The sequence below is a fragment of the Nilaparvata lugens genome, chromosome 5, assembly GCF_014356525.2.
Source record: "Nilaparvata lugens isolate BPH chromosome 5, ASM1435652v1, whole genome shotgun sequence".
Classification (NCBI taxonomy): domain Eukaryota; kingdom Metazoa; phylum Arthropoda; class Insecta; order Hemiptera; family Delphacidae; genus Nilaparvata; species Nilaparvata lugens.
The window spans coordinates 38,235,333-38,523,690 of record NC_052508.1 but is presented as its reverse complement, the minus strand read 5'-3'; the positions used below and the strand labels follow the sequence as shown (position 1 = coordinate 38,523,690).

Sequence of the window (288,358 nt, the reverse complement as noted above, 5' to 3'; positions counted from 1 at the left end):
CCCTAGCCAGTTTGCAAACATTTTCTTCAAGTGTTCCATTGAGAGGGAAGTATTTATTTTTGTAAGAAGAGGCAACATCAAAGTCGCAGTGATATCAATACATTGAATACTAGAAAGGTCTTTTATAATGAGCCGGTGGAGGTGTTTTATAAACCAATTTACCTCACACCGGATATCAATCTGTAACCGGTGGAGGTGTTCTATAAACCTCTTCACCTTAGTCCGGATATCAAATTATGTCGCCGAGAATTTCTTTATACCATGACTCTTAGTTAATCTTCATGGCACAACGTGGACTATTAATTACAAAGAACTAAACTAAAGTTTAGGTCTTCAAGAACTAAGAACTAACTAAAGTTCTTACTTCTTATCCTTACTTCTTTCTTATCTTACTTCTTAGACATGAGGTTCGAAAGACACTCTTGCAGTCTATCCCACCGTTGTGCACCAATGTAAACGGCGGAGAGTTTCTCCTCTCCTGTAAAATTTATTGACATTATACTACTATCAAACATCTATTTGGATCTGTGATTAGTTGGGAGCTTACAGTGGACTCGTTCATCCAAATGCACAGATTCTCAGCAATATTTAATCGTCACCTATTTTAGCAACTAATAACTACGAGCAAGAAACTTCAATGAAAAATACTTTCAGATACTTTAAAAATACTTTCAGGTCCTGAAAGTATACCTGATACACGAAAAAAACTGCAATAACATTCACTCAATTTCACACTATTACAATTAATTGGCTTCTTATTATATACAATTCATTTATTAGATTGGCTTCTTAACACTAATTCTATTTCCTATTCAAAGAGCAAAGCGAAGTTCTAGTTTATAGTAGTTTTAAATTGTGAATGTTATTCTCGTGGATGTCGATTCTAGAGAGCTATAGTGTATTATCTTGAGTCTTCGACCATGTATAGATGGCCCAATACATCCTATACATTGTCGAAATTTAAATCACCACACTTATGATTGCCGTCTGTCATGGATCAGTAGCCTCTCCACCATAATTTTGTGTATTGCTAAGTATATTAAAGTATTATCGAGTATTATCAAGTGTAGGCTATTAAAGTTTTATAAAGTGTTCTAAATGATAAGATACTGAAGTAAATCCATTCATCAAATCGATTTTTAAGGCTAAATAATTTTTTTTAAGGAAAATATCAACTTATTTCGAGTTGATACAGTAATGCATAGGAAGTTGAGTTCAATTTTTCTACTTGATATCATCTGGTGAAATTTAAACAATATAACATTTCTATTTGGAGATTGATTAATTAGTTTATTGATCACATTAGCAATTATTAGTTTCATATTTCATTTCAAATTAAGGGTCATGTTGAGGGTCTCAACCAACTTATTTTTTAATTCCTCACACTAACCTTTCAAATCAATGTGAAGCGACTGTATTAAAATTCACACCATTTTTCTACAATGGATGATTATTATTTTCAAGGGTGCCCAGGGGATGCATATTAAATGGGGGGGGGAGAGTTTCTTAATTCAGTGGGGGGGAGGGTGTGTTCACCTGTGTTATCATAACAATAATTTTAATCTTTTAATTTGTTCCTTCCAATTGGGGATGTCAATCCCGGGATCCCGGGATCCCGAATCCCGGGATCCCGGTCCATTTTTGATACCTAACAATCCCGGGATTTTTCAGCGTCAATCCCGGGATTTTCGGGATTGTAAACCTGAAATTGTGAATCATATTTTTCCAAAAAACAATTCAATATTGAATTCATTTATGGTGATGAATATGAGTTTTTATAACTAATTTATTGTTCTAAGTGTTTGACTAATCCATTCTACAGGCACAGCCTACAGTTTCATATACATAATATTGATTGTATAGGCCTACTGTACTCTTTATTGGCTTAATAAAATTCGCATTATCAGTTCGCATAATTGGCAGAATGGTTGTTATGTCTCTAAACTTGTTTACACAGCACCACAATTACCAGTCTAGACGGTGCAATATTTGCAGTAGTGTTGATGGCATTTCCTTGAAATGCATTCCGAACTTTAAAAGACTTCAGAAATCAGAAATAAAAAAGTACTAAACGATTCACTCTCTGTCTAATTATTCCTCTCCTCTTCTCTTTCTCTATTATAAGTAGAATATCTAGTTCAAGTAAATATTTTAGTTTGCTCTTCGAAATTTCATTTAGTAGTGTAGTGGCAGCTTTCGCGTTGTTTGGTCGGTATGGCGTTATGGTCTTACAAAAAGTATTCTATTTTATTATTAATATTATTAATTCAGGTGATATTAATTCACTTTACAGTATTTGACGTAATTAAAGTGTGAGCGCTATCCCGTCCTGATGTAGGATAGAAATGCTCTTGTTCTAAATAAAAAAGACTCTGATGAGTTATCTTGCTTTCCTCAGTTTTCACTATCATCTAGGATACAGCAAATTTAAGGTAGGACATGGAATATAACAGTTGCTCCTAATCTTGAAAACATTTATAGAAATAGAATGTTCAATTTTAATATTATTCCCAAGTATTTTTTTTTTTCATTTTAATGATAGCCTCTCCCTCTTTAATCGGCCCTTTTTCATCTACACACACTGTTACTGACATGTAATTGAGGAGGAACAATTGGTAAAAAATGAATTAAACTGATTTTCGCCAATCCCGGGATCAGTCCCGGGATCCCGGGATTGATATTGGATAATCCCGAAATACCGGGATTGGAAATCAGTCCCGGGATTGACATCCCTACTTCCAATAGATTCAATGCTTCACATTGAGTTGTGATCGATAGATAGATACTATATCAATAGATACTATAGATATTATAGACTAACATGATAGAACATAATTTCGACTTAGATTACATCATCATCAGTATTTTCAATATCCTTTTAAATGATATTCTATTGATTTGGAATGTTAAAATCAAGAGGAAGAAGACTTTCAATGATATAAAATGAAACACATGTTGCAATCTATTATTATGACAATAATCCAAGGTTATGCTCCACGAAGTTCCATGATGATTTTGCAATTAAATATTCGCAATTGCATTTCTTTTGTTATTCCAAACTCTCCAATAACTCTTCAGTTAATTATTAATTAAAATATAATTGTATGAGAAATTTTGAATATTAACATTAATAATTAGAGCTTACACATAATATTAAAATTCATATTCATAATCATATTATGATGACTGCTGCAATAGATTAAAATATCAATATTTCGATATCTTTGTTTTTCCAAGTTTTCTTCAATTTTTAAATGAGAAAGTTAGACTTTTAAAGATACAGAGAAGTTTTAAGACTTTCAAGATACAGAGTATTGAATACAGACTTTTGAATACCGATTTCCATTCAAGATGATTCACTGAAGTTTATACTTTTGACTAAGCTTGTACTTGAAATCGTTTTAGATAGGGCCTATGAGATACTTAGGTTTCACTCCAATTGAAATTTCGTGGGGTACTAATCCCCCTCCCCCGTCTATGCGTTCTTGAAATTCTCGGGTTCTCTCTAAATCAATAAAATTCTTGTGTGGAGGTCCCAAAAAAGCTAGTGATGTAGTATGACTGATGATAATTTGTATAGATGGGGGGAGTGTGTGTAGAAGCTAATATTTTTTCTGAATCAATGTGGTGGTGGGTAAGGGGTCAACCGAGTAAAGCAAGTTTGATAATGATCTTGATGTGTTGTGAAAATCATTACTTCAATACTTCAGTATCTTATCATTTAGAACACTTTATAAAACTTTAATAGCCTACACTTGATAATACTCGATAATACTTTAATATACTTAGCAATACACAAAATTATGGTGGAGAGGCTACTGATCCATGACAGACGGCAATCATAAGTGTGGTGATTTAAATTTCGACAATGTATAGGATGTATTGGGCCATCTATACATGGTCGAAGACTCAAGATAATACACTATAGCTCTCTAGAATCGACATCCACGAGAATAACATTCACAATTTGAAACTACCATAAACTAGAACTTCGCTTTGCTCTTTGAATAGGAAATAGAATTAGTGTTGAGAAACCAATCTAATAAATGAATTCTATATAATAAGAAGCCAATTAATTGTAAAAGTGTGAAATAGAGTTATTGCAGTTTTTTTTCGTGTATCAGGTCTAAACCTGAAAGTATTTTTAAAGTATTTTTCATTGAAGTTCCTGGCTCGTAGTTATTAGTTGCTGAAATAGGTGACGATAAAATATTTCTGAGAATATGTGCATTTGGATGAACGAGTCCACTGTAAGCTCCCAACTAATCACAGATTCAAATAGATGTTTGATAGTAGTATAATGTCAATAAATTTTACAGGAGAGGAGAAACTCTCCGCCGTTTACATTGGTGCACAACGGTGGGATAGACTGCAAGAGTGTCTTTCGAACCTCATGTCTAAGAAGTAAGATAAGAAAAAAGTAAGGATAAGAAGTAAGAACTTTAAATAGTTCTTAGTTCTTGAAGACCTAAACTTTATTTTAGTTCTTTGTAATTAATATTCCACGTTTTGCCATGAAGATTAACTAAGTCATGGTATGAAGAAATTCTCGGCGACATAATTTGATATCCAGTGTGAGGTGAAGAGGTTTATAGAACACCTCCACCGGTTACAGATTGATATCCGGTGTGAGGTAAATTGATTTATAAATACCTCCACCGGTTCATTACAAAAGACCATTCTAGTATTCAATGTATTGATATCACTGCGACTTTGATGTTGCCTCTTCTTACAAATAAATACTACCCTCTCAATGGAACAGTTGAAGAAAATGTTTGCAAATTGGCTAGGGAAACAATAGTCCCATCTGTCTACTCTCAGAATTCGAAGAAACTATACTATAGTGTGAGGGTCAGCTATTGTTGTAGATATTCTTATTGTTATGAATATTGTCACCTGGTCATAAGGGACATATATATGAATCATATATTCATCTCATATTGATCAGGATTTTAGAGTTTTAATTTAGAAAAGTTTAATGAACAGTGTTTTTGTCTTTGAACGATTTTTGTCATCGACAGAAAGATTGTTTATTTCATTTGTTGTCAAAATTAATGTAGCTTCTCTTTTTGTTTTCAATAACAAACGTGCCGCTTGTGCGACTGATAAAAATATGTATTCGAAATGGCTTCCATGTTTGGCATTGACTGAGTTATATTTAATACCCAAAATTTTTCTTTTGTGTCGGTGGTGTGAGCTCGTTCGATAGGACTGTGAGTAAAGTCCGGCTGTTCTGGTGAAAGGGATTTTGCTCTTGTTTCATAATACAGTTTTCCTGTCACAGTTCGGGCAGTTTAAAGAGAATTGTATTATTAAGTAGAAGGGATCTGAGCCCGTTTCATTAGATCAGTTATTTTGATTTTTTTAATTAATAATTAACGTCGCGTTTCAACCAGTGGATGCCAAAGTGGGAAGCCATTTTCATAAAGGTAGGTGACTACTGAGTCATTGTTCTTAAATTTCTCATAACCACAACAATTGAAACTTCACTAGCAGCAAAGCGAGTAGCCCTTGAAATATTCATCTGTTTATTATTATTCCGTGATTTCTAATATTAATTCTAATTTTGTACAAATAATTTATTGTTTTGTTTTAAATATCAAAAACCTGTACGATCTTTTCTTGTTTTTCATTTTCCCACCCTTACATATTTGGTGGAGGCTTCTCCCGCCGTCCATATCGTGCTTACAATATTCGACACTTTCCTTCGAAACCTCCAGATTGTAGACCTGACAGACAATAAGCCCTTGTGAGAAAAGCACATGTTCCTTCCGAAAAGAGTTTCAGCTAGAAAAGGTTTTGTTATGGAATACGTTTGAACCTCCGATAACATCATCCTTTGTTTTTGGCGACCCATTTCCCTCTTAGCAGGTCACTTTCGACTCATTTATGTAATTCTAACAAGAATGCAGCTTTCAAAGCCAAACAGCAATACACACATGGATACAAGGAACTTTTTTTCCTTTTCAAAGAAGTTGAGTGAATATTTCAAGATGATAATACAATATTGTCCATATATGATTTGCTAATAATAAGGATGGAGAAGAGAAAAAAATTACAATCATATTACTTTCTCTTTTAATAATATCCATTTGCAAAGTTGAAATAGATCTTTCCTGTTGAATCTATGATAAAAAATGTTAATTATCTCGATTTCCAAGTTTCAAAAATGGCCATGAATAACTTTTTGTGGAATCTATCGATTGGAACTCAACAGTTATGTAATCAGGGTGATTCCCCCTGCCTAGAACTGGGGTTCTCACCTCTCAAATATTCAAATTCAGTATTCTTTTCGTGAAAACGTGAATTTTCTCGATTTACGAGTTTAAACTAGCCATAATAAGTATCATCCTCCTCTTACTCCTCCTCCTCCTCCTCCTCCATCTCCTCCTACCCCTCCTCCTCATTCTTCTTCTTCTCCAGAGTATGATAGCTGATGGCAAATGCATTTGAATGCATCAATCAATTGACCACATCATGTAAGATTTACCGATCAACTAAGTTCATTTTCAATAAAGACATGCAATCTATGAGCTCATTCCAGGAAATACAAGTATTAGTTGTTTCCTCCTAAAGAATGTTTCTTTTTGTCAAATGTGGTGCATATATGTGAGTGGGTGAGTGTGCGTGCTCATTGAATCATAGGTATATGCTTAGTTTTGCCATGTGTAGACAAGGAATGTCAAAGTCAAGGACCAACTAGCGTCGATGAAACGGCGGCGCAGTCTTCAAAGGCAAAATGCAAAAACAACCCCTAAAAAGAAACTGGAAAATAGATTCTTTTCATACGTGAACACATAGTTAAGACTAATCTAACATGATTAATGTGCCTGCCTGATTTTCCCTCTGCAAGTCTACAGAAGAGTTAGAACAATATCTGTCACATAAGTGTAAAGTGAAATTTCGTCCCCGAAGATTGTATGTTCCAAGTTTTTAAAACTGAATTAATCATGGAAAGAGTAATTAAAAATGCTCTACAACATCTTTTTGTATAAAAAGTCTTAAAGCTATTCTATGTCTGAGCTGGCAATACTGGTACAGAGAATTTATAATACAATACAAGAAGAATCACACAAAGAATGTTTCGTTTACCATAAGTCAATAAATCAATTCTCAAGCAATCGTTCCAATATGTAGCTCCAAAATACTTCAATCAACTACCATACGAAATGAAATCATCTGAAAATATTAAATCTTTTTACTTTCCTCGCCCTATTACCCTTTCCTATAGTAGGGAAAGTATTGCTTTCCAAAAAAAAATTAAGGTACCCCAATATACAAATTTCTATACGTTTCAAGGTCCCCTGAGTCCAAAAAAGTGTTTTGGGTATTGGTCTGTATGTGTGTGTGTGTGTGTGTGTGTGTGTGGACTTAAGGTCCTTATACTATAATGATCCAACACGAACAATTTCGATCGAATGCAATTTTTACAGATATGGGACTTATGGAAGTTGATAGAGCTTATCAATGAATATATTAAGTATCAATTTGATCAAAATCGTTGTAGCCGTTTTTTGAGAAAATCGCGAAAAACCCTGTTTTTGACAACATTTTCGCCATTTTAGCCGCCGGCTAAAATCTGGCGGCTAAAATGGCGAAAATGTTGTCAAAAACAGGGTTTTTCGCGATTTTCTCAAAAAACGGCTACAACGATTTTGATCAAATTGATACTTAATATATTCATTGATAAGCTCTATCAACTTCCATAAGTCCCATATCTGTAAAAATTTCAGGAGCTCCGCCCCATCTACTCAAAGTTCGATTTTAGATTCCCAATTATCAGGCTTCAGATACAATTTAAACAAAAAATTTCTAGCGGAAAAGATTGAGCATGAAGAACTGTACAATTAATGTTCAGTAACATTTTCACCTAAAATTGAAAATAAGCTCGGAATTCGAGAAAATGTTATTATTCAATTGCAAACTGTTGATTCTATTAAAACATTCACTATGAAGAGATAGCAGACTTCGTGTGTCTCCATCGTTATTGTCCTGTCACCAGCTGGCTCAGATCTTGGAATAGTAGACTTGAGATGCGCGTGTACACTAGCGTCAGGTGATCAATTTTCATAACGGCAAGGAAAGTTGTGTGAGTGCACCACACAAGATTTTTTAAAACATTAAAGAGCTTGGCTGGTGTCTTTCCAAGAATTAGCTTTTCTTGATGCAACACTGACATAAGTATGAATATGTTTATAAAGAAGCAGATAGATAATAATATACAGATTCAGCATTATATACATATACATTTTTCTCTTTTCGATAATTAGAATCGTGAATAACACATGTGAGAGATGAATGTTGAGTAGTAATGGTTTTTAATACATTCATATAAAAAATAATAATGATAGCCTACATTTTCTTAATATTTCAGATAAATTGTATTGGTTGTATATTTTTGTTCACATTGGTTTGCAGACATCACAGAGTGCAAGAGATTTTTAATTAATGCTGGACTCAAAAATCAATGGATTTTATTTTGTATAATTTCAAATCAAGTTATAACCATTTATGTAATTTTTTTAGTAATGATGATTTTTTCTGTAAGTTGACCACGAATTCTGACTGGTTAGAGTGATCCACTTAGTTCCTATTTTTAAACTGTAATTTGCTATGTTTTTGTGAAAAGGAATCAATAAATTTCATTTCATTTTGAACCTAATTAATTTTTACAAGAGCCTATCAGAGAAGCCTTCTTTTATGAAAGGCCTTCTCTGATTGGTTCTTGTAAAGTTAATCACGGTTAAAATTCAATCGGCTTCTGTGCAACAAGGCCTCCCTTTTCAAATTCATTTGATTTTGAAGCTTCTCTTCAATTAGATTGATAATTAAGTTATAACTGTGTTATAACTCTCAATATAATGTCATAACTCTCATAACACTGTTAAAACATAATAATCACTTGATATATATTGAGCAATACCTTTGGCTTTATTAGGGAAATTGATTTGGAGCTTCTATTTGCATAAACCAATATACTTCATAGGTAGCGAATAGCAAGATGGGCCCTGTTGTCATTATATTTTCAAATGGCTGCAAGGGACCATTCCGTTATGCACTACCATTCAGGGTAAAAGAGGATCTTCGAGCAATAAACGTTCCCTTTTAGGTTATCTTACTGTTGGTTATGGATACTTGGCATTCTGTGCGACGTCATAGTTCCTAAGAATGTTCTGGTGACGTCATAGTGACTAAGAATATCACTGCATGTGTATGCGCGTGCGTACATTGCCCTGTGACGTAATGTACTAAGACTATTTCGTACTAAGAATATTTCGGTACACCGGGAGCAGAGGCCTGCTGTTGCTGCTGAACTACGAATGCGCGCTAATATAGTGATTGAACACCGCACCAGTGGACAGAATCGAGTTGGAAAATTAAAAACATTCCACTTGTGACTTGGCAACAGGGCAGATTGGCAACAGTGCACGTCTTGGCAAGCATCCAAGCATGCGATGATTGTACGCGAAAGACCACTAACGCGCCTGAGTATGTGTTAGTGCTAAGGTGGTGGGAGTGTGTCAACTGCCTGCGCTTGTATCATAATATTATGTGATCAAAATCTGAACACAAGCGCGCTCTATCGAGAATCTTGAGAACTAGCCGTCATAATTCTGTTTATGCTTCTTCCGTGGTAATACCTACACATTTATAATCAATTCAACCATATTTCAGCGAATACTTAGCCGTAATGAAAAATAGCCATTTGATAACAATAATAATGCTTTTATTAAATCAAGAGCTTTTACAAACACAATTTTGTAAAAATTTTGAGTCAATACAATATAAAATACCTTTAAATAATAACTTATCCACAAAGTAAACTGAATTCCATTCATTCACAACAATGCATGAAAAATGAATGTCTGTTTCATTGTTAAATCATGTATAAGTTCCAAAAGCCGGTTAAATTTTAATCGTGATTAATTCCAGGAGAGCCAATCAGACAAACCGTCTTATAAAAAATGCCTTCTCTGATTGGTTCTTGTGAAATTTATTAATCACGGTTAAAATTTAGCCGGCTTCTGTGCAACTGACATTAATTATTAGAGATTACTATAAAATATTTCAATCAAATATGAGAAAATAACATTGATTTAGTAAAAAATCATCTGTCTGTAATAGGTAATCATTTTAGTAAAAATAGAATTGCTATTACCCGATTTCTTTTTTTACCTATTCTTCCAGTTTTTTTTTAATAATGCAATGTTCCCAAATACCGGTAACATTGCCTATTAAAATTAGGTACGCCAAAGATAAGGCTAAAATCAGCGTTTTGAAGTGCATTATTGTATTTCGAAAATTACACAAAGTACATCTAATTGAAATTTTGTGAAGTTTATAAGAAGATAAGCAATAATGCAATTATTACTGATAAAAATGTACTAGAATAATAATGTATTAACAAAGTGAAACCGGTGATTAGGTTAGTGATTAGTTTCCATAATTGGCCTACATTTTTAATTCACAATAAATTATTTTAAGCTGCCGTAAGCTTACTACTAACAAAGAATTTACTTCATTATTGTAGCTACAATACATACGGCCTATCTAAATAAAAACTGTTGATTGAAATAGTCTTCTACATGTAAAAATAAATAGTCTTCTACAAATAAATGTAAAAATGATTCAAACTTTTCTATTAGCTAGCTCTACGTAACCTATTAAATATATATTGTTTTAAATTATATTCATATAAATATTTTAATTTTTAAATCAGTTACCTTTGATTTGTAACTTGAAGTGAGTTCTAATAATCATTAGAGATGTGTCGTTTGGTCATAACCCGTTCGAATTGAACGGGTCATTAAGGCACAGAATAAGTAATTAAGGTGAACGAGTGATCCGGATCACATTTATTCAAAAAACCCGTTCATCAACTGGGGTGAACCCCTGTTTTACTGACTGTCTTTACATTATATCAACTGTGTTTTTTTTTTTTTTTTTTGCTTGTTTATAGGAAAGCTATAGAAAATTAACCGTTCAATTGAACGCCCAATTTATACCCACCCGTTTTGTACAGGGTAGTAGATCGCACTGTATTTGTATTTTACAATAATGAGTTAATAGATACATAATATACTTAAGATGTTAGGTGTAATTATTGACTCAATAACCTAGTTCAACAGGTTATGGGCCCAGAGCACAATAGTGTTTTATTTAGTGCGAGAATCTAAAAACAAAGTAACTTGTTTTGAGGTTAATTTATTGTTAATACGCAGTATTGCGGTAGGGAAAGTACAGTTTGTACTTGAGACGTGGACATTCACGATTGTTTTTAATAATTTCGGTTGAAATTAATTGTTCTAATCATGGAAGGAATCACTTCTAATTGTACCTATACGGTTGGAAGGAGCCAGTAACTGGTCGACTTGGAAATTTCAAATGACCTTCCTGACCTTGAACATTTCGAAATTGTGGACGAAACAGTGGAAAAGACTAAGGAAAATTTGACTAATTGGTTGAGTAAAGATGCAAAAGCGCAAAGCCAAATCGTGTCTTGTGTTTCGGAAAAACTTATCGTTCATATAATTAACTGTGAAACTGCTGCAGAAATGTGGACTAAGTTGCATCCTAACGTCTTTGAGCAGAAGTCTGCTGTAAGTGTGCATTTACTTCAACAACGTTTTCTCAACTATAAGTATAATTATAGACAACTCTAATTCCGGAATTCTTCTTGTTAATTAATACCATACTATTCACCCATTCAGTTGGTTCAATTACTTTAGCAATAATACCTTTACTTTCCATGTTGTTGAGTTCAATTTTAAGTGGTTCAAGTAATGCAAAAGGAACTCTCCTTGGAGGTTCAATCTTAGATTCGTAGTTGTCAATTAAGCTTAATTAAACTTCACCTGGGATTGTTCCTAAATTTCCATCAAACATTACTTTAAAATCTTTACACATAAATGTGTCTTCAACAGTAAGTGAATCTAAGGTACGAGTTATCAGACCTAAGGAGCAACATGTACTAAGGCCCAACAACGGTTGGCAGGTTACATCAACAATTACAAAAGAAATTTTTTTCTTTGACAAGACAGGTTAGGTTACATCTACCAATTACTGGAGCTTTCTGACCTGTAAATGAAGTAATTATAACACCAGTATTTTCAATAATTGAATTAGTAATGCCTAAATCCTTAAATTGAGAATAGGATAGCAAGTTTGTTTGAGCACCAAATCTAATTTTAATTTGAATTTGATTTTTTGACCATTAATTTCAATTGTTTCGAACCAGTCTTGTACACTTTTACTGTTTTCCAATACAGTTTCAATTGAAAAATTATCCATCTGTATATTTTATACAGTATAATTTGAGTCTTCATTATTTACACTTACCTCATTTATTTTCTTTTTATTAGCATTACCTTGGGATGTGGAGTTAAAGATGTGAGTTAATTTTTTCAACTTGCACATAGAGGAGAAGTGATTTTTCTTGTTACAAGAAAAACAAAACTTACCATAAGCAGGACATTGATTAATGGCATGATTATTGCCACAATTCGAACATTTGTTAATGAATTTTTCATGTAGATTACCAGTATGATTTTTCGTCTTGGCGCTGAAATTGTTTCGAGAATTTGGTGATTCATTCCTCGAACGAAAGTTCATTGTGGCTTGCGCGATTTCAGAGTTGTCCAATTCCTTTAGGTACTTGAATTTGCGATAATTCAGCCGCTTTGCAAATTGAAAGAGTTTTGTCAAGAGTCAAGTCTGTTGAATCGTTAATATTTTGTTTCCGAGTAAGAAATTTATGTCTCTCAACCGTAAGATTCTTTTTCGGTAGGAAATAGTTTTGAAATTTAGATACAACAAGTTTGTAATCCTGAGAGTCTTTCTCATTCAAATTGAAGGAATTGAATATTTCAAAGCATTTTAGTCCCAAATTATGCAGCAATATAGCTATTTTACGTTCATCGGTTTCCTTGCTTAAATTTGAAGCTACAAGAAAAATTTTGAACTGCTGAATCCGACGTGTCCAATTTTGTGATAGATAACCATCTAGGCACAATGAGCCTATGCCAGGTTCAACAGACACAGACGTAGAAGTAGTATTTGTTGACATGATTTACAAAACTTAGTTACACTACAAACTGAAAATTATGTACTGTAGTAAAACCTGACACCATGTTTATCTAATGTATAGGTCATAAGTAATTAAATTGACGAGATTTATAATTATAACTTCAATTTATTAGAACAATATTTACAAGCTCCAAACTGTGGAGACATTCAAAGACCGACGAGTACACAATGAGCATACGAGCATAGAGGTTATTTAACAATGATGTAGTAGCACACTAGAGTGCTCTCATCAACAGGTGTGCATCCAGATAAAATTTGTCATGAGAGGAATCAACTATTTGGCGGTACGAAGTTCACCGGGCCAGCTAGTTTTTAGATAAGATAGATAAATGTAGTATATTTTGATCAGGCTAATCATAATTATTATGAATTAAATATCATATGTCCCTTGTCTTATAATTTTATAATTATTATTATAACCTCTCTAATTGAATCGAAATTTCAAAATCAGAAATGATTATACAATCACCAGTAAGCTACCAACCAAATTTGATGTATATATAATTTTAAGATGACTAGAATTTAATTTACAATGTAATTTTCCATTATAAAAATATTAGCATAATTTAATTTCAACTAAAATTTTTCATTCTCCTTCCCTTTCACAACCCCATTACTTACTTTACTTTACTTTATATGGCTCTACAGTCCTGGGTGGACTTTGGCCTCCTCTACATAATGCCTCCAAACTTCTCTCTCCTGGGCTCTTTGTTGCCAGTCTGCCACTCCTAGCACCCGAAGATCGCCCAGGACGTCATTCAGCCATCTCCTCCTTGATCTTCCTCTTCTCCTTGTCCCCATCATCATCTCATCCATCATCTTCAATGGGACTCTCTCTTCACCCATCCTTGCCACATGACCCAGCCATTCTATACGTTTTGCCTTTATGGACCGTACAATGTTTTCTTGCCCAATGGCTTCATCAATCTCACTATTATACCTGGCTCTCCAATTTCCATCATCCCATTTTGGTCCCCAAATCCTTCTGAACATTTTTCTTTCAAATGAGCTCAGTGCTCTCTCATCCTTGCTCAAAATTGTTGTAATATTACATTTTTTCTCGATTGGAATCGAATCTTCAATTCGAGATCTATAAAACTTTATAGTAAATATCAGAGTAATCAATTACGGACAACTTTTTGACTGAGAATTTATTATCGTAAATGATTGTGTTGCATGTTCCATGGTGTCACCGAGGCTGAGTTGACAGAATTAACAGATAATTTAGAGATGATATATAAAATTTAAAATAACAGTTTCAAAATAAAGTTTTATTGAGAACAAATATAAAATGTGAATTCTAAACTTGTAATTTATAATTTTTTTGGTGACGTGTCCATGACATCGACACTGTTTGAAGTTGGTTTGCTCTGTACCTTTGTGCCTGCCAGGCTTCCTTCTCTCTAAAAATATGGCTGGCTGCGTGTGTTGTAATTTTGTGCTCTCTGAATATTTTTCTGTTTAAGTGAATTATTAATTTTTTAAATTGAGTTTTAAACAGTTTATAGTGTTCTATTTTGTCTATAATTTGTTTATTGTGTATACAAGCCTATAGCCATTGTTTTCAACTATATAAACTGGATAAGTATTTAGCTCGTAACGACTTTAGATGCTTAAGCATGTGAGATATTGTTCTTTGTGTATTTGTGTAGTGTATTGCCAAAATTCTTTTGAAGATTATAAGTTGGTTTGCTCTGAAAACTGGATTTCTCATTCATAGGCGATAGATCCATTCATAGTTTGTCAAGAATCTATTACGTTGGAGCCGATAACTATCCTTAGGTTAATAGGTGAAAATTTGCTATCCAACCGATTTAGGAGAAATTGGTAGCACGGCAAATGTTACCCCTGTGGTGGGACCGAATTACAAAATAAATATGTCCCAAATGGTACACCATGAAATCCCTGGTTATAAAAATTATTAGTAGGATAGATATCTTGATAGGTTATGAATGGTATACTGCTGAATGGGAGGTCGGTTCAAGAGAGATCAAGTTTTAATGAATAGATATCAGTGCATATTACAAAATGGCAAACATTAAAAATGATCTGAATCTTATAGCATTCTTAACACAAAAGTTTGATGAGCAAAATGCTAGGTTTGATGATATGAAGCAAGAATTTGCTAGCATAAGACTAGAGCAGGTTAGTATAAACCTTCTTTTGAAAGATGCACATGAAACATTGAGTGATAATCATGAAGATGAAAACAAATTGAAGCATGATAATAGTAGTGTTAAGATACAAGATCAACTCATTCAAGTTTCTGACAATGTAGGCCTAGTTACTGTTGTTGAAAAAGTCAACCCTAATGAGATAGTAGAATTGAGTAAAGAAGTAGGTAGGGAGTTGTCTTCACTGAAAGTCAACTATCATGAAAGTAATATTGCTACATTGAAGGTTAGGAAAACTATAAACAAAGTGAATGATTACATGAGACAGGTTTCTGTGGAGGCTAGGAACAATGTAAACAAAATGAATGTTGCTTTGAGTCAAGTTGATGAGTTCAACTTTCAACTGAGAATTGAAAAGGTGTATGCAATGCATTCTCAAGTGAACATGACTAACTTTTGTAAGCAAAATGGCTTTGTTGAAACAAATGAACCCATGAATAAAATTATGTTCTTGAAGAAAACAAAACACAAAGTCACCATTGATGTGTTAGTATTCAAAGGTTGTTTCAAGTTGCTTATTTACAAGATGATGACTGTGAATCACATGATGAAAGGGTATTCCCCAGCACACAATGATTAGGAATCCTGTGTTATGCCGGGATTCAGAATAGCATAATCGCTACACAGTGTATGGTAAGAGTCCATAATTGTGTCTTTTTTCTTTCCTGTAGCCTATTTTTCTTGGCCCTTAATCTTTTCAAATTTCGATTCTTTCCTGTCTTTGTGTAATGTTCAGTAAAATTCTTCTATGATGCATATCTTAACCAATCTTGTCCATAGTCATTTAAATTTGTATTTTTTTTTCTGAAATAATTTTGGAAGTTAAAATAGTAGCTTATTTTCCTAATCTTTAAATTGTTGATGAAACTTAACTTTTCTAGAATCTATCCATTGTAGTGTAAAGAATTGTGTGCTTGTGATATATTTTTTCATCATGTATCACTTATGTGAAGTGTATCAATTTTGTGTATATTGTTTTAGGGAATTTATTTACCCAGTTTTCCTTTTTCTCTTGTTTGTATTTTTTAGGGAACTTATTTACCCATTATCCATCTTGATCGTCTTTGTATTGTAATCTTGAAATGTTTGGACTTATTATACAGTCTTCAAATTATGAAATTATTTAAAAAATAAATGGTTCAATTTAGAACATGCTGAAATCTATTCTTATGTATAAATTCTTTTGTTATAATAAATAAACTTTAAAATTTGAAAGTATTAATGAATTGTGTAGCCATATATATGAGATGTATTAATGAAAGTTAACTTGAATAATAATGTTTCCATTAAATAAAAACGTCTTGTCATATTATTAATTGAAATGAGTTAAAGGTTAAAATTTCTCTAAAGTTTTTGTAATTGATGTCTTTTTCTAAATTTTTAAAAACTGTTTATTCTATAAATTTTGATATGATTGATTATTGTTTGAAATGGATGCTGGAGTGTATGTAGAATTTTAGTGGGGTTTGTTGATTAGAATTTTGCTGGTATGTGATTGTTTTTTGAGATGGAAACCCATTATTGCCTAAAGAAGGAATAACAGAGGTTATGACTTAGAGAGGCAGTAATGAGATGATATTTTTTTGTGTTGATTAATAATGTTGATTGCCATAGATGCAGATGATTACTTATGAATATTGATTGCCTTTGAAGCAAAATATTATTGATGTTTTGAATGATTTCTTGTTTAATGATTGATAGTAAAGTTTTGTCATGAAATGTAGTTTGTGTTTAGAACATTGAAAAGTCGAAATAAACTATAGTATCCAACAAACGATGATTAATAATATTGAATGATTTGCTTTTTATAAAATATTTGAACAATGAATTAATGGAAATGAAATTTTTTTTTCTAGTGAAATTTTGTAATTGATGTCTCCAAATTTCACAATTTATGTATTGCTGACTGTATAATAAGATGTTAACAAATTTCAATTTTATATTGATTATATACTTAAAAATAATTTTCATGTGTATTAGATTGTATTGATAGCCTAATCAAAATTTTCCTTTTAGTTTATGAGCATTTTAAGATAACAGGTACAGCACGGACATTAACATTGAAATAATTATCACGTGAATCTCGAAATCGACAACAAGTGAACGCCATGAAGAGTGTTAAGAACATTTGGGTGATTTTCGAACTAGTGTGACTCATCAATTGAATATCTACACCAATATCTACGCTGATGCCTACAACAATGTCAACGCCAATATCTACACTAATATCTACACCAATAACTATGCCAATATCTGCTCTGATGTAAATATCTACACCAATAACTACACCAATATCTACGCTGATGCCTACACCAATATCAATGCCAATAACTACGCCAATATCTACACTAATATCTACACCAATAACTACGTCAATATCTGCTCTGATGTCAATATCTACACCAATAACTATACCAATATCTACGCTGATGCCTACACCAATATCAATGCCAATATCTACACTAATATCTACATCAATAACTACGCCAATATCTGCTCTGATGTCAATATCTACGCCAATAACTACGCCGATGCCTGTGCTGATGCCAATGCCAATATCTACGCCGATGCCAACGCCTGCACCAATGCTGATGCCAATGCCAATATCAACGCCGATGCCAATGCCGACACCAAAGCATACGCCAATGACAATGCCAACGCTTATTGCTGACCTTGTATCTCAAACTTCAACACTACTACATTACCTGGAGGTAATTGCCACCCATGTTCACATTCGCAACTTTGAATTCAGAATAACAGTCACAGTATCATGAAAGAATTGATTCAAAAATCCTCTCCTAAATTATTCCTGTATGCAGAACTCTAAACCTTGAACACTGAAAATATCAAAAAACCAAACCTTACCTAAATTAATCCTCACCTAAGTTAATCCTGTATGCAGCGTCTATCTCTTTTCCGAAAAACAAATTACATTGTCATTTCAAGCCTGAAATGTACATTGTATAATTACAAATATGATACAAAATTTACGTGACTCTGTATCGAGTTTGGTATGCAGCCGTCTACTACAAGCATGAGGCAATGCTAACTGAGATGTCACCTGTATCGAGTTTGGTATGCAGCCATCTACTACAAGCATGAGGCAATGCTAACTGAGATGTCACCTGTATCGAGTTTGATATGAATCAGTCGACTACAAGTATCAGCCCAACACTATGTGCATCCAGATCAGCCCAACACTATGAGTATTCAGATCAGCCCAACACTGATGTCATCACACTGGAGTCACACTTAACTGAAAATCATACTGAGTGCCTTAACGGACTGTTTTCCAAAATTTGCATCAATAAAATCAACCGCGTCAATAGTGAAAGAAATGAACATTTTTTGATTTATTGAAATTTTATGTGAAAATTAAATGTAACAATTCATCAATTCATTTTTAAAAAAATAATAATAATAATAATTTTTTTATTCAACATACTAAATTTCTTTTATGCAATAAAAAATTGAATTTTTCTATCTATTAAATTTATGTGCAATTTCAAAAAACTATCCTTTATATATTGAACTTTCTGTTGAGATATTTTCCTTTAAATTATAAAGCTAAATCAAAAGTAATTTTGATACTTTGAAATATTGTTTGGAAACATATAACAAATGCTATTGATGAATTTTTATAATAATTTTCAATTATAGTTGACATGTAATGTTTTTATAGAAAAAATTGTTACTGTTCTCAAATTTAATTTCAACAATTTTCAAACAGTAAAATTTTTTATGTCAAGAGGGGGGTATTTGTAATATTACATTTTTTCTTGATTGGAATCGAATCTTCAATTCGAGATCTATAAAACTTTATAGTAAATATCAGAGTAATCGATTACGGACAACTTTTTGACTGAGAATTTATTATCGTAAATGATTGTGTTGCATGTTCCATGGTGTCACCGAGGCTGAGTTGACAGAATTAACAGATAATTTAGAGATGATATATAAAATTTAAAATAACAGTTTCAAAATAAAGTTTTATTGAGAACAAATATAAAATGTGAATTCTAAACTTGTAATTTATAATTTTTTTGGTGACGTGTCCATGACATCGACACTGTTTGAAGTTGGTTTGCTCTGTACCTTTGTGCCTGCCAGGCTTCCTTCTCTCTAAAAATATGGCTGGCTGCGTGTGTTGTAATTTTGTGCTCTCTGAATATTTTTCTGTTTAAGTGAATTATTAATTTTTTAAATTGAGTTTTAAACAGTTTATAGTGTTCTATTTTGTCTATAATTTGTTTATTGTGTATACAAGCCTATAGCCATTGTTTTCAACTATATAAACTGGATAAGTATTTAGCTCGTAACGACTTTAGATGCTTAAGCATGTAAGATATTGTTCTTTGTGTATTTGTGTAGTGTATTGCCAAAATTCTTTTGAAGATTATAAGTTGGTTTGCTCTGAAAACTGGATTTCTCATTCATAGGCGATAGATCCATTCATAGTTTATCAAGAATCTATTACGTTGGAGCCGATAACTATACTTGGGTTTATAGGTGAAAATTTGCTATCCAACCGATTTAGGAGAAATTGGTAGCACGGCATTGTCCATGTCTCTGATCCGTATGTCACAACCGGCTTTACATTACACGTCTGTACATTTTTTCTTTTGTTTTACGTGAAATGAGTCTGCTCTTGAAAATTTTTTGGTTTGCATAATATGCACGGTTGCCCATCATGATCCTGTCATATATTTCATTACTCGTTCTATTATCACCAGTTAGCATTACCCCAAGGTATTTGAACTTACTAACGTCTTCTATTTCACAACCATCTGATATTTTCAAGTTATTTACCTGTCTCCTCTGCTCATTTGCTGACATTCTCATGTACTTTGTTTTTTCAATGTTTATTTCCAGACCCACACTTCCAGCCTCATCCCTCACTGTACAGAAAAGTTCTTTTAGATTCTCTTTATTTCTTGTAACTAACACAACATCGTCCGCATAGGTCAGAACCTGACACATTCTATTTACTATTGTGCCTCTCAGTCCCAGCTTCCGAATTACTGTTTCCAACACCAGATTCAAGAGTGTAGCTGAAAGTGCGGCTCCTTGTCTAACACCGGTTGTATCATTAAACGTCCGACTCATCTTGGTATCGATTTTAACTTGAGCCGTTGTGCCATCCATTGTCAAGTTTATGAGATTGATCAACTTTCTAGGGATTCCGAACTCAAAAAGGATTCTCATCATGCTGCCTCTCTTAACACTATCAAAAGCTTGGCGAAAGTCCACAAACAGCATATGTAGATCTGTGTTAAACTCAAAACACTTCTCCATAATCTGCTTCATTGTAAATATCTGATCTGTTGTACCTCTCCCTTGCCTGAAGCCGCACTGATGATCACCAATTATTTCTTCAGCATACACCCCTAGTCGCCTCAACCCCATTACATAACCTAAAATTGAATTTCCTGTTCCTTCAACAATAACAAACACATCAGTTCAGCTGAAGATGTGGTAGGTGTTACCATGAAAACCTGGTTGTGTAAGATGAATTAATTTTCGAATAAATTAAAGTGGTATTGACAACATCAACGTCTTATTCTTTCAATTACTAAAAATGACCAAAAATAACTTTCAGTTGAGTTATTTTTGGTAAATTAACTTTCTCAAAAATTGATATTCTCAGAAACTTTTTGTCTCATTCAATCAACATTACCATGGAGAATGTATCCTTAAAACTTCATGGATTTATCTCTTACCGAATTTAAAATGATCTGTCCCAAAAATTTAAACTTTATGCGCTCATATCTCAAAAAGAATGATCGAGAAAAAATTCTGAGAAAACTTTTCATTTTGATAGCTTGATAGTATACAAATAGAAAAACTTTAAAAAAATATCACCAGTAGAAAGTTTTTTTTAGCCTTTACACTGCCTTAAATAAATAAAATAAAGAAAGAAAGTCTGGAATAGATTGAGGAATATGTTCACACGTCAAGCATTGTTTTCAATTCTTTCCCCTAGGCAGATGCAGTTAATTATGATATGTTGACGTTTTTATAGCGAATCTTCAAGCAACGATTTGAATTATAGAGAATATGATCAAGTTTTAAAAACCATACAGTAGTTTACATGAAGTTCTGTAGAAGTAGGCTATATATTTAATTACTGACATTTTTATTAAGGAATAAAGGACGACATACATTATGACAGCTAAGTTTCTCATATTTATTTCCAATAAAAGTATAAAAATGTTGAATTACAATTACAAGATTCTTCCTTCTGAAGAATGAGTAAATCTTTGGCCTTAGAATTAAAAATGCTGTTATTAGTGATAATGCCCACTATGCTTCACAACAAAGATATAATAGTTTGATTACCGGTACCTAGTTGCTTGGACGAATTTTTTGACACAGTGCTACAACCACTCGGTTGGGCTGAATGTAGGTGAGCTTCCCTTCACTTCCTTCTTCTATTCGAATCATATGGTTTTCTAGAACTATATCCATTAGAGCATCCATGTGTTTGGCCTGCAGGTTCTTTGGCATACGACCCAAGAACGGGTTCACTGCATTCAGAGACTCTGAAATTGTAACAGTAAAATAATATTAATACAATTTCTAGAAAGGAAACAAATAATATAAAATCTTAGGTCCGGTAGCAAAAAACCTGTAAAATTTTAATCATGATTAAATGCCACGAGAACCAATTAGGGAAGTCTTTTTTGAAAATAAGGATTCTCTGAATGATTCTCTTGGAAATTAATGACGGTTAAAATTCAACAGGCTCTAGTGCAACTGAGCCTTAATGTCTTTTGACAGCAAAGAGACTGTAGCCTAGTTGTAAATTGACAACATAAACCAAAATAAACAAAAATGAATAAGTTATCTCAAAAGGTGTAGTAGTAAATTTACAACAAAAGAGTCATCAGTATCTAGTTGAAAATAAGACGATGGCTTACTTTTATAACTTACTCATAGCTTAATATGAAGGGAGGAAAATCCCTTCAATTTTGTAATAATAAGGAATGAAATAAGAGAAGCATTCAGATGAATCAGACGTGAAAGGCAATAGAAATGGGAAAGGAAAGCCGTGATATCGTATATAATAGGAAGATAATCAAATGTAAATTGTTTTATCCACTAAAAACTGTAGAACAGTAGATAAATACTATGAATCAAATGAGCATGATTCGGATCCAAGGATGCATACGGTATGCAATATTAGCAATAAATGCGTTCAACGAGTCGTCCAAAACTTGTTAATTCAACAAGGAAATCGCAATTTAATAATGAATCAAAGTAATGTACCATTATAGTTTAACCTTACAACACTAAGAAAAAATTGCTGATAGAAAAACTCTGTACAAAACGGAATTTTTCCTTCTTTCATAACTTCAGGAAACATAGTTTGGAAACCTAATCTCTAGGACTCAGAAGTCCTCAAAACTTGTAGAAATCGGGTACTTTCATTTTATTGTCAGCAGTATACGGTGGTAGAGCAAGAAAAGTAACAAAATTACAAGAATGCTTATTGATTATTATGTAGAATGACAAAATTATTTGGAACTAACCTTTGAGGAAGTCAAAAGTAGGAGCATCAACTGCAGACTCTTTTGCAAAGCAGTCCGTTACTTTGAAACCAGTGCTCTCTAGAAGTGCTCTATACTCATCACACGGATTCTCTACTTCTTGGTAGGGTGTAATGAATCTGTCCACATCCTAGAAGAAAAAAGCACATGAAATTACCTAGAGTACATCAAAGAACTGTTTCAAAAATATAAATTTCACACAAAAGAAATCAGCGAAATGTGTAAATAATAAGCATAATGCATACGTTATTAATTCTCGTATGAGTTTTACATAAGTGTAATTATTAAATTTCTGATAGAGGTTGGCGGTACTGTAGTACTTACAAGCATCAACTTGATAATAGAATAATTAATTCTTTTTTTAATACTTAATATTTTTTGCAATTACATTCTACTTTATATTAGAAGTTTCTAAAAAAATAGCAATATGAAAATAGTTGAATGGCTTACTTTCATGTATGGTTGCCATTGTTCAAGTTTGCTCATAGCTCTATAAACAGTGAAGAGCGGACTATGGACTACAATCACAATTAAAGCTGCTCCGTTTGGTTTCAGAAGGCTCCAAACATTTTCAGTACTCCTCCTAGAAAATCATTTCTCTTTAGAATGGACATTTCTAAAATTCTCATGATATTTGCACTAAGTAAAAATTTATATTCAAACATACTCCATGCATTTTTAATACTCCTGCTACATGAAACAATACTTTTCAAACATAATATTTCAATGTTCAAGTAAATTACTTCTTGAATTATAAAGTTTTATAATACAGTACTTGAATTGTACTGTATGAGGGTACCATAGTGGCTTGACTTATAGGCTATTAGACTATTAGGCTATTATTGATATACACGATATTGGTATTGTATTATCAAGGCCCTCATTCAGAAGAATTCTGAAAATGATCAATCTGTTCATCAATAAGTCACTAAAAAGATACATTAATCGATGAAGGAATGTTACTCTACTTCACTTGATAGCTAGCCAAAGAAAATAATTAAGTTCCTCTTTGGAATGAGTTTTATAATTTGACCTGAAATTTCTTATAGAAGTTCTTAGCTAAACAAAATTGACTCATTCATTCGTCCTTTTTTGGGAAAATAACATTGAAAGTGCATAAAAAGCAATTTGTTTTGATTTAGTCAGCTGAAGAATTTATTGCATGCAATTACAACAGTTTTTCCATTCATTCAATCATAATATTAGCTGAAGCTATTTGGGAGCTATCACACAGTACGTCCTTCATGCGCTGACACATGATTTCAGCTGGTTAATATAGGCTACAACATAATTTACAACTTCTACATCAACAAACTGATACGGGTCGAGATATCAATGTGCGGTTTTCGCCATTTATTTTCTCTTGAAACTCTGTATTGAAATCATGTATCACATGACAACCTTCTCATTTCAAAAAAATCTGGTGTGGCGCACTCACAAAAGTTTCCTTGCCGTTATGAAAATTGATCACCTGACCCTAGTGTTCACGCGTATCTCTAGTATACTATTGTGATGATAAAACAGCTTTAATATTTATAATCTGTTATCTCTGTTACTAAGACACATATTTAATGTCGAATAAAGCTCGTGTTGAGTCCAATTCTATTACAATTTATTCGACATTAAATATAAAATAAATGGATCCGAAAAGAAAAACGAGTAAACGTCAAGATTTAGTCAGTGAAGGAGAAAACGATTCGCAAAACCAAATGCTTGGAAAAATACTGAGACCAACAGTTTTATCGATTGACCAAGATTCAGATGAAGCACCGAAAACGTGGAGACATTGGAAGGTAACATTTTTAAACTTCTTAAAAAACAGTTCAATCCCGAAAAAGGATGAATTGAATGTTTTGATCAATTATGTGTCACCGAATATTTTTGAAAGTATTTGCAATTGTATATCATTTTAAGAAGCTATAACAACTCTTGAAGAAAGCTTTATAAAACCTCAAAATGTAGTACATGCACGTTACTGCTTATCTAAAGCAAAACAAACCCATGGAGAATCAATTGATCAATTCTATAATAAACTAAAACGGCTAAGTTTACCATGTAACTTTCAAGCAGTCACGGCTGACGATAACAAAAGTGAATATATCCGAGACGCGTTCATCTCCGGATTAGAATCATCGAAAATCAGACAACATCTTTTCGAAATGAAATCGCTAACTTTGCAAGACGCTATCTCACAAGCACGAATGTTAGAGAATGCTGAAAACATTGCTAAAGAATACGAAACCAGTTCAGAATATGTTAACACAGTCCTAGCAAACGAGAATAAAAATTCATGAGGACCTGTGTCATCCAGGAGTTACTCGACTCCATCATTGGACCAAAACAAAGAACTTACCATATTCAATAGATGATGTAAAAGAAGTATGTTCCAAATGTATTACATGTTCTGAAATGAAACCACGCTATGCCAAAGGAACTGGCCGCCTTATCAAAGCAACTCGACCATTTGAACGTCTTAATATGGATTTCAAAGGCCCACTACAATCAAGTTCAAGGAACAAGTATATTTTAGTTCTTATAGACGAATATTCCAGATTCCCATTTGCCTTCCCCTGTCCTGACATGACTACTAATACAGTAATAAAACACCTTGCATCACTATTCTCTCTTTTTGGTGTACCGTCTTACATACATTCCGATAGAGGAACATCGTTTATGTCATCAGCTTTGAAAAATTTCCTACTATCAAAAGGAATTGCCAGCAGCAGAACATCGCCCTATAATCCAGCCGGTAATGGGCAAGTCGAACGGTACAATGGAGTTATATGGAAAAGTGTGATGCTAGCCCTAAAATCGAGAGGTTTGAACAACAGTCACTGGGAACAAGTTCTCCCCGATGCCCTTAACTCTATTCGTTCCCTATTATGCACAAGCACCAACTGCACACCACATGAGCGGATGTTTTTACATGCAAGAAACTCAAGTAATGGAAAACCATTACCAACCTGGCTATTGACACCTGGACCAGTATGGTTGAAGAAGATGACAAAAAACTCAAAACAAGAATCGCAAGTTGAAAAAGTTGAATTAATCGAGAGTAACCCTGAATATGCGTTTGTTCGCCACAACGACGGCAGAGAATCGACAGTCTCACTTCGCCAGCTAGCCCCATACCCCACGAGTGCCGATTGATATTAAGGGGGGAAGATTGTGATGATAAAACAGCTGTAATATTTATAATCTGTTATCTCTGTTACTAAGACACATATTTAATGTCGAATAAAGCTCGTGTTGAGTCCAATTCTATTACAACTATTTTAAGATCTGAGCCAGCTGGTGACAGGACAATAGCGCTACAGACACACGAAGTCTGCTATCTCTTCATAGTGAATGATTTAATAGAATCAACAGTTGCCAACAGTTTGCAATTGAATAATAACATTTTCTCGAATTTCAAGCATATTTTCAATTTTAGCTGGAAATGTTACTGAACATTAACTGTAGCGATTTTCATGCTCAATCTTTTCCACTTGATTTTTTTTGTTTAAATTGTATCTGAAGACTGATATTGGGAATATAAAATCAAACTTTGCATAGATGGGGCGGAGCTCCTGAAATTTTTACAGATATGGGACTAGTGGCAGTTGATAGAGTTTATCAATGACTATTCTTGGTATGAATTTGATCAAAATCGTTGGAGCTTTTCAAGAAGATCGCGAAAAACCCTGTTTTTGACATTTTCGCTATTTTAGCCGCCATCTTGAATTGCATTTGATCGAAATTGTTCGTGTCGGATCCTTATAGTGTAAGGACCTTAAGTTCCATATTTCAAGTCATTCCGTTAATTGGGAGATGAGATATCGTGTACACAGACGTACACATACACTCATACACACACACACACACACACACACACACACACACACACACATACAGACCAATACCCAAAAACCACTTTTTTGGACTCAGGGGACCTTGAAACGTATAGAAATTTTGAAATTGGTTAACCTTAATTTTTTCGGAAAGCAATACTTTCCTTACCTATGGTAATAGGGCAAGGGAAGTAAAAATTAATTTGGATTTATATAAGGGTAAAGATATTAAAACGACAGAGTAATTTTTCATTTCAAATAGGATCCCCAATGAAACCTACTGTCAAATTATTCTTGTTAGAGAAATATTTAGCAGTTTTCATCAACTCTGTATGTAATAATTAAAAGTTGCTAGTTTCAAAAATTACAATACACCAGTTGTTGAGCGAGTTCTCCAACCCAGGGGATCACTAGTTCTATCTTTTTTTAAAAATTCCAAGTACCATACACAATTAGTGTTTAAAAAGTGACTAGAGTAATATTTTTTCACGTACCTTTGATCCTGTATCCAATGAAGACAATAAAACGAGAATATCTTCGAGAATGATTCTAATTCGAAGACTTGTCTGATATTTTCTGACCCAAAGTCTAGTGTGCAGAAATGTAGGTTCTTATTGCCGTATTTTTTTTGAGCATGTTCCACCATATTCGACGAAATATCAACTCCTATCTGCAAGTAAAACGAATTTTGAAATTGCTATGATTTCAGTGAATAATTAAATTGAATTCATGTTTGAAATGAAATAGATATGTAGATTAAAATGAACCTCTTATCAACATTATGAATAAAAACTGATGAGAAAATAGCATAGTGTAGTCCTACTAAAATTATTCATATGCATGATAGATTTTTTTCTGAAACAATATAACTGTTTAGAATGGGAAGTAGAAATAGAATTTCTAAAGTTAAGCAACTCAAATTAAAAGGTGTGTGTGCTACATTCTACAAGGAGGCACTCATGTACCTACTTCTTTTAGCAGACTAGGTATATCTAAGGTTCTTTGTATAGTTAAGGTAAACATAATCATTCAAGATGTTTAGGTCCTATATAAGGGTTTAGATGTTAGGACGATATCAGTTACTGTTTTGGCCGGGTGAGAGTGTAAGAACGGCACAGTAAAGTATGTGGGACTACCAGCGTCTCAGCTTCATGACAAAGAACTACTTTGAGTATCGACTTGAGCAAACAATGAAATTTTGATACTATCTTTTCTCTATGGTAATATTATGGAGGAAACATTCAGAAAAGTGTATATTCTTCACTTATCGTACTTGTATCTATAGAAATATTCTTAATATCGATAGAAATTAGAGTAAGTGGGTATTCAGAATAATTTGAAAATCTAATTCTTGGTTGATAAGCATATTATTTTTATGAAGAGTTACATTCATCTCTGTGTTTTATCAAATGAACGATTTATTTATGAACGACTCTTAAGAACAACGGACTTAACTAGAAACGAATTATTTTCCAATTAGGCAATAAATAAGATTCTAGTGGTTGTTGACTGAGAAATACAACTATAGTTTCTATAAAGTAGGTTGATACTTGGCCCTCCATGGCCCTCTTGGATTGAAGGCCAAGTCTCTACTTATTTTATACAGACTATAACTGCTTACTATCTTTAAATATATTAGTAACCAACTAATGATGAATAGAATTTTGTCACATGGTCATATGGGACATATATATGTATCATATATTTATCTCATATTGATCAGGATTTTAGAGTTTTAAATTGGAAAAGTTCAATGAACAGTGTTTTTGCTTTCATGTTTGGCATTGACTGAGTTTATATTTAATACCCAAAATTTTACTTTTGGTAGTTGGTGTGTGAGCTCGTTCGTTAGGACTGTGAGTAAAGTCCGGCTGTTCTGGTGAAGAGGATAGATTTTGCTCTTGTTTTATAATACAGTTTTCCTGCCGCAGTTCAGGCAGTTTAAAGAGAATTGTATTATTGAATAGGACGGGATCTGAACCCATTTCATTGGATCAGTTATTTTGATTTTCAATTAATAATTAACGCCGCGAAATACCAGTGGATGCCAAAGTGGGAAGCTATTTCAAAAAGGTAGGTGACTACTGAATCATAGTTCTTAAATTTTTCATAACCACAAACATTGAATCCTCATTAGCAGCAAGCGAGTGTTTCCCCATTAATTCATATAAAATATTGTTTTATAATCAAATTAATCTTTTTTTGTTCAAATGTAAATATGTTAAAGACTCATTAAAGTTCTAGTTATTCTGTTCATTTCTTGTATTCATAGTTCTTTTCCCCTTACATATTGGGTGGAGGCGTCCCTGCTTACATATTTGGTGGAGGCTCAAGGGTTTTTAATCCAGCTTTTAAATTTGGACTTTTCCGGTTACCTCATTGAAGATTCAATTTTTGTGGTTTCATTTTTCATTATTAAATATATGTTTTTTTTTCAGTGAAATTATGGGTGAAATAGTTGAGTTTAAACCTTACGGGACTGTAAAAACAGTTTGTAGGATGAACTTCAAGGATTTAATGAATTGGAATATTGTGGAACAATAATGGATTACTAATAATTGATTTTAACGGATGGAGAATAATAATTATAATTGAACAGATTTTGAGATTCACGATATTGGAAGATTTACGATTATTGATTTTGAGATTTTGAATTGCAAAAGCTATGGCAATTGAAGATTTTGTACGATTGCAAGATTTATTATCAATTCTTATTAGAAAGAATTAGATATTTATGATGAGATGAGAAATTAATGATTATTAAGATATGATTGAATAGGATAAATTTATTATTATTGAAGAGATTTTGAGATATGGAGAATTTATGATTATTAAAACCAGATTAATTGGAAATTTATTATTTATTATTGAATAGAATTGGATTGGAACAGATTAACAATGGAAAAACTTAGACCGTTACTATTAGCAAAATTTTTTGATGGAAAAGATGAAGAATTTGACATTGATGATTTTTTCAACTACTTTGAAAAGGTTGCCTTAGCGAACGGTTGGGATGAAAAAGATAATTTATTATACTTCCGGTTTTGTTTGAAAGGAAGTGCTGAGAAATATTTTGACGTTATTGAGAACGATTTGACTCGACAGGACAATTTTGTATTTATGTCAGTGAAAGGAAAATTGGTTAATTTCTATCGATCTCCTCTCAAATTGTGGAAACTAGAAAAGGAATTAGATACTTGTAGAATGGAATTTGAAGAAGATGGTAGAGATTTTGTAGCACGAGTCTTATCCCTATGTAGAAATGTGATTCGAATATACATGAATCTCGGATTATCAGGATAATTTTAAGAGGTTTGTCTTCAAATATATTTGAAAGAATTATAATGTTATCAAATACTAACATTGTAGAATTGTTTAAAAATGTTGAGAAATATGAATTATCATGTCAGTATTTGAATGAGTGGAAATTTGGACAGGTGCAAGTAATTGATGATAATATGGAACCAGAATTTGAAGAACTATTGGAAATCGGAAATGAGTTTGAAAATGAGAATTGTTTAGAAAATGCTATTATCTCTGATGATTTTGATTCTTGTAATTATTATGTTTCAAATGAAGTGGATGTATATTGTCATGTTAGTAACTTCGAGATTGAAAATGGGTTGGATAAAGTTATTATTTGTAATGATCGTGATTTGAATGAGGAAGATATAATTTACAAAGAGGATAAAGACTTGGAAATGATTAAGGAAGAGTTATTAGATTTATCAGAAAGTGATTTGGATTTCTCTTTTACGATTGATAACAGGCCGATTAAAAATTGTGTGAACTCTGGTATGCGTAATGATTGTGAATCTAGAGGAGTCAAGATGCATCAGAATGTTAGTCTCGTGAATACTAGAACTAATAGAAAAAGAAGACGTAAGAAATGTAATTTTTGTGGTAAACATAATCATTATACGCGGAATTATTGTTTTTACAACGTTATTTATGCTTATCGGGTTTATAAAAGGATGCATAGAATTTGTGAAAAAGAAGGCTATGATATTAGAGTGTGTTCTTTTGATGGCAGAAAGTTTTCGCAAAATGCTAGACGTAAGAAAGCATATTTTACTGATAGGACACAGGAATTTAGTACTAGGCATATTGATGAAAATGTTTTAGACGGCGGTCAATCAAATAATGATATGTCAAGGAATGAATTAGGAAGTTGTATAGTCACTGAATCAGGTTCTACTTTGGAAGGTGTTAGGCACAATGGAATATATGTTAGAAGAAAATATTCTAATACGGATGATAAGAAGTAATCAATCTTTCATAAACACGAAATTGATCTTGGAGAGATTAAAATGAATTATAGCCAGAAATGTGAATCAGCAAATAATGGTGGTAAACGAAAGATTACGGACTCATGTTCAGAGTTGAAAAGTGATGTAGATAATACAAATTTGGTTAACAGAAGGTATGAATCAATTATCGATAAACAAGAACCAGGCCATGAAAATAGTATATTGAACCGATTACAGAAAAAATGTGAATCAGCGATTTGTGTAAACAGTGAAGGTGAAAATACAGAGTCAGATTTGAATTATTGTAATTCTCTAAGGCTACTTTCACACGATAGGAGACGTGCAACTTGAACACTGAACAGTGTTCACGTTTTTTTGTAGAAGTACATTGAGTTAAATCGTGTCTTTCACATGGTGACTCCTATCCAGGAACCTCGTTTTGTCACGTCTTTTCCCCTCGAGGCAAGCAGAGGCAAGATCTAACAACTACGCCGACGTTTGCTCAAAAAGTATGACTTATCACTTTATCTCAAAGTCTAACTTCCTTAAAAATATAGATAGAAGATTTCTGATTTCGGATTTGGATTCAGCGACCCCAAATTCTTTAAAGCGTAAGTCCCGTTTTCGAAAATATCCAAAAACAAGGAAGTTATGGCTGTTTTTAATAAAGCTTTCTATTATCATATAATTATACGGTAAAAACGAACAGGTACTGTACTATACAGTACGTAAGTACTGTAGCTATTATAATACAACTTACACTGTATTTGTGTAGGGAATTTGGTAGGATATTTATCTTCTTTTCTGAAAATACCCCAAAATAAGGGAGTAAGATAACTTTGAAAAACCAAAGTTTTCCTGCCGATTGAAGAAACATTAAAAATTAGTCTAAGACATATTATGTCTTAGACTAAAAACGTGTAACAAATATCAGATCACTATTCAAGCTATCAAGCTTTTCATAAATTTATTTGTCTCCTCATGGCAGAAGGTTTGCGCCCAACGTTTTCACTTAAACATTTCTGTGATAATTATTAAATTGTGATAGAGCACATTATCGTATTGATCTTCTAAATCCAGTTACATGTACATCGATTTTCGTAAAATTGATTTTCTACTGTTCCTATGAATTCTAAGAATTCTTTATACAGGTTCAGCACAACTTCTTAAATAACATTATGTTTGCTTCAACAGAATTCATAAGGACGACAAAACATCGAACAACAAAAAAACGCTTTCTGAGTAACTGGTTTTAACAAAGCATGGCTTCACGAAATACAGTACGATAATTTAGAATAGTTGGTACAATGGTTATGCTTTTCGCATTATGGCAGCACTGTGCTTGCTCACTCACTTCTCCAGTTGACACTTGCTGACTTGTGAGTTGTTTACTTGACTTGACTTTGACACCTGTCATTACGCGATGTCTGAGTTTGATGTGGAGCTGTTGATTACTGCAGTTTGCTACCGACCTGCTCTTTGGGATAAAAGTCTTGACATCTACAAGGACCGGAATGAAGTCGCCAAAAGTTGGATGGAAGTTAAAAAGAAATAGTCAATAATTGCTGGTAATTTAAAGTGATATTCAACGATTTGAACCTGATAAATTGGATTGTTGAATGACAACTGAAATTTAGTGAATTTTACTGTACAACATTCCTTTTCCTCCTATTTTATTGGGTGATGAGTGGAGATGATTTATGATTTCATATTTGGATTCATCTTTTCATAGTTCAATATTTTTTTGGAAAACTAGAACTTTTAAAAATTGAAAATGTTTATGTTTAAACTTCTCAGGTGTTCAAAAACTTCTTGAAACCTTTGCCTGTCCCTTTGTGAGGCAGGACAGGAGTATTATTAGTTTACTATATAATCATATGATAATGGAAAGCTATATTAAAAACAGCTATAACTCCCTTGTTTTCAGGTATTTTTGAAAATGGGACTTACACTTTAAAGAATTTGGGGTCGCTGAATCCAAATCCGAAATCAGAAATCTTCTATCTATATTTTTAAGGAAGTTGGACTTTGAGAAAAAGTGATGAGTCATACTTTGAGCAAACGTCGGTGTAGTTGTTAGATCTGTCGGCTTATTTGTAAGATCCCCATGTGAAAGTACAGGAGAGCTGCAAAATATTAAATATGATCTTCAGTAATATGATCTTCCAGGAGCGAGGTCTCTGCCGTGTGAAACTGGCCTAAAAGATATGAAGAATAATAAAATTGAAACTGATGGAATTGTTGTTAATGAGAGTTCGGCAGAGAAATATGATGACATAATTTTGAATAGTTTGGAAAGCGTGTCCCAGTTAAGCGTTAATAGCGATGAGATATTTATTAAAACAATTCCGTTGAAGGTTGAAAACCGAACAACAGTGCAGACTCAGCGAATTTATTCCATGAGACAGTATTGCTTGTAGAATGAGGCATTTAGCTAATTTATAATTGTCATTCAATTATCAACACTGATCAGTGTAATATTCAATATCTAATAATGGAAGAAAATTTTGGCTTTTCTTGGTATTTGTTAATAATAGTTCTAGTGATAATATTTTCATATATTAGTTCTTGATTTATTTTAATATGGGATTGCGTTTGAGCAATGGATAATTTTGATATTTTTACTAATAATGAACTTTTCAGATTTAGGATTTGAGTTTTGATATAGGATTTTTAGATATGATACATTATATTTCGTTATTGAGTTTGATTCTACTATAAATAATTATTAAGTGTACATACTTGAGATTTGGAGTACGAGTTTTATTGATTACTTTTCCAACATGTTTTTTATTAGTAATGTTATTAATATATTATGGTTGAAAAGGCTGCAATTAGGTTTTGGAGATGGAAAATTAATGATATAAATCTTTATATTTTTACTACGTTTGGTTTTAGGATATTTTGTTATTGCAATTTGAAGCCTGAGAGGTTGTTAACCAGTTTTGATATAATAGTTGAAGATTTTTTTTAACATCATACATGTTCCTATTGAAGGTCAGGCGTATTGAATTATTGCGAGTTGAGGTCAATGTCAGCAATTCGATTATTTGTCACATTTACTACTGTAATTTGACTTGTTAACTAACGTTTTGTTTTGATTTCAGACATGACTCCAGAGTTTATGAATTATAATATTAATTAATGTGGTCTTTTATTATAGGTTTATTTTATTCAAAGTAAATAACATGAAACTAATCACGTCCAGTCAATCAATTATTTATTTTGTTATGATTTCAATAAGAAATTAATTACCTTTTATTCAATTATTGTTTTGAATATTATTGTTAATGTTAATAATGGTCGAATTTCATAGTATGTACAGAAACTTGTCAAATAGTTTTCTACTTAATTCATGTATTATTGAACTTGATCTTTATTGATTTTTTTTCAAGTCATTTTATCGATTTCGAAATTTGTTAAATATTATGGTCGTTATTTGGCTTATTTTATCATTTTTGAGCTGAAATACTTATTTCTCATACATTTTTTATTGAATTTTTTGTTTGTTTAATGATACTGTGGTCGTGTTTTTTCACATTCTTATTTAAATTGAATTTGATTTTTCACCTTTGAAGTTTCTTGGATTTGAGATTTGTTGTTTAAAGTTAGCTGTAGAGTTTTATGATTGCATAATGGAAAGTTTAGTAGTTTGATTTTGAAAGTTGTTTTTTTATACAGTAGAATTTATTATAATTGTAAAGGGGTTATCCTTTCCTAAAAATTTTCCTTGAATTAGATTTTAAATTTCTTATACTCATTCATATTCCTATAAGTAGTAGTTCTCATATTACATCTTCTCGACTTCGGACTTTGCGGGAGTATGTGGACTTCACCTCGAGGACTTCGGGACATCGCGGGATTTCATGGACTCAATGACTCAAGCACTCAAGGACTTCACGGGCTTCTTCGAGATGACTTCAGCTTCAGCGCAAGGCGACTTGTGAATTGTCACTACACTCTACGAGGTCGATTTTCCTGAAGATCTGGAGGATATTATGCAAGCAGAGACGTTTGGCTGTTAACACAAGCAGGGCCTGAATTTTCATCATGTAGTATGCTGTACACTACTCAACAACGGAGAGGACATCAGGCGCTAATCAGAGCTTCCGTATAACGAAGAACAAACTTCATCTTCTGTGGAAATCATAACAGATGAATTTCGATGCTGGGAGATTTCATTATTTTGGCGGTTTCGATTGGATGGCAGTTGGATGAATTAATATCCAGTGACTACTCAACTACCGTAGCCTATTACTGGTTGGACACACACATGCTGCTACTTGCGAGCTGAGCTGCGAGAGATTTCTTCGACAGGCTCGATTTCAACCAGAAATATGGATGCCTTGCGATCGTCATCTTATCTTTAGTAAATGGTTCAATATTGTACCTGTGTCTGGAGATCTGAAGGAGTTGAAGCAACTATAATGATCATCGACGAACAGCGGACATTCAAAAATCGGACGAATACAGGAGGACATCTAACATCAGACAAATACGGGAGGACTTCACATACAAGGACGACTGCTAGTTCATCGCTCAGGACATCTGAATATCATCTACATTTTTGAGAACTACTTTAGCCTATCTTCATTCCAGAACCCCTATAATTTGAATTGTATTTGTTGGAAATTTATTCATTTAGAGAACTATTGTTTGTACAGCATAGTTTCAATTTGAATTTGATTTGAATGTTTGTAAATCAGTTTGAGTAGACTACTTTCCAATGTGGATGTTGGATTTCATCTTTGTAATTTAGTTTGAGTAACCTACCTTTCAATGTAAATGTTTGATTTCAATGTATAGTAGCATTATCAAGTCAATCAGGCACACGTTTGTTTCCGGAGTATACTATTTTGTTTAATTATTATTCATTATTTTTTTGTTCCCCTCTTGACTAAAGACTCAGGGACGAGTCTTTCAGCGGGATGGGTGATGTGTCACCTGGTCATATGGGACATATATATGTATCATATATTTATCTCATATTGATCAGGATTTTAGAGTTTTAAATTGGAAAAGTTTAATGAACAGTGTTTTGTCTTTGAACAATCTTTGTCATTTTTTTTGTTTTTGATTGTTTATTTCATTTGTTGTCAAAATTAATGTAGCTTCTCTTTTGTTTTTAATAACAAACGTGCCGCTTGTGCGACAGATAAGAATATGTACTTGAAATGGCTTTCATGTTTGGCATTGACTGAGTTTATATTTAATACCCAAAATTTTACTTTTGGTAGTCGGTGTGTGAGCTCGTTCGTTAGGACTGTGAGTAAAGTCCGGCTGTTCTGGTGAAGGGGATAGATTTTGCTCTTGTTTTATAATACAGTTTTCCTGTCGCAGTTCGGGCAGTTTAAAGAGAATTGTATTATTGAATAGGACGGGATCTGAACCCATTTCATTGGATCAGTTATTTTGATTTTTAATTAATAATTAACGCCGCGAAATACCAGTGGATGCCAAAGTGGGAAGCTATTTCAAAAAGGTAGGTGACTACTGAATCATAGTTCTTAAATTTTTCATAACCACAAACATTGAATCCTCATTAGCAGCAAGCGAGTGTTTCCCCATTAATTCATATAAAATATGGTTTTATAATCAAATTAATCTTTTTTTGTTCAAATGTGAATATGTTAAAGACTCATTAAAGTTCTAGTTATTCTGTTCATTTCTTGTATTCATAGTTCTTTTCCTCTTACATATTGGGTGGAGGCGTCCCTGCTTACATATTTGGTGGCTCAAAATTATCCTGATAATCCGTTTGATTACACCAAATATGTAAGCAAGATGTGGAACGGCAGGAAAGCCTCCACCATATATGTAAGCACGATGTGCCTACACCAAATATGTAAGGGGAAAAAACTATGATAACAAAGAAAACAGAATAACTAGAACTTTAATTAATGAACCTTTAACATATATACATTCGTACAAAACAAGATTAATTTGATTATAAAACAATATTTGATATGAATTAATGGGGAAAACACTCGCTTGCTGCTAATGAGGATTCAATGTTTGTGGCTATGAAAATTTAAGAACAAATGGTTCAGTAGTTACCTACCTTTTTGAAATAGCTTCCCACTTTGGCATCCACTGGTATTTCGCGACTCTAGTATTTAAAAAAAAGAACAAATATTAACTGAACCAATGAATAGGCTCAGAACCCGTCTCCCTTAACAATACAATTATTTTCATACTGCCCGATCTGTGACAGAATAATTGAACTATTAAACGAACCGAAATCTAGCCTTTTATACAGGAAAACTGTATTATAAAACAAGAGCAAAATCTATCCCCTTCAACAGATCAGCCGGACTTAACTCTCAGTCCTATCGAACGAGCTCACACACCGACTACCAAAAGTAAAATTTTGGGTATTAAATATAAACTCAGTCAATGCCAAACATGAAAGCCATTTCAAGTACATATTTTTATCTGTCGCACAAGCGGCACGTTTGTTATTAAAAACAAAAGAGAAGCTACATTAATTTTGACAACAAATGAAATAAACAATCTTTCTGTCGATGACAAAGATTGTCAAAGACAAAAACACTGTTCATTAAACTTTTCCAATTTAAAACTCTAAAATCGTAATCAATATGAAACTCTAAAATCGTGATCAATATGAGATAAATATATGATACATATATATATGTCCCATATGACCAGGTGACAATTTTAATTATTAAAATAAAGTAATGATTAATGTTACAATTGTGGCATCATGAGGGACAATGGCCTGGAGGAGGAGAGCAGTGACATTGCCCGGTCCACAGCCCACATCCATGATGGTCTCGCCGTCTTGCCATTGCAGTTTGCTCTTCAATTGGTCCACAACAGCCGCCGAATCATTGAACTGACTGCTATTTCGATTCTCGTACAATTCTGCCAAATTCATTCTTCCACGATCACAGCAACATTTCCAATTATATTACAAATCCTGCAACGCATTGAAAAAATACAATTATTATTTGAGATGTCAAGGGAAAAATAAGAACTAAAATGTGTAACTAAAACCAACTAAAATATTAACATTAAAAGAGTAAATTAGTGAAGAGTTGTTAAGAGAGAGATAGAGAGAGCATCAAGAAATCAATTCAATCAATCAATCAATCAATCAATCATTTATTGTCAAGGAACATAAAAATGTTACAAACAACGTCATTTTCTACAATAGATTATACAAAGACCGACAATACAATTAGTAAACAGTAAAATAATACAATATAATAATAGCAGACACTTAGACGCCTAACACAATTTACAATATATCACAGTTAGCTTTGGTCAGACAAAAAACTCTCTCACAGAATACAGGCACCTTTCTATTAGCAAATCCTTCAAGTGAGTCTTGAATTGTGGAACGTTCATCGTTCGAACGTCAACATCAAGTTCATTGAATAGCTTTACCGACATGTATTTCCAATTTTTCTGAGAGCTTGTATATTGATTACTCTCAATTCTAACATTAAGACTGCTTCTTGTGGGGTAACTATGGATATCACCATTTAATCTAAAATTACTCAGGTGCTTTTTAACATATAAACAACATGAAAACACATAAAGTGACGGCAGAGTCAATAACCTTAATCTACGGAATAGCGCTCTACATGAAGCTCGGGGTGGTTCCTTACAGATAATTCTTACAGCCCTCTTCTGCAGTCTGAAAAGTGTGATAATTGTGGAACAGTTTCCCCACAATTGTATGCCATAAGCTATATGACTAAAGATATGAGCATAATACACACTCATTAGAACATAATGTCTAACAATATGTCTCAGCCTGCGCAATACAAATAAACCTTTACTCAGCTTCCCAGCTATGTATGTTATATGGCACTTCCAATTTAAATTAGTGTCTAGCATAAAACCCAAGAACTTTAGATAGCCTATGTCGGTGGACCTGGTGTTGAAGCTGAACTGAATGTCGTTTGTTTTTTGTAGGTTCAAGCTTAAACTGTTTGATGCACACCAATCTCTTATAGCCAATGTGCTTGTTTCAACCACTGTATCTACACTTTGTTTATCAGAACCATTCACTATTAGACCTAGATCGTCAGCAAAAAGGTAGGGTTGGTTGTCAATGTGACAATTGCTTATCAAACTTGGTAAGTCATTTATGTAGATGATAAATAAAAGTGGCCCAAGTATGGATCCTTGTGGCACACCAAACTTAACGACTTCACCACTTGAAAATTTACCATCTCTACAAACAAACTGCAGTCTATTGGTTAGGTATGAATGAATGAGGTTTACTGCTGCGTTTTCAAGGCCATAGTATGAGAGTTTGTTCGCTAAGATACTATATTCTACTGACTCAAATGCTTTGGATTGATCATAGGCTCTAAGGTTGACACGTCTATTTTGCTCTAACTTTTCAATAGCATCCTGAACAAGCTTCAAAACAGTGTCACAAGTACTCAGGTTCTTACGAAAACCATATTGGCTTTCTGTCAGTATACTGTTTTTTTCGAAATAACCTACCAATTGTTTGTGGAGCAGCATCTCAAATAATTTAGAAATTATTTCTATTATACAAATAGGTCGGTAATTCTCTATGTCAGACTTATCACCCTTCTTGAATACAGGGATCATCTTCACCCTTTTCAGTTTGTCAGGGAAAATCCCCCTGTCCAGACACTGGTTGAAAATGTGGGCTAGAACTTCTGAGATTTCGGAAGCAGCCGTTTTCAGTATTGAAGAGTTAAGGCCATTCACATCCAGACAGTTGCTGTTATTCATTCTGTGAATTGTGTCAAAAACTTCTTCCACGGTGAAATGCTCAAAGATGAACTTTGATTCTGGCTTTGGCACTTCTGATAAGTAGTAATTGGAGTCGAAAGTACTCTTAGGAATGTTTTTGTTCTGGGCTTCTATTCTATCTAAGAAGAATCTGTTTATTTCATCACCGGACAACTTACAGGAACTATTTAATGAAGAACTATTCCTACCAAGATGCCTATTAACTACTTCCCATGCAGCTTTAATTTTATTTTTACTTTCTTGTATACATTTACTATTGTAATTGAGTTTAGCTAGCTTCATTTCTGATCTGTATTGTCTTCTAAGTCTGTTGTATTCTACCTTGATATTATCGGTTCTAAGTGTCCTAAATTTATGAAATAGCTGCTCAGATTTATATTTCAAATTTCTTAATTCAGGTGTGCACCATTTATTTTTGGCTGCCCTTGAACCTGTCCTCTTCTGTAGCAATGGATAAGCTGTGTCCACAGCCCTCAAGAAAAGACTGTAGAACTTGTCAACTTTCTTTTCAATGTCTACCAATTCATAAACGGCTATCCAATTTATACGTCGAATTGATGCTACAAATATGCACGTTCCATAATCGCTAACCATTCTTGATAGGTGTATTCCCTGTTTCTTTTTGGCACCGGATTTATTATTAATTCTCACTTTAAGGGTTAGAGCCAAGTGATCGGAGAGAGCAGTATAAACAATTTTACTTTCCCACCTAGTGTGATGAATATCAGTGACAATGTTATCTATACATGAACCACCTGTATGTAAGTTTGGTCGTGTCGTCTCTTTCGTTGTTATTCTTAAGTTAAAACTGGCCAATAAATTTAAAAGATCATCTCTGTACTTGTTTGCTACGTTGAAATCAACATTGAAATCTGCGCCCAAAATTATATGACAGTTGAAAGTACATAGGTAATTTAATATTTCATGCAATATGTCCAGAAATTCGGAGAAGTTACTTGACAAAGCGCTGCTCGGTCTATAAATGGAAACAACTATTACACTCAATGCAGGTATTTTAATTGCACAAGACTCACAGATCATTTCAACGGACAAATCTTTCACCCTCTGCATCTCCCTAGGTTCAAACTTATCATTTACAAATATAGCAGCACCACCATGAATCCTATTTGATCTGCAAAAATAAGAACCTAAATGAAAATTTTCTATTTTTACGAAATTTAATTCATCCTTTTTTAACCAATGCTCGCTTATCATCACAAAATGGGTGTCATTGTCATTTAGAAGAGTCTCAATGTAGTCAATTTTGTTACTTAACCCCTGAACATTCCACGACAAGAAGTTGAACACAGTGGACTGACCAACCTCCATATTAAAATTAGTCGAGCTAATATTTAAATTATTTCTACTACAATTATTTTTGTCATAGTCTAAGTTACATAGATCATTATGTACAAGTCTATAAGCAGAGTTACTCTCTTTGTCAGTAATTCTCAGTTTAAATTAACATTTCTCATTGAATTGGTGGAAATATCACGCTCCACAGATGAAAATTCAGTTCCTGAATTATTATGGACAGGTAAGACAGAAGATACCAACTGATCGTGAGGTGACTGTGATGAGATGTTGTGATCACCGTCGTCCATCCGGTGGGGAGTCTCATCTCCAAGATGAAGGGCGCCAGCCGTCTCCCCAAGATCAATGCCGGGAGGCTCTTCAGCCAAAGGGGTCGAGGCTGTTGTTATGGAGTGCTGGTAATCAGGGTCGGGGACTATCGCATTTCCATCGTCACAGTTTTCCATTACCTCTTTTACTTGGCGTTTTGATTGACTTTTACCGATTACAAGTTCACTGAATAATTTCCCTAATAAGCGCTTTCCTTTTTTCCCATAGTGTAAACCTCCTTTACTAAAGTGATACCTGTGCAATTTATCATTGAAATCACCGTATACAACATTCAATTTGCCAATGTACGAGGAGAGTCTGTTTGAGATTGAGGCATTGATGAATTCTATGTCATCGTTCAGGTGAGGTTCATCATATCTGCAGGGAATCGAACTGATTATGATGTTTGTGCTCAATCCCGCTCCGAGAATCACATCCAATCCCTGATGCACGGAGAGATAGCATGGTCTATAGCGACCAAAATCATTTGATCCAGCCATCACAAACACATAATCTGACTTTGTCAAATGTCTCACAAACTGCAGTCCATTCTTGACAACTTGTTTCAACTTAGCTCCCGGTAGTGTATAGACAAAAATATCATAATCCTTGTATAATCCGCTCAAAAAGTTGTACATATCCCTTCCCTGGCTATCAGCGAGAATCACAATGCAGTTTTTTACCGACTGTCTAGACAGTGACTTGGTACCGTCTGGAGAGGCACTCCTATGTACTTGCGCTTTCACTGCAAAAGTATGACCCACAACTGACTGCTGCGATTCACAATCATTATTAACATCGAGAAGCGAGAAATGATTCCTCACTTCTACACCACAGTAGCCAGAAACTCGATTCAACTTACAAGTTTTCTTGGGGGTAATAAACTGCTCTGATGGAAACGTTTCTCTTTTTTTAAATAATGCCAACTCATGTTCTAATGTTTTAATTTGATCAGCTGCATGCTTTGCATCACTTTGTAAAAGATCGACAATAGCATCCTTTGTAGAGATTTCAACTCTTAGTTTATCAACAGTGGTTTGCACTGAGATTAGCTTTGACTTGAGCTCTCTAATCTCAGAATCCGCCCTCTCTTCATTGCAAATCGAATCATCCAACACGTACTTCCTGTTCTTCCGCTCCTGTGAAAGTGATTTTCCCAATGAAACATTTTCTGCTGCTAAGTCTGCTAGGTTTGTCTTTAGATCTTCATTGACTTTAATTGCTGCATCGTATTTATTAAGCAATGAAATAACAGGCGGGATTATATCTACTACTGCCTCCCTAGAAAATTTTTCCGAAATGACCTCAAAAATCGCATGAAAATTTACAGCGGTATCTATCACTGAGCTGTCAATCAAGCCCTCTTTTAGATTATTGAGATTGCTCTCCATTTGAGTTTTATAGCTATTGCGTATATACCTTGTCATCATTGCAATCTGGGATGCACAAGTTGATTCTATAATATTCCTGTTATTTATATAACACGGTAGAAGGAAGGAAGAAAAAGGCAATAAGAAGTGCTTAGAGAGCTATCAAAGCAGGATGAGAAAGGAAGCTCCTGATAAAGAAAGGACTTGGAAGATGGGAGTGAAAAGAGAAAGGATGAAAAGTATGAACTTCAGAAGGAAAAATCACTACCGGTACTCAAAAAGATTTAAAAGTTGCCGCTATTGGAAGACGTCTGAATGTTTGCTAATCTGATCAGGTTGAGATCCCAACGAAAAAGTATTCAAAGAAAATATTTTGTTGGCAGGCCCGATAGAATTCAAATTGACGCGCTCATCTGCAATTTCTCAAGTCACAACAAATCGTTGCTAGAACGATTACAGTAGAATAGAATAGGCTATATCTATCGCAGTAGCGATAATTGAAACAGAAAAGCAATCAGACAAGAGAATCCACTCTCTCACTTTTCAGGTAGTTGCGCTCTTTCTCAGTTCCTGATAAGACAATACTACCGTAGATTGGCATTTCAAAACGAAAAATATTTTAGGTTAGACGTACCGAGATGAGAATTTAACTGGAATCCTCAGTGTATACTCACATATCCCGCTGCATTTAACACAAATTTACATGGACGCACACTAATTGGTTCGTATCTCACTGATAAAATTATTATATTAGTTACAATTACTTGAAGAAAACAATAAAAATAAAGAGCCTACTTCGGTGAGACTTACTATTTCTGCGCCTGCGCCTGCGAATTATTGCGTGTCTGTCTGAAAGGATAAAGTATTTTTTTAAATTTTGAACAATACTTTGATATTCTGCTGATTTAAAGTCTATATCAATAAAATCAGATAGTTGGAACATTATTTACTAGTAGTTCTGCGAACAGTAGACCACGCTCATGAATACAACTTTCAAATTAATAAGAAGGGCGATTATGAAACTACAGTATATTGTGAAGATTTAGCAATGTAATCTATCATTTTCTTCCATTGAAAATGCTAGTGACAATGTTTCCAGGGACATCGGACTTATAAATTCATTTCGAGGAAGTACCTTCACATCGTCCCCATATTTACAATATCAACCTATATTACAACTTTCTTAATAATTAATTATAAGATAATGGTCAACTGACGGAAAAATGGAATATGCAGTAGGCAATTTAGACGATGAATCGTCTCACAGACGATAGTAAGACAGAAAATGATTCTGTATAAGATGGGTTTGTTGGTGTCAATGACAGGAGGTTGCTAATGATGGTTTTAACTATGGCTTGTTATGCTATGAAGAATGTTAAATGCTCACAACTCGGTTTCCAATCTCATACTAAAAGGAAAAACAAAAGCAAATAATAGTTTTCCAGAAACTATTCGTCTATGAAACAGGGAAATTTCGTTTTGAAAAGAGAAAAAATTGTGCAGTCAAGTGAGACGTTTTCTACAATTAATAGATACAGCACATTTTATAGCGGCACACGTTCTATTATAAAAAATGAGAGCCAATTGTTTTTACTTATATTTATTTTGGGCAAGATTCACTTTTAATATATTGTAAATATAATGATATTTCATTTTGAAAAGAATAAAAATTGCTGTATCTTGCAAAATAACGGCGCTAGACACGAAAAAGTAACTTTCTGGAAGGAGGTTGGTGTGCGGTTTTTTAAATTACAAAAAAAAACCAGAGGTCGTATCAGAAATCGTTACACATACGTTTCTGCGCCTTGTTTTAAAGAACTTGTATACCAAATCGGACAATAACTGCGACTGTATCAGCGGTACAAACAAACAAACAGACAAAAGCCGATTGAGTCAAAACTAAGACCTCAGCTCCGCTTCGGACAACAAAGCATACGAGAGGCGCCGATAAACCATAATTTATGGCTAAATAATGTGGAATAGGAACAGTCCGTCATAGACTTCCTACCAATAACAGATATCACATAAGTTTATTGACAAAAGAAGAATCTTAAATTCTGATAGGCTGGACGACTGTAAACCCTTGTTTGTAGAATTGGGAAACGTACAATAATAAACCTATAGGTACATATTCACTGTTGATTCCCCTACATACCAAAGATAATCAGTTAGAACACCTGCTCAGTAAAAATACATACTTTCACTATAAAAGGGGAAATAGGGATATTAACACAAAATCAGAAAGTAGGTAGGTTATTCTTTCATTTAAGAGTAGGGGATTCGATAAAGTATCAAAAATATGGACGAATTTAGCCCGTAACACTTTGTTCCATAACAATAAAATTCTATTTGTTTATTTAAATGTTATATTTTTATAGATGAAAGCACACTTTTTATAGTTTCTTTTCACCGGTAACGAATTTTTATTTTTGAGAAACGTTATAGTGATTAATATCACTGAATACACTTCCTTTGGAGTATTTTCCAAAGAATGGGTGTGGTAGGTAATATGTAAGAATAGGCTTCAAGTGTGGATGATGAATAGGGTCATGTAGGGTACATTGATCGTGGCCGGTGAAAGCTATGATTATATGGTAGTTTAATGGACGATTGGGTTCACTCAAAACTGGCAGCATTGGTTGAATGGAGAGTATTAAGGTTATTTATTAGGAATCTGCTCTGTTCGATGACTCATCAAACATAGGCCTAACATTATAATTCAAGCAGACATATACAGAGAGTAACAAAACACATAAATTCAATTGTAACACCATGAATTTTAATTGAGTTGCTCTGTTGATTCTGCTTATTGAGTTGGTAGTTCCTTTGAAGAGAGAAAATTGAATGACTGAGCAGATTCCAATCCATTTAATCTTAATCTTGGAACACCTTATATGATTGGAATTAAAATTTATTCATATAACATAATATTTATTAATAATATTACAACTCTCAAATACTTTTAAAAACAAAAACTCAAATTTATAAATTTAGATCATACATAGTCCAAATTCTGAAAAGAAGTTTATGATACAAGATACCTAACTCTAACATGAAAACCCCATAGGACAAATTATTTAAATCTTCAGAATTACATGAGTGTACGTTGTTGCAAACTACATATTATCATATCCAGGTATGGTATATATTCAGGGGGTCGTAACAAAAATGCCGAAATGCTAAGAAATTTGAAAGCCCCCGGTTAGATAATAAAATTCTACTTAGGTATTAGGAGAATACGTGGGCAAATCAATTATTGTCAGTTTTCCATGAACAGGTCAGCCCTATTGCTTGAAAAAAATTAGTGTAATCAATCTTAATAAGTTTGAAAGTTTCCAGTCAGTAATGTTCAGAGTTATTTGAACAAGCTACATTTATCGATTAACCCAGAAACGTTTGTTAGGGCTGAGAACCCTTCCACAAAGTTCAGATCCGAGTTTACGCTCTCTTGATTGAAAGTTTCAACTCCTCCCGGAAGTTCTTGGAAAAGCTTTCATCGATTTCACGTTTTGCCGAAGGTAGGCCTACGCAGATGAAGCAAACTCAGTTTTCTTCACTCATCCGACTGGATAAATGCTTCACAGAATGAAACAGAACTTAGGAACAATCTAATATTTCATCACGAATGAAATTTTTTATGAATGATGATAATAATTCTAGTTATTATTAATGAACAATTTACAAATTATTATCAAAAATTGAATAAACAGAAAACAGATAAGCCTTTTCAAGTTTTTTTTAAAACAAGAACACTTCTTAAAACATTATTTGATTTATATGGGATTAATAATAGATAGATCATAGATCACTTGATATAATTTTATAATTGTCCCCCAATCTTAAGACTGTTGTTTCTCCATTGTTTGGCAAACTGTCTATATACATCGAGGGTAAAAGAAATGTTCTATTCGGATGAAAAGTACAGTATGATGACAACTTTTCATAGCACCAAACGAGAATTTGTATTTAGCACCTATACTATATAGTTGTATTACCTCCTCATGCACTTGAAACTATTTCATCGCTGTTCAAGATGCTTCAGTTGTACTTGTTTATGTAATAAAAACACAAGTAAATCGTTCACTCACCAAAGACAGAGAGAGGAAGCGGACTAATAGTTACTAGTAGAGCGGGAACAACACAACTGTTTGAGTCGGATCGAGTGCATTCTTTTTATAGTCATTCATGTAAGTTGAGTGAAGTCAGAGTCAGAGGACGAGAGGAGTCGCTCACTAATCGACTACACTACAACGCTCCATGCTCCTCGTACCGATCAATCGACGTGCGGCCTATTATTATTATTTGATAGCCGCTACCTCTTCACCCACCTGTGGTTGCCTCTCACATGGCAAGGAACACGATCGACACAAGCAGCATGCGCTGGACGATTCCCCCCAAATACAATCGTGGTCTACACACTTGCACCTTGTAGCCGCTTGTTCAACCTCACAATAATGTCTCAAACAATGGTAAACAATGTCACAAACTTCGGTAAAAAATAAACATTCTCTCAGAGAACAAACAATTGGAGATTATTATAAAACAGTTGAATAGGCCTATTAATAATTCAAGTTGTTTTTCATTCTAAGTAGCTTCTTTGTTATTTGTAACTAGTTAACAACAAAAACTACAGTATGATCTTCTAAAACTAAATATTTGTTTTTTTTTTTACTTAGGTAAAAAATTTTATTTATCAGCACTAGTTTAGCATAAAAAGTGAAGCATATAAAAGCTGGCATTATGACAATAACTTACAAAGAAAACAATTTTTAAGTGTAAAATTTCAAGTAGCCATGTAATGTACTTCTAATGATTATGTAAATGCTCCTGTGGATTATTTTAAAGGCGATTTTAGAATGAGAAAATCATTTATATATTGGAGCGAAAAACAGGTTTTTAGTTCTGTTTGCAGTTTCAAACACTCAGCTATTATTGATTTGATTGTTTGCCTATGAAAATTTGTTTAGTACCTAGATTAGATTGGAAAACACTTTCATTGTGTTTTATGAGAGTCGCAAATTTTTCTCATTTTGTTACCGCCTTTAAAGCGTTCGTTAGCTGAGAATCCATCATACAAAGAGTTATTATATAATTCTATATCATTTATCATTTGATTATTGTGACGGGAAATATGTTGTCAGGGTTTTCTTTCAGGAGTTGCTGATCACTACAAATTATTCTATTCCATCTCTAAAAAACAGAACTCATTGCTTAATTCCTATAATTTTCAACAATTCATAGACAAATAAAGTACTAAATCTATCTCCTTATTTTCTAGAGTATAAATTACGAGGCTGAAAAGAGCTATTAATTTATCAGGGAAGGTTCCGTACTGAAGGATAAAATTACTTGATAGTTGAAATCATAAAACCAAAAATACTACCAAAAATCATATAACGTTACAATCCCTATAGTGAGGTCCACGTTATAATGACAGTATTTGATCAACTTTGGTTTTGCTATCCTAGTCTATCATTTGACAAAGCCGGTGGTACTAACCTTTTCTAGGTCCACAGCGATGCCAATTATTTTTTTGACAGTGTAGAAATATAATTAATTAATGTAGAGAATCGGCATCGCTATTCTTTTATCTTTATCCACTGCCATTATAACGTGTACCTCACTATAGTTTCCTTGATAAAGAAAAAGGAATACCATTATTTCTAACTGAGTAAAGCAATTACAAAACAGTTATGATTCACTTTTGCATCTAAACATATATTTATTTCACTACATTTGCCTTCAAATACCTTTATTCGAGTTATTGGACATTTATATAGGCTTAAATATTTATTCAATTCGATTTGAGATTTTCTACTTCATCCATAATATTACAAATATACAGAGTGATTACGAGCTCCCTACCAATACTCTAGGCCCTAGGGCTTTGTTCCTGGATAAGAAATATATCTAAATAGCATATTTAAATTGTCAGGAAGTCTTCAGTAACTCACACAGAGGCCATTTTGCTTTTTTCACTAATTATTTTTCTCTAAATAATGGTTAAACATATGTAATTGAAACTTTGCACAATAATTTATAACTACAGCGTGCTAGGCTGTTACCGTACCGTACTCAAATAGCTGGAAAAAACTTTATAGGCACTCGTATCTCAAATAGTAAAAATGATAGCTTACGGTACGGAAGTTTTTCCTTTGATAACTTTATAGTATCTAAATCAAAATAGTTTCATATTGAAAAATAATACCAGTAAAAAGTTTCCAAAAGCGAGGTGAACAACTTTTAATTGAATAACAAATTAATACGGCACTGTAGGCTACATAATTTTAAAGATTTTTGTTTGGATTTGGATTTTGAAATTAATTAATCTGATAAATTAAAAATTGTAGAAGATACATTTTTTTGGACTCAAAATAGTGTGTGAATTGAGTTATCATTTTTAAATAACCTCTAGACTGTTTAATCCACATTAAGGTTTAAAGCAGTTTTGAGCGAATGCCTGTTGTTTTACCTGGATTGTATTTGTATATGAATAAATAAATATATAATAAATAATTAATAAGATATGTTTGTTACTTAGGACCAATGACCTAGAGTATTGGTAGAGAGTTCGTAAACACCCTGTTTTATACTGAATACCTGTTCAATAAGTCAACAATCAAATTAACCGCTCCATCATCATAATTGGCACATCTCTTGACACAATTTTATTGGCAAATTGACAATTTTTGAGAAAATAACAAAAAATTGGCAGGTAATTACTTTTTGAGTTTTAGTGGTAGTTTTTTCAAAAGTTGATGATTCAATTTATCGTTCAAGTTCATTCGAACGAATTATTGTATTCAAGGATTTTCCACATCCAACCATCGAAACTGTAAGACTCATAACTCGTAACACGTACGAGTGCATAATGCTGCATAATAATCCACTATTTTCCTCCTCAAGTCCGACAATCACTTTCTTCAAGTAACCCCAATTCATTTTCACAATTAATAATAATCTAACGAAAATAAAAATTGAATGATGTCAACCACCCCGATAACGTAGCCTATTTATAGAATCATTTCCATTCTTAACGTACATTGGACGGGTTTATCCTCTTAAATATCAGGAGTCTATTACTTAAACATGTAGAATTCTTTGATATAGGAAAACTTTTACACTAGAAATAGATCGTGCGGCGTGCTATGTTTTAATAAACCAATAATAGGCCTATGTCTAGAGCTAGCGTGTTGATGAGTAGCTTTTTCCTAGATTACGCGACTTCCAAATTTTCATTCAAGAGACTCTAGCTCTAGCCTGTAATATAAAGTAAACATACCTATGGAAAAGAAATCAAGAAATTAATCCGAGTGAGATATTATAAAATATTTCCTACATTTTAAAACTTGAGATAGCCTACTGTATCAATCACGCATGTTTTGTACAGTTGGTGGAAATAATGGGAACAGCTTATATATTTTAAATAAAAAATACTATGGAATTGTCAAAAAACCACAGATTTATTGATACTTAGAAATCTTTCTAAATTATACTTTTCTAAGTATCAATAAATCTGGGGTTTTTTTACAATTTCATAGACTTTTTCATTTAATATGAATAATTACCACAATATTAACTTCTCAACTACACAAAAAGAATATATAATATTTCTTTTAAAAGGGGAATTTGACTATAGGTCTGATTCGGGATCCCATTCGAATTCAAAAAACTACTTTTCAGTAGCTTCAAAATTTTTGTCCGCCATCTTGGAACCGCCATTTTGAAACCAACTTTTTTTTTAATGGGAAGGAAGTCTTATGATAGATGATTTCGACAAAGAATTTCAAGAAAAAGTGAATGGCGAAAACCGCACAATGATATCTCAATACGTTTCAAAGTTATTTAAATTTTCTATTATATGAAAATATTTTCATATATGAAGATGAAATGAATGGGGAATATGAATAGGTATATCAAAGTCTGATAGATCAAACTTTTATGTTCAAAGTGTTAAATATATGAGTATAAAATATAAATAAAATATAAATCTTAGTACCCTTTTAAATTATTTTATCACAGCATGTTTCGGACATCAATGCCATATTCAAGTCATAAGCTTCTTGTAGTTATAAGCTTTTTTATACTTAGAGTATAAGATACTATAAAGCTGCGCTTACACCAAAGTTATCAACAAAATGTTTATTTTTCCGTCCTTATAGATTCTAGTGGATTGAACGGAACTTGACAAACACATATTTTCATCATGTGTATGATAAGTTATGTTCAATCAAATAGAATCTATAAGGACGGAGAAATAAAAATGTTGTTAATAATTTTGGACATTTTGGTGCAAACGCAGCTTATGTGTTCACTTGAAAATTGAAATTTTATAGTCTATATTTTTTAGGCCTTCTATGTACTCGTTTATTTCTTTTGTGTCTAATTTATTAGTATTTTTAAATGTGGAAAACTTTATAACTTTCAAATTATCGATATGCGGTCTCCGCCATTCACTTTTTCTTGAAATTCTGTATCGAAATCATGTATCATATGACCACATTCCCATTGAAAAAAATGAAGTTGGATTCAAAATGGCGGTTCCAAGTTGGCGGACCAAAATTTTGAAGCCATAAAAAAGTAGTACCGGTATAGTATAAGTATATAAAAAATAGTCATATAGTCAAATTTCCATTTTAAAAGAAATATCAAGCTTTTTCCATAATTTTCACCAAATCGGTATATTAAAATACAGAAAAATGGAAGTTATATACCGGAAGCTTACTGAGAATTCAACAGCTTCTATAATTCAAGTTGACATAGTTGAATTTGAGACTATCTGTAGGTAAATAAAATTCAATGCTTACATAAGCACTGCAACTGCACTATTGGACTGCTATTTCCCAAATGATATCTATCAATATCATGCAGATTTGTGAAGGTTACATAGTTGCACATATAGGCTACGATAATCATATAGCTCCCGTGAAAGTGTCGCATCCAAGTGTCGCGACCGTCACGATTGAAAAGATGCAAAAAACTAGAAAAAGTGAGTTGAGCTAAGATACGAAACATGCAACGGTCATCACATTAACGACCTTGAAATTACGCAAGTGAAAGCAACAACTGTGGTAATTTTATTCTAGTGGAGCGGGTCGTAAACAAAACTAGTTCCTAGTAAGTAGTCAATCAAATTCTCATTTTCCTTTGTTCTTCTTTGCATAAGATTCAAGCCCGGTTCATTTTCCTCAAGGCGATTTTTCTCATGGATTTTCAGTGTTGCCACAAGATAATACTAATAAGGAAACTCTAGATACTGTAGTATTTCATAGGGATTACAGTACCAAAAACAATTTTTCCATAGCAGAACATTTTTTAATTATTAAAATTTTCCCGAAATGAATTATAGATTTGAAACAGAACGACCAAGTTAGTACTTTCGTTTAATCAATCGTTTAAGAAATTTATTATAATAAATATTCGTAAGGCTTTGTTTAAAATTATGAGAACAAACTTGAGAGAGGTTGGAATAAAAAACAAAGAGTCGATTCAATTTAGAGGAGCAGATAGAAATACAAAGCCGAAGGTATGAAGGCTCAAAATGGATACATTTATGAGAAGGAATAATGTACATTAAGGTAGATGGAAACCCAATCAGAGATGGCATCTTGCAAAAAGAAAATTAATAAAAAATGAACAAATTACAGTATATGCATTGTAGCATAAAATACAGAGTTATCATAAAAGAATGGTGCGGTTTCGAACATTGTTTAAAGAAAAACCAAATTACTTACAGTTAATGTTTTTTATCCACCCAATTTGTCGTCTGAAACAGTTTTTTTACATGATTAATAACTTTCAATAAGTGCGCCCTTAGTCGCTCGACAAATGTCCAAACGATAATAAATTTCTCTCTTAACATTTGATAAAATTTCGATTATGGTTGTCTTTGGTTCTTTAATCCTGTTTTAAAGTGGTTGAGTTAACGATTTCTTGTGAATAAACAATGTTTTTTATGTAAATTTACAATAAAAAATCTACCTGAACCACTTAAAAACAGGATTAATGAAGCAATGACAACCATAACCAATGAAATGTTAGCGAATGTTTTGGAGAGAAATTGATTATCGTTTGGATATTTTGTCGAACGACTAAAGGCGCACATATTTAAATTTATCAATTATGTAAAAAACTGCCTGAGACGACAAATTAAATGAATAAAGAACATCAACTGTAAGTGATTTGGTTTTTCTTTAAACCATGTTCGAAACCGCACCATTCTTTTATGATAACTCTGTATAATAATGATATTTTCAACCATGATAATTCAGGAAGGAAATTATTTTCCAATACTGCAGTATCTGATTGAAAATAATATTATTATATAAGACATAGATCAAAGGTTCAGAGCGGAAATAGTTCAATAATGCGGAGAATTTAGTACATATTACTTTATGCATGGTCTGCGCTCAATTGAATGACTGACACTTCATTGGCATTATTACGACGTATTCAAATGCTAAATAGTTTTAACAACTCTAAGCATTTTGTTTGTTTGAGAAACTTTGTTTCAGCACATTGAATTAATGAGCAATCAATGTGAGTCAAACTATCTCACATTCACGCTCTCATTCTCACTCTGATTTTTTCTTTCTCCTGAGCGCCCCTGATATGCGCCCCTAATAGGCCTACGTATACAGTACATCTCAGGAATAACAAAAAATGTGGATTAATAAATTATCATAGATATTTACTGTATAATTAATATATAAAAATGCTACAGAAATTTAGACTGGAAATAAATGTTATTTAAATAAAATGTGTTATTACACCGATTTTGAATAACTAAATGGACAAAAAGGAGGGACATTTTTTATATCGATTATTGTATAATGTGTAGCTTAACTGATTAAAAACTATTTATTCTTTTCGCATGAAGTAATGAAGTAACTTGTAATTCCTATATTGCAAGGTTTATTATTCTCATGAATGTGGAATTTAAATAATTAAATGTTATCATTTTATTTCCCTTAATTTTTGAAAATTATTCTCCATTTAAAAATTAGTGAATAATTTAGAGTCGATGAAGATTTAAATCATTATATTTAGATGAAGTCCAATCCATACCTTGTTCCAAGTGGTAGAAAATCATATTTTCAACAATACATCTGAAACATTGTTTGTTTTGGAACCAATCCAAACCAATTACAAAAAAAATATATTCAAATATTTGAAATTAAAGATAATGATAAATTTAATTGAGGTAATACGGTTGATAGTAAAGATTAGGCTACGGTCGATTTTTCTATCATTAAAACTGGGAGAAAGTTTCAATTGCAATATTACAGTTTCATAAACGTTCAAATAACATATAGTTGAATGACACAAATAGTGATAATGGCGATAACCATGAAAAACGCGAAGGGACTGTTGCAAAATACTAATCATAATAAATATACTGACTGCCTAATAAGAGATGCAATTTCACAATGCAGCTAGCAATTATTAGTACTCTACTGTACAACAGTCAGTGACATCCGACGATTTAATACATTATTAATTTTCAACCTTGAAGATCAAATTAAAATATAATATGTAGACAGCAGCCAAGAAGCTCTCACAATAAGCTCTATTGCTACTTGTATTTTCTACAGGAACTTATGTCATAAATTTGATCAATAAATTACTGTCAAACTGTTTATTTAATAATGATAACTGATTGAAATGCATATACAGTATAAATAATTATTATCGCAGTATAATAGCACTATATTTGATAGTTAATAAATGAATTGGGCCTAATTCATAAAATTATTACCTAGGCCTATTATTACATAAAATATATATGAATGACGAGATAGTAGGCTACCTAATTGATTTACAAGAGAATTCAGAAATATAATTGGAACTTGCTTGATTAAAAATTTTCAATAAATAGAATTCCTATTTGGAAAATTCCAAATTCGCTTTTTCGATTCTTGTTAGTTTTGAATTAGTGAGCTTTCACTTTAAATTGTACTTCTTGAATACATTCCAAAACTTCCTTTTTCCAATTGAAAATTCAATCAATTATCTATAAGTGGTTCACAATATTCACAAGTTTTGAACCTGCATGTTGAGCTGCAAAACTAGACTAGACTATAGGCTTATTCAATTAGAATGAAGGTGTATTGTTATACAGTACGACAGTATAATAAATTGTACCAACTCTTGTTTCAATGAGCGCGAACTCAGTAATTTAGTTCATGAAGTAATTTATTACCACATAAAGATATCTATTCATAATAGACGTTGCTTCTAAGAACAGCAACACAATGCAAGCAGTGACGTTGTCCTAGACATTTAGAAATGGGCATACAATAGAAAAACGCAAGTTTTGCCAAAAATATACATATGGTTGGATTTAACCTGTACGTCAAAACATCGCTTTGAGAAGCGAGAAAAAGGTGAGAATAAATTTCAACAGAATAAGACAAACTTTATGAGTCATCTATTCCAATCAAATTTATTCGAGTACGTATCAGATTGGGCAGCTTAGCAGTGTTCTCGTATGAGAATGAAAAGTTGCACTGTTTGGGTCAGTTAAGAATATTAATGACGGGCCAAAAAAAGGAAGTGGCCAAAAAATTGGCTGGGCCGAATTGTGGCGCGGTTTGTTCACAAATGTAGGAAACAGGTTGGCGACCTTGAGCGAGTGAAGCATCCAAGCCGGACGGACAACGGACAACTTCTTCAATCGCATTCACCATACTTACAACAATAAAACTTTATTCTGTATCAATAAATGTATTTTAAAATATTTTGCCGAGCTACCCCTTCAAAAAAATATTGATTGTGAAAAGACATACTATAGTATAGTAGCTGTACATACTATAGTAGCTGTACTTGTCATTTCTCATATTTTAGATGTTGAAGATTTTTTTAAATTTACGGATCAAAATATTTATGAAAATTAAGTGTCAAATTTAGGAAATGGGGTGAGGGCTATAACAGAAGTTAGTGAGCTATACGTTTATAGATATTATGGTATGAGTTGAAAAGATACATTTTTTACAGTAGTATAGTAGTATATAAATAGTATATATAGAAAATAGTATATATATAGTTTTGTCTTTTTTTTCTTTCCTATGTATTACATAATATATTAGTGTTTTTATTTATAAGTTTCATATTTGCAAAGTTTCCATAATTCTCTTTTCATTGTTTCTTTTTTCTTTTCTTCTTGAATTCTTCAGTATTAGTTACATACTTAGTTCTTCTTCTTTTATCTGCTATACTATAAGTTTCATATTTGCAAGGTTTTCTATTATTTTTTTTGTATTTTGTTTTTTCTAAAACTCAATAGTATATTAGTTAAGTTATTCTATTTTCATTTTAATGTATTATATTTTCAAATTGTATGCTCAATGTGTGTTATGAGGGCAATAATGGATTCAGTTCCTGGTGCCCTCAAATATGTAAATTTTCAAATAAATAAATAAATATGTAATAGACTTGGAATTGGTATTGGGTATTTCATTTTGGTGAGGAGAGAAGTACTGAATACTTTTAAAAAATTTTCTAGATAAAAATAAACAAAGAAGCTAATAAAGAAATTGCTACAAAGAATGAAATAGGTACTTAGTTGAATAATCATAAATAGGTATGACAGTAGCAATATTACCCTTATTATATCTCTTATTTTACAATATGGAATTCTTGGAAAATAAGTTTTTCCATTTCAGTAGAAATTAACATAAAAAACATCGAATTAAAACTCGAAAAAACATGAATTTATTGTATTATTTGATATTTGATTCCAGATTCTTTCATGCAAAAAAGATAAGTAGCCAAGCTCTTTGTACAAAGCAAATTAAAAAGTTATGACCACAACCTAGGTTAATATTTTTTTACATGACTGGCAGGTCGAGAAGTATTATCCAATTATTTTGATTAGATTCAACAATCATAACCACAGTCAATATCTAATCTTTTCAACTTGACATAGGCTGTTTTCACTTTCATCGACTGACCCAATGAAGAATATGATAAGGAATACCTGTCATTGAATTTCTATCTCACGTAGTGATCTCCCTGCTCACAACCAGACGGCTTTTTTTGCACCTGTTGATTCTCTTCTCCTGTTCTGATAGTGGTGATTCACTGATTGCTTTTGTATTACACCCGAATGTTGTGGGTTTGGTCTATGATTTAACATTACATCGTCTTGAACCTGGTTTCTGCTTCTTCCATTTTCCTTTATCCTTTCAAATCCTTTCAGGAGCTTCCCGTTTTACCCTGCTTTGGTGGCTCTCTAAGCTTTCAATTTCCTTTCTCTTCCAATCCCATTTGACATACTCGATGAGATGTTGACACGAACTGGACGCAACTCCGTGAGGTCACAGATGGAGCGCAATTTGGTAGACCTTAAGGAGGGCCTGATTGACAGTGGTGTAATAGATATTGCGCTTAATATGCATGCTGTGTTGGACTCCATTTCCAACAAATTTTCGAAAGAGGTTGTGATAGATATAATTCCACAAGTTATTTCACTGTTGAATAAATACGATGCTGCAATAAAAGTGAATGAGGATTTAAAGGTTCATCTGACGAACGCCGCAGCCGAAAATAATTCTCTAAGAAATTCACTTGCACAAGAAAAGAGAATCAGAGCTAATGTTCTAAATGATTCTCTGTGCAACGAAGAGCGAGCTGATGTTGAGATAGATCAGTTGAAATTGAAACTGAAAGCCTTGAAGACTACTTCTGACGAACTAAAGGTTGAGCTCAGTTCAAGAGACGAAATTATTAATCTTTTACAGAGTGATGCACAGTATACGGCAGATAAAATTTCTAAGTTAGAAACAGAATTAACTTTTTTGAAAAATACCAGAGCACTTCCAATGAAGTTCACCACTCCTAAATCAGCCTGTCGATTTCAACGACTTTCCAATGACAGCTCGATAGAGACTTCAAATCGTTTCTCAGTCTTGGATGCGGAGGAGATCGGGTCACCCATATCACAATTGGCTAGAGGAAAAACGACAACATTTGATGTAAGAGCCCAGGTGCATGTAAGTGCAACCGATGCATCTGCAGTCAGGAAGAAACCAAGGAGGCCTATCAAAGAATCATCATCATTATCATCTTCAAATTCAGTGAAGAGGCGTATTGTGATACTGGCTGCAAGTCAAGGTAGAGATATGCACAATTACCTAGGCCACTTGTCCGACTACTACGATATTTTTGTGTATACTTTGCCGGGAGCTAAATTTAAACAGGTTATTGCAAATGGGATACAATTTATAAAGGATTTGACAAAGTTCGATTACGTGATTGTAATGGCGGGGTCCAATGACTTTGGCAACCATGAGCCATGTGATCTCAATATCCAACAAGGAATGGATAAGCTATTGACATCGGGAATAAATACCAACTTCATTGTTTGTGCAATACCTTTTAGGTATGATATGCCTCACCACAATGATGAAATACATTTTGCTAACGAATCAATCTTCGCTAGAATACGGTCTTATTGTGGAGTATCAAGAGTGATATATGGAGAAGTCAATAATAACCTGCAGAGACACCATTTCACAAGGCATGGCCTGCATTACTCAAAGGGTGGAAAACGTTTTGTAGGAAAGTCTTTGTGCGATTTTGTGACAATTGATAGCGGCATTCTCTCTAAGAAAGTCAAATCAACGCGCTACGACTCACAAAAGAAGCAAACTGCCAAAAAACCAGTTCATTTAATGAAGATATTGATATTATAGGTATAAGTGAACATTGGTTGCTTACTGATGAAATCGTATATAGTAAAATGGATGTTTGTATTGCAACAAGTAGTTACTGTAGATTATTACACAAAAATGGCGGAGTTGCAATATTTGTCAGTAAGAATCTTTACTCTCAAAGTCAAGAATTGAGTCTGAATTCTCTATGTATTGAACGTGAGTTTGAGGCCACCTGTACTATTATTGGAGCCAGGAAACTCATTATCGTATCATTGTACAGATCTCCTTGTGGAGACCCAAAAGTATTTTTAGCCAAATTGGAGGAATTGCTTCTATTTTTGTCTAGACGATGCTTTAATGACCATACTATTGTTCTTGGTGGGGATCTTAATTCTGCCTTTGATGTCAATCAGGAAACCTGTCATTCCAATAATTTGAAAAATCTATTGAGACAATTTAATCATCATATTTTCAATACTCTGCCCACTAGAGACCAAGCCTGTCTCGATAATATTATTTCAAACGTTCAACCTGATATGACAAATTCAAGTGTTATAGGATTTTCCTACTCTGATCATGATTGTGTCACGATATGTGTGCCCTGTGGTTCTGTTGAGTCTAGTTCTAGCGATTTTGTCACTATTACTTCAAGACCTGTTACTAAAGATAAATTACTACAATTTAATCGGTCTCTGAATTTGGTGAATTGGAGTGCTGTCATGGAAAAGTCAGATGCAAGTGATATATTCGAATCCTTCCTCAATACAGTTTTATATTATTTCAATCTAACTATCCCTAGAAAGACCTGTAGAAAAAAAGTTTCCCTAGTTAATAATAGAAAGAATTTCAAATGTAAGGCTGACTGGTACACACCTGAACTTGGTAAGATTAAGATTCTGCTCACTCTCTTACATGAAAACTTCAAAAAACAAAAAACCGAACATTCGAAAACACTTTATCTTAGATGCAGAGCACTGTACAGAAATTCATTGGATGAAGCCAAGAGGGATTCTGTTGCATCAATCATTGAATCTTCTAATAACAAATGTAAGAAAGCATGGCAAATTATCAAAACTTTATCCTTCAACAAGAATGTTGTAAACTTATCCACTCCTGAACCAAACAAACTTAATAATTATTTCATTCAGTCAGTGGATGATGTGCACGAGAAGATAGACAAGCCATCAATTACAGCCAGTGCCTTGCTCAATGATAATGTAAATAAAGTGCAAAATAGCTTATTCTTTTTTCATGAGGTGAGTCAAGAGATGATTTTTAAAGTGGTTCATAATCTTAAAGTTTCGAAGAGTGAAGATTTCTATGGTCTATCAAGCTGTCTTCTCAAAACTATTGCTCACTCTGTAGTGCCAGTACTGACCATTTGTATAAACAGGTGTATTACACAGGGTGTTTTCCCCGATGTATTAAAAGTCTCCAAAGTTGTTCCCGTTCATAAGAAGGGCTCAAAGGAGGAACCTTCCAGTTATAGACCCATCCAAATAGTACCTGTCTTCTCCAAGGTTCTAGAGATTGTCATGTATATACAGGTGTATGAATACTTAGTAAATCTTGGGGTACTGTCTGAGCATCAATTTGGTTTTGTGAAGGGAAGATCCACTTCTGACGCCTTTGATGCACTAATAAAATTTGTAATTGAGTCTTTTGAAAACAGGTGCTTTGCTCAGGCTGCCTTCTGTGACCTGAGCAAGGCATTTGACTGCGTGAATCATGATATTTTGCTTGAAAAATTAGCTTATTATGGAGTCAGTGGAAGGAGCCTTAGTCTTTTTAGATCGTACCTTGGCGATCGCCAGCAAGTTGTTTGTGTAGGAAATGAGAGATCCGATCTTGCTAAAGTAAAGTACGGTGTCCCCCAAGGATCAATATTGGGACCACTCCTCTTTGTATTGATGATAAATGATCTTCCTCTCACAATCAACAGCAAGACTGTGTTGTATGCTGATGACACCACTTTTCTTAATTCTCATTCAGATGTACACACTTTACATAACATGACGGCCGATACCTTGGCGGAGGCTTCCAAGTGGTTCACAGCGAATGGCTTTAAACTAAACGAGGATAAAACTCAGCTTATGACATTTGGTCTCAGGGACTATACACACAACAATAACAATAGTTTAAAGTTTTTGGGCTTAATGTTTGATTACAGGTTGACCTGGGAACCCCACATAAATTTCGTTTCTGCTAGGTTATCTAGGGTTATCTATCTGTTGAGGCAGTTGAAGAATCTTGTACCGGAAAAATACCTCAGAAACTCATATTTTGCTTTTTTCCAAAGCATAATTTCATACGGAATTTTAGTATATGGAAACAGCTGTCACATCAATAAGGTCTTGCTTTTGCAGAAAAAGGCTATTAGAATATTGACCGGTGCAGGGTATCTAGATCACTGTCGACCTCTTTTCAAAAAAACAAAAATATTGACTGTCATAAACCTCTATATATTTCAAGTAATCATGCACACTAGAAAGAATCTCCATAGCTTGAATAAAAGATCCAATATTCATGCTTATAACACCAGGAAAAAAGACCTCATTGATATTCCATATCAACGTCTTGTCATAAGCATGAAACACTATGACAGCATAGGCTTGAGAATGTATAATAAGTTGCCATTGGATATGAAATGTTGTGAAAATATTGTTATTTTTAAAAAATTACTTTTTGAGTGGCTGGTTTTAAGACCTTTCTATTGTTTGACAGAGTTCTTCGATTCTACTTGATGTAATTTATTATACTTTGTGACTTTAAACTATTGCTTTGACTCTATTATTTTGTAATATTGTATTACTATGACTTTGTCAATTACCTATATTGGTCTACGACAATAAAATCTATTTATTTATTTATTTATTATTTATTTATTTATATCTCTTATTTTACAATATGGAATTCTTGGAAAATAAGTTTTTCCATTTCAGTAGAAATTAACATAAAAAACATCGAATTAAAACTCGAAAAAACATGAATTTATTGTATTATTTGATATTTGATTCCAGATTCTTTCATGCAAAAAAGATAAGTAGCCAAGCTCTTTGTACAAAGCAAATTAAAAAGTTATGACCACAACCTAGGTTAATATTTTTTTACATGACTGGCAGGTCGAGAAGTATTATCCAATTATTTTGATTAGATTAAAACTTCATATGAATATTAGAATCAAATATTTACTTTGTTTAAAACTGATAAATGCCAATGACTTTCAGATTTTTCACTAAATATTATCTCCAAGTCAAATAATTGTTCAGTCACACAATAGGTAAAGTACATCGAACTCCCAAAATTTAGAAATGCTTCCCATTTTTTAACTCACTTCTAATATTTTAACTGGAGACAAATTATTATTCCTTATAGATAACTTAAGAACTTATGGTATTACAGAACATACCAGAAGTGATTCACTGAACTAATAAACCTGTGAATGCTACTCGATTAAAATCGTTCTCTGATGAAATGATTACATAACATTTGGCATGGAGTGTGAACGGATCTACAACTGCTAAGACCTGGAATACTACTATCTCGTAGAAAACAAGTGAATAATTGATTATTTACATATTCAACCAGTTCACATTGATCAAGGAAATTGGAATACTCAGAGTACATTAGAGAACATTATAAAATTTATTAAAGGAATCAATAATTATAATTAATCGTTAATATTAAACATAGAAAATGATAATGATAAATTTACGTTATCTCTCAAGAAAAGGGAGTTAAAAACATAAGAAAAAATATTACATGGAGACAGTTACAGATAGATTAGTTACTTCACCTCTTTATGAGTTATAAGACAGTGACAATTAATCGCGGATGTAGTTCCCTATTAAACTAGAACTTAGTCACTAGTTCATTTATTTATTTAATTGACAATCACAATGTAAAGTTGGACATAATTTTGCAACTGTTATTTATATATAGCGTCATGTGCTCAGAGAATGATCCACAATAATGTTCAAAATCGATTTGAATAGATTAATTTTAAGTAGCTTACTTGACTAAAAGTGTTCATTCCGAATTTTTAATTTCGGAAGTGGTGATTGAAGAATCAGAAAGATTACACCATAAGATTTTGATGCATACGTATACAGTTCTAATAATAATCATCTCAACTCGGGCATTTGAAAGCCATCAAATTTTGATATTGTTTCTTGTAATGTGGATTATGATAGCAGCGATCAAAGAATAAATTATCAATAGATTGTTGAAGAAACAAATCTATAGTTGAATAACGTAAATGCTACTGACGAACAATGTTTGGCTGTTTTATGGGTAATCTTTGAAACGCTAGCCCCCCGTTGTACGTAATGAAATTTAATTATGATAAAATGGCGGTTAAATTCCTTGAGAACTAACGAAAGAAGCAGATTAAGGGCCATATTTTAACACTACGTTTAACGCTAAACCACTTGTAGATATGTTTGCATTCATCATAATGTGTTACATACGCGGTTTATTTAAACGAAAAGCTTAATTGTCCGTTGTATCTGCATACGGGCTTCAGCAGTTCAATTTGATAGACGTACCTACAGCCAGGTCCAGGGGTTTTATTCATTCATTTATAGAAGCTGAAAATACATTTGTTTTTATGCTGAATGAAATTTTTGACAAAAGCATTGATTATTACTAATATTGATCAATGGATAATATGAGAAGTGACCGGGAATTTTCATTACCTATGGAACTTTGAAATAGTAATGCTATGTAAATATAATACTATTCATTAGGTACAAGTTATTCTAAAATACAAAGCACACGCGTTTCTTTGTGAAGGTTTTCCTGGAACTTTGGTCACCCCTGACCTCGGTTTACAGGTAATTCTATTTTCGAGATGAAAGAATAAGTTAGACTAACGGATTCTCAAAGTTTAAGGACAGGTTACTTGGTCATAAACGTATGATGGTATCTAAGCATTACATGCTATTTGGAATACAGTTCTAAAAATAAATATGAGACAGGAAGTTTTCTCAGAAAATGATTTCAAACAATTGAGTCAGATAAGTTTGATAAAGTCAAAAAGTCGAAGAAATATTATGCAACTCAAGAACTTACAGTACTATTATTGAACAAGTGTTAGCGAAGTTCTCACCTTTGACATACTAGAGCCCAAAGTCGTTTCTGTCTGTTTGTATATTTGACAAGAACCTTAGAGAGGTTTGATCAATCAGCATCAAATTTTGAACACGAATTCTTCGAACCTTTTTACAGGTCAAGTTCGTTGGACAACAAAATTGACTCACTCCTTCATCTTTTTTCAGGATTTAAAAATAACATTGAAAGTGCATAAAAAAAAATTGTTGTGATCAAGGGCCGGTTTCCGAGCTTGGAATCTATAAGTTGTGGACTTATAGACAGAGTCCAGGACTAAAATAAGCTCTCGGGTCTAAATCGACTTTCTGAGTCACGGGTTAAGACGGGTCACTGTCTGCCTGTCTGTAACATACATGTAAAAATTAATTTAATTAATACTGCTTGTGATAGCAGTTGCTATGACACATTTTTTTGTTCAAAGTGTTAAAATGTGAGTAGAAACTACTATTAGGTCCGCCACAAAGTAGACCCACACTGATCCACGCCACTCCAACCCACGCCATGGGATGTTTTGTAAACTATTGCTGGTTGGAGTAGCGTGGATTAGCGTGGGTCTACTTTGCGGCGGGCCTAATCCACCACTCTAACCCACGCCGTGAGATGTTTTGTAAACTATTGCTGGTTGGAGTAGCGTGGATTAGCGTGGGTCTACTTTGCGGCGGGCCTAATCCACCACTCTAACCCACGCCGTGGGAAGTTTTGTAAACTATTGCTGGTTGGAGTAGCGTGAATTAGCGTGGGTCTACTTTGCGGCGGGCCTAATCCACCACTCTAACCCACGCCGTGGGATGTTTTGTAAACTATTGCTGGTTGGAGTAGCGTGGATTAGCGTGGGTCTACTTTGCGGCGGGCCTAATCCACCACTCTAACCCACGCCGTGGGATGTTTTGTAAACTATTGCTGGTTGGAGTAGCATGGATTACCGTGGGTCTACTTTGCGGCGGGCCTAATCCACCACTCTAACCCATGCCATGGGATGTTTTGTAAACTATTGCTGGTTGGAGTAGTGTGGATTAGCATGGGTCTACTTTGCGGCGGGTCTAATCCACCACTCTAACCCATGCCGTGGGATGTTTTGTAAACTATTGCTGGTTGGAGTAGCGTGGATTAGCATGGGTCTACTTTGCGGCGGGCCTAATCCACCACTCTAACCCATGCCGTGGGATGTTTTGTAAACTATTGCTGGTTGGAGTAGCGTGGATTAGCGTGGGTCTACTTTGCGGCGGGCCTAATCCACCACTCTAACCCACGCCATGGGATGTTTTGTAAACTATTGCTGGTTGGAGTAGCGTGGATTAGCGTGGATCTACTTTGCGGTGGACCTAATCCACCACTCTAACCCATGCCGTGGGATGTTTTGTAAACTATTGCTGGTTGGAGTAGCATGGATTAGTGTGGGTCTACTTTGTGGCGGGCCTAATCCACCACTCTAACCCACGCCATGGGATGTTTTGTAAACTATTGCTGGTTGGAGTAGCATGGATTAGCATGGATCTACTTTGCGGCGGGCCTAATCCACCACTCTAACCCACGCCGTGGGATGTTTTGTAAACTATTGCTGGTTGGAGTAGCATGGATTAGCGTGGATCTACTTCGCGGCGGGCCTAATCCACCACTCTAACCCACGCCGTGGGATGTTTTGTAAACTATTGCTGGTTGGAGTAGCATGGATTAGCATGGATCTACTTTGCGGCGGGCCTAATCCACCACTCTAACCCACGCCGTGGGATGTTTTGTAAACTATTGCTGGTTGGAGTAGCATGGATTAGCGTGGATCTACTTCGCGGCGGGCCTAATCCACCACTCTAACCCACGCCGTGGGATGTTTTGTAAACTATTGCTGGTTGGAGTAGCGTGGATTAGCGTGGATCTACTTTGCGGCGGGCCTAATCCACCACTCTAACCCACGCCGTGGGATGTTTTGTAAACTATTGCTGTTCAGTTCAGTTCAGTTCAGTTCAGTTCTTCGCCACAGTCAATTGACCGGGGAATTGTCAAGTTTTATTATTAATCTCAATATCAAAATTTGATATAAATAAAAAAAATATTTATTTATTTTTAATATAAATAATCTAATTGTCAAATCTTAATAGTTTATTTTCGCAAGTGCTGGAAAGTATGTTCCTCTGTGTATTCAGAAACTGCATAATATGGCCTTACAATCAAGTATTTTTTTAATTCTGAGACAAATAATTTTTGCTCTCAATAGTTTTGAGATGTAGCGGGAGAAGGTTGAATAATCGTGATCCTGTGCAAATTGGAGATCTTCGAAATTTATCTAGTCGGTGCCGAGTGATATTCATATTGGTCTTATTTCTTGTGTTGCAGCTATGTTGATTGCCTCTTAAAGGTGGATTTGAGTTTTTTGCTAGTATTATAGTTTCCAAGATGTATATAGATATTACTGTAAAAATTTTGTTTTCCAGAAACAGAGGCCTGCAGTGCTCAATTACATTCGTTTGAAAAATTGTTCTTATTGCCTTTTTTTGTATTCTAAGTATTTGGTCAAGACAGTTTTGGGGTGCAGCTCCCCAGGCAACAATCCCATATCGCAGGTGCGAAGTAAACAGCGAATAGTAAGCAGTTAGAGCCGTTTTTTCATCCGTAGTATTCTTATTCGTCGTATCACATAAAGTGCTGAGGATAATTTCTTAGATAAGTAGTCACAATGCTGTTTCCAGCTCAAGTTCTTATCGACCATCACACCAAGAAACTTAGTAGAGCCCACCGCCAGCATGCTGTCCTCTCTCAACTCCTCATCCTCTCTATTGCAGTTGTTTGGTTGGAGTAGCGTGGATTAGCGTGGATCTACTTTGCGGCGGGCCTAATCCACCACTCTAACCCACGCCGTGGGATGTTTTGTAAACTATTGCTGGTTGGAGTAGCGTGGATTAGCGTGGATCTACTTTGCGGTGGGCCTAATTCACCACTCTAACCCACGCCGTGGGATGATTTGTAAACTATTGCTGGTTGGAGTAGCATGGATTAGCGTGGGTCTATTTTGCGGCGGGCCTAATCCACCACTCTAACCCACGCCGTGGGATGTTTTGTAAACTATTGCTGGTTGGAGTAGCGTGGATTAGTGAGGATCTACTTTGCGGCGGGCCTAATCCACCACACTAACCCACACCGTGGGATGTTTTGTAAACTATTGCTGGTTGGAGTAGCGTGGATTAGCATGGATCTACTTTGCGGCGGGCCTAATCCACCACTCCAACCCACGCCGTGGGATGTTTTGTAAACTATTGCTGGTTGGAGTAGTGTGGATTAGCGTGGGTCTACTTTGCGGCGGGCCTAATCCACCACTCTAACCCACGCCGTGGAATGTTTTGTAAACTATTGCTGGTTGGAGTAGCGAGGATTAGCGTGAGTCTACTTTGCGGCGGGCCTTAGTGTTCACTAACACTTGATTATTCAATCTATATGTACCATACTCATTCATTTCATTTTTGTATAATTTATTAGTACCTTCAAATATTGAGATCATTGAAACAGTTTGAGATATCAATGTGCGGGTTTTGACATTATTACTTTCCTTGCCCTTTTACCATAGGTAAGGAAAGTATTGCTTTCCGAAAAAAATTAAGGTACCCCAATTTCTAAATTTCTATACGTTTCAAGGTCCCCTAAGTCCAAAGAAGTGGTTTTTGGGTATTGGTCTGTATGTATGTATGTGTGTGTGTGTGTGTGTGTGTGTGTGTGTGTGTGTGTGTGTGTGTGTGTGTGTGTGTGTGTGTGTGTGTGTGTGTGTATTTGTGAATGTGTATGTCTGTGTACACGATATCTCATCTCCCAAATAACGGAATGACTTGAAACATGGAACTTAAGGTCCTTACACTATAAGGATCCGACACAAACAATTTCGATCAAATGCAATTCAAGATGGCGGCTAAAATAGCAAAAATGTTGTCAAAAACAGGGTTTTTCGCGATCTTCTCAAAAACGGCTCCAACGATTTTGATCAAATTCATACCAAGAATAGTCATTGATAAGCTCTATCAACTGCCACAAGTCCAATATCTGTAAAAATTTCAGGAGTTGCACCCCATATATGCAAAGTTTGATTTTTGATTCCCAATTATCAGGCTTCAGATACAATTTAAACAAAAAATGTATTGAGAATAATCACGAAATTCGAGAAAATGTGATTATCCAATTGCAAACTGTTGGCAACTGTTGATTATTTTGAACGATTCACTATGAAGACATAGCAGACCTCGTATGTCTCCATCGTTATTGCCCTGTCACCATCTGGCTCAGATCTTTGTTTATAAGTAGACTTGAGATGCGCGGGAACACTAGCGTCAGGTGATCAATTTTCATAACGGCAAGGAAAATTGTGTGAGTGCGCCACACCAGATTTTTTTCTTTGAAATTCAGTATCGAAATCATGTGTTACATGACCACCTTCCCATTTGAAGAAATGAAGTTGGATTCAAAATGAAGCTGGATTCATAATAAAGTTGAATCCATATGACGGATCCAAGATGGCGGACAAAAGTTTTGAAGCAACAGAACGTTTTTTTTCAATTGAAATAGGATTCTCATGGAACCTATTACTTGTAAAAGATATCTTCAGCTGTTTCCATAATAATTCCTACCAACTCTGTATAATTACAAGTTGCGGATCTCAGAGATCAACAGTTCATGAGCGAGTTCTTCAACCCAGGGGTCTCTAGTTTATTTATTTATTACATTTAGTGAAATCCCTTGCAGAAAGGATCAACAGTCTCAAGCCCTAAACTGTTCCTATTCCAATTTAAACAACACACTTCAAAACTGTAGGATTTTATATTGCAGTTGAACGAGCATTAGCGAAGTTCTCACTTTTGACTTACTGAAGGCCAAAGTCGTTTTCTGACTGTTTGTATGTTCGACAAGAACTTTAGAGAAAATGGATCAATCACCTTCAAATTTTGAACATGAATTCTTCAAACCTTTTTACAGATCAAACTAGTTGGACAACAAAATTTACTCACTCCATCCTTTTTCAGAGAGATGATCCCATTGGTGCTCCTTCAATTTGCCTGTAATATTGATTTTTGTTGATGGGGTTTCGAAAAGAAACAGACCACCTCCTTAAAACTAAAAAACTTGAAAAGAAATTTGATAAATTACAAATTAAGAACAAAAAGACTAGGATAGCAACAACCAAAAACAGCAGTGAAAAGAATATTCATAATCTCTCAGACTACAAACTTTCTGAAGTTGAGGAAAATGTATTACAAAAAGGTTTCAATTTTGCTATTGCCCCAAAAAATCTACCCCATGAACAAATAATATCCAGTATAGAGCCCAGCCTTGAAAAATTAGACCAACTTGAAGCAGAGGAAATAAGACAAGAAGTTTTCCATATTTTGAAAAAATCCAAACCTCCTCAACCAAACTTGGATAGAGCAGAGCTCTCTGCTTTGAAAGACTTGTCCAGTAATCCCTCAATAGTCATTCTACCAGCCGACAAAGGTAACGCCACAGTAGTTATGAACAGGAGCGAATATGATGAAAAACTAGACAATATCCTCAAACATGCAGCCTACAAGCCTGTTCAAAGAGATCCCACCACCTACCTAGAAAAAATCACAAAATCAAAAATCAAAGCCTCAGACATAGATGTAGACAGCCAATTGAAATTAATTCCAAGAGAAAAATCCAGCAGATCCCCAAAAATCTATGGTCTTCCCAAAGTCCATAAGGAAAACACACCCTTGAGACCGATCGTCAGTGCAATTAACTCTCCCACTCAAAAATTAGAAAGATACTTAGCCGGCCTTATCCAGCCCATAATAGAAAAATCCCAATCCTATGTGAAGAATTCATACGATTTTATCAGCCAGGTGGAAAATATAACGCTCAACTCGGGGGATATACTAGCCAGCTTGGACGTTATCTCTCTATACCCCAACATCCCAGTCGACGAAGCCCTCTCCATCATGAAACAGAACAAACACTTCTCTAGATCAACAGTAGAGTTGACTAGCCACTGCTTGAAAAACACATATTTCATACACAAAAATCAATATTACAGGCAAATTGAAGGAGAACCAATGGGATCATCTCTCTCTCCAGCCATAGCAAACCTTTTCATGACACATTTTGAAGAAGAAGCCTTGAACAAAGCTTTTTTCAAACCGAGCATCTGGAAAAGATATGTTGATGATATTTTCATAATTTGGCCTCATGGTGAAGAAAAACTATTGGAATTTCTACAGCAGCTAAATGAAATACACCCTAAAATCCAATTCACACTAGAAATAGAAAAAGAGTCATCTTTACCCTTTTTAGACGTTCTATTGATGAGACAAACCGATGGAAGTTTGAACTATTCAGTATACAGAAAGCCCACCCACACTAACAGGTACTTACATTTCCAATCACATCACCACCCGGCTCAATCCTCCTCAGTTATAAACAGCTTAATCTTCAGATCTCTTCATCTCACCAATGAAAAAAGGAGAGAAGAAGAAATAAAGACAGTGACTAACATTCTCAAATCCAATGGCTACCCAACTACAATCATTCAAAAATCAATAGTAAATAATCTGTCTCCACTTAAAAAAGGGAATCAACAAGAAAAAGAAGAATATTTTGAAAAAACAGTACTCCTCCCATACATCAAGGGCACCACAGACAGAATTGGAAGAGTATTAAAAACCCACAAAATCAAACCATTATTCAAACCCCATCTACTCATTTCCCAAATCTTAAAAAAACCCATCAACAGACTGGAGCTAGAAAACCAAGGAGTCTACAGTATCCCCTGCCTGAACTGTGACAAGCAATATGTATGCCAAACAAATAGGAGAATCTCTGCTAGAATAGATGAACATAAATTAAGCATAAAAAATCAACAATCAACCTCAGCCCTATATAACCATGTGAAAAATACTGGTCATTCAATAAATTTAGTGAATTCCAAACAAATAGCCAGCATTCGAAATTTTCAAGTCAGGATTGTGAGAGAGGCGTTGGAAATCGAAAAGCAAGGCTCTCTAAATAAAAGAGACGACAGCCTCAACGTGTCTCCCTTATGGAAGTTAATTTTGAATACCAAACGCCCAGTACCTGGTACAATGAAACCCGCTACAGCACCATTGTCACCAAAACAAGACAACATTCCTGGAATTTCACTCACCCAACAGCGCCAGCACAAGCAAGTGGAAGGAGGGGGTAGAAGGTATGCTCTTCGACCCCGAAAGAATACCTAGGACTCAGTGTGGATTTCGACGCCACCCTCAGAAGATGTCGTCTGCGATGGCGACAAAACGTCAGACTCAAGTAAGTCAAAACAAACGGATGTACCCGGTTAATTCTTTTACATATAATATATCCATCCGCGAAACACTCAAATGTAATATATATATATATATATATATATATATATATATATATATATATATATATATAGCGAGTTTTTGCAACTTCAGTTATGTCGCTTCTCGCACCCCAATCGGTATCTTTCCTTGTTTATCCAGTCTCCTTCAAAGAGACATCTACTCTCCATTTGAATGTGGTCATTGGATACCCATTCATTTCGCGGTCTTCCACGCCTATTTCTGTTCGCTGGTACCCAAATCCATATTTTCAAAGAAGTCTTCCTTCTTTTATTCTGCGCAGGTGTCCATACCATTTCAATTGCTTCTCTCCAATGACATCCATTATTGTGTTTTTTGCACTCATTCTCTCTCTTATAATTTCATTCCTGATTATATCCAAAAACGTTAAACCAAAACTCCTCCTCCAGTACATCATTTCGGCTGAAAGAAGTTTTTGAAAAGTTAATTTGTTCACACACCACACTTCTGACCCGTAAGTCATGACCTGGTATTTATAAATTTTTTTACATTGAAAGTGCATAAAAAATTGTTTTGATTCATTATTTAGTCAGCTGGAATTAATTGCATGCTATTTCTTCAATTTTTAATCCATTCATTTAAAAAAGCTGATGCTATTTGGGAGATATCAAACCGACTGTCAGACAGACTTTGTGTGCCGACACATGATTTCAGCTGAATATTTCTGAGTCCTGCTGACAAGAGTCGGGAGCAGAATGGATGAGTGTTTGCCAGAGGAACAGGCTGGTTTCAGGGAGGGTAGGAGTTGTGAGGAACAAGTATTGGGGCTCACAACTCACATCGAGCATGGGTTTGAGAGAAACCTCAAATCAGGAGCCGTATTTCTGGACCTTAGTGCAGCATATGACACAGTGTGGAGATCTGGTCTTCTTCTGAAGTTAGCAAGGATCCTGGAATGCAAGGCAACCGTCAATCTCTTTGAAGCTATATTGAGAGACTGTACATGCAGAGTGTCTCTTAATGGTAAACTTAGCACTATAAGAAGATTACAAAATGGTTTACCTCAAGGATCGGTTCTTTCACCAATATTGTTCAATGTTTACACTGCAGACCTGCCTGTTACTCAATCACGCGAGTTTATTTATGCTGATGACATTGGGCTTGTTTCTCAAGGACGAAATTTTGAACAGCTCCAAATTGTGTTGAATAAGGATTTAGAAATAATGGCAGAATACTTCCAGCAGTGGTTCTTGAAGCCAAACCCGTCCAAAACTGTCTCAACAATATTCCATCTCAGTAACCAGCATGCAAAAAAGACAATTGATCTCAGGCTATGTGGCAATGTATCAGTCAGACCTGATAGATCCCTCACATATCGACAACATCTGCAGGGGTTGAGAGATAAACTGAAGACAAGGCTAAATATCATCAGCAAACTTGCGGGAACAACCTGGGGTTGTAACATGAATGCCCTTCGAACATCAAGTCTTGCACTTCTGTACAGTACAGGGGAGTACTGCTCTTCTGTCTGAGCACACAGCAGACATGTTGAGAAAATTGATACAGTTTTCAATGATACTATGAGGAAGATTAGTGGGACATTGAGACCAACAGAGACTGAATGCTTAGTAACATCATGCCTCCAGATCTCAGAAGGTTGGAGAAGAAGAACAAGTTCATTTCCCAGTTGCAAGACATTCATGAGGATCTCCCAGTTTCTAGAGATTTGGCTAACCCTCCACCAAGGCGCCTCAAGTCAAAAAGATACTTGAGACTGGATGAGCAGGGGAAAATAAGAAATGCGAGGGAGTTATGGAGACTGAGATGGTTGCAGGGAGAGGTCGGGAACAAAGGCCTTGTGGATGACCCTAATGACATTGTATTCATTCATTCATTCATTTATTCATTGTTCCTGGCACCCAGCTGAGACGTAGAGAGTAGTGTGGCCTTAACCGGTTCAGGACGCAGGTGGGAAGGTCTGCTGAGCTGATGACAACAAGGGGATACACCTCTGATCCTCTGTGCCAATGTGAACAAATTCAATCAATGAATCACCTAATATCTGAGTGTCCACAACAGTCCTATCATGGAGGGCTGACACAAGTTCATGATGCTGGAGAAGAGGCATGTCAGTGGCTCCAGAACTTACTAGATTCCATTAGTATTTAACATATTAAGTGTAAAATTATGTTTTTTCTAACTTTGGCCTATGAATGCATATGCATATATATATATATATATAGCTGAATAATACACAACATCAATTTATAAGTTTTATATTAACTCGCTTCCGTTAACGTCTGTGTGCCTGTCTGTAACATACACATAATTATAATACCGGTAATACTCCTTGTGTCGCTTCATAGCAGTTGCTATGACAAATTTTTTTGTTCAAAGTGTTAAATTTGTGAGTAGAAGCTACTACTAGTGTTCACTAACACTTGATTATTCGCTGTATAGGTACTCATTCATTTCATTTTTTTTTTATAATTTATTAGTATTTTCAAATGTTGATATCATTGAAATGGTTTGAGATAACGATGTGCAAGTTTCGCCATCAATTTTCCTTTGCAATTCTGTATCTAAATCATGTATCACATGACCACCTTCTCATTTGAAAAAATGAAGTTGGATTCAAAATGAAACTGAATTCGAAATGAAGTTGAATCCATATTACGGATCCAAGATGGCGGACAAAAGTTTTGAAGCGACAGAAAGTATATTTTTTTCAATTGGAATAGGATCCCCAATTGGAACTTACTACTGTAATATCATACTACTTGTAACAGTTCACGAGCGAGTTCTTCAACCCTGGGGGTCTCTAGTATAATAATATTATATTATAATAATTGATAGACATATTTTGTTAAGAGAGCTGAAGTATGTTTTTAATTTAAATCTAGGCCCCTATGAAAGGAATGAAAGGGTTAATTATTTATATAAAATAGTTAATTATGATTTCTTCACGTGTTATGTGTTTTTTATCAACATCTAGCCTGCCAATTCTATAGCTTCCATTTTTTACACTTCTTTCAAATTTGTTGCTTTCATATTGTAAGACTTGGTAATTTTTAAATATGAGAATTTTTTACAGAAACCTTTTAGGCTCACCTCTTTTTTATTGTTTGAGCTTAGTTAATTTCTAAGTTTTAATGAACAAACGTTAAAGAGCTCCTACTCTCGACTCATCGCCAAAATCGTTATCCGTCAGTTTGTTTGTATGTTCTACTTTCGAATAACTTTCGAACGCTTTGATCAATCAGCTTCAATTCTTGAACACGTATTCTTCGAACCTTTTTACAGACAAAAGAATGAGGCTCTCAATGTAAATATGCTTCATGTAGATGGAAAAATCACGAGATAAAAAATCATACAAATGTCATAAGGAATGTTGTGAATTGATTCCAACCGGATATTTTAATAGAATAGCTAATAGGATATCAGGGGCATATTTGAGAATATTTTTCATAAAATAATAATTACTAGTGATCCAATGGGTTGGAGATCTCGCTCAAGAACTGTTGTATTGTAATATTTGAAGGCCTCAACTTTTAATTATAGAGAGTTGATGAAAATTATGGAAATAATTGAATATTTCTCTTACAAGAATAATTTGACAGTAGGTTTCATTGGGGATCCTATTTGAAATGTATGAGAAATTACTCTTCAAATATGCCTCTGATATCCTATTTTCTCTGTCGCTCAAACATCTTTGACCCTCATATGAATCTAAATTCATTTTTTTATGAGAAGGTGGTCATTTAATACTGGATTTCGATACAGAGTTCCAAAAGAAAATGAATACTCTTCAATGTTCCTTTCCATTACGAACAGCTTGTTAATGATCACCTTCAAATACTTCAATTCCGACGAAAATAAATGGCGAAAACCGCACATTGATATATCAACCCGTATAATTTTGTTGATTTAAAAGTTGTAAATTATGTTGTAATATCGGGGACCGAGCTTCGCTCTGGAGTACAAAAGCATAAAAAATTTATTACAAAAGAAGAAATTATAAAAACATTCATAGTTCATACAGGAATGTTCTATCTAATCACAGTAAATTGAGATTAATTCTCAGAGGAATACAAGAATTTCCCTCACAAAGGCCCGGTTGCACAAAAGCCGTTTAAGTTTTAATCCTGATTAATTTCACGTTAACCAAATCAGAGAAGACCATTTCAAAAAGATGGATCTACTGGAATTAATCAGTCTTTTTTGCAACCGGCACTAAGTACCTGATTAAAAGATTACAAAAGTTCAACAGCTGAGTCATAATTTTGACACAGTCCCACACACATGAACTCGCTCACTCACTTCCATCATCAACAGACGACGAAATAATTATTATCAGCTGTTTCTCCATGGATGAATAATAATTATCCTTTTAATGTCCTTCAGCGAGTTTTCCCAGGGATGAGACCTAGTGCAATCAAATTTTTATATTATAAACCTACTATGTTCTGAATTTCGTGAGAATCGTTAGAGCCGTTTTCGAGATCCGGTGAAATACAAACATCTAAACATATTAACAGAAATTGCTCGTTCAATAGTATAGGATAATATCCTAAGGATATTGACCAGCTAAAATCATGTGTCAGCGCGTGTGATAGCTCCCAAATAGCCTCAGCTGATGTCATGAATGAATGAATGGAAAAACTGTAGTAATTGCAGGCAATGAATTCTTCAGCTGACTATACTCCATACAAAATTATCATTTTTGACTAGGAGGAATATGCGACACAGAGAATTGGAGGATATAAAAATAATTATTTATAAGGATTAATGAATTTAGGATTAGAATGTAATTCGAATAACGTATTTCGAAACAAAGATGTAGATGATGTTTGAGAATATGTAATTATTAATAGTCGATAATTATTATTTATCGATGTATTGATAATATTATATTGACATTTTGGGTCTATCAATAGAATGATCGATGACACAATGCACATTGCACAAGGACCAACGGTTTTTTGCGAAGGACAACGGTAATTTTTGTGATTTTATGCAGGAAATATAGGTAAGTCGAGTGATTTTGTTTTTATTGATGTACCGTAAATTGAAAGAATAAATTTATTATAGGTCTAAATACTCATATATTTAAATGATAATCTCTTCGAAAGACTATTAAAGGCCACGCATAACATAACCTCATAATAACACAACACTGAATACCATATTACGAGGGTAGGCTGATAACTAATGCACACATGCTTTGTAGAGCACAAACTAAATAAACTTCAGAAGCGCGCCTGGTGGCATGTAGAAGTACTATTTCTCCTCTACACGGCTGCACAGTTTGAAGGCATTGTGCTCATCCAGTTTGGTTTGGTTAGTGAAAGTATGGCATCGTGTTTTGGTGTTATGTCAACGTGAATTAAACAACGCGCTGTTATCGAATTTTTAACTGCTGAGAAAGTGAATCCTAGTGAGATTCATCGTCGTTTAAAGGCTGTTTATTGTGACGATACTGTTGATAGGTCTACCGTGAATCGATGGGTTATAAAATTCCGAGATTGCCAACCTGGAAAAGCCTCAATTGTTGATGAAACACGCAGCGGATGTCCAAGCTCTGCCACAGACGATAATCATCATAAACTTGTCGAAGACTCGATTCAAAATGACCGGCGAATCACTCAACAGCATATCGCAAACCAAGTTGGAATATCCAAGTAGCATGTCGGTCTCATTATTGAACAATTGGGATACCATAAAATCTGTGCACGATGGGTACCACGCCATCTGACAGACGAGAATAAACAGCATCGATTGGAATGCTGGGAACAATTTGAAGTGCTACCATTAGGAAGGAGACGACTTCATAGATCATTATTGAGAAGAATCAAGAATTAAATAACCTTTAAACGACGATGAATCTCACCGGGATTCACTTTCTCAGCAGTCACAAATTCGATAACAGCACATTGTTTAATTTGCGTTTACATATCACCAGAACACGATGCCATTCTTTCACTAACCAAACCAAACTGGATGAACACAACACTTTCAAACTATGCAGCCGTGTAGAGGATAAATAGAACTTCCACATGCCACCAGGCTTGCTTCTGGGGGTTATTTGGTTTGTGCTCTACAAGCATGTGTGCATTACTTATCAGCCTACCCTCGTATTTAAGGCATAACTTAATAATAATAAGAGAAAAGCCTCTTGAATTTATCATTGCTGGAAATAAGATGATTATTATTCTAGGCAGACACATTCCAGGGTTATATACTGGTACATATAAATTTAGACGTGTAACAAAACTTTTTATTTAGCCTAGCCTAAGTAATTGAAGTCATCACAAACTAATCTACACTCATGTTATTATAATGAACTTAATATCAATAATATATGACTGTGGATTGATAGATTAAAATTTATTCAGTTGTTTTCTGGACCGGCAGGCTTTATTTAAACTTTTTCCAGCAAGCAATTGATTCATTTATTTATATTAACAGCTTTATATCTTATTCCAATTTAGAAAAACTATTGGTGTAGTCCTCTCATTTTAGCAATATATATTTTATATAATAAGAAAGAGTGAGACTGTGTGTTTGTAACATAAGTGTTTTTCCAATTTTCTAGTCAAAAAATATTATTTGAAATATGTTTAGTTATAAGTAAACTTTTGTTTCATCTCTGATAGGAGCTGTGTCGATGAAATTTTCCAACACAAAAGAAAAAGACATAGAAGCAGTATGGTAATCAAATACTGGCCGAAGTCTCCAAAAACTCGGTTTACCAGCAAAGAGAAATCTAAGTAAGTCTCAATTTTGATTAATTTAAAACAGAATATAAAGTCAAACAATTTTTTTTATGGGTGATGTCCACATGAGCTCTAGGCTTGTGCTAATCATTATAAGTTAGTAATCATACCGGGTGAGTCATATGTAAGGGAACCTTTCAATAAATTAGACTGTTGTTGATATAATACTGTAGCTTTCAGGATATGTCACTGGTCGAATACTCCAACTCTTGACGTACGGTACAACTGAATTTCAACCCCTTCATAAGGGGTTGACTAGGTTCAGAATGTATAATATGGTGACTCAAGAGTTTTAACTGAAAAATTTTAATGTAAACGCCTATTGTATGGTACATTATTTTAAAGGGCTTTTTAAAACAAGAAACAAGAAACATAACATCAATTAAAATGTACTATGAAACTTGAATCCAAAACGGTGGCTGATTGAAGTTACAGTTTGTAAAGAAATGAGGGGTTATAACTCAAATATTTTTTATGTAAACACCCATTGTGTGATACATCATTATAAAGGCCTTTTTAAAACTAGAAAGATGACATCAATAAAAATCTATGATACTTCATCTGCATCCAAAATGGCGGCTGATTGAATTTTATCAATAATTATTTATTTAAAAACCAAAACTTCAATCAGCCGCCATTTTGGATAATAATAATAATAATAATATCGAGTGACCTGGCTGGCTCAGGTCTGGTGTCAGAGTTTTCAGGTCGCAACTGATCAATTTCAGGGCCTCTGACATGACCTAACGACTGCTTTTTAGGCAGCCGGGACCGACGACTTAACGTGTCCATCCAAAACACAGGAGTGGCCCGAGATAAATATCTTGGCCCAGGCCGGGATTTGAACCCGGGCCTCTGAATCATAAAGCCAGCATCTGATCCACTCGACTACGGCCACTCCTATGGATTTTGGATAAAAGTATCATAGAAGATTTTTATTGATTTCATCTTTCTCGTTTTGATAAGGCTTTTAAGATAATACACAATGGGTATTTACATTTAAAATCTTTGATTTACAACCCCCAAGTCACCCCCTTATGATGAGTTGAAATTCAGTTGTATGTCAAAGGGTGGAGTATTCGACCAATAACTTATCCTGAAAGTAACAGTATTATATCTACAACAGTCTCCAACTTATTGAAGGGTTGAAGACTGTGATGTTTTGAAAATAAATTCAATTTTAATAAAAATTATTGTTGTTTCACCATTTTATTAAAGCAAAAATCTCCCTATTGGCCATCCAGACATTTATGGTTTTTCCCATTGGTGATGCAAAGCTAATACAAGCAAATGGCTGATACAAAGTCCAACAGCTGAAAAAAGAAGCTTACATGAAACATTTTTGAAATTTGTCAGCTGTTGAATGATTACAAATGAAAATGAGCTTTCTTTTTGTAATTATAATGTCCAGCTGTTAGATTGCATATATCACTACTTACTAGGAAAAATCCATTTGTCTGAATAGGACTTTATAGTTGAATTTAATTTTTATTCAGTTTTGTGTAAAATTATTGTAAAGAATACTTCACATTTTATTGTGGTTATTCAAAAGTTTTATAAGATTTCTAGTTTTTTAATGTAAAAATGAAGAATTGAAAAGGTTATTTATTCAGAATATTCTCCATCTTTTTCGATATTTGTTTATTCAAAAGTTTTTTAAGATTTCTAGTTTTTTAATGTAAAAATGAAGAATTGAAAAGGTTATTTATTCAGAATATTCTCCATCTTTTTCGATATTTGTTTATTCAAAAGTTTTTTAAGATTTCTAGTTTTTTAATGTAAAAATGAAGAATTGAAAAGGTTATTTATTCAGAAGATTCTCCATCTTTTCACGATAAAATATTGTAAAAATGTATTTTAAAAACGTTATTTTCATGTAAATTTTTGGAAATTTTCATGCGAAAGAAATGACCAAATGTGGGACAAGAAATGTAGAAAAACCGTTTTATTCATGTTCTTTTCTGAGAGTTCAGTATACATGATCAGTATAACGTGAAAATGTAGAAACAAAAAAAAACGTTATTTTCAAGTTTCAGTTTCACGTACTTTTCACGTGAAAAGTTGGAACATTTACACTTTTTTCACGTGAAAAAATGTGATTTTCTCGACTTTTCCACCAGAATATGACGTTATAATGTGAGGACATAATTTTCACGAGAAAAAAACGCTCTTGTATTATCTTGGACTTTCCTTTCAGGAGAGGGAGAGTCATGCATATTTAAATACATTTTTAGGTTATTAAATAAATTTGCTAGCAGAATAATTCAGGAAATAAAATCCTTATTTTCTAATTTGTAAAGATTGTATACTTTGAACTGTTATTTGTTCTAGAAATGTTCAAACACCGGATCCTGGAGGAAAATGTGAATGCTTCAAAAATTGAGATTGTATTGAGGTGCAGTAACATAAACCAGTATGTAGCTCAAAAAATTGCTACTTTAAACAGGAAGAGATTTAAGTATTCTGGAGCACCACAATAAGGACCTTTCTTAATAGATAAATGACATGCATATGAGTTATTTTAATAAACAAACTTCTCACATTATTTATGTCTCAACTATTTACATCCCTTAATTTTTCATCAATATGTCAATAGACATCTATTCACTGAATCCAATTCACTTATATTAATCATAGATAATTAAACAGGTATACTCTCTTGTCTGATGCCAGTTGCAGCTGGGTTAAAATATTATAATCCATGCAAATGTTATCTTCATCCTAAGCTGCTCTCCCAGATTTAAAAGAGGATTTTTTCTATGAAGGAGACAGGCTGCTTATAGATGGCTATTGATCTGTATTGATATCAATACAGCTGGTTATGTATTGATATCCATGGCTACCTATTGATGTGTATTGATATCATTAGGTATTTGTGCCAATACATATCCATGGAAATGTATTGATGTGTATTGATATCAATACAGCTGGTTACGTATTGATATCCATGGATATGTATTGATTTGTATTGATATCAATAGGTATTTGGGCCAATACACATCAATACATATCCATGGAAATGTATTGATGTGTATTGATGTCAATACAGCTGGTTATGTATTGATATCCATGGATATGTATTGATTTGTATTGATATCAATAGGTATTTGGGCCAATACACATCAATACATATCCATGGAAATGTATTGATGTGTATTGATATCAATACAGCTGGTTATGTATTGATATCCATGGATATGTATTGATGTGTATTGATATCAATTGGTATTTGGGCCAATACACATCAATACATATCCATGGATACCTATTGATGTGTATTGGCCCAAATACCTATTGATATCAATACATTTTTTTTCATTGATCTCTATTGATCACTTCCACTAGGGCTGGCTAATTCCAAAAACAGCATCTTCAATGGATCTGCCCTTTCTAAATCCAAACTGTGACCTGCAAAAAAGAGAGGATTTTTCAAAGAAATTATTGAACTGAGTATGAGAAGCCCGTTCAAAAATTTTTGAGAAAGATGAGAGCAGAGCTACTGGTCTAAAATTAGCAACATCATTCTTATCCCCCTTCTTGTACAAAGGTTTTAAAACAGCGTATTTCAACAAGTCAGGAAAATGTCCAGTATCAAAAGAGATTAATCAAGTATGTTAGAGGCTAGGGTATGAGATTACATGACTTTTTAATGATAAATATAGGAATGCCATCCCACCCCGCTGAACTCTTATTTTTTAAGCCTGTCATTATCCTGAGAACCTGCCCTTCCGATAATGGTTGAAATCTGAACTGTCTAATACCCCTATTATTCTCTATTCTATGTTGTCTGAAGGCTTGTAGGTACTCTTTAATGTCCTCTGAGTTGCAACTATGTGCTTTGGATTTCCTGTTGAAGTGCTCATTGAAACATTCTGCAACCTGTACAGGCTCGTCAACCAAAACTCCATCCGCAAACAATTTTGGGCATTCGTTTTTGAAAGAAGAATTTTCCATAGTATTCCTTATTACCTGCCAAGTAGCCTTTGTAACATTATCCGAATGCTTAATCACACTATCTAGATACTTTTTTTGGCCAAAGTAATTGCTTTTTTCAGTAACTTACTATACTTTTTAACATATGAATGAAAGCTAGGATCCCGCCTTGTATCATTCTTCAAAGTCATTAACAACTCTCTTTTTGTTTTAAGTGAGATCCTCAAACCTGGAGTTAACCATTTTTTCATTGAACTATTCTTTTTGGCTCGATGTCAAATGAGGCAAACGACAGAAGAGTCCTGCGACAGTCGAGACCAGCGACGAAAGAGACCTGCGACATTCGAGGCCAGCGACGGTAGAGGACTCCTGAAAAAGAGGCCTCAACTGTCACCTGCGTTAGTTGACAGTTGAGGCCTCTCTAATTTTTGTACAGTCCCAACAGTCGAGACCTGCGACCGTAGTGGACTCCTGAAAAAGAGGCCCCAACTGTCGCCTGCGCTAGGCTCTCCAGAATGACAGATAGCACCAAAAGAATTGTCATTTAATTAGTAAGAATTCACCAGTAATTGAATAATATATTATATCCCATTATTCCTTCCATATTATGAATAAGTATTGCTACTTTACAACTGTAAATAGTTGCTTCTTCATAAAAAACGGAATTTTCAAACTCGTAAATACCTTTCTGATTCTTGGATGTCAAATTCTCAGTACATTATAGATGTAGGATATTATTCTACAAATTAATATCCTGCTACAAATCAATAACTTTTATTCATTTCACAAATTCACATTTCACATTTTTCTTGATCTATACATTGAGCTTTTCTCGTAAAAACTAAATTGTTTATTTATTTCATTAACGATGTTACTTATGGAATTAATCACATGATGATACGTCAAAATAGAATTACCATCGCTACAATCTCATATCCTACACTCAGCCATTCTGACAAATTGGCTTACCCTCAAGCCATAAAATAAATGAATATGAAAAGGATTACAAACATAAACAAAAGATGGAAAATAAAACAAACATAATCAAAACACACAAAATGAAACGAACGTGAACAAAACATAACACTGCATTACATGCAAACACTGCTTGATAAGACTGACTTTCTTTGGCTGTTGGGGTACTTTGAATTGCTTTTTCATTAATATTTTCTTCTCTTTGTTGAGTATGCATCAACTCATACATATTCTTCATTCTATAATTATTCTTATCAATTTCACTTTTTCCAATACTAGCCAATATTTCTTTTTCATTTCTTTCTAAATTCATACCTTGACTTTCTTCCATTTCCACATCTTTCTCATCTCTCCTCATTTTTTGTACATTCTCATCCCGTTCATCTCCAGTTTTTCATTAATTTCATAACTTGATTCAATTCCATTTTCCTCTCCACTATTTCATCATCACCCTTTTCCTTCCTCTTTTCACCATTTCCAATGTGCAGATGATTGTAAACTGACATAACCATGAATACTTTCAAGTTTTTGATCATCAATTTTCAATAATTCTTCACTGCAAGGATTTGACAATTCATCATTACAAGGAATCAGATCAAATGCTTCTGAATTTTTAGATTGATTTCGATATTCAAATCTAGGTTTTGAAAAATGTTCCAACTTACCATGATTAGAAATCAACTCTGCGTCAAGACTAACTTCTTGATTGTGATTATAGTTACCACAAACTTTGTTTCGAATTCTATGATACCAAAAGAGATTCTATGAAGAATTCTACGAATTCTATGAAGATGGAGATGATGCATAAAAAACAATGCATGATAAACAATCAACAATGAAGATTTTTTTTTGTTATTTCTATTAAAACTAGTCACTAGGACTAACCATTAATTTTTTTCTGTTATTTCTTATCCTAAATTAATTTTTATTGCCAAAGTCTTCCAGTGAAGCCTACAGTTCCAATCTATAATTTCACTACTTTAAATTATTTCACTACACTTTTATTCAATATACTTTAATCACTCCACTAGCACTACACCAACTCAAAGGGCTTTGTTCTCTTCAACCTCCTAGTGAGTTCAGTGTTGTCTAGTAGTTGGATGACTTCGGTGTTGTCGTGTTGATGAAGACGTGACTCATGATGGGCTGCCAATCGTCTTATCTCACAGGTCACTTAGGGGATGTGCAGATCTCGGTGCAAATCGCTGTTCCTTATGTACCAGGGCGCATTCACCATGTTCCGCAGTACTTTGTTTTGGAATGTTTGAATCTGACTGATGTTAGATGTTCTAGAGCAGCCCCAAAGCTGAATTCCATACGTACAGACAGGTTTAAGAATTTGTTTATAAATCAATAACTTGTTGTCCAATGAGAGTTGTGATTGACGGCCCAACAGCCAATAGATTTTACTGTATTTGAGTCCTAGCTCGCTCCTTTTCATCTTGATATGCTCTTTCCATTTCAACTTGGCGTCAAGAGTCATTCCAAGGTGTTTTGCTGTGTTGCTGTGTGGTACTACATTCCCATTCAGATTTATTCGAATCGGGTCATTGATAATTTCGTTTGTGAAGTTGATATGAATATACTTCATCTCATTTAATCGAATTCTCCTTTTTTTGGTCCAGTCACTGAATCTGTTGCTAGCATTCTGTAGTTTTGTGGCTGCTTCTTGTACTGTTTCCCCTTCTGCCAGTATTGCAGTATCATCAGCAAAAGTAGCTATTGTCACTGCATCCAATTCAGGAAGATCGCTTGTGTACAGCACATAAAGAACTGGTCCAAGAACACTACCCTGTGGAACTCCAGCCCTTATTTCCTTCAATTCGGAGACGTCATCACCTTGTTTTACTCTGAATAATCTGTTGTTGATGTATGATTTTAAAAGTTGAGTGGGGAGAATTTTATGAAGTTTAATGATAAGTCCTTCATGCCACACTTTGTCAAATGCATGTGCCACATCAAGGAAGATTGCTGAACATATCGATTTTTTCTCTAATGAATTCTCTATTACATTGGTGATTCTATGTACTTGGTCCAGGGTTGAGTGCTTCTGCCTGAAACCAAATTGATAGGCTAGTATCAGATTCCTGCTACTTATGATGGGAGTCAATCTCTTCATTAGCAATTTCTCAAAAAGCTTTGAAATTACAGGTAGAAAAGATATTGGGCGGTATGATTTTGCTTCTTGAGGACATTTCCCAGGATTTTGCAACATAATGACTTCTGCCACCTTCCAAATTGTAGGAAAATGCTGTAATCGGAGTGATGCATTGAATAAGTATGTTGGCATGACAATACCTTTCCTTGGAAGTTTCTTCAAGATTTCACCTGTAATCAGATCAAACCCAGGTGCTTTTTTGGTATTCATATTATATTTTATTTCTTCTTGAACCTCATTTATAGAAACTGGATCAATCTCTGTATCTAAATCATCCATTATATCTTCTTCAGAATCAATTTCAGATTGAATGTTGTTTGGCTGGAAGATTTCTTCTAGATGATTAGCAAATAAATCTGCCTTTTCTCTGTTATTTCTTGCCCAAGTACCATCTGGTTTTCTAATTGGAGGGGATTGTAATATTGGCCGCTTAATTCTTTTTGTTGCTTTCCATAATGAATAATCTGTACTGGCATCAGCTGTCAAATTTTGAAGGTAGTTATTAATGGATTCCTCAGTTAGTTTCCTTATCTCTCTTCTCAATTGTTGTGTTTTGTTATTCAATATATTTTTGTCAGCAGGATCACGAGTTTGTTGCCATCTTCTTCTTGCACTTCGTTTTTCTAAAACAAGTTGTCGAATCTCCAGAGGGTAATTGCATCCTTTTGTTTTCCTGGTATATTGTCTGGTGTTTTCCAGGCTGATTTCTGGATTTGCCACATGAAATTTTCTGCGGCTTCATCTAACTGCTCAGTTGTTCTAAGTGGAATATTCAAGTTGATTTCATTCTCCAAATCCACTTAAAAAGCTTCCCAGTCTGTTGTTCTGTTGACTAACATTGGTCTGTCTTCTTTCTTTATTATTCGTTCACTAAGTGTGAGAATTACAGCTGAATGATCAGAATCCAGATCAAAGCTCTCTTCAATGTCGATGAAATTACTGGATATTCTCTTTGTTATGAAGAAATCTAGAAGATCTGGAGTTTTATTCAAATCTGTTGGCCGATACGTAGGTGTCCCTGTTGAATGGAATTCGCAGCCCAGCTCCTGGATAGCCTCTCTGAGTTCTTTTCCTTTGGTAGTCGTGAGTCTTGAACCCCAATCCTTATACTTGGCATTAAAATCTCCACCCACTATGAATCTATCTCCAAGCTGATGAAGAATATTTGTATAATCATTTTTCTTTAAATTGTAATGTGGTGGAAAATATGCAGCTCCAACAAGTATTTTCTGGTTGATGGACTCTATTCCAACTACAGTTAGCTGTATTTCATTACTTTGAATACTGAAGTCTTCATAGTGTTTAATACTCTCCTTCACTATTACAGCACTTCTACCTCTTGCTTGATTTTGAGGATGAATAGTTTCGTAAACATTATATCCATTGATTTTGAAGTGAGTCTGCTCAGTTGAATGGGTTTCAGAGATGAGGCAAACATCTATATTTCGTGTCTTTAGAAATATTTATATTTCTTGTTTTCTATTATTATTGATATTATTTATTCCATTGGCATTCCAGGTAGCAATCCTTATATCTTGTTGGCTCGCAATATTCATTTTCTAGTTTTCTTCTCGATACTCTTACTCTTCCCTTCCAAGCTGTCAAGTCGTCCAGAAAGAATATCATTATGTTTCATATCATTATGCTTCTATATTGTGCTTCACTACTTATGCTTTTTTCTATTATGCTCTCTCATCTGAGCTTAGACCTTCTAAATGTAAGTTATCAAAGACTATTAATAGTTAGTGAAAAGTACGACTTTTTCTCCCTGAGGGAAAAAGTTTGAAGCCCGAGGCGAAGCCGAGGGCAACAATTTTCCTGAGGGAGAAAAAGTATTTTTCGCTCGTGATGTACACAATATTTTTCCTCCATCTACATTTTTTTATAGAAACTGCAAATTAAATCATTCTAATAACTTACGTATTGGTGACAATGTTTCCTAACAACATAACCTAAAAACTAAAACCTAAAAACCGGTCGTCTGATAGGCACTGCTGATTGCGCTATCTATCGGCCAAAGTTGTAACAATCATATCAGCTGAGCTACCAAAAATGGCTGACTGCAGATCACGCGGTTCAGATTTGAATTGCAGAATGCAGATCAAGAATATTTGTTGGCTGGTATTTTGAATAGAATAAAATATTTTAAAAATTGTATAAATTTTTATCGTCTACCAATATTAAGAATATAATATCATACAAACATATATTTCATGAGTTGATCAAATTTCTGGTTGTGGTATTGAATTCAGTTGACTCAATGACAGACACCTCTATTACGCTTTCTCATCTGAGCTTAGACCTTCTAACCTATTACCATGTAAGTTTTTTAAATAGAGATGCTTCCCATGTTATTTAAATGGAGTCACTTTTACTCCCTAGGGAGTTTTTCTGTTTTTTACTACCTAGAGCAAAAAAGTGACACTTTAGTATTATGTTTCAGGGAGTAAAGTAAGTACTTTAGCCAGTAGCTGGAGGAAAAGACTATTTAATAGTTATTAGACTATTCCAAATGTAAGTTATTAAAATGAAGATGCTTCCCATGTTATTCAAATGGAGTTACTCCACGCTCTAGGGAGTTTTTCTATTTTTTCGTCACAAGAGCGAAAAAGTGACACTTTAGTATTATCTCAGAAAAACGATAGCATAAGTAGATATCTCATGGTATAGGGCGTTTATGTCGCGACTTTTACTGTTATCTCAAGCCGATAGTCCACGTAGCTCTTTCCCATGCAGCTGTGTGACGCTGGTAGTCTCTCATATTGTGCCGATCATACACTCTCACCCAACAAAACAGTAAAAATCGACAGTAATTGGCTTGAGATAACAGTAAAAGTTGCGACATAAATTCCCTATACCATGGCATATCTACTTACGCTATTGTTTCTCTATGATTATATCTACTAAAGTCTTCAACTCAATGAAGGGTTCCCACATATATGACTCACTTAGTGAACAACTATAGTGAGGTCCACGTTATAATGGCAGTGGATGAAGATAGAAGAATAGCGATGCCGATTCTCTGCATTAATTGATTATATTTCTACACTATCAAAAACATAATTGGCATCGTTGTGGACCTAGAAAAGGATAGTAGCACCGGCTTTGTCGAATGATAGACAAGGATAGCAAAACCAAAGTTGATCAAATACTGTCATTATAACGTGGACCTCACTATAGAACAAAATGCAAACAAAAAGAAGAAGAAGAAGAAGAAGAAGAAGAAGAAGCAGAAGAAGAAGAAGAAGAAGAGGAAGAAGCAGAAGAAGAAGAGGAAGAAGAAGAAGAAGAAAATGATGATGAAGAAGAGGACTGAAGTAGAAGACAGGAGAAGGAGAAGAAGAAGAAGAAGAAGAAAAAAGAAGAAGAAGAAGCAGAAGAAGAAGAAGAAGCAGAAGAAGAAGAAGAAGAGGAAGAAGCAGAAGAAGAAGAAGAAGAAGAAGCAGAAGAAGAAGAAGAAAATGATGATGAAGAAGAAGAGGACTGAAGTAGAAGACAGGAGAAGGAGAAGAAGAAGAAGAAGAAGAAGAAGAAGAAAGAAGAAGAAGAAGAAGAAGAAGAAGACAAGAGAATGAGAGAATTGATTGTAAGAATAGATGTGAATGCGAGTTTGAAAGAAAATGGATTGGTTTGGCTTATGGCTGAGCGCTTAGCCAATCGCAGATGGATTTCTCTCATTTTGGCGCCAAATTGCGTCCGACAAGAAATTGATTCCTGAAAATTGGTTTGGCCGCAAATTTGGTTTCCCGACAGACGTTGATCCCCTCGCCCTTCAACCTTCCTTATTCTACTTCTATATTATCCATTTTTTCACTTTTTCTTTCACTTTATCCTGCATCTTCTTACTCTTCTCTTCTATGCCTTCTTCGTCATCCTGTCTTTTCTCAATCTTTTTCTTCCTCTCCTTCTTTATTGTCTTCTTCTTCTTCTTCTTCTCATCCTCCTCCTCTCCCTTCATCCGTCGTCCTTCCTTCTTCAACACCTCTTTCTTTTTCTTTTTCCCCTTCTCCTCCTCATGTGATCATCTACTCCTTCTTCTACTTCTCCTCCTCCTCTGTCTTCTTCTTCTCCTTCCCTTGTCTTCTTCTTTTTCTTTTTCTACTTCCCTGTTTTCTTTATTTCTTCTTCTTTTTCTTCTTCTTCTTCTTCTCCTCTTCTTCTGTTCAAAATTTCCTGCAAAACCTTATTGACTTCAACTGATTGTTGTTGTTGTTGTTGCTTTGGTTGGCTCTCCTGTTGTAGGCTTGGAGTGGGTTTCGTTACTTGGGAATAGGATATTTCTCCAGTGTACTTTTTTGAAGTGAAGTTTCTCTGTTTAGTTGTATGTGGTACTTCGCTACTTCTTTTAACTAGGTTTTCTTTTTCAGTTCTTCTTCTCTGAAGTTCTTTAGCGATGAGACAGCCTCTGTAGTTAGCTGGGTGAGCCTCAGCATAATTGAAACATTTGGCTGGGGTTTCTTTAGCCTTAGTACACGAAATAGTCCAGTGTTTTCCAGCACACTTCACACACACAGGTTCATGTTGACAGTATGTCTGTGTATGACCAAACCGTTGACAACGTTTACACTGTGGAATCATTTTATTACTTCTAATTGATTCAATTTTCACTTTCATGTAGCAAATATGTTTAATTTCAAATTAATATTCTTTTTGTATCTTCTGTATTCTTGAATGTTAACATGAACATTGGAAGTCTGATAATGTGTTCTTTTCCATCTTTCTTCACTTTTTTCATTTTGTTGACAGCACTGATTATTTGAAAACCTCTGCTTAGGAGATCGTTCTTTATATCCTCTGGATCGCATGATGGATGAAGCTCTTTAGCCATGACACGAATTGGACGAGTTTGTTTATTTTCGTACGTGTGCCATTCATATTTAGCTTCATTCAACATCTTAGTTGAATCTCTGTATTCATGTTCAGTTTCAACATTCAATTTTAGCTGGTTTTTGTTCATCATGTTGGCACTGAAATTGAGATTTTTCGATTTCAATGCCTCTTTAATTTTCGAATACTCTTGTATATTGCTTAATATGACTGGCGGTGGCTTGTTTCTCTTTTCTGTCGGTTTCATATTTGTAGAATCAGTTGCAGGCCTTATTTTTTCTGGTGAGTCACGGATTTTCCTCTTCTTTTGTTTAGGGAGAATCCATGCAGTCTCTGATGCTACCATTCTCTCTTCTTCCTCCCAATTCGGTGGTGAATAACTTTTATTGCTACTTCTAGAAGATGCTGGTTGCATTGTATGTGAAGCTGAAGATTGAAGATTCTGTGTGGTTGTAGATGCTGATGAAAATATCTCTTTCAGCTGATTAATCTCCAACCGTGCTCTCTCCAACTCCTTTTCCAGTTTATGCATTCTTTCTCTCTCTTCACTCTGTTGGAAAGTGACTTCTTTCCATGCATTGTACAAAAACTGCTCCGTTGCAGTTTTTAGTTGGTTCGTTTTTAGAAACGATTCTGGGGAAGTGTTGACGTTTCCAGTCATTGACGCTGGTTCAACGCTCCTAGCCGGTGTTAGTTGACTCATAGTTGCGTCGTCCTCTGTTTCCTCCTCCTCTTCGAACTCTGGCAGTAGGAAGGTTGGCAATCTTTTGGGAGTCGACATTTCTCACATTCTTTACATTCCTTAGCCGGACTGGATGATAATTCAGCACTGAACTGATTTTTCGGCGCAGGGCACTGAACTCGCGCACAACAATTAAAACACTGAACTCAGCACTTTAACTATTGCATACACTATTTCAACTACTCTCACTAAAAAAAAACTACGTCTGCTCGCTACGACTGCTCGATCGATACTAACAATGAAGATGATGCATGATAATGATTATAAGAGTTAAGAGTTAATGATTATAAGTGTATGGAATTAATGAAGCGGAATAGGTTTGAACGGTATTGATAGTATTTTTGGATAGATTCAACTGCACTTAACTATCAAAAGACATCTCAGTTCTTCCCAGTTCTTTGAGTCTATAATAATTAGATTCACCATGTCTGCTCATATTTAGAGAAGAGAAACGTTACCTGAGTCGTCGTGATATTAGCTCAGATAATATAAATCCTTGATCCTGTTAGTTAGGCACATTTTCAATGTCTGAGTTGATGTACAGTGAAAATACATGTCTACTCTATCTGGATCATGAATTTCAATTCCAATAGTCTAAAAGCGTTTAACCGTCATTGCGATTATAGGGAATGTAAAATCTGTTTTTTTAGAATGGGTTTATAAATGTTCTTATCAATTCAGATGAGAATTCATATTCATCAATGATAAATTCATCATTGTTTGAAATTGAATTTCATGATCCAGATAGAGTAGACATGTATTTGTACCGTACATCAACTCAGACATTGAAAATGCGCCTAACTAACCTGGAGAATTCCCGAGACATCTAACAATAAATGAGATGTGTTGGAGCAGTAGAGCTAGACAATAGAAGGGTCTCGGTGACACTTCTCCAGGTGGAAATAACAAGTCAGGAACAATGCTATTCTGTACCATCAGTTTACAATTACCCAGAAAAAGCGGGAAACCAACGTAAATAATAATAATAATAATAATAATAGAATGATAGAATGAATGAATAAATAAATAAAATGATAGCGTTTATGATAATGGTTAATGGTGAATTACTGTGGTCCTTAGTTGACCTATACAAAATAAATGAATGAATAGTGTTGTACATTTCTTTCTTTCTCATTGTTAGTCTAGAGTTTAGGGTTGCAGCTGTCTCGTAATCATTTTTGTAGCATCATCATCGTTGGTTCATAATTATTCATAATATCGAAGATACAGCTAACTTCAATTGATTCTTTACAGTACAATTTGAAAAATGAATAAACGGTCTGAAGATGGAATGCAATTTGTATTCGATAATACAATATTTTTCTATATCTACTTAAATCGATCAAGTTTAAACCGTTCATGATCGTTGGAAAAGGTTATCATGGATATAATTTTCACTAACACTCCACTGGAAAGATGAAAGTGAAAGTGCAGTTGAGAAAAGGAAAAGATATAATGAAGAAGTTCAACAAAAAAGTTCAGAGAAAATAGAATTTAGAGGATGAAAAAGAAAGAAAAAAACAGAAGAAAAAAGAAAGAGATGGAAGAAGGGAGAGGAGTGTGATTCACTAGAATTTGTCAGTATTTCCTATAAGTTGGAGGATAGTTAAAATAAAATAGATAGTTAGAATAAGTTACATAAGAAAGTTGGTGATGAAGGGAAGTTGTAAGAGATGTGTGAAAAAAGGTAGATGAAGAGTTGACTATATCTATTTCGAATGCTATTGTTGTATTTCTTTGAATAAGAATAATAATACTATTATTAACAATAATAATAATAATAATAATAATAATACAGAACGGTTGCTCTGTTTCAAATCAATGATTCATCAAATTGGCTATTATAAAGGGAAAACTCGTGTGAGAGAGAATGAGAGAGAGTGAGTGAGTGAGAGAGAGAGAGAGATTGTTTTTATTAAAACCTCTCGCATTGAAAAAATTTTCTGCAGTTATAATTATTGCCGGTATTGAATTATAATGACGTGCCTTATGAAAAAATCACCGACAAGATCAAATTTATAGAGTAGAGAATTGTTCCAGAAATGCTTAAAAAGCTTGAAAATACTGGAATATAATAAAGTTGACAAAAATAGAAATGATTGTCTAAAAATATCAAAACCCAATCGGTGTCTAGGAAAGATTGTGGTATCTGAAAAGATTTTGATTGATTACTGAATGTTCAGAAGAGAAATTATATAGCCTATCTTTGTCAGTTTTTAGCTAAATCATTCAATATTTCATTTTATCGATAGTGTAGTGAGATTTTATCGGAGAAAATTCGTAGGTAATTTCACGATCTACAGCTCAAAAACTGGCGCGCCGATAGATCGATTCAAATTTCCCACTTCGACTAGCATTCCTGGCACTATTCGCAATTGGCCAAACTTTTGCGCCAAGGCACATGATTCGTCGACCGTGAAGGCAATTCGGCGGGCTATTATATTCGGGCTATTAGATTACACTCTTATTTTACTCCATTAATTACTGAATAAGACAGATTGATTATCAATTCAAATTTTCTTATTGTTAGTACATTTGGAAGATTAAAAATTGAGTGTTTATCTGAACTTATGTTGTATCCTATTACATAATCCTCACAATTTCTGTTCAGAGAAGTACACTCTTCCTTCTTTCTTTTCCTTTTTCCATTTCTTTTCATTTTCTCATAATCCTTCTTCTTCTGATTCTTGTTTCCTCCTTTCATGTTTTTCTTCCCTTCGGGTTTTCGGTGTCATCTCCTTTCCTCCTCATGTCTCTTCTTCTGTTCCCTGCCTTCTTCTCTTGTTCTCCTCTTCCACCTTTTTTTCTCCGTACAAGCTAGCTTGGTTTTATTCTGTATTATTTTCATGCTTTGTTACATTACCTCTTTTTGTATACCAGGCCTTATATGTTTCACTACCTATCAATGTTTCTATCCCCCATTCAATTCACTTTTTCAATGTATTTATTTACTATTTGTCCCAATCCCTTTTCGTCTGATTCCTTTCTCCTTCTCCATGAATATGTTCCATTCTTTTCCATTTTCTAAACATAAACCATACTAAACATGAAGAAAAACAAAGTAGATCATTAATGTTACACGTTCTAAAGACATCATGAATAATAATTATATTCAAAGAATTGCTTCATCATCAAAACGTTTTCTTCAATATTCATTCTACATCTACCAATATACGTATTTCATTCACTCAGGTGAGCGAGAAAAATAATAAGAATTTTAAAAGTTTAACTATATGAAATTCTTTTAAATTTTACTTTCTCAAGTATAAAGTGGTGAATGAGAACAAAGAGATTTTAGCTAGAACGTGTCAGCATTAAGCCTTCCGAGAATCCGACTCTCACACGGGCATGTATGTTTACATTGTAGATCGTATCGTCTCGGAGTGCAGTATACAGTTCATTTTTATTGCTGATACAGATGTAGTGAATAGCGAGAAATTACAATGATCATAGGCGCCGACTACTAGTGGCTGGCAGTGCTTCATCCCCATCCATACCATCAATCTTTAATTTTCTACTAAAAATTCAGATTTTTCAAAAAATTAATAGTGATAAATGGTGATGGGGCTGACAATTTTGGGAAGGAGACTTTATAACTTTACCTGCTTGTTATATTTATTACTTACCTGCTTGTACGGTAAGGTCACCATAGATTTTTAATTTATAGAATAGTACAATAAAGTTGTCATAGTTTAAAAATGAAACTTCAAGTTTACAGGTAGAACAAACATACGTTTACTTGCAACGTGTATCTGTCCACAAACAATTATTGAAAGAGTAATGTCAACCCAAGTAAGAAGTTGCACCAATAATATTTTCTAGAGATAGCAGGTTGTGAGTCTGAGTCATTGAGCACTGCTTTTTAGTTATGAAGAAAAGAGAAGTAGCCTCTCACAAGGATAAGAGTCTACACTCCCAAATTAAAAAAAAAAAAATTCAACCAAAAATAAATTATAAACCAGGAAAACATTTTCAGGGGTGCCGCGGGTGAAGCCCCCTGCCGAGTTCAAAGTGCGAGTTATAAATACTAGGCACAGGAATTATCTTAAGGTGCGCACAGATATACGCGCCGCGAACATGAGCAATTCACTTTTAATCAGCTGATTCCAAGCTTTTTATATCCATATCTTGTACCGTTTCTGTAAAAATACAGATATAGTCAGCTGATTAAAAGTGAATTGCTCATGTTCGCGGCGCGTATATCTGTACGCACCTTTAGAACTGAATTTCTACAAATTGCAAGATCTCAAAAAAGGTGGCTTTACAAAGGTACAAAATTATATATCTGATTATTTATAGTAATTGTTAGAGATCTTTCATGTATAGTTTTCAAAAACACAGTAAAAATATTTCAAGGAAGAATGTTTATATAAAGTTGCCGATTTTTCAAATCAACTTCGTAGATTATAATATAAGAAGGTTATTACTCAAATCATCGTACTATGTATTTTTTTCTATTCTCTGAAGCTTATTAATTTTGTAACTTTTCAATTGTTTTGACGTTGACTATGCATTGGAAAATGTTTCATGTCAATAAATTAACTTTTATTTCTATTAAGTTCAGCATGTAAAATAAAAAGACCCGCATCTTTCCACCCTCCAATATTAAGTTACGTCAACAAAGGTGGTCAAGTCTTATAAAATTGAAAAGAGCATTCAGTTCACCCGGTAGTATGTTTGATATGATATACATTCCAGTACTTGGGTGATGGTCCCTAAACATATTTTTAAGTAATGGGAATCCATTACTACTGCATTATGCCTCCTTCATTGACAAATATAAATATTTATCTATCTTCTATCTATCTATAAGACAAGATGGTGTCTGTCTTTCTGTCTGTCTGTTTGTCTGTGAGCTCATCACGCTTGAAATACTTGACTGATTAAGTTGTAATTCTTCACAAAGACATTCTGTCTGTCTGTTTGTCTGTGAGCTCATCACGCTTGAAATACTTGACTGATTAAGTTGTAATTCTTCACAAAGATGGCCAGTATACCGAAATGTGTCATAGGCCTATTTTCGTTCTGAAAATTCTTTAAAGATAAGCCCTACGATCCTTCAAAGTTCATATGCTTTTTTTATGAAGGAAGTTTCCATTATTTGGTTTTCAACAAATCAGATGTTATAATCATTACAAAATGTATTTGATAACATCTATTATAATGATGATTGATAATGATGCACTATTGACCCATTGGTACAGGTACAGTCTGGTATCGCAGTAGGATGTGTCCTCAACTGTCGTCTGCTGCAAGCGACTCTCTAATTTTTGTGCAGGCCCGACAGTCGAGACCTGCGACATTCGAGGCCAGCGACGGTAGACGACTCCTGAAAAAGAGGCCTCAAATGTCGCCTGCGTTAGGCGACAGTTGAGGCCTCTCTAATTTTTGTACACTCCCGACAGTCAAGGCCTACGACCGTAGATGACTGGAAAACAGTCCTCTACTGTCGCAGGCCTCGAATGTCGTCGGTCTCGACTGTCGCGCCCCCTTCTTTTTAATCTTCATGGTTTTGATTGGAAATGCCTCCATGAAGCATCGATTGAATCTAGAGAAAAACTTCTTGAAACACAAATCACAGCTAGAGGATGAAAAACATTCTTCCCAAGTTTCCACTTTCAATAAATCTAAAAAGCGTTCAACATTTTTGCTTGAGAAGATTCTCTTACTTATATATACTTCTCATGCTCACATTGTTTTCGACCAATAAGCCTGACAAATATTGCATGATGATCAGACAAACCCAAGTCAATCACCCTACCCACAACGCTCTCAGATACAACATTGGTTATTATGTTGTCAATACAAGTTGATGAAGTATAAAACGGCCCTGATTGAATTCTTGTTGGACTATTGATCAAAAGAGTAAACCCATGAGAAGAGAACACATTGATGAACTGTTTGCACTGGATCGAGTAATGATCCAAGACATTGATATTAAAATCACCACATAGAAAAACATTCTTCTGCATGACATCCGAACTCAATCTGCAAAGAAGTGTATCCAGTCGCGATAAGAAGTCATCTAAAGAACTATCCGGTGTTCTATAGAGAGATACTACAACACAACATTCTCTTTTACTACCACTCAATCCCTTGGACACAACTGCAGTAACCTCGAACACATTCTCTGAAGAAAAGTTATTAATATCCTCTCTGACCGTGACAGAAATATCATCCCTAACTAAGATTGCAACTCCCCCTCTTGCCCTACTTTCTCTACAAAATGCTGATCTCACTGAATACCCCTCAAGAGATCTCAAAACCCCACAATTAACCCTCTTCAGCCAGTGCTCGCTCAAACAAATCATAGCTGGTTGCCAATGTTCAGTTACTAAAGCAGCTTCCAGAGACTCAACCTTACCCATAAACCCTTGAATGTTGAGACTCATAATGGTAGTATCATTGCCCAAATTATCTAACCCACCACTTGGGCTTAGGTTACCGGTTCTAAAAAAATACTGGAATTTTGAAGAGTTTGTAGAACCTGTCCATCAATCATTGATGAAGACTGGCCAGCTGGTGACATGCGAACATGTGCAGACCTGTCATTCACGTGACTAAAAGATTTAACACTCTCAGAAGGAAGACTATTTTTTGCCAAAGTTAACTCAGCAACTATACTCAGAAAATCCTTAGCTAGCCTCAGCTTTCCCTTTCTGTTGAGATGCAGACCGTGGTTGGTATGCAGAGATCTATTGTAGCTCCATAAATTAATAATCCTAATTGACAAATGCGGGTAATGATTAGGAATACATCTTATAGCCCTATTCACACAACAACTAATAACACGATTTTCATCAGAGCTCCCTGGAAGATCGTATCTGTAAGGGATTGTGCCAAGAATGATGTTGGTATGACTGTAGCTATTTATAACTTTGGACAATTTTACTGATAAGTTGTCAACATTATCCTGGGAGTAAGAACCATGAGCAAAACTATTTGTGCCCCCAATCAAAGCAACAAAATCACCTCTCTTTGTCTCACCAATCTCCCTCTTATCTAACATTTTTTCAATCAGAATCTCAAGAGGCGCCCCTGCTGCAACATAAGAATAACAACTGGTATTGGAAGGTAACCGATTAGTCAACAGCTCATTTATACCCTTACCATGACTATCAGACCATATTTTAATCGAAAGATTTTCCTGGAATAGAGAGCAATGTACCAAACCAGCACTGACAGAATTATGCTGACCACTCCCCCAGATTATCGCTTAAACCCTGCAAACGAGTAAGCGCCTCCCTCGCCTTTTCTAACTCCTCTCCTACGGCAATCAATTGATCCATCAAACTACAATTTTCCTCAATAAGCAGCTGCAAGCTATTAATATCCAATCCAAAAGGCAAAACAACACTATTCGCTAGTCTCATTTTCTCCACCGACAGAAGAGGAGTATCAACAGTTTTATCACCCACGACTACATCCGTCTGTGTACTCGAATCACTGCACTGCTTTGTCAGACAATCAGTTAGCTCCATGATACGAACATCATTAGAGATAGACCTATCAATCGCCACCTCCCACTGTTCTTTAAGCCGTAGGTTATCTGACTTCAAATAATTATTCTCATTAATCAGGTTCTGAATACGTGTTGAGCAGCCACAAGTTCCGTTACCTGTCGTGCCAGCAGACCACAGACTCTATCCAAAGAGTCACGGATGACACCTGTATCATTATTGGTTGTAAAACTTGGCGTTGAACAAAATATCTGAGACACATTACTACTCTCATCTAGTTCTCGAAGTGGAGCAGGCAGGATGACTATGAACCCTGATGCAATCAATATCGCTTTAGAATCCTTATCCGTAATTAATTGAGCCTTGCAGTTTTTATTGAGACATCTCCATGTTATATCCCCGTTAACTCTACATGAACCTTTCCTATAGTCATATCTATTGAAACTTAATTTTGGATTACCTTTATTAGTCATACCCAGTATAAATTTCTCCATATTTTGAAAGAAGTGGACAGTAGAATAATAAATAAATTTCCCAGCACAATACTATTCATTTACAATGCAAATGACACTAATGTAATAACATTGGAAGATAAAATAATAAGATAGTCCTTGTACTATTTTTCTTCCAAATTTATAGGTGACAAAGTCCAAGATAAGGTTAGAATTTCACTTGTACAACTTTTATAAAATTTTAGTCCAAAATAACTAACACCAGGAAGCAACCAGCAAAACAAAGGGACAACCAGCAGCAAATACTTTCCACTACCGATAAATGACAAGAACAATGATTGATGTAAACCAGTGAGAGGGGAAAAACGAAGAGACAACCAGTAGAAGTGATCAATGACAAGAACAAATCGTCATGAGAACCAGTGAAAGAGAATAATTTTCTACGTTAGGTAATCACTTATGACAAACACAGTTTAACTGCATGAATGTAGCATGCAATACAGTTATTCGGGAAAACACATATGAGTTAAACAAAAATTAATCCAACACCAACAATAAGCAATACCCACCATGCCATTCAATAAAATTATTCACAAATAAAAGTAGAAACTGCTCTCTCAATTAGGTTTTGAATATATTTTATTATTAGTCAATAGAGACAATCAATTCAATGAATATATTTTATTATTAGTCAATAGAGACAATCAATTCAATCAATGTCAAATGTCGGAATCTATTATTTGATTTATTACCGTATCTAGAAGCCTCTATGAAAATTACTTAAAGACTCCACAAAAGTAGTTGGATAAGAAGAAGCAGTACTAAGTGATGATTATAAATTATATCACAAACCACTGTGTTTTGAACTGAATGGGAAAATATGCTAGGAAATGTTGAGGTCCATACTATTAGAGATTAAATAATGTTATAACAACTATGGCTTTGCGATTAAAATAGAAAGAATGTTGAAAATGCTATATTATTTAAAGTGAAGAATTGAAGATACCGGTACTTGATTATCGCAGCAGGCGATAATTTGTTTGATAAAGAATAAGATTCTTCTCTGTAACAATAGAAATACAGTTGATAGAAAAATACGTAAGTTCTGCTATTATTTTATAATTCAAGAGTCAGAATTCCCTACACTAACATCTCCCCATCTCAATCTACCTTACACAGGCTCCTTTACAGTCTATGAAATTTCGCTATCATTGTATGATCGCGCGTGCTCTGTCCACCAGCAGACCAAGCCCGACCACCAAAATCCAGAGCAAAACTTGTGCCAAGTTTACAGATTTTACCTCAGCACAATATTTGCAAGGACCACTGAGACACAAGAGTGAGAAAAAAACATAACAGCCAAAATATAGCTGAAATAAGTAGGCTATCTATGTAAGCTACATAGGCAATTATGTATGTGAAAGCAGGATGCATGAGAATAAGGAAGTTTGACAAAACACGAGTATTAGGCCCACTAAAAGGCAAATAATCTGATTGAAACAGGATTAAGAGAATCTATAGAATATTAGAAGTTTCACGATGATATCTTGAAACAGACTAAAAAGAAAAAATGAATAGGAATTATAGATCAAATGCTTAGAAATTTGGGGCCAAAGTATAAGAAAACAGGTTATATTCTAAAAGCTCAGTTTAAGAAAAACCATTCTCTATTATCTAACTAAGAGTTTTATTATAATAGTTGGGCAAAAATGAACGTTAAAATAAATTAGAGGCTATTAGGTCCGTGTACGTAGAATGCCAGAAAAAAATATTATTCAATGTTATAAATATAGGTATCAAAGTATTATTTATTCAGATAAATTGGAAAGTTGAATTACCTTGAACAAAAAACAGAGATTATTACATAATATGAGAGAGCTCTCTCTTATTTATATGTTTTTAATAGTTTTTATAAATACACTGTAATAAGAGCAGATCTAATATTAATCAAATTATTAACTACAATATATATGAGTAAACTACTGTTGGAGATTATGTATTTGAATTTTGAAGTAGTTACTGGTTATTATCAACTATTTGAATAAACTATTAACTATAAAAGTGTTAGGTTAAGTATATCAAATTAAAAAACAAAAAACAAGCAGCAAGCCTAATCTTATCACAGAGCAGCAGCACGAACTCAACACAATCACTCGGCACGACGACTCGATAACAACTCCTTGTACTAGATACAGAGTGGCCCAAAATCCTTGTATTTTTGGTTCATTTTTCGGTTGTTAGCTATTTCCGCCGAGTCCTGTAACCAGTATCAGACAGAAAAACTCGCTCTTGCCTTTTTACAGATTATAAAATGTTTAACAAAATAAGATCATTCGGAACTGTCCATCTTCAATGAGCACTGAGATACAATTTTTCAAAGATGAGTAAAATTTTTAGAAAAAATCAATTTAGATGATTTTTAGTTTTTGATCAACAATAAGCATATTTTTGGAATTTGGCATATTTCTATCTAAATTTGGAAAAGGAACAGTTTTGGGCTTTAAGCCTGTTGTTCCTTTCCCAATCATTCATTGTATTGATGTAGGCTAGCCCTACATGGTTACTAATCATGTGAACACGGTTGCCAAGGTGACTGTTTTGGCAACAAACTGTTTATGAAATGATAAAGTTGAGCTGCGTTTACACCGAAGTTATAAACAAAATGTTAATAACTTAACTTAACTCTAAACCTTATAGATTTAGTCCAGTCAAACGGTCGTTTTTCAGGAAACAGCCCCGAAAGAATTTCTTGACGGCTCTATTTTGGAGCGCTGAATTCGAATCTGAAATTTGCTGACACGCCAGAGGGCGGCTTCACCCCCAAAATTTCGGACTTTTTTCAATTTTTCCATTTTATCTCGTGAACCTTGAGTTTCTCAAGAAAAAAGTTCTTGACCCAATTGAAGAAAATAAGATTTCCAATAAATTGAGTGGTCGCGCAGGACTCTACCATTTTTGGTTCCAGAGCTACGAATTTTCAAAAAAGGGGTATTTTTTAAGGGGTTTTCAAAATTATGCAAACCTACCACTTCTACCCTATATAACATGGATATTTTTCTAGTATAGATAAGATACCACACATCACGTGAAAGAACAATTCATTATGAACAGGATTCCTTAGGAATTTTTGAATTTAGTAGTGGTGGGAGGGGGATATACCCAAAAATAGAAAATCATGTCCTAAAGCCAAAATACAAATTTTTCATTATAATATCTTTTCAAGGCCTTCCTAACAACAAAATAAATATTTCGGCTGAAATCATCTCACGCGGGTTATTTTCTATGAGAATCACCCGTTAGAAACATTTAATTTCAGTAATTCCTAGTGGGGGGTACGTCATATGGATACGTCAAGGATCAAAAATTTGAACACTTATAACTTTTGACAGAATGATCAGATCTCCTCGTACTACATCTCATTCTCCTCAGCTCGTCAAGGCGGTTCAAAAACATGTATCATAATTTGATGAAAAAATAAAAAAATCCACTTTTAGTGTATTTTAGCCCCTATTCAAATACACAGAAAAATGAGCAATTTCTATATTCAAAACTGTGTATCTCGGTAACCCGAAATGATAAAAAATGGTACTTGTTCTTGATTTAAAGAACAGAATCTCCTCTTTCATGTGAGGTGAATGAATTTTGTAAAAATATAATCATGAGGTAAGATACGTTTGATTCAAAAATCAATAAATTCGCGATATCATTTCCTCATTTTCACAGTCTCGACAGTTTTTCGATAATAAACAGTCATGCAAGATAGGTTTAAGGCAACGTAGCTCATCGAACATGTAATTCTCTTTCATTTGAGACCAATCGCAAGTTTCTATCATGTATCTTACTCGTTTTAGAGACTCTTGAATAACAGTAAAATCGCAGAAAAAAATTAGAAAATGAGAATTATCATTTTTTTAATCAGCTGTAACTTTTGAACGGTACTAAAATCAGGAAAACGATTCATGGTAGCGGAAAGAGGAGAAAATTATCTACAACCTCGACTACTTTTTCGATTTTTTAACTGAAGTTTTTCACAAGATACGCACGCAACTTTGAATAATACGAGACTGTGGGAATGATTAACGTAGCAACATTTTTTCGCATATTCAAAGTTGCGTATCTTGTGGAAAACTTCAGTTAAAAAATCGAAAAACTTTTTATTAATAACTCATGTTATCAACTCCGGTGTAAACGCAACTCAACATGATGTTATTAACTTTTGTAATTAACATCAGCTAAAAGCTTTAAGCTGCGTTTACACCGGAGTTAATAACACAAGTTTTTAATATTTTTGTTATCAACTGATGTTAATTACAAAAGTTAATAACATCATGTTGAGTTGCGTTTACACCGGAGTTGATAACATGAGTTATTAATAAAAAGTTGTCAACTTGACTGAATCGACAAAAAATTATCTTGAAAAAAGTTGATAACTCGTGTTTTCAACAGAAAATTTCTTGTTATCAACAAGATTTATGTTATCCATCGAGAGTCGGTAACTTTTGTTAATAACAGGTTACTATCTTCCCCGCAACCTCCTCGCCCAGCATCCCTACCCTACAGCTACAGCTGTTCCCTAATAACTACAGCTGCAGACAAAACACGTGACAAAGTTATTAACTTTTGTTGATAACAAAACAAGCAGCGAAAAGAAAATGTTATCAACTTATGTTGAGAACTTTTGTTCTAAACTCTGGTGTAAACGCAGATTAGATGAATATCATTATTTTAATGATTACACACATGTTTCAATTCAAATTTGAAGACAATTTTTTGCTTTTTATTTCGGCTGTTATATCATATGAATAGTCTCGTTGAATGAAATCATATGGACGTCAATTATATTGATAACAAGATCTTGTTCATAACAAGGAATTTTCTGTTAGAAACATGAGTTGTTAACTTTTGTCAAGGGAAATTTTTGACGATTCAGTCAAGTTAATACATTTTTGTTAATAACTCGTGTTATTAACCCCGGTGTAAACGCAGCTTTAGAGTTTTTTGATGAACGGTCTAAATTGATGTAGTATTTTATTTTTATATTGTTTATGAATGTAAAATTATAATTAATAAAGTGTTACAAAAGCACATTTACAACATTGGTGTCAGAAGTAGGATTAAAATTTAAAAAAATTGTGCTAAAAGTTTGTTACATAAAAAAGTTTTGCTTGAAAATGCTAGCAAGATAAAAAATCTGGTGTGGCGCAGTCACACAACTTTCCTTAACGTTATAAAAATTGATCAACTGACGCTAGTGTTCACGCGCATCTCAAGTCTACTATTCAAAGATCTGAGCCAGCTGGTGACAGGACAATAACGCTGGAGACATACAATGTCTGCTATCTCTTCATAGTGAATGATTTGATAGAATCAACAATTGCCAACAGTTTGCAATTGAAATAATCAATTTTCTCGAATTTCGAGCTTACTTTCAATTTTAGGTGAAAATGTTACTGAACATTAATTGTAGCGATTTTCTTGCTCAATGTTTTCCACGTACGGCTGACTATGATACTATTCATGATCAATTATTCATACTAGGATGTTTTTGATCTAATCAAGAGTACAATTCAGTCTATAGGGAAAAAACTAAACCCTTTATCAAATAATAGAAAATCTTGGGCAGCTATAAAAAAATTAAAATCAACTGTTAAAATGTGTATAATTTTCAGGTTTTTTGAATAACCGGCACAGAATCATCAGGTGCAACATTGTCACCTGCTTTAGAAATATCAGTCACAGTTTCACAATTTTTGTCACTCAGTTCCGCAGATCGACTCTCTTCTGTGGATTTACACAGTTTTTCCTCATTTTCCTTTTCAGTGGCCCCACTTGCAGGAGTTTTGTCAGCGTTACCGTTAGCACTATCGTCATCCTTGCTCAACTGCATGAGATTGTACTTACAGTACTTGAAGAAGTCCGGCACAACTGACAGACAGCAGATGGACTTGATGACCTCGACGACGACCGTGAGGCGTGCCTGGCGCAGATCCACCTTGTGCAGGATGTTCTTGTCCTCCACTAGCACAGCCAGCGACTGGATCACTTCGTCTCGCAACAGATTGTCATTGTTGCGTTTGCTGCAAAATAGATTTTCCTCAATCAAATGCACTCAGTAGCCTAAAGAATTGAATCTGAATAATCTTTTACTTGTGACTGCATAATATCATAGAGAAACAATAGCGTAAGTAGATATCCCATGGTATAGGGCGTTTATGTCGCAACTTCTACTGTTATCTCAAGCCCATTACTGTTGATTATTGTCGAATTTTACTGTTTTGTTAGGGTGAGAGAGTATGAACGGCACAATATGGACGGGAAAGAATTACATGAACTATCGGCTTGAGATAACAGTAAAAGTTGCGACATAAACGCCCTATACCATGGGATATCTACTTATGCTATTGTTTCTCAATGATAATATTCAAAGAGTAACAGCAATTTTATAAGAATTACTTAAGAATAGCAATAAGTGAATAACACTTTCTAAATAACAGTAACTGAATCAGAATTACTGTTTGAGATACAGAAGAATTAATTTAATTTTTCACTAGTTACTGAATAAGGTTTACTGATTGAGACACAGTTGAATCTAATTTTTCACTATATACAGGATGTCCCACCAAGGTTGTAACAGCCGTTGACGTAGATTCTACTCGACATTTCTGACAAAAAATGTTCAGTAATCTTTTTTCCTATCGACCTTAGTTTCCGAGATATATCGATTATTCGATATTTTCAGAATATGTCCACTTCCAGTCATTAAATACTCAATAACTCAAAAACTACTGGTCGAATTTCAATTTCAAGGGTATTGTTGGAAAGAAAAAAGATTTCAAACAAGATTAATGTAATTTTATTTGTTGTTAGATATTTTGAAGTTTTTTATTAGGGCTTAAACTTGAAAAAATGCTATTCTTCAAATTCTAAATCAAATTTCAAACCGTTTTTCCTCGATTTTTCTCCGGGTAATTATAGTGGTTTCAATATTTCAAAAACTTCTCCATTTCATAAGCTTTCGAATAAGTATAAATTCGAAAAGGAAAAATTCATGGTAAAGTGTTCGAAACTGCTAATATCTGGAATGAACACCTTCAAAATGAGGAAATTCACAAACAGCATGCATCAAGTGACAGTGCTAAGAGTGAAATCACCAATGATTGTATTATTTTCTGTAGCATATTAGCCTAAATCCTATATTAAATAATAATCATAAACTTTTACAAGATCCAAAAAATTTATTCATGGAATAATAATTCAAAGTAGATGAATGACAGAATTAAAAAAAACTGATGGTAATCAAGTTACATAAATCATGCTCACTACTTACAGGAATTCAAAATAGCCTCCATTTCTGTTTATGCAACTTCTGCTGCCGTTCATCGAGCTTCGAGTTGCCCGTCTCACTTCGTTGGGCCGTGTCTTCATTACTTAAAAGTCAATCTAATTCTGAGAATCAGTTTCTCCCTGGTCTCTACAGGTTCTCTGTAAACTTTACTTTTCACAACCCCCCAAAAGTAGAAGTCTATTGGAGTAAGATCAGGTGAGCGTGGTGGCCAACTTACGGGTCCACCTCGGTCAATCCACCGCCCAGTATAATTGTTATCAAGCCACCCACGGACGTTTCTAGCATAATGAGGGAGGCAGCCATCCAACTAGAGCCACATATTCTGCCTCAAATTGAGAGGCATGTCTTCCATCAATTCGTGAAGCTCATTGACCAGAAAGTCCATAAAAACTTCACCATTTATTCTTGCAGGGAAAATGAAAGGCCTAACAATATGTTAATCAAGCATGCCAGCCCAAACATTGAATGAAAACTGATGCTGATATCGATATGGTCTATGATTATGAGGATTTTCCAAGGACCATGTATGTGTATTGTGAAAATTTACAGCACCAGTCCTTGTGAATGTACTTTTATCTGTGATCTGTCCATAAAATGTTTGGAATACAATCTTGTGCTAGTATCCAATAGCAAAACTGCATCCTTGAAACAGTATCAGGTTCATTCAACTCTTGAAGTGGGGTATCATGAAATGGTCGAAAGTTATTGTTCTTCAATATTCTTTGAACTACCATTCTTGAAACATCCAACATCCCAGCTGCCCCCCGGATGCTGGATCGAGGATTCTGCTCGAAATACTTTAAAATAAGATTCTCAAAAGCTTCAGAAATTAAGACGGGCCTTTCGTACCTTGAAACTGATCCTAGACCCTTACTATCTTGACATCTGTCAATCTTAAAAACGTGTTATGAAATGGGTGTTTTCGGCCAGGAAAACGTCTCCTGTATACTCTTTTTGCCTCTCTTGAATTGCATCCACACTCTCCATACACCAATAACATGTTCAAGTATTCAATCAAGGTAAATTTCATGATAATGAACGTGAACACTTCTCTACTAGCCAAAGTTGATACATATCATGCCAATTAACTGGAAAGCACACTAAAAAGTAGACTGAAAATAGGCTGAAACATACACTTCTTGTTATTTTATTCAGGATTTATGGTACAGAAAATAATGCAAGTTATTGAAAAAGTCATATCATTGTAAAATGTTAAAATTTTGATGAAAACTTGTGAATATTGTCAGAGAGAAATCAGGTGATTTCACCCTTAGGATCACCAGTTGATGCTTGCTGTTTGTGAATGTTCTCATTTTGAAGGTGTTCATTCCAGATATTAGCAGTTTTGAACACTTTATCATGAAACTTTCCTTTTTGAATTCATACTCATTCGAAAGCTTATAAAATGGAGAAGTTCTTGAAATATGAATAACAGTAACGAAATGAGATGCAGTTGAATTCAATAGATTATTTACTATTTACTGGATAAGTCAATTTTTCACTAGATACCGAAGGACTATTAATGAATGACTGTAACGAAATTAGATGCAGTTGAATTCAATACTATTGAATGAGAATAATAGAATAACAGTAAATGAATAATGTACAGTTAAACCTTATTGATGTTCAAGATTACTGATTGAGAATTACTGAATAACAATTTTCAAGCCTTTGAAATACTTATAACAATATCATACACAATTACTATACATGATACACAATGGTGGTATCAATACCACTAATAAATGATCATATTTTACAACACTATCTCTAGGAAGATTCTTAGTAAAAAGGTATTTATCCATGACTATCTTATAATGTAAACATTACACCATCATAATCAGTACCATAACAGAGGTCTTTTCGAAATGGATTTTCAAAACTATACAATAATGTAAACGTTATAACAGGGTTTTAGATGCTGGTGGCCTCAACAACAAAACACGGTTTTTGATACTGGCAGCAGGTTTCAGTTTATCAAATTTATCCAGTTTGACATGTTTTCAATTCTTCAAGATGTCAGTCTATTAAGAAAAGTTTTCAGTATGTCAAGTTCTCATTCTGAAAAGTTTTCAATGTCAGGTTTTTAGTCCAACAATTTATTAGTTCAAGTTTTCATTAAGTCATGTTTTCAGTTTTTCAAGTTTTCAATTCGTCAAGATTTCAGTTTGTCTTGTATTCAGTATTTCAAGTCTACTGTTCACTCACTCTGAGTAGTTTTATCAATTGTTATTTCAAAGTTTTCACCATATAGGCTAGTTGGTTGATTTCTAATCTTACAACAATGTGATACTTTGCTTGAATGGTCTTAGATAAAATAGTATATACAACAGTTTATAAGGTCTTTAAAGCACTCGTAAGATGTTCAAGACACACGTGTCTTAACTCTACATCTAGCTCGTGCGTTAAAGACCCTCATTATAAAACTGTTGTACAAACTACTATTGTTTGTGAAACTATAAACAATAAGCTATGATTATTATAATGGTTTCAATATGTAACAATAGATAAAAATATCTGTATAGGAAAAGTGTTAATAATTCCGATAAAGATTAGTAGTTCTGTGAACAGTAGAACTCACACAGTTATAAACTACAGCCTCCTCTTATACTGTCAATCAGAGTAAATCCTGTCTGTGTGTCATGTCGGCGAGATATCGGTGTAAAATCGGCTAATAGCTGTTGGGGTATGTGTATAAAAAATGCTAACATCAAAAGCTAATCTCCTTCAAGACATACTGGCATCAGATCAGCCAGAGTTGAAAACAGAGAAAGGTCGAGATAAAATACAATTTACTTTCAGTTATTAATTGCATGCGTCTATTGTACATGACAGCTGATTTTTTTACTAATAGTCTGGGCGCAAATGTCATTCCATGGTCATTTTTGGGTAAAAGCCATGGAAGATGTCTCAATTTCTTTGTTAGGTCCAGCATGATAAGGATCGTGATGATGATAAGTCGAAATCATAGGCAAACACCTCAGAAACAAGATGGCCACCAAAATTTTCAGGGTTTTGCTATATCGCTTGTATTTCAGTAACCATTCAAGATATTCCACTGCTTTTCTAGACAAAAATTATTTAAAAACCCTCCTCTACAATTTTTATTCTATAAAATTTTCCTCTAAAATGCATATTGTTTTAGTTATAACCTTCAAAAGCCCAAAAAACGTTTTTCAAATTTCATTCCATTATAACTGTTCCCGTGCAAGAGATACAGAGAAATTTTAAATCTGTGATGTTTAGAGCGTTTTTTCTACTTTGGAACGGTATATATATTCATGCGCTGTACGTCAAGAAATGAGTTCTCCAGCACCCTCCAAAGAAAACCTTGCATGGTTTCTGGTGTGTTTTCTATATACATGAGGTGACATGCTAAATGATGAAATCTATTTTTTCAAGACTACTTCAAGAGAGAGACTTACAAATGGTCTCAATCTCTTCGTTACAACAAGCCGAATAAGAATATTGATGATGGAAACAATGAAAATATTTGATATCATTGAAAAATTCAAGATGGCAGTCATTATTGACAGAAATTTTATATCGCTTGCTATTTAGTTATTGTGAGAGATATTGGATTGGTTTCACCACCAAAGTGTTCAGAATTAATCAAATTATGATGTTCGAGAGAATCTACTTATTTTGACTACTCTTTTCATGATTTATTCAACTTCAAAAACTTGAAACATACATTTTTCAGGGACAATATTTCACATTCCACCCTGTAAATGTATTTGCAGTGGACATACACTAGTGTTATTGCTACAGTGTTCTAGTATATTTCCAAAGCTTCAAAATGACATCTGGTTGGAGGCTTTAAGTTCATATTCCACTAGCGTAATCAGAAAAAGAGAGAAAAGTAATGTTTGCAGTGGAAAACACACTTTTTCCACCAAATGCCAATCCCAACAATTAGAAAACCATGTTACTCATGACTCCTTGAAGGTACTGACTTGGGAAAGGTATCAATCTCTTTGTAATAATGTGTAGAAAGAGATTATCCATGATGGCAATCTCAAAAATAAGAAAACAAGATGGCAGAAAAAATATGTCGATTTTCAAGAAATCGTCTGTAATTCTAATAATGTTGTGGATATCGGATCAATTCAGCCATCTGTAAGCTCCGAAATAATCATACTACAATATCCAGAAGATTTATCTAATTCCAACAACTTTTACTATGGTTAATATAACTTTACTATTGAAATCAGGTTTTTTAGTGACAACATTTTATTTTTCTACCTGTAAATATATTCACAGTTAACAAACACCAATATTATTTTTACAGTGTTGTAGAATATTTCTAAACCTTCAAAATGACATCACATTGAAGGCTGTAAGTCAATCTTCTATGGCTGAAGCATCATTGGAAAAAGAGAAAAACTTACTGTTTGCAGCAGAAAACACTCTTTTTTCACCATAATGCCAAACCTGAACAATTGGAAAACCATGTAACTCATGAACCATTGAAGGTACAGACTTGAAAATGGTATCAATCTCTTTGTAGCCAGAGATGAGTGGGGTGATGGTTAGAGGAACACTGGTTTCAGAACAACACTGTATATTCTCCACCCTTCCTTCCTGGGGCACAAATCCTTGGAGAATTTTTTTAATTTATTAATTCTCTCAATTAAGCTACAATATAAAAAATTACTTCATAATCTTATCCTAGTGGTTAAGTTGATACTTATATGTAGATATATAAACAGAAATAATTATTTGGATATGACAATAATGAAAATTTTCTAATAAGAGAATGTTAAAACAGAAAAAAGTTTTATATTGTTTTCAAGTTGATTTGATAGAAGATCAATGAATGCCAAATATAGGAGGACTTGTTAAGAGCCAGAGCAGACAATATTTCACTACTAACTGGATCTGCACCAGAACCAGCAAAATCAATCTACTCTAAATCATCGATAAAATTACAACAAAAATGATTTTAGGTAAGTTCAAATTCAGATTGATAAAAGATCAATGAAAGCAAAATATATTGTGAACTACTAAATGGGTGTTTTCGTAATGGGCAGACAACAGAATTCACTTTGAATTAACATTGGTTTTTATGGGATTGTTCACACTTTGGCAGAAAGTTGAGCAGAAACAAAGAACTGTTCAAATCAAAGACGAACTTTCGTCCATTTTGCATTCTTTTTAAGGCCTATCAACACAATGCTATTTTGCTTCGACAGATCACTGCTCGTGAACCATTTTGTAGAGAAAGTACTAATTTTGGGATTCTGTCGATGGGAACAGACAGCTTTGAATTATTTTTCTGCTCTGATCACGTGACACTGGCAGAATAATGGATCAGACACCATGTTCTTTTTGACCTCAATCTTCAATTGTTTGATGGTTTGTTTTGATATTATTTTGCTGTTGGTTGTCAGATTTCATATTGCTACTATTATAGGCTACTATGAAATTAATTTTCTTCAGTGGAAAATTGAGGTATAAAATATTTCTATTGCTTTATTTATTCTTATAATTTTTACAAGAGAAATTGGAAATGGATTTACAACAGAAAGGCGTGGAATTCATTGCAAATTTGATGCAAGAGTTCAAAGTGTTGTACTTTCCAGACCTGCACAATGAATCACCTATTTGAAAAATAGAATATGGTTAAAAATTGCTGATGTGATAGAGGATTCAAGTAAGTAGACTTAAATTTCTCATAATAAAGTAGGCTGGATCTACCATACAAAATTTGATATAATTTTAATAAGTAGCCTATCAGCATATTTATAATTTTTATTCAGGTAGCCTAGTGTAGTAGGCCTTTAATAACCTAGTCTCTAGGACTAAATTGCTATCTTTCTCATTTTTCAAGAAGTTAGAAGTTGACGAAAGTACAGTTTCTAGTATTTAATAATAATGTAAAGCCTAGACTAGTCAGTTTGGGTATGGTAGAGAATTATTACAAGAAATAGAGAAATCTAATCAACTAATTAGATTTAAACACATTCAAGCTTGATTGATTATATTAACATTAAATGATCAGATTCAAAACATTATTCAACCAAGATGACCAACATTTCATGCTAACAATCTTACACCTCGAGATATTGTAAACCCACTTACTTACTTACTTACTTTTTTTACTTCTTTTGTCTTTGTCGCAGTCTGCTAACCGGGGAATTGTCATTGTCCCTTGAATGGGGTTTTCCATGGCACTAGCCACTATCTGAGGTGGGTGTATGTATGCTCCTCGATGTATTCTGCAATGGTGTAATAAGGCCGGTCCATTAGGTACATCTTCAAACTCTTTGCTAGCATATCATTGTTTTCTAGTATTTTTAGACTATCTGGGAGCAAGTTGAACAGGTATGCCCCTGCATAAGACGGAGAATTTCTGAGCTTTTTCAATCTATGTTGTGGGAGGTCTATGTTGTGATTATGTCATGTCCCATAGCTGTGCCTGTCTTGTCTCAAGATTGGATTTGATTTCTTGCCAAAATAATGACATTCAAAATATATATGGAGACTGCCGTTATTATTCCTGTTTTCCTGAAAAGGGGTTTGCAATGCTCAATGTAGTTGGTTCTTAAAACATTTCTTATTGCTCTCTTTTGGATTTTCAAAACTCTCTCTAGATTTTCTTTTGCAGACGATCCCCAGGCATCTATATCATACCTCAAGTGTGAGACAAATAGCAAGTGGTAGGCAGTTATTGCTGTTTTTTCATTGGTTATATTTCTTATTCTCCTAATGACAAATGTTGCTGATGAAAGTTTCCTACATAGACTCTCTATATGCTGTTTCCATGACAGGTGATTCTCTAGAATGACTGTTCATGGTGAGTCAGCATGAAATTTATGTACACTGTTTTGTTGTTGTTAATTGCCAGTCTCATTTTGCTGCTTATTAGTGTTGCTTCTGCAAGCATAGAGTCAACAAGGTCATTTTGTGTCACATTTTTATTTGCAGGGAGTAGAATAGTGGTGTCATCCTCAAAAAGAATGCACTTTTTGTTGCCTTGAAGCCTGTCTGGAAGGTCATTTATATATACTAGAAAGAGCAATGGTCCTAGAATCGTGCCCTGTGGCACACCCCTTCTTACAAGTCGGAATGATGACTTATATGAGTTTATTGATGTTTTTTTCTTAAAAATCCAGTACCACATGTCCTTCTGTCCTTTAGATAATCTTTGATCCATTCTAGTGCACTCTTCTGGATTTTCATATATTTCATTTTAGTTTTGAGAATTTCCCAATCAAGGACGTCAAAAGCTTTGCAGATGTCAATAAAAATACCTGAGGCCAATTCTTTGTTTTCCCATATTTTGTCACACAAATCAGATATTGCTGTTGATGTGCTGTGGTTCTTTCGGAAGCCATGCTGATTTTTTGACAATAGCTCATTTCTTTCAAGGTGTGTTATTAGCTGGTTGTAGGCCACTCGTTCGATGATCTTGGAGACAACTGGCAGATTCACTAAAGGTTGGTGGTTTTTTGGGTCAGATTTATCTCCTGATTCATGCTTTTGATAAATCTTTGCTATTCTCAATTTATGTGGGAATTTTGTCTGTTTGAATGATTCATTTATTATGTGTAGGATAGGTTCCTTTATTTCATTCTTGCAGTACTTCAGGATTTTACCAGTTATTTCATCATGGTAATATATCAATACATAACCATAGTTTATCAATACAATAACAAAACTAACCTGACTATTAGAACATTTACTTTGTCTTTGGTACCTATCTAAGAATTAATCTTCTTTTAATTTATAATTTAAATTCACTTGGAAACAAAATTACATAGATTGTTATAGTAATAACTTGATTAGAGTCAGTGTGATTAGGTGAATATTGAAAGACTGCCATTGAAAAAAGATAAAATAGGTACTATTTAGCAATGTATCAAAAATTTTAGAAAAACTAGTTAAATCAAGATTAAAAAGCTTTTTAGAAATTAATAATATTCTTTCTCCTAACCAATTTGGCTTCCACAAAGGTATAAGTACAGAATCAGCTGTATTAGAATTATCAAAATTTGTAACTAGCAATTTAGAGGAAAAGAATAAATGTCTAGCAGTATTTTTAGATTTAGCAAAGGCCTTCGACTCTGTTTCCCATGACTTATTAATAAAAAAGCTTGAGGCAATAGGTATAAGAGGAGTGCCACTTGAATGGTTCAGATCCTACCTCAGCAATCAACAGCAAAAAACAAAGGTTGAGAACCATATGAGTGCAGAGGGTTCCATGAAGTTTGGAATACCTCAAGGAACAGTTTTAGGACCAATTTTGTATTCGATCTTTGCAAATGAGTTGTGCTCCATTAAGATTCAAGGTAGAGTTATAGCCTTTGCTGACGATACAGCACTCCTTTTCAAGGAAAAAACTGGGAAGAAGTGTTCCAAACAGCAGAGATAGAACTAACAAAAATCACTAGTTGGTTAAGAAATAATTTATTGTCATTAAATTCAGAAAAAACAAAATTTTTAGTTTTTTCTTTAACAAATAGCACAAAACCACACATGACAACAATGAAGCTTCATAATTGTGATAGAAATAGTAACAATATTTGTAATTGCCCACTAATAGAACGCTCTGACAATATAAAGTATTTAGGAATAATAGTAGATGATTCATTGAAATGGAACAAGCACATAACATATACAACTGCCAAAATAAGAAAGCTTATATACAAATTCTATCAATTAAAGCGTATCATAGACAAAAAATGTTAAAAACTGTATACTTAACATTAGTTGAATCTCTTTTAAGGTACGGTCTGTTGGTTTGGGGTGCAGCTAACTTCAGTTTTATAGATCCATTATTTAAAACTCAAAAATTCATTTTGAAAATAATGGGAAACAGGGAAATCCGGTTTCCAACTGTAGAATTATTTATAGAAAATAGAGTACTCAGCGTTAGGCAATTGTATATATTGTTGTTATTAGGGTATATGAAAAAACATCAAAATAGGAACCATATAATAAATCATAGCCATAATACTAGAATAAGAGAACGTTACAACCAAGAAGTACCAAGGATGATTACAGCATTTGGGCAAAGATCACTAGGATATTTAGGGCCTACAATATCTAATAGAATACCATTAGAAATCAAAGGAGAGGAAAATTTCAATAGCTTCAAAAGAAAAATTAGACATTGGTTATTCAGTATTGGGATACAAAGTAGTGAGGAACTAATAGTAAGTAGGATTTAGATTTAAGTTGTATTCTTTTTAAATAAGGTAATTCATAGGTAGAAAATAGTACCTCGGTTTAGTATCTTTGTACTAGGTGATGCTTAGGGTAATAGATATAGTTTTAGATTTTTTGGAATTTTTGTATTATCTGTTGTAGCATAAATTAGTATTAATTTGTTGATAACCTCGAGACATATATTATATAGTGAGGTATCATTTTCTAAACCCTGAATATTGTTATATCAAAAAATATGTAATGTATGTTGAATTTATGAATAAACTCCTCTGGATGAGTCGTCCAACATCCAGAGAAATTATTATTATTATTTTTATTTTTCTGGTTGACCATTCCTACCAAAATCATTTAAAACTACAATACTAATGTATTTGAAAAACTTTTTCACGTTCAATTGATCAATATTTTGCGTGATGCCAGGTATATCAATGTAAATAGTATAAATTAAGACAGGAGACACACGACATAGATGGATTAAAAACACTGAAAAACTTTCATTATAATCAGAAATTTTCAACGAACTGTGTCCCCTTTCTTAAACTAGCAGAAAGTGTAATGTAAGTTTTCCAGTATTTTTAATCTATCTAGGTTGTGTGTCTCCTGTTTTAATTTATATTATAAAACTTTAAAGTGTTTTCTGTTATGTGCTACAAATGTAAATAGTATAGTATGTATACTTATAGTATGTATATCTAATGCAAATAGTTTATTGAGGCCTAGTTCACTTCTAATTTATGCAAAGTAATACTTATCATTGATGATTAACTTCACTTTTTTCACCAAAATGGATATGTTGAAAGATTTATGTTTCTCCATTCACAAACAAAATATGGAAGAGAATGTGCTCAAAGGAAATGCATATGAGTTCTTTTTGTTGACCAGGATGGAGAAATTCTTTGGAACCCATAGTTAGAATAAGTTAGTAAGGTAAGATCAAATTTGACTCATTTTTTAAACTTTATGTGGGCGATGTCATTTTATACAGTTTCCCATTTTTTCAAAAAGTTTACCCATGATGTTTTATTATTGATTTGATGTTAGATATTCAAATAGTAAGATATAACTAAGGTATGTGACTAAAATAATTGAAAAACTGACTGAATTTTAAAATCATTAATAGCTTACAGGAAATCTTAATATTTCGAAACTATGTGAAACCACATGAGATCAAGATGGACAGTTGAGAAGAGTGTTTAAAAAACAATGTATTCACTGATCATTCAGGGGATAGAGCTTTCTTAATATTTGGGATTCCTTCCATGAAGAAATAATTTATGTAACAAAATCTAGTAATGTGATAACATTAAATCAATAATTTGATGTTAAAATGTTATCACATTATTAGATTTTGTTACATAAATTATTTCTTTATGGAAGGAATCCCAAATATTATGAACAGCTCTATTCCCTGAATGATAAGTGAATACATTGTTTTTTAAACACTCTTCTCAACTGTCCATCTTGATCTTGAGTAAATGTTGAACTTTATAAATGACCATACATTAGAACTATAGATAGATGACTTCAAAAATTCACTCAGCAAGTGCTGGTAGAAAACACTGAATAATAGCTTAAATGACAGTGATTCCACCTTTTAAAGTTTATGATTGAGTTCATGGATAAAATACCTGTATTGTTTTGAGAGAGATTTATGTATTTACAGTCTGGTATTCATTTTTGAATCACTTAGTTCTACTTATAATGTTGTAGATAATCATCATTTCAGATCTAGCAATTAATTGATTATATTTCCATTTGTTTCATTAAACTTGTTTGTCTAATAGAACAAATAATTACTTTATGCAGTACATTTTGGAAGAGTTAAGTAAACCAGATGGTCGAGAAGTAGGCTTACTGACCACAGAAATGAATGAATTGTTCATGGAATCCAAAAATATGTTGTTCACCAACAAGTTCTTTTGACCTTGGGGCACACTAATTAATCCCAATTCCTGCATGGAGATTGATGCTAATAATAATTCAAATGATTGTTGGAATTTCTCATATAATATTACTTTTTCATTATTGGGGGGTCCTTGCCAAGAAATATAATTCAAAACTTATACAGATTAAAAACAATCAATTTCAGAATTCACTTTGCAAAGTTTTTTTTTATAATGAATAATAAATTATTATCTATAACTTTTTGATTTCAGGCATAGTGGTGTACCAGCCAGAAGTGGAGGATGACAAAGAAAATTAACTATGAATAATATTCCATGGATATGAGGATATATTTCATGTATGATGTAGTAGCCTACAGAAGAAAGAGATGGACTAATCTAAGAAATATATTAATTTTTTCAGTAAATCTTGATGTGTTTATTTCATGTTATTCATATTCATAATAATATCCTCTTTGGAGGGTAGGGGGGATGGGCAATCGCTCCTGCTAACTGCTTCAATTCAGGTAGTTTTGAAGAAAACAGCAACTGACATAAAGCTAATAAAATTAGTTTTGATGGTTTATACTTGAGGGATTTTTAAAACTATATTCAACCCAACAGTATCAAACTCTTATTAACAACTTTATCAATTCTGTATGGCTTCTGCTTTTTTGGAAATAATGAAATTATTAAACTCAAACAAAAGTTGAAAATATTATGTTCTAAGCTACATCAAATATAATCACTTTCAATTGTACCTTCAAGGCTATATTCCAAGGCTTTGATTAAAATTGATGCGCTTTTAGAACATTATAGTAAATAAGGAGTTTTACTCTAATTTTAATTAATATCTAATAAAGTATCAATTTTAATGGGGCAACTTTAATGTTTAATTATAGAAAATAACTAGTAGGCCTACCCTGATATATTCAAAATAAGCATGACCAGTTTTTAATTATGTCATTGTCAAGAGAGTCCTTATTGAAAATGTTGAAACTAATCATGTTTCATTTTGGAATATCACAAGGGTACTAGTTACCTTCTATAATTAATATAAATAAATATTTATCCATTTCAAAATAGGCTATGTGTTATTTAAAGTACCATAACAGAACCTGTTTATTCTAGCAAGATATAGTTATCTCAAGAATAATTATTGGAATTAGTTCGCCTGTTTGAATACACTCTGTACATTTCATATGTGTTATCTATAAAAATAATTGTTTTTAATATTCGTATAGCTTTTACTGGTGAGGAGTCCCTAATTGAACCTTGCCTGAGAAGGCATATTGATTTAGGCAGTCAATGGGATTCTTATTTAAGTATATCAGCCGGGACCATACCTATCCAATGATCAAAAAGGGGACTGCTAAAATAAAATTGCCTAAAACATTTTTACAATATTTTTTTCCCTTGGTGTAATATAACCCATAGATTCCAAAAATGCCAAAAGTAAAGCACTTATTTATTAATTTGATTTTTTTTTTTTGATAGAGCTTCAATAGGCCTTTGAAGTTGAATATGGTACTCATAAGACCTACCTATGTAATTCAAAGAACATGCATTGACTCTTTGAAGGCAAATGATACTAGTTAATAGAATAATAATGATATCTTATTAATAATGGAATACTTCTAGTTAATAAAATAATATCTTATTAATAATGAAATACAATCAGTTACTTCAAATAATTTACCCTTACAAATTTCAAGCATAGGAGATGAAAAGTTAACTCTTTGATTGACATGCCTATAAAGCATAGAATTTAGCATAATTGAAGTAACTAATAATTGTGGAAAAGTTATATGAGTTATAAAAAGCAATTAACTCACTTTATTGAATTAAATCTCCAATAATCATTTTAAAATTACCTCTTGGACAACTCACAAAGTTCATTACCAATAACACATAAAGCAAAATTCATGTCAAAGAACTAGTTCTTTGAGTGTTACTGTTTCTGCCCGCTTGGGTGCACTGCAATCAATTCTGCTTCTCAAGGTCTATAAATACACGTCATGACACAGTCCCATGATGCATTGCAAAATTGACATTATGTGGGGTCTTTATAGAGGTATATTTGAAAAATTCCAATCTGCTCACCAATTTTCAAATTATCATTATTGATTGAACAACATTATATGTTATTTTTTTTTATATTGTTCAAGGATTATTGCTTGGCTTTGAATTATAAAATGAATTCTTCCCACAGAATAATAACATTTAGATTCCAACTTGGAACTGAATTGTTGATTTTTAGATTGGGAACTTCAAACTCTTTTTGAGGTTTGCCTTTTGTCCCAATGCCTTATGAATCATAGCAAGTTACAAGTATATGAGAAATTTTTAATAATGAAAAAAATGGATTATTGAACCATTTATTATTGAAATTCCATTATTAAAAATCGAAAACCTGAATTTACATATTATCTGAACCAGAATATTGTTATTAAAAAGCATATGCATGATTTTGTTATGAACAAATTGGAATATTTCAAATGTACCACCATAAAGACCCCATATAATGACAGCTTCATAAGAAACATGAGTGTCATGACATGTATTTATAGACCTTGCTGCTTCTGCCTGTTATGAAAACACAGCTTAGGGGCCATAATGGACACTTTAAGACTACTACTCGGGTCTGCGCCAGAACCGGCAAAATCAATCTACTGTAAGTTTTCTACAAAATTTCAAAGATGTTTCTAGATGCATTCGTATTCAGTAGATTTTAAAAGAAGGAATAGCTATATTAAGTTCAGTAGTAAATTAATTTCCAGAGTTTATGTTCAATTCACCAACTTTAAAAAAATCAAACGTTTACACAAAAAATAAAAATCTGGTGTGGCCCACTCACAGAACTTTCCTTGCCATTATGAAAATTGATCAACTGACACTAGTGCTCATGCACATCTCAAGTGTCTACTATTCAAAGATCTAAGCCAGCTGGTGACAGGACAATAACGCTGCAGACACACAAAGTTTGCTATCTCTTCATAGTAATCAAAAATCAAATCAAATCAAATTTATTCTCTTCAACCTTTACAAAATGTATGCAAATGTATGTGTGTAATGTAATGATTTAATAGAATCAACAGTTGCCAACAGTAGTTTGCAGTTTAATAATCTTGTTTTCTCGAACTTCGAGCTTTTTTTCAAGTTAAGGTGAAAATGTTACCAAACATTAATTGTAGAGATTTTTATGCTCAATCTTTTCCACTTGGAATTTTTTGTTTGAAATGTATATGAAGCCTGATAATTGCGAATTCAAAATCGAACTTTGCATAGATGGGGCGGAGCTCTTGGAATTCTTACAGATATGGGACTTGTGGCAGTTGATAGAGCTTATCAATGACTATTTCAGGTATTTTCAATTTGATGAAAATTGTTGGAGCCGTTTTTGAGAAAATCGCGCCTGTTTTTGACAACATTTTCGCCATTTCAGCCGCCATCTTGAATTGCATTTGATCGAAATTGTTCGTGTCGGATCCTTATACTGTAAGGACCTTAAGCTCAAAATTTCAAGTCAGTCCGATGATTGGGAGATGTGATATCATGTACACACACACACACACACACACACACACACACACACACATATATATATATATATATATATATACACCCGCATGCATATGTTTGTTGGGTCACCTGCCAGTAACACATTTGTGATTTCAAACTGAAAGCTATTCAGTGTATAGTTAGATGTGTACAAACCTAATAAGTGGTCATTTATTCATTACACACCGTTTTCTTTGAGAAAAAGAATAAAATGTTTGTCAGGCCATCCCGACAAATTGTGTGTGTTGTCCCAACAAACATATGCATTAAGGACTTGACTATTTGAGTGTGAAAATCAAGGTCATGAGTCATTACAGTGCTGCCAAACTGCTCTCTCAGGTGCCCGCTCCCACATTCACAGCAGATGTACCGCATAGCTTAGCTTTGTATTCACTGGTGACTGACCTTAGTGGTGTACAAGGCTGTGGGTGGAGGGGGTGTTCCGCACCGGGTGCCATTCCTGAGGGGTCCACAATAAGCTCACCCAAAAATTAGAATATTAGAAAATATAATTCAATAAAATGGTATCAATCGAATTTTGACTGATACGATTCATTGTTACGAATTTTGACTGATTACTATGTAGACTGTATAAGTGTTGTAGGGTCGTATATACGTAATTAATGTATAGTGTAAAGGATGTTGATTATAAAAAAATGAATGATCAGATTTTCATTGCATTTAATTTGGATTTCACTAATGCCAGCTAGGGAAAAGTGCAGTAAGTGCGAAATTCGAGATTTTGTGTTGAGTATGATTTTATAAGTAGGCTAAATTATGAGGGGGAACACAATGGATAGTCAAAAATGCCGTATCTGCAGTCGTTTTAAAGATATAAGCATAGCACTGATGCCACTGATCGCATTTGCATGAATTTGAGGCATTTATAAGCGCAAAACTGTTGTAAAGTACTTTTACTACTAATTGAAAGAGCAGTATCTCCACTGGATTTTCTGTCTTTCAGCTAGCAACATCACATGCGGCATTTAAGCTTAGTATTTTTAGAAGGAATAAGTTACAGCATTCTAGCTCTAGCTTCACCAAAATTTTAAGGCTGAGCTAAGGCTGAAAATAAACTGTCACAAAGTGAATTTTGTGACAAATGGAGAACTGTCATCTAGTATAGAATTTAGCAAATTAATTCTATTTCAGTAGAGAAATAGGGTCGACAGTCAGATGTATTTTGCTAAGCTTAGAGTCGAGTGTTGAAATCATCAGCATTGCTGTCAACCCCTATGAATTATCAGCAGCAGATTCATCTGAACCGGAAATTTCCAGATTTTGTTTACTGGTTTGAACGTTCTAATATCTAGTATTGCAGCAGCAGCAGCCATATCATCAAAGCAATAGGCGACTACTGAGTTGAGTGGGTATCATTCTTCATGAAATTTCTGGTGAGAAGAATTGTTTACCGGCATAATTCATTATGGTAATTAGCAGTATTGTCATCATGGTTGCACCCTTAACATCAAGAGCAGCTAGGTCATACTCTAGGTCACATGACCAGTGGCGTGATCATCTCCTGAGACTCCTATTGGTCAGTAATCTCTTTTCCCCTGGCCTCCTAATTTTCAGCAACCCTGTTCTGCTTTGAGGAGGCCTAGGCAAGAGGCAGTAGTTCAGTGATCGAGTTTGTGTATGGCCACATTCCGAGCGGCGCTCCCAATAGTGGTTTAATATTCTATTCTCCATTTTAGTGAATGGAATATTGTGAGTTGAATTACCGACTGTTTGAAGGTGGATTTTTCTGGGGGATTTTCTGTACTTGTAGGTTTTATTTATAGTGCAGTTGTTCGGTCGCTGAGCGTGTGAACAGGTCACGAATCTCCTCTCCTTATGACATTCCCGGTACTAGTTTATTTCTAGGGGAATTATTCTACTTTTGTGTTAATATAGAATATTGTAGGACGAGTCCCAGACAATTCGGAGATAGAACTTCCTTGGGATTTTCTCTTTTGTCAGTTTTTTTCCTAAATTCGTATCACTGGGGGTGAACGAGTTGTCCTTGGTTTTGGAAAGCTGTAAGGGATCTTAAGTTTGTACTACAAACAGTTAAGTGGGAAATTTAACTAGGCTCTTATAGCAGATTATTTTTGAGTACTTAATTTATAAGTCTCAAATCTGTCGCTTCATGACATTTAAGTTTAATAGGGGAAGTGGGAATCGGTTCGTTATTCTCCATATCAGTATCCATGTCAATTCAGGTAATTGTATGTCAGGACTGGTAGTCTGTATATTTTTCCTTCTCTGTAGTAAGGTGGCCTTCAATTCAAAGAGTAATTTTTCTCAATCGAATTTTTATACTTGTAGGGAAATCCCTGTCCTTTTTAAGAATAGTTTTTCTCAATTAATTTTTATTCTTGTGGGGAAAACCCTGTCCTTTTTGAGAATAGTTTTCTTGATTAATTTTTGTCCTTGCAGAGAAATTATTATCATTTTGAGTAAATTTTCCTTGCTTAGTTTTCGTTCTATAGAGTGGCCCTGTATTTCAACTTTGCTTAGTTTCTGACTTGCTGTAATTCCTGGTAGGAAGATTCAAATCCTTTTCCTAGAGAACTCAGGTGCAGCTTGAGTTCGTCCTGGTCGAAGTCATTCAGACTGCGATGTCCTTTCTCTCTCTTAATTTTTCCTGTTCTAAAATCCTTCCAGCTCTCAGGTACAGCTTGAGAACTTCCTTGTCAAAGTCCTTAGACTGTGACATCCTTTCTCTTAATTTTTCCTGTTCTAAAATCCTTCCAGCTCTCAGGTACAGCTTGAGAACTTCCTTATCAAAGTCATTCAGACTGTGACGTCCTTTCTCTTTCTCTCTCTTAATTCTTCCTGTTCTAAAATCCTTCCAGGATCTGTTTCAGATTCGAGATCATCCTAGTCGCGGGTTTTCAGACCTGCAAATCCTTTCTAAAATTCCTAGAAAACTGTCTCCTCTAATAGCAAATATTATTTGCTGGTTTTCCCCGTGGAAAATTCACGAATTTTCCCGTGATCTCAGTTGCAAATTAGAGATCGATTTTGTTGTAGTCCTTAGACTGGCAATTACTTGAAAAAGCCCATTGAAATATTTTCCTGAATTAGGAGTCTCTGACTCGATATTTTCCTTGTGGAAAATCCTGGAAAATCCTTTCCTATCCTGACAATGACAGACTGTTGTCTTCCCAATATTATTCTACAGACTTTGTCTGTGAAAATCTTTTCTATCCTCTCATAATAGTCAACATACTGACTATTAATTTAAAAGCGTTTCGGACAATTGAGAGTGATTTCCATTCCCTTAAGGGCTGTTACAGATTAGCCCTTAATAACAGTCACACAGTCACTAGACTGGCGCGGAAATCCTGTTTAGCAGTTTCAGAATTGCTGAAAATCCTTTCGCAGCTACAGGCTCACGATTCAGAAATCCCACACCTGAAACCCTGTATTCTAAACCTAAATATCCCGTATTGAAAATTCATAACCTGTATTTAGCTAGCAGGTCCAGCTTGCTGAGAGCTAGAGCGCAATTGTCAGATTGTGGATTATTGAACAGATATTTATTTGCTGTAGAGAATAATAATCTTGTTATTGATTCTCTGTACCGTATTCCCTATACCCTATACCTCAGACCCTGTACCCATTCTCTACACCCTATACCGTGCCCTATATAACGATATCTTAAATACCACTAACAACTCCATAGTTCCGCCATACCGTTACTCTATAGCCCTCACCTTAAACCCCATAGAAAACCTCTTTCAGGTACAGCTTGCTCGCCGTCAATTCGCTTGGTTCAGATTGCGTACTACCTTTATAAATAGAATTATTTGTAGGGATCTGATAGTCAGATCCATCTCCTTGTATAGGGTTATCTTAATCTCCCTTAACACCCACCCTGTATTCCAAAGGCAGAGGGCCGAATCGGCCAGCAACGGCACAGACAAATACTCTTCCCCTGAAATTAAAAATCTCGCAAAAAAAGTAGAGGGTAAAGAATCAGGATAGAGGGAGAAGTGTAGGTCCGGTAGCTCCACCTGTCAGTACGGCTACTGACCCCGACCCATATCCGACTGTAGCTAGTCCGCGTTGTAGCAATACTTCGCAATTATTAGATAACCTAGGGGGTGGAATAGGGTATCCTAATAAAACTTTCTACTCGTGATATTTTTCAAAGTTTCTCGATTTGTATATCATCAAGCTATCAAAATGAAAAAGTTTTTTCGAAAAAGATTGAGCATGAAAGTCTCTGCAATTAACATTTCAGTTTCCAGTAACATTTTCACCTTAAATTGGAAATAAGCTCGAAATTCGAGAAAATAAGATTATTCAATTGCAAACTGTTGGCAACTGTTGATTCTATTTAATCATTCACTATGAAGAGATACCAGACTTCGTGTGTCTGCAGCGCGATTGTCCTGTCGCCAGCTGGCTCAGATCTCTGTTTTATAAGTAGACTTGTTATACGCGGGAACACTAGCGTCAGGTGATCAATTTTCATAACGGCAAGGAAAGTTGTGTGAGTGCTCCACACCAGATTTTTATGATACAGACCTAAGAATTGAAATTTGAATCAGTGAAAAGATATTTCCACTTTCCATGACCGTAACATGATGTTTCCATGAGTCACATAAATTTCAAACACAGAAACTATTTATAAATATTTGTACTGCTTTTTGTCATTGTCTTTTTTTGTTATTGAAAGTCAATTCAATGTTATTTCAAAGCACAGGCAGCGGAAATGAGTAGTTCCTGCTTGACATACGACAATCTTTCAAACAAAAAGCTGATCACATTACTAAGCAAAAGTGTCGTATGTACATTACTGTACTATATTTTATAAGTTTTCACTACCGTATTTCAAAATCGAATAATATATAAAGTGAAACGTGGGACACTTGGGATATGTGTTCTACTTGAATGCATTGAATAAATCAACAATCAATGATTGGAATGTTATCGTCAGCAGAAACACTGCATCAAGGCAAACTTCAAGTGACGATTTCCCAAGCTTATGTTTTTGTAACTCACGGCACTCTTCCTAAAAACAGAACTACTGAACTGAAAAATGTTTTCCAACAAAAAATAATAACAAATCATGTTTGATATCAAGGTGACACGATTGTCGGCTGACAATACAATTTTACAAATGGAATGAGTGTTCACTCGTTTAGTGTGTAGTAAAATAAAACACAGATTATAATAACTAAATGAAATTATTTTTTCAAAACAGTACTAAAATACAAATTTGAGATATTTTTAAATTATTGGCTCAACTTGTATTGAGAGCAATTTATAACTCATTACTTACATAACTTACAACTGTAAGTAAAGTAACTCTAAATATAGGTGCCTCATTAGGGAAAACAATTTAAGGAAAAATAAAATATAAAGATTTCTATGAGGCAATAATTACAGCAGGAGGGTTATTTTGTTGACCAAAAACCACGAACCAGGGTTACTTCCCCATAAAGGTTAACCCTTACAAATGGTCAAGCTAACTGAGCTGAGATGGAACCAGCACTGGTTGGTCTTCCATCTTTCAATTAATCATGAGTCAGCTTTATTGCTGCAATATTTTACTTTTCTTTTGGACTTGAATTTTTCAAATATTTTTGACAGATTCAGAAAAACCCCAGTAAAGTAGCAAATTTGATAAGTGTAGTACTGATCTTAAACACTATTGTGTGCGTTATTACAAATGACCACTCCTTAAGACAAAGGTAATAGGGCAAGGAAAGTAAAAAGGGTTAAATTCCAAATTTTACAGTTAAGATACATATAATCGTTTCAATGGCACAGTCATCAAAAAATTCACAAATGATCTGAAATTTTGCAACCTATACCAACATTTAAATAAAACTTGAACAGCCAAACTTTACAAGAAAACAGGACTTAATCTTACAAAATACAGAACTTAACACCTACAGCTCCGAGCAAATTAGCGCGACCGCATGACCAAATATGATCATAACCTACAGGACAATCATAAAGAAATTTGGAAATAAACTGAACAAAATAAGGCAAATTTGCCTAAACCTATAAATCTGAGCCTAATCCTAACAAATAACTTCGACAAATGTTTTCCTTAATTCTCTCTAAATCAGCTTCATATTATACTATAATTTATCCTCCGACTTTTTCATATAACAATTAATAAATTTTTGACAAATAAACCTAATTGATTAACACAAAAGAAGAACATGCCGGCTGTATTTTGGTGTCACAGAGTTACAAAGAACAGAATGAGAATTTCAAGGATTAAATTATTAGAAGAATGGGTTGCTCAATTTTAGTAATGTCCCACTGAAGTCAAAAGTAAGAAAATCATTTAGAATTTGGTCACTCACCGCACACTATCCCCAATAGTATGGTCACAACACACATTTCTGCCTAGGATCCCGTCCTGCACTATTGAAAGCTGCCCACTTACTGACCAAGAGCCCACCGAAATTTCCCACAGGTTGTGGAAAACTCTTGGCAACCTGGTCCGTAAGCTGGCACTCTCAAACGATTCACCAGGGAATTATTAATTGAAAAGAAAATTAATTTTCCTTCCGAGTGACAATTACACCGAGGAAATGTTATGGATGGCACACAGAAAGCCGACACCGACTGCTGAGGCAGCCGATGTCGTTCAAAGTACAACCGGCTATTGTTCTAATTACAATAAACTGTACCTCTAATCTTCTGAAGAGATTAAATCTAAATTGTCACTCACACTCTCACATCTTCATAAAGATGTGTGGAATAAGATTATTCATGAAGGCAATATGAAAAAAAGGTGTGTCATCATGGAAAAATCCAAGATGGCGGCCAAAAATCTGATTTCAAGAGTTTGAAATCTGATTTCACAGCTGCGATATGGCATTGTTGCCTAGGGAGCATCAGCGCAGGTACACATGGACAGAGTTCTACGAAGTCAGAAAAAAGCCTTACGAACCATCCTAAGACGAGAAGCACTGGAGCATTGTAGACCATTATTTTTCGAAAACAAACTGCTTACAGTGGTCTCAATCTACATACTTGAAACCATAACCCTTGCCATAGACTCAAGTCCGAATCTCAGAAATAGCCAACACACGCATAACACAAGAAGCAAGCTGAACATTGACCTTCCGCAACACAAGCTCGGCAAATTCAAGAGCATACCCACCTATGCAGGTTCACATTTCTTCAACTATTTACCTGACAGCCTAAATACTTTGAGGGATTCACGGACAACATTCCACAGAAAGCTGAAAAAATACCTCATTGCAAGACCGAACTATGCAGTGATCGAATTTAGTGAGGAGCATACGTACCACCACCTTAGAAGTATAGTTCTAGATACTCAATACACCTTCTTGACGACTCTGACAGAGGAGACCATCCATTGACGATTCCCCGATCCCAGGACCGTGAGGAAGACATTAGAAGTAAGAAGTTATATTAACCATAGTAATAGTTGTTGGAATAAGATAAATCTTTCGTATATTGTAGTATGATTATTTTGGAGCTTCCAGATGGCTCAATTGATCCGATATCCACGACATTATAAGAATTACAGACGATTTCTTGAAAATCGACATATTTTTGCCGCCATATGTTTTTTTATGATGACAAATTTTTGAGATTGCCATCATAGGGGAACAGAAGTTGGCCGAGGATTCAACTTATGCAGTCTCTGGTGGTCAAAATATGAAATACACCTAGGATTATCTATCCTTGTTTACAATGGCAGAGATAGAACATTAGTGAATAGAACTAATTTTAATTACATAAGATGTGATTATTGAATGCGAGACTCTAATTTTAGAAAAATAAGAACCTTTTAGAATGTGGTGATGTATTCAATATTGTTGAAAGGGAGGAGGTGGAAGGTTATAGGATAGTGATTAGACAAACGTCTGCGTCGTCTGCATAATTTACTGTACAGATCAAAAACAAAATGAATAATAATAATATAGACGTGGTCGTTCATGATGTTTTATAATAATAAAATACTTACTCCATACCCAATTTACATACTCTCTGATGGAATTAAAATGAGCTCCTCTCGTTTTATGGGGTAAGTAATTATAAGTTTCATGAATCAGGTTTGATTTCATGTGAGATAGCCCACTAATAAGCATTACGGTATTCCTCTATAGAATTCCAATTGCCTGTTAAATAGAAAGTGACAAGTCCATACATGTTTTATGATTATTCGAATGAAAAATTATAAATAATTCAATCCTAACATACAAGGTGTAGTATTAGTATATAGCCTATCACGAAGACAATAATTGTATGACCTTATCTTGGACCTATACTGCAATGAAATGTTGCTGCTAGTTCATTTTGCCTATCTATATAATAAGAGAGAGTAGGGTTGTGTTTGTTCGTGTGTTCGTTTGTTCGCATCAAAACATGTCAACTTGTGGATTGCATAACGGAAAAACGGGAATGATTTCGATCTCCAAATTTTGCACATAGATTCTAAAAATATCGATCTCGTGCACCTGGAAGCCCAAATTTTAATTTTCCTTCTAGATTTTTCAGAATTAATGTTTGAATTTCATTAATGGTACATTCGATTTCATTGAAAAATCACCAAATCATATGGTCGAAATTAAAAAAGGAACATCTGTTTCAATATAGCTTTCTACCTAAAAAACATAGTTTTGAAACTTCGTTTTCCTGATGCAATGTTTAGGCCTACACGTGGCATGGATTATTAATTTTTCAGCTAGAACAATTTTTGAGACAAATGCTAAATAAACGTCTACAGTTTCATCAATGCTGTATCGGAAATATGAAAACGCATGCAGTTAATATGTCTTTCAATGAAGGTGTTGTTATTTACATAAAGAAATTATATTTCGCGCTGTCGGCGTTTCTCCTGCTCCCCTATGGATAATCTCTTTCTACACATTATTACAAAGAGATTGATACCATTCCCAAGTCTGTGCCTCCAAGGAGTCATGAGTTACACGGTTTTCTAATTGTTGGGATTGGCATTTGGTGGAAAAAGCATGTTTTCCGCTACAAACAGTACTTTTCTCTCTTTTTCCGATGACGCTCCAGCCGTGGAATATGAACTTAAAGCCTCCAACCAGATGTCATTTTGAAGCTTTGGAAATATACTAGAACACTGTACCAATAACACTAGTGTATGTCCACTGCGAATATACAGGGTGCGGCAGCCAATCGGGCGATTTTAAAATAAGTGTGAAAAATTGATGATGTTGTTTTAAAAAAATGTATTAATACCATAATAATGTACATAGAAAAGCATTTATATTTCACTAAACTAATTCAATGTTTGAAAATGACGTCGGCAAGGTGACGTCCTTCTCTCATCAGGCATTCGTCAAGCCGCCGATGAAAACTTTTCATAACGTCCCGTAACATTTGCTGTGGTATTCGTGCAATCTCTTGACGAATATTTTGTTTCAGTTCATCCAACGTCGTCGGCCGTTGCTCGTAGACTTTACTCTTGAGGTAGCCCCACAGAAAAAAGTCACAGGCCGACAGATCGGGCGAACGTGCGGGGCATGGAATCGTCCCGTTTCGAGAGATTAAACGATTAGGAAAAACGCCGTTCAGAAGATGCATACTCACTCGGGCTGTATGACTTGTTGCTCCGTCTTGTTGAAATAATGTTTCATTGTTCATCCCGTACTTGCGTAGTTGAGGAAAGAAAATTGTGCGTAACATTTCTGAATACCGCTCAGCATTAACAGTCACAGTTTCTCCGTGTTCATTTTCGAAAAAAAATGGTCCGATAATGCCTGATGAAGACATGGCACACCAGACAGTAACCTTACATGAATGAAGAGGTTGCTGATGGAGTTGACGAGGGTTGGTGTCACTCCAGTAACGGAAATTTTGTTTGTTAACATACCCAGACAGGTGAAAGTGTGCCTCGTCACTCATCCACAAATTATGCACGATGTCTTCATTTTCTTGAATCATAACCAAAAAACGTTCACAAAAACACCGGCGGGCTGCGAAATCATTCTCATTAAGAGCTTGAACAACTTGCAGTTTATACGGATGATTGTGCAAATCTAACTTTAAAACTCGTCGAACTGTCCTGTCAGAGAGTTGGAGTGCGACGCTGTGACGGCGAGCGGAACGACGAGGGCTTCTTCCAACTGCAACTCGCACACGTTCGATATTTTCAGGAGTCCGGGCTGATCTCCTACCACCACCTCTTCTTCTGTTTGTTGATGCAGTGGCTTCAAAATTTGCAACACACAACTTTATTGCATGTGGTTGTATTCGCGATGTATCGCGAATTGTGTTCGAAAACGGCGCTGGGCAGCTGCATAACTACGGGTTTCGTAATAAGCCTTTACGGCGAACGCACGTTGTGGGTTAGTCCAACCGTCCATTGTTACTGAAATGCTTTAAACCAGGGAACGTGTTCGTGGCCTTGTCTACCCCCACCTTTCCATTACCAGCCCACACTACCCCCTCCATAATCGCCCGATTCGCTGCCGCACCCAGTATTTACAGGGTGGAAAGTGAAATATTTTCCCCGAAAAATGTATGTTTCAAGTTTTTGAAGTTGAATAAATCATGAAAAGAGTGGTCGAAATGAGTCGATTCTCTCGAACATCATAATTTGATTAATTCTGAACACTTTGGTGGTGAAACCAATCCAATATCTCTCACAATAACTAAATAGCAAGCGATATAAAATTTCTGTCAATAATGACTGCCATCTTGAATTTTTCAATGATATCAAATATTTTCATTGTTTCCATCATCAATATTCTTATTCGGCTTGTTGTAACGAAGAGATTGAGACCATTTGTAAGTCTCTCTCTTGAAGTAGTCTTGAAAAAATAGATTTCATCATTTAGCATGTCACCTCATGTGTATGGAGAAACACACCAGAAACCGTGCAGGGTTTTCTTTGGAGGGAGCTGGAGAACTCATTTCTTGACGTACAGCGCATGAATATATATCGTTCCAAAGTAGAAAAAACGCTCTAAATTTCATAGATTTAAAATTTCTCTGTATCTCTTGCACGAGAACAGTTATAGTGGAATGAAATTTGAAAAACGTTTTTTGGGCTTTTGAAGGTTATAACTAAAACAATATGCGTTTTAGAGGAAAATTTTGTAGAACAAAAATTGTAGAGGAGGGGTTTTAAAATATTTTCGTCTGAAAAAACGGTTAAATATCTTGAACGGTTATTGAAATACAAGCGATATAGCAAAACCCTGAAAATTTTGGCGGCCATCTTGTTTCCGAGGAGTTTGCCTGTGATTTCGACTTATCATCATGATCCTTATTATGCTAGACCTAACGAAGAAATTGAGACATTTTCCACGGCTGTTACCCAAAAATGACCACGGAGTGCCTTATTTATGACATTTGCACCCGGACTATAAGTTACATTGAGATATTAATTGCATGCGATTAATAATCCACTCGACAGCTGATTTATTATAAATATCTCTATAGTCTGATTTTTACGGTAATATTGGCGTTCGAAGGAGACTCTTTTCCTTTTGTATTATCCTTAAAATGTAACATTTGAAGAAACCTTACACAGAGTATCCCACCAAGGTTGTAACAGCCGTTGACCATAGATTCTACTCGACATTTCTGACCAAAAATATTCAGAAAACTTTTTTCCTATCGACCTTAGTTTTCGAGATCTCGTTACGTTATCAATTTTTCGATATTTCCAGAATATGCCCACTTCTGGTCATTAAATACTCAATAACTCAAAAACTACTGGTCGAATTACAATTTCAAGGGTATTGTTGGAAAGAGAAAAACATTTAAAACAAGATTAATGTAATTTTATTTGTTTTTAGATATTTTGTAGTTTTTTATTATGGCTTAAACTTGAGGAAATGCTATTCTACAAATTCTAAGTCAAGCTTCAAACCGTTTTTGCTCTGGGTAATTATAGTGGTTTCAATATTTCAAAAACTTCTCCATTTCATAAGCTTTCGAATGAGTATGAATTCAAAAAGGTAAGTTCCATGATAAAGTGTTCAAAACTGCTAATATCTGGAATGAACACCTTAAGTGGTGATCTTAAGGGTGAAATCACCTGATTATTGCATTATTTTCTGTAGCATATAGCCTAAATCCTATATAAAATAATATTAATCATACACGTTTACAAGATCCAACAAAATGTATTCATGGAATAATAATTCAAAGTAGTAGAATGACAGAATTTAAAAAACTGATGGGAATCATGATAATCAAGTTACATATCATGCTAACTGCTTACAGGAATTCAAAATAGCCTCCATATTTCTGTTTATGCAACTTCTGCTGCCGTTCATAAAGCTTCGAGTTGCCCCGTCTCACATCGTTGGACCATGTCTTCATTACTTTAAGCGTCAATCGAATTCTGAGAATCAGTTCCTCCCTGGTCTCTACAGGTTCTCTGTAAACTTTACTTTTCACAACCCTCCAAAAGTAGAAGTCTATTGGAGTAAGATCAGGCGAGCGTGGTGGCCAACTTACGGGTCCACCTCGGCCAATCCACCGGCCAGCATAATATTGTTATCAAGCCACCCACGGACTTTTCTAGCATAAATGAGGGAGGCAGTCATCCAACTGGAGCCACATATTCTGCCTCAAATCGAGAGGCACGTCTTCCATCAATTCTTGAAGCTCCTTGACCAGAAAGTCCATAAAAACGTCACCATTTATTCTTGCAGGGAAAATGAAAGGTCCATGTATGTGTATTGTGGGAATTCATAGCACCAGTTCTTGTGAACGTACTTTTATTTGTGATCTGTCCATAAAATGTTTGAAACACAATCTTGTGCTTAGATCCAATGGCAAAACTGCATCCTTGAAATAGTATCAGGTTCATTCAACTCTTGAAGTGGGGTATTATCATGAAATGGTCGAAAGTTATTGTTCTTCAATATTCTTTGAACTACCATTCTTGAAACATCCAACATCCCAGCTGCCCGCCGGATGCTGGATCGAGGATTCTGCTCGAAATACTTTAGAATAAGATTCTCAAAAGCTTCAGAAATTGAGACGGGCCTCTCATACCTTGAAACTAATCCTAGACCCTTACCATCTGACCTCTGTCAATCTTAAAAACGTGTTATGTGATGGGTGTTTTCGGTCAGGAAAGCGTCTCCTGTATACTCTCTCTGCCTCTCTTGAATTGCATCCACACTCTCCTTACACCAATAACATGTTCAAGAACTCAATCAATGTAAATTTCATGATAATGAACGCGAACACTTTTCTACTAGACAAAGTTGATACATATTAATTATGCCGATTAACTGGAAAGCACACTGAAAACTATCTGAAAATAGGCTGAAACATACACTTGTTATTTTATTCAGGATTTATGGTACAGGAAATAATGTAAGTTATTGAAAAAGTCATATCATTGTAGAATGTTAAAATGTTGATTAAAACTTGTGAATATTGTCAGAGAGAAATCAGGTGATTTCACCCTTAAGATCGCCACTTCATGCTTGCTGTTTGTGAATTTCCTCATTTTGAAGGTGTTCATTCCAGATATTAGCAGTTTTGAACACTTTATCATTGATTTTACATTTTCGAATTTATACTCATTCGAAAGCTTATGAAATGGAGAAGTTTTTGAAATATTGAAACCACTATAATTACCTAGATAAAAATCGAGAAAAAAAGGTTTAAAATTTGACTTTAAATTTGAAGAATGGCATTTTTTCAAGTTAAAGCCCTAATAAAAAACTACAAAATATCTAACAACAAATAAAATTACATTAATCTTGTTTGAAATGTTTTTCTCTTTCTAACAATACCCTTGAAATTGAAATTCGACCAGTAGTTTCCGAGTTATTGAGTATTTAATAACCAGAAGTGGGCATATTCTGAAAATATAGAAAAATCTATATATCTCGAAAATTAAGGTCGATAGGAAAAAAGATTACTGAACATTTTTTGTCAAAATTTTCGAGTAGAATCTATGGTCAACGGCTGTTACAACCTTGGTGGGACACCCTGTGTCTACGCGAAATTCAAAAAGGAGCATACCTGTCAAATTTCATGAAAATCTATTGCCGCGTTTCACCGTAAATGCAGAACATACATTATAAACATATCAACATAAAGAGAAATGCAAAACCGTCCACTTGAATCTTAGACCTCTCTTCGCTCGGTCAATTATAAATTCAGTGTAACTTTGACAATTTATTTGAGGTTTCAGAAAGAAGCAATAAGTTTCGCGCAACATGATACATGAAGTTTTGAATCTCATCTGGAATATTCTCATTGAAAAATAATTGAATGCAGCATACAAGAGTCGAGAAGAGAACAATGAATTTGAACAGAATAGACTACATTGAGTCAGAAAAGTGTTCAAGAGTCAAAAGGAACAATTGAATGAAAAATTAAAGAATGTTGTAGGCTACTTACTTATAAACGATGGCAAATGTCGTGGGTTCACATTTGAAATATTTATCAAAAAGGCTGTCTGCTGCTTTCTTTATTGAATCCATATAAGCCTATGCAAAAACAAAATTGTATCATCAATTGGCAAATTATACTCGTATATAATATAATTTATGAACCAGCTAGACAATTATATTTGCTACAAATATGTCTATGGATTGCATTTTCTCAATTGGTTTTTTAATGTAGGCTATGACATAAACGAAATGTATGTTGCTATAGGCTAAATCACGATATAATTACAGAATTATTATTGATATTCTGTATTCCATATTCAATAATAGTTTTATAATGCATTCATAAAGAAGAAAGATCTAGAATCGAAATCATTTTTACACAAAATCTTTACAAACACAACATACACTTCAAACGATTAACCATACTATGTCCATACTATATCCATACTAATTTCAAAACAGTTTCACCGTGGGCGGTCTGCCTAATTGTGTTGTGTTAACCAAACATTCAACAATCGATTGCCAAAAGTATAACATGTAGTATTAAAATACATTATATATCTCATTAAAAATATGAGCACAGCTACAGTATACAATAGGAAGGCCTTAGCAGTTCAAATCAATTCTTCAATAGCTATATTATAATATTCATAGACTAAATAATATTATTAAAAAAATATTATGATAATATTGATAATGTAATTTTAATAAATAGACCTATACAGAAATATTCACAAAGGAAGTGGCTTCCAGTGAACAGACAATACATTACAACAAATGTGACTAATACAATACTTCACATAACACAAATCTACCTTGCAAGTGACTTCCACAGGCAAGAGTCTGATTAAATATCTTGTCTTCTGTGTCTTTGTTGATGCTACATCTTCCATGATTGTGGCAGCAAGTTTCACAGGATCTGGAATCTACAGAACAGAGATTAACAAATTTACACACTACACTTTTGAGTAATCCACAGCACCAAACATTTGTTATGAATATTGAATCACACTGAACAAAATCAAATTAGATCTTAGTAAATTTATTGGAAGCGGCGCATAATATATCTTTGAAAAACTTTGAAATGAACTTCATTTTCCAAAAAACATTACAAACAAAGAAACTAAAAACAATAAGGGAACTTACTTATTGCATTGGCATGCATATAACAAGTTGATGTTAAATGTAGCTATATATTTATAATTTATTAGAAAGAAAGTTACATTGCTGCTAGAATAATTACTATGCATATTATAAATAATTAGAGGTAATATTTGAGAGAAAATGATACCTGCATAGGTTTGAAGCCTGTGCGCAGGTATTTATTTAACAAAAACACAAAGAAAATTTATTACAAACGAGTTGATAATTATAGCTAACATACTTGAGAAAATAAAAGTGGAAACTTTCCAGAAATGAGGTGAAAGAGAGTATATAAAGAAGAAAGCAAGATATGAATAAAACGAGCATTAAGTTCACATAATTATTAAAAAATGGCCACATAATTATTTTATAGTTATGCTTATGGTACCTGATGGTTTTGCAATTACCAACGATGACTGTGATTATATTTATTCAAGTATTTATATTATATTAAGTATAATATACTATACTATTTTATTATTATAGTGGTCGACTTTGTCTTTAATATCAGTTTGTCTTTAAAAGATAGTAATTCAGTAATTCAAAGTTTTCAATCAATCTATGAACTTGCTTGATAGATTTAGTCAGCAAATATTAATTACAACAATTCTTACCTTAAGAATTTTGTAGGCCTATAAGTACGCTACAGCTTATCAGGTTTGATAATCCTGACCAAATTATACTCCATGGCTAAGAATTTAGATGCATTCCTAATAGATTGCCCTAAAATGAACTTGATCATTTGTTTCACATAATGAGTTTTTGACGAAATGGATTACTACAACAGTGATGCTGTCGGGAGAGCATAAATTTGAATGTAGATTTGATTTTCCTAAACAGGATACTAGTCCAGTCACTATATTATACATTGGTGCTTGCAATACATATTCTAGTTCTGATTTCTTTATATATCATTTGGATACATAAGAGAAGTCCAGAACCAATTTCTTCATGCAATATTTCTTTGTGCTAAAGACAGGGTGGCCCAAAAACCTCGTATTTTTGGTTCATTTTCCAGTTTTCAGCTATTTCCGTCAAATCCGTTAATCGGACAGAAATAGTTGCTCTGGCCTTTTTTTAAGATTAAAAAAATCGAATTAAATAAGATCATTCGGAACTCTCTATCTCTAATGAGTACTGAATTATGATTTTTTCGAAAATGAGTGAAATTTGTAGGAAAAATCATGTTTGATGAATTTTAGTTTTTAATCAACAATATCTTCCGAATGTTACCATTTAGATGTATAATTCGAAATCCCTCTGAGCTTATATTTTTTGCTCTACAATCTGAGATCAGTTAGAGCGCTCTATATCATATAGATTTCCAGGTACACCTGACAACAATGCTCCTTGTATTGTGAAAAAACACCTAACTTTTAGGTTCAAACATCATCACCAACTAAATTGTCGTCACATTGTCGGCCATTTTCTATATTCAAAGCTGCATATCTTGTGAAATACTTCAGGTAAAATTTCCAATTCTTGTGAGGATGTAAAAATGTTCCTCCTCTTCCCACTCCAGTAAATAATACTTTCTATTCCAATACCATTCAAAAGTTATAGGACATTTTAAAATTGGCGTTTTTAGTTTTTTTCGTGATTCTACTGTTAAGAGCTTCAAAGACGAGTCTGATACATCATAGAAACTCACGATTGATTCCAAATTGTAGATAAATTCATCCTCTACGAGCCCAGCTGCCTAAAATTCATCTTGAATCACATTTGCCTATCATAGAATTGCCAAGACCGTTATTATGAGGAAAATATCTATTTCTGGATTTTTTATTATTTCCGGATCGAATCATACTTCACAAACATATTCTTTGATGAATCGTTTACAGTAAATGAAAGAGAAGATTCTATTGTACATTTCAAGATCATGAAATGTTTTTTATCATAACGTAACCCGTTACATAGCTTTGAATATAGAAATAGGTCATTTTTCAGTATATTGAAATACGGGTTGATAAACTCTCAACAATAGTTTTTACATTTTTCGACCAAATTTCACTTATGATGCATGATTTTGAACCGCCTTGACGAGCTGAAAAGAATGAAGTGTAGTACGATGAGATACGTACTAGATAGACTTTGTGATCCGTACTAGATAGACTTTGTGTCAAAAGTTATGAGTGTTTAAAATTTTGATACTTGAGTTATCCTTAGGCGCGCCTCTTATCTGAGAAATACTGAAATGAAGTGCATCTAACGGGTCATTCTCATAGAACATAATCTCATGAGCTTATACATTGTGCGAAATATCAATGTGACGACAATTTAGTTGGTGATGATGGTTGAACCTAAAAATTAGATGTTTTTCACAATACAAGAAGCATTGTTGTCAGTGTACCTGGAAATCTATATGAGATAGAGCGCTTTACCTGATTTCAGATTGTAGAGCAAAATAATACGCCCAGAGGGATTTTGAATTATGTATCTAAATGGTAACAGTCGGAAGATATTGTTGATTAAAAACTAAAATTCATCAAAATTGATTTTTCCTTCAAATTTCACTCATTTTCGAAAAAATCATAAGTCAGTATTCATTAGAGATAGAGAGTTCCGAATGATCTCATTCAATTCGGAATTTTTTAATCTTGAAAAAAGGCGAGAGCAACTTTTTCTGTCCGATTAACGGATTTGGCGGAAATAGCTGAAAACTGGAAAATGAACCAAAAATACGTGGTTTTTGGGCCACTCTGTATCTAGCACAAGGAAATTTTGCATGAAGAAATTGGTTCTGAACTTCTCTTATGTATCCAAATCATATATAGAAAAATCAGAACTACAATATATATTGCAAGCACACCCTCTTTTTTATGTCTATATTGACTAGACTATACATCACGTTTCACTCGTCTACCATCAGCAGAAACCCCGAGTAGCTGAATAATTTTATTTTAATATTGACTTGAAAGTGTGACTACGTCATCTTAGTGTAATTTTCCTCTTCAAATCAAATATTAAAAATACAGGATGTTTACGAACTCTCTACCAGTACTTTGGGGTATTGTTCCTGGGTGAGAAACATATCTAAATATCATATTTTAACTGTCTGGAAGTCTTCAGTTACTCACACAGCGGCCATGTGTGAGATTTTACACAATCATTTATAACAAGAACAACTTACTAGTCAAAGCGTTTTTAGTAAATATAATTAACTATCGATTGGTACCTGGTTTTTCAAGATTGAACCAATATTAACTGAGATATGGCAGCTTCAGTGATAGGAAACCGCTGGGGGTTAGTTGCAGTGCAAGCCAAGGCATGCGGCTAGAGTCTGAAATATCTTTAAAATGATATGCAAAGCAGACGGAGACTGTTGCATTGTTGTGGCAGACTTTAGCCGCATGCATTGGCATGCACTGTAACTAACCCCCAGCGGTGTCCTATCACTAAAGCTGCCATATCTCAGTTAATATTGGTCCAATCTTAGAAAATCAATCGAAAGGTAATTAAATTTACTGAAAAAGTTATTCTTGTAAATTTATTTTAAAACCAACGGTTTCTGAGTTATTAAGGAAACCACATTTTAGATAGCCGCCATTTTGTTTAATGAATTTGAAAAATTATCATAATTTTTTTGTAGCTTTGTCTAGTTGTTATGAATGATTGTGCAAAGTTTCAATTTTGTATATTTAACCATTATTTGGAAGAAAAATAATAAGTGAAAAAAGCGAAATGGCCGCTGTGTGACTAACTGAAGACTTCCGGACAATTTGAAAATGATATTTAGATATGTTTTTTACTCAGGAACAATGCCCTAGAGTCTAGAGTATTGGTAGGGAGTTCGTAATCACCCTGTATATTATTGTAATATTGTGGATGAAGTAGAAAACCTCAAATCGAATGAATAAATATTTAAGCCTATATAAATGTCCAATATAGTATATTTCGCACCTAGAGCAGAAAATGAGATTTTTCCGGCTCGAAATCGGTTTTCAAGTCCGAGGCCGTAGGCCGAGGACTAGAAAAGATTGAGAGCCGGAACAATATTTTTGCCCATGGTGCGAACGATATTTTTCGCCACACTACAGGTATTACTGACAAAATAAATAAAGAATACTTGTTATCGTACCTATCTCTTGATTTCAGTGGTAGAAGATTTGCAGTCAGGATTTCAGATTCTTTTAAAATTTCACTTGGAATATCACGGGCGTCGTCATCTTCAAGCATTTTTGAAAATTTGGAATGTGCTAATCAACAATAAATAATTGGATAAAATTGAAAATTAGTGAAGCGAATGCTGAATTAGTTTGATTCGAAACTCGAACTGAAATCATGGCGACTTTGATGAAGAAAGTGGACACTCACCCGATCTAGTGGATGACTTATTAACTACAGACTTCCATGTTAGCGGCTAGAAAGAGTACATTTTCCGGTCTAGGCCGGAAAGGAACCCTTTCCTGACATCAGACGAGAGTCGTCTGCAAACAAGGTCTTTCAGATCTACGTAGGGACTGGAAAACAGCTGCTTTCTGTGCAGTGTGGCGAAATAGTTATTTGTGCAACTAGTGCGCAAAGTGACAGTTTACGCCCGAGCCATAGGTGAAGGCGGAATGGTTTCTTGAGTGCAGCAGAGGAACTTTGCACACATATTTCACATTTAATTTTTCCTACAGTTACCATTGAATATGAAAAGTGGGTAATTATGGATAAAATGATGGCTGTAATCCATCAATGTTTGTGTGTGTGATGCTGTTATTAATAACAGCCTTAATTCATTTAAAAATTAATAATCCAATTGAAATTGAAAATTCTCAGCCAAAGTTCTCATTTTTATTCATTCAAGAATCAGAAAAAAATACAGATAAAACAAAAAAATTGCATTCAAAATACATGCCAACAGCTGGTTTGGATGACTGCAAAATGGCTGAACCGACAAGCGCGCGACCTAGCGGGAAGAATCGTACCTAACTTCGTTCTTTCATCCAGCTAAAAACAGTATTCAGATATTCAGAATTATGATTAACTAGAATTACCGAAAAATACTATAAGTAAACTAAAAAAATATTTATAAAATAACATAGACAACAGAAAATATTTTATTGTAGTATATTCTAATGTTGTTTTATTAATTTTATTGACATGGATTTCGAACGGTAATTATTTAACCTGAAAATTCGAATTTCAAAATGTGTGTTTGCTACATTTCTCATTGCTTGGAGTTGAAATAATTATTACTGTCAATAGAAAATAAACATTATTTATTATTAAATGTTGAGAAGTTATTATTTAATTCTGGTTTAGATAAACATTATTCTTGTTTTGGATTTCTAGATTGGGATTTTATCATAAATGCAGGGTAGCCATCGAAATGATTCTCTTCTAAATCTAAGCACAGTCATTGTTACCAACTTAATTTTTGTTTTCGTGCACTAATCCTCCATATAACCCACCAACTATTTTGTGTTGCCATGTTGCAAATCTGGAGTGCAGAAAATTTTTTTCCTGCACTAGAGCGGAAAAGTGATTCTTTTCGTTCTGTAATCAGTGCAGGAATGGCCACTTTTCAAGGTAACTGTAGGAAAAATATATATTTATAAATAGGTAAAATACTTCAATTGAGTAGCTTGATATGCACAATTGATATTACATTGCAAGCATTGCATTAGACATTTGCCATTCTTGGTTAACATAGTTTAATTAGTTTTAAATCACTTTGGATAGATTCCTTCTGAATATTGTATTTCAAAGGCAGTATCATCAATATGATACAGTATCTTAAAGGTCAAATTTGGTTGCCTCTATTTTCTCAATTTATAAAATTACTCATAAAATATAGCACAACAACTTCAATACAGGAAGTTGTTCTGGTGTTTATTTATTCATTTATTTAATTGTATACAAATACAATTCAGGTAAAAACAACAGGCATTTTCCCAAAACTGCTTTAAACCTTAATTTGGAATATACAGTCTAGAGGTTATGTAAAAATGATAATTGACACACTTAACACATTAATTGACACGCTTAATTCACACACTATTTTGAGTCTAAAAAATGTATCTACTACAATTTTGAATTTATTAGATTTATTAATTTCAAAATACAAATCCAAACAAAATCTTCCTTCACAATCGCCAAAAATATTAAAAATTTTACTTGAATCCACAATTAATTATACTCATGCAAACATTAAAACATCTGTTGTTTTTTTTTTTTTTAATTGTACTAACCTTAGCTTTGATGAATACACAACAATTGGCACCGGACTCTACTACTTGGAATCGTCGCTCTCCACTCTTTGTCGATTTCTTTAGAGATTTGACTTCTCTCTCCAACTCATCTTCAATTTCTGCATCATTTTCAATAACATACTCATCATCAACCTGTGAAGAGAAATCATTGATTACCAGTATTTATCAGAATAATGTAAAGCTATATTATAAGATGAAGATTACTATATAATAATAAGTTATTATAGGTTTGTCTCAATTGTCCAATTTTATCAATATGCAATACAAATCTATTTTCAAATGCTACCTTAATGAACTTTGTTGGAGTGAATGAAGGCTAGTGGATAAAGTGATTGCGTAGCAGCCTGGCGGTCCCGGGTTTATACCCACCTACAACTAAAGTTTACAGGAAGGTCATTCTCATCTTTTCAGATGGCAATCCCAGTAGCAATACAAGAGGTGTTTGTCGTGACTTTATTATTATTTTATTGCTGCTGCATCGCCGTTGAACAGGTGAAACTGGATAGGCTGTGTCAAGTTGATTTAACCCCTTTTCTATACTCTTGTATTTTGCCGAACGAAATATCATAAGAATAATTTATTTGGTATACTTTGTAATATTACATTTTTTCTCAATAAAAATCGAATCTTCAATTTGATATTCAAAATATCAATAAAACTTGATAGTAAATATTGGTGTAATCGATATGTGGACTTAACATTTTACCAGGAATTTATCAGATATTCTAATGTTGAATAACCTACTGTAACAAAGTTATATTTCTGAATAAACACATAATTCTAAACAACATAAAGGTTAAATAAATTCAAAACCGTTTAAAAATAAAGTTTTATTGAGAATAATAAATGTAAATTGTAAAGTTGTATTCTTTATTAGTGAGGTTGGCAATTAATAATGTGTCTAGGCATCACCCGAAACCTTCAGGCGTTTCTCTCAAGAAAAGATGACTGCTGGTTAGGGTAAAAATGTTTTAGTCCTTTTGAAATGCTTCTATATAAGTGAAGTTTAAAATGTTTTAATTGAGATCTGAATAATTTTATTATGTTCTCAATTTGTTTAATTTTGAAAACCTGTAGCCAAATAGATGAGTTCAATATGAACAGATAAGTATTTTAGCTTCTAAAAATCTTTTGTTTAAGTATCAAATGGTTCTGTTCAGTAATTTTTGAGTTGTAAATTGCCCAAGTTTTATAAAAATTATAATTTGATTTGCTCTGAACTGGATTTATTATTCATAGGCATTAAATCCATTCATGATTTATCAAGATGTTAGTATAATTGGAACCAATGACTTTCCTTGGGTGATAGTTCAAACCTATTTGGACAAAATTGGTAGCACAGCAACTTACAAAAAACTATACACGGTACAGTGATATTAATTTATTACATGGCTATGAGTAAACCTACAGGTTTAGAACAGAGCAGTTGGCCATACAGTGGAGGTTGCTACAGCCTCCTAACAGCCCGGATATGGCGCCACCGTACTTATTTCTGTACCCCAAGATCAAGAAGCACATTAAGGGGACACAGATCGGAACTCTGAAAAACGTTCAAGATGCTATGATGAGGGCTCTAGACAGCATCAGGGTTGTCGACTTCCAGGGAGCGTTTGGGGATTGAAAAATCCAGTATCAGCGAGTTATCAACTCCAATGGGGATTACTTTAACGATTTCTAAAGAAAAATTGTACATATTTTGCCAATGTCCTTAGGTCAGCCTCGTTACTTATTATAGTTTGAGCGCTGTCTTGAGCATGCCATTGAACTAGCTGAAATAATTTATGGGTGGGGGTATAAAAATTCATCTCAGCTCGTGGTCCTTATTGCCTTGATGTTGTGGCAACCAATGATAATCCAGGCAGCTATAAATCAATAGATGTTAACCATTTAGTGGCTGATAATTGTACAGTGTTTGTTGATGTGGATTGTATCATACAGAGGAATTTTGTTAACCTCAGCAGGGCAGATCAATATACATTCACTGCCAGCAAATTTTCTTATGTTGGTGTAAAATTTTCAAACAAAATGTGCAAAAATCTTCTGCAAGTAATCCCTTTGAGTGAGTACACATTTTATGCATTCCACAAAGTATTAACTTACATCTATGATCGGTGTTGCCCAGCATTACCTTTCAAACCCAGCTATACTGAATCTAATCATCCTAGAAAAGCTAGTGAAGAGCAGTCTAAAAGCATAAATGTTTGGTGCACTCGAGAACTAGAACATATTAAATTGCTTGTCACCATACTTTACATGTACATAGATCAAATCCTTCATTTCTACATATACATGTGTGTGTGTGTGTGTGTGTGTGTGTGTGTGTGTGTGTGTGTGTGTGTGTGTGTGTGTGTGTGTGTGTTGTGTGTGTGTGTGTGTGTGTGTGTGCGTGCGTGTATGTGTGTGTGTGTGTGTGTGTGTGTATGTATGTCTGTGAACACGATAACTCCATTCCTAATTAACCAATTGACTTGAAATTTAAAACTTAAGGTCCTTTTACCATGAGGATCCGACAATGAGAAATTCAATAAAATTCAATAAAATTCAATTTAGGATTGCGAAAAACGGCGGATGATTACTGAAAAACCATGTTCTTCACGGTTTTCTCGAAAACGGCTCTAACGATTTTCTTCAAATTCATACCATGAGCCCTACTCATAAGCCCTAACTTCCGACATGAATCTCATTTCTGGGAAAATTGCAGGAGCTCCGTAATATTCTTGAGAAAAATGGCGGATGATTACTAAAAAACCATGTTTTTCACGGTTTTCTTGAAAACAGCTCTAACGATTTTCTTCAAATTCATACCATGGATAGCTGCTATTCATAAGCCCTATCAACTGACATGAGTCTTATTTCTTGGAAAATTGCAGGAGCTCCGTAATATTCTTGAGGAGAAATGGCAGATAATATTACTAAAAAACCATGTTTTTTACGATTTTCTCTAAAATGATTTGACCGATTTTTTCAAATTCATACCCTGTATAGTTATTTATCAGCTCTATCAACTGGCATGAGTCTTTTTCCTGGGAAACTAATGAGGGGTCCACTCCATCCTTGAGAAATGGACTTTGTAACCACATTCTCATGCATGAGTTACGTAGAGCAGTTTATAAAAAAAAAAACACATAGTCAAGATATTTCATCTGTAGAACAGCTGTTTTGACGACTTTTGAAAAAATAATTGAATTTCACAATTTACATGAAGGAAAAATTACTCTGAAAACAATTATATATACACATATACAGTAGTCTGATCGTAGTTTCAAATATGTTGCTGCCAATCGTCATTTTCTCCCCTTTAAGAATGAGGCTTACAGTTCAATGAGCAAGGAAAGTTGTATGAGTGTACCACACCAGATTTTTAAGATGGGTGATTGATCCTGAAGTCCTTGGAAGTTTCAGACTAGTGTCCATTGTGGCAGCCATTGGTAAAATCATTGAGGCGGCCACGATGTTCAGATGAGCTATCAATGGAGCGGGGATATGCGGGTCGACGGAAGGAGTCGACCAGCTCAGCTACACTCTCTTTGCTAGACAGCTTTCAGGGCAGAGCATGGGGCATGGCTATCTTAGGAACCTCAAGCTGACTGTTTCATTGATGGGAGCCAATTAAAGAGACAATCAGGAGCCTCATAGTGTACTACAAGGATAAGTGCTTGATTCTTTGTTATTCATAATTATAAATGATTTGATATAACACTATTCAAGTCTGTTGTTTGCAGACGACCATCATTGTTGGTCACAATAGTGGACGAATAGAAAGCGAAGGCAAGAGCTCAGCAACTTGTCTCAGTTGCAAGATACTTGTTTGTTACAAACAAGTTACTTTTCAATGAACAAAAAACACAAGAATTATTGTGAAATTTTGGCAGCACAAATCTCAAGTATTCAATTGTCCTCCTTGAATTTAGTATTGACTCAAAGTTAACATGGAAGCAACTAATTGTTTGGTTGTGTAAGATGTTGTCGAGAGTTTTATCTGTTCAGGAAACTAAGAGGGCTTTTGAGAATGGAGCTTTTGTTGTTCAATACCATGTAGTTTTTGCTAGTTGCATCCTGCATGTTATCCTGAGGTCATTTCCCACATAGCAGGGAGGGTTTGCAGCTTCAAAAGAAGGCATCATGTGTTATTAGATAGAGCAAGTATGATTCACATTCCCAACCCATTCTCCTTCATTTCTGTTTGTCTTCTCTGCTATATTGTCATTTTATATAGCTCCCTGTCATGAAAGGTTTAAAATGACGTGATCAGCTCATAATCTGAAAATATATTAATACCTACGAAATAAATAGCAAAGTAAGTCATCTAACAAGAGTTATCATTGCAGCATCATGGACTAAACATTTTAAATTATATTTATTAAAGAAAAAGTTGGGCCTATTAAGTTTTGTTGATTGAGAAAATAATTTAATTCAAAATAAAAAATTAAAATCAAAATTAAATTATTGTAAATGGAAAAAATTAAAAATGGTATAAAAACAAAGCATTTATATAGCCTATACAGAGTGTTTCAGAAGTAGTGTCGAACATTTAACAAGAGTGGAATGTGTGATTTTCTAACTACGAATCATTGTTTTTGTTTCCAAGGAGAATATAAAGAAGACTATAATGTAATTGTGAATAATGATGGAACTGTTGGAATTGATTGCTTGACTTGGGTTAATAATAATGTGAGAGTAAAAATTTATAATAAGTTTATTTGTCAAATGACAAGCCCTGGTGTAAATAAGCAGCTAGGTAACCATATTGTAGACTTTATTGCCTGTCCAGATACAAGATTATGTGAAACCTTTACCTCTGACTTGGCTAAAATGCATGGTATTACTTGTTTGGAAGCAACAATTTATAACTACAGCATTAGAAATAACTATAGCTCTAATCAATTTGACCCTATTCAAGATTGCTTGTCACTCTTAAATGACAGTAAGACTTATTTCCAAAATGCTCCTATATTTTCTGTATCCTTAGCTAAAATGTGGACTAAACTGACAAACAATTTGAAGAATAGCTGTTGTTTGGTTTTTAACAATCTCTTACAATATGTTTACTGGGGAAATAGCAATACCAAGAAATTGACTGGAGTACAATTAAATCTGCCTACCAATCCACAACAACGAAATAAAATAATATCCTATGTAATCTCTGCATTTAGCTTTAATCTACTACCCATTAATTATGTGGAAATTTTCGAGGATACAGACAACAAGGACAATATTAGTTTTATACAAAAGTGTTATATTAAGAGTGGTGAGACTTATTTCTCCAAGTCAACCACAGTTTTCTCTACCATATCCAAAGTAGTTGACCTAGATGAGTTGGGCCTTGTAGCAACAGGTAACTTGATACCACAAGTCTTAAGAAAACGAGCAAACATACGGTAACCTGTAAGCTTCTCCCATACCCTGTTAAAGAGATACAGCCCTTGTCTCCAATCACAATACTATCTACCAGAAAGCGTAAGCTAGAACTGGATGAGATTAATTTCAAACGTAGAAAAGTATAGTTTTTAGAGGCTACAGAGAGCATAAAGGAGCAGCACAAACAACTTCTAGAATTTGAGAAGGAGATTAAGAATTTAAGAGAGCAACTTGAGCTATATTTTTATTCACATTGGTGGAATTTTGAGCCTAGTGGGGTTTATAATGTGACTGCATTTTCTGTAAATAATAAGGGAAAATTTCCATATGTAGGTGTTTTAGGAGAAAAGGAAGGTTCGAAACATGTGTACATTGTGAAAGGGTATCACAAAAATGTTTTTCTAAATGCATACAACGCAATAGAAGACCTTAAGAAAGTGGGTTATTTTGTAATCCCATACAATGACCAAAAAGAAATTATTTGTCTACCAAGGGGAGAAATTATTTGTGAAATTACCACCAATGGCATGACAAGCTATAATGGTAACACATTTCCAAAAATACAAAATCTAAAATTTTTATCAGATGTATGGAAAAACTTGGAAGACACCCCATTCACACAGACAAAAGTGGAGCAATTCAACAACATTACTATGCTGGAAATTAAAGGGAAAGTAAAAATAGGACAGTGCAAAAGATTAGAAGAGTTACCAGAAGGTACAGAGTTGGTCATTATTGCAATAAAAGAAGTGTACAATAGAAACAAGATACAGTATATTTTACAGTTTGAGAGCCTAGAAGAATTGTATGTGTCTAACTATTGGTTAGAGGAGGAATTTGAGAGCTCTAACATTGATTTGAATTATAAAATTAGAATTAAGCTAGATGTTCTAAAGCATAACCCCAGTAGACATAAGGAAAGAGTTGTATTTTGTATTTAATTTAAGGTATTGTAAATAGTGGAAAATGTGAGCAGAGAAGGTTGTAATCCAATGTGACATCATCCAGGCTAAGAGCAGTGATTGGTGTGTGCTCATGTGAGAGGGATGTGGAGTGGGGGTCGCTGAAATTGCATCGCCGAAAGTAAAGTAAGGTGATTTCTTACCTATATGAAGTAGAGTATGGTATGTAGTACACTCGAATCTGACTCTGATGTAAATGATAATTTTGCTCGCATTACATCTGTTTATATAGCATGCGTTTCTCTCTCTGTTCCAGACTTGTGCGAGTGAGAGCCACACGTGCTAGAAGGTGGAAAAAATTCTCCCCTAGGACTCAGCATGGAGCAGTGCCTGCTGCTACTATATCCTCCAACATCGGTATTGCTATTACCCCAGTAAACATACTGGAGAAGATCATTATAGACCAGACAACAACTATTTTTCAAATTATCTGTCAGTTTTCTCCACATTTTAGCCAAGGACACAGAATAAATTGGAGCATTTTGGAAATAATTTCTACTATCATTCAAAAGTGACAAGCTATCTTGAATAGAGTCAAAGGTTTTGCTATTGTCTCTATTTGTTAAACTGTAGTTATAGATTGTAGCTTCCAAACGTGTAATACCATGCATTTTAGCCAAGTCAGAGGTAAAGGTTTCACATAATCTTGTATCTGGACAGGCAATAAAGTCTACAATATGGTTACCTAGCTGCTTATTTACACCAGGGCTTGTCATTTGACAAATAAACTTATTATAAATTTTTACTCTCACATTATTATTAACCCAAGTCAAGCAATCAATTCCAACAGTTCCATCATTATTCACAATTACATTATAGTCTTCTTTATATTCTCCTTGAAAGCAGAAATGATGATTTGTAGTTAGAAAGTCACACATCCCATTCTTGTTGAATATTCCAGCGAAGTCCTGTGTTATGTCCAAGTCTAGTAGATAGAAGTGCTCCTTCCTCAGCTGCTCCAATAATCTCGGTAGTTCTTCTATCAATGTATCAATTGGGACATATGCAAGCTCCACTTTGTAAGGTATCCCTACTGGTTGCTGGTATTTTTGTTTCACCTCGTTGTCATCATCTTTGCCAAGCACTTGTATAATCTTTTGAGACATATCACTTCCACTGTCCAATAGGTAAGGCAGCTTTGCTTTGACTCCATGTTTAGCTGACACCATATTAGAGAATTTGCCTCTTAAATAAAAGTTGAATGCACTACATATATCCTTTTTTAGAATGAAGCGTCTCTTAGGGTATGTTTATGTCGGAGCTGCGATTAGTGATAGAAGCTGCGATTCTAGCAATGCATAGATAATACCAACGTGCTTTCTAATAGGCCTGTTTATGTCGGAGCTGCAATGAAAATCAATCTTGGGTCCTGACCATCAATAAGAGCATCGATAATGGCTCGGTTCATTTTCGAAGCTAGTATCGAGGCTAGTATCGAGTTGTAGAATACAAAGTACAAACTTGGACCAATATTTTTTCATGATTTGGGTTGATTTATATGTGCAGTTTCGTAAGCAAGTGACATTTTCTTTACTTTATTAAACTATTCCTTATTCAATTACAAAACTATATCTTATTGTCAATGATAATAATAAAACATATTATAGACCTTGATGTATGCATTTCAAGAATAAATTCAATTGTTTCTATTTTATCAAAGAATATAACTTTCTTGTATAAACTTTCTTGTACCTTAATGTTAGCATTAATCGCTCCTCTGCCATGATAGGATTTATGTGATAATTATTCTAGTCCTTTTGGAGATTATTGGAAACTTGTCAAAATGTAGTCGAAAGTTTCTATTTCCATTCTCATATAGTTAAAAAAAAATTTTGGATGCTGTCTTAAATCTTTATACAAATGATGATACTCCCCAAATACATTCTTCTCCACATTGATAGGATGTGCATAATATTACGTTCTCTACAACCTAGTAAGTAATGCTTTACTGTATTCGATGCAAAAATAAAATCTTCATCAGAATCACTCATTATAGCATACACAAATTGGTTTTTCAATACATGAACTCACAAATCAAGCTTTAAGCACGACTGTCGGCATGAACAGTCGATAGAAGCTGAGCGCTACTCCCTACTAGCATCGCTTCTCTCATCGTTGCTAGGATCGTTTATCACAGCTCCGACATAAACGTGCCTCACAATCATCCAAAGCACAGATTTTCACAAGCATTATATTGTTACAAAAATGTTCTGTAATAGGCACAAGATTTGAGTCATCCTGCACAAACAGTTCTTCCCCAGCAGTGTAATCAATATTTCCAATGTCTGTTACAAGGTTGTCATCGCACAAGTTTTCTGTCAACAGCCACAAACCAAACCGCTCATTGGTAGGCTTGATTTTATTACCACAGAGCATAGCCACATTAAACACCTTAGAAGTATCCATGTTTACTGAACCGTTGACAATATCAAACTGAACGAATGCAGATCAATGCAGTGGTATTTATAGTAAGAAAGTTGAGAAATGACGTCATACAGACTTATTGGAACAAGATTTGGATGCTGTCAAAGACTGGTCATGTGACATGAGGTGGTAGAGTGGGGGTCGTTGAAACAGCCTTCATTGAAAGCATAGCAAGGTGATTTCTTACCTATGTGATGAACTTTGGAAATGCTTGTACAATATTGCAGATAAAAAATGTAAAAGAACTTAGATCATTGACCTCTCTGTAGAGATATGGATTCACTTTAATCTGACAGTATAGCATTAGATGAAGAGAGAGAAAGATAGGGAATTTCTCAATTCACTTTAATCTGACAGTATAGCAATAGATTATTAAGCAATAGATGTAGAGAGAGAGAGAGAGAGAGAGAGAGAGAGGAGAGAGAGAGAGAGAGAGAGAGAGAGAGAGATAGGGAATTTCTCAATTCACTTTAATCTATACGAGCAAAAAAAAACTGTCTAAAGTCTCAGAATGTAACTACTCTTAGGTTAGAAAAAAGCTTAGGTTAGGAAAAGCTTAGATCGGGAAAAATCTAAGGTTAGGAAAAGCTAAGATTGGGAAAAGCTTAGGTTAGGAAAAACTTAGGTTAGGGGAAGCTACGTTTTAGAAAAGCTTAGGTTAGGGGGAGCTTAGTTTAGGAAAAGCTTAGATTAGGAGAAATCTAAGGTTAGGAAAAGCTTAGGTTAGGAAAAAAGGGTAAGATTGGGAAAAGCTTAGGTTAGGGAAAGCTTGGGTTAGGAAAAGCTTACATTGGGAAAAAGCATAGGTTAGGAAAAGCTTGATTTGATTCAATTATTTTTACAATCTTTTAAAGCTTCTGAATTGCATTGGAAGATGAATAAAATGTGATCTTCAATATCGGTCTGCACTATGCCTATAGAAACATATTTAACTCTTCTAAAGCTAAAATACTACATTTTCTTGTATTTTTTCCAAATATCTTAATGATCTATAAAATTTTCTAACCTCATATCTATTTTAATGAATTCCCTGCAAAAATCCCAATGAGATTTAGCCAATTTAGTAGTCACTAAAAGTAGTAAAAGAAAATAAATATGAGAATTGAAAAGTATTGAGTGTGCAATTTTTTTTATTTTCCCAAATATCTCAAACAATTTTGAGTTTAGGCTATCAAGTAACTGGACATTTTTTCACTAGAATTTATCATTCTACTAAATCCAATAGTTATTAAATCCAATACCTATTAATCATCATGAAAACAAGTTGACCTTTTTTAAACCAAAAATTTGCATTTTTCTGCACATTTTTTGCAATATCTCATAAACTACTGAAGTTACGAACCTGAAATTAGTTTCATTGGATTCCTCGTCAAATTTTACATAAGATTGCACTAGTTTTAAACATATTTTAGCCATAAAAAAATTATTAAAAATGAAAATTGATATAAAAATTTTGAACTTTCCACCATGTTTTTTCAGCTAATCCTTGGAAATCGACAACAATATCATACATGGTTGATCTCGTATTGATCTCCTCTATCGATCTATGTAGGTCTCAATGCTAGATTCCGCGGCCCATAAACTAAAGTGCCCCCATCTAAAGAACGAAATGTTGTATTGATCTGAAATTTGGCATGAATTTATGCTATAAAGACTTAACTTTAAAAAATAAAATAAAAAATGTTCTATGTAAATTTTCAAAATGGCGGCCATTTGAATTTTTTATTGCAAATGTCACAAAAACCGTTCACTTTACAGAAAATTTACAAGAGACAAAAATGTTTGCAACTCTTATCAAGATTCATGTATACCTCATTGATTGAGATTAGTCGTAGAATAACAGAGAAATTGATTATTTTCGTACAGCATGCATGATCTTGAACAAAAAAGATCATCTGAGAAACATTGTAAAATCAGCTGGATGGCCATATGGAGCCATACCGAGTTTCAAAGCTTCATCTTAAATACAATTAGAATTAAAAATGTAATACTGATGTTTAAATTGTGAAAAGTGGTCATGCATGCAATACGAAAATAATAAATTTCTCTGTTATTCTTTGACCAATCTTGATAAATGAGGTATCCTTGAAATCTTGATAAAATTTTCTAACATTTTTGTCTTTTGTAAATTTTCTGTAGCCTAAAGTGAACGGTTTTCGTGACATTTGTAATAAAAAATTTAAATGGCCGCCATTTTGAAAATTTACATTGAAAAGTTTTCATTTTATTTTTAAAAGTTAAGTCTTTATAGCATAAATATTCATGCCAAATTTCAGATCAATACATAATTTCGTTCTTGAGATAAAAATTCCGGTGTAAGTGCACGTCCAGTGCCAACATACCTGTCATCAAATTTTTGGTTGGGATCGATTTAGAAAGTTATTTTGAGCACAAAATCACAAAAATTAAACGGCGGTCACTATTGTTTTTAAAATAAACTAAGTTCAAAGTAGCACAATATTTTACATGCATTCAACCTATAAGTGTCAGCCATTTTGATTATTGAAATCATCAAATTATGATATTCCTAATCTGAGTTTTCCTAACCCAATGCTTTCCCTAACCTAAGCTTTCCTAATCTAAAGCTTTTCCTAACCTTAGCTACTTATAGGTTAAATCAAGGAGGATAAAGTATTAGGAGTGGATCCCCAACCCTCCTACTAGAAGCCGCTTTTTTGGACGGCAGCCATCTTGTGGTAGGTGAGAAAGTACATGCTCTTATAAAGAAAAGCTTATTTTTCGCCGATTTTCAATTATTTATCTACGATTTTTGAAATTTTAATTATGGTATCTTCATGCACTGCATATGGGTGTACTAATCGTGTATCAAAAAAGCCACCTGATGTTACATTTCACAGGTTATTATTAGTTTTATCATGTTTATTACAACTAACCTATAAAGGAATACTTACTTGTTTACTATGAAAAAGTCAATGATTTTTCTTTGAAATAGTAGGCTAGTTATTCTTGAACATTTATTTTGTATGAAGAAACAATTTTTTATATTCATCAATTTGAATAATTTGTCAATTTTGGGGGTGATTGAAGAATTTACCAAAAATTTGGCAAGCCACTAACCATGTCTACACTTGACTTTGATGTAGTTCACCCGCTTAAAATTTATTGTTGTTATCGAATTGCTATTTTATTCTGATAATAGTCATATGAATTTTGTTCAATTCTGAACAACTAGAAATTTTAAGACAATAAACTGGGCAAGTAAAGTGGACTTCAGTCGCAAAATTGTGTCTTTGATGCGACCAAACATTTTATTAATATTATTATTACTATTAAATGTGCAGCCAAATAATCTATATATACATAGATACCTGACAAAAATAGAATAGCTGTTCCAATTTTGTGTATTATATGGAGGTCATTGTAGCCTACTGGGAGGTTGAAATTACTGGTGGTTTCCACTGTTACTGATATCTTACTGTTGGTTTGGTTCATGGTCTCACATATAAGTGAAATACAAAAGTAAGTAGGTAATGGAATTATACAAATGCATGCAGGAATTTAGGCAGGTGAAGTGAACTCCAGATCTAAACTTTCGTGTGGGGTCACCTAACATACCTTTTTTAAAATCCACTTCTGGAATATTTTGTGTAATATATATAAAGCTCCATTTATATCCACCGACAATGCCATAATATCAATTAGGCTGCATTGTATTTGGTATAGTCTTCCCCGAACAACTACAAACTACTACTGCAGTGCTATAATAAGAAAATTTGAATCTAGCGTCTATTTTTCCTATTGCAAGATGGCGTCAAACTGGCTTCAAGCTCTCGGCAAGAGTGATTGGCCGGCTTCCACCCCCTGGGTTAAATGCATGTAAAGTTGTGCTACTTTGAACTTAGTTCATTTTAATAGTGACCGCCGTTTAATTTTTTGTGATTTGTGAAATAACATACTAAATCGATCCCAACCAAAAATTTGTTGGCACTGGACGTGCACTTTAGCCAAAATTACTAAGTGAAAAAAAACAAAATGGCAGCTATAAGGTTGACCGTTGAGTTTTGGACACTTAAAATACGTTATTTGTAGTCTCCTATCATCCAGGAACAATACCTTAGAATGTTTGACACTACTTCTGAAACAGTCTGTATACTGTACGCTATATAGACAAATATTATGTTTACTTACATTTTCTTCTCCAAATAATTTATCGCCATAATCATTAAGGATATTGTATGCCTCTCTTACGCAATCCTTCTCTCTATTGTTGCAAGTACAGAGGAATCCTTGTAGCCCAATATCCAGACAAAATTTTAATTTTTTTCTACTGTCGTTCAAGTAAAAATTATGTTTCCTCTTACCACGATATCTATTACTCATTTTTTTACTAATGCTATAGGAAACACTTCCGTAGTCCGTACAAACAAAGGCGAAAAGATTTCTTACTATAGATTAGCACGTTTGACGATGGCAAGTACTAAATAAAACAGGAACAAACTCAGAAACATTTATGACCATGCCAGCCAGAATAACAATTTTGTAAACCAAAGACCTTAAAGATTATCTCTTTAAGGTCTTTGTTGTAAACTATCAACCTAACCTACAAAAATTCCAATGCCTTCTGAATAACTGTTATAAAATGTAATAGAAAATTTCTTAGCACTTTTGTCTGGACAACCAAATCTTTTATAATCTAAGATTTTAATTGCTTTAATAAAGAGTAGACGTTAAATTTAGTTGTACGAAAATTGTATTTTATATATAAAAATAAGATTTAATTAAATGTTATCCAATTTTACCTGATCTCACATTATTCAAATTACATCAGGCAAACAAATCAACAAGCGAAAAGAGGTTGAATCAACAAGTAATCCAACAGAAAAGAATAATTCAAAAAGAATAAACTGATAATATATAGTGAGGTCCACGTTATGATGACAGTATTTGATCAACTTTGGCTTTGCTATCCTTGTCTATCATTCGATAAAGCTGGTGGTACTATCCTTTCCTAGGTCCATAACAATGTCAATTATGTTTTTGTCAGTGTAGAAATATAATTAATTAATGCAGAGAATCGGCATCGCTATTCTCCTATCTTCATCATTATAACGTGAACCTCACTATAGGCCATTTACTTTTGACGTACGTATCGATCAATTGATTTACGTCTATTATAAATTAGAGGAATTTCAACTTCTTATGAAGGGATGTATTTAGAAATAATGCGTTTCGAAGCAGTCTGTTGGAAAGTTCTATATAATTTTTTATTCATTAGTTTAGAATAAAATCATATTTCTCATCTATTCAGATAATGTTTAGTGATGTCAAACATCACAAAAGATTTATGATAATTATTGTTATATACAAGCACAAGATAACTCCATGCTCTATCGTTCAATGATAATCTTTTTTCAACAGAAGAGAAGACGACGCCATACAACGCTGAGGAGTTGAGGAGTGATCAGTGATGCTGATGCTGTTTGGCAAAAAGTGAAATATTGTTGATTCTCTGTTTGTTTATTCGTCAACGAAGATAGATACACAATTTTATTGGTAAGTATTTATTGTGAGTTAAACATATTTAACATTCTTTTTATAGGGTTAATATTCCATTGTTATGTTACTTGAATAGACGTCGGACTCAACATAATTAGGTACTTACAATAATGGATTCTGCAACAATATCAAACCGCTGACAATGATTTTCTACTGAACGAGAAGTCTCTGGTTTAGATTTCTGTTTATTTTTATATAACTGAGTAAACTTTCAAAAATTTTCTAATTTATTTCTCTACATATTTTTGTTGAACAGCTTCTTTCTCTATATTGCATAGGGTAGTACGTAAACATGTTATAGACTGTAGCTATATACTACTACGTCCATCAGTGTTCTGTTTAAATAATTCATATAATTGGGTAGTAATTCTCATTTGTTCATGTCATATTATGTTATGTTGCATTTCAGGCATTGTTCTTAGGCAATTTGGCTAATATATTAGTTAGTATTTATATTTATACGTTCATCCAATAACATGGGTACTTGTGCCGACTTATCAAAAAATCTACTGAATAAATCATCAACTTTTGAATTATTTTATTTATAAGAATATTAACTTAATCAAATGCGCACGCCATCATGTATGTCAATGATTCAACCCCCCCCCCCCAGGCAACCATATCGTAATCTTAGCACCAGCCAACCCTCCAAGACCAGTAAAGTAAATTGACAAATATAAATATTCCAAATATTAGCACCAGATCCAGGATCTTAAATTCTTCTTCTTGTAGTGCGCTATTCGTTTTGGACGTTGGCGACTGTAATAACTGTTTGTATTATAAATAAAACTTCATTTTAGCACGATAACATTTATTAATTTCTTCTTGAAACATGACAACATTATTGAGACAACACTCTTCTAGCCGACGCCATTTCTGTCTAACCTCTCTCTGGTCCATTTCGATAATCCATCTCTGCACTATATCGATAGGTCGATTCTTAATGTATAAACGATACACAACATATTTATGACATCCCCTTTTTTTCAAACAGAACAAATCATAATACTTTACTTTTACATGTAATCACACTTTTACCAAAATCAAAACTTGAACCATAATAAACACAAGTGAATGAACAATGAAAATTAATTCAATAATCAATACAATATTCATAATCTTGAATCAAGTTCTTTTCTATTACTAGTCCTTATCATCTATTCAACATAATCATCAAAGTACCTTGGCCTTCTTATTTCTCTACCTGACCTAGAAATGGTCCTTCCACCATTATTCCTGTTTCCTATTACCATATCATTTCCCCTTTCACGAACATCATTACCTTGGTTCCTTATTGCCAAATCATTTTTCCTACCAGCCAGTCTATCTTGTCTATCATTTCTTACATCATTTTCCCCTGCCAAGTGTTAATACTCTCCTAAATTGAAACCAGTCACAGAATGCTTTACAGCAAATGGATAAGTGCCAGAACCTCTATGAATGTGGCGGGTATTTCTCCTAACTAAATTTCCATTTTTCAATTTGATATTATATGAGCGAGGGTGTTTGTGTTCACCTACAACTTGGGCATGTACTAGTTTATTTTGCTTATCTGGAATAAAAACATTTTCCAATGCTCCATAACTCCTACCCTTCCTAGCACTCTTGTCAAAATAAAATTTTTGCTTTTCTTGTCTATCCTGCAACTTATTTTTTATTTCCTCACCTGACATTTGCAATTTATTGGGGGCAAAGTAGGGCAGCAACCCATTGAGCTTCCGTTTAAACAAAATTTCAGCTGGAGAAGGTAAGCTTTCTGATATTGGTGTATTGCGATACTCCAAGAGAGCCAAATATGGATCCTTATTATTAACACTACTCTTACGCAACATTTTCTTAACTGTTTGTATATGTCGTTCCACCATTCCATTGGATTGTGGGTAGTGTGGACTGGACAATTCATGATCAAAGCCCCATTTCGATTGAAAGTCTTTGAATTGCCTACTAGAATACTGTGGACCTCCATCAGAATATAGTATTTTTGGAATGCCATACCTAGCAAAAAATGACTTTAAACCTATGATAGTAGTTTCACTTGACAAATCTGTTAATTTGAAAAAATCTACAAACTTACTAAAGTAGTCAATTATCAGCAAAAAATTATTCTGAAAATAAAACAAATCTGTGCCCACAACTTGAAATGGAACACTGGGTATTTCTTTAGGAATGAGTGGTTCTTTCCTATTGCTCACTTGAAATTGCAGACATGTGTCACAGTTAGAAATCAAATCTTCAATTTGTTTAGACATACCTGGCCAATATAAACATTCTCTGGCACGAGCTTTACATTTATTGATTCCCAAATGGTTGTAATGGATTCTTTCAAGCATATCCTTTCTCAATGATCTAGGTATAACAACACAATCGTCTTTAAACAGAAGACCGTCATGGAGAAACAAACTATCTTTTAAGCTGTAATAAACTTTTAAACAATGTGAGGTGTTTTCTTTGGAAGGCCAACCATTAGTTACATATTCTGTAAGTGTTTGTAATTCTTCATCAAGCAGGGTTTCCTGTTGGAATAGCTGACATTTTTTATCTGTCATAGAACACTCATTTCACTATCAAATGATTGTTCTTCAACTTCATCAAGAAAGTTCCAACTCAATGCATCAGCAATGTACAGTTCCTTACCTGGCTTGTAATTGACACTTAAATTATATGGCTGAATACGAATTATCATTCTTTGTAATCTAGCAGGACACTTATACAATGGTTTTTTAAAAATATATTGAATTGGCTTATGGTCACTTTCAACAGATACATCTGATTTTCCATAAATATACTGGTGAAACCTTTCAGTGGCAAAAACTATGGCATATGTTTCTTTTTCAATCTGACTATAATTTTTCTGAGCATCATTCAATGCTTTTGATGCATATGCACACGGCAAATTATCTTGCATTAGGACAGCAGCTACCCCATCCTTTGAACTATCTACTGAAAGAACAATTGGCTTATTAACATCATAATACCGCAAAACTGGCTTTTTAGACAAAGCTGATTTGATACCATTGAAACTTCTATCATGTTCTGGCAACCAACACCAATGACTATCTTTTTTCAGCAATTTCCGCAACTCAGAAGTGAAAGAACTGAGATTTGGAACAAATTTTGACACATAAGTTACCATACCTAAAAATGTTTGAAGCTGCTTTACGTTAGTTGGTGGTTTCATTTCAACAATAGCTTTTAGTTTATCTTCATCAGGTTCTATTCCCTTATCTGTGAATTTATGACCAAGATATATTACTTCATTGATGCAGAACTTACATTTACTCAAGTTAAATCTAACATTTGCCTTACTTGCTACTTCTAACACTCTGCCAAGAGTTTCAATATGTTGTTCCATTGTAGGCCTATCTGACCATATAACTAAATCATCAACGTAAATAGGCCTTCCTACATTATCAATGTGACCAAAAATTTCAGCAAAACATCTATTAAATACTTCTGGTGCAGAACACAACCCATATGGTAATTTCAAATAGCAATATCTTCCATATGGTGTATTAAATGTTGTGTATTTAGAGCTATCATCAGTATTTAAATGCTGTGGATCAATACAAAGTCTTAACCCATTAGGCTTTTCAACTATGACAAGAAAACTCACAAATTCTGTTGGTTCATGTACTTTTTTAATTACATTAGCATTTTCCAACTTATCTAATTCTTGTTTTAATTGATCCATGTAAACAAATGGAACTTTCCTTGGACCTTCAATTTTACCTACAGCACCCGGTTTCAGCTGTATCTTATATTCAAAATTATTAATGGTATTGTATTCACTTGAAAAAACGTCAATGTACTTACTAACTACTTCGTTGCATTCTTCATTACTGATGTTTTGGACTAACCCTACTTGCTTATGTAGATTGTATTTATCAATCGTGACCCGCCCTAGTACAATTGGTGTGTTTTTATTACAGTTTGGAACTTCAAATTCAATATTACATTTACCAACGTTTGGAATGTGACAATCTAGGTTACATTTACCGACAACATGTATAGCTGAACCATTGAAATTAGTCAAGGAAGAAGTTGATGCAATTAATTTGACTGGCAAATTTAGCAATTGGAATACACACAAGGGCATGACATTGACGTCAGCACCAGTATCCAATTTTGCACTCAATTGAGAATCGTTTACAGAAAAATCAATATGCCATCTATTGTGATTGATTCCATGATTTGATACAACACCCAAAAATTTATCATTCTCATTTGTTACTAACCTCACATTACCATTATCGTTAATCTGTGTGTTCTTAACATTATCATCTTCATGATTTACCAATCTTACAGTATTATTTTGAAAACCTACCTTGCAGCACTTACCAAAATGGTTTAGTTTATTGCATTTATAACAAGTTTTACCATAAGCTGGACAATTCCTCACGGTATGATCCAATCCACATCTTGTACAGTTTATTATTATTCTTCTCTGATCCTTACTTGGATGGTTAGGCTGGTTACCCTGTCCATACGTTGATTTTGAATATGTTCGATTTTGAGCTGGTTGTTGTTGTTGAAAAGTCTTTTTCACCACATTAACTCCCTCCACTGTTGTAGAATTCTGTAAAGTATTCAGCTGTTGAGCTGACAACTCAAACAATTTACAAATTTTTACTGCTTTTTCCAAGTTCAAATTCTCCTCCTTTAGTATTCTCTCTTTTAAGTTCACATTGTTGATGCCACTGATAACGCGATCTTTGATTAAACTGTCCTTGAGTGATCCAAAATTACAACTTGAACTTAGTTTTTTGAGTTCAAGTAAAAACTCATCAAAACTTTCGCCATCATGTTGATTACCGGTACGACTGAAAAATATGTGGCGATCCACACTTTCGTTTGATTTCGGAAGGCAGTAGTCCTCCAATTTCTGTAGAATCAATTTCCAATCACCATTTTCTTTGACCGTCAGTCCCAAAGTATCAAGTCGTTCCTGTGCCTCAGGCCCCAAACAATGCAGTAGAACAGCCACCTGAACTTCTTCTGATTTTGAAGTTACTCCTGCCGCCGTAGAATAAATGAGATATTGCTTTTTCCATTTCAGAAAATTGTTAGACAAGCTTCCTTCGAACGACAAAGGATGTGGCGGTTTCAAATTCTCCGTCGTGTATGGTAGTAACTTACGTGATATTGATATTATTTAACTTTACACTGCCGCAGCGCCATGTAATAACTGTTTGTATTATAAATAAAACTTCATTTTAGCACGATAACATTTATTAATTTCTTCTTGAAACTTGACAACATTATTGAGACAACACTCTTCTAGCCGACGCCATTTCTGTCTAACCTCTCTCTGGTCCATTTCGATAATCCATTTCTGCACTATATCGATAGGTCGATTCTTAATGTATAATCGATACACAACATATTTATGACAGAGACCAGCAGTGCAAGTCTGACTCGGAAAAGTTCAACAGATTTATTTCCTATTTGTCCATTCTCTAACAACAGCATACTCTAGCGCCCGTAGTAAAATCCACAACCACTACACCAAGCGCAGTGACAGAATAGGTACAGAATGGAAACTGTCAATCAAACGCCTATCCAACCAATGCTCTTTACATGGCGCAAATACTCATACAATATTCATAACAAATAGTGTAAAAGTATAACACAATAATTGATACAGTTTATTTTAGTTTTGTTGGAGGATTTTTTAGTTTATTTTGTTGTAGTTAGTATTTTGTTCAGTTGAATGATATTCCGATTTGTTTGAATGTGTTCTGGTTTATTGAACTGTAGTCCAAGATAAAATTATTATGTTAAACGACTCATCCCTCAGCAGAAGCATTATGCTTGAAGAGGGATGAACCATTAATATTTCTTCAAGGGCACTTACCTTTCATTGTTATTATCATTTATTATTATATCCTATTTTATTTTATTTTTTAAATATTGCATTATTTTATCTAAACATAGGGTTCTGTTTATTTATTATTTTATTATTGAATGTTTAATGATTGTGAAATGCGTTTGTGTTCTTGAATGTGATTGTAATGTAATTTATTTATTTTTATTGGTTGAATAAAGCATTATTTATTACTAGACACGTCATGTGACCTTAGGAAGCTCCAAACCTGGTCTTCTGATTGGCTCGTAACGAGATCAATTGATCCGGATCATTAAAGTGATCCGAATCCTCCATCAATACTATTACAATGCGGCGCTTCCCAACAAGATGGCGGATTTTTGCGCCAGGGTACTAGCCAAGTTTTCATACTGTATGTAGCCTATACTGTGGCAGTGAGCTGTTGGAAGATGTCCCCAGGAGATGCCTCCACCGATCACAGGCCAATTATAGGAGTTCTGCCCTGAAATTCTCTAACAAGCTGCCTGACGGTGTGAAGCAATTTAATGAGGCCGCCGGATGTGAACCGTCCGGAAGCTGGTGTGTGACTAGGCATATTACAGTGAAAATAAATTATTAATTGGTGATAATTTGAATTTTTACTGAAAGCGGTCACTGGATTGCTGTCATCTGAACGATTACAGTATGTGTTGAACTAGGTATTTTGAGTTGTTTGACGCCATTGATCCCACAAGTTTGGGTAATGGATGAAGCAGAAGGTATTAAAATTATTAACGTTGTGTATCCTTCGTCTTCCTGATCCTCTCCTTCCATGTATTCACCCTTGCATGATGAGCTTTAGCAGAGAGTATCTGGACTCATGTGTCTTTAGAATTGCAGTTTACGGATCTTAATGGTGTTCACAATTTCTTTATCTGTCTTAAAACTTCTTCATTCGTTACACGCTCTGTCCATGATATTTTGAGCATTCTCCGGTACAACCATAATTCAAAAGCTTTAATCGTGTTCTTGTTCAATGTCCATGACTGTGTTCACTATACAGTTGCAATAGCAACATCATGGCTCTTAGGAACTTTGTTTATTTTATTGAAGGCAGCTGTTGCTTTGGATATGCTTGACTTAATCTCATGTGTCATATCCCACTTTTCATTTATTGTTGTTCCCAAGTAAATTGCGCTCTAGCTTCTATAGTGATTTGGGCATTATTGTTTCTGTGTTTAGAGATCAACATGAATTTTTTCTTTCTACTGTTGATATCAAGACCATATTTGATACTTACCGCTAATATTTTATTCACTAGACGCTGCAAACCTTCCTCACTATAGAATAATGAAGTCCACGTTATAATGGCAGTGGAGAAAGATAGAACAACGATCCTCTATTTTGTCAATGCCTTCTATAAAAGATAGCTGATACAGATTTAGTGATGTAATATTAACTGTTCATTCTCGTTTAAAATATCAATTATATTTTATTAAGCAAGAAATTATTTTTTCAATAATTTCATAATGAATTGTCATAATTAAGATAAAATATTTTGTTAATTAATTAATTATTCTACATTGTTAAAAGACGATCTGTCTTTTAGCAAAGCGAGAAAGTGATAGCGCTATCCGCTTTGTTGAATGATAGACAAGAATAGCAATACCATTGCTATTAAACAATGCAATTATAACATAGACCTGACTATATCAGCAAGCACTATGGTGTCATCTGTATACCTTATAATATTGTTAAGTCTTTGATCTTGTATTGGTATGCCATCCCTGTCCTCACCATCCAATGCCTCACTAAAGATCTGTTCAGAATAGCAGTTGAACAACAATGGTGACAAGACACATCCCTGTTGGATCCTCTTCTCATCTTTATCTCTTCTGTTGTTTCTTTATCCACTTTTTTATATTATATATGGTCAGGGCTACTTTCTTCTATTTATTAAATATATTTATAGTACCATTTAAAATAAATAAAATATAAATACAAGAAAGTAACCCTGAATTCATACATTTAAAAAACATAAAGAAAAATGTAAAAAAGTTACAATTTGTATTCTTGTTCCATTATTTTATTAATTTCAAAGGGTACCATAATTCTATTTTATGAATATATATGGTCAATATTAGGCCTAACATTTACATCCTTTTTGAAACACCCTCTACCCCTAAGATTTGTCTCAGCACTTCTACCCAAGTAGCCCTTCAACTGACGCTGTCTACGTCATTACCCCCTCCATGTAGGCAGTCGTGTGTTGGATAGTTGGATATATATTTAGAATAGGCACATTAAGTGACATTCTTTGTTTTTGTTTTTTTTTATAAAATTGCTATTTCGCTAACCGCACACTTATACGTTTACCTCTAATCCAAAACTCTTCTGTTACAACTATTCATTTTCCAGAAAGTGGTAATAAAAACCATATTATATATTGTTCCCTTCAAAAATTGCATTCAGAGACCTGAGAGTCATGCCAATCTGTGAACTCTATGTTATTATTTAGTAAATATAGAAGCTCATTTCCAAGAATCAATGTAACTCATAGAACACGATACAATTTACATAGATATGTTACTTAATTATTCTAATTCAACGGTCATTCGTAAGCAGCTGGTATACATCGTTTCAAAGATTGTAAACTGTATCACGAATGAGCTCATCGGTGAACCTATTAAGTTTGTTCCAATAAATATTAAAAACTGGATACTTCTCAACTATTACTTCCATCTTAATATTGTATGCGATCAATTCTTTTTCAAATTTAGAAACTATTATTGTCACGATTAATTCACAATATTGATAGTATTTATGTTAAATATACTTTCTGTTGTTTGCATAAAAAGATTCCAGTTTACATGATAACTTGAGATTTGGAAACAGTTAATAAGTTTCTACTCCTACTGGCGAACAAGTATTTCACTTATACCAGTAGTCTTTACCTCCAGCCGTATAAAGATAGTTGATGTAGCTATTTATAATAATAATTATTATTGTTTTTTTTAAATTGTTGCAACTTTTTATTGTATTTGGTGGAATAAATAGAATTGAAATTCAAACCTAAGCCAACTGTGCTTCATGTGACTCCAACCGTTGTCAAAATTAGCTGCATTTTGTTGGACTCAAAACTCATATTAAGAAAAAAAAACAATATTGTAGAAGAAATTGCAATCTCCCTAACCAAGCTTAACTATCCAAATACATAATGTTGAAATGTATTAATAATTACTGAGATGTTAGAAAGGATACCGGTAGCATAAGTTAGAAAGATGAATCTTATTAAAAAATACTTGTGCCTATTCTAAATAAATATCTGATATCCTGAACATAATCTATTTATTTATTATCTTCTTTTTCAGTCCCATTATTTACATTAGAGTGGTGAACTGCAGTGATTATGTATGAACATGAGGAAAACTTTCTCCGTCCTTACTTGGATAAAGCAGCCAAAGTGTTTTCAAACCTTAGCAATGAAGTTTTGGAAAAAGCTCTGAATGATGATATCTCATTACACAGTCTTTTCGGTGATATTGAGGAGTTTGATAAGATTGAAAACAAAAAGGAGGAGATGCTAAACAAAATCAAGTCATCTGCTCAATTTAATTTATCTAAAGAGTCTCGTGTTGTGGAAAATATGCAATTGATTGTCAGATTGAATTTGGTTGGTGAAAAGTTGATGGAATCAGTTGAGGATAAGATTCGTCAATTAGGCTCGACTTCCATGGAAACTGCACTCTTTCGTTTGAAGACAGCGGCCGATAGTGTGGAAAAAGAGTCGGACAAAGTGGCTGACGACTTTCTCAATGGTTCTCTTGATTTAGACGCTTTTCTCGAGAATTTCATATCTTCTCGAAATATAATGCATCTTCGAAAATTTAAACTTGAAAAACTTTCTGACTTGATTGAACGACGATGGGAATTGATGCTATGATTTTCAACATGATCAGCCGATTTGTATTCTAATTTTTATTTGTATTCTGATTTTATGTCTAAAGTTTGAATTACATTATTGTAATTGTTCAACACATTCATTCTTAATGAATCCATTACGGTAAATTCAAATGTAAAAATCGAATATTCTCCTATGAAATACAGCTTGTTAACTATTATTTTGTCTGCTTTATTTAATCAAAATCGTTTATTGTCATTACAAAACCAAATTTGTATAACAAGTTCAAATACATTTACAATATGTCACATTCATCAATAAATTAATAAGTATGGTAACTTTTTCTAACACAGCAACAATAATACAAACAGGACAACAACAATAATATTCTATAGATGCGTTATTAAGTGTCAAACATTCTAGGAACTCCTTAACACAGTACACACAAATCTCACACAACGTATCTTTTAAAACTGGGGCCTATTTCATAAAACTCCTGTAATACAGGACTTGTATTACATGACTTATAAATTAAAATTTACAATCCTGTAAAATTATGTTTCATAAAAATAATTCTACACTTGTAAAATCACCTGTAATATTCACCTGTATTACAGTTCCTTTATTTTGTCCTAACGAATCACATTGAACGTGCCAGCGAGCCTGAACAAAGTGCTACTCAGATTGTTTTGATGAAAAACCCACATTATCAAATCTCTGACGAGGGGGGTATTCATGCAGGAAAATAACTTAGTTAATGATAAATAGCTGAAAAATTATAATAACTTCTTAAATTACATAACTTATTATAACAGTTATGTAAGTAGTAGGCCTAAAATGTTTCAAAAAAAGTTAATTATCAAATTTCAATAATTAAATTAACGACATTAATCCAATATGTTATATTTGTTTAATAAAAAAATAGAACATTATGGACGTACATTTTCTGAATATTTTCAATAACGCTTTACTGAGGAAAGCTTAATCTAAACCGTTCATTATAGTCATAAGTTTCCTGCATCATATTGTATGAAATTCTGTCCTTGAAAATTCTTGGCCTACGAATAAAAAAATTATAGTCATCTCTACTAGAACTACTACCGTCATCCATTTTAACACGTTGCCTTTACAACAAAATGTCACTTTTCAATATTTTACCTACACTTGTAAAAGTTTTAGGATGGTTTAAGGCTGTAAGCAATGATAAAATATTCAACAACTTACAGGTCCAGCAATACAGGAAGTTTCTTTTTATGAAACAAAACAATGATAAAGTCCTGTATTATTTACTTCTAATGCAGGCAAATGACTTGTAAATTGTTCCACAGGGAAAATAGTTTATGAAACACAAACTAATTTTTACCTGTAGTAAAGGAAAAGTTCCTGTATTAGAGGACTTATAACATATATAAAACAGGCCCCAGTAAAGGGGAAATCTTAAGGTGCTTACAGATATACGCGCCGCGAACATGAGCAATTCACTTTTAATCAGCTGATTATATCTGTATTTTTACAGAAACGGTAAGATACAGATATAAAAAGCTTGGCATCAGCTGATTGAATTGAATTTATTTCAGCAAAATTTACACAATTTACAATAATATTTCAACAGAGCAAATACACAACTTGAGATATGTAATACAAATAATACTATTAATACCTTATCCTATTCCCTATCATATATATATCTATATTATATTTATGATAATAATATTCCTAGTTTAATCCAGTTCAACAATGTTTTAGCATATATTACTGTGGTATAACTTATCTTATTGCACCTATCCCAAGTGGATACACTCTATTTAATGAAATATAAGAGCCCACATAGACCTTTTTGGCCTGTTCGTGGGTCAATGAGTCCAGTACTGTGTGATTAAAGTATACATTTTTTTCCTGATTGAACTTAAGAGAAATAAGTTTTTTCAATTTCATAACACACACACCACATACACACACACCACAGACACGCACACACTACAGACACGTTGGTCATCACAAGGTGAACCGCTAGCCAAAAGATATATTCATTGGGACAAAGAGAATATCCAAACATTAGAAGTAACCAATATCCTATTGATAAATAGATTGAAGTAGCCGTTCACATTGATCTTCATTCAGCATTTTTATCCAATTTGTAATTATTGATTTATATTTTGAGAAACTACATGCGCCCGGCTGACTTATTTCTTGAGGAATGTTATTCATAATAGTGTGGCATAGGTATGATATATTCCTATCACAGGCTGAACGGGTGTTTCGTTGAAGACCCGAGTGATGAAAGCGGGAATGTCTTGTCATGTAATGATGATTGGACTCTGAATTGAAATATATTTTATTCTTGAACATGTACATCAATACTGATTTAATGAATAGCTGCCTGATTCTGAAAACGTTGAAGACCTGAAACAATCGTACGGATGGAAATCTTCTGCATAGACCTAGGCCAACTTTTATTATAGTTTTCTGAGTCACTGATATTTGATCTAACAACGATTAAAAGTGAATTGCTCATGTTCTCGGCGCGTAAATCTGTACGCACCTTTAAGATTCATGAAAGATATATATGTAGGGGCCTGTTTCATAAAACCTCTGTAATACAGGGCCTGTTTTACAGGACTTTCTTTAAAGCGTAAGTGCCATTTTCGAAAATATCCAAAAACAAGGAAGATATGGCTGTTCTTAATGAAGCTTTCTATTATCATATAATTATACAGTAAAAACGAACAGGTACTGTACTATACAGTACATATGTACTGTAGCTTTTATAATACAACTTACACTATCCGTGTAGGAAATTTGGTGGGATATTTATTATTTATCTTGATTTCTGAAAATACCCAAAGATAAGGGAGTAAGATAACTTTGAAACACCATTGATCTAAGACATATTATTGTCTTAGACTAAAAAGTGTAACAAATATCAGATCACTATTCAAGCTATCAAGCTTTTCATAAATTTATTTGTCTCCTCATGGCAGTAGGTTTGCGCTCAACGCTTTCACTTGAACATTTCTGTGATAATCATTAAATTGCGATAGAACACATTATCGTATTGATCTTCTAAATCCAGTTACATGTAGGCTACAGCGATTTTCGTATATTTGTTTTTTTACCGTTCCTATGGATTCTACCAGGTTTAGCACAACTTCTTAAATAATATTATGTTTGATTCAACAGAATTCATAAGGACGGCAAAACATCGAACGACAAAAAATCGCTTTCTGAGTAACTGGCTTTAACAAAACATGGCTTCACCCTTCACGAAATACAGTACGATAATGTAGGATAGTTGATATGATAGTGTTATGCTTTTCGCATAATGGCAACACTGTGCTTGCTCTCTTGCCTGAGGCTTCTTTCACACGATAGGAGACGTGCAACTTGAACACTGAACAGTGTTCACGTTTTTTTGTCGAAGTACATTGAGTCCAATCGTGTCTTTCACATGGTGATCCCGAGCCAGGAACCTCATTTTGTCACGTCTTTTCCCCTCGAGGCAAGCAGAAACCCGTTTGGATCGAGATACTAGCGGACAAATCGCCGCTTTCACATGGTGATTCTACGTCTCTCCGGTCACCACTTTTTCTCAAAAACTATCTTTCTTGAAAATGAAGATAGAAAGATTCTGATTTCGGATTTGGATTCAGCGACCCCAAATTCTTTTAAGCGTTAGTCCCGTTTTCGAAAATATCCGAAAACAAGGGAGGTTATGGCTGTTTTTGATAAAGCTTTCTATTATATCATATAAAATTATACGGTAAAAACGAACAGGTACTATACTATACAGTACCTATGTACTGTAGCTATTATAATACAACTTACACTGTATTCGTGTAGGAAATTTGGTGGGATATTTATCTTGATTTCTGAAAATACCCAATAATAAGGGAGTAAGATACCTTTGAAAAACCAACGTTTTCCTGCCGATTGACAAAACAGATTAAAAATAATTCTAAGACATATTATGTCTTGAGCTAAAAATGTGTAACAGATATCCAGATCACTATTCAAGCTATCAAGCTTTTCATAAATTTATTTGTCTCCCCATGGCAGTAGGTTTGCGCCCAACGTTTTCACTTAAACATTTCTGTGATAATTATTAAATTATGATAGAACACATTATCGTATTGATCTTCTAAATCCATTTACATGCACATCGATTTCCGTAAAATTGATTTTTACCGTCCCTATGAATTCTACCAGGTTCAGCGCAACTTGTTAAATATCATTATGTTTGATTCAACAGAATTCATAAGAACGGCAAAAAATCGAACAACTAAAAAGCTGATGTTTGTGTCGACGGTATACAACATAGAAAGCAAAAGCTCGCGCTTGGTCATAGTTCTACGACTGAGGATTCATCTCAGCGACTAAAATCGACAAGTCATGATTATGTTAATCAATAATTATGTTAATACTCATATAATAATACAAAGTATAGAACTGCTTTTTAGTATGATACATTCATTAATAAAATAATATTCAGTTTTCATTCTTTAATAAAAATAAAACGAGTTTCCGGTGTCAAAAACATCAAAGTCGCCAGGTTGGTCTGGACTATTCATGACTTTCTCAGTATGCATTATCCACTCAGCAGTTCTAATCAAACACAGAAATCAGTTTAGTTTTAGTTGGAATGGAATGACATGTTTTAGTTCCTATTATTACCATAGATCGATTATCACCACAATGTTTATACTGTATCAGAGACAAGAAATATACGCTTACGCTTATCCTTCATCTATGATTGTATGTTCATAATAGATTTTTCTGATTGTTGCAAAGAAATATTTACTGGTATTTTGGAGTTATATTCAACTATTTGAACCTGATAAATTAGATTGTTGAATGACAATTGAAATTCAGTGAAGTTTACTTGTCCTTTTCCTTGTATTTTATTGGGTGATGAGTGGAGATGATTTATGAGTTCATATTTGGATTCATATTTTCAAAGTTTAATTTTTTTGAACTTTTAAAAATTAAAAATGTTCATGTTTTAACTTTTTAGGTGTTTAAAAACTTCTTAAAACCTTAACGATATGCCTTAACTAATTCCTTAAATCATTGTTATTAAATATTTTTCTTATCCTAGAATGCATTTTATCTCGCTTGATTATTGATTCTATAATGCCTTCAGATATTATTATTTCCCAAATCCATTTTTTGCACTTGTTTCCCTATGGACGTGATCAGGTGTCTATGTTATGCATCCAAAATTGGCTGAAACTTTATTGTTCATTAACTATTGAAATAAGACAAATAAGATTGATCAGTTCTTGTTCACAAGAGTTTCTTACAGTCAGGTCAGGAACTTTGCAACCTGCTCTCGTAGGATAATCCATTAATCTACTCAACATTTTTATATTTTATTTCTTGTCAGAAAAATATTTATATTTCTAATACCTATTCTTCAAATGAATAGATTGTTATTTTAATACAATATAAGATAATATGTTCAAACCGTTGACTCAACAACGACGCTAAGGGTAATGATTATTATAACTATGACTAAGTTCTGAGTAGATTTTTGCCCACACCTTCTTCTACCAGAATTCCCAGTGTCGCTCTGGGCCGGCTAGACTCAGTCGGTGTCTGGGGTGGGCCGCAGCAGGGGACGGGAGGCTTGGTGGGGCGTCCGTCAACCTCCCTCGTTCGAGTCGGGGGTTGGAACAGAGTCTTGAGCACTGACTTTTAGGTAAGAGGGGCCATGCTTTCGCACTGCCTAACAGGGTTGGGCATGGAGTGAGAGGAACAGGAACGACTTGGTGTCTGCCGTGAGGGGGTCTCTGATACGGGAGGAACGTTCCCGATTGCCACTAGATGTCCTCCTGCTATTAGGATCCGAAATAGCAGGGTTTAAGAGCCTCGGAACTGGTTGCTGTAGTTGGTCACCGGGTCCCTAACCTCGGGTACCGGCTATTTCCTGTGACCAGGATCGTGTCACGAGGTCGAGAAAGGCCTTCCCAAGCCTTACTCGAGGTCCTCTTGCTATTCTAGGACGAAATAGCAAGATATGAGAGCCCTTGCACCGGACGTCACCTCTGGTCACCGGATCCCTAACCTCGGGCACCGGCTATTTCCTGCGGCCAGGATCACGTCTCGAGGTTGAGAAAGGCCCCCCTGAGCCTTATTCGAGGTCCTCTTACCTTTCCTGGTCCTCACGATGATGTACAAGGGTCCAGTAAGGTCTTAGCCAAAACCTGACTTGTCGCCACTGGTCAAAACAGGCGGGCTGCTGCCAAAAGTCGTTGAAGTGGTCGAACAACACTCACCTGCTGTGAGTGCTGAATCTCTGAGATTCCAGTGCCTCCGATTAACTCCAGTTAACCTCAGACACAACTCCTAGTAGTCAAAGGAGTCGGAGTACACTCAGGATATGAGCTGTACTATGTTGCTAGCTGCGCGCTGCTTCCTTCACTCTCCCTCTCGACCGCTCGCATTGGGCAATTGCACTAGACTGGGCTCCTACTAGCCCTTCACGAGCCTCCCTCAGTAGCTGAGAGGGAGGGGGTAAGGATGCGCTGCACTGTTGAGCGGTAGCTCAGTGGCTGGCCTGCTCATTGGACTCCGAGATCTCATCAAGAGATTACCGAGCGTCTTTAGAACAAGCCCTAAACTCAATTCCCCTCACTAGCTACGATATACATCGTGACAAAGTGTAAGATTCATTCTTCTCAACATTTTCCCTTTGGAGTGTGTAACATAAAGGATAATCATTTGCATTTGTCGCCGTCTCCTGTAGGACTGCTATAACCGTTTAATCAGAGACATAGTAATATTAATACTCGAATATCATGATTATTGTATTAGATTTATAAGTCACATGAAGAGTTTTAATGAGATTTCGGTATCAAGATGTGAATAGGAAAATAATTGACATTTCATTTGTTGGTATGGCAAACCTTTTAATGTTACATCTAACACTGCCACCAAGTACAGAGCCTGGTCTCCATTTTCCCTCAATTTAATTCTCAGTATTGATCGAGCAGTCATAGCGAGCAGACATAGTGTTTTTTTTAGTGAGAGTAGTTGAAATAGTGTATGCAATAGTTAAAGTGCTGAGTTCAGTGTTTTGATTGTTCTGTGCAAGTTCAGTGCCCTGCACTGAAAAAACATTTCAGTGCTGAATCATCATATAATCCGGCTGAGGAATGTAAGGAATGTGAGTAATGTTGACTCCCAAAAGATTGCCGACCTTCCTGCTGCCAGAGTTCGAAGAGGAGGAGGTGGAAACAGATGACATCACAATTGACGAGTCAACTAACACCGGCTAAGAGCATTGAACCAGCGTCAAACTGCAACGGAGCAGTTTTCATACAATGCATGGAAAGAAGTCACTTGCCAACAAAGTGAAGAGAGAGAAAGAATGAATAAGCTGGAAAAGGAGCTGGAGAAAGCACGGTTGGAGATCAATCAGCTGAAAGAGATGTTTTCGTCAGCATCTTCAACGACATGGAAGCTCCAATCATCAGCTTCAAGTACAATGCAACCAGCATCTTCTAGAAATAACAATAAAAGTTATTCACCACCGAACTGGCAGGAAGAAGAGAAAATGGTAGCATCTGAGACTGCATGAATTCTCCCTAAACAAAAGAAGAGGAAAATCCGTGACTCACCAGAAACAATAAGGCCTGCAACTGAGTCTACAAGTATAAAACCGAAAGAAAAGAAAAACAAGCCACCACCAGTCCTATTAAGCAATGTTCAAGACTATTCTAAAATTAAAGAGGCATTGAAATCGAAAAATCTTAATTTCAGTGCCAACATGATGAACAACAACCAGCTGAAACTGAATGTTGAAAATGAAAAAGAATCTAGAGATTTAACTAAGATGGTGAATGGAGCTAAATATGAATGGCACACTTACAATAAAAAACAAACTCGTCCAATTCGTGTCATGGCTAAAGAGCTTCATCCATCATGCGATCCAGAGGATATAAAGAACGATCTTTTAGGCAGAGGCTTTCAAATAATCAGTGCTGTCAACAAAATGAAAAAAGTGAAGAAGGATGGAAATAAAGAACACATTACCAGACTTCCAATGTTCATGTTAACATTCAAAAATACAGAAGATATAAAAAATATATTAAATTAAACATATTTGCTATATGAAAGTGAAAATTGAATCAATTAGAAGCTATAAAATGATTCCGCAGTTTAATCGTTGTCAGCGGTTTGGTCATACTCAGGCATACTGTCAACATGAACCTGTGTGTGTGTGAAGTGTGCTGGAAAACACTGAACTATTTCATGTACCAAAGCTAAAGAAACTCCAGCCAAATGTTTCAATTGTGCTGAAGCTCACCCAGCTAACTACAGAGGCTGTCTCATCGCTAAAGAACTTCAGAGAAGAAGAACTGAAAAATACAACATATTTGAAAGAAGTAGCGAAGTACCACATAAAACCCAACAGAAAAACTTTACTTCAAAAAAGTACACTGGAGAAATATCCTATTCCCAAGTAACAAAACCCACTCCAAGCCTGCAACAGGAGAGTCAACAAAAGCAACAACCGGTTGATGTCAATAAAGTTTTGCAGGAAATTTTAAACAGTTTAAATATTCTTTCTGGACGACTTGACAGCTTGGAAGGGAAGAGTAAGAGTATCGAGAAGAAAACTAGAAAATTAATATTGCAAGCCAACAAGATATTAGGATTGCTATCTGGAATGCCAATGGAATAAATAATATCAATAATAATATAAAACAAGAAATAGAAATATTTCTAAAGACATGGAATATAGATGTTTGCCTCATCTCTGAAACCCATTCAACTGAGCATACTCACTTCAAAATCAATGGATATAATGTTTACAAAACTATTCATCCTCAAAATCAAGCAAGAGGTGGCAGTGCTGTAATAGTGATACTCTCCTTCACCACCATGAAGACTTCAGTATTCATAGTGATGAAATACAGCTAACTGTAGTTGGAATAGAGTCCATCAACCAGAAAATACTTGTTGGAGCTGCATATTCTCCACCACATCACAATTGAAAGAAAAATGATTATACAAATATTCTTCTTCAGCTTGGAAATAGATTCATAGTGGGTGGAGATTTTAATGCCAAGCATAAGGATTGGGGTTCAATACTCACAACTACCAAAGGAAAAGAACTCAGAGAGGCTATCCAGGAGGTTGGCTGCGAATTCCATTCTACAATGACACCTACTTATTGGCCAACAGATTTGAATAAAACTCCAGATCTTCTATATTTCTTCATAACAAAGAGAATATCCAGTAATTTTATTGACATTGAAGAGAGCTTTGACCTGGATTCAGATCATTCAGCTGTAGTTCTCACACTTAGTGAACGAATAATAAAGAAAGAAGACAGACCAATGTTAGTCAACCTGACAACAGACTGGGAAGCTTTAAAGTGGAGTTGGAGAATGAAATCAACTTGAATATTCCACTTATGTCCGGTTGCAGAGTCGAAAAATAACATCGACCATAGTTAACAGTGCGGTTTTAACTATTTAACAGACCAATTTCGTTGCAGAAACGTTCTGTTAGGTTTGATGCACATTTGCGACACTAGCCAGTATCGTTTTTACGAGTGGAGCGACTCTCTGTTGGCAGCCAAGTTCAGTTCAGTGCACACTTGTGCATATCGACAGCGTCTCACTGTTGACTGATGTCAATTTGTACTCAGCAATTTTCGCGGCTTGGGCAACTTGGCCATTAATCGTGATAGGAGAGTTCTGATTTTGAATATTCAAAGTTTTTTGTGATACCGGATGTCAGCAATTATTATAAAAATCACAATTATTGAAGAGATCCCCCCTACTTAAGGGGGTTGCCTAAATATATGTGCAATTTAGTTGAAAATAGTAAAAGTCACTAATTTCTCTTTAGCTTTAAGTTAGTTTTTAGTTTTTGACATTTTCATGTATGTTTTGGAAAGAAATAAATGATTGATTGATTGATCAATTATTCATCAGCAGTAATAAATTAATTGGTTAATAACTAAAATATAGAGATAAAACAAATGAAGAGGAAATAGTACAGAATTTTAAAAAATACTTTACTTGTTTTTAAGATACAATAAACCTCAAAATTATAAAATCATTTGAAAGCACTTACTCCCCTCCCATCTCCAGGTGGAAATTCAAAATGAATAAACATCAGTGTTGACTTAGTATTCAAAACATTAAATATTTAAAACCTTATATTATGTTTTTATAATCAACAAATTGATAGACATTGTTTTAATAATCTTGAATACTGATATCTAGTCAATACTGATTCAAATTCATTTTATTTTGCCATAACATAATACAGATTAATAAAATAAATATTCTATCTTACATAATGGCACTACCAGCATACAACTTGTGCGCCGGCAGTGAGTTCGAACAACTAGGTACTGCAAACAAGTCAATAGAAAGAAAATAGAGCTTATTCAAACCACTAAAATAAATGAAATTACGGAGACTAGGTCACATCTCAATATTTACAAACAACAAGAAAAAGTAACAAAATTACAAGCAAATTAATGATGAATTCAAAAAGACAACTACAAAGAAGATATGACATCTTATATTATGATGTTTATTTATTTCGAATTTGTTCCTGAAGATGGGACAGAAGAAAGTCCCGAAATGTATAGTGCTTTAAATTGTCAATTGTTCTATAATAATTCAAAAAACTATATTGTTTGTTTGAAAAATGGTACTATTCCAATTCTATATCTATTAATTTACTATATATATATATACACACACATATGTCTAATAGTTTAGATAGATTTTTATGGAAATCATTAGATATAATTATCGTATGAGCATGATATTATGTACATCATTTTTGTAATAGTCCATGTGTATATTATATAATTTTGTTTTGCAAGAGGACAGTGTTCTGTACATACAATGTGCATGAAAGTTAGATACATTAGGCAGTGACAGAGTACATGGCTTCCAATCCATCTGTGCTAATTGAAAGAAGCCATTTTTTCAGATGCGATTTCAGTTTTATTATTTTATTGTGGGAGTTGAAAAGGGTTTTCATTGAGGAAGGTAACTGATTGAAAAATTTTGGTGCTAGAGAAAGAAAGGTTTTTTTAAATAAAGTGCTGTTTGGCCTGACACCCCGGACAAACAACCCATCAGCTTGCCTTGTACGATAAGGGCCAGTAACTGAATCACAATAATCAATAATTACGCCATCATTCCTGCTCACTAAATAGAAAATTGACAAGACTTTATGCACGTACAAATGTCTTATGGGGAGGATACCAAGTCTACAGAAAAGGGGGAATGTATGATCGTGGCGACCCACTCCTGCTACAATCCTTATGAGTGATTTTTGGAGTTTGATTATAGGACTCATAATTGAATAGTAGGTGCCGCCCCAACAGCTCAAACCATAATTAATTCTAGAGTGAGCAAATAAATGGTAGACATCTTTTAAAGCTTTAAGATTACAAAGACCCTTTTGGTACATAGTTCTCAGGTAGAAATGCAATGGCTTTTTCAAGTATGAGATGTGGGCTTTCCATGACACATTTTGGTCAAGGAAAACACCCAAATATTTGACTGTATTCTCACCATTAACAATTGGGCAATTACAATGATCAGAATAACAAATGCATGTATGCAGTTGAATGGGATCCACAAAACTTAGACTGCCCATAAGACTGAACAAAATGTAATTGGTTTTCTGAACATTCATTGAGAGCTTATTGCAGGTGAACCATAATGTCAATTTATTGAGATCATGTTGCATATTCAACCGAAGATGATCTAATGTGTTTGAATATGCCAGGGCAGTGTCATCAGCAAAAGCTGTTATCTGACCTTTGAATTTACCCCTGAACAAGTCATTGATGTAATCCAAGAATAAGATGGGTCCAAGGACAGAGCCTTGTGGCACTCCATAGTGGATTTCCATCAGATTACTAGTTACCTTTTCAATTCTAACAGCTTGCTTTCTACCCTGCAAAAATGATCTCAGCCACTCCAACGCCACCCCCCTAATGCCCGCCCTCCACAACTTATGAAGCAGTAAACTGTGGTTAACTGTGTCAAATGCCTTACTGATATCAATAAAAAGGCCCGCAGTCCTGCCCCCACATCCCCTATTCAGACCAAGATAAATAGTTTTTAGAAAATTTTGCAATGCATACTCTGTATTGAGGTGCTCTCTAAAACCAAATTGTTGTTTTGAGAAGAAATTGTGAGAGTCCAAAAAATGCAATAATCTTTTTTTAATCAGCTTTTCAAAAACTTTTGATAGAGTAGGTAAGAGAGAGATTGGGCGATAGTTACTTTTTAAGAACAGGTCTCCCTTTTTGAAAATTGGTATGACAGTAGCAATCTTTAAAATGTCTGGAAATTGACCTGAAGCTATAGATAAGTTGAACAGTTGAAGTAATATTTTAGAGAAATATGGGAGATTATCTTTTAGTATTCTGGCTGTAATTATGTCAATTCCTGAGCTCTTATTTATTGAAAGATTTTTTATAATTTTACAAAGTTCGTCCTCACTTACAGGAGCCATGAAAATACTCTTAGTACAATGTTCACTCTTAAATTCATCGTAGTACTGCTTGATCAAATCATCTGATATTGGAGGACAAGACTGCGAAAGCCTTTCAGGCACCTGAATAAAGTATTCATTGAAGATGCCTGCTACTGTTTTACTATCAGTTATAACACTACCTTCTTCATTCAAATGAAGTTCATGGTTGATCTTACTATCCCCGGGCAGCAAGGAGTGAAGAACTTCCCATTTTTTTTGGATTCTTATCATATTGATTCAGTTCGTTTGAATAATAGTTATATTTAGCCTCCTTTGCCCATCGTTTTACATTATTTTTCATATACGAAAATATATTTTTAATTATGACATTATTCGGTTCTCTTTTACGTTGTTTATAGAGTTTATCCCTAACAGCAACACTATTAGTTAATCCAGGACTCATCCAAGGTTTTATCTGCTTGAGATTGGTGTTGTATTTAATGCGCTTAGTAGCTTTTTCAACATTCTACCAACCAATTCGTAAAATTTGTTGAATGCCTCATTTGTATCATCCAGCTCATAGACACTCTGCCAGGACTGCTGCCTCAACATTTCACTTAGCAAATTATAGTTAATTTTATCAGCTTCCGAAACCTGTATATTTTGTTTGCCTCCACTAATCGGCAATACACCCGCTATGGCTCGGTGATCTGTAATAAAGTTTTCAATCACGGCAACTCTGTCAATGATAAGATGAGTGGAGCGATAGGAAAAATGATCAATGCAGGTTGAGGAGAGGCTGCTAACCCTAACGTCTATAAGCTGCTCTAGACCATGACTATTTAAGGACTCTAAATATTCGTCAGCGATAGCATCATTCAAGGTAACATCCAGATTAAAATCGCTAATGCAAACAAAATTCTTAGCATTTGTCATATCAAGTGCAGAACTGAAATTGGATATAAAAGATCGACGATCACCAGAATGTAACCTATAAATACCTAGAAGTGTAAAGCTGAAATTTAGATAAATACAATTTAGCATTAATGCATCACAATTCGCAATTACGCAATTCCACTAGCTCTTGACAGAGGATCGAATGATGAAAAACTTTCATACTGATCAATTTGGTAAAACATAACATCACTATCATTATTCAACCATGCCTCACTTAGCATAATTATGTGAGGCTTTTTAATCAAGCCATTGAGATATAACAAGAATGCATCGAAATTGGAATTGCAACTACGGATACTCTGATGATAAATGATAAGGCCAGTAGATGTTGAAAAGTAAGCATTAACCTCAGCAACATCACTCAGCAATTCAGCAACCGTCATGAAGGAGGTAATCAGTTACATCAGCATATATTCTTATCACACATAAAGTATGATTGATAAATCAAAACGGCCGGGAGAAGGAAAGGTTGCTCGGTATGACAAAAGCAATAATGGGGGAAAAATTTACATAATGGAAGTGCAAACACTAATAATACGAGGAGCATACAATTAATGGATTGATTTAAATTTGTGTATCTATCAAATAGATTATTAAAACACTAATAATACGAGGAGCATACAATTAATGGATTGATTTAAATTTGTGTATCTATCAAATAGATTATTAAATAAATGAATATTATTCTCTGTAAAATGAGAATTGAATATAGTATAATCAGGTCTATGCTGATAATTAGAAACTTTGTTTATATGGAAGTCATTTACTACTATAATTTGATAATAGAAACAAAAATCAATACTTTCTACCAATTCCTTATTAGGCATATGATAAAAATAAAAATCATGGAAAGCACTTATCATAAAGAAAGAGTTCATAGAGTACCACTCATAATAGCAAACAGAGTTTATAGTGTGTTTAAGTCCTCTTTGCAACGTATAAAAATTGCCTGCTGAGAAGCATCTTTCCGGACGAATATTTTCTCCTGCCTTGCCCATACGAACTTGTAGCCCTTTTGGAAGGCGACGCCCCGCACCAGCTTGAGACGCTCCAGGATATGTGCTGGAAGATGTTGATGAGCGAACACCCTTCCATCCAGATAAATATTATCAATTGACTTCGTCGGGATTCCATGATTTGCCCTGTCCCTTGATGATATTCTTTTGAACTCAGCAAGCCAGGTTTCTTTGTCTTGTCTACGGAAAAATTTCACGACAATAGGTTTAATACTTGTTTTATTTTTAGTGGGTAGCCTATGAGCCGTGCTAATGTCTCCAGATGTTAGCTGGCTTTGTAGTAGACTCTTTATTCAATATATCAAAAACGGACTCATTAGACGTTTCCGGAATTCCTGTGATAATCAAATTATCTCTACGGGTATATTCTTGCATTGAGGAAAGTTCAGATTTTAGTTGAGAATTGGCATTTTTCAAGAGAGCATTCTCATCCGTTAGAGTTTTAACACTAGATTTCAAAGTAGACAGTTCTTCATTGAAGTTATCAAATTCGTTTGATATGAAATCAATTGATTCTTTTATCGCTCGAAACTCTTCTCTGAAGGGGGCCAGCTCAGCCTGTATCATTTTCTTCACAACACTGCCAATAGCTTCAAGGTCAGCCTCAGATAAAGAGCATGATCGAGAAGCGCTGTTACTCTACTGTTATTCTTACCTTCCGAATCCTGCTGCTTTTCAGTATCGGCAGATGATGATAAGCCAGCCGTTTTAGAGCCTGCTCCCACTGACTTGCAATTCACACAAATCCATTTTGATTTACTTTCCGCCGACATTTTATGAAAATTCGATTCCTTAGTAGACTGACAGGAAAAGTGACAATCTATTTTACACTTTGAGCACAGCAACACGTCACGGTCCTTCGCCTCACTTTTACATAAACTGCACAACATTTTTAAATACACCTTGAAAGGTCAGATAAGGGAGAGAACAAAAACACAACCTGCTTCTCCGCCTGCTCAATCGGTACTAAGAGCTAGTTGTCGCTGTGGTTGTAAAACCGCGACTAGAAATTACGCAAGTGTGCATCGAGCCTTAGCTATTGCTCTGTCGATAGGTAACAGCATAGATGAAGGATAAGTAAGGATAAGAAATGAGATAATAAGATAATTTTAAGATAATAAGAACTTATTATCTTATTAAAGATAATAAGATAATAGGATAAATGAGATAAATAAAATAAGGATAAGATACTATATTATTCTTGTCTCTGGTAACAGCGCGCCAACAAACAGGTTTTCCCGTTGCAGAGACGAAATCCCTACAGGCAGATGACGTCATCTGAGGCTACCAATAACTAAAAGTGCTCTTCATTTAAATGCCCAAAATCGTGCCTATAAATCCACTATACATTCGCACCAAGTGTATTTTAAGGATATGTTGACATGTTTGCATGTTTTAAAAGACAGACGAAAATGATCATAAATAATAGTTTATTACATTATAATAACGTTAACTATTTGAAACTGTAGATAAAGTGTAAATAAACTGAATAAAATATCATTGACTATTCGAGTAGCTTGAAAGGAGATGTAATACAATTTTTAATGAATTGTATAATTTAATGAATTTGAATAATCAATTATTATTAATTTTAATAATTAGCACCGTATGCAGAGTAATTAGAAATATATCTTGTGAACTGGCTGCTTTGCTTCCAAGATATTATATCAAAATGCCAGAAGGCAATGAAATAGTTCTGGTCAATTTTTTTTAATCAATATTATACAATAATAAATACACCAGTCACTTATTTTACTTCTACCTCTAATTTTATTTTACTTAATTCATTCATTTAGCTATCAAAAACTCAAACTAACTAAAAATAATTACAAATTAGTCTGCAGTTTACGATCTTGATTTGTAACCTCCAATCATAAACAACACTTTAAGCAGACAGCAGTGTTGTGATAAACAAGTGCCATGTTGTGACATCATCTGATTGGAGGTTTGGAAGAACTGCTCACAGTGATTCTCTCCCCGTTGCCAATACATTAGTTGGATAGAAGCATACCACGCAGAAAGTGGTATGAGCAGCAGTGTGACTCATGTGTGTGCCTTATAAGAGCCATAGTTAAAAGGGGTCTGGCAAACGACTCTGCAACGAACATCTATTTATAGGCGAGTTGTTAACTAATGGCTCTGTTAACTATGGGTGACTTTATGTAGCGACTCGGCAACCGGGCATTAGAACAGCTGAGCAGTTAGATGAAGCAGCAGAAAATTTCATGTGGCAAATGCAGAAATCAGCCTGGAAAAACACCAGAAAAACAAAAGGATGCAATTACCCCCTGGAGATTCGGCAACTTGTTCTAGAAAAACGAAGGGCAAGAAGAAGATGGCAACAAACTCATGATCATGCTGACAAGAATATCTTGAATAACAAAACACAACAATTGAGAAGAGAGATAAGGAAACTAACTGAGGAATCCATTAATAACACCTTCAAAATTTGACAGCTGATGCCAGTACAGATTATTCATTATGGAAAGCAACAAAAAGAATTAAGCGACCAATATTACAATCCCCTCCAATTAGAAAACCAGATGGTGCTTGGGCAAGAAACAACAGAGAAAAAGCAGATATATTTGCTAATCATCTGGAAGAAATCTTTCAGCCAAACAACATTCAATCTGAAATTTATCCTGAAAAAAAATATAATAGATGATTTAGATACAGAGATTGATCTAGTTTCTATAAATGAGGTTCAAGAAGAAATATAATCTGAGTACCAAAAAAGCACCTGGAGCATCTGATTACAGGTGAAATCATGAAGAAACTTCCTAGAAAAGGTATTGTCATGCTAACATATTTTATTCAATGCATCACTCCAATTACAGCATTTTCCTACAATTTGGAAGGTGGTAGAAGTCATTATGTTGCAAAAGCCTGGGAAATGTCCTCTAAGAAGCAAAATTGTACCGCCCAATATCTCTTCTACCTGTAATTTCAAAGCTTTTTGAGAAATTGCTAATGAAGAGATTGGCTCCCATCATAAGTAGCAGGAATCTGATACCAGCCCATCAATTTGGTTTCAGGCAGAAGCACTCAACCCTGGACCAAGTACATAGAATCACTAATGTAATAGAGAATTCATTAGAGAAAAAATCTATATGCTCAGCAATCTTCCTTGGTGTGGCACAGGCATTTGACAAAGTGTGGCATGAAGGACTGATCAGTAAACTTCATAAAATTCTTTCCACTCAACTTGTACGGTAAAACTTTTAAAATCATACATCACCAACAGATTATTCAGAGTTAAACAAGGTGACGACGTCTCTGAATTGAAGGAAATAAGGGCTGGAGTTCCACAGGGTAGTGTTCTTGGACCAGTTCTTTATGTGCTGTACACAAGCGATCTTCCTGAATTGGATGCAGTGACAATTGCTACTTTTGCTGATGATACTGCAATACTGGAAGAAGGGGAAACAGTATAAGAAGCAGCCACAAAACTGCAGAATGCTAGCAACAAATTCAGTGACTGGACCAAAAAATGGAGAATTTGATTGAATGAGATGAAGTACATTCATATCAACTTCACAAAAAAAGATATCAATGATCCGATCCAAATAAATCTAAATGGGAATGTAGTACCACACAGCAACACAGCAAAATACCTTGGAATGACTCTTGACGCCAAGTTGAAATGGAAAGAGCATATCAAGATGAAAAGGAGTGAGCTGGGACTCAAATACAGTAAAATCTATTGGCTGTTGGGCCGACAATCACATCTCTCATTGGACAACAAAATATTGATTTACAAACAAATTCTTAAACCTATCTGGATGTATGGAATTCAGCTATGGGGCTGCTCTAGAACATCTAACATCAATCAGATTCAAACATTCCAAAACAAAGTACTGCGGAACATAGTGAATGCGCCCTGGTACATAAGGAACAGCGATTTGCATCGAGATCTGCACATTCCCTATGTGACCAGTGAAATAAGACGATTGGCAGCCCATCATGAGTCACGTCTTCATCAACACGACAACACCGAAGTCATCCAACTACTCGACAGCACTGAACTCACAAGGAGGTTGAAGAGAACAAAGCCCTTCGAGTTGGTGTAGTGCTAGTGAAGTGAAAAAAGTATAAATTAAATGTGTAGCGAAAGAATTTAAAGTAGAGAAATTATAGATTAGAACTGTAGGCTTCACTGGAAGACTTTAGCAATAAAAATTAACATGTTAGGATAAGAAATAAGATAGCAAAATTAATGGTTAGTCCTAGTGACTAGTTTTAATGGAAATAATACAAAATTTAATCATCCTCCAATCCATGACCAGTCTTTGTACTGGACAGATTTCGTAAAAAATTAAAAACCCAAAAATGTACAATATTTGCAAAACTATTGATATGTCATGTCAAATAGACCGAAAAAATTACAGACTCACTCAGGAAGTAGAATGGGAAGTTAAGAAATTATCTCAGACCACTTCTTGAATATTTCTAGCATGCGACTTGGCCAGTCATGTCAACATGGTCTCACCTCCCAGTACCATAATGTTGTCATGGGTTTGGTTGTACTAAGTGAAGCTGGCCTTTCAGAAGCAGCAAGAAGTGGGTCCTAACCAGTTCTATTATGCATCAATGAAATTATGAATGTATTGATATTCTTTTGATATTCCAATGGAGCCAGGTCATGCTTATTTCAAGGCTATTGTTGAAGACCCAAGTTACAAGGTTGGGTCATGAAAAAAGAATTTCCAATGAGTCATTGAAATTGACTTTTTAAAGAAATCTTCTTTATTGGAATGACATAATACCTCACCTGAAAGAATAAAAATCATAATTACTGTCCATGGATCAGTCTTTGTGGAATCATTAAACATCTCGATTTACACAATTTGGCTTCTAGGTGAACCGTAACTGGTGTTATTAATAAAGTTTTACAATTTGATTTATATATTCATCAATTTGTAATATCGTAGCATCAGACTGTAATTGACTCTGAAAGCCATGAACTCCTAAGCTGCATACACATATATGCGCTTCCAACCTGCACCGAGCATGCTCCGCCCTCGTTCCTCCATTGAACCACAGTCGCTCCACCCAGGCACCCATCATGAACGTTACGGAAGATGTTAGATCTTCTCGCGTTCCCCTGGTCGAACCACTGTTACATTTATTATTTGAAAATTTACATATTTCAGGGCACCAGGAACTGAATCCCATTATTGCCCTCATAACACACATTGAGCATACAATTTGAAAATATAATACATTAAAATGAAAATAGAATAACTTAACTAATATACTATTGAGTTTTAGAAAAAACAAAATACAAAAAAATAATAGAAAACCTTGCAAATATGAAACTTATAGTATAGCAGATAAAAGAAGAAAAACTAAGTATGTAACTAATACTGAAGAATTCAAGAAGAAAAGAAAAGAGAATTATGGAAACTTTGCAAATATGAAACTTATAAATAAAAACACTAATATATTATGTAATACAAAGGAAAGAAAAAAAACAAAACTCAACAAACATAAATCTTATTCAAGTCCCACCTGAACACAATGTCTGAATCAAAAAAATCTAATGCATCATTAAGCCTATTGTATAATCGAAGAGACCTAAACAGGGGAGCATTGTAACCACTGGCCGTTCTACATCTGATAATATCAAAGGTGGGATGATCTCTGGAGTTGATCGCAGGAACATGGAACCTGATCAATGAGAGCAGTGAAGGAGAAGAAAATCGACCCCTTAACAGACCATGCACGAAAATCAATGAGTCTCTCTCCCGTCGTAATCTCAATGATACAAAGTGAAAGGTACCTCTCAAACGGTCTGTAGGAAAACCCAAAGGACAGGATTGGCCGAAGCGCTTGTAATAGAGAAACCTCAAAAACTTATTCTGAACTACCTCAAGACCATGAGTACACAAATCAGTATAAGGGTTCCAAATCACAGAGCAATATTCCAACACACTCCGGACCAATGACACATAAACAGTACATATTGCATCAAGGTTATTGAAGTTAGCTGTATTCCTCATAACAAAACCTAGCATTTTATTGGCTCTAGCTATGCTATAGTCTATGTGCACTGAGAACCTGAGACAGCTATCAACGATTACACCCAAATCCTTACATGTATCGACTCTTTCCAGATTCATACCATGTACTTCATAAGAAAAGTTCATCTTCAATTTTTTCTAGAGATACACTTACACTTCCTAACATTCAAGTCAAGTCCATTGATAGAAGACCATCTAGCCAATCTGTCAAGATCTTGCTGCAACAAATTACAATCATTGGAGTTAGTAATCTCCATTTATAGAGCTTTACATCATCAGCAAAGATCAAACATTTTGCTTTCTTTAACTGGAGAGGCAGTTCATTGATCAATAGAAGGAATAAAAGAGGACCGAGTACACTCCCCTGTGGAACTCCTGAAGTGCTGAAAAAGGGAGTTGATCTAGAACACCTGACCATAACATAATTGGTACGATGGAATAAGTAACTTCTGAAAAGATTCACAAGTTGCACACAAAAACCCAAATCATCAAGTCTCCTCAACAGTGCTCCCTGATCAACACGATCAAATGCTTTTGCATAGTCTGTGTAAATGACATCAACCTCACCTCCAGAATCCATTACCCTCGAAACATCCATAGTGAACTCCATCAAATTGGTGACCACAGACCTTCCAGGGAGAAACCCATGTTGACAGTCCGATATCAGAGGACGGGAGTAACACAAAATCTCACCATACAAAACACGCTCAAAAACCTTTGCGAAAACTGACAGCAGGGAGATCGGACGATAGTTATCAATTAGATCCTTTCTGCCAGACTTGAAAATGGGTATTACCTTGGAAATCTTCCACCTTGCCGGAAATAAACCTTTCGCCAAAGATAAATCGAATATATATTTCAATGGGTCAACCAACACATCTCTGCAACCTTTACTATGAATGCAGGAACCTCATCCTCACCAGGAGTAGTGAGTGGCTTCATTCTATTAATTGCCCTCCTTATGCTCTCAACAGAAACTGATGAAACAGCTAATGAACTGGAAGCCAAATCCCTTCTAATTCCATTTTCCTCACTAATCTGATTCACGTTATCACTAAAGGTGCAAGTAATTGGAGTATAAACCGACTTGAAGTACTCAGCAAAACCATCCGGCAATTCAGATCCCACAAAGGCCCTATCACCGAGCTCCATCCTCTGACAGATCCCCTTAGCCTCACGCTTACTATTCACAAACTTCCAGAACTCCTTCGACTCACCCTTGATATTTCTCTGTACCCTAGTCATATACTCATCATGAGAACGGGATATAAGATTCTTCAGCTCTCTTCTAATATCGTTGAACCGATTTCTATGATAGGCCGAAAAATTTTTCTTCCGTGCGAGTTTGTTTATCCTCTTAATCATCTGTATGATATTCCGATTAAACCAAGGAGGATACTTCGAGTTAATTGCATTGCCACGTTTTTTTGGGATGGTGAGATCAAAACATGAATATATGATTGAATAAAAAAGATCTACCGCTGAATCAACATCTTTAATACTATAAAGAACCTACCAATTATAATCTCTAAGGATATTGTAAAGAGAAAGATAGTCCGCTCTCCTGAAATCATACTTCAACTCCACATCAGATTGATGCTGATGACTCCCCCGACTCAACTGGACACCCGTCAGCAATTCCATGCTCAGAGCTGGGTGATGTTCAAAATCTTCATGGACCAAAGACAAAGACTCATGTTTTAGCCCTTCAATCTGCATACTAGACATTACCAATTCAAGTGTACGGCCATTGGCATTTTTAACATTATTATAAGATTGAAGATGAAAAAATCCTGAGAAATTGTTTAAATTTTTTGCACACATAGTACCATTCATTGAATCAAAATCCTTGTCAGTTATTTCAGGTAAGTTGAAATCACCAGCTATGAACAATTTATCTTTAATTATATGAGAGTATGATTCGATGTGATCAAAATATGATTCAAAGTCACCTATGAGAGCATTATTACAAAAGTAGACAATGTTAATATATATAGGACAAGTGGGTAATAGAATACGAATCATCAGATTCTCTGAATCCTGAGATTATGAGACGAATTAATATCAAAACATTCCTCCGAGGGTATGTCCCTACGAACGGCAATCAGCACACCTCCACCACGACAAGAGTCGCTACCAGGTCTGTCTCTACGATAAACAGTGTATCTCTCATCAAAAAGTTCAGAATCAACAAAACTAGAATTAAGCCAAGTCTCCGTTATCAAAATCATATCATAATCACAGGCAAGCACCGATTGAAGGAAACCATGAGTCTTCGTTCTGAGACCCCTTACATTTTGATAATAAACTTCAAGGAATTAATGCAATAGTTCATTGAGAAATTGAGAATCATAAGATCATCTTACCAGCCGCTCATCAAATAGAATAATTCAGTTACAGTCAGGAATATAAGTACATAATATTAGTTTTCTCTAATCTTAGACATGATAAGCTTGAAAAATAATCGTGACAGTATTTAATTTACACATTACCAGCCAACTATCATATCAGCATGCATGGTAATTGGGTGATGACTACTAATTCTATGATTCCACATAAAACAATGTAGACTTCTTTAAATTATCATTTATTTAGTGAGATATTATTTTAGTGAGAGATTATTTCACTTACTTGATTGGGCTTGGCAGAAATGAAAGAAGAAAGCATAATAAACAAATGGATCGGTTGCGGAATTCAGAAAGCTATAGGACTATCAGTTGAAAAGATAAAACTGCTTTTGAAACAGAATAACAGTGTATATAGTCAATACAGTAGAATGAGTTGTACCGTGGAACTGTACAGATATACATTAACAAGATAATTTCAATACTGTACTGCCTTCATTGATTAACTTGCCAGATAGTTTCGACTACAAGATATTTAGTCATAGTAGAATAGATCATTTCCACAACTAACTCACTAGTGTCAGTAATAATAATGAGTGCAAATCATAGCAATAATCATTGAAAAACCCAATCGACTAATACCAATCGGTTAAAAACAATGTAAATATCCTATCAATTCTTGGAGAAGAATCAATCCAAAAATGCGCACCGACCTCGCGCACCCCGCCCCACACCAGGCCTACATATCCGTAACCCACTGCTTCTTATCAAAATACAGACACAATAAGCACAGCACCAGCCGACGAAAGGCGGAAAGCGCGCGCCCGCGGCGCACAAGTCCACACGCACCACAACAAACTAATTCGCATGAAAATCAGTGGAGGACGTTGGACTATTATGTTATCAGAAGATCAATTGAATCAGATACTGAATCACTCATTACACATATATCTATAATCATAAAAAATATAATAATCAATTCTGAATTTGAAACAAGAAGTATAAATAAAGAAAACCTGCAATTTAAATCAGCAAAGACAAATATGACTTCAATTAAAAAGCCTACTTGAAAGAAATGTAATTTGGGGTAGCCTATAAAGAGAAAATAAGTATAAATAATGGTATGATCAGATATAGATAATGGTAAGTTAAAATTAAAATATGATAAAAAAGAAGTTCATATTGAAGTGAGTTCATAATTCATAAACTAATTCATCAGTATTCCATTTATTACCTATTATTCATCGATAATGTCCTGTAAGTCTTTCTCAGAGTAAATCCTAATCACCTTATCACCCTCACTAAACTTCATCTTCACATTACCTGTCATATCGATCCAGACGAATTTAAACCCTTTTGCTCGCTGTACCTTTTTCGCCCTAGCAAACAGTAACCTCCTTTTGGCTGTCAAGGACCTGTTAATATACACCGGCTTAGCGTCACCGATGAAGCCCATATGTTGAGTGTTCAGATCACCTTTCATTTTTCTTCTCTGAAGAAGGGTTTCAACATCGCTCCTGCGCACAAAACGGACCGCGATTCCTGCAGTTGGTCGATTCTCTCTTTTTCGGAGACGATGACACGCATCAATAGAGTCCTTGTTGACGTCCATATTCAGTGTTTTACACACCTGAAGAACAACTTTAGCGACATCCTCATCAGCTACCGATGGAACTCCGTAGATCTCAACAGTGTTACGTCTAGAGTACTGCTCCAGATCATCCATCTGATAAGTAATGTCCTCTACCCTTTGACGCAGTTCCCTATTTTCATTAGAAAGTTTTTTTATTGTGGACTGTTGTTCACTAATCATATCGGCTTGCTTCGCCAGCGTCTCACAGGTTCTGTCATTTTTTTCTGTACAAACGCGTATAGCATTCGATAAGTCCTCATTCAGCTTAGTTTGACTATCAGATATTAATTTCTTAAGCTCCTCCATCGATCTATTAAAAGTTTCAAGATCAATGAACGATTTTGTTACACTTAAAGATGGATTCACTCTCACTGGTGTTGAGTCCGAATTACTTCGTTGTATACGCAATTTAGTTGTACATTTAGTACAATACCATGCACGGTTAGCGAGTCCCTCAATTTCTGCTTCCCCCAATCCCACACATTTACCATGGAATAAGCACTTGCACTGTTCACAGACAATCTTCTCCTTCGCGTTTCTATTCACCGATAGATTACAAACACTGCACGTACTCATTATTTGTGCCAGAACAAACTGATCGACAAAGTAATGCAAAATTTGACTTTATCACAGACAATCTCACGAGTGTAATAGCGGCTGGATAGATGAACAGAATATTCAGCAAGACATAGGAGAGAATAGAATTAATAGTAAGGTTGCTCCCCGGTCGATCATCAATCGCTCTGCTGGAGTGACGTTCGGTTGCGGAGCAGAGCGAAAGTCTGTACGCACCTATACATACCAAACTGCTGTAGAGGTATAGTGTGATAAGGCCGCTATCTCTAAAGTCATTAACGATTATTGTGTAGTACACTTCTGAGCTCTCTTTTCCCCAAATATGATCGAGATCCTTAGTACTGAAACTGAAGAATATTCAATTATTCTAATACCTAGCTCTACAGTTAGAAAGACTCTTGTTGCTGGTAATTTCAACCGTAGCCTACGATACCCTTAAGGGCCTGAACACTTGAGGTGCGAACAGAACGCGGTGAAGATCGATGCCACTGTGCTGCAACAGCTATGCAATGATGAAAATGTATGGAGTCATTGATATAGATATAATAGATTTAGATAGTGAGCTGAAATCTTCATCTTGACCTTACCGTTCTATTCGTACCCATAGAGAGCGACCAAACAGATATAATCATTATTCTAAGATTTGTGAGGTAGATATAGAAACCTATGGAATCGCAGATCGCTCTCTATGTGGACTGGTCCCTGTAGAATAGAATTAAGCTACTTATTAAAATAGACTTATTCTTTTATTTCAGCTTATAACCAGCATCATGACGAAAAATGGAGTGGAGTCGGAAAATGAATTTGATGTTGATGATCCAGAAGAAGTTACAAAAGAAGTAAAACCCAAGGTGAGTTTTGATTCATCAGGGCACCCACATTCTCTACAACGTTATTCTTAAATGACTCTTTCTCATAGCATTCATTTCATAGTTTTCAAAGTTCATTCTTATAACATTATTCAAGTAGGCTATAGCGTCAATAATTTTAATTTTTTTCTCATTTTTAATCATTTTGATTCTCTTTTTAAATTTTAATCTACCTATCTTTTACTTTTGATATCGAAAATGTATTTTTTGGACTCAATTGTATATTGTTCAGAATTGTAATGTGCTGTGTGAGAAATGAATGTACTATTAAGCCTATTTTCAGACATTTTTCATTACTATTGTAATTATAATGTCATTCTATTGAATTCTATAAATTAATTGCATTAAATTACCGATATTCAATGTTATCGGCTTACAATATTTCATTATCCAATAATGAAATCTGAATATTTAATAACTGAAGACAAACGATTAAACTTTCTGGGTGCAACCCACCCCAATATGACAATTATATATATTGTTATTATTAATTTCAATCAAACCTTACCTAACCATAAAAAATGATTATTCAATAGATGTATGCAGACTATTTCGGGTTTTAAACCAATCAATAGTTTATTTTTCCCTTCAAAACAATATACATGTCTATAATAAAATATAATTACAATTGACATTTAACAATATAAGTTAAAAGTGAAATAGTTTTACTATTAATTACGGAAGATCCATGAAAAGGTTAAAACCTGAGCGCAGGAGCCGAGTGTTACGAAAACATAATGTTATTTCTAAAATAAAATAAAAGGGGTGGATTCCTATAAACATCTCAATTTGACGAAATTTACAAAGAAGGAAAAGAAAAAATACAAAAGAGTTTTTATACAGTATTCTATTTCAATAAAAAGAAATCAATATTTAAGTTCCTTATTTGCCGTAATACAAACTAAAACATCAAAAAACTTATTTTTAACATAATATAAATGAAATTTATTGATGTTTCTTACAATTCTTAGTTTTTCTTTCCGGTCTGTGCTTTCTGGTAATGTAATGAATGAAAAAGTAATAAAATAGATAAATAATCTTACAGACTTTGACAGAAAACCACAGGTCACTTTATAAAAATTAATTTACATAAATGTATGTAGGCGAATTCGTTGTCCGCCAGTCGACGCCAGTCGACTCGCGTGCGTGTGTCGAGAGTGCCGGTTGTGGTGGACACGGGGTCGACCGACGAAGACCTGTCTGACGACAGCGACGACTTTGAGCGCCTGCAACCGGCTCGCAAGAGGGGGTCGGCGGGGAAGCGGACCGGGGGCGGGGGCGGCGGCCGCAGCAGAGGCAGGCCGGCCAAGAGTGCGCGCGTCTCCTCCAGCTCAGCAACAGCCTCTAACGGCCAGGCCGATCCCGACCCAGAGACGGCCGGCTCCGACGACAACAGCAACGCATCCGACAATGAGCCCACTTCCACCACGCTCACCCACTCGGTTCGTAGCCAACATACAACACATCTAGATATACTTACATAATAGTAGGCTTTTAACGTGCAGAATGACAGCTCAGGGCCTTTGTAACTTGCACAAGTCAATAATGAAAAAACAAATTCAGATAAATTATTTGATAAAAATGTCTTCATGTTGCTTGAAATAACAAATACCTTTGTGTAGAAAAAATTATACTACAGTATACAGTTTAATATTTGGGTTTTCACTTTTCATTATTAATACTGGATAAGTTATTTTTTAAGTGAAATACGAAATTCACTTCGCGAACGTGTTCGCATGTTTACACTTGTTAACTATATAATATACAATGCAATAATGAAATTATTCTACACAATGAAACATTAGGAACTACTTCCCCCAAAAGATCAAGCTCAAGCTTGGAAAACGAGATTAGCTGGACAATTAAGATCCTATTATATTAAGCGAGCAATTTCTGTATATCTGTTCATATTATATACGGTTATTTATGTTCAACGGATCTCGAAAACGATTTTCACGAAATTTGGAACATAGTATGTTTATGATATAAACATTCAATTGCACTAGGTCTCATCCTTGGGAAAACTCGCTGAACGACATTAAAATGATGATTCATCCTTGGCTGAAACAGCTGACACTTTCGTCGACTGTGGATAGTACAAAGTGAGCGAGTGATTCTGTGGAAAATCAAAATATCGCATCCCCGAAATTCATAAGCTGACGTATAGCCAGCTGTAAAATATAAACACGATCATTTTAGAGAATTGTGTTCTGTTTACCAATAAATAAAATCTGGTGTGGCGCACTCACACAACTTTCCTTGCCGTTATGATAATTGATCACCTGACGCTAGTGTTTCCGCGAATCTCAAGTCTACTATTTGTGGCGAATCATCTGATCACAATATTTTCGAAAATCGATTTGGTCAAAGCTCATCAGCAGATACCAGATTATTAATAATAATCAGCAGATTATTATTATTATTAGCAGATACCAGTTGCTGTGGAAGATATCGGTAAAACCGCAATTATCACTCCATTTGGCCTATTTGAATTTCCTTTTATGACATTTGGTCTGCGGAATGCTGGACAAACCTTTCAACGATTCATGGATGAAGTTTTACACGGATTGGATTTTTGCTTTGTTTATATGGATGACATTCTCATCTATTCACGTTCTAAAGCGGAGCACATGAAGATCACATTCGAAGTGTTTTGAAACGTCATGTAAAGTATGGCCTGGTCATCAACCCACTAAAATGCATCTTTGGTGTCTCCGAGATTACTTTTATTGGATACAGCATATCTGCTGCCGATATTCGAGCACCTGAAGACCGTGTAAAGGTAATTCAAGAATATCCTTTACCAAAAACCGCTCAAGGGCTCCGCCGTTTTCTTGGCATGCTCAATTTCTATAGGAGATTCATACCACATGCTTCTGAGTACGAAGCTCCTCTACATAGCGCAATCAGTAATCCACTTTTGAAAGGCTCCCAACCGATTGGTTGGACACCTGAACTTGAAGAAGCATTTGAAGTCTGCGACCAGCAGTGGTCGAGGTAGGGTCGATGAGAGTTATCTAATCAGCAGCTAGCTCGTTCTGCCGACCGGCGTGTCTTTTTCTGTTTAGTGACTTTGTCTTGTTCTGTTGAATTCAGTATTGGGAATCTATTAATGCGTTTTGAACTTTCATTCGCAAATTAATACCTACATATCAAGTGATACCCTACATTATTAGATTGAATTTCTGGAGTGAATTTTTATTCTCTATTATTCCATTCAGCTATGGCCAAGTGCAGTGCGTGTTCGAACACAAACGTGAAAGACATGATACAGTGTTCTGTTTGTTCTAATTCTTTTCATGCTACCTGTACGCGATTGGGTGAATTAGAAAAATTCAAAAAAATGAGTGCTGTTAGCAAAAGCTCTTGGAAATTCGATACCTGCCTCCAAAGTAAAAGTAAAACTGTAAGTTCGCCCATTCCCGGCAATCCAAACACTAACATTAATTCTGCGATTCTAAATGAAATACGTGACCTAAAAAATTACATAGCTAATGTGTCTTCCATTGCCTCAGACCTCAGTCAAAAATTTGACGGTCTACAAAAATCTTTTGAAGAGGCTTTGCGAAACTTTAGTAAAGTAGAAACTGATTGCGCGAATTTGAAAGCTGAAAACGAAAAATTGAAAAGTGTCATGAAAAAGTTAGAGCTACAAGTGAGTGACATGCAGCAATACAGCCGTAAATGCAACGTAGAAATAGTAGGCATTCCTGAAACTAAAGGCGAGAACGTGTACGAGCTTCTGTCTACGATAGCGGAACGCCTCAAGATCGAGTACAACGGCGATGAGATCTCAATCGCTCACAGACTTCCAAAAAATAAGAGGACAGGTTTTTCTTCAATCAAATTCATATCCAGACGGAAGCGAGATTCGTGGATAGCCGCAGGTAAAATGGCCAAGTTGAAAGCATCCGATATCCACCCGACATTTCCAAAGGACATTAAGGTATTTATATGAACAACCATTTAACTCCAGAAAACAAAGCTTTACTCTATAAAGCTAAAGAAGCTGTGAAAGAAGGCGAAATTGCGGAGGCTTGGCTCTCAGGGACCATTATCCAAATAAAGGTTAACGTAGGTGACAGGAAGATGCGTGTGCTGAGTGAGAGTCACCTTCGTGAAATAGTGCAGGCCAATCAAACCAAAAGTGGCTGATAACTACTATCACAGCGATGCTCCCCTGTCGACAATATTATTATGTTGAGAACAATTATATTTATACATATGGGTCCTTCAAGTAATTAAGGGGGAAATTATTCATTTGGTTTTAATTTTTAAATTGTCTCTTATTTTCTGTTTTCCGCGTGAAGTTGGTGGGGTTTTCCTGGGAGAAAGGATGATCTATATATCCTTTAAATTTTTTTGAACCTATCCCGTATTATTATGTATATGTGTATTTTTTTTTTTTTTTTTTAGTTCTTAGAGTAATATGATGGGTATAATTATTGCATTCATAATGTCAGCAAGAAATAAAATAATGATAAATAGATCTTCAATGCCTAAAGGTGGCCCACCTACACTATATATATATATACAATAAAATTTACTGAATACCGTGTCCAATGAAGTGCAATGCATCATCATCTCATACTGAAATAGAAATAAATAACATAGCCTACATCCGTGTTCTCTAATACATGCAACTCTTAACATGTAAACAAAAATTGACCTATTATTATTTTTTAATTTTCTTTTTTAATTCAATTATTATTTATAATATTATATTCATTCTAGGCTATGACAAATTTTGCTTACAACTAAACACCACTTAATCAGATAAAAAATTATTATTGTTCAACATACAGTATAATAAATATCTACTGTGCTAACTTGAAGACACTAATGATTTAGGATATTCATATTGGCACAAGTAATGTTGGCTCAAGTAATTGGCATACTTCATCGCATTTTTATTGATTGTTTATTATTGTTTCTACATGACTCCTTTTTTTATGTTATTATAATCCTTTTTTCCCTACATGCACGTAGGCGAGCATTGCTTCTCGATGTTATTGTTCTGGAATAACTCTTGAAGACTATTATCTGCCTCAGAATACCCAGAATATTCCTCAACGATGATATGATCAATGTATTGTGATTTTCATATTATATCAACTTGAGGATGAATTGATGGAGTATAGAATCGTGGTAGCGTAGAGTATAAATTGTTTTTATGATCGATGTATTGTGATTTTGATATATAGGTAACTTGAGGATGAATTGATAAAGTATAAAATCATGGTAGCTTAGAGTACAAATTATTATTCATTGATTTTTCTATTATCCACTGAAACTCAAATAGTGGTCGAGCTGAATAACATAATAATTATTGAAAAGTAGAAAAATCATATTAGCTTGAAGTATAAATTATTTTTCATTGATGTTTTATTCTTCACTGAAACTTAAATAGTGGTCGAGCAGACTAATATAATAATTATTGAGAATCGATAGACTGTTGACATTTATATTGCACTGTTTAACCTTATCGGTCCTTATCATCAATCACTTTGATAAATGATATGCTTCCACGAGTTGTATTTCTCTATCTGTTTTCTCTGTTCCTCTGCCCAACATTACGATATAAAATCCCTAGCATGCCTGTTTTAATAATATTTTTACATCTTTCTTGGAATAGACATTTTTTGTATTAGTTATGCTCAAGCCCATTCCATTTTTTTTTCTTAGTATTATTATTTTATAAACTTATTATTATAGCATTTTTTTATACATGACTTTGTAATGAAGAAGACTCTGAATCTATCTAGCTTTTATGCGGATATTCTTACTGGTATCTGTCTTGGCATTCCTTATTTAATGCACTTCACTCATTATACACAATAATTATTACTATTAACGGCACGTCTGGTCGGTGGACCCGGGCGGCGAGTTTTTTTTTCTTTCCAAAAACCAAGCAAGTTTTTTTTACCTTCTCTCTTCATTATCTTTTTTCTTCTTTCTTCTTCTTCTTTGCTCAGATGAACTTTGATTTAGATGATAGAGTTGAGGATCTTCTGTCTGTAAAGTCGGTAGTCTGTGGGTGCCCGCTGGAGGTGGAGAACGTTTTTCGCGATGACTGTCCTGCCCCCTTTCTGAAAATATTCCATATGAATATTCGATCGTACAATAGAAATTTCGATGAGACACTTATAATGCTAAGTGAATTCCATTATAAGCCAGATGTGATAGTGCTAAAGGAGGCTTGGTTGAGGGATGACAATAACCTAATTCCAATAGATGGGTATGAGGCTGTTTGCACAACAGTTTATTCAAATAGAAGTGATGGAGTTGTAGTTTACACTAGGAAGGATATAATGACTGATTGTAGGGATCTTGAAATTGGCGGTGCCAATTGTCTGGAGGTAAAGTTAAAATTCAATAGAAAGAATGTGAAACTTCTAACCGTTTATCGGAGCCCTAGGTCTAACTTCGGTGATTTCCTTCACAGTCTAAGAAACTACTACGAGGTTTTCGAGGAGAATACTATATATATATATATATAATGACAGGTGATATTAACCTGGACCTCATTGATAATAATACAATTTATGAACGCGACGAGTATCTTAATTTTTTGGTTGAGAGCGGTTTTGTTAACTGTATCAATTCTCCCACAAGGGTCTCTCCTACAACTAGTTCTTGTCTCGATCATGCGTTTGTAAGACCGATGGAAGCTCCTGTCATTAGAGCAGCCATACTCACGTCTCATATTACTGATCATTACGCAACTGTTATTGGCCTACAGTACCCTCCGGGAAACAGGGACCCGGCTCCTCTGCTTAATATCTCTCCATTCCGCAAGATCAATTTTAGAATTTTTGCTAACAAAATAAGAAATGAAACATGACAAACTGTAATTAATTAATATGATACCAATATAAGTTCTGATAACTTTATGGAAATAGTTGAAAAAATCTAAATGAAGCAATTAATCCTACTAGTAGAGCAAGAGTCATAAAACCGTGGATAACTCCTGCTCTTGTGCGTTCAATACGTGAGAGAGACAGATTGGGGAAACGATTTAAGAATGAACCCTTTAACACAGTCTTGAAAATACATTATAAAAATTACCGGAACAGACTTTCTAATTTAATCCATGCAACCAAAAAACAATACTATAGTAACCTTATAGCTGAGAATACAAATAACCCCAAAAAATTATGGAGAGTAGTAAATGAACTGGCAGGAAGACAAAGAAAAACTAATGATTTTCCAATTTCAGATTTTACCCAGAATTACAATAATATGGATAGCATTAAGCAAGTGACAGACAATTTCAATAACTATTACTCCAAGGTAGGGTATAATCTGAATTCGGGTGGTGAAAGGATTGTAGCAGATGAAGATTTTTCCAATCCAAATACCTTCTTTTTCCAAGCTGTAACAGAGGCGGAAATTACTTCAATAATCCTTCCCATGAAGGGTGACTCTGCCCCTAGATTTGATGGTGTTGCAGCGTCCCTAGTTAAGAATAATGTTGAATACTTTGCTAAACATTTAACTCATATAATCAATATTAGCATGAGACAAGGCGTTTTTCCAAGGGCCCTGAAAGTAGCAACTGTCATTCCCATACACAAGGGTGGAGATAAGAATGCATACCCGAATTTCAGACCTATATCACTCCTTTCTGTTTTCTCTAAAATATTAAATATTGGAAAGGGTGGTGAGGGTACAGCTAAGTAACTTTCTTGAAGCTCACAAAATTATAGCTCCAGAGCAGTATGGATTCAGGGAGGGGGTCGGTGTTAATGAGGCCTTCGCAACATCTGCCTTCAATAGTTTGTCTCGTGGCAACTGCCTGGTTGCTGCTTTCCTTGATCTGGCGAAAGCGTTTGACTCCATTGATAGAAGAGTTTATGAAGAGTGGATAGAAGAGCACTGTTTAAGAAGCTGGAGCATGTCGGGGTACGTGGCATTCCCCTGGATTGGTTCACAGATTACCTCACTAACCGCAAACAGGTGGTTAGAGTGTTGAACATTGAAAGCTTCATGGCTACTGTAGACTATGGGGTGGTACAGGGCAGCACACTCGGGCCCCTTCTGTTTCTTATTTATATAAATAACATAGTGAAGGTAGAATCCAGGGGGAAAATGTTCCTTTTTGCAGACGATGCAGCTGTACTGTTTGAAGGCAAAACATGGAATGGTGCTTATATGAGAGCTAATGAGGGCCTTAATACCCTGAAAAATGGTTTGATCAAAACTCCTTGACCTTAAATACAAACAAAACAAAAGTAATGCCTCTGCAACTCAGTAATCATAATGTTAATATAAGGGATGGAGTGTCTATTGTTATTCATACATGTCCGGATCTTACTACATGTAATTGTCAGGAGCTGGATCAGGTCTCTGAGTATATATACCTTGGTGTATACTTTGATAAGAATGTAAGATGGGATAAGCACACAACGCACCTAAAGCAAAAGCTCAGAAAATATATATATTTATTTAAAAAGTTAAACTCCCTGCTAGATCCTTCTATTATAAGATTGGCATACTTTGCTTATGTTCAGGCACTGCTTCACAGTGGTATTGTTGTATGGGGGGGTGCCTTTATGAACGTCTTGAAGCCGCTGCTGATTGTGCAGAAGGCAGTTATCAAGGCTGCGACAGGCCATCCAAGACGTTATCCTACTGATCAGCTTTTCATGGAGTTTCAGGTTTTGGATATTCGACAGCTTTTTATCAAGGCACTACTTGTGCATATGCATAAAAGAAGGGGAAGTTTAAATGCCTCTAGCATTAGCAACATAAGGATGCCTAGATTGACGAGTCTGGCCTCATCCCGATGCCCCTATTATATTTCTCATCGCTTGTGTTGCAACATGCCTGTTCAGTTGTCAATCTTTAACACATACAGTAATGCCGCGTACAAGAAAATTTTGCTCTCTTGGCTGTTCCAACAGAGTAAAGAAACATCGGAGATGTTATTGCGGTCTGCTTACCATTTCTAGAAGGTTTTTTGAAAATAATAATCTGTTTTTAATTTGCTATGTCCGTCTCTGGCATGTGCTTGCCTGGCGGCCCTAATGGATGATCCTCGACCCAAATTAAAACTTTTCTATTCTGTACTTTCTTGTTACTATCTCTCTCTTTCTATCTATCTGTCTCCCTTTTACTCTCTCTTTCTTTCCCCTTCTCTTCCCTTCTTCCATTTATTTTCTCTCTCTCTCTCTCTCTCTCTTTAGTTAGTTTTCCTCTTGTTTCCTCCTCTGAATTAAAATGAATATATTAAATGATTCGGACTCTTCTTCACACACAGGTATCATAGCCCATGTGAAGAACATTTCCTATAATGTTTTTTTTTATAATTTTTTGTAATGTGTATTTATAAAGAGGAATAAATTGATTTGATTTTGATTGATTTGATTTGATTTGAAACCTGCAATAACTGCATTTCTTCAGCTTCTCTCCTTGTCCATCCCCGAATTGGCGCACCACTTGGTTTATTTACTGATGCTTCTAACCATTCAGTTGGAGCATGCTTACAACAACTGGTTGAAGGCATATGGCAACCTCTTGCTTTCTTTTCAAAAAAATATCTTTGAAAGAAGGCGGTTGGCCTGCATACTATCATGAGCTACTTGCGGTTTATGCAGCGGTGCAGCATTTTCGCCACCTCTTAGAAGGACACCCTTTCACTATCTACACAGACCACAAGCCTTTAATCTATGCTTTTCAACAGAACCGTGAAAAACTTCCACCGATTCAACTAAACCATATCATTCATCTCTGAGTTTTCAACAGATAAACAATATGTCAAAGGCACCCAAAACATTGTTGCTGATACACTTTCACGTATTGAAGCTATTAATACAACCCTTGATTATGAGTTATTGGTCAAATCTCAAGAAATTGATGAAGAATTTAATAAACTAACGCCAGAGAATTCTTCTCTCTCAGTGGAACGTGTACCAATTCCCGGATCACCACTTACTGTGCTCTGTGATGTATCTACAGGGAAACCTCGACCGTTTCTTACACAACCTTTTAGACGACTTTAGAAGTCTTTGACAGCCTCCATAACCTGAGACATCCCGGACCCAATGCTTCACTCAAGTTAGTCAGCAACAGATTTTTTTTGGCCAAACATGAACAAGAACTGTCGTGATTGGGCTCGCGCTTGTACTGGTCGTCAATGATTAAAGATTACTCGACATGTTCATGCTTGTGGAAATTTTTGTGACACCTACAAAATGATTTTCTCATATCCACGTCGATCTGATTGGCCCACTTCCTCCTGCACGATCTTTCAAATATTGCTTAACGGTCACAGATCGTTTTACTTGATGGCCAGAAGTTTATCCACTATCTGACATAACTGCAGAGACATTGTGTCATGCACTTTTGGATTGCTGGATATCTCGTTTTGGTTTCCCAGAAACTGTGACTACAGATCGCGGGACACAATTCACTTCCAACCTCTTCAACACATTCGTCAAGCTATTTGGGATTCGACTCAGAAGTACAACAAGTTGGCATCCTGCATCAAACGGTATGATTGAACGATTCCATCGCCATCTAAAAGCCGCAATTATGGTTCATGCTAAGGCCAATTGGGTTGAAGCATTGCCTCTAGTACTTCTTGGCATTCGATCTGTTTTCAAGGAAGATATCAAGGCTACTACATCCGAATTAGTCTATGGAGAGACTCTTCGTTTGCCCTTTGAGCTGTTTTCTTCAAAACCACAAGACAATAATCTTGACATCTCGGACAGTTTTATTTCAAGCTTGAGAGAATTCATGTCACATTCACGCCCCATTCCAGCAACAAGACATTGTCAACCAGGCGTCTTTGTGTTAAAGGAACTGTCCACATGTAGCCACGTCTTTTTGCGAGAAGGACCAAACTTAAGGGCACTTAAGGATTAATGGTAAAACCGCTAAGGTTTCCATTGACCGGGTGAAGCCAGCATACATCCTTCAAGACGACTCACCTCAGCCTCCCCACCCTGTTCCAGGAAAAAAGTGAGCTTCAAGATTTCGGATGGCCAAATCGTCTGCCGGGGGGGGGGGGTAATGTGGCAAATCATCTGATTGCTACCTGTGATGTTTTCAACTAGCATAGTTTGTTTATCACTTGTAACAGTTTTATTTTCATATTTATCAAAAGTTCAATTTTGTCATTCCAACATTAAAATTAATTCATCATTCATTTAGTTCCATTTAATCAATTTCAACATAGGAATCATCAAATTGAATTCCTATATATTCAAAGATCTGAACCAGCTGGTGACAGGACAATAACGCTGGAGACACACGAAGTCTGCTATCTCTTCATAGTGGATGATTTCATGGAATCAACAGTTGCCAACAGTTTGCAATTGAATAATCTTATTTTCTAGAATTTCGAGCTTATTTTCAATTTTAGGTGGAAATGTTACTGGCCATTAATTGTAGAGATTTTTATGCTCAATCTTTTCCACTTGAAATTTTCTGTTCAGATTGTACCTGAAGCCTGGTAATTGGGAATCTAAAATCAAACTTTCCATAGATGGGGCGGAGGTCCTGAAATTTTTACAGATATGGGACTTTTGGCAGTTGATAGAGCTTTTCAATTAAAATCTCAGGTATAAATTTGATCAAAATCGTTGGAGCCGTTTTCGAGAAAATCGCGAAAACCCCTGTTTTTGACAATATTTTCACCATTTTAGCCGCCATCTTGAATTGCATTTGATCGAAATTGTTCGTGTCGAATCCTTATATTGTAAGGACCTTAAGTTCCAAATTTCAAGGCATTCCGTTAATTGGGAGATGAGATATCGTGTGTACACACACACACACACACACCCACACCCACACACACACACCCACACACACACATATACACACCAATACCCAAAAACCACTTTTTTGGACTCAGGGGACCATGAAACGTATAGAAATTTGGGTACCTTAATTATTTTCAGAAAGCAATACTTTCCTTACCTATGGTAATAGGGCAAGTAAAAATAACGAGGGAAGCTCGGTGCCCCGATATTTATAGTACATTGAAAAAAGTATGTCTTAAATTCTAAAACTCAATATGTTTCAAATCAAATGTTTCATATGTAACTTTTTTTTTAACGGAAGCAATCTTTCGTTTGACAAAGATATAAAACTATGAGGCGAAAATTATCTGACATTTCATGGGAATGACTTCCTAATCGATAGAAATATAGTAAAGTGTGATAGAACATTAATTGTTGATCTATTTTATTTTATCCTTGAAACTATGGAATCAAAGTCAGCTCAGTCGTTCACAGTAACGACAGGATATCACCTGCTATTCAAGAAGGTGACATGCTGACGGGGAGACCACCTGACGCCAGCGAGCAAGGTGATAGATAATCTGTCGTGTACGGTCCCGACAGGATGGAACCTGCCATTCTAGTAGGTGACATGCTGTCGCCTGTGCTCAAAATGTCGAGATGACTAGTAGACGGGATGACACCCTGTCGCGTACCCTGTGGTTCCCACTAGATCAGTGGTTCCCAAAAAGTGGTCCGCGAAAGCTCTGGAAGTGGTACGCGAGCAGTCTGAGGGAAGAAAAATTGATGTTTAAAGCGTTATTAGTGTTATTTGAATAAACTTTATTGGTCTATATTAAAGTATAAACAATTTCCCTTCGAAAATGTTACACCAATCTCATCGGAAGTTCAAAATATGTATGTTTCCCATCGGTAAAAGAAGTGATGAGTTCAAAATTTCCAATGCAATAAGATAGGACTATAAAGTTTGTTTGAAATCTTAATGGCGGATTTGAACCACGTGGTGGAACTAGCCAATCAAATGCGTGACAGTCAATGGCCATACTGTGGGTAATATAGTTTTAGTTCCAGCTATGCAATTTTGCTTGAAAATGACTTATGTTTATTGTTTATGAAGGGACGGATTCAAGGATCCAAAGGTTCAAAGAACCCCACCCGTCAACCGAACCTTATTGTGCTCCCAAGTAGTATGTTAGTTAGTCAAACCAATACCTGTGTTCTTTAAAGAGTTTTTCCCTATACTAACATCCCATTCATCACCTGGTTGCTTGCCGCAATCCAGTGTGATATGCTTGGCAGTCTCATCAGACTGATTAGTCTTCGTGACCTACGTGAGTTCCACTCCTGGCCTTCTTTGTAGATCCTTCCGCTGAGGAAGGGGTGGCCAAGTTGCCTCTAGGGCACCCGGCCACCCTTAACTCAGCCTCTTGATCCACATTTGTGCCTGGAGTTTCACCCATCTCTGGTCTCTTGGGTTTTTCTTTTTGCCCCTCCGAAACTCTACAGGGTCAAAAGCCTCACCTCTCCCAATAAGTTTTGCCTAAATGGCCGCTCTTCTTTGAACAGTGGTGAGTCTTGGCCTCTCCACCCACAAGCTCGTGACCTAAGTGAGTTCCACTCCTGAACTTTTTGTGGGTCCTTCCGCTGAGAGAGGGAACACCAAACTGCCTCTAGGGCGCCCGGCCACCCTCGACTCAGCCTCATGACCTACATTTGTGCCTGGAGTTTCATCCATCTCTTCTGGTCTCTTGGGTTTTTCTTTTTGCCCCTCCGAAACTGCCCTGATGGGGCAGATCCCGTGGGTTTGAAGGCAAGGCAACTTGTGGAGTTGCCTTCGGGTTCCTTTTAGTCGCCTCCTACGACAAGCAGGGATACTGTGGGTGAATTCTGGTTTTCAACACATTCTTGTGTACAATGTTCGACTCAAAGCTCCCCCAACCCAAGGGGGCGAAAATGACTTAGAACTAGCAATTGACCTATGTACACAAGGTTATAAAAAATAAATTACACGAAAACACTAAACTTATGCTAACTAAATCAAATCAAGTTCGTTTAACTATCCATCGCACTTGAAAACAATTAAAACTGACTAGTTGCTTGTGTATTGTTATTTTCAAATACTTCAAGAACTTGCAGTTTCTACAGTACTGTTGCTTTCAACGAATAGAACAACCAACTCATATATAGATGGATTGTCACTTGAGGTAATTATGTCAGCCAAAGATCCACAAAAATTAACTTTTGGATGGGAAGAATTAAGAGTATGTCAGGAGTCAGGTTGTTAGTCATGAATGATTGGAATTCCATGTATTCCGGTATACATTATACGGTATTAGTGAAGTATTGAGTATTATCAGTTTACAGTTTATCACAATCATTGAAAGCCCTTCCATCGAAATTGAACTATCATACTTCGAATCGCCATTCAATTTATATATTTTTTTAAACAAAAAAATATATTTATTTTATATTGTTTTGTAATTTTGATTTTTGTGTGTTTGAATAAATTGTAATTGAATTTGGAAACTGAGAAATTAATAACACTTGAGCCAGATATTAGAACAATAAAATTGCAAAGTTCTATATACAAACCCGAATAAAGTAACATCCATTTACATTTTATTAGAAACTGAAACCTTATTGCAGATTATAAAGAAAATTATTTGTTTCAGACAACTTTTCAATCCGGATCTTTTGTGGTGTCCAAGAAAGATTTCAAGAAGCTCACTGATCCTCCACTTTGGAAAATTGATGGCAAGGCTCTGCTCCAAAAGTACATTCCATTTCAGCTTGATGGCAAAACTCATTATAAAAACACTTCGGTGGTAAGTGCTATAAATCTTTTATCGATCACTCACAAGAATCCAATTCACTCGCTATAGTTAGATAAATAAAAAGCTGTTCTCATTGACTAAAATACTTGAGAAAAATTATTTTTTCCTACAGTTACGTTGAAAAGTGGCCATTGCTGCACTGATTACAGAACGCAAAGAATCACTTTTCCGCTCTAGTGCGGGAAAAATTTTTCTGCACTCCAGATTTGCAACATGGCAACGCAAAATACTTAGTAGGTTATATGGAGCAACAGTGCAGCAAAATCAAAATGAAGTTGGTAACAGTGACTGCTGTGGCTGCTATAGTGAGCAGAGGTGCAACGAAGCACAACGCGCTAATTATTACTATTATATATTATATCGAGGACAGCAACAGCACAGTGCCACCACAGAACACACCACACAGCCGCCTCGCCATTCAAACACTACTAAGTTATTTGATGGATTTCAGGCAATTTTACCCATAATTACCCACTTTTCATATTCAATGGTAACTGTAGGAAAAACTTAATGTGAAATACGTGCGCAAAGTTCCTCTGCTGCACTCGAGAAACCATTCCGTCCTCGCCTACGGCTCGGGCGTAAACGTTTCTTTCGGTGCAGCAAACTGTCACTTTGCGCACTAGTTGCACAAATAACTATTTCTCCACCTACTGTCTAAAGTAGGCTACTTACTTTACTCCCTGGAACATAATACTAAAGTGTCACTTTTTCACTCTCGGGACTAAAATACAGAAAAACTTCCTAGGGAGTAAAAGTAACTCCATTTAAATAACATGGGAAGCATCTTTTAAAAACTTACATTTGAAATAGGTTGGAAGATCTAAGCTCAGATGAGGAAGCATAATAGAGAATTCATTGAGCCAACTAAATTCAATACCTCAACCAGAAATTTGATCAACTTATTGAATATATGTTTGTATGCTAAAATTAATACATGCTTCATATTAGTATACTATAAAAAGTCCTAAATATTTTTTAATAGCCTATTCCATGTTATAGTTCGGGCGCAAATGTCATGAAAAAAGCACTCTGTGGTCATTTTTAAGTTAGAGCCGTGGAAGATGTCTCAATTTCTTCGTTAGGTCTAGCATAATAAGGATTGTGATGATGATGATAGGTTGAAATCACAGGCAAACACCTCGAAAACAAGATGGCCGCCAATTTTTTTGGGGGTTTTGCTATGTCGCTTGTATTTTAATAACCATTAATATACTTGACCGTTTCTTGAACGAAAATATTTCAATGATCTTCCTCTACAAATTTTGTTCCATAAAATTTCCCTCTAAAACGCATATTTTATTAGTTATAACCATTAAAATCACAAAACAAAAACGTTTTTCTAATTTGATTTTATTTTTCTAATATAATCAACAGTTTGCAATTGAATAATATTATTTTCTCGAATTTCGAGCTTATTTTCAATTTTAGGTGGAAATGTTACTGGCCATTAATTGTAGAGATTTTTATGCTTAATCTTTTCCACTTGAAATTTTCTGTTTAGATTGTATCTGAAGCCTGGTAATTGGGAATCTAAAATCAAACTTTGCATTGATTGGGCGGAGGTCCTGAAATTTTTACAGATATGGGACTTGTGGCAGTTGATAGAGCTTTTCAATTAAAATCTTAGGTATAAATTTGATCAAAATCGTTGGAGCCGTTTTCGAGAAAATCGCGAAAACCCCTGTTTTTGACAATATTTTCACCATTTTAGCCGCCATCTTGAATTGCATTTGATCGAAATTGTTCGTGTCGAATCCTTATATTGTAAGGACCTTAAGTTCCAAATTTCAAGGCATTCCGTTAATTGGGAGATGAGATATCGTGTACACACACACACACACACACACACACACACACACACACACACAGTCCAATACCCAAAAACCACTTTTTTGGACTCAGGGGACCTTGAAACGTATAGAAATTTAGAAATTGGGGTCCTTAATTTTTTTCGGAAAGCAATACTTTCCTTAGCTATGGTAATATAGGGCAAGGAAAGTAAAAAGGCTACTTCGATTTTTTATTTTTATCTCTTAGTAGTTATTTCTACATCTTGCTAAACTTATCAAAGGATTTTTATTAAGTGATTCAAGATGCTAGAAAAACTATTATTGTTATACACAATAAGTTATAATATTTACAAATACTTAATCATCTTCACCGAAGATTGTGAGAGTAAGTCATTACTATAATTTTGTTCATAATGACCAATAAAGATGCTCTATAAGGATTCATTTCTCTACCCAATTTTATAACGATCTTGATTTTCTATGATGATTTCTTTTTAATGATCTTGATGATTTTCTACTGTAGTTACTTTGAGATTGAGATGCAATATGCTCTGAATTTTTGTTAGTTGCATTAGGTATTATGATATCGTTTAGTAATTTGTAGCTCAGAAAATCAATTCATAAATATAACTGAATATAGCCTACTGTAGAAACTGAATGAACCAATTGAGGCCTATTATTGAACTGTACATCAATTAACTGGACTTTTAATTGAATCTTCCATCATTGTGTCATTGAATATTCATTCTCTTACGTACCTAGAGATTGAGAATTTGTCAAATTCTCCGGACTCCTCATCTGTCCAGATTTTGATTCTCCAAAATGTGTTATATTTTTTAAAACATGATTTTTTCCAGTATTCCGGTTGGTCGGCTGCTACCAAAGTGAAGTACTATCCATGTACGGTTGTCTTCAATAAACGAACTAAAAGAGAGAATGTTCTTGAATTTGTCAGGGATAAAATTGTTGTGTAAGTTACTCTTAATTTTCATTAAGTTATGAGTAGAAGTTATCCAACTGTGGATTATAATTATTGTAAAACTATAATATTTTTTTCTACATTTAAATTTGAATAGGAAAATATACATTATCAACATTATAAACAGACATTGATTTTTGTGTTTATAATTATTATTTGGGTGTTAATTCGAAGTTTCTTGAAATTTATAAACTTTATTACAATCATCCCTCAGCCTCATAATCAAGCAATAGATGAATAATTACAATATCAATAACTTTTTTTTTCTTTATCCGGCGCTACAGCCTTAGGTGAGCTCTGGCCTACTTCACAACACACCTCCATTCATCCCTGTTCATGGCTCTTTCCTCCCATCCTCTTACCCCCATCTTTCTCAGGTCATCCATCACTTGGTCCACCCACATGTTCCTTGGCCTACCTTTCTTTCTTCTGCTGTGCAACTTACAATATCAATAACTGAATACAGTAATTACAATCATCGCTCCCATCCTTGTGTTTATAGTACATAACATTTTGTTCAAATAATTCATTAAATTCTTACTTTTCTTGTTTTAGAATTGAGAAACAATATGCAGCTTCTGATAGACTTCTGTAAATAATTAAACTTTATGTAAATAAATCAATTATTACATTTTATTTTTAAATACAATTTTATCAACACAAGAATAATAACATGACGTATAATCTGTCAATGACCAGGCCAAGTCGGTTCTGGTTTTTCTGTTTGGATGTGGGAACGCTCTGTAGTTTCACTTGAAAATCTTATTAGCCTTTCTCACTCTATAGATTTACTTTGAACAGTCAGCATTCTGTGGATAACATCATTGCTTCTCATTCAACAAATGCTGATAGTGAGGCTCACTGTACCAAGCTGTATTGATTATAGTTTGTGTTAAATAAGTTGAGACTTGGCCCTCCATCCGAAGAAATTACATGGTTGCCAATTCGTGTAAAATCGCAACTTACTCAAATTTCCAATTCAACGTCAGAATTGGATGTAGAATATCATCCCCGATATCCTAGTAATGCTAGAAAAGATCCAGGATTGAAGGATTAAAAGGAAATTTAACTTTTATGATACAATTGGAAACATCGCGAAAATTTGTTTTTCTTTTGAATATCACTTCTCTCAGAATCATGGGGCGTCGTAATGCGTAATAATTTTATATAAAATTAATGGGGAGAATGCCCCCTTTCTATTGGTGTATGGATAATTTTCATCCGACCTATTGTTATTTTTTAATTAATAATCATGTTCGTCAATGTCGAGACATTTCAAGCAGAAAACATGAAATTTTCAACATGCTGGAAACTTTTTTGTTTCAAAAGATAAGAGGGTGGTGAAAGCGAGAAAGTTTCTCAGAAATAATTGAAATTATTTTTTCGGCTGTCAAAAGTAGTCGGAAGATCGTATTTTGGTCTCATTTTTGGACGAACATGATTATTAATTAAAAAATAACAATAGGTCGGAAGAAAATTATCCATACACCAATAGAAAGGGGGCATTCTCCCCATTAATTTTATATAAAATTATTACGCATTACGACGCCCCATGATTCTGAGAGAAGTGATATTCAAAAGAAAAACAAATTTTCGCGATGTTTCCAATTGTATCATAAAAGTTAAATTTCCTTTTAATCCTTCAATCCTGGATCTTTTCTAGAATTACTAGGATATCGGGGATGATATTCTACATCCAATTCTGACGTTGAATTGGAAATTTGAGGAAGTTGCAATTTTACACAAATTGGCAACCATGTAATTTCTTCGGATGGAGGGCCAAATCTCAACTTATTTTACACAAACTATAATGTTTAGTCTTACAATATTCTTGTTTGGCGTCGCAGATGTAAATATGCATAATATATTTCAGAGTATGAAGAAAAAATATGTTTAAAATTATGTTCTCTATCAACTTTCTTAAGAAGGAATTCTTCACATATTTTACAGGGATGAAAACTATGTGTGTTCAGAATCGGAGGCAGAAGGCGACGTGGAAGACGACGATGAAGAACGAAATGATGGAGCAGAAGTCGCTAATGGCACTGGCAAACAAATTAAGGATAAAGGTAGCGATGAGGACAACGATCAAGATGACCAACAAGACAATGAAGATGAAGAGGAGGAGGGGGAGGAGGATGGAGATTACGAAGATAATGATGACAACGGCGAGAAAGAAAAAGATGAAGTCAAAGAAAGCGATGACAAACCCAAAGAATAATGAAATTTACCTGAACGAAAGTGTTCATACAAATCTAAAAAAATTATCATGTTTATAAATATTATCTACTTTTTTATTGTCTTAAAACTAGAGGAAATTACCTTGTTTAGTTCGTTCAGTTCAATTGAGATGGTTTTGTTATTTTAACAATATTCATGAACCTCCATCGACTGATTGTATTAGGTTTGTGATTCTACATGTTTATAGTTTAAGTGTACTGTTCACTTTCATAATGTATAGTCCAGTCAATAAAGGTCCAAAAAAGCAGTTTCGTCCGAAAATTAAATAAAATCTGAATTTCTCACCATCGACAGAACCCTCCCAAAGAGGTGCCATTCTCCCAAAAGTCCCAAGAAATCCCCCAGGAACTTTCCCCCCAGCCCCCTTGAACATTAAAAATGCAGGAAATAAAGGAAAATGAATTATCTCTATAACCATTTGATCGGAAAGAGTTCTATTATATGTCGTTCGATTCGTTGCATTATGAACTACAATACAAACAATTTTCATTAAATTTTCATGGCTATTGGATTTTCTGCCTGTGATTGAGAAAAAGTCATTTTGAGAACCTTGAAATTTGTACCTATTAGAAAAATTTGCATCATTACTAGAAATGTTGTTATTTGTAATAGTTATTATAGGTACTTTACATTCATTCTTGTGATTATAGACATTAACTACTTCATTATAAATCACGATAAAGATAGATAGGGAATTGTGAGATGAGAATAATCATCCACAGTTAAATTGAAGGGGTCGGGATGAAATATTGCCAAGGAACTATTTGTAATAGTCAATGAACTATGGTCAGCCATCTGTTAGCCAATATGATAAACTATAAGTTCATAATGAAAAAGTTGCAGAAATATTACCACAGTGCTCTGTTGATGCATTTTCTTATTGCCCACAACAAAGTGAACTGGATATTACGGTCAAGATAGTGTCAAGCTACAGAATCGTTCATATAGCAACATGGCATGCTAGAGAAAACTTGAGTTTAAAAGTGACACCGAGGAATCAGATGTTTTTTTACACAATTCGGATGAAGATTCAGATTATATAAAGCCAGAAATTATGATTTGTAGATTTGATTGAATATTGAAAGTCCTCTAACTCAAAATAAGGAAAATGAGGCTTGAAACTATTTCATCCCGACCCCTTCAGTTTACATAGCATTGATTTGAAAGCTCTAATAATAATGATTGTGAATGGAACTGCAATTCTGGCTCGGTATTGCTTCTTCATGTTCAAGTGAGAATAGAAAGCTTCAGAAAAATTTGTTCTCACTATATGTGATATATAACATTTATATTGGTAACATTTGGTAATATTAAAACCAAATGAGCAGAGCAACAAATTAATCTGCTTTCAGTTTGAAAATTTTCAACTCATCAGGAGTGCAGTGTTATCATATAGTATCACTAGTAGGCCTACCCTTTTATTTTATTTCTTCACCCGATATATTCATCCCATTTTGGGACAAATAATGTCACAAATGATTTCCTTTCATTTTATTGCGATAAATGTAGATATTGCAATACTCAATCTACTCTATTCTCGACATGTGAAACTTCTAGTTGAAAGTTTATTTATTGTTTGTTAACTGAATTGATGTATTTTATTTCAATTCTATTGTTTGAAAGTTAAGTCTCCACATTTAGTTGTTTGTTCGTAAACTTGTAAGTTGAATTTAATGTTTTTATTTTTGTTGAATTGGGATCCCGATTGTTCGACCTCTTCTTTTATGATTCTCATTATAAGTGTGCAATTCCAGATAATTATTATATAAATTACAACTTTATATTTGCCGTAATCCCTTCATGCGAAGGACATTATGCAGCCTTTTAGGTACCGGTATTTTATTGTGTGAAGGGGTATTTGCTTCAAATCTTCCATGTATATTATAAATAATAATTGTATTTGCTTATCTTTCTACCTATATTAACAATAGTATTCGCTATCATCACAAAGTATAAATGTCATTGTTTTCATAGAAAAATACTATTATTTATCCTTTGTCAGTATTGTTAAATTTTAATTGAATGGAGTGCGTGCGGTAAATGATGCAACTGAATTGTCAGATCAATACCGTAATTAATTCATATTGAGTTTTTTGATTCGAGTTTAATGTTGGGAATCAAGATGCGATGGCTTTTTTTTGCTGCTGGATTGTCTTGTTAGTTGAAGTTTGGTTTAAGGTGAAATTTTATTGAGTTTTAGATGGTATCTCTGCTTCAATAAATTAGTTTAGATCTAATCTTCAAATTATGCGTTTTGTTATTTTAGCAGAAAGTGAAACACATTAATTTGAATCTTGTTATCAAATACACTTATTCATTAGTTTTAAGATTAATATTATGAAACTGTTGCTGCTAAAATGTAATTTCTAATAACAATAGGATGTATAATTGAAATATACTTACAGCCTTATTCTATAATATTTTCAGTGTTTTCAGTTTGAGAGACAAGACATTCTTTGTAAAGATACAAATTTGATTATTTCCTCACCTGAATGTTTTGGTGTCAATCGGGGGTATATCCTTCTTACTGCTTCAAAATTACCATTATCTTGTCATTGAATAAATAAATACAAACTTTGAAAATTTGTTTCGCATTTATTTGCCAAATATATCATAACTTTTGGCTGTTTTGGATAACCTATGATAGGGAATATCAATCCTATGACAATTTCTTGTGTTATAGCTATATGTTTGATGCCTTAATTTTAAATTGGATGAGTTTTTTTTAACATGCAACGATACAGTATAAATGTAAAAATTCACTATTGTCATTATTCTAAGCTGGACGAAAAGAGGCTTACAGTGTGCTATTCAATTCAATTTTATTTCCTCAAAAAAGCATATACATATCAGTTATACAAAATAACTAATAACAATAATAGTTATACAAAACAATTCCAGGAAATATATTTCCCCACTTAGACTATAAATCCGTGTGTGGGGAAAGAATTCCTATCTAGAAAAGCCTTAATAAATACAGGATAATCGAAATCATTTCTTGAAAAACTTTAAAATTTTACTTTTTTTCTAAACAAAAAATGAACTTTAATTAAACAATAACTTCAAATGTAGAAAATAAAATAGGTTAAATCTATTACTGATATGGGTTGGTGCTATAAGGTCGAAAGAGTTAATAGAGCGCTGCATCAAAAACAAGAAACTAAACACAAGCAAGAAGAGAGAGAGAAAAAGAAAAAATAACGAAACACGGAAAAACTAATGGCTTATAACAAAATGAAAAATATCTGTAGACAAATATCCAAGACAAAACCTAGGTGTAGGGTGAATTGACAAGGGCCTCCGAAGCATCCCTACCAATGTTGAATAGCCATTGGACTATTTTTCTTTTGTAAACAGGTACACTGCGCCCCTCAGCCTCCTGGATTGATGTAGGCAAATTTCGGTAGAGGAGGTGCACAATGTGAAATGGGGTGTTATTTGCTGGAGCTAAAGTGGCTCTAGGAGTACCATATCTGAAATTTAATCTATGTCTAGTTTGGTAATTGTGTGGTGATTCAGTAAATATTTCTGCTTTGTAGGATTTGGTAAAGGAGAGGAGGGTTTTTATGTATATTTGTCTGATATTAAGGACATGGAATTCGGAAAAAAGTTGTTCTGTAGGGTATCGCATGGGTTTATTTAAAATTATTTTTATTAGGGTTCTCTGAGTGACAGCAAGAGGCCGCAACAACGCCGCCGAGACTCCACCCCACGCCAACACACCGTATTGAAGCAAAGACTGCACGTAGGAAAAGTAAACAGACCTGCAATGCCCCACAGCCAGCACGCCTGCAAGCTGCGAAAAGGCGAACATAAATTTTCTAAGTTTTTGCCTTACTGTTTGAATGTGCGGGGCCCATGATAATTTATGGTCTATTGTGACCCCCAAATATTTGTAGGTATTAACACGTTCAATTACGCTGCAATCACAGGCGACCGACCGCAGTACATCACAGGAATGCAGAGCCAAGCGTCGCGGACCAGGATCACTGTCATGTTTAAAAAATATGGGTAGATGTTTAGTTTTTCCTACATTCAGGGTCAAGGTGTTCTGATCCAGCCAACGCTTGACCCTGATCATATCATCCTCCGCCCGCTCGTAAGCCTCATCCCACGTGCAGCCGGACGACACCACCGCTGTGTCATCAGCAAAAAGGAACAATTTTCCTCTAATTGCTACTTTCTCCAGGTTATTAATATAGATTAGGAACAGAAGCGGCCCCAGTGTACTTCCCTGCACCACTCCATAGTCATTTCAGTTTTATCACTGTTAATTCCATTTATAGTCACGTATTGCAAACGGTTTTCTAAGTAGCTGATAAACCAATCCGTTGATCTAACGCCAATGTATTGTAATTTCCTTATCAACTTTTGTCGATCTATGAAATCAAATGCTTTAGCTAGATCCAGAAAAGTAACCAAGACACGCCTCCCTCCCCCAATTTGTTTGGCAATGTATTTGGTGATTTCAAAGAATGCATGAGATGTGCTTCTATCTTGTCTGAAACCAAACTGTAAATCTGATATTAGTTTTTCTTGTTTGAGGTAGTCGGCAAGTTGTATTTTGACACATTTTTCAAGTATTATAGATAGAATGCAGAGTAAAGAAATTGGTCTATAGTTAGAAGTTAAGTTATTTTGTCCTGATTTAAAAATTGGTATCACTTTGGCAATCTTGAGTGCATTTGGAAAAATATTTGTATTAATACTAAGGTTAACTATATGCAACAAAGGTGTGATCAAAGCATCGATATTAAATTTTATTAATTTTGAGGGGATATTATCTGATCCTGATGCAGAGTTGCCCTTGATGCACCTTATCACATCAGTGAGCTCAACCCGTGTGACCGGCCGCAGCCAGAACAGAGAGTCAGTGGCGTGGTCGGCATCGTCCACCTCAAGCGGTCCCGCGGGGTTGAGTCTCAGCAAGTCGGCTTCCAACGGAGGCAAAGTAGTCATTGAAATCATTACTAATTTTATTTATCTCCTCAGGGGTGGGAGGCGCAGTGCCACCGTGCTCTTTAAATGCATCTAGCGGGAATTTGGATTTACCCACAGAGCGCCCTGCCACCTCATTTACTACATTCCAAAACTTCCTAGGGTCCCCATGAGCATCATCTATTTTAGTTTTATAATAATCAAACTTTGCTCGTTTAATAATTGATTTTAATGTATTTCGGTATCGCTTGTATTTTTCGTTAATTTGTAAATTGTGGGGATTTCTCCTAGCTTCTTTACATAGCTTATCACGGCGACGCATTGAAGACAATAGACTACCCGTGATCCAAGGTTTCAATTTAGAATATTTTGCTTTGTAAACGTGTTTTGATGTATTTCGTTTCAAGTTTCCTAATATTATATCATTGAAATTTTCCGTGGCAGCATTCACCTCTGTTGCTTCGAGCACTCTTTGCCAGGTTTCGTCTTTTAGTGATTTAGTTATGTTTGGCCAATTTATTTTTTGAAAAGTTTTTGTGACTGGGTTGTTCACTTTTGGTGAGTTACAATTAATATCCAGGCATATTATGAAATGGTCAGTAATCTCTGTTTGTATTATTGATGAGTGAGCCTCGCATCTGTGTGGAAGTGAAATGAAAAAATGATCAATGCAGGTGCTACTGTTGGGACGTGTAATCTTATCTATACAAGCTACTAGCCCAAATTCATATAACTTAGTATGTCAAGGTATCTCTCTTCTTGAGGATTGGGATTGAGTATGTCGCAGTTTATATCACCTACAAAAATTCTTAGGCTAGAATGATTAGACGGCATGGACCTCAGTAGATCCTGAAGGCCGTTGTTAAACGATAACAAAGATGAAGACGGGCTACGATAGATACAGAATAATTCGCATGGAATGCCGGTCCAATCGAAAGATAGAGACAGACATGTTGCGACTTCACCAATTGACATCTGACAGCTTGTAGCTGATAAGGTCTCGTCTAAATACACAACAACACCATCACACTGATTGATACTATTATAGCTACGTATTAACTTAAAACCCTCTAGACTCACAAGATCACTACAATCTCTGAGCCATGCCTCTGTGAGAATAATACAATTATACTTTATTTTTATACCTTGTAGTAATATTAGCAACTCGTCAAAATTTTTATTATAGCTTCGAATATTCAGATGCAGCACTCTGAAACTATTCGACCCACAACAATCACCACCAACACCATTAAAACTGTTATTGTAATCAACAAGATTAGCGAACTCTTTACAATCGATAATCGGTCGCTCTAGATAATTATCGTCATCCATGATACAAATTTTATTTTTTTCATATCTCATCAGCGCATCAGCCAGCCAACAACTGATAAAATTAGGAATGTGTAAAGACTTTTTGAAAGTATTGCATTTAACTTACATGTTACAAGTGTGAAAAATTATTAGATAAAGTAAACGATGAGAGTAATAAGCCTTAATAATGATTTACTACCACCCAATTAGATAAGGATTGAATTGAGCTCGCTATAAAAAAAGTAAATTGATCATAAATAAAAGACATTTATACAATATAAATATAAAATAAATATGATATTGATACAATAATTGAAAAACAAGAATCCTTAGAGAAAAAATGACGATTAAAAAGCATCAAAGAGAATAATAAAATTCCACCTAAAATAAAGATATCCATATTATAAAACAAATATATACATATGATGCTAAATAATCATTGAAAACAAGAATCCATAGGGAGAGAGAGGAAAAAGAAACAATCAAACCTCAAAGAAAGCAATAACATTTCACCCTAATGTTATATGCTTTCACTATATATTCTCCCCCCATGTATTACTGTAGTACCTCAGCAATCAGGATGAAATAATAATTATTATTTTTATTACATAAATATATATTATTGTTAGTAAATAGCTTGAATTTCACGATCTATTGGGTTAAATGCTAGTATAGTTTATTCAGTTTATTTCACCGCATGGGCTATCTTTAAAACACTCTCACCAATCGTTCTAATGTGTTACTTTTTATAATTATACATATAAAAATATTATTTTCACTTATATCACACACTCGTGTTTTTGGAATTTTAATGAAGAACTGAGGAAATTGATGTTGTTACCTTGCTGGAGACACTTGCCTATTGATGCGGCACTCACTTCACTTGACCAGGCTGGCGGTTGAGTTGGCGTTGGTTGCAGTGGGGCGTAGCGGCACCCCGTCGGCCTGGATGGGGGCGGCGTCTTCCTCGGAGGCGGTTGCGGGTGGAGTCCTCTCCTCCAGGTTCTTTAGACAATTCACTCTGAATGGACGAGATGTTGGAGTTCTCTTGGCCATCACACGACCATCGTTTGTCCACACGGAAGCCATCTTGTTCTCCTTAATCATGCTCCTTGCCGTTTTGAATAGTACACTTGTATCCTTCGTGAGTTGTTCATTCAAATAAATTTGGACGTCTGGAAAATCGTTGTCGATTTCTCTCGCCTTCAGGAATCTTTTGTGACGTCTTGCGAGGAGCCATTCATTTTTAACCAGTCTTGACACGAATGAAACTACAATTGACTGAGATCTCGGCTCGCCCCCCCGGACTGGGAGCCAATGGGCAGCGTTGATGTCTGTTTGGTAGTATGTAAGTTTCAGGAGTTCAGCTATCTTAATGATAATGGGAAATACATTGGTCCCTTTTGATTGAATTGGGATGCCAGAAATTACTATGTTGTTTTCCCTAGTTTGTATTTGAAGATCGTGAATTTCTCTCTTCGCAACGGCTAATTCTTGATGCAATTTACAATTTTCATCAGCTAGCTGCTGCACCCTTGTTTCTGTACTGGTCGCTTTTTCAACTATTTCGTCCATTTTTGTTTTAAGGCAAGTAATGTCTTTGTTCATATTACTCATCTCTTCCTGTATGCTATCCAATTTCTTGTTGTTAACGTCCCACTGGTTCTTCATATCCTCTTTTAAGGCAGCAATCGCTTTCACAATTATTTCATTAACCCGCTCGTAGTCGATCGTTGGTTTAACTATGGTGTCTGTCTGCTCACTGCAACACTTTACACATTTCCAAGATTTTTGTGAACCACGTGTAACACATTCACTGACACATGAGTTATGAAATTGTGCCTGGCAGCTCACACACGTGCTGCTCCCGTCTTTTGTTGGTGCAATGTCCTTTGTACATTTGTTACACTTCACCATGTTGCTGATTACTAATTTCTACTAAGTAGAAGTTCTACTGATTACTAAATTCCTAAAATTACTGCTACGAATTAAATTCACTATGATTTTTCACTGCTAACCGGCCGATACGCTGAGACACGCTTAGAAGTTGTTTTTCGACTGCGATAAACTCCGATCCGACTTCATCGGCTGCCCGATAAGAACTGTCTATGAGAATCAGTTAAAACCCTGACCAAATCCATTCTGAGCATTATACTTATAATATTGTGCTCTTGAAGATATTCATATAACTGCCCATGCATTATGGTCTCAAAGACTTTTGAAAAACATGGCACCAATGAGATGGGACGATAGCTACCTGGAATATCTTTAGGCCCCTTCTTATAGACAGGTACAATTCTGGAAACTTTCAGCACTTCAGGAAAAACTCCATCTCTTAGGCATCTATTTATACAATATGTGAATGGATTTATAATATTATGAATAATTTTCTTCAATAGATTACTTGAAAAGCCGTAAATATCAACACTGGATGAAGCTTTGAAACTAAGTACTATATCAAGCACTTCACGTGTGGAGACTTTGTGAAATGAGAATTTGGGCTTATCCTGGTTAAAAGGGAAATTGAAGTTTTGCTCCAATAAATTAATTGCCGTTAAATTGGGCCGGTCAATCTTATCATGAACATCCATCACTGCGTCCAAGAAAAACTTATTCATTTCATTGGGTGTGAATGGAATTGGATCTTTTCGAGCCTTTTCCTGAACAGATTTTATTATTTTCCATGCGGCTTTGTACTTATTACTAGTAGACTCAATTTTAGAAATGTTATATGTTTTCTTAGCTCTATTAATTAACTGCTTATATGATCTTCTAATATCTAAATATGCCTTCCTAGCTTCATCAGTATTATCTCTCCTTGAAATATCTAAATATAACAATACTGTGTTTTTCATTTTTGCTAATTGCGGTGTGTACCAGTTTTTTAGTTTTGTTTTTCTTGTTTTCTTTGCGCCTTGATGATTATTCACAACTATTTTTCTTTCAGGAATGAACATATTAAAATAATAATGTATTGAAAAATCTATTAAATATCTGTTCAGAGTTCAAAGAATGAGTTTCACGCACAAATTTGTTCCAGTCTACATTGGAGAGTGAATTCTTAAATAAGTCGAGATTTTTATCTGTCATTGGCCTAGTTACTACTGTCTTCCTAGTCTTTCTACCGTCCGTATTGGAACAAATATTTAAGTCAACCCATACACAATCATGGTCTGAAAAAGGAAATGCCAGAACATCACATGCAACACTGTCAATCCTGATATTTGTAAAGATATTATCCAAACATGCAGAACCTCTGGTAGCCTTATTATTATGGCAGGCCAAATTGAACTGCCTTAGTAAATTCTTAAATTCATGTACAGTTGCTTTGTCCTGAACAATATCAAAATCGGAGTTAAGATCACCTCCGAATACAATACTATAGTTTCTCCATCTAGGTCTACTAAAGAAATTCAATACATTCTCAAGCCCTTCTAAAAAAACACTAGAATCGCCCAAGGGTGATCTATATATAGAGACTAGAGCTAATTTCAGTTTATCTAAAGATATACCAGTAACTTCAAAATTTTTTTCACAATTGAAACAACTTAGATCTAAACAATTGCTATCTGGTACTAGCTCCGGCCTAACATAGATTGAAACTCCTCCATGACTGTAATTTTCTCTACAATAACTAACTATTAACCAGAACATAGTCATCTAGTTTATGAAAAGAAATATCGTCCATCTTACACCAGTGCTCGCTCAAGCAGAGAGCATGAGAATCATTATCATTCCCAAACTCATTAAAAACTACTTGCTTTTTTTTAATTCCTTGTATATTCAGGAAGCCCACTCTGAATTTTGAATTTCCTCTGGAATCGTCAATGAATTTATCCGAATTGACCCCCTCAATCCCATCACGATTACTATTGCTGTAACAATCGATATCAGTATTTTCATTGAGAGAATTTACAATGTTTCGCTCAGGAACATACCTGATATAGGAATGTCTAAAAAATTGTTCTCATCAAGTGATTGTTGGTTGTCTGACAACCGCGACAAGATTGAGGAATTCATCTCAGAAAGGAGAATTTGAGAGGGAGACTGGGTCACAGGATTTTGAAATTCTATGAGAGAGGATGGCTGCTGGAACTGAATGGGAGTAACAGGATTAGGCGTGACTCTACGGGTTGGCTCTATAGGTGATTCAGGGCCAACAATACTAACCTCATTCGTGATGGTCACAGAACAATCATATAAACCACACCCTACACTCTGCTTATAGTTATTATTTACATAGTCACTCATAGTCTTTCCCAGTACTCTCTTTGTCGAATTTTTGTAATGAAGTCCTTTTCTCGTGAAATGATGACGCACCAGTGTACTGCTCACATCACTGTATTTAATTGATGAATTTCCTTTATATTTGATTGTTCTATTTAGAATAGCCGTGTTGGTGAAGCAGATGTCGTCATTGAGAGAAGGTGAATCGAAGCGAGATGGTATGGCACTTACTATAATATTTGTTCCAATGTCAGCAGACTCAGGCGTGTTGAGACTCAGACTCAGACTCAGGCAACAGAGTTAGGCGTGTTGCCTACATCTGAACTTGAAGGCACTCCATTATTTATTCTAGTAAATTGAATGTCTGCTGTTTTTTAATTATGTAGGTATATGATTATGATGAGGTCTATGCAAATGTAATATATTTCTACCAAACTCCAAGATAACTATTCCAATATATCTAGTAAGTATATATTAGACCTTCAACCAGAAAGAATAATTAATATGAAATGGAATATATAAAAGCCAAATAGCCTACCACTGAACTATTCATCACCGCTTCTTAAAAACCACATGGCCAAAATGGTTTTTCATTATAATTCCTTCTTTCGTAATAAATTGTTTATGCTTTTGTACTCGTGAGCGAAGCTCGGTCCCCGATATTATGAGCTAATCATAGTCTTCTTTTTCCGAACTGCGGTCTCAAATTGTAAATTCAAATTGATAAAATATTAACTACAGGCAGTCACAGAGTAAAGCTGCGTTAACACCAATAGATTCTATAGATTCCTTATAGATTCTATTAGATTGAACATAACTTATCATACACATGATGAACATAAGTGTTTTTCAAGTGCCGTTCAATCTATAATAATCTGTGAGGATTAAGTTATTAACATATTGTTAATAACTTTGGTGTAAACGCAGCTTTAGATGCCAAGATTTATCATGGAGTTCCGAGTTACGGATAATTATGTCAATGAAAAACTTCATTTTCCTCATGAAATCTTTCCCATAAAAATTTTAACAGATTGTTGTTCTACAAGCGTTCCACATGTTACCAAATGAAAATCCCAGTGAAAAACGAAAAGTGCCACTTGATAATTCCCAATCATCCTTTTAATCGTAGCTCTGATTCAACTGAGCAATAACTTTCTGAACTTACTGAGTTAATAAAGTAACATTTAAAACTATCATAAGCGCAATGGGACTTGGGATTCCATCAATTCAGAATAAGTATTATACCGGTATTCATTTTTACAGGATTGAAGTAGTGCAACATTTAGATTAGCACACCAATAGATTTTATTTGTAACGAAGTGAGTTCATTACTTTCATATCAAAGTTCTACTTTTCCCATTATGATATTATTATAGTATATTGACGACTGCTGCAAAACGATGTCTGGTAGCCATGGTAATGTAATGAAATGTGATCGTATGGTTGATTGAAAGTCTCCAACCAGCCTGATCAGATTTCTTATTTGGGCCATTGGCAAACATTTTAAAAAAGCCCTGATATTATAACAATGACTTTATTCCTAGTAGACAGCATTTCCAGTAGATGGCTGAATATTCTCGTTACCACATTGCAAAGGATGTTCAGTGAGGTCTACTGTTATGTGGACTACTAGAGTATTGTAACTCCTAATGTCAGATTGAGTAAGAGCTTGAAATTTATTCCTATTTAGTGTACTCCATGTTTAATAATCTGCCACTATCTTATATTAGAAGAAACTTTCCTCTAAATAAATTAAAAAACGCAGTAAATCTAATTCTGAATGAAAATGCTTATTATTCTCAATTCATTTTCAAATTGTTGAAAAAGTGATATTCAGTGCTGTGAGTTTATAAACAATTTATGTTTTTTTTTTCAATGTATGACTTGATTTATTCAATTGTAATTGGTGATGATAATTATGACTTGATAAGACTGATTTGATGAATGATTACACAAATTCATACGAGTGGACAAATTCATACGAGCTCAGTTGCCTAAAATCCATCTTGAATCACTTTTCCCAATCATAGAACTTCCAAAACCGTTTATATGAGAAAAATATCTACAATTTCCGGATTTTTTTCAGCAATCAAATCTCACTTCACGAACATATATATTATTTTATGAATCGTTTACAGCAGATGAAAGATAACATTCTATAGTACATTTCAAGATTAAGTAATGCTTTTTATAATAAGGGGTTACCGAGTTACATAGATAGCTTTGAATATTTTCAATTCAAATTCAAATTTATTCACACTCATAAATACATATACAGAACCCAAATAGAGTCTAGCTTGACAAATACAACAATAATCCATCTAAAATTTAATAATAGATTGTAAGTAATAGTATATAATATAATAATATATAATAAAATATTAATGTGAACAATAACTGCTCACAAAGTGTTTCATGAAGCACTTGTCCGTGAGCAGGAGTTGAGGTTTAATCAGATATAGGAGGAGAAAAAAGCCTACACACACACACACACACACACACACACACACACACACACACACACACATTCAATCACCATCATCAAGTAATTTTATTGATTGATTGTAGCATTTGCTCTCTTTGAATATACTTATATTATGAAATGTAGTTCAAACTGTGAAAAAAATGGGAGGAAGAATCACCAGTATAAGTTTTTTCAACATAATTCATGACAAGAGAGGGAAAAAATGAAAAATAAAAGATGAGACATAACAGTGATACATAAAACAATGTTTGCAGATCAAAGCTCAAAGCAAAGGTTAAACTTTAAAGGATACAGAAGTAACTACAGTAAAAAGGCCATACTACACTGGAATTCATATTCAATAATGTATTAGATATTAGCACCATGTGTTTCTCAGCTTACTACTTTGAATAAGTCTTCTACTTCTAATGGTGAATGAAGCCATAGCCAACTCTTCGTTTGTTTTAGGAATTTCTTGAGATTCTGTAGCTTTCTAATCTCATCTGGGAGAATATTAGAGAATTTAGGTCCAAGGAATAAAAAGCATCTCTGGAAGGTAGTGCTGTTTGGTTTGGGGAGTCTGATTAGCATCCTTGTAATTCGCCTAGTTATCTGCTGATTTTGTTCAAGATTCCCCATTTGATTCCTATCCCCACTCATTTTATAAAACGAAGATAAAACTTTCAGAACATACATGTATCTGAAAGGTAGAATTCCAAAAAAACCGAATATTGGGAAAGTATGCGTTCGTCTATTAGCTCCAAACATTATTCTAACAATTGATTTTTGTAGGACTATAAGATTTTTAAAATGAGACATGAAGGTAGATGCATAACATGAGATTCCGTATTCCAGCCTACTATTGAAAAAAGAGAAATACATTACACGAAGAATATTTACAGGGAAGAATTGATGCAGTTGATAGAAAGTCCTAACCAAGTATAAGAGGTACCCTTTTACTTTATTCACATGAAAATCCCAATTTAGACTTTGATCCAATATTAGCCCAATATATTTAATAGAGTCAGATTGTTGAATTACCTCACAGTCACAACTCACAGATCTGCAACCAACCTGATGATACCTGACAGGATCAGTGAAACTAAATGGTGATGATAATGAAAAGTTTATATAGGAAGTCTTGCTCGCATTTAGTGCTAGTTTGTTACAGTTGAACCAGCATCGCAAATCAAACAAATCCAGCTGCATCATTTCATGCAGTTCTTCTCCATTTTTAGCAGAATACGCTAGGGCTGTGTCATCGGCAAAAGATGTAATTGATCCAAAAAAATGTGTGGGAAAACAAATCATTTATGTAGACTAAAAACAATATAGGGCCCAAAATGGATCCTTGTGGAACGCCGTATTTAACTGTTGTCAGCTCACTATCACAACCCGAAATAGACACATACTGCTTTCTATCCATCAAGTATGATTTTAACCACATGTTGGTAACACCACGGACACCAGCAGCATGAAGCTTATTCAACAAGGTGTTGTGTTCAACTGTGTCGAAAGCCTTTCGGATGTCCAAGAATAGACCAGATGTTCTATTTTTATGTGGTGTGTTGATGCTGTGATAAATATCTGACATAAATTTATATAATGCCTGTTCTGTGTTCAAGCCCTCCTGAAATCCAAATTGGTTTCTATTAAAATAGTTCACTTTATTGAAAAAGCTCATTAATCTTTTCTTAAAAAGTTTCTCTAGAATTTTTGAGAACACTGAAAGCAGTGAGATGGGTCTATAATTTGAAATTTCTCTATTCGATCCACTCTTGAAAATAGGTATTACCTTAGCTGTTTTTAGATTTGATGGGAAATGGCCATTCAAAAAGCTGGCATTAAAAATGTGACAAAGAACAGGAACAATAGCATAAGCTATAGATTTTATTAAACTGGAGGAAATATTATCAGGACCTGGAGATTTTCCATTTTTCAATTTATTCATTTCAATTAGTAGTTCTTGATAGCTAATAGGATTTAAGAAAAAAGAATTTTGGATAAAATCACTTTTAAATTTTCTATCATAATTTTCTCTCATGGATTCATCTGGGTCATGTATTGGAGAAACTATTTCATCAGATATATTTATGAAGTATTCATTGAATTTATTAGCCAGAACGTTTCCATCTGTTATTAGATTATCTCCACAATGCAGATGGATCGACTTTCGTTTGGAAACTGATTTACTGCAATGATTATTTATAATTTCCCATTGTTTTTTTACAGGAAAGGTATTCAAGTTGGAATAAAATTTAATCTTTTGATTTTTTATTAATTTATTGATGTTATTTTTGCAGCCAAGTACTTAGCTTTTAATCTCTCATTTTGGGGAGATTTTTTATGCGCTTTATAGAGTTTATCTCTATGCTTAATTGCTAGGCAGAGCCCATCTGTCATCCACGGTTTCAGACGCTTAACATTTTTGACAAGCCTCTGGCTTGAATGAGTGCACTGCTTTATATACGCCAGCAGACCATCCATGAACACAGAAAACTTATCATCAACACTGTCGCAAGCATATAAGTCAGACCAATTATGCTCCATCAACAAGTCCGTCAATTTTTTGATGTCGATAATATCTTTAACTATGGGAGTAGCATGACCGGTCCGATCTCCAGACACAGACAATGAAGCCGATATAGCTCTATGATCAGTAATCAGCGATTCAATAACTGAACTCTGAATTATTTTCCTGTTAAACTTGGATTTACAAAAGATGTGCTTAATTGTTAGCATGAAATGCTGTCTTATCTTATCATGAAATGCAAAATGTTATGTAGATTAAATAATGTTTTGAATCTGTCACACTTAAGAAAAGTTTGTGTGAACAGTGTTATTGATTCATCACTTGAAAGAATCCAGCCCGACCACTTCTAACCTAGGGAAAGGGGTCTAATCAATCTAAAATTCACTGACACTCATTTGGTGGATAAATTACCAATATATTAAAAAAAATTATTATGAACAAGGCAATACATGATTTTCAACAGTCGTTGACCACTATTTAATAATTTTCAAAACCTGAAAATGACAATCTCAAAAAGAAAGAATCTAGGAGATCCAAGGATACCCAGTACGTAACTGAAATCCCCAAAAGATCAACATAGATCTTGAATACAAGGAAAAATATCCAAAACAGATTATAAGCAAGTCCACCCAAGTATTACTCAATATCCAAAAAAGAATTAATGCAAGTACAAAAATAAAAGAAAAAGAAATTACTATTCAAGGGATACTTGGATTACCTAAGATTCAAATACAAATCAGTGAATTAGTGATTAGGTTGCAGTCCAATTCGTTCATCTAACATCACCCCAGTAGTGTTGCGGTCAAGTGTTCCTCAAATACACTGCTCGATCATTTCCGACTCAACACGGACAGTGAAAGGAATACAATAATTCATTATCGAGAACAAACTATTATATTCCCAACCTGACAAGGATAAACGAATAACTTCCCCCACTATTCGCCGATTGTTCCAGTTTGGTAGAAAAATTGGAGATGTATTACCTCGATTCGGCGAACTTTCCAATTGGGAGTAACAAACTCTGGTAGTTCAACAGCATTCGGCAAAATTGGATGGTTATGCCATTGTACACCCGTGGTCCAACAGATCGTCCGTGACGTCAGAATCAGAACGTCGCCCAGTTCGTGGAGTGTCGGACAGTATGCCGAGATCGTGAATCCCCATGTCGTGGACCGCTTAAAATAATAAACAATCTACAATAGTTTCTACTCCTCTAACAATAGGAATTCAAAAACAAATATTTTCAATTGGAATAATTTTAAGGAGTTCAAAAAGGAGTTTCGAATTATGCAACAAATCTATGCTTTGCGCACCTAACCTACTGTATAACAATCATTTCGGTTATTTCTATCTTAAGCATGGAGCCTACATGCTATGTATTGGCCACTCTTGAATTATAATCAACTAGTACTACAGCAAATAATAGTGGAATATCAAAAATTATAATATTTATTTATTAACATAACTATTGGAATAATTGTCATCTGAAATTTATGGAGATTAGCTCTCCCCACTTTGAACAGAAGTAATTATCGATGTTTAAATGAAATAACGTTTAACAGAAAAAGTAATATTTCTGCATCCTGATTTCCTATTCTAGTAGTAAAATTTGTTATTCTCGTCCAGAGAATCCATAGGATCACTTAATTACACGATCTAACCTGCAAACTTACAATCTAACCTGTCGTACATAGAATATACAACCTTATATTTGTCTTATTACTACTTGTTTTGAGTCTATGGAAATCAATGTTCCCATTTTGGTATAATTATTACAAATAATAATTAAATACTTATGCTAGTACATACCTTTTGCGGATTTAATAAACAAGTAACAGACGCGTTTGGTTAGCTTGGCTTGTACAAAAGTCAAACGTTAGCAAAGACGAGCATTTACTCAAATGAGACAAAAATTAATAGCTAGGTGAACGAGATAATTTGGTAAATGAGTTAGGCATGTTAAAATGCCAAAATATAAATGCTAAAGGAAAGAGAAACTGTTCTTTAACAACACAAAATAGCTACATTGGTTAGAATACAACACCCAAGCCAAAAACAGACGCTAGCTATTCTGTCTGCCAAAGCAGTCGGCAAGGCAGACTGGCAACAAATTTAAAGAAGATTTCCCACAAAGAGTAAAAAGGGAGAAAAACCAGATGGCTTCAGTGGGAACTTTAAATAAATCAACTACCTTGTAATGGGACCATTACATTCACCCCCTCGTTTTGGTGTGAAACACCAGGGAAAATCACAATCCCAGGGTAACTAACTAGATAAAAAAATAACCTAAGTTTGTGGTAATTCAAGTCAAATAACCCACCGTTTCATGTGCTGCAACAAACTAATAAATTGGTTCCTACCTAGTATTAAGCCAAAGAAATGAAAAGCATTCCCCAAGTGCATTACTTGTCAAGAGATATATGACTAAGCTTACATTCTATTCATATATTACGCATTTATGTACAACATAATCACGAGGACAAAATGTTGAGACTATCCCAACCCATGTGGAAGAGTGACAGGATGCAAATAGGATTCCACAGGATACCAGATCATGGGATCCAAAGTTTCCAAAATACCGGATAAAATTTGAAAAGTTTAAATCATGAAGAAAGGTGCTGAAAGCAAAATATTTGGAAGAGGTAAAGGAATAATTGCAAAAGCAAAACAAAGTGGAATGATTGTAAAAGTAAAACCATGTCAAGTTGACAAAACAAAGGAAGCAAAACTTCAAATAAATCATGTGGAATAGTACGAAGTTCCCAAAGGAATACAACTACTTAAAAGGAGAATTTGTGAGAATCCTGACCTTCCAGGTGGCCAGCCTGTCAATCAGTTTACTCACCAAAGAAATAATTAAGACAGAGATCAATAATAAAAGACGTTAGTCTGGTTTGAAGATTTTTGATTAATCAATTTTAAATATGACAACAAACAGTTGGAAACCCTGAACCAATCTAGCTTTACCTAACAAGTCAAGCAATGACTGAGTGAGCACCGGTTCTCACCGCCATCAACTCAACTTGAAGCAGAAGATATTAAAAGAAGTGAGCAGCTCCATTCTCACACTAGGGGTTGAGAAAATCTACACAAGCTTCCAAGAGATAAACACCACAAGAGAAATAACATCGTTAGCATACTCTGCTGTTCTTGATTCTAGAATAAGACAAAACCAACAATAACTGAAAAGGGTTTAACTTGACCGATGGTAATTTCCAAAGGTACAACTACCTAAGACAAAGTTCACATACCTAACCAATTTGAATTCACAGATGACTCTGTGAATAGTTCTACTATCATAAAAGATAGTTCTACTATCATAACTTCGAATATCCAAAATGCCTAAGTCTAATATGAAATCAAAACAATTTTATTAGAAAAATAGAACAATTCACTTTGTTCCCAGAGTACAATGTCAACACTACTTTTATATACAGTCCACAAGTTAACAACTTTCAGAGCCTTGTGGTGTAAAACTCACCAATAATTATACAAAGACATACCAAATAATTACTAAATAGCACAAGAGCACATACTGCAGTACATCAAGTCATTGACTACAACAACAAAATTACAAATCCATGAAGACAATAGGACCTAGCTCAAATTTTGGTGAAATATAGTTATTAACACAAACAATACACCAAATTCGTCCAAGACTTTATACCTCAAAGTCAATGTCCACAGGAAACAAATTCCTTACTCATAACACAACAATGAAAATGTAGTACACAACCACATCATCAGACCAACAGCTTAAAGAATAAGCTAATACCCATATATACAAGTATTTATTAGAATAGGAGGGCAGTAAAGATGTCGCGATCATCTATTAATTACCATATTCCCAGTACACAAGAATTTTCCAAAAGAAAAAAAACAAAGTATTCACGGTATTAGATGCTGTCCAGAAACAGTAATGTCAAAAGTTGACATGAATAGAAAGAAGACAAGTCAGCTCTACTGAACAAGTTTCCCCTCACAGATAAGAAACAAGTTATTCAGTGTACTTCTTTAGTTGAGATACATGTGCTTTCTGCATATAGACTCCTGTTTCAGGATCATGCAAAGCTGCAGTAACTGGTGTCAAAAACTTCTTAATCAGATATGGTCCTTTGAACCGATAACTAAGCTTACTCATCACTCTGTTAGCAGCACTAGACAGAACATGTGATTGCACGAGCACTAGATCACCTATCTGAAATGGGACTGCTACTTGACGTTTGTTGTATTGCTCTGCCATTCGGGTATGCGCTTTCAACAAATTTTTCCGCGCTTTACGCCAGATCTGCAAGGTGCCAGGCTCCACGGTTTCAGGAAGTATTTCGTCGATTCCCCACGCATTGGTCAAGGGATGATTGGGAGCATGTCGAAACATGAGAGAGAATGGTGTGCACCCGGTACTTTCATGTTCAGCTAAGTTGAAAGCTAGGCTTAACCACTCTAGACTATCACTCCATTTGTGTTGAGCCTCTGCATGGAAAGCTATCAAAGCACTCTTCAGGTTTCGATTTACCCGTTCGGACATGTTAGGGGCAGGGTAATATGGTGAAGTAGTGACCTGTTGGATGCCCAGCTGAAAACAGAAGTTCTTGAAAGCATTAGAGGTGAATACTGGTGCGTTGTCAGTAACCAGACTTTTGGGAACTGAGAAATTCAAGAATATTCCTTTCAATGCTTTAACAATAGAGGCAGTATTTCCCTTCCTCAATGGTATTAACCAACAAAATTTGCTGATGGAGTCTACACAAGACAGGATTTGAGTATAACCCTCAGGAGTTCTAATTAGAGGACCCACCAGATCACAATAAAATCGTTCCAGAGGTTTTGTGACCACCTTGGATGAGAGGAACCCAAAATTGTGTTGTCTAGCAGGTTTGCTTTTCTCACACACATGACATGATTTCACCAAGCGACAAATGTCATTTCTGACCCCAGGCCAGAAAAATTTTTCAAGAACCTTGTTTGTGGTTTTGAAAATTCCTAAATGCCCACCTAGAACACTTTCATGGAAGTATTTGAAAACTAATTAGGAGTCTAGTCGAGGCAGCCGAGCCGATAAGACGTACTGCCATGCTTCTCTATCAATCTGAATCGTGTTCCGTATTCTCGTTTGAACTAGTTACTGTCAGTTAAAGCTTTTCAAGGTGTTTTTATTTAAAACATACTAAAATGTCAGGAACCTGTGGCGTCTGCAATGTTAATTTAAGCTCTAGTAAGACTTCGGATGTGGTTGCATGTTCCGGTAGCTGCAAAAAATCTTTTCATCTTGCCTGCATAAAAGACGATAGTGAGGAGACAAAAGTGCGTTCTGTGAAGCAATGGAGATGTAAAGACTGTCGTGATTTCAATAGTCTGATTTCGGATTCCAATGCCAACATTACCAAGGATTTTATGCGAAAGGTACTGGAAGGTTTCAGGAATGACTTCTTCCGAGAACTTAAATTAGTGAGAGATGAAATGGCAGGAGTGGTTGAATCGATTGGGTTCCTATCAGATAAGGTCGACGCAAACAATAGCTTATTGGATGAACTAAGAAAGGACGTTACTAAACTGCAAAACGAAAACAAATTTTTGCGAGCAGCCAATGCATCTGTTAATGCGGCCAACGACGTCATGCAAGAGCGGATTAGAGCGTTGGAACAATACACGCGACGTGACAACGTCGAGATCAGCGGCGTTCCAGCGACAGCCAATGAAGACGTGGTCAGACTGGTGAAGGACGTCGGAGGAATGCTTGGATGTGCAGTGGATGATGCACACATCATCGCGGCTCACCGTGTGCCCAGCTTCCGAAACGACCGACCGCCGTCCCTCGTCGTCCATCTCAGCTGTCGAGCCGTCAGGGATGAGTGGATCAAACGTTTCAAGGAAAATAGGAATGCTGCCACTGCCGACAGAATAAACGCGTCCTTTCCAAAGCAAAAAGTGTTTGTGAACGAGCATCTTGCCCCAGTGAACAAATTGTTTTTATCCAAATTAAAAAAGAAGTGCCGAGCCATAGGGTACACGTACGTATGGTTTCGTGAGGGAAAATTCTTTGTTAGGAAATCGAATGGTGAGAGATGTCAGAGAATTGTGACCGATGCTGATATTGAAAATCTGAAGTAGGTTATTTTATCGGAGTGATAGAGATGTTTCAATATTGGAAAATGTTTTTGATTGTATTTAATTTTATTTTATTTGTTTTCATATATTATGTTAATTTAAGTTTTTGTAATTTCATATTTTGGTATGGAGGATGATAACGATTATCTACATGCATTGAATGATATCTTTTTTGAAACAGTTACTGACAAAAAACCGTATTCACTCTAATACATTGTAATATTAGAAGTATGCGTCAAAATTTCAACAATTTTCTGACAGAATTCTCACACGTAAAAAACCCGGTCCCGTTCATAGTATTAAGTGAAATTTGGATAAACTCTGATGAATTAAATATGTACAATATACCGCATTATAATATGTTTGCTCACTGTAATGATGCTTATAGATCAGGAGGAATAATTTGTTACGCTCTGAACTCTGTCTGTGTTACCGAACAAGATTTCAATTGTATGAAAACAGCCGATTCTATTCTATTGAATGTGAAAATTAATAAACATTATTTCAAATTACTTTGTGTTTATAGACTGCAAGAATTTACAGAAAAAAGCTTTATAACTGAACTGGAGCAAAGTATGCATTATTTAACTTCAAATGCAATTATAGTAGGAGATATTAATATTGACTTATTAAATGGTAAAGAAAATTCAACAATCTATCTAAGTTTAATGGAAAATAATGGCTTCTCATCTATTGTCGATAAAGCAACTAGAATTACCTCTAGAACTAAAACCCTTATTGACCATATTTTCATCAAACATAGACAAATAAATAGTTTTAAGCATGCTATCTTTGATCTGAACATCACTGACCATTGTCTGCTAGGGCTAAAATTTGATGAAAACCGTATTAATCTTGAAGATAATTCATCGTTATCTGTTACTAAGCAATCAATAACCGATATTGATAAAGTTTGTGAATGTCTTCAATTACTTGATTGGAATGATGTGTATAAGATAGAAGATGTAAATTTAAGTTATGAGAGATTTCATTCTATTCTAACGGACCTAGTTAATAAATGCTCTAAAACTATAAATTCTAATAATAGACTTACAAAAGCTAAGATCATAAGTCCGTGGATTACCACAGACCTTTTACGTAAAATAGAAAGGAGAAGGAAATTATACAAATTATTAAAAAAAAAGACCTTATGATACACCCTTAAGAGACCATTATAATACTTATTATGACAATCTAAAAAATGAAATTGATTCTACAAAGAGAAACTTCTATTCAAATTGTATTCGTATTGCTGATGGAGATCCGGCCAGACAGTGGAGAGTAATCAACAGCTTAACTGGTGAAAGCCGTAATCAAATTTTTGATAAGGTGGAATTGGAGGACGGTACTATTGAGTGCGACCCCCAAAATGTAGCCAACAAAGTTAATCGTTATCTAATCAATGTTGTTCAGCCCGATTGCAATACACCTTCTTCTGTCTGCCTTGGTCTTTATCATCAGTGCCGTTCCTTTTTCATAGAACCAACTACAGAGAATGAAATCTTAAAAGTTATCTCTAATCTTAAAAATAAGAAATCATCCGGCTTTGATAAATTTAATGTTCTACTAATAAAAAGAATTGCCTTATATATTGCACCCGTACTGACCCATATTTTTAACTTAAGCTTCAGTAAAGGAGTTTTCCCAGAAATGTTAAAGATGAGTGTCGTAATACCAATTTTCAAAAAGAAAAATTCAATAAAATTAAATAACATCAGACCTATTAGCTTGCTTTCCGTTTTCTCAAAAATCCTAGAAAAGCTTATGATAAATAGATTAGTAACTTACCTAAATAAAAATAATTTTTTCTCCCAAAAGCAGTTCGGCTTCCAAAAAGGAAAATCGACTGAAGATGCCCTTTTAAATTTCTCAAATCTAGTTTACAATAGTTTGAATAATAGCAATAAAACAACCGGTCTCTATATAGATTTCACAAAAGCATTCGATTTAATTAATCATGAAATTCTATTTTTAAAGCTTGAGGCGGCCGGAGTCAGGGGAGTGGCGCTGCGGTGGTTCCGCAGTTTTCTGAGTAACAGGGAACAGCAGGTGAGGGTTGGCGCTGAGGGCTGCCTCAGTAGCCCCCTTCCCGTCACCGTCGGCGTCCCCCAGGGCTCCGTTTCCTCAGCTATTTTATTCATTATCTTTATTAATGATCTCTTAAATATAAAATTCAATGGAATAATTCAAGCCTTTGCGGATGACATTGCTCTCTTGTACTCCCATAAAAGCAAAGAAGTTATAAAAAATAATATAGTAGCTGATTTGGTTATCCTGAGAGAATGGTGCAGTACAAATAAAATGATAGTTAACGTATCTAAGACAAAATACATAAACTTCGACTATAGAGCTGTAGACTTTTCCGCCCCAATCCTATATCATTCTCAAGGGTGTACTCGAGAGGACTGCAGCTGCGAAGAAATTGAAAGAGTTGACTCTTTTAAATATTTAGGACTAACATTTGATGAAAAAATGTCTTGGAAAAAACACATTCAGATTTTACATGGTGACATTAGAAGATCAATAAGGAAATTCATCAGTATCAGTCTAGCCTTCGATGAGAGCGGTCGTGTCGATAGTGTCGTTTTAATCAGTAACCGGCCGCTGCGCGATAAAATTTTCAGAACGAACTTTTACTAAATTAATCTATTATGGCAGAGTGTTTCAAGTGTAAATTGAGTTTCTCAGATAAAGAAATCGTGGTAGAGTGTAGTGAGTGTAAAAATGGGTTTCACCCAGTGTGTACCAGACTAGAATCCATCGAGAAGTTTAAAAAAATGAACTCACAAGCCAAAGCTGCATGGAAATGTGACAACTGCAAGCAGGATAAAAATACTTCAGGTCAGTCGGATAATCACTATAAACATTTTTCAGAAATAATAGAAAGTCTTCGAAGAGAAATAACTGATCTTAAAACCTCCTTCAACTCGAAATTGGACGAAGTCAACAAAACACTGGAAAATCTGAACAAAAAAACTGATGAAATTAAAGAACACATCAACAATCTCACCGTCGAACATCATGCTTTGAAACAAAAGTACAATGAACTTGAGAAGGAGAACTCGGAAACCAAAATGCATGTTCAGAAATTGGAAAATGAAATTCACGATCTTCAGCAGTATACCAGAAAGGATAATCTGGAAATCGTTGGTATTCCCGAAACCAAGCAGGAAAATCTACTGGTCGTCATGGAGGCTGTCGCAAAATCTATAAACGTGGATTTCAAGAAGGAAGACCTATCGATTGTCCACAGAATGCCAACCGCCAAAGGATCTTCTTCTATCGTGGCGAAATTCAGTTCCAGGAGTAAGAAAATTGAATGGATCGCCGCGGCAAGGAAAATGAAAGGCATCAAGTCCACCGATATATGCAACAAGCTACCCAGATCAGACGTCTATGTGAATGAACACCTCTCACCCTACTACAAACGATTACTAGGTAAAGCTAAAAGTCTAAAAATAAATAAAAAGCTTACTTTCGTCTGGGTTCGTGATTGTAAAATTTTTGTCAAAAAAAGTGAACATTCTCGAACAAAAAGAATCATGAACGAAGAGGACTTGAACGAATATAATAATTAGATCGTCAATGTGAATGTTTTCTTAATTTATTATTGCACAGTGCATTGGTTTTACTTACTGTATTTTCCTATCAGGTTTCATATTATTTCCCTTATTTGAAATTTATTATTGCGCAGTGCATTGGTTTTATTGACTGTATTTTCCTATTAGGTTTCATATTATTTCCCTTATTTAAAATTTTGAACCTTATTTAAAATTTAAAATCTTGTCTTGTTTCACTTTTTTGTTCTTCTATTTTCTTTTCTTTTGGGTTATTGATGAATAATGAGTATAGCTTTGATGAGGTGATCGATTTGGAGTGTTTTGATACAATTGAGAGTGATGATATTTTTAGTTTTGAGCCCTATTTTCATATAGATGCAACAACAGATTCTATTGAAGCTTTTAATGTAATACATATGAATATACGGAGTTTGGGGAAAAATTTTGATGAGTTTGTATACGTCTTAGAAAACTGTAAAATAAATTACGATGTAATAATTCTAACGGAAACGTGGATGACTGATGATAAAATTTTTGATTACAGTTTAGATGGCTATAGAGTTATAGATAAGCCGGGGCAACTAAACAGGAGTAACGGATTATGTATTTTTGTGAAAAATAGCATTGACGTAGATTATCTCAACTACGAAAATTCAGAGGCAGATATAATTCCGATTAGATTAAAAGCTTTCAACCACTTCATAACATTATTTGCAATTTACAGGTCTCCATCCTCTAATATCGATCTTTTTCTGAATGAGCTAGATGCAAGTCTGTCTGACATTCATGAGACAGAAAATATTCTTTTGATTGGAGATTTAAACATAGATATTTTGCGTAATAGTAATCTAGCAAATGAATATAGTAGCCTTATGCAGATGTATGGTCTAAGATCTCTTGTGAATAAGCCAACTAGAATTTCATGTAAAACAAAAACATGTATTGATCACATATTTTGGAGAAATGTAAATTTTAAAGAAGATAATGTAATAAGCTCTATACAGAAAACCTATATTACTGATCATTTCTGTACTACTTTTCACGTGAGAAATCCAAACACATTTTTTAAAGAAGTAAGAGAGGTCTTCACAGAAAAAATTAATTATAAGAAATTGATAGAAGGGCTACAAAAAGAAAGTTGGGGAAATGAAATTTCCATCAATGATCAAAATATAGACTTAGATGATAAGATTGATAAATTTTGTAGTAAGTTAATAAGCAATATTAAATCAGCTAGTGAACAGATAAAAATAAAAAATAAAAATAGACCACTGAAAAAATGGATAACTCCGGGGCTGATAAGATCCATTAGAGAGCGTGATAAATTGCATAAAAAACTAAACAGTCAGCCATTCAATATTGAATTACAATCTAGGTACAAAACATATAGAAATTTATTAAATAAACTTATAAGAAAAACTAAATTTGAGCATTACAAAACCATAATCTCTAATTCTAAAGGAAATAGTAAAAAAACTTGGAATTGCATAGAAGAAATTCTAGACATCCAACGTGCAAATAAACCGCCCAATATTGATCCAGATATTTTAAATAGTTATTTTGCTGGAGTGGGGAGAACTTATGCTGAAAGAATCGATATTGTACAACACTCAGTGGAGGCACAACGTTTACGTTGTTTAGCGGTGGACAGTCCACATTCATTCTTCATGCGTCCAACGAGCTCCGATGAGGTATTAGTTATCATCAGAAACTTGAAATCTGGCTCGTCCCCGGGGGTGGATGGACTGGGTAATGTATGTTTGAAGAATATTGCTGATATTATAGCGAAGCCATTGTCAGTGTTATTCAACAAATGTTTTGAATTGGGTCATTTTCCTTCTCATTTCAAGATAGCAAAAATAGTTCCTCTATTCAAATCAGGTGACAGAAAGGCTCCCGAAAACTATCGCCCAATCAGTTTGATAAGCAATCTATCTAAAATATTTGAAAAACTTATAAAACGACGATTGATAGAATACCTTAATAAATATAAATTTTTAGCTGAGAATCAATTCGGTTTCCAAGAGGGCAAATCAACTGAGGATGCTATGACAAATTTAGTTAGGATAATTACAGATAACTTTCAGAGCAACAAAAAAACTTTAGCAGTATTCCTGGATTTAGCAAAAGCCTATGATACCATCCCTCACAGGTCCCTTCTGAATAAGTTGGAAAGTATAGGTTTTAGAGGGACAGTTCTAAAATTATTTGAAAGCTACTTGCAAAATAGATCTCAGGTACTCACTCTAAATGAAAAAACAAGTTTCATGATATTGACTGGGTTTGGCCTTCCCCAGGGTACAGTCCTCTCACCGATATTATTTTTGATATACATTAATGATCTCTTAAAAATAAATATTAATAACTGTACTACTATATCTTTTGCCGATGATACTGCCTTGGTTTTCACCGGACCAGATTGGAGGCAGGTGGAGCGATTGACGGAATCGGGTCTGGCTATTGTGAAGTCATGGCTGGATCAACATTCATTAACTCTAAATGCAAAGAAAAGCGTTTACATGGCCTTCTCACCCTCAGTGAGATCAGCCCCCCGGGAAGGGTCACATACGGGTATTAAAATTCACTCCCCTGACTGCGCCTATAATGCATATCAACGGGTGAGGCACGAGGACTGTGGTTGCAGCTCGTTAGAAAAAGTGAATGTAATTAAATATTTAGGCGTTATGTTCGACTGTCATCTGAAGTGGAATGCTCACATTGATAGTCTGTGTAGAAGATTGAGACATGTCATATACAAGTTTCATAAATTGAGCGGTCTCGGGGATGCGAATATAGTGAAATTGGTGTACTCGGCATATGCTCAGTCCATTTTTCAGTATGGAATCAGGGTGTGGGGTGGTGCCTTGGATACGCACATGAACAAGATTCTCGTATTGCAAAGACATGTAATAAAAGCCGCTCTTGGCCGTCCCAGACGCTACCCAACAAATCTTCTGTTTGTTGAGTTCCCCGTGCTAACGGTAAAGCAGCTCTATATAAAAAATTTAATACTGTACCTGAATAAATGTAAAAATATATTTAAACCATACATGATGTCATACAACTTCCGAGCGCAACCGAACTATATTATAAATAGAACTGACTTAACTGTTTGCCGAAGACAATTCACTTACATCAGCAATAAACTTATTAACTTGGTACCTCAACACTTTCTAGTAAAACATATAACTAAGTCATCCATAAGAAATATAGTTGAATGGATAAGATCTGTTAATGTATCTCACCTCTTTCATAATTGATCTCCTTATCTTTTGTCACCTCCATATAGATTTTTAGTTTTAATTCAGGTGTTTTTTCCTATAGCCATCTCTGTAATAAAGCACTCCTTTTGTTTATTATTTATTTTCATTTTATTTTTTTTTCAATATTGATATATCGATTAAATGGTTTATTAATTTTGTAAGTTAAGATTTCTAAGATTGATACTCGTTGCAGCACACAAACCTCTGGTTTTGCTGGCAACGCCTATAAGCTAATTTTGAGAAGAATTATTATTTATTTCATGTTAATGTTTAAATTAAGTTTTTAATTGTGTTTTTGTTTTGAAAAAATTGTATTGTATTATGGCAAATAAAGAATTTGAATTGAATTGAATTTGAATTCTATTATCTCAGGAATTTATGTGATCAAACTCTGATGAAATCATTATATTATGCTTTGATTCATTCTCGGCTCCAGTACGGTTTGATATGTTGGGGTGGAACATTCAAAACTTTCATAAATAGATTGCGAATATCACAAAATCATATTATTAGATTAATATTACATAAAAGAAAAAGAGAAAGCTCTTTCCCCTTATATTGCAATTTGAAAATCATGCCTATTCAAAATCTTTATATTTTTAAGGTTCTAAAAATGTTTTATTTAATAAGTGGAAATTGTGGAATTGAAAACCTGTATTACAATATGAGAAGTAATGATAGGATTCTGTACCGTACCCCTAAAGTTAAAAAATGTATTTTTAGAAATTCTTGTTTGTTTATAGGGCCCTATTTATTTAATAAATTACCACTTAATATTAAAACATGTGCTTCTTACACTAAATATTGTAAAAAACTCATACATTGGCTATTTGAATTGAATGATACATCGACCTTGAGAACTGTATTGAGATAACTTATCCGTTTATATGCCTATTCTGTTCTATTATCTTATGTTTATATATTACCTACTTTGTTTACTTTGTTGATATTAACTGATTATAATATTGCAAATCCTAATAATGATCATATTATCCATGGTGTATTAGACAAGATGTTTACACGCTGCAGGTAGTACTGACGACTATTCAAGTTTATTATGCTAGACTAGACTCAAACTATTGTTGTTTTATAAATTTAATATTATGTATTACACACTGATCACAATAACTGGATAACGTGATCAGTTAATTTCCAAGATTCTGTTTGTGTTTTTACTATGTCTCTCAAGAAGGAAATAAATTCATTTATTCATTTATTCATTTATTCAAAACCAGGGGTATTAAAATCCTGGGTACTACCACCTTTTTGTCATCAGAGTTCCGTGATTTGACAACAAGTACACCCTTACTCAATGAATAAGGAAATTGGTCTTCATTGTTGATTATCTTGTCGATTACCTTTTTACAAAATGCATCATTCTCCTGATGATGTTTGATTTCAGAAAAGACAAGGGGAAAATCCGACAGTTTCAAATTGTTAACAAAACAAAAGAGAGGTTCTATTTCCTGAGCCGAAGGAGATAAATCAAGAGGTTCCTCCTCATCTTGAAACATGCGGGACAAAGAATCAGCACAGACATTTGATTTTCCTGCAACATGAACTTTTTCAAATTGAAACGATAAAATTCTTAATACCCAACGACCAATACGACCACCTTTGGGGTTGTTGAGAACCCAAGACAGAGCAGAATTGTCTGTAAGCAACTTAAACTTGGCATGTTGCAAGTAGACTTTGAACTTCTCCATCCCAAAAATAGCGGCCAAACACTCCAATTCATAGGTGCTGTAACATGTCTCATTAGGTGTCAACTTCTTGGATGCATATGCAATAGGTTGGAGGATGCCATCTGTTTCCTGCGATAGAATTGCAGCAATCGCTGTTGAACTGGCGTCAGTCTGCAAGACAAACTGTTTGGTGAAGTCGGCAGTTTGTAGTACAGGTGGGTTGGCAATGGCCTTCTTAAGTTTGAGAAAAGCCTCCTGATGAATATCAGTCCACTCAAATTTGACATTTTTCTTCCTCAATGCATTGAGGGGTGCAGCAATCTCAGCAAAATGAGGGATAAACTTGTGATAATATGCCACCATCCCAATGAACCGAGCAACTCCTTTTTGATTTTTAGGAGGAGGGAAATCTCGAATACTAGTAGTCCTGCTTGGATCCACAGCTACTCCATGTTCGTTCATTATGTGACCCAGAAAAGAAATTTGGGTTTTCCCAAAGCTAGCCTTGTCAGGATTAACGGTGAATCCAGCTTGCCGCAATTTTGATAGCACAATACGGATGTGAGACAAATGATCTGAAAAATCTTTTGAATAGATGACAATATCGTCGAGATAATGGAAAACAAATTTATATTTCTCTTCTTCAAACAATTCATCCAGAACACTGGACAAAATTTGTGAACCAACTGCCAGTCCAAATGGCACACGACAGAATCTGTAGGTTGCCCTCATGGTACAAAATGTTGTGTAGTCCCTACTGGACTCATGCAGAGGAACCTGATAATAAGCAGAATTTAAATCCAGTACAGAAAAGAATTTGCCTCCATTGAAGTTGTGAAAGGCACTTTCAATGTTAGGAAGAGGCACAGAATCTAACGAGATATGTTTGTTTAGAAATCGATAATCCACCACTAACCGCCATGATTCGCTGTCTGAGTCATTCTTATCACCTTTGGGTACCAGAAAACATGGACTTGAATAATTGGAAACAGCCTTCTCAATTACTCCTTCCTCCAACATTTTCTTTACCTTTTGATCAACAATCTCCCTTTTGATTGGGTTCAGCTGATATGGAGGGTGACGTACAGGCTCAGTTGAGGTCAAACGGATTTTATACTCCAACAAGTTTGTTTTACCCAATCTCTTGGATAATACATCCTGGAAATCACCAAGAACCTCATCTAAACCGGACTGCTCATCCTGTGACAAGGGACTGTTACTATCAAGGACTCCAATAGATGCAATCAGTGGTGACAACAAAGATCTCCACTCCGTGACAAAGTTGAATTTAATCTGTGGTTTGAAGCCAAAGAAATAGGAATTGTTGAAAAGATTAGGAATCAGCTGGGAAAACTTAATAAAATCACACCCTAGAATGACAGGAAAGGCAACATTTTCGGCAATAAAAAATTTGAAATTCCAGGTGAAGTTTTCAATTCTGATTTTTATCGAGACTGACTTACTCAACACAAGAGGGCTTTTATTAGCAGTGGTACAGACAAAATGTTCTTCAGAGAAGACAAAGTGGTCACCATTGGCTAACAATTGATCCAGAACAGAAGAAGAAATAATAGATCTAACAGCACCAGAATCAATCAAAGCTGGTGTTTCCAAAGCCCCTAAACCCAAAAAACAAACAATTATAGGCAGGATTTCATTCATGAGTACTCTAGCCTTATGGTTGGCAGGATGCTGCTTATCCAAACACCTGCTCCTCTGACCATATTTAGAGATAACTCTATTTCTGGGTTTACCCTTGTATCCCTCCAGGTTGGTAAACAATTTGTTTTTGGACTCATAGTTGGAATTTTCATCAAGACAAGCATTGACTAGTCAGGACCTCTTTGATGTACAGTCACGTGCAAAGTGACCTACCTTCTTACAATTAAAACAAGTTACCTTTCCACTTCCACCAACTGCGCTTGGTCCAGGCTGCTTGACATCAGGCTTATTGTTGGAGATACCAGCGTGTTGTTGTGCCGATTTTGACCTACAGTTCATAGCAATGTGACCTCTCTTTCCACATTCATAGCAGGTCCTATCTCGGTGTCCATAAGCCGTAGAGGTCTGCCTGACACTACCGATTCTCGAACTCTCCACATAGGCTCGCTCATTGTCAGCAAAACTCAGGTTCTGTGATAATACACTCATCTCATTTAAAGCTTGAAATGTGGTTGGTCTTTCCTGGAAAATAAGACGAGATCTTTCCGCAGGATTCAAGCCTGAACAAATTGTGTGGACTATTTCTGCCTCAGATAAGTTGATTCTGAGCAAACTTGCAGCTTCCCTGATCGAAACAATGTAACTGCAAAGTGGTTCCTGTGAGCTCTGTAAACGATAAAAACGTTCTCTCTCAATGGCCGATAACAAGCGTTGAGGAATGAAATATTGTAAAATACCTTTGTGAAATTGGTCAAAACTGATGTTTGAATTGATTGCAAAATTCAAACGTTCCCCTAAAGGCCCTACCGCAAAAGGTTGCAACAGCTGAAATAAATGCGAATTACTTACACCAAATTGGCTTCTAATTTTCAATGCCACTCCCAAGAATTTCAATAAAGTCTCAACTGTCAATCCATCAGTGACAGGTAACTCTTTCAATAAAGACTCAACTGGATTCTGTAATTTGTTGTACAAACTTCCAAAAGGTGAAGATGCACTTAGGTCTAAACGAGGGACACCTGTGGAAATTGCTGGATTAAAGTTGAATTGACTAGGTTGCACTGGCATGAATTGATGTGCACCTGCAGGCGGAATGTTCAAGGTCAACCTTGGATTATTTGTCCTGAGAGGAGCACGACCAACTGGCTCAACAGGAATATGAGCTTCAGGTCTGCCTACTTTCTGCAAATTTTGTGTTGGAGGCAGCACTAAAGTAGTAGTAGTTGCAGAAGCCTCAGGAACCGTTGGAGATGACATGGCTGTGGAATACGGCACTGGTGAAGCTCCGCGGCTAGGAGGTCCAGGTTGCCAATTTGACAATGATGTACCTATCCCTAGTATTTTTTCTATACGTTGATCCAAATCTGAAAGCAAGCTCTCTTTCTTTTCAAAACGGGCAAATGTCAACAAGTGGATAATTCTATTTGTGCAGTGGGACACATTGGACATACTTTTGAGGAAAACCTCCTTCCTATTCTCGGCCTCCATGTCCCCACTTAAACTAGCACACCAGCCCTCTATCCATCCTATAATATTGTCTATTTGACTTAATTCAGACTTGGCAGAGTCGTCAGAGTGATTATACCTATGTAACTGTCTTTCCCCCTCCCCATGCTCTTTTCGCACCTCTCTATACTTCTTACGTAGATCATCTACACTCATAGGTTCAATTTCCTCCCCGGGGATTCCCATGGTTCTAAGTTCAAAATGAATCTGAAACTTTACTAAATGATTAGGGTTAATAGCTCGAGCTAACCAACCTCTCATTCCCCCACCTGAAGCTATTTTCTCCTCTATCTCATGTTTTACTTCCCAAAACATACTTGATGGGGACTCTGTGGATTCTGTTCCCTGAACAGTCTGATCCCTTACTTCCCGGGTGGTATCTGAGGGTTGTCCGGACATATTTGGGATGCTGGTTTCCATCTTGTCAAGCTAGAGCAAGCTAGTACAAAATTGAAAAGAAAATAAAAATATTAATGGCAAATAGAAAATTTCAAAATCGTTGTGTTTTAAGACCAAGTCTTTAAAGTTCAAATTCAAAGTCACTTCATACCTTGAATTCAATTCATACTTCAAACTCAACTCAGAATCCAACAAAAGGTATGCAACATTGTACAAAATTAGACAAAGTAAAATTATCATGTATAAGATTCTATCTTAAATTTTTAGATCTTGTAAGGCACATTAACTAACAGTACTGTCAATATTATTAACATTTCCATGTTAAGCATCTTCAATACTAAATAACCAATGATGATTGTCTATCTCAATACTCTAAATGAAGATAATATGGATGCATTAAATTATTTCCACTCTCAGAAATTTAAATTATCCACACCTGACTACAATACCCTAACCTGTGATTGATCGACAATCAAACCACATTCCTCAGGCTAGACTGGCGGTCAAGCTGTCATGCTTTGGCAAGCAATGAATCAATCAAATATATTAAGTAATAAATTTGGAAATATGGATATTGAAAAGATATGACTGAAAAATATAGAATTTGGAAATTTGGTATAGTTACCAAAATAGCAGAGTGCGGCGCAGCTTACTGTCACACTTAAGAAAAGTTTGTGTGAACAGTGTTATTGATTCATCACTTGAAAGAATCCAGCCCGACCACTTCTAACCTAGGGAAAGGGGTCTAATCAATCTAAAATTCACTGACACTCATTTGGTGGATAAATTACCAATATATTAAAAAAAATTATTATGAACAAGGCAATACATGATTTTCAACAGTCGTTGACCACTATTTAATAATTTTCAAAACCTGAAAATGACAATCTCAAAAAGAAAGAATCTAGGAGATCCAAGGATACCCAGTACGTAACTGAAATCCCCAAAAGATCAACATAGATCTTGAATACAAGGAAAAATATCCAAAACAGATTATAAGCAAGTCCACCCAAGTATTACTCAATATCCAAAAAAGAATTAATGCAAGTACAAAAATAAAAGAAAAAGAAATTACTATTCAAGGGATACTTGGATTACCTAAGATTCAAATACAAATCAGTGAATTAGTGATTAGGTTGCAGTCCAATTCGTTCATCTAACATCACCCCAGTAGTGTTGCGGTCAAGTATTCCTCAAATACACTGCTCGATCATTTCCGACTCAACACGGACAGTGAAAGGAATACAATAATTCATTATCGAGAACAAACTATTATATTCCCAACCTGACAAGGATAAACGAATAACTTCCCCCACTATTCGCCGATTGTTCCAGTTTGGTAGAAAAATTGGAGATGTATTACCTCGATTCGGCGAACTTTCCAATTGGGAGTAACAAACTCTGGTAGTTCAACAGCATTCGGCAAAATTGGATGGTTATGCCATTGTACACCCGTGGTCCAACAGATCGTCCGTGACGTCAGAATCAGAACGTCGCCCAGTTCGTGGAGTGTCGGACAGTATGCCGAGATCGTGAATCCCCATGTCGTGGACCGCTTAAAATAATAAACAATCTACAATAGTTTCTACTCCTCTAACAATAGGAATTCAAAAACAAATATTTTCAATTGGAATAATTTTAAGGAGTTCAAAAAGGAGTTTCGAATTATGCAACAAATCTATGCTTTGCGCACCTAACCTACTGTATAACAATCATTTCGGTTATTTCTATCTTAAGCATGGAGCCTACATGCTATGTATTGGCCACTCTTGAATTATAATCAACTAGTACTACAGCAAATAATAGTGGAATATCAAAAATTATAATATTTATTTATTAACATAACTATTGGAATAATTGTCATCTGAAATTTATGGAGATTAGCTCTCCCCACTTTGAACAGAAGTAATTATCGATGTTTAAATGAAATAACGTTTAACAGAAAACAAAGTAATATTTCTGCATCCTGATTTCCTATTCTAGTAGTAAAATTTGTTATTCTCGTCCAGAGAATCCATAGGATCACTTAATTACACGATCTAACCTGCAAACTTACAATCTAACCTGTCGTACATAGAATATACAACCTTATATTTGTCTTATTACTACTTGTTTTGAGTCTATGGAAATCAATGTTCCCATTTTGGTATAATTATTACAAATAATAATTAAATACTTATGCTAGTACATACCTTTTGCGGATTTAATAAACAAGTAACAGACGCGTTTGGTTAGCTTGGCTTGTACAAAAGTCAAACGTTAGCAAAGACGAGCATTTACTCAAATGAGACAAAAATTAATAGCTAGGAGAACGAGATAATTTGGTAAATGAGTTAGGCATGTTAAAATGCCAAAATATAAATGCTAAAGGAAAGAGAAACTGTTCTTTAACAACACAAAATAGCTACATTGGTTAGAATACAACACCCAAGCCAAAAACAGACGCTAGCTATTCTGTCTGCCAAAGCAGTCGGCAAGGCAGACTGGCAACAAATTTAAAGAAGATTTCCCACAAAGAGTAAAAAGGGAGAAAAACCAGATGGCTTCAGCGGGAACTTTAAATAAATCAACTACCTTGTAATGGGACCATTAGGCTACAAATCTGATCATTTAATGTTAATCTAATCAATCAAGCATGAATGAGTTTAAATCTAAATAGTTGATTAGATTTCTCTCTTTCTTGTGATAATTCTCTACCATACACAAACTGGCTAGTCTAGGCTTTACATTATCATTAAATACTAGAAATTATACTTTAAATAAATAAATAAATAAACTTTTGTCAACTTCTAACTTCTTGAAAAATGAAAAAGATAGCAATTTAGACCTAGAGACTAGGTTATTAAAGACCTACTACTAGTAGGCTACCTGAATAAAATTGTAAACATGCTGGTAGGCTACTTATAAAAATTATATCAAATTGTGTACGATAGATCTAGCCTACTTTATTATGAGAAATTAAAGTCTAACTTACTTACTTGAATCCTCTATTACATCAGCAATTTTTAACCATATTCTATTTTTCAAATAGGTAATTCGTTGTGCAGGTATGGAAAGTACAAAACTTTGAACTGTTGCATCAAATTTATAACGAATTTTATGCCTTTCTGTTGTAAATCCATTTTCAATTTCTCTTGTGAAAACTATAAGAATAAAGAAACCAATGGAAATATTTTATACCTCAATTTTCTACTGCAAATTAACTTCACAGTATAGTAGTAGCAATCCGAAATCTGATAATCAACAGCAAATAATATCAAAACAAACCATCCAACAATATTAAAGATTGAGGTTAAATCTTTAAATCTAAAAAGAACATGGTGTCTGATCCGGAGAAAGATTATTCTTTCACGTGCCGGTGTCACGTGATCAGAGCAGAAAAATAAATTCGAAGCTGTCTGTTCCCGTCCAAAGACCTTAAAGAGATATGCATCTTTAAAGTCTTTGTTCCCGTCGACAGAATCCCGAAATTAGTTCTTTTTTGACAAAACGGTTCACGAGCAGTGATCGGTCGAAGCAAAATAGCATTGTGTTGATAGGCCTTAAAATGAACGGCAAAATGAACGACAGTTCGTCTCTGATTTGAACAGTTCTTTTTTTCTGCTCAACTTTCTGCCGATGGGTGAACACTCCCATAAGAACCAATGTTAATTTAAAGTGAATTCTGTCGTCTGCCCGTTATGAAACACGGCTTTAGAGTGCCAGTTTGGCGGTGCATGCAACGACAAACTGGGCTGGAAAACCAGCCCAGTTTGACACGGTCCCGCCTCCTCTTATACTGTCCATCAGAGTAAACCCTGTCTGTATGTCGTGTCGGTGAGATATCGGTGTGAAAACGGCTACTGTGGGGGTAATATGGTTGTTCTGATTTTTACTCTAATATTGGCATATGAAGAAGGCTCCTTTTTCCTTTTATATTATCCTTGAAATGCAAAGTTTCCAAAAACCTTGCATATACATCGAAGCACAAAATTTTAAAAGGAACATAAACTTACCTGTCAAATTTCATGAAAATCTATTACCGCGTTTCGCCGTAAATGCGCAACATATAAACATTTAATCATAAGGAGAAATGCCAAACCGTCGACTTGAATCTTAGACCTCACTTCGCTCGGTCAATAATTGCAACATCCAAATAATTGTCATCTGTACAATAATTGTAGGTTGGAAACGTGATTGAATATTTATTATAATAAAATATAAATCCCATTTTCCCGGTGGTCTAACTCGTTATTTGCTAATAAGCCTACCGTTTAAGAGCCATCACTATTAAATATGTCACTTAGTATAAATGCAGAAGAAGAAAATCATAAACCTTATTCCAGGCCACTTTCTCATTAATTCTAAATTCTCGTTTATGTGTGTGATAAACGAAATTTGAATTTGAAATCACATTTTTTGAAAAACGTACATTTTTAATTACGTGCGTATTCTACGAAAATTGAAACCCCTTTCTTAGCTGGCGTCTAGAAATAAGAAATATATTGACCGATAAATACAAATACAAATACAATTTGGATGTAGATTGAGCGATTAGGCCTTGTCTAAAGAATTCAGCTTATAGTCTGTTATACAATAAATGAGCAATTCAATTCATAACATCTTAGTAGGTATTAATCTTATGAATTGTGTAATCATTCATCAAATCAGTCTTATCAAGTCATAATTATCATCACCAATTACAATTGAATAAATCAAGTCATACATTGAAAAAAAAACATAAATTGTTTTTAAACTCACAGCACTGAATATCACTTTTTCAACAATTTGAAAATGAATTGAGAATAATAAGCATTTTCATTCAGAATTAGATTTACTGCGTTTTTTAATTTATTTAGAGGAAAGTTTCTTCTAATATAAGATAGTGGCAGATTATTAAACATGGAGTACACTAAATAGGAATAAATTTCAAGCTCTTACTCAATCTGACATTAGGAGTTACAATACTCTAGTAGTCCACATAACAGTAGACCTCACTGAACATCCTTTGCAATGTGGTAACGAGAATATTCAGCCATCTACTGGAAATGCTGTCTACTAGGAATAAAGTCATTGTTATAATATCAGGGCTTTTTTAAAATGTTTGCCAATGGCCCAAATAAGAAATCTGATCAGGCTGGTTGGAGACTTTCAATCAACCATACGATCACATTTCATTACATTACCATGGCTACCAGACATCGTTTTGCAGCAGTCGTCAATATACTATAATAATATCATAATGGGAAAAGTAGAACTTTGATATGAAAGTAATGAACTTACTTCGTTACAAATAAAATCTATTGGTGTGCTAATCTAAATGTTGCACTACTTCAATCCTGTAAAAATGAATACCGGTATAATACTTATTCTGAATTGATGGAATCCCAAGTCCCATTGCGCTTATGATAGTTTTAAATGTTACTTTATTAACTCAGTAAGTTCAGAAAGTTATTGCTCAGTTGAATCAGAGCTACGATTAAAAGGATGATTGGGAATTATCAAGTGGCACTTTTCGTTTTTCACTGGGATTTTCATTTGGTAACATGTGGAACGCTTGTAGAACAACAATCTGTTAAAATTTTTATGGGAAAGATTTCATGAGGAAAATGAAGTTTTTCATTGACATAATTATCCGTAACTCGGAACTCCATGATAAATCTTGGCATCTAAAGCTGCGTTTACACCAAAGTTATTAACAATATGTTAATAACTTAATCCTCACTAGCAGCCAAGCGAGTAGCCCTTGAAATATTCATATATTTATTGTTATTTCATAATTTATAATTATAATTCTAATTTTTTTGTACAAATAATTTATTGTTTTGTTTTAATTATCAAAACCAGTACGATCATTTCTTGTTTTCATTTCCCCACCTTTACATACTCGGTGTAGGCACATATTGCTTACATATTTGGTGGAGGTTTATCCTGCCGTCCAGATCTTGTTTACATAATTGGTGGAGGCTCAAAGGGTTTTTAATCCAGCTTTTAAAATTTGGACTTTTCCGGTTACCTCATTGAAGATTCAATTTTTGTGGTTGCATTTTTCATTATTAAATATATGTTTTTATTTCAGTGAAATTATGGGTGAAATAGTTGAGTTTGAACCTTACACGGGACTGTGAAAACAGTTTGTAGGATGAATTTCGAGGATTTATTGAATTGGAATATTGTGGAACAAATAATTGATTACTAATAATGGATTTTAACGGATGGAGAATGATGATTATAATTGAACAGATTAATTTTGAGATTCACGATATTGGAAGATTTACGATTATTATTGATTTTGAGATTTTGAGTGGCAAAAGCTATGACAATTGAAGATTTTGTACGATTGCAAGATTTATTATCAATTCTTATTAGAAAGAATTAGATATTTATGATGAGATGAGAAATTAATGATTATTAAGATATGATTGAATAGGATAAATTTATTATTATTGGAGAGATATCGATATTTGAGATATGGAGAATTTATGATTATTGAAACCAGATTAATTGGAAATTTATTATTTATTATTGAATAGAATTGGATTGGAACAGATTAACAATGGAAAAACTTAGACCGTTACTATTACCGAAATTTTTTGATGGAAAAGATGAAGAATTTGACATTGATGATTTTTTCAACTATTTTGAAAAGGTTGCCTTAGCGAACGGTTGGGATGAAAAAGATAATTTATTATACTTGCGGTTTTGTTTGAAAGGAAGTGCTGAGAAATATTTTGACGTTATTGAGAATGATTTGACTCGACAGAACAAATATGAATATATGCCAGTGAAAGAAAAATTGGTTAATTTCTATCGATCTCCTCTCAAATTGTGGAAACTTGAAAAGGAACTAGATACTTGTAGCATGGAACTTAATGAAGATGGCAGAGATTTTGTAGCACGAGTCTTATCCCTATGTAGAAAAGTAGATTCGAATATGCATGAATCTCGGATTATCAGGATAATTTTAAGAGGTTTGTCTTCAAATATATTTGAAAGAATTATAATGTTATCAAATAGTACTATTGTTGAATTGTATAAGAATATTGAGAAATATGAATTATCATGTCAGTATTTGAATGAGTGGAAATTTGGACAGGTGCAAGTAATTAATGATATTATGGAACCAGAATTTGAAGAACTATTGGAAATCGGAAATGAGTTTGAAAATGAGAATTGTTTAGAAAATGCTATTATCTGTGATGATTTTGATTCTTGTAATTATTATGTTTCAAATGAAGTGGATGTATATTGTCATATAAGTAACTTAGAGATTGAAAATGGGTTGGATGAAGTTCCCATTTGTAATGATTGTGATTTGAATGAGGAAGATATAATTTACAAAGAGGATAAAGATAGGGGAATGATTAAGGAAGAGTTATCAGATTTATCGGAAAGTGATTTGGATTTCTCTTTTACGATTGATAACAGGCCGTTTGAACATTTTGTGAACTCTGGTATGCGTAATGATTGTGAATCTAGAGGAGTCAAGATGCATCAGAATGTTAGTCTCGTGAATAATAGGACTAATAGAAAAAGAAGACGTAAGAAATGTAAAGTTTGTGGTAAACATAATCATTTTACGCGGAATTGTTTTTACAACGTTAATTATGCTTATCGGGTTTATAAAAGGATGCATAGAATTTGTGAAAAAGAAGGCTATGATATTAGAGTGTGTTCTTTTGATGGCAGAAAGTTTTCGGAAAATGCTAGACGTAAGAAAGCATATTTTACTGATAGGACACAGGAGTTTAGTACTAGGCATATTGATGAAAATGTTTTAGACGGCGGTCCATCAAATATTGATAATTCAAGGAATGAATTAGGAGGTTGTATAGTCACTGAATCAGGTTCTACTTTGGAAGGTGTTAGGCACAATGGAATATATGTTAGAAGAAAATATTCTAATACTGATGATAAGAAATATTCAATCTCCCATAAACACGAGATTGATCTTGTAGATATTAAAATTAATTATAGCCAGAAATGTGGATCAGCAAATAATGGTGTTGAACGAAATATTACTGACTCATGCTACTTGGAGCTGAAAAGTATTACTGACGATAATAAACATTTTGTTAACAAGATGAATGAATCAATAATCATCGATAAACAAGAACCAGGCCATGGAAATAGTATATTAAACCGATTACAGAAAAAATGTGAATCAGCGATTTGTGTGAACAGTGAAGGTGAAAATACAGAGTCAGATTTGAATTATTGTAATTATCCGAAAGATATGAAGAATAATAAAATTGAAACTGATGGAATTGTTATTAATGAGAGTTCGGTAGAGAAATATGATGACATAATTTTGAATAGTTTGGAAAGCGTGCCCCAGTTAAGCGTTAATAGCGATGAAATATTTATTGAAACAATAATTCTGGAGAGGTTTGAAAAACGAACTCAGACTCAGCAGACTCAGCGAAAGTATTACATGAGACAATATTGCTAGTAGAACGAGGCCTTTTAGCTGATTTGCAGTTGTCATTCAATGAAGAACGCTGAACTATTTGGGACTAATACATCATTCGATGTCAGATAAATTGAAAATAATCATTGTCCGATATGAAGAATGATTAATATTATGTTATGTGGAAATATTATGAGCTAAAAAGAATAATGATTAGAGTAGAATAAGATAATTAGAATAGAATTTTTATTAGATTTTTATATTTTTACTAATAATGAACTTTTCAATTTTGGGATTTTATGATTTTTTTTCACTGAGCTTGTAGGTAGTGATAATTTCAATCGTTTATGTCCAATAAAATTTTTCGATTAGGGCAGTAGTTTTCGAGTTAGGTATTTTTCAATAATTTTCAAAAAAATTTCTTTTTGGGGTTTTGTGATTTTTTTCTTCATATAAAGTTTTGTTTTAGTATTTTGAAACATATTCTGGAAATTCAATGTAATTCACCGAACGAATCTGTTGTGAAGGAAGTTTTTCAAACGACGATTTTGATAGCGTTTGATATTGATTGACTCCTACTAAATTTTTGCTCTACTGGCTGCCAAGAGGCGAAATTATCGAAAAATTCAGAAATCTCCAATTCATGGAAAACAATTTTGTGATTTTTCGATTTTTTTTTTTCGGGAATCTTATTTTTTAGGATGAGTACATTCAACTTTGTTCTGTGAAAAAGTTTGTTTAGAGCAAAGGGTTTTGAGGTTTTTCATTTTATAGTTTTTGTTGGTGACCTTGTATAGTAGCAAAAAATTTTTTTTTTGAATTTAAAGATGAATTTTAGGTCATTCGCTTGCATTTCTAAAATGGGATAGGATATGTGAAGTAGATATTTTTGAGATATTTGAGGGTTCGTGAGTTATTTCAATAGGTAGTAAATTTTCGGCTACAGTCAGACACGGATTTTGAATTTCGCGCGTTTCTGCTGAATGGTTATCTACTGATTTTGAATTTCGCGCGTTTTTGCTAAATGGTTATCTGCTATTTTTCTATGGTTTATGTTGGGATTTCATTTTGGTTTCATGATATTTGATGGATAGTTGTATTCTACATATATTGGATTTTGGTTTTCAGTTATAAGTGGTATTCATTTATTCCGATGAGTTCTTTTTTTTTACGATTTATGATGATTACAAGGTATGCGGCGTATCTTGATTGTTAGTCTAGAAATTTCAGACAAATTCGGAAAAAGTCGATTTTCGAAAAAAATTTTATTGCAGTTTCATATTTTCTTAGCATAGATTTTAGCATTGCGATAATTATAATTTTGTTTAGGGCAAAGGGTTCTGAGATATTTCACTTTAGAATTTTGGCCCTTTGGATTTTATATTTCATTATATTAAGGTTATGAATAAGTTTTATTGAAATATTTTCAAGGGTTATTAAAGGTAGATATTTTGTTGATAGATTTCATGAATTAAATATTTGAATTTGTTGTCATAAGGTGTTGATAATTAAGGTTTAATGGTGATAGTCATTTTTTTAAGTCGTATTTTTTTGAAGTCATGCGCTATATTAAAGTCCCTAAGAGAATTTTTGTAAATATTATTCGTAATTATTTATCATTTCATCATTGTTTATCAGAATTGATTATAATATTTATGGATTTATCATCCAGTGGTTGAATAATAGGATTATATTTTATTTATTTGATCTGTTTTCGATGGGGTCTTTGAGTTAAGCCTATAATTATAAGTCCTCGTAAAATTTTATTAAAGTATTATTACTGATTATTGTTGCTGGAGGTGAAGTCCATATTTTTCAATGGTAATATAGACCAAACTTATTGTCCATGGGTTATAATAAACGGTTATAGGGGAATTTTTTAGCTATGGATAGCAGAGTTTCAGTTTTATACGTTTATATCTTTGAATTGAATTTCGTTTTATAATTTTTTCTCAGTATAAACTAATGATTACTATATTCTTGATTATATTTCATGATAATATTTGAGTTTCATTGTGTCATGGTTCTAATATTAATGGTTTTGAGTAGGAAAATTTTTCTTTTGGCACAATAGGTTGAGTTTAAGGCTTATTATTATGGTTGAGTTTCTATTTTCAGAAGTGATTTTTGGTAATCATTGTAGAACCATGTTTTACGATATAGAATCAGTTATTATAGAAGAGGGTTTATTATTCCATGGTTACATATTTATAATTTTAGGGTACAGTTACCTATGAAAATTGGTATTTGGCTGGGTTTTACATTTAATTTCACCAGTTGCATTATTGATTTTGTATTGATTTTACAGTTATGACTAACCATGTTATATTTCATAGTCATTATAATTATATCTCAGTTATTTCAAATTATGGTTATTCCAGGAAAATGAGCAGGAATTATGGTTGATGGATAGTTTACCATTTTATGATAACCAAATGGTCATGTTTCATTCACATAATTACATATTCTGATTACATGTTACATTTTTGTAATATAACATTATCACTGATATAACTTTCTTTTTTTTTCTCGATAAATCATGGTACGTTTTAATATATGGTGCCACGAAAAAGTACAGTAATGTAATTCATTGTTTTGTTATTTTATTTTTGCGTTTGTACTGATGTGACCTACGTTAAGAAAGTGCAATTGTCACGTATTTTTGTTTAGTTGTCAATCTTGTTATTCATATCCAGGGCAAGGTCGTTCATTGAGTGACAAACGTTGTTATTGATACTTTTAAACGTTCACTAATAGAAATTCATAATGAAGCTGTTATAAGACAATTATATTTTTGATGGATGAATATTTTATTCACTTTTATTTTGACTTGAATTTCTTTCTCAATAAAAATATAACTAGAGTATAAGTTTCTTATATTCTGATGATTTATTGTATGATTGTGATTTTGTTTTCATATGACTCATATATTGTTCTGATTTCAGAATTGTTCCAGTATATATATATATATAGGCCTATGCACTTCTAATAAATTGTATCATATCTAGGTTTCTGATTAATAATATATGCTAACCAGCCAGTCCAGTTGTTAATTGTAATATTCACGTCGAGTTTATTAATATTATTGTAAACGTTTCTCTTGATTTTTTTTTATTACGATTCATTTGCGGTTGCTTCAAGTAGAGTTTTTTTTGTTTGTAAGAGGTTCTGTTACGCATAAACATGTCAATTATGGTACATTTTGCGTCATTTCTCATTCTCACGACTTTCACGGCGCAACTGGAGGCAGTCAGGGTCTTCGCGGGAGTTTTCTACAAGGAGCTACGTCACGCTGTAGCGTATGAATCATCGGTTCCACTAACATACGAGGTAGATTTCCCGGCAGCTCAGCTCGACATCTTGCAGGCGGAAAGGGTGTTCTGGCCTAACTGTCAACAAGAGGATTGCAGTTTAGCGGATGCGGTAGAAGTTTTGTATAATTCTACAAACGGAATTCTTCGCAACAGTCATGCTGCTTTCAACTCTTCAATTCGTTTGGGAACTCAAGCTTCACGAAAGACCAGAGCGATCGATGTTGTCGGCGATTTTCTTCATTTTTGTTGCGCAGTCGCGACGGATGGGGAACTTCATAAGCTGGAATTCAACGAAAAACATGTAGCTGATCACCTCAACGCATTCCAAGGGTTGGTTGCAGACGACCACAAAGATTTAATTCGGATTTCTCGCAACTTGAGGCAGTTTGCTGGAAATTTTTCTCAGCAATTTCACGATGCGTATAGCAAATTAACAGACAGTATGAGATTATTCGTACAACAGAATGTATCGGAGGAGAAAACACTGTTCACAAACCAGTTATTAATTTACATTTTTCACCTCTACTCACATGTAAATATTTTATCACGGCAGGAATTCATAAATACTGCGAAGGAACGCTGTGATAAAAAGCTTTTACCCTTTTCGCTGGTACACCCCAATTTATTACGTTCAGATCTCTTCAGATTGGAGAAAGGATATAAGTCGAAAGGACACCAGTTAGCTATACCTCTATCGGATTTGCAGCGATATTTTGATCTTCCACTTACGACTTGCGTGGTGAAGGAGAACTCCATGGTGCTTAGCTTAAAAGTACCGTTGGTCAGCATCGACGGCCAGATTTGTCAGCTTCAGCAGCAGGATTTCGTTTTGGCGCGGAGACAGGAGGACGGTGAGATTCAGGTCATCTCGGGAGATCATCTCTCTTCTTGTCGGGCACAGGACGATTTCTTATGCTATCTTCCGCGGCTGGTGCATGGAGGACATATGTCATCAAGATGTATGCATCACTTGTTTGCGGCGACAGAGCTGAAGGACATCCAACAATATTGCAGTTTAAGCTGTCGTCCAGCTAAGCAGGAGTTGGAGATCGTCGAATTTTCGCCTTCGGAGTATATCGTCGCGAATATACAGGCCAACACTACAGTCACTTGCGAGGGAGGTTCATTTCATCATCTTCAACCTATTCCGGGAGCAATGTATGTGGTTTTACCCTGTCATTGCGAGATTTCGGTCGGCGGGAGAATAATGGTGAGAAAGACTTTTCCGTGTGACGCAAATGTTGATAAACAACCTCAGGTTCTCCATTACTTACCTTTGCATTGGGTTAAGTTTAATTCGTTGAAAATTGATGTTTTGCAACCGCATTTCAATCCTAATTTTGTTAATTTTAGCGAAATTTTAAAAACTGATATAGATATAAAGGTTCCGGAATTTACAGTTCAAGACGTAATATCGTCAGATATATTTCACAAAGTAGATCTTCCAAATTCTTGGGGAGATGTTGTAAATTCCTCTAGTTTTGTTTTTTATATATTATTTGGCTGGTTAGGGTTTTTAACTTTATGCTGTGCATATTTAGGCATCAAGTTGTATGTGTGTAAATTATCTGCTGTAACGGTAGCACAACCCAAGATACATATAATCGATAGTTAGGAGTTATATAGTTACTTTTTGATGGATTAACTGTTTTATTGTTTTTTTTCTTGCCTATATAGTTATGAGTCATAATGTACTTATAAAGTTTTTTTTTTCTCTTCTTCGATTTTTATTGCAGTTTTTGAAGTAGTTCAATGTTGATTCACAAATAAATTATTGTCAATTGAGATTTTCTTTTCATAATAAGTTGAATATTCATGTATATTAATGTGTATAATATTGAAAGTTAGTTTCATATATAATCAATGTTATTGTGCAGCATAGTTTCGTTTTGAATTTGATAATTTAGTTTGAGTAACCTACCTTTCTATGTAAAAGTTTGATTTCAATGTATAGTAGCATTATCAAGTCAATCAGGCACACGTTTGTTTCCCGAGTATATTATTTTGTTTAATCATTATTTTTTTTTTTTTTTTTTTGTTCCCCTCTTGACTACAGACTCAGGGACGAGTCTTTCAGCAGGATGGGTGATGTGTCACCTGGTCATATGGGACATATATATGATTCATATATTTATCTCATATTGATCAGGATTTTAGAGTTTTATTTTACGAAAAGTTTAATGAACGGTGTTTCTGCCTTTGAACAGTTTTGTCATCGACAGAAGGATTGTTTATTTCACTTGTTATCAAAATTATTGTAGTTTCTCTTTTGTTTTTCATAACAAACGTGCTCGGCTTGTGCGACTGATAAAAATATGTATTTGAAATGGCTTCATGTTTGGCATTGACTGAGTTATATATTAATACCCAAAATTTTACTAGTGTGTGTGAGCTCATTCGTTAGGACTGAGAGTAAAAGTCCGGCTGTTCTGGTGAAGGGGATAGATTTTGTTCTTGTTTTATAATACAGTTTTCCTGTCACAGTTCGGGCAGTTTAAAGAGAATTGTATTATTGAATAGGAAGGGATCTGAACCCACTTCATTAGATCAGTTTTTTTTATTTATTTTTCATTAATAATTAACGTCGCGATTAACCAGTGGATGCCAAATTGGGGGCCATTATCATAAAGGTAGGTGACTACTGAGTCATTGTTTTAAATTTTCCATAATCACAACAAATTTAATCTTCACTAGCAGCCAAGCGAGTAGCCCTTGAAATATTCATATATTTATTGTTATTTCATAATTTATAATTATAATTCTAATTTTTTTGTACAAATAATTTATTGTTTTGTTTTAATTATCAAAACCAGTACGATCATTTCTTGTTTTCATTTCCCCACCTTTACATACTCGGTGTAGGCACATATTGCTTACATATTTGGTGGAGGTTTATCCTGCCGTCCAGATCTTGTTTACACATATTAATTATTCTTTCTGTTTGAAGGTCTAATATATACTTACTAGATATATTGGAATAGTTATCTTGGAGTTTGGTAGAAATATATTACATTTGCATAGACCTCATCATAATCATATACCTACATAATTAAAAAACAGCAGACATTCAATTTACTAGAATAAATAATGGAGTGCCTTCAAGTTCAGATGTAGGCAACACGCCTAACTCTGTTGCCTGAGTCTGAGTCTGAGTCTCAACACGCCTGAGTCTGCTGACATTGGAACAAATATTATAGTAAGTGCCATACCATCTCGCTTCTCGATAGCAATTGTTTAGATCTAAGTTGTTTCAATTGTGAAAAAAATTTTGAAGTTACTGGTATATCTTTAGATAAACTGAAATTAGCTCTAGTCTCTATATATAGATCACCCTTGGGCGATTCTAGTGTTTTTTTAGAAGGTATTAATCTTATGAATTGTGTAATCATTCATCAAATCAGTCTTATCAAGTCATAATTATCATCACCAATTAAACCAGCTTTTAATCTCTCATTTTGGGGAGATTTTTTATGTGCTTTATAGAGTTTATCTCTATGCTTAATTGCTAGGCAGAGCCCATCTGTCATCCACGGTTTCAGACGCTTAACATTTTTGACAAGCCTCTGGCTTGAACGAGTGCACTGCTTTATATACGCCAGCAGACCATCCATGAACACAGAAAACTTATCATCAACACTGTCGCAAGCATATAAGTCAGACCAATTATGCTCCATCAACAAGTCCGTCAATTTTTTGACGTCGATGATATCTTTAACTATGGGAGTAGCATGACCGGTCCGATCTCCAGACACAGACAATGAAGCCGATATAGCTCTATGATCAGTAATCAGCGATTCAATAACTGAACTCTGAATTATTTTCCTGTTAAACTTGGATTTATAAAAGATGTGATCAATGCAGCTTGAGCTAAGGTTTGTTACACGAGTATCTACATCTATCAGTGATTGGTAGCCATTGAAATGCATGATTTCCATGTAATCAAAAGCCCCAGCACCACTCAAGTCATTTATATCAATGTTAATCTCTCCAAGAATCATTGAGTCACCTTCATATAAAGAAAATAAAAAAGATTAAAGGAGAGAGAATTGTTCGAGTACTCATAGATTAAGGAATCATTACGTAATAAACAGAAAGAGAGAATATCTTTCATATCGTTTTCAGAAAGAGGAAGCAGTACTGACATGCCAGCCTACCGAAGTTGAAGGGTGGGTACATAACAAAAAAAAGATAGCCTACCTACTGTAGTTCACATTCAGATTATTTAAAAAAAACGTTAGCATACCTAATTAAAAATAAACATGTATAGATATAGTTAATGGAGATGCAGATTTTAGTTTATATATAATATAATGTGTTAATAGAGCAGGCTCTAGTTTATATAACTTATTCTAGATATAGTTTAAAATCCTAGTTCATCTAATCAGATATCGAACATAATAATTTCTAAGAAGGCAAACATTTACTTTATGTTTTCTGAAAGATTAAATGAATTTTCAGGTAGAGATAATCCTGAAGCCGATTACGACCATTGAGAGTGGAATGATAACTACTTAAAAGTAAGCAATTAGCGTTTGATTGGCAACTCAGTTGCAATCTATGTCATTGAATTTGGAAATGCCTTTAACTGATTATAAAATTAATACGATAATTTTTATCAACAATAGTAGAGACTCACCAGTGATTAGGATTCAAACAACATTTCAATATTGAAAATAATAAGACAAGACTAAAAATGAAGTATGATTATGAATACAGTATCAATATTAATCGTTTGTACAATAGGCGTGAAAGGACAATATTATAGAAGTTCCAAAGTATGCTATTTTTTTAAACATAACAATACGTAAATTGCACTTTTCTAACCCCACAATGATAATGGGTTTTTTTAAGTTTCATAGTATTCACTAAAATTCTTCTAGTATAATATAATAATAAATGAATAAATAATAGAAAATAATTAATTAAAATTTTGCTAAAAGCTCTCCATATTATTATATACATAGTATTTTACAAAAAATTGCATTATTCTGGATAGTATCGATCGAGCAGTCGTAGCGAGCAGACGTAGTTTTTTTTTAGTGAGAGTAGTTGAAATAGTGTATGCAATAGTTAAAGTGCTGAGTTTAGTGTTTTAATTGTTGTGCGCGAGTTCAGTGCCCTGCGCCGAAAAATCAGTTCAGTGCTGAATTATCATTTAGTCCGGCTAAGGAATGTAAAGAATGTGAGGAATGTCGACTCCCAAAAGATTGCCAACCTTCCTACTGCCAGAGTTCGAAGAGGAGGAGGAAACAGAGGACGACGCAACTATGAGTCAACTAACACCGGCTAGGAGCGTTGAACCAGCGTCAATGACTGGAAACGTCAACACTTCCCCAGAATCGTTTCTAAAAACGAACCAACTGAAAACTGCAACGGTGCAGTTTTTGTACAATGCATGGAAAGAAGTCACTTTCCAACAGAGTGAAGAGAGAGAAAGAATGCATAAACTGGAAAAGGAGTTGGAGAGAGCACGGTTGGAGATTAATCAGCTGAAAGAGATATTTTCATCAGCATCTACAACCACACAGAATCTTCAATCTTCAGCTTCACATACAATGCAACCAGCATCTTCTAGAAGTAGCAATAAAAGTTATTCACCACCGAATTGGGAGGAAGAAGAGAAAATGGTAGCATCAGAGACTGCATGGATTCTCCCTAAACAAAAGAAGAGAAAAATCCGTGACTCACCAGAAAAAATAAGGCCTGCAACTGATTCTACAAGTATGAAACCTACAGAAAAGAGAAACAAGCCACCGCCAGTCATATTAAGCAATATACAAGAGTATTCGAAAATTAAAGAGGCATTGAAATCGAAAAATCTCAATTTCAGTGCCAACATGATGAACAACAACCAGCTAAAATTGAATGTTGAAACTGAACATGAATACAGAGATTTAACTAAGATGTTGAATGAAGCTAAATATGAATGGCACACGTACGAAAATAAACAAACTCGTCCAATTCGTGTCATGGCTAAAGAGCTTCATCCATCATGCGATCCAGAGGATATAAAGAACGATCTTCTAAGCAGAGGCTTTCAAATAATCAGTGCTGTCAACAAAATGAAAAAAGTGAAGAAAGATGGAAAAGAACACATTATCAGACTTCCAATGTTCATGTTAACATTCAAGAATACAGAAGATACAAAAAGAATATTTGAAATTAAACCTATTTGCTACATGAAAGTGAAAATTGAATCAATTAGAAGTAATAAAATGATTCCACAGTGTAAACGTTGTCAACGGTTTGGTCATACACAGACATACTGTCAACATGAACCTGTGTGTGTGTGAAGTGTGCTGGAAAACACTGGACTATTTCGTGTACTAAGGCTAAAGAAACCCCAGCCAAATGTTTCAATTGTGCTGAGGCTCACCCAGCTAACTACAGAGGCTGTCTCATCGCTAAAGAACTTCAGAGAAGAAGAACTGAAAAAGAAAACCTAGTTAAAAGAAGTAGCGAAGTACCACATACAACTAAACAGAGAAACTTCACTTCAAAAAAGTACACTGGAGAAATATCCTATTCCCAAGTAACGAAACCCACTCCAAGCCTACAACAGGAGAGCCAACCAAAGCAACAACAACAACAACCAGTTGAAGTCAATAAGGTTTTGCAGGAAATTTTGAACAGTTTAAATATTCTTTCTGGACGACTTGACAGCTTGGAAGGGAAGAGTAAGAGTATCGAGAAGAAAACTAGAAAATGAATATTGCGAGCCAACAAGATATAAGGATTGCTACCTGGAATGCCAATGGAATAAATAATATCAATAATAATAGAAAACAAGAAATAGAAATATTTCTAAAGACACGAAATATAGATGTTTGCCTCATCTCTGAAACCCATTCAACTGAGCAGACTCACTTCAAAATCAATGGATATAATGTTTACGAAACTATTCATCCTCAAAATCAAGCAAGAGGTGGAAGTGCTGTAATAGTGAAGGAGAGTATTAAACACTATGAAGACTTCAGTATTCAAAGTAATGAAATACAGCTAACTGTAGTTGGAATAGAGTTCATCAACCAGAAAATACTTGTTGGAGCTGCATATTTTCCACCACGTTACAATTTAAAGAAAAATGATTACACAAATATTCTTCATCAGCTAGGAGATAGATTCATAGTGGGTGGAGATTTTAATGCCAAGCATAAGGATTGGGATTCAAGACTCACGACTACCAAAGGAAAAGAACTCAGAGAGGCTATCCAGGAGCTGGGCTGCGAATTCCATTCAACAGGGACACCTACGTATTGGCCAACAGATTTGAATAAAACTCCAGATCTTCTAGATTTCTCCATAACAAAGAGAATATCCAGTAATTTCATCGACATTGAAGAGAGCTTTGACCTGGATTCTGATCATTCAGCTGTAATTCTCACACTTAGTGAACGAATAATAAAGAAAGAAGACAGACCAATGTTAGTCAACAGAACAACAGACTGGGAAGCTTTTAAAGTGGATTTGGAGAATGAAATCAACTTGAATATTCCACTTAGAACAACTGAGCAGCTAGATGAAGCCGCAGAAAATTTCATGTGGCAAATCCAGAGATCAGCCTGGAAAAACACCAGACAATATACCAGGAAAACAAAAGGATGCAATTACCCTCTGGAGATTCGACAACTTGTTTTAGAAAAACGAAGGGCAAGAAGAAGATGGCAACAAACTCGTGATCCTGCTGACAAAAATATCTTGAATAACAAAACACAACAATTGAGAAGAGAGATAAGGAAACTAACTGAGGAATCCATTAATAACTACCTTCAAAATTTGACAGCTGATGCCAGTACAGATTATTCATTATGGAAAGCAACAAAAAGAATTAAGCGGCCAATATTACAATCCCCTCCAATTAGAAAACCAGATGGTACTTGGGCAAGAAATAACAGAGAAAAGGCAGATTTATTTGCTTATCATCTAGAAGAAATCTTCCAGCCAAACAACATTCAATCTGAAATTGATCCTGAAGAAGATATAATGGATGATTTAGATACAGAGATTGATCCAGTTTCTATAAATGAGGTTCAAGAAGAAATAAAATATAATATGAATACCAAAAAAGCACCTGGGTTTGATCTGATTACAGGTGAAATCTTGAAGAAACTTCCAAGGAAAGGTATTGTCATGCTAACATACTTATTCAATGCATCACTCCGATTACAGCATTTTCCTACAATTTGGAAGGTGGCAGAAGTCATTATGTTGCAAAAGCCTGGGAAATGTCCTCAAGAAGCAAAATCATACCGCCCAATATCTCTTCTACCTGTAATTTCAAAGCTTTTTGAGAAATTGCTAATGAAGAGATTGACTCCCATCATAAGTAGCAGGAATCTGATACCAGCTTATCAATTTGGTTTCAGGCAGAAGCACTCAACCCTGGACCAAGTACATAGAATCACCAATGTAATAGAGAAGTCATTAGAGAAAAAATCGATATGTTCAGCAATCTTCCTTGATGTGGCACAGGCATTTGACAAAGTGTGGCATGAAGGACTGATCTTTAAACTTCATAAAATTCTCCCCACTCAACTTGTAAAACTTTTAAAATCATACATCAACAACAGATTATTCAGAGTAAAACAAGGTGACGACGTCTCCGAATTGAAGGAAATAAGGGCTGGAGTTCCACAGGGTAGTGTTCTTGGACCAGTTCTTTATGTGCTGTACACAAGCGATCTTCCTGAATTGGATGCAGTGACAATAGCTACTTTTGCTGATGATACTGCAATACTGGCAGAAGGGGAAACAGTACAAGAAGCAGCCACCAAACTACAGAATGCTAGCAACAGATTCAGTGACTGGACCAAAAAATGGAGAATTCGATTAAATGAGATGAAGTCTATTCATATCAACTTCACAAACAAAATTATCAATGACCCGATTCGAATAAATGTGAATGGGAATGTAGTACCACACAGCAACACAGCAAAATACCTTGGAATGACTCTTGACGCCAAGTTGAAATGGAAAGAGCATATCAAGATGAAAAGGAGTGAGCTAGGACTCAAATACAGTAAAATCTATTGGCTGTTAGGCCGTCAATCACAACTCTCATTGGACAACAAGTTATTGATTTACAAACAAATTCTAAAACCTGTCTGGACGTATGGAATTCAGCTTTGGGGCTGCTCTAGAACATCTAACATCAGTCAGATTCAAACATTCCAAAACAAAGTACTGGATGTGGTTTGTAATGGGCAGTCTGGAAGAAATGCATATGCAAATCAGTTAATGTAATGCAATTTGTTGTAATTTTAATGCCTATTCTGGATGTTATTATGCACGCAACAAGTATGCTATTCGAAAAAAAATAAAATAAAAAATAAAAAATTGGTTGATATTTGAATAAATAATATAGAATTAAGATTTTTTAATAGAAAAATATCAAATAGCAAGTCATTAGGATGTTTTTAGTTATTTCAGGAAATATGTCTTTAGAAACCATGCAACCAAGTCACCTTTGTAGTATTATTGTACTATCTACGATTTAAAAAAATACATTTTGGTGAAGTAATTGGCAGTAGTTTGCAAGCTCTCTCGCAATCTCCTTCCATTGTTTCTTATTGGAACGAAAATTAGTAATGGACATTCAATAAATGAGTAAAGGAGGTGTATCGTTGCTAAAAGACTACTAATTTAATTATAGTTTTGTTTAACTCTGTAAGTTTACTAATTGAACATCACTATTCAGAATTATAAACCAATTATTATAATATTGAATATTAATATTATAATATAATATGATGTAGTAAATGCAAAGAAGGTATGCAATAGTTCCTTACATAATAGGCTATTCTTTATTTGACTATCAAGTAAGCGTGCTTATTATTCGATCAAGAAATAGGGGAGGGTGAGAACAAACCTTCAACTTATTTTTTAGTTTCTCAAGTTGATAACATGATAAAGAAATACACAGGATATAAAAATAAAAAGAATAGAGTTAACCAACCACATACAGGTCACAACAAAATAATGTCCGAAATACTGAAAAACCTGAGACAAGAAGTAAAAAAAAGAGAAATTGCACAGTACCTCGAGTAGAAGGTTTAGCAACTTTAAATCACATTTCACTGTGTGGACTTGCGAGCGGCGGCGGGGGCGGCTGCGGTAGGGGGCTGGTCGTCGTTCGGCCAGTACAATCGTCGCGCCCTCGCGTCAGCCGTCTTCCTCACGTACACCTTGCCCTCTCTCACCCATGCATATTTCTCATCTCCAGCCTTGACGCTGTTTTTCGCCTGCTTCAGAAGGTCCTTGTTTCGCTTGGTTAGGTGTTCGTTTACGTACACTGGAGTCGCTCGGAATGAGGTCATCACGTCAGACGCTTTTATTTTGATCATTCTAGATGCTTTAAGCCATTCTGCTCTTACTGATCGACGTACAAACGACACCACTATTGCTGAAGGGAAATTGTTTCTCGAGGGCGCCAGTCGATGCGCAATCGAAATTTCACAGGGTTGATATGTCACTTTGAGAAGTTTGGCGATAGCACTGAGTAATTGGTAAATGTCCTCCCCCTCCTTTTCAGGGATTCCTTGTATCTCGATATTACGCAACTTTGAATACTGTTCGGATTCCATAGTCACCCACTTTAACTCGCAAATTTCTTTAGTCAGCTTCAAGTTCGCCTCCTCCAACTGGCTGCAACGCGACTTCAGCTCTGAATTGTCGTTCTCAACCCGCGTCAATTTCTTTTCAAGGTCGTCGAATGAGGTTTTTAAAGTCGCTAAGGTTGATTGAAGAGATGCAAAATTAGCATTCGACTCTGTTTTGTTGTCCGCCATCTGACTCTGGATAGTCATTAGCATTTCCATAACTGTCTTGTTGTCGTGTTGGCTTGTGATGGTGTTTTCTCAATGTATTCATCGCACCTCAATGTCGATAACGTTCCGCCGGCGATCATAGCGTTCAGTTTAGCAGCTGTGCGTATCCGGCAACACGCTGGGTGGAATTTATTAGCACACATAACGCATTTTGCAGCTTCTTTGGCGTTATTAATAGGCTGTTGACAGCTTTTGCAAACCATATTGTCCAGTAGTAGATCAAAAATTTAATCAATAAGAACAAGCGACACGGGAGAGCACAAAGTTGATTGGATGAATTATTAGTAGGCTACTGATTTTATTAATAGTGAAACAATAGTCCTCGAATGGATAAGAAACCACACTACAGTACGTTCAGACACTTTATTTTCTTAGAGATTTAAGTATAATTCGCAATACTTTTACTAAGTTTATCGTTTAGTTTCAAAAGGCTATAGGATCATAAGTTTATAGTATTCCACAGTGCAATTTACTTACGTACAGTTTATTTTCGAAGAATATGTTTCACAGTATAGTCTTTACATAGTTTCACCGCAATAATTCACAAAACTTCGCAAAATACACTATTTAAACTAACCAAACAGTTTGGTTGTATTGAAAGCAATTACATTATGCAGTAGGCAACTTGTATATTACGGAAACGGCAGGCCGGCACGAGCTATCTCTGACCGTCCAGCTCGAGTGACTGAACTCAACTGAAATTGGCCATTTTTTGTATATTGGAATATGGGCTAAAGTTTACTCAACAATAAAATTTCCATTTTTTGACCGAATTTGACTTATGATGCATGATTTTAGACCGCCTTGACAAGCCGAGAATGAAGTGTAGTACGATGAAATCTGAGCATTGTGTCAAAAGTTAAAAGTGATTGAAATTTTGATCCTTAAGGTGTCCTTAAGCGCGCCTCTCCACTAGGGAATACTGAAATGCATCTAACGGGTGATTCACATAGATCATAATATCATGAACGTATGCCATTGTGCGAAATATTAATGTGAGGACAATATAGTTGGTGATGATGGTTGAAGCTGAAAATTAGGTGTTTTTCACAATACAAGGAGCATTGTTGTCAGGTGTACCTGGAAATACATATGAGATAGAGCGCTCTACCTGATCTCAGATTGTAGAGCACAAAAATACGCCCAGAGGGATTTTGAATAATACATCTAAATGGTCACAATCGTAAGATATTGTTGATCAAAAACTAAAATTCATCAAGATTGATTTTTTCTTCAAATTTCACTCATTTTTGAAAAATCAAAACTCAGTACTCATTGGAGATAAAGAGTTCCGAATGATCTCATTTTATACAGAATTTCATAATCTAAAAAAAAGCCGGAGCAAAAGTTTCTGCCCGATTACAAGATTTGGCAGAAATAGCTAAAAAATGGAAAATGAGCCGAAAATATGAGGTTTTTGGGCCACTCTGTATCTAGCACAATGAAATTTTGCATGAAGAAAATGGTTCTGGACTTCTCTTATGTACCTAAATAATATATTAAAAAATCAGAACTACAATATAAATTGCATGCACCAATGTATATAGTGACTGGAATTAACTCAAGTAGATCTGGTAGACTTCATAAATGAGCTTCAAAGATACAGTAAAAAGGGCGGCCATATAAGCTATAAGCTACCTGAATTGTGAATATTGTTCCAAACAGGGAGGGATTGCAGAAACTACAAAACGGAATTAGTCAAGGGCTTCCGGCGAGTGATTAGCTCTATAGATGTGTAGTCCATCTGACATGGGTCAATGTAATTTTCGTATTGTTATTTAGGACGTTGACTGATTTATTCTTTAGCGCTCTTTTACTCTTCTCTCTTTCACTCATTCTCTCACACACTCTCTCTCTCTCTCTCATTCACACCCTCTCCCTCGCTCCCTCTCTCTCTTGGCTATGTCGAGTGAGTAAACGTGTGTCAGCTCGGCTCCGTCTTCTAACAGATATTTCGTAGGGTTATACAGTTCAATTCACTAGATATTATACATCAAGTTATTCAGTTTCTCGAGCTAAATTCAATAGTGTAATTATATTTTTGATTAACTCACACTCTTTTTATTTATCTTGAAAAAACATTCCTAATTCTTCAGTTCACCTTCTCGCCTAGCCTATAAAAGTGTAAATCCACCTAACGGTACACGATGGTTCGACCGAACAGAGGCACGCCTAAGAATGAGGTCAATGCTCCGAAGCCAGGGCCAGCTATTTCTGGATCACTGTCTGAAGAGACCCTCCGAATTATTCGACAGCAAATCGAAGAGTCTGTCCATTGTGCTGTATCAATGGCTGTGAAGTCAATTTTCGAGGAACTTCAGGCATTGAAGGAGGAAAACAAACAGCTGCAGGATAGAATTCGTGAACTGGAGGTGTCTTGTCACCTGAAGGTCGACGACCTCGAGCAATATGGGCGCCGACATTCCATACGTATTTTTGGGATCCCGGAGAGCGACAAAGAAGACACGGACCTGCTGGCGCTCGATGTCTTCAACAAGAAGCTGAACGTGCCCGTGACTCTGGCGGATGTAAACCGCTCGCATCGCGTTGGAAGGCGTCAACCACCTCAACAAGGGCAAGCTAAACCCAAGGACCGACCCATCATAGTTCGACTCTGCAGCTACCGGACCAGGAAGATGATCTTCGACGCTAAGAGGAAGCTGAAGGGTTCCGGCGTCACCATTCGCGAGGATCTGACTGCGGAGCGTCTCAAGATCCTCAACGCTGCGGCCGACCGTCATGGGCACAGGAATGTCTGGTCATCTGACGGGAGGATTAAGATCTCTATCGGCGAGGGAGGATCCAAGAGGGTCCACACAGTCGAGAGGATGACCGACCTTCAAAAAATAAAGGTAAATTAAATCATTTCAGGATTCAATGACTAAGGTGCCCTTCACTACAATAATAGGAAATTCGTATTAATAGATTTCACAGTAGATATACCTTGGCATTTTTCATGAGCTGGCTTTCTGTTCTATAAATGAATCCTTCCACATTTGTTAATACTGATTTATCTTGATATTAATTCCCAAAACTACGTTCAATGCATCAACTACTTTACTCCAGAGGGGACTAAGAAAATCATTATCTCTATTCTTACTAATAATTACATCTCTTACCAAAAGTATTTCCATAATTAATGATTATTTTCGAAATGCTAAATTCTTTATTATTCTTATTCATAACTAAATAATTAAATCTTATTCTTAATTCATAATTAATAATTATTTTCGAAATGCTAAATTACAAATAAAATGGATGATTAACATACGTTATAGATATAGATGTAATCTATAGGTATAGATAGTAATCTCTTCTATATTAGGTATACAGAATGATATCTTCTACTATTGCCACAGCTCGAACAATAAAAGCTAATGTGTGAAGAGTTATTGATGGAACAGAGAGGTGGGTAGTCTGTTCATATGCTTATGAAGGGGCTGTGTTTCATTTAACGTTATCTTTGACATTCATCACTAAAATATTACAGTACTCAATTTACTACTTTTATCGTTATTGCAACTCCCAATAGTTAATTATACTTCTAATACTATATAATATTTTTTAAACTTCACCGTTCAATCCTATTTTAAACTTATCTAAAATAATCTAGCTCTTTCTCAAAAGTCTTCTCTACTTCTTATTTTTCTTTCTCATTTCTTGATTTTTGCAATGATGATTATTATCTTTTTCTATTCTTCTTCGTCTTCTTCTTCTCCTTCTCTTTCTTTTTCTTTTCTTCTTCTTCTTCTTTCCTTGATCAATTCAAGATCACAATACGATGTTCTATTTCTTATTCTATAGTTCAGTTTCATAATTTCTTCTCAATTGTGCACATTCCTTCTTTCTCTTCTCTTCTTCCCCATTATTATCATTATTTTCCCTGTGATTTTTCCACTAGCTATCCAGCATGTTCAAATGTTTATTTCTCTTTCTATCTCTATTATTTCTCTTTCTTCCTCTTTCTATCTGATTACTTTCCACTAATATCCATATTTGATATTCGGTTCTTTCTCACATTAAATCATACTATTCCTCTTCCATTTTATGCAAATATTATTCATTATCAGTTGTATTATGTATCTTTTCTCAATTGATAACTTTCTTCAAAGATCTTTCGTTTCTCTGCTGGCTTTTTCTTCTCTTTTGCAGTTTTTAATGGATCCCTTTTCGCTCTATCTCCACCTTGAACACGATCTTCCACTACTGGATTCCATCTCTCTCTATCTCAAATTGGACTCGATTTTCCACCACTGGATTTCATCTCTTTCTGTCACCACTTGGACTCGATCTTTCCACTACTGGATTCCTACTCGCACAATCTTCACTTCGACTCGATCTTCCACTACTGGATACCTTCTCGCTCTACCTCCACTCGGACTCGATTCTTCCACTACTGGATACCTACTCGCTCTATCTCAACTTGGACTAGATCTCCCACTACCAACTCTTCCTCAATCTTCATCGTATTCACCATTAGGTGAATTATTCATCACCGTAACTCCACAGATCACAACATCTACATCTTATTGATGTGTTTAGTGAATTTTTTGAACTAGTGTTTTTAAATAGTGAAGGGAGCCGAACTGTCAAGGCATACAGGATGCACTCGAATCAAGAGACTTTTTCATTTAGGTTAAGTTTTATCAGTTTCATCCCCATTTTCCTTGTCATGTGTCGTTCTGAGGTCAGTTCACGATTGGTCTGCTGCTTCCATGATGCCTCCCACTGACACGTCAGCTCGCTCGCCCTCAAGTAGGTATGATTATTTCAATAATAGTAATAATGACGCAGGTATGTTTCTAGCAAATAAGCTCCACTCTTCCAAAAAACTTTTCAAGGCTGCTCACCTTAACGTCCAATCCCTCAGCTGCCACATTGATGAACTCAGAGCAATCTTCCGTTTTCAGGACTTCAATATAATTGGAATTTCCGAATCATTTTTGAAGCCTAGTATTTCATCAAATTTTGTTGCATTACCTGGATATAATCTTTTCCGGAATGATAGATTAAATAAAGCTTGTGGGGGTGTAGCAATTTATGTGAAAGATGGTATCAAAACAAAAGTTTTAATCACATCTAAACAAGAGTATTGTTCCAGACCAGAGTTTATGCTACTTGAATTATCTTTATCTAGTACTGATAAATTACTCGTTGGTATCTGTTATCGCCCACCAAAAATAGGTCATTTTACAGATTTCGAAAGTGCCTTGCTTTCTCTTATGCCTTGTTATAGCCGTATACTAGTTATGGGGGATATGAACACCGACTTGAACATGACAAATCGTAACTTTGACTACTTTCAACTGACTACTATTTTCCAATGCCTAAACATGACTATTTTACCTCTCGATCCAACTCATCATACTAATGTATCTGACACTCATTGACCTTCTCATTGTTAGTGATCCCAACGAGGTTGTTCAAGCAGGCCAAATCCCAGTCCCAGCTATTTCTGGACATGATTTCATCTACTGTGTACTTTCCCATAAGATACCTAAGCCAGAACAGAGAATTATCACTTATAGAGACTTCAAAAACTTTGATGAAGCCGCCTTCCTGACTGATGTGGCTCAGACTCCATGGCATCAAATTGAAGCGTTACCCTCAGTTGATGACATGGTAGAGACTTTCGAGAATTGGACTTTGACTTTGTATGACAAACATGCACCTTATGTGACAAGGAGGATTAATAGAAAACGACGAGTACCGTGGATGACTGAAGACATACTTAAGATGATGGGACGTAGAGACAAAGCACATAGAAAATTTAAAAAGACATTTGACTTGGACAGTTTGATAGAGTATAGGAGCCTTAGAAATAGAGTTAAACAGGAATTACGGAACTCAAAGATTAGGTACTTGAATTCGTTTATGACAAACAATAGACAAGACTCTAAATCACTTTGGCAGGGAATAAAATAATTCGGGTTTGGCAAACAGAAACCGAATCCACAAATAAACTTACCATTGAACAATATAAATGACCATTTCGTTTCACACTCTAACCAACGCGACGAAGTTGTCATTGCTAATCATATCAATGATCTTGAAGAGCAAGTTACAAACTTAGATTTACCAATCACTGATCAATTTCATTTCTATCCAATCTCAGAAGAAGACACTTTCAGAGCAATTCAACGTATTCATAGTAATGCTATGGGTGTAGACAAAATTCCTATTAAATTTATCAAGAAGATGTTATTTGCTGTTTTACCAACCATTACATACATTTTCAACAAGTCACTTGAAGAAGGCATTTTCCCTGAAAACTGGAAGTTTGCTCTGGTTCGCCCTCTAAATAAAGTTCCATCACCCAATAAAGTTGAGGATTTTAGACCAATCAGTATTTTACCTGCATTGTCCAAAGTGCTAGAAAGACTCATTCATGCTCAAGTTGTAAAATTTCTAGACAAAAATAGTAAGCTTCATAACTTTCAATCGGCTTTAGAAAATTCCATTCAACTGAAACAGCTCTGCTCCGTGTCACTGATGATATAAGGTTAGCTATGGACCAAAGAAAATGCACCATCCTCACCCTATTTGATTTTTCTAAAGCATTTGATACTGTTGATCATACAGTCCTTCTGAATAAGTTGGCTATTCTTGGTTTCAGTCACAACTCGTTAGTTTGGTTTAAATCCTATCTATTAGGTTGGAAACAATGTGTATCTGTCGGTGACAAAAAGTCTACTTGGAAAAACGTTATGCATGGAGTACCACAAGGTTCAATTTTAGGCCCTCTCCTCTTCACTTTGTATGCTAATGACCTTTCTTCCATTATCAAATTCTCCAGTTTCCATACTTATGCAGACGACCTTCAAATCTATTCAAGCTGTCCCATAACAAAAATTAATGAAACAGTTGGGATAATGAATCAGGATATCAATTCGATAGTGGAATGGACAAGGAAAAATGGCCTTAAGCTTAATCCCATCAAAACACAACCCATTATAATTGGATATTCTCGTCTTATAAACAATATTGACCTTGAATCGATTCACAAAATTAGTGTAGATGGTAATGACATTCCTTACTGAAGCTCAGTGAAAAATTTAGGAATTATTATGAATAATACTCTTGACTGGTCAGAACAAGTGAACAAAACATGTAAAAAGGTATTTTCAGCCATGCATGCATTGAAGAAAATGCACGATATTCTCCCTAGAAACATTAAATTATTATTGGTTCAATCTCTCATCTTCCCACATTTAATGTATTGTAATTCTGTTCTTAACGATATGCAAGTCACTCTGAATGATAAACTACAGCGTTGCCAAAATTATTGTCTACGTTTCGTCTACTCTCTCCAACGCCATGATCATATCACCCCAGCCCACATTGCTAGTTCAACATTGAAGCTTCCCAATCAAAGGCTTTTTCGAATAGTCAAGCTTGTTAGAGATATCTTGAAATACGGTAATCCGAACTATTTTAAAGATGATTTCAAATTTGTCTCTGAAGGTAGGAGGATAGATGCTTCACATACTAGAACCGGAGAAAGTACTTTAAGGATACCCAATCATCGAACTACTATTTTCACAAAATCCTTCCTAGTCAGTGCCTGTCGTGCATGGAATGCACTTCCTGTTTCTATCAGGTCCATCGAGAGCCGAGCGAGCTTCATCCTGACTTTAAAAAAACATCTTTTGGAAGAAATGACTGAAACTGTCCGGCCCTAGAACGATCACATGACAACCATCCCCCACCCATCCCACAAATACAAACCTTTAAACCTGTTATAGAACGAATTGTATATATATATATATATATATTATATAAACTCATGTTATTTCAATTATCCACTGCATACTGCTGTATATTACTGAAAGTTGATTACCCTGATCTACTTTCAGCCTACTTCATTTTATTAATCAATTATTTGATCTTATCTACCTATATAATTATTTTACTTTATAAATTTTCTGTTTTTTTCTCTTAAATATTCATATTGATTAAAACTTTTACAATATTTCCATTAATAAATAAATCCTTAGTTTAAATAATGAAATTAACGTTTTGGTAGAGAGTTAGTGGGGAGGATATTTTTAATATTCTTTCCGAAGAATGGACATTGATATGTCCAAAGCTCCGCCAATTTATGTAGATGCATAACAATATAATTATTATCTATAGTTATTATATTACAAATTGCTTTTTTCATATCATATACAGTTCAATAATTATTTTCTTAGTCTATATCATGTAAATTCATCTATAATTTTGCTGTATTGTAAGCTATTGTATATAAGTGTATAAGCCAGTATATATTGTAATCTACATAAATAAAGTACTCAATCAATCTCATCTCTCTCTCTCTCTCTCTCTCTCTCTCTCTCTCTCTCTCTCTCTCTCTCTCTCTCTCTCTCTCTCTCTCTCTCTCTCTCTCTCTCTCTATCGGCGAGGGAGGATCCAAGAGGGTCCACACAGTCGAGAGGATGACCGACCTTCAAAAAATAAAGGTAAATTAAATCATTTCAGGATTTGATGACTAAGGTGCCCTTCACTACAAAAATAGGAAATTCGTATTACTATTAATACATTTCACAGTAGATATACCTTGGCATTTTTCATGAGCTGGCTTTCTGTTCTATAAATGATGAATCTTTCCACTGCTATTTATGATTATATATGAGGCAATTATTTCAAACTTAGGAGATCCACATCTGTTAATACTGATAATAATTTATCTTGATATTAATTCCCAAAACTACGTTCAATGCATCAACTACTATATTCCAGAGGGTACTTAGAAAATCATTATCTCTATTCTTACTAATAATTATTACATCTCTTTACAAAATTATTTCCATAATTAATAATTTTCAAAATGCTGAATTTCAAATAAATTGGATGATTAACATACGTTATAGATATAGATGTAATCTATAGGTATAGATAGTAATATCTTCTATATTAGGTGTACATAATGATATCTTCTACTATTGCCACAGCTCGAACAATAGAAGCTAATGTGTGAAGAATTATTATTGATAGAAGAGAGGGGTGGGTAGTCTGTTCATATGCTTATATAGAGGCTGTGTTTCATTTAACGTTATCTTAGACATCACTAAAATATTACAGTACTCAATCTTCTACTTTTATCGTTATTGCAACTCCCAATAGTTAATTATACTTCTAATACTATATAATATTTTTCATACTTCACCGTTCAATCCTATTTAAAACTCATCTAAAATAATCTATCACTTTCTCCATCGTCTCCTCTACTTCTTATTTTTCTTTCTCATTTCTCTTCTTGATCTTATATTTATAATGATTACTAGAATATTGTTGTTTGCGATGATGATTATTATTCTTATCTATTCTTCTTCTTCTTCTTCTTCTTCTTCTTCTTCTTCTTCTCTTTCTTTTTCTTTCCTTCTTCTTCTTTCCTTGATTAATTCAAGATCACAATACAATGTTCTATTTCTTATTCTATAGTTCAGTTTCATAAGTTCTTCTCAATTTGTGCACATTCCTTCTTTCTCTTCTTTTCTTCCCTATTATTATCATTATTTTCCCTGTGATTTTTCCACTAGCTATCCAGCATGTTCAAATGTTTATTTCTCTTTCTACCTTTTCTCTTTCTATCTGATTACTTTCTACTAATATCTATATATTATATTATAATATCCATATATTTATCCATACAATATTCGATTCTTTACCACATTAAATCATACTATTCCTCTTCCATTTTATGCAAATATTATTCATTATCAGTTGTATTATGTATCTTTTCTCCATTGATAACTTTCTTCAAAGATTTTTCGTTTTTCTGTTGGCTTTTTCTTCTCTTTTTCAGTTTTTACTGGATCCCATTTCGCTCTATCTCCACCTTGAACACGATCTTCCACTACTGGATTCCATCTCTCTCTATCTCCACTCGGACTCGATTTTCCACCACTGGATTCCATCTCTCTCTGTCTCCACTTGGACTCGATCTTCCACTACTGGATCCCTTCTCGCTCTACATCCACTTGGACCCGATTCTTCCACTACTGGATACCTACTCGCTCTATCTTCACTTGGACTAGATCTCCCACTACCAGTTCTTCCTCAATCTTCATCTTATTCACCATTAGGATTATTCATCACCGGAACTCCACACATCTACATCTTATTGTGTTTAGTATATTTTTTGAACTAGTGTTTTAAATAGTGAAGGGAGCCGAACTGTCAAGGCATACTGAATGCACTCGAATCAAGAGACTTTTTCATTCAGGTTACGTTTTATCAGTTTCATCCCCATTTTCCCCGTCATGTGTCGTTCTGAGGTCGGTTCACGATTGGTCTGCTGCTTCCATGATGCCTCTCACTGACACGTCAGCTCGCTCGCCCTCAAGTAGGTATGATTATTTCAATAATAGTAATAATGACGCAGGTATGTTTCTAGCAAATAAGCTCCACTCTTTCAAAAAACTTTTCAAGGCTGCTCACCTTAACATACAATCCCTCAGCTGCCACATTGACGAACTCAGAGCAATCTTCCGTTTTCAGGACTTCAATATAATCGGAATTTCCGAATCATTTTTGAAGCCTAGTAGTTCATCAAATTTTGTTGCATTGCCTGGATATAATCTTTTCCGGAATGATAGATTAAATAAAGCTTGTGGGGTGTAGCAATTTATGTGAAAGATGGTATCAAAACAAAAGTTTTAATCAATACAAGAGTATTGTTCCAGACCAGAGTTTATGTTACTTGAATTATCCTTATCTAGTACTGATAAATTATTACTCGTTGGTATCTGTTATCGCTCACCAAAAATAGGTCATTTCACAGATTTCGAAAATGCCTTGCTTTCTCTTATGCCTTGTTATAACCGTATACTAGTTATGTGGGATAAGAACACCGACTTGAACATGACAAATCGTAACTTTGACTACTTTCAACTGACTACAATTTTCCAATGCCTAAACATGACTATTTTACCTCTCGATCCAACTCATCATGTTGGCAAGACTGCCAAGATACAGTTTTGGATGGGAATATTGCTCTTCTAAATTTGTCAAAATTCAGATTGATTTGTTATAATTTTGAAATCATACTAGTCGAATCGGTTACACCACAACTTTCTGCAACTGTACATACCTGGAAGTTACGAAGCTGTAAGTAATTATTGCACACATTAATCGTATGAGGCTACACGTTTGATCGGACAGTGGAGGTATTCGATTGTTTAATTGTTCGAATTGCTTTGATTCTACTTGTTAAAAACAGCTGTTTTTCTATTAACGGCACAAACACTACAACACTACTGACAGTTCTTAATACCGATCCGTTTTCAAAAGACAGCTTTGGAGATAATCTCAAACTGACTCAGATAACGTCGACCTGCCTTATCTCGGAAATTGTATTGATTGACTTTTGGCAACCTGTGGCGTCCTTCAGTTGTCATAACAACAAATTCAAATTGACCTCTTATAGCTTGTTTCACGTGGAGCGGGTTTTTTAAATTAAAATAGCCTACTCAATAAATCCTTACATCATCCTCAATCAGGGGCTTCCTTCTTCTTTCGTCGTGATTGCCCTCTTGACGCTTCCTTCTCATCCCTCTTATAAATCTCCTACTCCCAATCACATCATACTGAGACTTCATCTTAAAAATGTCTTTGAGTAGAGTAATACGTACCAGAGCAAGTCGAAACAATTCGATTCTAGGCATGGAAACAGATATTGATGGTTTGAAGGAGGGCCTTATTAACAATGCAGTTATAGATATTGCTATTGATCTTCACGTCACTTTGGTTGATATCTGTGATAAAGTTTCAAATGAAGCAGTCATTGATTTAATCCCTTTGATCACCTCGCTTTTGAACAATTACGACGCTGCACTAAAGGTCAATTCTGATTTAAAGAACATGCTAAACGATGTGAATTTTGAAAAAGAGGCTCTGATAGAGAGGTTGAGAATTGAAAGGGAAAACAGAACTATGATATTTGAGGATTCATTGTCCAATGAAAAACAGGCGGAGAGTGAAATCTGCGCTCTGAAATTGAGAGTGAAAGACTTGGAGAAAGCAGTGCATTCATTTAAATTGGAGATTGCCTCAAAGGAGGAGATAATAAAGTTATTGGAAGCTGATTCGAAGAGAGTTTCATCGATGTTGGATGTGGAAGAAATTGATTGTAATACATCCACACACAATCTACATTCTGCAGGCTCTTTCATGAAGCCTAGAACGACTTTCAAAATGGTCCATGTATCGCCTCCGAATCCACTGATCACAAGAAATCGTTTTTCAGTTTTAGCTGACAGTGAAGTGTTATCATCACCACCAGAATCTGGACAGAGAAATTTCCGAGTGAGAGCTCAAGTTCATAGATCTCCCCTCAGCCAACCGAAATTGAAAAAAATAGGAAATCGCTCTGCCTGTAAAGAAGGAAAAGTCGTTGTTCTGTCGGACAGCCAGGGAAGAGACATGCACAAGTACCTGAATAATCTTGACGATTTCGATGTATTCGTTCATTGTCTGCCTGGAGCAAAGATGAAACAAGTGATTGAGAGAGGTATGGGTTTTATTGAGGATTTAAAAACGTCTGACTACGTATTTATCATGGCAGGCTCAAACGACTTCGGTAAATATGAACCCGGTTATCTAACCATAATGCCGGGTCTGGATTTGATTGAGTCTGCTGACATTGGAACAAATATTCTAGTAAGTGCCATACCATATCGCTTCGATTCACCTTCTCTCAATGACGACATCTGCTTCACCAACACGGCTATTCTAAATATAACAATCAAATATAAAGGAAATTCATCAATTAAATACAGTGATGTGAGCAGTACACTGGTGCGTCATCATTTCACGAGAAAAGGACTTCATTACGAAAATTCGACAAAGAGAGTACTGGGAAAGACTATGAGTGAATATGTAATTAATAACTATAAGCAGAGTGTAGGGTGTGGTTTATGTGATTGTTCTGTGACCATCACGAATGAGGTTAGTATTGTTGGCCCTGAATCACCTGTAGAGCCAACCCGTAGAGTCACACCTAATCCTGTTACTCCCATTCAGTTCCAGCAGCCATCCTCTCTCATAGAATTTCAAAATCCTGTGACCCAATCTCCCTCTCAAATTCTCCTTTCTGAGATGAATTCCTCTATCTTGTCGCGGTTGTCAGACAACCAACAGTCACTTGATGAGAACAATTTTTTAGACATTCCTATACCAGGTGTGTTCCTGAGCGAAACATTGTAAATTCTCTCAATGAAAATACTGATATCGATTGTTACAGCAATAGTAATCGTGATGGGATTGAGGGGGTCAATTCGGATAAGTTTATTGACGATTCCAGAGGAAGTTCAAAATTCAGAGTGGGCTTCCTGAATATACAAGGAATTAATAAAAAGCATGTAGTTTTGAATGAGTTTGGGAATGATAATGATTTTCATGCTCTCTACTTGAGCGAGCACTGGTGTAAGATGGACGGTATTCCTTTTCATAAACTAGATGATTATGTTCTGGTTAATAGTTATTGTAGAGAAAATTACAGTCATGGAGGAGTTTCAATCTATGTTAGGCCGGAGCTAGTACCAGATAGCAATTGTTTAGATCTAAGTTGTTTCAATTGTGAAAAATTTTTTGAAGTTACTGGTATATCTTTAGATAAACTGAAATTAGCTCTAGTCTCTATATAAAAATTGATCACCCTTGGGCGATTCTAGTGTTTTTTTAGAAGGGCTTGAGAATGTATTGAATTTCTTTAGTAGACCTAGATGGAGAAACTATAGTATTGTATTCGGAGGTGATCTTAACTCCGATTTTGATATTGTTCAGGACAAAGCAACTGTACATGATTTTAAGAATTTACTAAGGCAGTTCAATTTGGCCTGCCATAATAATAAGGCTACCAGAGGTTCTGCATGTTTGGATAATATCTTTACAAATATCAGGATTGACAGTGTTGCATGTGATGTTCTGGCATTTCCTTTTTCAGACCATGATTGTGTTTGGGTTGACTTAAATATTTGTTCCAATAAGGACGGTAGAAAGACTAGGAAGACAGTAGTAACTAGGCCAATGACAGATGAAAATCTCGACTTATTTAAGAATTCACTCTTCAATGTAGACTGGAACACATTTGTGAGTGAAACTCATTCTTTGAACTCTGAACAGATATTTAATAGATTTTTCAATATAATACATTATTTTTTTAATATGTTCATTCCTGAAAAAAAAATAGTTGTGAATAATCATCAAGGCGCAAAGAAAACAAGAAAAACAAAACTAAAAAACTGGTACACACCGCAATTAGCGAAAATGAAAAACACAGTATTGTTATATTTAGATATTTCAAGGAGAGATAATACTGATGAAGCTAGGAAGGCATATTTAGATATTAGAAGATAATATAAGCAGTTAATTAATAGAGCTAAGAAAACATATAACATTTCTAAAATTGAGTCTACTAGTAATAAGTACAAAGCCGCATGGAAAATAATAAAATCTGTCCAGGAAGAGGCTCGAAAAGATCCAATTCCATTCACACCCAATGAAATGAATAAGTTTTTCTTGGACGCAGTATGCTCAGGTGACCTTTTGTGACCTGAGCAAAGCTTTTGATTGTGTTGTGCACTCTCTCTTACTTGATAAATTGAAATTTTATGGCGTTTGTGGAGCAGATCTTAGCTTATTTAAAACTTATCTTGTGGGACGTAGACAAGTGGTGTGTATTGGAAATAAGAGATCAGATGTGGCATGTGTAAAATTCGGTGTCCCACAGGGATCAGTTCTCGGGCCATTGCTCTTTATTCTTATAATAAATGACCTTCCTGCTGTTCTAAATTGCCGTTCAATACTGTATGCTGATGAGACAACATTTATCAATAAATGCTGCCGAATTTTAATTTGTGAAAAGGGGCTGTAGAGTGTAACTTAACTTTTTGTGACTTTCATTTCCATGTGAATTTGATGAGATACATCATAGAGTGTATTTATTTATTTTACTTTTAAGAAGTTAGAACTAAGTCTTTTAGATATAATTTTGTTCTAGTATTGACATGTCACCAGTCAAATGAGTGTTACTCAAAAATTGATGTAATGTGACGATAAATAAATGAATGAATGAATGAATGTACTGACCTTCAAAATCTTAAAAATCTAACTGAGACCACTCTGATGCAAGCAGCGACATGGTTTAGGGCTAACGGCTTCATGCTCAACGAGAATAAAACACAGCCTATGCACATCACCCTTAGAGGTGGCTTAGATTGTGTGGATGCAATAAGCGATGTAAAATTTCTGGGGATATTCATTGACAGATATTTGACTTGGGAAGCTCATATTAATTATATATCAAGCAAACTCTCAAGAGTGATTTATCTGATCAGACAACTGAAAAATCATGTTCCAGATAATTATTTGAGATCGATATATTTTGCCTTTTTTCAGAGTATTGCAACATATGGCATACTACTGTGGGGAAATAGTAGTCATGCAGAAAATATTTTATGATTGCAAAAGAAGGTGGTCAGGGTTTTAACTGATTCTCATAGACTTGCACACTGTAAGCCTCTTTTCGTCCAGCTTAGAATAATGACAATAGTGAATTTTTACATATATACTGTATTGTTGCATGTTAAAAAAAACTCATCCAATTTAAAATTAAGGCATCAAACTCATAGCTATAACACAAGAAATTGTCATAGGATTGATATTCCCTATCATAGGTTATCCAAAACAGCCGAAAGTTATGATACATTTGGTATAAAAATTTGCAATAAATTACCTACAGATTTAATATTAGAGACAGAAAAGGAATATAAGACGAGATTATTGAATTGGCTTGTGATAAATCCTTTTTATAGTGTTGAAGAGTTCTTTGAGAGTGAAATAATTGTTGCTTAGAGTTAAGAGGTTTCTATTTGTATTTATACATTGTTCTAAAGGCTCAAGTTGTGCTGTAAGGAATATGTTTTTTGCATTCAAATGAATATTATTAATGTATTTAAAAATCCAATTGACTTACAGCTTACTTAGGTACTGTATTATTTTCAAGACTCAGTAATGTAATTTTGTATGTACAGTTGCTGTAAAATTTGATTTTATCTTTTGTCTCACTGTATTCAATATTTGACTTTGCCTATTGTTCTAGGAATTTAACGGCAATAAAATCATATTAATTTATTTATCATACTAATGAAACAGACACACTCATTGACCTTCTCATTGTTAGTGATCCCAATGAGGTTATTCAAGCAGGCCAAATCTCAGTCCCAGCTATTTCTAGACATGATTTGATCTACTGTGTACTTTCCCATAAGATACCCAAGCCAGAACAGAAAATTATCACTTATAGAGACTTCAAAAGCTTTGATGAAGCCGCCTTCCTGACTGATGTGGCTCAGACTCCATGGCATCAAATTGAAGCATTACCCTCAGTTGATGACATGGTCAAGACTTTCGAGAATTGGACTTTGACTTTGTATGACAAACATGCACCTTATGTGACAAGGAGGATTAATAGAAATCGACGAGTATCGTGGATGACTGAAGACATACTTATGATGATGGGACTTAGAGACAAAGCACATAGAAAATTTAAAAATACATTTGACTTGAACAGTTTGATTGAGTAAAGGAGCCTTAGAAATAGAGTTAAACAGGATTTACAGAACTCAAAGATTAGGTACTTGAATTAGTTCATGACAAACAATAGACAAGACTCTAAATCACTTTGGCAGGGAATAAAAGAATTCGGGCTTGGCAAACAGAAATCGAATCCCCAAATTGACTTACCATTGGATAATATAAATGACCATTTCGTTTCACACTATAACCCACGGACTAAGTTGTCATTGCTAATCATATTGATGATCTTGAAGAGCAGGTTACAAACTTAGATTTACCAATTACTGATCAATTTCATTCCCATCCAATCTCAGAAGAAGACACTTTCAAAGCAATTTAATGTATTCATAGTAATGCTATGGGTGTAGACAAAATTCCTATTAAATTTATCAAGAAGATGTTATTTGCTGTTTTATCAACCATACATACATTTTCAACAAATCACTTGAAGAAGGCAATTTCCCTGGAAACTGGAAGTTTGCTCTGGTTCGCCCTCTAAATAAAGTTCTATCACCCAATAAAGTTGTAGAATACCAATCAGTATTCTACCTGCATTGTCCAAAGTGCTAGAAAGACTCATTCATGCTCAAGTTGTAAAGTTCATATTTCAAGAATAGTAAGCTTCATAATTTTCAATCAGGCTTTAGGAAGTTCCATTCAACTGAAACAGCTCTGCTTCGTGTCACTGATGATATAAGGTTAGCTATGGACCAAATAAAATGCACCATCCTCACCCTATTTGATTTTTCTAAAGCATTCGATACTGTTGATCATACAGTCCTTTTGAATAAGTTGGCTATTCTTGGTTTCAGTCACAACTCGTTAGTTTGGTTCAAATCCTATCTATTAGGTAGGAAACAATGTGTATCTGTCGGTGACAAAAAGTCAACTTGGAAAAACGTTATGCATGGAGTACCACAAGGTTCAATTTTAGGCCCTCTCCTCTTCACTTTGTATGCTAATGATCTTTCTTCCATTATCAAATTCTCCAGTTTCCATACTTATGCAGACGACCTTCAAATCTATTCAAGCTGTCCCATAACAAAAATTAATGAAACAGTTTGAATAATGAATCAGGATATCAATTCAATAGTGGAATGGACAAAGAAAAATGGCCTTAAGCTTAATCCCATCAAAACACAACCCATTATAATTGGATATTCTCGTCTTATAAACAATATTGACCTTGAATCGATTCACAAAATTAGTGTAGACGGTAATGACATACCTTACTGTAGCTCAGTTAAAAATTCAGGCATTATTATGAATAATACTCTTGACTGGTCAGAACAAGTGAACAAAACTTGTAAAAAGGTATTATCAGCCATGCATGCATTGAAGAAAATGCACGATATCCTCCCTAGAAACATTAAATTATTATTGGTTCAATCTCTCATCTTCCCACATTTAATGTATTAAATTCTTAACGATATGCAAGTCACTCTGAATGATAAACTACAGCATTGCCAAAATTATTGTCTACATTTTGTCTACTCTCTCCAATGCCTTGATCATATCACCCCAGCCCACATTGCTAGTTCAACATTAAAGCTTCCTGATCCGAACTATTTTAAAGATGATTTCAAATTTGTCTCTGAAGGTAGGAGGATAGATGCTTCACATACTAGAACCGGAGAAAGTACTTTAAGGATACCCAATCATCGAACTACTATTTTCACAAAATCCTTTTTAGTCAGTGCCTGTCGTGCATGGAATGCACTTCCTGTTTCTATCAGGTCTATCGAGAGCCGAGCGAGCTTCATCCTGACTTTAAAAAAACATATTTTGGAACAAATGACTGAAACTGTCTGGCCCTAGAATGATCACATGACAACCATCCCTCACCCATTCCACCAATATAAACCTTTAAATCTTAGAGCAAATTGTATATATATATATATATTATATATATATATATATATATATATAATATAAACTCATGTTATTTCAATTAGCCACTGCATAATGCTGTATGCATTACTGAAAGTTGATAACCCTGATCTACTTTCATCCTACTTCATTTCATTAATTAATTATCTACCTATATAATTATTTCACTATCAATTTTCTGTTTTTTTTCTCAAATATTCATATTGATTAAAACTTTTACAATATTTCCATTAATAAATAAATCCTTAGTTTAAATAATGAAATTAACGTTTTGGTAGAGAGTTAGTGGGGAGGATATTTTAATATTCTTTCCGAAGAATGGACATTGATATGTCCAAAGGTCCACCAATTTATGTAGATGCATAACAATATAATTATTATCTATAGCTATTATATTACAAATTGATTTTTCATATCATATACAGTTCAATAATTATTTTCTTAGTCTATATTATGTAAATTCATCTATAATTTTGCTGTATTGTGAGCTATTGTATATAAGTGTATAAGCCAGTATATATTGTAATCTACATAAATAAAGTACTCAATTGCTGTGCTACCAATTTCTCCTAAATAGGTTGGATAGCATTTTTCACCTATAACCTAAAGAAAGTTATCGGCTCCAAAATGGTAAATTCTTGATAAATTATGAATGGATCTATTGCTAATGAATAGGAATCCAGTTTTCAGAGCAAATCAACTTATAATCTTCATAAGAATTTTGGCAATATACAACATTCTTTAGAGATAAAATTTCAATTGTGTCTCAATTTAACATTGGTACAATGGACAAAGTGCTACATGAGAAATCTGCCAAACTTATAGGCTATATATACAGTATTCGAACCCTAATACAGTCCCGCTCTCACTTACGAGAAATAAAAAGATAGACTATTGAAGAATTAATTTCAACTTCTTTTCAACAGTAACTGATTTCTAAATATTTTCCAAGTTGCTCCTTCGCTTGAATGTTATAGAGCTGGTTTTAATACTATAATGAAATATGAACATGGAACTAGTCCATATAGTTTATCCTTTCTCACTTCCTCAAAATGCAAAATAGAAGAAATAATAATTATCAATATTTGTGTCAAAACTTATGAATGCTTTGAATGCGTTTACACTCAAACCAAAAGAAAACGAAAAGAAACTGCGAATAAAATTTGGATCCTCTGTGTTGGGTTGATTAGATTCTATGAAGAAACCACTCTATCAAACGCAGGAATATTAACTTGTATAAAATAGGAGAGTTAATGGATGAAATGTGCCACTTAAAATAATATACTAAATAGTCCATATTAGTGCCTTTGCCTATACAGATTGTACTCATAATGAATAAAAATAATTACAGTTCCCTTCCAACTATTTTCATTTGAACATATGCTTCACCATCATTAGCGGCATTTTCAAGTAGTGTGATTGAACTTATGATGGTGACACTTCTATTGTTTATTACTAGTAGTTCTGTGAACAGTAGACCTCACGCAGTATTCTCATCCACAAGTACCTGTATGGAACTATAGACCTTATGGAAATACAGCAATAGACTGGCTTCTTCACACATCTGTGTAATCACTTATTGTCTGCTGATTTATGATGAATAATTATATAGTCTGATTTTTACTCTAATATTGGCGTATGAAGGAGGCTCCTTTTTCCTTTTATATTATCCTTGAAATGCAAAATTTCCAAAAACCTTGTATATACGTCGACGCGCAATTTAAAAAGGAACATACCTGTCAAATTTCATGAAAATCTATTACCGCGTTTTGCGTAAATGCGCAACATAAAAACATTTGAACATTAAGAGAAATGCCAAACAGTCCACTTGAATCTTAGACCTCACTTCGCTCGGCCAATAATATTGGTTTCGACAAAAGATAGGCCTGATTTTAATATTGCAAGCTGTATTGACAGATTTTATTTTCAGAATAAAAATTCAGAAGAGTTCAAATCTCCCGGGCTTGCTGAGTCTATGACAACCTACGTGATTGGAACACGTTCGACGTTCCCAACTGGTGATGTGGGAGAGGGGCGCAGAGTGTTAGAAGAATGTATTTCTTGTATGTTTTTCTCTCTTGTCAACAGCTATAGAAAAAGTCACTTCACTCACTTTGTCAAAGGACCTTCTCATCAATTTCATTGTCCCAGCAAATTCCTTACTTGGTCTTCTGTCCCCATTATAACTCAATATGAATCCCTCTCACTCACTCTCGCTCACGCGCTGCCTATAACCTCTCACTCTTTTCCACCCTTTCCAACTCTTCTTCAACTGTCTTTCATCCTTTGTTCTGTGAATCTACACAAAGAGTCCACTGACTCATTGAACTATAGACATTATACAGTACATAACATTCCATAGTTTATAGTTTCATGCCCAGACTTCCAGAACAATTTACATCCCATCAACTATAAAAATTGCAGCACACTCACAACCCTTTGTAATTACTTCCATGTTATGTTTTATTTCCCTCATACATCATTTATTTTTGGAATCAGATTTTCCAATATTGATATATTCCCAATATCAGCCTAATATAGGCCTATCTTTTATTTAACCTCAAAAAATCAATTTTCTTATC

General features: G+C 34.6%; 6 protein-coding genes across 17 annotated transcripts; 2 read left to right on the top strand and 4 right to left on the bottom strand.

The window, feature by feature from the left end:
• Nucleotides 1-21,423: 21,423 nt before the first annotated feature.
• On the bottom strand, nt 21,424-61,744 carry LOC111043495 (juvenile hormone acid O-methyltransferase). 7 transcript variants are annotated; one of them, XM_039428314.1, is made up of 7 exons: nt 46,735-46,820; nt 43,457-43,495; nt 37,603-37,830; nt 27,135-27,310; nt 23,261-23,393; nt 22,793-22,940; nt 21,424-21,802 (listed from the first exon to the last, which is right to left on the bottom strand). In XM_039428314.1, the coding sequence occupies exons 3-7, from the start codon at nt 37,786-37,788 to the stop codon at nt 21,606-21,608; spliced, it is 840 nt and encodes a 279-aa protein (XP_039284248.1). In that variant the 5' UTR covers nt 37,789-37,830; nt 43,457-43,495; nt 46,735-46,820; the 3' UTR covers nt 21,424-21,605. The 7 variants fall into 7 exon arrangements, with proteins under 7 accessions (XP_039284248.1, XP_039284251.1, XP_039284247.1 ...); XM_039428317.1 differs by lacking the exons at nt 43,457-43,495; nt 46,735-46,820 and adding an exon at nt 61,495-61,744; XM_039428313.1 differs by lacking the exons at nt 43,457-43,495; nt 46,735-46,820 and adding an exon at nt 51,454-51,658.
• A 41,925-nt stretch (nt 61,745-103,669) lies between these two features.
• On the bottom strand, nt 103,670-155,006 carry LOC111051587 (THUMP domain-containing protein 1). Of its 4 annotated transcripts, none has more exons than XM_039428308.1 (6): nt 154,565-154,992; nt 141,651-141,803; nt 135,144-135,254; nt 134,336-134,424; nt 111,467-111,595; nt 103,670-104,106 (listed from the first exon to the last, which is right to left on the bottom strand). In XM_039428308.1, exons 1-6 carry the CDS (start codon nt 154,754-154,756, stop codon nt 103,695-103,697), a joined length of 1,086 nt encoding a protein of 361 aa, XP_039284242.1. In that variant the 5' UTR covers nt 154,757-154,992; the 3' UTR covers nt 103,670-103,694. The 4 variants fall into 4 exon arrangements, with proteins under 4 accessions (XP_039284242.1, XP_039284243.1, XP_022193814.1 ...); XM_039428309.1 differs by lacking the exon at nt 154,565-154,992 and adding an exon at nt 153,992-154,105; XM_022338122.2 differs by lacking the exon at nt 111,467-111,595 and having other exon boundaries at nt 154,565-155,006.
• Nucleotides 155,007-155,776: 770 nt separating this feature from the next.
• On the top strand, nt 155,777-213,705 carry LOC111051759 (ESF1 homolog). The gene is made up of 6 exons (XM_039428311.1): nt 155,777-155,929; nt 191,410-191,505; nt 192,627-192,965; nt 205,946-206,098; nt 208,758-208,870; nt 210,830-213,705. The coding sequence occupies exons 2-6, from the start codon at nt 191,425-191,427 to the stop codon at nt 211,098-211,100; spliced, it is 957 nt and encodes a 318-aa protein (XP_039284245.1). The 5' UTR covers nt 155,777-155,929; nt 191,410-191,424; the 3' UTR covers nt 211,101-213,705.
• A 17,923-nt stretch (nt 213,706-231,628) lies between these two features.
• Nucleotides 231,629-232,879, top strand: LOC120351357. The gene is made up of 2 exons (XM_039428307.1): nt 231,629-232,238; nt 232,372-232,879. The coding sequence occupies exons 1-2, from the start codon at nt 231,766-231,768 to the stop codon at nt 232,496-232,498; spliced, it is 600 nt and encodes a 199-aa protein (XP_039284241.1). The 5' UTR covers nt 231,629-231,765; the 3' UTR covers nt 232,499-232,879.
• A 9,242-nt stretch (nt 232,880-242,121) lies between these two features.
• Nucleotides 242,122-248,081, bottom strand: LOC120351356. Of its 3 annotated transcripts, none has more exons than XM_039428306.1 (2): nt 247,751-248,081; nt 242,122-246,331 (listed from the first exon to the last, which is right to left on the bottom strand). In XM_039428306.1, the coding sequence occupies exon 2, from the start codon at nt 244,795-244,797 to the stop codon at nt 243,043-243,045; it is 1,755 nt and encodes a 584-aa protein (XP_039284240.1). In that variant the 5' UTR covers nt 244,798-246,331; nt 247,751-248,081; the 3' UTR covers nt 242,122-243,042. The 3 variants fall into 3 exon arrangements, with proteins under 3 accessions (XP_039284240.1, XP_039284239.1, XP_039284238.1); XM_039428305.1 differs by having other exon boundaries at nt 247,755-248,081; XM_039428304.1 differs by lacking the exon at nt 247,751-248,081 and adding an exon at nt 246,969-247,726.
• Nucleotides 248,082-266,552: 18,471 nt separating this feature from the next.
• On the bottom strand, nt 266,553-267,284 carry LOC111051932. The gene has a single exon (XM_022338521.2). It carries the CDS (start codon nt 267,282-267,284, stop codon nt 266,553-266,555), a length of 732 nt encoding a protein of 243 aa, XP_022194213.2.
• Between the last annotated feature and the right edge of the window lie 21,074 nt (nt 267,285-288,358).

Bases quoted from the DNA above. Each gene is read 5' to 3' on its own strand.
- LOC111051759 (XM_039428311.1), top strand. From the start codon at position 191,425: ATGACGAAAAATGGAGTGGAGTCGGAAAATGAATTTGATGTTGATGAT. The intron at 192,966-205,945 runs GTTCGTAGCCAA...TATTTGTTTCAG, and splicing joins CCACCACGCTCACCCACTCG to ACAACTTTTCAATCCGGATC. The intron at 206,099-208,757 runs GTAAGTGCTATA...GATTTTTTCCAG, and splicing joins ATTATAAAAACACTTCGGTG to TATTCCGGTTGGTCGGCTGC.
- LOC111043495 (XM_039428317.1), bottom strand. From the start codon at position 37,788: ATGAATTTGGCAGAATTGTACGAGAATCGAAATAGCAGTCAGTTCAAT. The intron at 22,941-23,260 runs GTAAGCCATTCA...TTTTTCTTCTAG, and splicing joins AATGGCAACCATACATGAAA to GATGTGGACAGATTCATTAC. The intron at 21,803-22,792 runs GTTAGTTCCAAA...TTACAATTTCAG, and splicing joins TACTTTTGACTTCCTCAAAG to AGTCTCTGAATGCAGTGAAC.
- LOC120351357 (XM_039428307.1), top strand. From the start codon at position 231,766: ATGTCAGGAACCTGTGGCGTCTGCAATGTTAATTTAAGCTCTAGTAAG. The intron at 232,239-232,371 runs ATACACGCGACG...ATCGCGGCTCAC, and splicing joins CGGATTAGAGCGTTGGAACA to CGTGTGCCCAGCTTCCGAAA.
- LOC120351356 (XM_039428306.1), bottom strand. From the start codon at position 244,797: ATGGAAACCAGCATCCCAAATATGTCCGGACAACCCTCAGATACCACC.
- LOC111051587 (XM_039428308.1), bottom strand. From the start codon at position 154,756: ATGAGTAATAGATATCGTGGTAAGAGGAAACATAATTTTTACTTGAAC. The intron at 135,255-141,650 runs GTTAGTACAATT...TCTGTTCTGTAG, and splicing joins GTGTATTCATCAAAGCTAAG to ATTCCAGATCCTGTGAAACT. The intron at 111,596-134,335 runs GTAAGTAGCCTA...ACACCATTGCAG, and splicing joins ACATTTGCCATCGTTTATAA to AATACATCGAGGAGCATACA.
- LOC111051932 (XM_022338521.2), bottom strand. From the start codon at position 267,284: ATGACTATCCAGAGTCAGATGGCGGACAACAAAACAGAGTCGAATGCT.